This window comes from Spea bombifrons, chromosome 7, assembly GCF_027358695.1.
Source record: "Spea bombifrons isolate aSpeBom1 chromosome 7, aSpeBom1.2.pri, whole genome shotgun sequence".
NCBI classification, from domain to species: Eukaryota; Metazoa; Chordata; class Amphibia; order Anura; family Pelobatidae; genus Spea; species Spea bombifrons.
Genome location: NC_071093.1, coordinates 36,546,920 through 36,818,928, shown reverse-complemented (window position 1 = coordinate 36,818,928; position 272,009 = coordinate 36,546,920). Strand labels below are relative to the sequence as shown.

At 38.4% G+C, this 272,009-nt stretch overlaps 1 protein-coding gene across 1 annotated transcript; it reads right to left on the bottom strand.

The window, feature by feature from the left end:
* Positions 1 to 135,363: 135,363 nt before the first annotated feature.
* XYLT1 (xylosyltransferase 1) lies at positions 135,364 to 266,827 on the bottom strand. Its single transcript, XM_053472295.1, has 11 exons — positions 266,456 to 266,827; positions 206,500 to 207,016; positions 185,044 to 185,216; positions 184,352 to 184,554; positions 168,691 to 168,771; positions 161,873 to 162,089; positions 158,303 to 158,479; positions 154,837 to 155,099; positions 151,537 to 151,732; positions 148,890 to 149,223; positions 135,364 to 136,769 (listed from the first exon to the last, which is right to left on the bottom strand). Exons 1-11 carry the CDS (start codon positions 266,744 to 266,746, stop codon positions 136,447 to 136,449), a joined length of 2,775 nt encoding a protein of 924 aa, XP_053328270.1. The 5' UTR covers positions 266,747 to 266,827; the 3' UTR covers positions 135,364 to 136,446.
* Between the last annotated feature and the right edge of the window lie 5,182 nt (positions 266,828 to 272,009).

Below are 272,009 nucleotides of genomic sequence, written 5' to 3'. Positions count from 1 at the left end.
TCTAGGTCCAAAAAACGAAGCAGACAAGAGGATCGTTACAGGCCCATTAATGACTTGTAAATTCAATTTAATATCTCGTCTCTTATCCTTCCCCGTATCACAGCTTAGCGGTTTATCCACTAAAGCCAAAGTTGACAGGAGTTGTTAGCTCCTTGACGTCTGCTGCGCAAAGAGCTTGATTGTTCCTGGATCATGCATACTTAAATCAATAAGATTTATACGTCTTTTGACTTATTCATTATACAGGGCCAGGACGCTTGCCAGTACTGACCTTTCATAATAAGTAATAAATGTGGGAGTTAAAAAAAACAAAACACATCCTCCTTTAGTGAATAAACTTTTTATTAGAAGCGCCCTGCTATGCTTGGTAGGCTGCTGTACATGTATAGGTTATGCATGTATAGATGCCCAATGTTCCAGCCTTCCTGATGTGAGGAGGCAGCTATAAGGTGAGTGGAGTTCTATTGGTGAAAGCGCTTAAAAGAAAAAGGTGATACTGCTATAGTACAATAAGACACAATAGAGGCAGGTAGGTGCAATATAAGGGCTATCTAATATAATAGTAAATATACAGGACCGTGTTAAAATATAATGTATAAAAATAAAATACACAAATTGGGTGGAACCCTTGTGTGGCACAGGAGCTCCAACGTGTTTCACCGTCGGGCTTCCTCAGAGGGTCCCAGCTCGCAGGGTACAGGCTGCTGTTGGTGTGTGAAGGCTACGTCTACGCCACATCCACCTATACGGTGAGTGCTTATTCTGATTAAATTACCTTGTTATCCTCTACCACTTCTGTTGGGAAGCTGTTCCACTTATCCATGCTTTTGTGTTGAATGTTGGCATTTAATAATATAGGCATTAGTTATGTGAATCAGGAGCTGACGCCTGTTACTGGATATTTCCGTGGAAGTAAATCATCTCTTTGCTCCTACGAGGCGAGCTGTGGGCGATTGTCTAATCATGCAGAAAAAGTGCATTGTAAGCATTTATGCGGTGCTATCGCTGCCGGTACAGTAAACGCGTAGCCTCTTATATTTATAGCTGAAATAAACCGGTGTGCTTTCCGGGTTTTGCGGCTCTCGTTTGGGAGAATCGCGCTGCGGTTAATGGAAGCAGATGGCTGTTCGTTTTGTGCACTGCAGCATGTATAAAGTAATCAGCCCAGATATGTAGATCCTGGTGCCGTCTTCGTTATAAAGGGCAGGAATGGCCCCGAGGGGCCCGGTGTGTCCGATGGATAGCGTCCAGGGGTTTCTCCGGTAGGGGTCTGTATTAGTCGCAGTGACCGGCAGTGGCATTTACTCGGTTTATCAGCCGTGCCGTTTATGATCCTCCTGCTAGCGTGTGAAGTGATGTTAAATATGGATGTTTAAAGCTGAATGCGTGTCGGTGCAGTGAGTGCGGAAATGTGACGGGATTACCAGCTTGTTCACGAACTGGAATACTAACCACATCGGACTACATTTCTATATCTCTGTTTCTATCTATCGTCTATCTATCTATCTATCTATCTATCTATCTATCTATCTATCTATCTATCTATCGTCTATCTTCATCCCTTACAATCCGAGCAGGTTTGACCAACTAATGCTCATAGAGTAGAATTGGGGATGAGGGGCATCCGTCGGCCCCTTTCTATTGCATGTAGTTGATTTTGTTGCTTTTTGACGCAATCAGTTATGAATACACGTGGGAACTTGTGCGCTCTGCCTACCCTTGCAGGACACGGCCAGGACTGACGCCGGTGGGTGGTCCCGCTGATGGCTGCTGCTATCGGTGGGCGTTCCCGCTGACATCACAGGAAACACCCCCATTTATAGGGGAATTGGGCGGGAAGCAGGGAGCATTCCAGTGTTGACCCAGAGATCGCAGTTCTCAAAGTCAAACCCGGAGAGTTGGCAGGTATGGTTATGGGCCACGTTTCAGCCGACTCAACTCTGGCTTGTGCTCCATCTGTCTCGGCGATACACATTAAGCCAAGCATGAGGGTTAGATCCACACCTGCCCACTCAGGTCTATTTATTTCATATAACAATTAATTTAGTGATCTCGAAAGCTCACCTGGGTCAACATAGATGAGAAACTATTGTCAACTCGGCTAACATTACCCTTCTAAATATAGCTTGCAATGTATGTTTGGATTGAGCGGGAGCCATAAAATATTGGCCAATGTTTTAGGGACTGTCAATAGTGCCATTTATTAGGTATAATAGCTGGGGCTGTACTTAGTTGGTGTTTTACAACATACATTAAGGCTGTCATCCAGATTGTTATTGAACAAAATATTTATAGACTGCGAGAATACTGTTAAAATTGCATTACTACAGGGCCATAACATCGTCAAAGGGAGTCGTATCTCACGGAACAGGATGACATAGTGATATAATATTCATTTTACGTCTGTAGGGCTATGATAATGGTGTGAAGATAATTGCAGTGGTGGGAGTAGCTTTTCTGAACTATATATGCTTGGAAGCCCAAGAAACGATGAACAGATTGACAGCGGCAAATAATATTTGTGTCCATCTGGGCTTTTTGCTGCACCGGCCTTTAGCCTTGTACTTGTTTTGTCACCCAGTGATTGCTGCCTATCTTCTGGTCATCGCATGCAGGGCCGGCCTTTAGGGTGTGCGACCTGTTTGACCGCACAGGGTGCCACCCTCCAGGGGGCGCCGCAGCGTGGTCCGCCGCCACCCCCTCTGGAGCTCGATTAAAACATCGGGGGTTTTTTTGTGTTTTTTTTAACTTTATTTAAAATCCTCCATGTTAAATAAAGTTAAAACAAACAAAAAAAAAAACCCAATGTTTTCATTTATGACCCGGGCAGGAGCGCCGAGCGGTTGCTCGTGAAGTTCTCAGCAACCGCTCGACGCCCCTCACTCTCCGTGACTCCGTTGAGCGCCGGACTATTCAAACTTTAGGCATTGATTCAACAACCTGCAAAGCAGTGGAAACGCTAGAAATAATTGTATATTTTTTTAATTATTTTTAATCGCCACCAACCTGCCAGAATGGCTTTGTGCGCTTTAAACTCTTGACCAGCCATGCAGAGGCAGCAGTGGGTGAAACAGGAGTTCTCCCATAGTCCTCCGAGTTCATCGGCCAGGCGGCATTCGGGAACTTTGACCCTATTCATGGTGTTCTGGCCAGAGATGATAACAAAAGTTATGACTTCAAACAAATGTCCCAGGATAGCCATATTGTAAGACTGGTACTCTGCAACCCTTCCCAATTTCCTATTACAAAAATGATTCATTATGGTATCTCACCTGTGTATAACACCACGACTCTGCCACAGAGCCGGTGGTCATCTCCGCAGGGAAGGAGGGCTCGGCATTCTGGCCATGATGGTATTTAGCCGCTGGAGGAGGTGGTGGGCTAAGAGGGAAACACACGTTAATAAACCGGACAGAAAACAGTTTCCAAGAAATACAAACACTCTTGAGTACCATAATATATCTTAGCTGCGTCTCAGCTTCCTCTACTCCAATAATCCACCCTCCTACGTCCCCGCGGAGGCCCTGTTGCAGACGTCGCAGGCTTTGCTCTGTTAAAGACAGATAAATGGTTATTATAAACACGTACATACGTGTAGACATGTTCAACATACAAAAGTATAAAGCTGCAGATGTATCATAAAATATCTTTTAGAAGCATCTTACCTTACTCTGCCTCTAGAAGGAGCGCCCCTTCTCCAGTTAGGAGGCGGTCAATCGCCTCCTGGAGGCTGTTTCCTGTTACAGACAGAGAAATTATTATTATACGCGGGTACATACGTGTAAACATGTACAACGCACAGCATACAGAAGTATACCGCTGCCGACATATAATACAGCCTTTAGATGCATCTCACCTTCTTGAATGCCGATGGCCAGCACGCCCTGATGTTGATGGCGGCGGCGGCGGCCACGCCGGTTACAGACAGATGAATGGTTATTATACATTGGTAAATACATGTAAACATGTCCAACACAGCGCATGCACAAGCCAGCCGCTGCCTATGTATCTGCACGTGTACATTTAAATCAGAGGCAACATGCTGGCTTGGGTCTGATGGGTTTATGAATGAAGATAACAGGAAGGAACAGCTTAAGAAGTTAGGTTATGACGCGCGCTTTACACATAAACACACAAAAATATTTCGTATTAACAATGTGCAACAGTTTTAGCAATAGTAATGTACAACACAACATTTGAACCCTAATATTAGCAATGTATACAATTTAAAAACAAGATTAACAATATACAAAATTAAAAAGAAATACTATTAGCATTATACAAAATTTAAAATTGACTAACAAGTTATACAATTTAATTAATAACCTTAATATTAACAATATACAACATTTAAAAATAACAATACTAGCGATATACAAAACTGAATATTAACCCTAGCAGTTTCTGCAATTTGAAAATAGCCTGGATATTAACAATAATGCAACATTTTCAAAATGACAATACCAACAACGGACAAAATTGAATATTAACCCCAAAAAGGGCTCGGTTTTTAATTGACATTTCTTGTTGACAAAAACGGTGGCCGGTTGAGACAATCGGTTAGTGGGATACGATACCCGCCGGTGAAACCGTCCAGGATAAATGATGACAACCTCCATGGCTAGGTGAGAAGATCCAGAAATGGATACTTTGGACCGATCTGATAAATGCTATATGAACAAGGAGCAAAATATTTGAACTTACCCATTTCTTCTTAAATAGTGTGGTACTCAGAACTGGAATAGAGAGAGAGAGAAAAAATTTTGTTTTAACATTTAGCAGTTTACCTAATGTCAATATAATATAATATACATGAAGAATTGTTTGGGTGGGAACTCGTACATAGTCAGGTGACATGTTATCATACAGGTTGCAGTTTTTATATCATATTTGTAGTTTTTATATTAATATATCTTAGGAGCGAATAAGAAACCAGCCTTTACCTGCGTCTTTCTGTACCACACTGAGAGCATTTAGAATGCAGGACTCACAGAAAACTGTTTCCAAGAAACACAAACACCCTTGAGTACCATAATATATGTTTGAGATGCATTAATAACCTTGATATTAACAATAATACAACATTTTAAAATGACAATACTAACAATGGACAAAATTGAATATTAAGCCCAAGGGCTTGTTTTTTAATTGACATTTGTTGTTGATGATGGTCAACGCTCTCTGATTGTAGCCTACTCAAAGTTGGTCTAAAACGAGTCTGAAGGGATGGATACTATGCACAATGATCCTGTAGGGTTTAGGTAACTATCAGGACCTGCCTTTGGGGTGTGCGAACTGTGCGACCGCACAGGGCGCCATACTCCAGGGGGCGCCGCGGGGTCGTCCGCCACCGCCGGGTCCGCCGATGCCGACGCGGGGTCCGCTGCCGCCCCTTCTGCACCTAAATTAAAACATCGTTTTTTTGTTGTTTTTGTTACATCCTCCATGTTAAATAAAGTTTTTGTAGTTTGAAGGGGCAGAGGGGGGGTAGTTTGAAGGGGCAGAGGGGGTGGTAGTGAGGGGGGCGCCAGAGGAGTAGTTCGCACAGGGCTCCAGAACACCTAAGGCCGACTGATCGCATGCACACATGTGCACGGTCAAGGTATTGTTCCTTCTAGCCTGGAGCTCACCTTCTCCATATGGGACCTGGAAGGGATGGAGCTGAGTGATGGGAGTTAGACTGGCCACACATGGAGAAATGTGTAGGCCTTATTTCAATAAACAACGGAATCACCCCTAAGACCACAGAATTACCCATAAGGGCCAACAATCAGCTGTGATAACTGAAGCCTCTGAGGCAGACCCAGAGAGTTCCCACGTAAGGTTCAGGATTCTCGGTAGTATACTAGCCTGCTAAAAAGGCTAACGAGCCAGAGCTTGAAAGGTATGATGCGACGTGGATCTGAAGAGTGTTTCACAAATAAATACTCTGCGGAGCAGAAAGGGGCATCTGAGACCTTTCTAGCTGCTGCACTGCATGAAAACATTCTCCAGAGCTATGCACAAAGCGGCCACTAGAGGGTAGCAAAGACAGAGGCACTGATTGAAGTGACACATGCCATTGTACCCCCACCACAACATGCCATAAAGGAGGTAAAGGAGAACCATGATTTCCGAACCTAATGTGGGAGGGTCATTATTTGGTTTTGGGCGCATAGAGGGCTTTAGTAATATTACTACAGCGTATGTAAGCAAAGTATTTCTTCTGGCAGGCAGTGCTGAGTATTTGAAGGATGGTCTAAAATGAACCGGATCATATATGCTTTGCAGGAGCGTATTGCAGAAGCTGTAAATGGCATTGATCAGGTTAGGCAGCTGTTTAAACTGTTCAGCCTTGTTTTTGTAATGCAGTTATATTGCCAAAGACATGGCCAAAGAAAGGTTCAGCACCATGGTCAGCTCTGGCTAGAACATAAATATGTGTGGAGAGCCATAAAACACAAAAAAAGCTCCCCATCTAAGATCATCTTTCGTAGATGAGCTGCTAAAGTAACATAAACCCCTCTTACGGTATTGGACTGCTGGGTTGGTACAGAATATTGCTGATATGTCCTTAAAATAAATTTTTAATTGACTTATATTGCTTTTTGTTCTGATTAGAGAGGTCACTTTTGACTGATAATAGAATCTGGTAACATAATGTTAGCCCATGTCGTTCATACTGCAGAAATACTGAATTAGAGACCCCTATTTGAGAATCAGAGGTACGCTTTGCGCTTGCCGGTTCTCCTACTTGTTCCTTGAATAAACTACTCAACACTATGAACCTTGCGGGCTCTCCGTGTCAAGGGAAGGCTACAACAGTTTAAATCACATCTACCCCCTGTCTTCTTCCCTCTATATATTGGGATCCCTTTGTATTTCATGTTACCTTTTACCCTGCAAACCATTTACCATTTCAGTAGTCCTTCTCTGGACTCTCTCCAGAATGTCAATGTTCTGATTAAGTTCTGAATTTATATAAACAAGACAGAAATTAATCTTTGTGTGCTTTTCTTTTTTACGGTAAATTTACTGAAAATGAGAGGCTCCCCTCAATGAATCATAATGCAAAGTTTGACGTGACAAGACTTGTGACTCCTGAATTATATTAGATGTAATATTGTTAGGGGGGGTAAAGTATGTGTGCCGTTTTTAGTACTTTTCTGATAAAACAGCAAAGCAAAAACAAAGATAAATAATGAAAAACTAAGCCTCTTTATTTCCAAGAAGCCTGCGAATGCTGCACGGTGAAGGAGAATCCTAGCGAAATTCAAAGCAAAAATTATATATTCTGACGAATTGGCCTCAAAATTTAAAAAAACATATATATGGTGAAGAATAAACTGAAAAAAATCTCTTTACTGAATATTCAAAAGTGGAGAAAATTGAAACAATAATAATATTAATTTTCTGTGCAATGATTTTATATTATAATTTTTAATTTTTGAATTTGTTTCGTAATAAACAATAAGCAACATGCAAGCTTCCTTATCCTAAAAATTGGCAGAACAAGTGAAATATTCCGACACCAGGAAATCTTATTGGCAGATTAGATTTCCCTGTGCGCTGTGATCTATAAAAAGCCTGCAGAATTTCATTGACAATAATCTTGGCTTATTACTTTGGATTGGGTTTTGTAGTCAAGTTTTTATTATAAGAAAAAATGATTTAATAAAGCTATTCCATACACGTATTGATAAGCGGCAGCATTATTTCACAGCTAAAGGTCAGTATGTTTTTCCCAATACATAAAAGAAAATATTAAGCCTTTCTTACTAACCCTTTAAAGTGTTTTGCTCATTTTGCAGAGTATGGTGCTATAATAAAGTTTATGATTTGATATATGGTAGTGTGGCTGTCTGTCTGCTTAAGCTTATGGAAAGGAATTGGTATACCAGCCATGTGTCCCTGTGTAGGAGGGACTAGAGACGTGTCTTGGCTGAGCGCTGCCCTAGGCTTGACCCAGGGCAGCCTTCCAGCCTCTCCTAGCTTTTACCTGCATAGCCGCAGTTTACCGTGCCGAGTGCCGTGATATGACGTCGTGCCGGCACAATGCATGTGAGCCGTGGGGTAAGGTCACTATGAAGTCTATGCCGGCTAGAGTTCTCTATAGTATATTTGGAGCCCTTACCATAGAGATCTCTGATCTTCCCAACTGGCAAAAGTATAAGTGTCGTGCCAGGGAGCTTGAACGCCAAATATAACCTATCTGACCTAGATGAGAATACGCCAATGGTTGATTTTTTAGGAGCTCAGAATGGTTGCTTGGTGTGCCATGGTGGACTACATAAAGTCCTACAAATACATATACGAATAATAAATGGCAATTGGCATTTATACAAATAATACTTTGCCTAATTTGACCCTCAGTAGATAAAAAAAGCCCACCATGTCTCTTGTGATGTGACCTCAAGAGATCTCCAGCCAGAGTCCTCGGCCATGAATATATTTGCTGCTTTTGCTTACTGCAACTGTGAAGGAACATTCGTCTAGATATAAGGATGCAGCAAGTACTGTCCTAGGACAACAGTTACTCTAGAAGGGTATGGACTGAAGACACGTTATAAATATTAATAAAAGGAGAAAGACACTAAAGCCACGAACATGGAAATATGTCAAGAAAAGGGGTACTGGGAGTAGACATTCAACCCCCATAGAAATGTTTGCGGAGGTTCCGTGTTATACCGTTATCACTGGTTTAAGACGTGTTGAGAAAATACATCTTTTATATAGAATTTCTAAAACTTATTCCATAATTCAGTGGCTGTCTTCACATTTCTTTCATTTCGCTTTGTTCTGAGATCAGGGCATGTCCCATACTTATTGATTTTTCAGATACTCATTTTTTCCTCTTTTGAGTTACAACTTACAGCGTTGGGAAAGCATCTGAAGTGTCAAAATAGAAATATAATGTTGTATGCACAACGCACCCCCTTTAGATTGAATTACTTTAGATGACATAAATAACCTCTCAAATCTCCTACTCATTGCCCGGGGATGTGTAGAACATAAATTGATGGAGAAATACAACCATGAAAAAATCCCCTTCAAAACGGGAGCAAAAATGAGCCTAAGCAAAATGAAAATCAATACAGGCCAACACAAGAACAATAGGCTACACCAAGAATGGAAAAAAAAACCCCAATGTTTTTGCTGGACTGGAGCCCAGAAAGAAAGTGGAAAGTTCTTACTAAGTATTTATGAACAAAAATTATTTTGCCGGATTCCACAGGGATGATGTGGTCTACTCTATAACTATACCAAGCATTGATTGTAAGCTCACAAGAGCAGAGCCCTCTTCTCCGATAATCTTAGTTTTAATGTTATAGTTAATATAATAATGATATATATATATATATATTATATATATATATATAATCATTAGAAATTATCTTAAAACTACTTTTAAGCTGAAGGCCAACAGAAAAGATGTCTATGATCTATGGATATTTGACAACCTAAAAAATCATTTCGAGGCTGTTATTACGCGAGCTGACCTTGAATCTGAAAAGCATTTAATCTAAAATTCCGATTGGCTGAGCACAGATGTCTCTTTTTTTTGTTAGAATAAAGTGCCATAAGGTGAATTTTATTTCTGAATTACATTCTGTTTCAGATATAACAGCTAACCAACAGCTTACGCACTGATGAGTTTCCAAAAACCACTCCCTTCGAGCCATTGACCTGCGACCGCAATAACAAAGCTATTTGTACAAATCGTGAATAGTCTGCTATATTTTTATTCTCTACTTTTCAAGATGATTGGAGACGCTGTGTAAGTTCTGTATATTAATTATATGAATGGTGAAAGGACAACTCATTGCACTGAAATAGTTGTAGACCTCTCTGGAAACCCTAGACTTAATTTTGAATTAACCCCAAATATACCTCATCTTACTATACTGTTTCGGACCCTTTTCCTGAAAATTAATGTCTTGTACAGGTCCTCGCTTCAGGCCCGGACTGGCCGCCTGGCACACCAGATGCCAGCGGCAGATCGGATCCAGCACCCATTGGCTAGATATGCCTGACCACAGACTACATGAGCATAAAAACGTAGGGCATACCCATGCATATCCAGCCATTGGCCGCACCTAGGCACCGAGGAGACCCTTGATTCTGACCAAACCCCCAACTCCAGAAATGCAGAAAGTTGCAAGGAAGTCAAGAGCAACTGTTGCCATTTTTCTGGACAAAAAAATGTCGCTTGGCCTTGCTTCTACGTTGAAGGTATGTTTTTTTGGCCGCAAGTCTTCTATGAAGATACCTTTTGACGAGACTTCTCTGGACAGTAGATGGGTGTACTAGGGTCCCACTATTTTCTGCCAATGCTGAGCTGATGGCACTGTTGGACATCTTCCATTTTGCAAAGGGAAGTAAGCATGATATCGTTCATCTGCTGCGGTACGTTTCCGTGGCCGCCCATTGTGTCTTCAGCCCTCAACATTGCCCATTTCTTTGAGCTTGGACAGAACATCTCGAAACCCCTGCCTGCCTCAAAGTCACGCCAAATATTGATTTGATTCAGACTTTTCTTTTCATTCACTTAGCATTTTGTTAAATGATAGAAAAAACGATTAACATTACTAAATGTTACTAAACATTACTATAATGTAAACTCATTGAGAAGGAAGGCCAATATTGTGTGTTGTTTTATTTCATAAGCTTCACCAAATATTTTATATTTATCATGACTTTTCCTTATTAGAAAGGAGAAAGGTAAATGCTGAGAGAATTTTGCTACCGACTGTTTTTAATATAACTTCCCTCCAAATGTTATTCATATGCAAACTCCTCTGTCAGAAACGCAGCCTTTTCTTCCTGGTGTTTGAAACAATTTTCTGTCAGAACACAGCTCGATACAAAGGTCACCCCATCAAAACAGTTTTCCCTCAGTGGCGAGCGTAATACTGGGGAAAAAAAGTCATTTCACAATATGCATTTCTTATATTTGTGGTTTTCTTGGTCAACAGGCAGCTTGTGATTGCATTCTTCTCTAATAAGCAAGGTTTACGCTATTTTATTCCTTCAGTGAGAGTTTGAGGCTCATGCTTAGCGATTGTGACACATCATTTTCTCCAATACATCTCTCTTAATACGCTTTCACTAACCTTTTTTATGTATTTTTCTTTAGTATATTGTTTCTCATTATATCACGGGTATAGTACTTTATCCCTGGTTGAGTACCGCAGACACAATGCCTCTGTCACTTAGCTCAAGTCTGTTTGGCATAATATATAATACGTGTTAATGACATTCTTTATATGGGTTTATTAAATATAGTAGTTGCCTCGCTAAATCAGAAGATTTCACGTGAGCGTCAGAATTTGATGTACCTTGAAACTCTCCTCTAAACCTGACTATACACTCGAGTGGAAGTACTCTTAGTTCTTCAGTATCCATTCTTCTTTAGTAGGGCCGTCAGCAACACTAATCTGTCCATTTTACCGGGAAGGGAAGCACAGGTTCTCTCCTTTACTCGTATTACAATTCTATACACTAAATTAATGAATGTAATCGCATTTGCAAGTTAAAAATGAGCAATATCATACCTGGCCTTCCATGATTACTCTTCTCACATATGTTATCTCTCATCTATTGTTACGTTGCTGATTGCTGTTGTTTGGTTTGGGCAGCCTGGGTAAGAGAGTGTGGAGAAGGAAGAGAACTTCAGGATAGGAAATTGATCGCATAATGTAGGCCCTGCCATAAAGCAGCACTGATCGCACCTTCCATTACAATTACACTGATAAACCAAAAGCACAACTATAGGTAACTAATGACTTTAATTATGTTAAACTCTGTGACAGTTCCACTTTAATTAACTTAACACGCTGACCATTGGCTCCTTTTCTGTGTGAAATTTGAACCAATGAGAATATTGAGGTTGCATTGAAAAGTAAGCCATTTTGTTTGCTCTTGACAGCTTGTAATGGGGACAAATAGGCCCCTTGTATGCTTCTTTGTAGTGACTAAAGGCGGTAATTATCAAGATGAACATTATTACTGAATTAAAATCAAATGCTCTCTAAAATTTTGACAAAACCTAGCAATAACTACAAAAAACTACCGCACGTTACCCATTCAGTTACAAGAATGTCCCAGAATTAAACGGTGTCTAACACTTATTTTTATTATTTATTATTTTATATAGCACCATCATATTCTGTTGCGCTGTACAACGGGTAAACAGGACATAGCAAGTAGTAAATAACATAACAATTTGACTTGACAGAAACAAGAGGTATGGAGGGCCCTGCTTAAATTAGCAGTTTGGGTGTTAGGGTGTATTCCACAATCTGCAGATTAATAGAAAACACTTTCAATACACATAAATACAAATAAAAACAGAAAGTCAGGTTCTCAACCAATACAAATAAAAGACAGCATTTTGCTGCTAAAAAGTATTTGTTGTGTATATACAAATGTTACGTTGTGATATATTTGAAAAAATGAGGAAAAAACAACTTTGTTTGAGTTCATTGAAGCTTGCGGGCATTTATTTACGCACGGCTCTTTTAAGGTCCCGCCACGGCATTTTAATCGGGTTGAGCATTCTATAACAGTGCCACATTTAAAGTCAATGAGTATACTGCTTTGCATTTTACCCCAAAATAGACTCTTCAGCAATTTAAAGCCTTATCTTGACACCACCATGAATGGTGTCCTCCACAATATAACCGATCCTGATCGTTCAACATACAAATATGGAATTTGAAGGCAGATAAGCACAATGTGGCTGATGTAGTCTGTTTTTTTTAAAAAAAACAAAAACATGTCTTTAGGAAACGAAGAATAATCATTTAATTGTGAGATCTGCCTCTAGTTTTGTGGCAGAGGTACCATTAGGTAACAGGCTTTGCAAAAGACCGGTTATAGTGATGGAATACAGAGTTATCTCCAGTGGGTGGCAGTAAGACACAAGGTTTGAATCCCAGGTAACTAAAACTAGGGTTTGTTTCCTCTTTATTTCTGTTGCACTTGAGCTATGATTGATAATGTACAAGTCTTGGCGATTGTATGTCATCACGAGAAGCAGGAAAAAGCAATCCTATTGCGGCCGATGCAGGCAAAATAACATTTAATTGTGTATCAATCCCAGCACCAGCCTTTAAAAACTACTTAAACATATTCAAATTGGAGACACAGTTAAAATGCTAATTAGTTTTGAGATGCCTTTGTGAATGATAATTAAATGTTTATTGTATAAAATAAATTAAAGTTCAATTCTTTTGCAATATTTACACAGACCTGTAGCAGACTGGTAGAAATAAACTAGGATCTCTTAAGCAAATACAATGTTAACATCAATGTAACTTCAGTGGCTATCATTCTAGGGCCAACACTCATCTCAAGGGCTTCCAACTGCTTTGGGCCCCCTGCAACCTATTAATTGGCTTTCAAGATGGAAGGAAGACAGTCTGTACCTCCATCAACAATGACTGGCTCCACCAATAGATGACATAGGAAACTGCCTAGAACACCTAGGGGGGGACTAGGTTCTCCTCTGTGTTAAACAGAAGTACCACAAGATTACAAGATAAAGCTGTTAACATGGAGTATACATTTTCTTTAAACATTCTTGGTTGCAAGAGTCATGCTGCCACATAAGCCGCTATATTGGTAGCAGTACATGATGTCTGTTCACCATCATAGAAGTCTCCAAGGGTCAAGATCTGCATGTTATAAGTAGGGTGACAATATAAGTCATTAAGGCTTTGCAGTTCTCCAGGATCCAGAGTAGAGAACAGGCCACTGTCTGAAACTGTTGCAGGCGTATCCTCCACTTGCTCAAAGAATATTCCATAATTGGTAGTCTTAAGGAACGGGATTAACCCGAAGCCCCACTCTCTCTGGTCTCCTTAGCCCTTGGACCTTTGTCATATCCCATTGCAGCAAACTTCCATTGAACAAATCATCAGGTGCTATTCCTACTGCTCTACCACTATCTTGTACCCCTGGAACCATTTAATGTTTCTGCTGTTGCGTCATGGTTACTGTTGCCTGTTCTATGCTTCATAGCAATAGATGATTGATTGTTTCAGGTATCCTGTTTTTATTGACTGTACACAAATGCTGTGCCTGGATATTTTGGTGATGTTGTGTTCTGCACTGCATCGCAGTTTGCTTTGCATGTAATATGTACATTCTGTCCTGGAATAAACTCAGTCAAGCTCACAAGTACATTTCAACTCCTACACTGCAGGATGGGATCAATAACGGTTGCCATCTGAGTTTAACATGTACATTGTATGTGTGACCTGGAAAATAAAGTCTGATGTGACCTCTTCTTATAAGTGGCTTGGTATACATGCTGGTATGCAGACTGGCAAATAGCTGGTGAAAGGAGATCTTTCTGCCATTAAGCCCCGCATTGCTACACAAATGGATAGATGCCCGGCTCCAGAGGTCTTGTTACGCCACCGAGTGAAAATGATGGTGAATAAAAACTTAAATGTTATTCTAAAAACACACAGTAATTAATACTCTATAATATAAACCCACTGTACTAGTTATTATATACTATTATATAATTTGACAGTCACCAAAACCTTTATCAATGAAAACGTAATATCGGTAAGTATTTAACACATTTTTATTAGTCATCTGCCAAAATCTAATAACTCAAATTGTCAGTTTTGGTACAGGTTACATCAGCATGCTGCCAAGCACAATTTGTGGATTTTTGCATGTAGGGTTCCATCATATACCAGGAGGCAAGGTAACATCTTTGTTTCTGGGTTCATTTAGTTTGATGGAAGAGATGGTTTACAAATAGTAACCATTTCTTAAAAAACCCCAAATCTTTTTATTTTCTCTTTCGTCATTTCAGCCCAATCCATTTAAAAAATGTAAAGCATATGGTCATACATCATGTTCAAGGTGAGTCCATGGGTCTGTGTCCATTGAGATAAGATTGCTTTTTTCTTTCTTCTCCAGTTGTAATAGCTTATCAGCCAAAGTCAGTGGAGACTGCTTATCCAGGGCTAAAATGGCAAACCGAGCCCAAGTTGCCCTTAATTCAAAACATATTTTTTTACCAAAGATGTGGATCAGTTCCCATAAAGTTTGAATAATTGGACCATAGACAACGTAGCAGATCTGCCCTGGGACATTGACATTTATTACATTGCTCACTGTCTGCAGACCGTATTTTGAGATAAGTACTGTGAGGGTTTTGAAATTACACTTCCCATTAACTCCTCGTAACAAGAGTCTTATTAAGCCTTTGAGTGGCTTGTATAATATCAGACAGCTTGTGTGTATTATTGTGTGGATGCCCATACTCCATCATATTAGTCCCTGAGTTCATTCAAGAGCATGCGGGATAATTGATAGATTATATAAATTGAATGGGGCAACCATTTCTTCATTTAGGTCGCCTGGTCTAACTTCAATGAGTAATTAGACCAGACATTTTGATTTCTCTTTAATTGTAGATTGGGCAGTCTATCTCGTGACTCTACATTGATAAATGTTTTTTTTTGTGGTGAGATTACTTAAGTGAGCAGATCATCTCCATACAACTAATATATAATTCTGGTTTAGCTAGAATATTTAATTGTTTGATTGTCTCGGTCGTCGACCAATTAAATGGAAATGATCCCTACCAGCGACACATCTCCTTTAGCAGGACCAGCTATCTGTTAATCGTGTTCATCCTGTCACTTTTATAAAGTCTTTACCATTAACAAGTTATTATTTGAGCACAACACAAGCTGCTTAGTTTTTTGCAAACAGCCCCTGAAACCCCGGAGGTTCTTAAAGAAATCTCAAAAAGACTAGAGTTTAATGTGTGATTAGAAATCTGAAGAATGTTTATGTGATTAGTAAACATTTAAACTGCTGCTATCTCTTAGGCTTTTTTATATTTTTAACTGTTAATGAATATTTGATGCAAATTGTATGCGTGTGTCAAATGTGACATTACCCTTGTCGATCTACTAAACTTCACAGTTCCTTAGACTGAGCCTGTTGCGGTGCTCTTAATATAAATCACTAATTCAAAATACCGTATTGGCCCGAATATAGGCCGCACTTTTTTCCCCCACTTTAAGTCTTTAAAGTGGGGGTGCGGCCTATATTCGGGGTCTAGCGCCCGACGCCCGGGACATGCAGTCCCGGGCGCCGGGCAGGCAGCGGGGTCAGGATACAGATCCCCCGCAGCGTTGCAGGGGACCTGTATCCTACTGTCTGATACGCTCAGACAGCCTCCCCTGCCAGCACTTCCCACGGGGGGAGTGCCGGCATGGGAGGTTGTCTAAGCGCATCGCGTGGACGTTCACCGGCAGCGGCGATGCGCCGCTGCCGGTGAACGTCTACATGATGCATTTTACATCCCCCCCCCGACTTACCAGAGCAGACTCCCGGATGTCTTGCAGGGCCGGCGGAAGACATCTACGCAATACGCGTATACAACTTCCGGTGCCGGCACTTCCGCTGAGTGCTGGCACCGGGAGTTGTATACACGATGTGCATAGATGTCCCCCTCCGGCCCCGCAAGACACCCGGGAATCTGCTCTGGTAAGTCGGGGGGGGGCAGAGTGGCAGCATATCTCGGAGGGAGGACAGAGTGGCAGCATAGGTTGGGGGGGACAGAGTGGCAGCATATCTCGGGGGGGAGGACAGAGTGGCAGCATATCTCGGGGGGGGGAGGACAGAGTGGCAGCATATCTCAGGGGGGGAGGGACAGAGTGGCAGCATATCTCAGGGGGGGAGGGACAGAGTGGCAGCATATCTCAGGGGGGGAGGGACACAGTGGCAGCATATCTCGGGGGGGGGAGAGGCCAGAGTGGCAGCATGTTTTTTTGGTGCTTTTTTAAAGAAAAAAACTTTTTCTTTAAAAAAGCACCAAACTTTAAGGGTGCGGCCTATATACGGGGGCGGCCTATATCCGAGCCAATACGGTATATGTTGAGTGACTGTTCCCCTTCTCTGAGTTTATAGTCTTTAAAAATAAAATACATAAACCTCATATATAAAAAATAATATTTAATAAAGGAGTCAACTGAGAAAAAAAGATGGAATTGACCTTCAATATGTGAGGCTACTTAAACCATGTTTTTTTGCAGATAGACTGACATAAATATAAACATTGCCGGTAGGGTGACAACTGTGTCCATTTTTGTTTTGTAAAACATTTTTCGTGCTGTCAATTGGTCCACATGCTGCCCTGAAGTATAAAGGATATATACATTGGTGTAATAACAAGGTGATTAGGCCCCTAATTATTGGTGGTTTAGAGGGGGAAGAGGAAAGTCAGTTTGTTCTGGGAAAAATATAATTCATTTATAAGATGTATTTTTTGTAGAACAGAATATCGACCAATTGGCAGCACCATGTTCAGCAGCTCAAAAAGTGTCCATAAGTGAAAAAAACAAAAGCATTGTCCGGAATGATTTCGGTCCTCATGCACAAATCTATTAAATATCGTCCTACATTGTCTACAAAAATTATTATACTCATTTACACAGTACACGGGTCATTTTTCCAAAATGCCTCAGTTTTTATATATATCAGCCTAGGCAAGTTGCTGGCTTTGTTTTATATCTGTTATAAAAACCCATCTGATTTTTAAGTGTAGCTGAATGCTGTTTTTGACATCTTGCCATGGTTATATGTTTTGGAAAAAAATAGATATTTTAAAATAAAAAGTAAATTAATTAATTAATGTAATCGATTAAACCTACAAAAAAAACCCCCAATAAAAATACTTAATTCAAGGGTGTAGTTTTTCTTTAAAATTGATTACTAGATTCTTGCACAAAAACGAAACATTTAACAACTGGAAGAACAAAAAATATACCAGGAAAGCTGAAGAGCAAAATAACACATTAATTAAATTGTACTTCTCGATTACGTGATACTTAAAGGATTAAAGTTTTGTAACATATTCCTTCCCTTTTCCATTATTAGGCGTTAGCGTCCCTTCAAGGTTATTCTATAAAAAGAGATTAGGGTTGAGAAAATTAGTGCCATCTGGCAAACTGATCTGGTGATTTTTGTTTGTAGCGCGAAGCATGCAAATTGTGTATGCAGAATAAATTAAGTGAGACTGTACAGTAAAAATTAGTGGATTAACAGCGTTTTCCAGAAATATCACTCACTTACCAATCGCTCTGATACAGATGTGCGCTACTTGATTTTTGTTCAAATCATCCTTCTCGATCGAACACTGTAAAATGTGATGTGTTAAATAAAGAATTTGTCAACTGTATAACGCAGACTTGATTTAGACTATTTTTGGTAAAACCATTAAAATTATTTAGGATATCGCCATTCATGAAACTTATAGATGCTTTGTTTTACTGTTCTAAATTCCATATAATATCAAAGCAATATCTTAGTATTCCAAATAATGGAGCCTCTACAATGTTCCTAGTAGGAAACCAGATACTCCTAGGGTCTTTATCACCTGGTCTATAATTAAAAATAATTTTTAGCCTGCATGGGGGTTCGCATTGCAACGTACCTAAGTACCCAGTATAGGAAAGTAAAATGTACATGCTGACTATTAGACATTTATAGTGGCACACTCTAGTTATGGTGCTTCCCATTATTTGTAAGAACCCAGTCCCCGTTGTCCACGTTATCTATACACTGACATTCTCGGTGGTCTAGGAGCCCAACTTCTTTTGTGTCCAATTGCAAAGAGCAAAGTGGCACAGATCTCTCTCTTTCTGCTCCCCAATGTAGCTCTGCCCAAGCATTGACTGCTAACAGCAACATAAGACACCATACTATAGCATCTGTATAGAACAGGACAGGCAGGAGAGGACTTAAACACTGAATGCGCACATTTATTTTATCCTTACACTAATGGTTAAACTCTGAATATTTAAATCGTACAGTTGTACGTCTTGCCACGTAATACCAAAGCTAAGTAGAACTCTATTAGTATCTTGGAGCCTTTGTACAATTATTGGAAGTACTATGAAGAAGGTGTTGCTTTGTCCTTAATTGAGTCCTGTTTACACGACTTGCCTGTTGCTAGATTGAAAGTGTTCACAAATATGTCCATCCTTTCATTTCTCCACAACCGAATAAGCACTTATACAACAAGGTCGCTTCTATATATAAGATCATATAGGTAAAGTGCTATAGGAAATGCGCTAACGCTACTAATTGGTGGATTTGATCATTTTCAAAGTCACAGGCTGATTTTCTAGAGCCATTAGTGTCACCGCATGCTGCCAAAGGAGTGATTACTAGCATAAAAATGCCCATACCAAAATAATTATCAGAGGCTCCTTCCTTGACTTTTATGTTTGCTGTATAATGAATGTTTCCATTGTCACGTACAGGCGCAGGTATTACATTCCTCAGTCGCAGGCAGAATGTGCTCCACTTTAACTCAAACCAATTTTGTTTCGTGTGTCTGGTATCAATCTGTAATTCTTTGTTCAACTAAATATCATCGCTGGTGATCAGTACTCCAGAGGGATTTCATATGGCCTCTCTCCAAAGTCAGAAAGGTTTCTGCAGACGTGAGACAGATATTTCTGTCCTAATGGTTTTAAATAGACAGACATTGCTTTGAAAACTCGCACATAATGGTCTTCAAATGTGTTTTAGATCATGCAACATAAGGGACATGTCACACGGGATTAGAAGCTCATACAGCATTTGATAAATGACTACAACAAGCATTTTTTGGTCCACTGATTACTTAAAGACACCATTTTGGACAAATACAGCTTTTCTCTTAAGCTTTTCTCTACTAGACAAACACAGCCACTCCTTATCACCCTTCTTTGTGGTGAACAATAGAATTAATAGTATTTATCAACCAGAAGGACCCCCTAACAGGAGAGAAAAATCTAAGATATAGAGGACTTCATTAGAATATGGCATAAAGAAGCAATATAGTATAGCATTTAATCAGAGAACGTCTGTAAATTTTGTTGGATACAAATGAACGAAAACCCAATTTTCTTAAATGCTAAACTATACAAATCACTGTATTTCATACCCATATAAAAATAAATATTTTTATATGGGACTTTCCCTTTAATAGCTGTTACAATAAACCACTGTTGTTAGTCAATACAGTAAAAGTGTGTGCGTGTGGGTTACTTAACAAAAAGGTTTTCATTGAGTGAGAAACCATCTGCCTTGGGACCATAGTTTGATTATACAAAAGGTATCAGTCTATAGCCCCAGTCTATTGTAAGTGGCCTCTTAGTTGCCACAGCAAGAACCACAGTGTTATGTTAAGCATGTGGTGTCTGTATTTCGAATTAAGTCCAATGATTCATGTATGGCCTAGGGCCAGGTGGCATTTTACTCCGAGAGTTTCTATTAGAGGCAACACCTAATAATTTATCATATTTTCCCTTTGAAAAATAGCGTATATATCATGCACTGTAACGAAAAAAATAATAATGCTATTTAATATAAATCAGCTTCATATGTATGCTTATAATTAGTACTGGTCTATCCAACTTCTACAGAGCAGGGTTTTATAGCCGTGTTAGATGTATTCCAGGAACAATGCCAGAAGATACTGCACCTTCCACACCAATATGTTATTAACGTTGTTTAAATATGCTATTTAAATACCTATTATTTGTATTTATTAAACCCCCAGCACCTTATAGGGAAAGACTAGTTCTTGTCAGGCGTATTTGTGGCTCCTGTTGGCAGCTGGTTGCTTTGTGTAACTTTGATATTCATTCACTAACCCAGGTGAAAAGGCGATACCTTTTATTGGGCCAAAATAAAATATGATGTAGAGTCACAAACGCTTTCAACACCCCATAGATCTCTTTTTTAGGGGTCTCATCATGCTTACCAAGTGTACCTCTAAACAGCTGGCACAGACTACCTGCCATTTAAATGTAGAAATGTTCTTTATTAACATTTTACTGGCTAAATAAAAGAAATCTTAACATGTTTGCCTCTCATAGGCACCCAGAAAATGACTTGGCTTTCAACATCATCATTTACCACCCCTTTAATACAGAATGCCAACAGAATACTAATCTAGAGTGATGGAAACACACACACACATATATATATATATATATATATATATATATAATCGACTTCCAGGAGTATCGTAAAAACGGCTGTTTAAAAAAAAATACATTAAAAATATGATATGATTTTTTGCTGTTAACAATAATTAGTTGTAACAAGTAAATTGTATACACACATGTCCCATGTATTGTGAGCATAGAGTGTGCGCTGTAATTTGACCGCATGCCTTGTGACGATTTATTAACTTAATAGATACGTATATTGGAATTCAAACTTCGTAATGATATTCCGTCGAATTTGCTTTGTAATTACTTTTGGTAACCCATGAACTTTAAGTGTTTCTGTGTTTAAGTGCTATTATTATCCTACTTAACTGGTAAAGCAAAATCCTGAATCATTCATTTAGCTGCCTGGTATTTAGATTATGTTTGCCTCGGGGATATACATTTTTATACCTTCAATAGTTTAGTAACACAGGCATTTTCTGCATTAATGAGATGGGAATGCCCTCTGCCCTTCCGACGTTGTTCATTATAACATGCTACCTGCAGATCAGTTCGGGAAAAAAAATAGTGCTTTTTTAACATCAATTAATATATTTTCCAAAATCACAAGCTCAATATCATTTTATTATATATATATTTTTTGCTATGCAAAGAATAGACATAAGAGGGGAATAGCTATATTATATGAGAAAAAAAACAAACATTATGTCTCTATTAACAATTAACAAATTGTTTGCCTTTGGCTAAAACTGGGACTTGCTTTCCATGTTCAATTCATAGTTATTAATAATATTAAGAAAACAGAAGAGAAAAGGGGTCACAATAAGCATTCTTGGCACTTTATTAGTATATTTTCTAAGCACAAAGTTTGACGTTAATTTATGCAGTCATCTATTTTGTGGAACCATTTCAAAAGTGGTTAGAAAAAATATTCAGATGGCAGCAACCTAGGTTTCTTGTACTTCTTCATGAGAATTACACAAAGTCATGTATTTGTGGAAAAAATGGTTGTGGTTTGTAGCAGATTTAACTACAGGTGTGACCAGATCCAGGAGAGGAGCAGATGGGGCAAGAACAACTGCCCACCGTTCCCGAAGGGCGAACTTGCCACGCTCGTCTGTAGAGTGCCGTAAGGTGATCACTTCCAGGCCCAACGGAGGTCTTTGATGTAATAACACAAATCTCCATTGATTATACAGGTCCCTGGGCCAGTCAGGGGACATCAGAGGATCTCCACAAACGGACCACAATCCCCATTAAATGGAAAAGGTAGACATTATGGCAGCTACTCGGGACAGCTGAACAAGACGGTCTTGCAAAAACAAGGACGCTTGGGAGGCATGCCATAACAATTCTAGGAGATAAGGCAGAGAAATAAAATATTCCATCTTCCTTTCATCTCTGCAACTGTCAGTTGAATGAATTAACCTTGTTGTGTTTATTTGTGAGCATGCTAAGTACATTTTCTGTTCTTTTACACTTGAAAAATGGATAGAAACAAAATCTGGGAAGTACCTTACCGGTCATCACGTATTTCATAAATGCAGGATGTTAAATATTTTAGATATAAAATGAGTTTGTGTTTCTAGAGCTTCCTCCTCAAATTTCAGGTTACGAAACATACCGCGTCAACAATTGATTCAATTATCTGACTCCAAACATTGGCCGTTTCTGGATTTCTTTAAGCAATCTCTTTTCAGATGATTGTTAGAAGCGCAGCGAACACTGGGCCTGTTAACGAATTAATTTTCAGCCTGAAAATTGGAGACGCTTTTCTGTATCAGATGGAATTCTGCCATGTTTGCCTTAATAAAGGAGAAAATCTTATCTGTCAGTGCCAGCAGCGTTTGCCGACACACTTACTGCTAGATGTTTGTTCTCAAAATGAGCTGCCATCAATGCCACAGGTTAAAATTTTATCTTTGAAATATAGTCTAAAGAGCGTAATCTTCTTTAAAGCCATTATTTATCTGGGAAGCTATCAGAACTATAAAGTGCGAGGGGGGGAGAAATAGAAGAAAAGCTAAACATGAAAGTGTTTTGGGTAGAAGCAGATCTGCATATGTCATCTATAATAACACTGAGAATTAGAATGAAGAAAGCACAATTATAAGTTAACATTCTGATCGGGCATTCCCTACCCCTCGTAGTGCACCTGCTGTGGCTGCTCCGGAAGGGCACTTTAACCCTTTGAAAAAGCTCAATGCAAGAATTCTGGGGACCTCCTACCATTTTTTATTACTGGGATTGGAGCGGGAGATCAGGTGATTGTCGCGGTGCCTGTTGGTTAGAGGTTCACTAGGCATTTGCCCAGTGTGCCAGATGACCAGTCTGGGACTGGTTCTTACTGTTATTTTATTTTAATCTACTAGATAAATATTCTGCCTCCTTATCTGCATTGGTAAACAATAGAATGGTCTATTCTTAATTACCCAGCCATTCTGGAACAGACTTTATTGGCATTGCCATAAACTTACCTGGGGACTCTCCAGTTTTTCGGGAGTAGAGTCCTCCGGGTTAGCCTCTGGGTTACAGAAGTAGGGTCCTGACACGTCCCACTCCCCGCCCATTTCCCCTTTTATTGGGACGTTTTCCATAACATCAACGGGACCACCTAATGACATCAGTGGGAATGCCCACTGACATCAGCATGACCACCCGTGATGTCAGTGGGCCCTGGCTGCATCCCGGAAGGGTAGGCTCATGGTAGCCGGAGCCCCCTCGTTCCCAGGTATGTCCATAAAGTATCAGCTAGGTGTGGTGTTTCAGCATGGAAAGTCACCTACATAAATAAACCTACAAAATAAGCTAGATTACTCTATACAGAACTCTATTTTATGTTTTTTTGGAGAAAAATATATTTTTTCATGGGACTTCCCTTTTAAGGTTAGTGGCGTAATTCATATTCAAATTATACTAACAGAAGAAGTAATAACGTTTTTTTTTATATATGCAACTTTTCACGTTTTAACAGAAAACAGATGTTTATGGAGGATACTAAGAAAAGACTGTATGACTTAACATCAGGAATAATTTCAGGGGGAGCATCTGGTATATCTTTCTTCAACATCGCGTCTGGTTAATAAAAGGATTGTGAGCCAAAAGTGACATGTTTACAAGATAAGCTTTTATTTTCCTTGGGAAAAATAGAAAAGAAAAATAATAAAATGATCAAGTGGGCTCAGGTGGCTCAAGGTAATTGTCAGGTTCTTTGATTGAGTTACGGCAGGTCTTCCTATACAAGCAGAAGAGTTTATCTCATATTTTGTTTCCATAGCGACCTGATGTGAAATGGCCATTCAAGTGCCACCGGTCAACCGAGTGCAATACGCTCTAAATTTTAGACATACATAATATATATGTTTATACGTATACATATAAGTGCAATATTCTCTAATATTTTTAATGTTTTGCCTCTATTTTTATATGTCAAAAACGGCTGCACTAAACAAAATGTCTGCCTTCGTATTTCAGATAAACATCTGTAGATATGAATAAATGTCGCTATAAATGGCTGCTTGGTTGAGGCTCTATGGAGTCCAAGGCAACATGCTTAGGGCTCTGTTTTTCTCTTAAAAGAAGCAAAAACCTCTGGTTGAGCAGATCTAAGTGCATCTTTGTGTGGCAACTTTATGTGTAGGCCGCCGTGAGCCGCCATCTTAACTATCTCATGTGTGATTTCATGATTATGCCTCCCCATTACGCTTGGCTCTGTTGACGGTTAATTTGCTCATTGTGTTTATGTTCAAAAGATTAATCAGTCTCGCATTTAAAGTCATGTTATAAGTAAAGATTATTGATGCATTAACCAATAAAAATCCCGGCTTTCTGCAAAGAACAGCAATATTATGTCTGCACGCAATTCTTGTAGGACCGAAGCCTCCCCAGGCACTGCTGTTGGCATCCGTTTAACAATTATTTGATTGACTATTCCCAACATATGCACAAATTACTGACGCTTTGGGTAGAGCGATAATTTGGCTGAACAAAAGAATGTCAGGCAGACACAACTGGAAGTGATTTGCAAAATAATTTCATGCAGTTCTTTGCGTATCGACACTTTTTAATTTACACGTCTTTCCCCCAATAAATATATTTAATGTCTGAGTGACCCGGTTGGCTTCTGCAGTATAAGAGTGTCATTGGCTGAAAATAGATGTCAGCTTTTCCTTTGTAAATTGATACGTAGGCAATTACCGCGGTGCAATTTTGAGACTGTGAATTACAGTCCGGGCAGATGGGAGGACATGTCTGTTCTACATGAACACATCATAATGGTGTCATATATTATGAGAGCAAAATGTGCCACAGTCACGAAACCGCAAGCAGTTACTGGGCCCGTTAGTGGTGATGTTTAAAGGGAACAGTCACCATTTTAATTTCAACATGTATATGTAATATAATAATCATATTTTTAATATAAAAATAAGAATACTTATTTTTAATATAATATATAAAAAAATAAAGTTTGCACTCTAGTATCATACACACTACATTTTTGAGACTTGAAAAGGGGTACATTGTGTGCATTGTACCCTACATTTTACTATATATATATATATATATATATATATATATATATATATATATAAAATATATATATATATTAATATTATTATTATTATCTTTTATTTAGATAGCGCCAACAGTTTACGCAGCGCTTAATACAATACATATATATATATATATATATTCAAGAGGTATGACAAGACAAGAATTGACAGACTAAGACATATATATATATATATGTATTATGAGTTTATGCATCTGATATATATATATATATATATATATATATATCAGGAGCATAAAGGCATAGTAATAATAATAAGCATATTTTAATGAAACGATCGGCCAAATGGCAGTTGTTGTGCAGTAGTCTTTGCATAACACTTCTTTAAATGCACCCTTTATTACCCCTTTAAAACTGACATCAAATTAATTATTCAACCATAAAATACTTAAAAGCTTAGCGCAAGCCAGTAATTATAACTTGTTATGCCAGGTTACAAATTGTTTAGTGAAATTAACTATTGAAGTTTAATGGATAAATTATTTTCAGCTGCACCAATTATCATGCGCTTAGGTAAACTCACATTTTCTACGTACTATAGTAAGTGGCTCTTAAAAATACAATTAGGATGTGAGGTAATCATAACTAACTCTTCCTTTATGGTTCACTAATGAATTTGCTTATTAAATAAACATATTTTAGAATTCTGCATAAGACATGGTATTAAACTTTAATATAATTATGTCATAATTGTTGTTGTTTTGGTAATAGGTGAGTTTTCTTTCATTTACTTTAAATATTTTTACAAAAATGTCCATTTCTTACTTTCGGATCATTAAAAACAGACACAAAAAGTTTACTATGTTTTTTTTTGCCAAATAATTCAATTTTTTGAGGTTCTTATCACACCTGGTGACCAGGGGCGTAACTAGAAACCGCGGGGCCCTGGTGTGAAAATTGCCCCGGGGCCCCCCAACTTTGACAGCTAGGCTGTGCCACCATTGCCCCCACACAACTAGTCTGTGCTTCCCAATGTAGACTACCCAGACATATCGCTCGTTTGAGGAGGCAGGAAAACTGCGACAATGGCGTGGAGAGCCCTAGAGAGCGTTCTGTTAGTCGGGAGGGAGAGGGACATTAGGCAGGAAGTGGGTGTGGCTATACAACACTCACTTGGAGAGTGAAGCGGAGACCCGAGGAAGCAGTGCTTCTTCCCAAGACTCTAGGTCAAACTCAGCAACTTTGCCACATATGGGCATGTTAACGTATTACTCCTTTCAGAAAGCAGATTTTTTTTTTAAAAAAAAACAATCCACAGAAATATTCTATAAAATACTGGATACAATAGAAAATATATATTTGGTTTATGTTTGCTGTTATTTTAAATATATGTAATGTCACTTTCCCCAAATCCTACACTTTACAGCTAAAAACCTATGGCCAAATGTATTTTAAATTCATATTCTCATGATCTACATGATTATTCTTCCCCATTAACTACCCTATTTTTAAATTGCTGATTGGTTCAGGCAGTCTTTGTAAGACGGGGATGAGGAAAAAAGAGAGAACTTCAGGAGAGGGAATTGATCAGATAACTCTGTCGCTGGCTGTTGGTCTCTACTGGTTTATTTTATTGAAATAATATCTCCAAAACGAAGTAGAAATTTTAAGCAGTTTAATTAATGAATTAACATCAACAGCCCCCCCTTCAAGAAAATGGTTATATACAAAGTCCAATTTTACAACAATTACAACAGAAACCAATGACGTCCATGTTGATTGCTCCATTTTTACCACTTCAGAATAAGGTTAATATTTTCAATTTTCAAATCAATAACACAAATTTAACCTGGAAAGAGAGTTGTGGTTTAAAGTCTCTCATTTCAATTCTTCATGAAGGGCCAACACTAAGGAGCTTCTCCAGTGTGAGTATCTGATTTAACAATACATTATACAGGACCAGCCAAACTTCTACAGAAGAAGCTCATTGGAGTTGGAGTGCTTCAAAATGCATCGTAAAGGAAGCTAAAAAAAAGCTGAAACACAGCTTATCTACAGCAGATAGCCTGGGTACCTTTTGGAAAAAGGGGCTAGATGGGCATATGGTTCTTATCTGCTGTTAAATTCTATGTATGTTTCTATATGTTACCCCAATCTAGACCAACATGCTAAATACATGCGTGAGGTTGGAACAGTATTGTGTAATAATTAAGCACAAAGATTTAGTTTTTGTAGCAAATTTGGTGGAAACACATTTTCAAACCTCCAATTTTAAAGTTTTAAAGGGAAAGTTTTTACTCCATCCTATTAACAAGGTACATTTTTCTAAGGAAGAATTCTCGGTGATGCAGTAGAAGAAAACACATTTTGATAAAGTAACAGGGTAAGCTAAGAGGTTACTTTAATAATGTGTGATAAATTTACTAGAAGTGTTTCATTTTGGTGAAACGATAGGGTACAGAAGAAGGTCACGAACTCTCCGTGCCTTATGAAATTCGCCTTTAAATATTTCCTTTTTTACAGATGTTTTTCAACACGCTTTTTGGATGTCGCAGACAACGACAAGTAAAAGTGATGCTGAAAGAGCAGAAAAGCGGTAACTACTGACAAGTTGTTTGGCAGGGTGACTAATCTCTTTAATAACAGGTCCTATTAAGGATGTGACTGAAGATTCCTAATCCATTAGTTAGCGAAAGGCTGTTAGCAGAACAATTAAAGATTGTGAAAGCAGTAACATTCCTGCTGACAGCTTGTCAGACACCAGACAAAATTTAATAGTATTCTATAAATATTCTATTTTCTGAGTATTCTATTCAAAAACAAAGAAAAAAATCAACTGTGTATTCCGACCCTTGCTATAAAATATACATTTTATGTACATTTTAAATGCACCCTGGTAACATGCATTCAAAGAGCAATATTCAGGAGCTTTTAGGATGATTTAATGCTAAAGAGGTTAAACAGCCGATGGATTCTGTGTTATATAAGTAGAATAGTTGGGTATTTGGTTTAACGAAAGGAGCTACTTTGGGCAAAACTTGTATAAGCAATTCAAGCTCCTGAAGTTCTCTCCGTTTTCCTCACTCCGCCTTTACAAACGCTATGAGAGCCAATGAGCTGCCACCAGTGGTGAGGAATAATCCGGAAATAAGACAGTTGCATCGCTGTTTTATACATAAAACAACATTGGTTGTTTTTTAATGTAACTATTACTGTGTTTTAATGAATTATTCTATATTGTAAAATGTTTGTTTTTAGGAAAAGTGAATTGCTCACAGTAAGTGTATTTAATACAACACCAGACCTTATTTATCTAAGCAAACCTAAAGCAATCCTAGAGCTGAGTTCCAAATGTCTAGCAATCATCATAGTTGCCAGTGGTATGTTTCTACCACATTAAAGCACTAAAAACTAGACTTGGGCGCCGGCCAACTCTTCTTGTTCGTCTTTGTGAAACAAAAAATCTTCGTATTCCACGAATATTCGTCTGTTCCTGTGTTCGGTTCGGGGCGAATATTCGCGTACATTCTTCATGTTCGTTTTTTTTTCTTCGTTTTTTGCCGTTTTTGTGTAAAAGGGGTTAATACGGGGTTAACGCACTCTGCAGCTTTGTCGCCAGGATTTTAAAGGTCCGTTCGTGTCGTGTGTCCTCATCTTCGTGTATGTTTTGCCGCCACCTTTTCTTCGTTTCTTCGGTATTCAGGCTGAACAACGAAAACGCACCCTTTGTGTTCGTTTTCATGTTCGCCCGAATACGAATGCACGAGTCCACTAAAAACTTTCTTCTGCTGCTTCTTTCTACCCAGCCTATTTTTCTGCATCGAAGGAAAAGCAGCTGCAGACCATTTACTGGAAAGTGAGTTCAACCCTTATGTAGTTAGATCAAAATTCACCATGTTCAGCCCATTTTTGAGATTAATACTTCCAGATGCCCTCCCTATCCCATCTTCCATACACGTTAAGATTGAAAGGGAACCTAGAAGCACCCAGCCAGGTGATGCAAAGTGGCAGGAAATCATAGGCATGTCTTGTAAATACTTATCTCTTGAGGAGCGTGTCTTAAAAATCCTGGTGAGATGGTAATCTTCCAGGACCGCAACAATTTCTAATCTCCCGTTGGATTAATGTTTTAGAAGATGTGGGCAAAAAGGAGCATTCTGGGACTATTGGCTCATCAAGCCATTTGGTGGCCAGGTGTTCCCATTGCCATCTGACATCTTTGAAGCGAGGGTCCATTCAGACCTCTTGGTAGTATTCTGTCAGCTGCTTTTCCTGGGTTGTCAAGATACTTTCCCTTTTTAATAGTCCCCAAAAACTTAGTGACTGACCAGTTTTGATAACCAAATGTTTCTAGTCCTGGTCATCATGGAAACGATAAAACCTCTCCTTCATTACACCACCTGTTTTCAAAGAGTCGCCTGTAGAATGTGTGACCCTTGGAAGCTTTACACTGACACAGAGACCCCGATATCTCGATTTAGACGCAAACCCTAAAAGCTCTTCGTTGTGGACTTATCCTCCTCAGACCCCCAGCATTCATAGAGTTAACAAAAAAAAATAGATCTAAATAATCTAAAACATGACATTTTGTTACATAAAGAAAGTAATCCAGCGTCTGCAAACATGGAAACAGAACCCTCTGTGGACAACGAAGTTGTGCCACCCTGTTTCCTTTTGCCTAAACAATTTTAATTAAAAAGACTAGCATGAGAATTGGATAATTTCACTCTTCATTCGTCTGTATTTGCATTTTTAAGAAAGTAATGTGCTCTTTAGACAAAATATTCCAATACTTGGTCTCAAAGGAACAGTAATGTTGAAAAATAAATAGGGCTTGCATGAAAATGAAACTTTCAGCTTTCCAAATATGTTCATTGTTCAAAACAAAAGCATGTTTTTTTTTTCAGCTTCTTGATAATTGGAGGAAATTCTAAAAAGGTTTATTTACTAATTAGGAGCTAAACGTAAGGATAACTTGTATCAGAGAAAAATTGCGAGAGCGAAGACGTCCTAGGAGAGTTTACTCTTTTCCAAGAAACCCTAAGCTGCCTGATTCTAAAGGTAACTAACCTCGTAAAGGTAGCCTCTGGAAGACCGACAGCACCAATATTGCCATGAGAGTCCTGTGAGTTGTGTAGCTTGGTGAAAAGATAATTGCATTACTACAGAACCCTCCAATGTGAGTAATCAAGCTTTAAAATAATCAGACAGCTGTATAAGAGTCATTTGTATGTGTCCTAGCTTTGCTATCTTGGCCTAATCTACAAGACGAACACACTGAATCCTTACCATATTGTCTTGTGTTGAACAATAGAATGGCCCAGTCCTAATCACACAGTCTGACCCGCTAACTAATGAAAGTCTATGGAGGAACTGTCTTAATTAGCACTGCCATAAAGAATCAGGTCCGTGTGGTCTTTGAGTAGGAAATGTCGTTCAAAGTATCACATGACAGACAACAATGGCGGCCTCCAGGTCTGCAGATTAATGAGGTTTATTGGTGGAAAAACTTTGCCAATACTAGCATGCATTACTGTATACAGCGCTGGATTTTATGCTTGAGCACTTTTTGTGGTGCTTCCCCTTTACTTTAAATTTCACATATTAATTTGCTAGCAAAATAGCTAGAACAGCATATAGGTGAAATTTCATTCTCCATCTGGTGAAAAATGGTCATATCATGACATGAGCTACATTCGACAGCAGAGATGGGTTTTACTTCCCCCCCTGTTCATTAATCTTGGAACATGAATTGTTTACCTAGATCATAAAAATGCCAGAAGGAGATGGATTATTTATGATTGTGCAGGTCACAGGCGTTTCACCCATTTCTGCCATCCCAAGCACATAATCAATAAATGGGTTTATCATGTCTTCTTGACAAATATTACTAGCGCCTCATCAGAGCCCTTGAGCACTGTTTGGCATTCACGCTTTTACATATTCATATCCATGACTTCCCCTTGCATCACAAGTCACCCCTATTTATTATATGAAATCCCAGTCGCCATCTGTCACTGTCTATAGATTGTTCAGAATTGTATTAATGGTTTTATTTCACTTTCTGTACATCAATACACAAGTGTGTGTGAATTGTTTATTCATATCATGAAAATGCCACGGGGAAGCGTCATGAAACTTAAAATCAGGAATTGAATGTGAATATATGTGAAGGTTAAATGCTCTGAATACGTATGTGGCGTAAAGGCACAAATCTCCTCACAGGTCCTCTTCTGTACTGAAAATCTACTTTTTAGTGGCTTTTAAATGTAATTCTATCATTGACAGTTGTCAAGTGGCTTGGCCCAGTACGACATTATGTGCCTACAGGCCACTGTTCCAATCACTGCAGATGTTGGGAGCCAGGGCAGTAACCAAGGGCAGCTGCCCCAGGTGCCGCAAGGTGAGGGGTGCAACTGAGCTGCCCATGGACAATGTCCCCGCACCTTCTGTTTCCCTCGGTTTCTGAAAGTGAATGTAACATCTGACTGGCGGACAACCTTTGCCCTTGCCCCAAGCTCAAAAATCCTTAGTTACAGATCTATCAGTAGGACAGAGTCATCTCCAAACAACCAGGACTGAAGTTTGGAACTAGTGTTTTTGTCAGAAAAGTAGCAAAATAATTTGAATTGTTAATTCAGATTTTGAGTCAGGTGCATATTGATCACTTGTAGGTGTGGATCAAGGCCAGGGGATCCCTGGGGCAACACTGCTACTTATGATGATGATGATGATTATTATTTACTTGTTCCCTGATTTATGTTCAGCAACATCATACCGTACATGCATAGGTTATACATTTTATAAGGGAGTATGTTCTGTTCATTTTACATTGTGGATTGGGGCAAAAAAGAGGTTATTTTTAATGTATATTACTAGTGAGAGGGATAAAAGGATCTCTAAAAGGTATCTCGGCACCTATTTTTACATTTTTGTTAATATTTTAATTTACATTTTTTTATTATTATTGTTATTATTATTTAACATTTAGATTTCTTTTGACTGGAGGCCCCTTCACAGGTCACGGGGATCTCTCCCTTTGAACTGTATGGTGACCCTTATGATTGTCATGGTGACATCACTCAAGTCCATTTAACTATTTATTAATTTATTTTATTTAATGTTATTTTATTTTTATTGTCTTTATATTTTTAAATGATTTTTGAAGAGGAAGGAACACTCTTTCACCCTCTTTGTACTTGAATCCTCATTGCTGCTGATCATCGAGTGATTAGTAAGCAGGGCTCCATTGCCCTGCTTTGCTGATCGCAGTACCTCATCAGAGGTCTCAAGTCTTGATAGACCCATAATGGCGTCTGTTTGTGTCACAGACCAAGTGGACCCCTACCTGACCTCCCACATCACCCAGCACTTCATGGAAGCTGTGCGATTGCTCTTAAACATGCAAGCAGCAAGTGGGGAACCTTGACACCAGGAGCCCCGTGGCAATTACCCCATTGTCATTGCTAAAAATTCTGCTCATGTGCACGAGGGTTCTTGATAAACCACAGGAAGTATACCATACGCCAGGAGATATGTTCAGCCAAACACATCTCCTACACAACAAATAGCTTCAAATACATATGGATGATTTCTACAGAATCCCCCCATGCATTTGCAATGGTGATGCCACAAAAACTTAAAAGGGATCACTCAGCTATCATATGCATTAAAATGAATATGATGGTTGGAGTGTCCCTCCAGCCATTTCAAGTCATTGGATGCATTCATTGTCAAATTTTGTTTCTGTAAAAAAAAGGAATAAGTAACAGTTATGCTAAGCTGGTATTTACATTATAATATTCTCCCTGGCTTGAATGCGAATATGCATACATTTCAGTTCCTTACACAATAACACAGCATTTCTTTGCTTGCCTTCCACCTTTGAAACGTGCACAGCTAGCTTGGTTAGATTTACTCTAGATCAATATTCTCAAAAATCCTTGCATCCTTATCCATTCTCCTTTCACTCAAGTGCCCTTTTTGCTACTTCTTTTTTCAACTTAACATTTCAAGTAGTGAAATACATCGGCCACCTGTCTTCAATCACGCCTTTGAGAACTATCCTCATTTTCACTTCCCTAATTCATCAGTCCAATTGTGTCTTTCAAGACCTGAACTTGCCATAACCTAGAACCTAAAGCATTTTCTCAGATAATGTTAACCTTTCTCTCCCCCTGCTGAAGATATCAAGTAGACATTTGAAAAAGTATTAGATGGCAGGAGGGATTTAATAATTTCCGATACTGATAGTCTTAACATGATTCAGTATGCAGTGTTCCTAAGGGATAACAATAATTTATCTGAAGCAAAAGGAAGAAATGGCAAGCCATGTACTGTACAATTTTTATATTTAACAATAATAATAATTAATAATTCATTACTAATAATTAATCAATAAATAACTGAATGTCTTAATATTTTGACAAACCCCATGATATTTCAGGAACAATTGCTGATTTTTTAGAGTCACATAAATACAGACAGGAAATTAGAGTAGAGTTGGTAAGTGGTGTGGTGGCTGCCCCCTTGGTTGCTTTGATTTAAAGATTTTGGGCCATTGCCTGAAGCTTTAGTATGGGTTTCACCTGCGATTCCACATACAGCCACCTTGGGTCTAGAGTAGCCAGGTCTTTTGGCAGCACGTCTGCGAAAGCTTTATTATTTCTTTGCCATTTCCTACGGGTTGTCATTCAGTTTTTGTGTTGTGTACAGTTAGTTTTAGCATTGTTATCATTGGGCAACTTGACTGGCTTGTCCTCCAGGCTGAATGTTGCCAAAACTTCCTTGTATGAAGAATTAAACCTCTTGGAGTCTAGGTATGCAGATGAGATGTAACTGAGTTGTAAGCTCACAAAAAGCTTTTTCCCCTATAAATTTTGATAGCCCAAAGAAGCGCACTTTCGTTTTAATGGTTATGGTTAGAGGTGTGGTTAGGGGACTGGGCTGTGTTGACAGTTGACTTTGTGACCTGTTGATAGGTATTTCTGTAACTGGGTGAATTATTTAGGAGAAGGAATTGTATTTACCCAATATAATTTATAAATCTGCTTTGTGTGACAATGGATCTCAATGATACTTGCGTATTCACCAAACAGTCAAAGCTCCTAGGAGAGAAGGAAATCACAAGAGGAAAGATGGAAAGGGGAATAGGGCCCAAAGAGAGACCGACCACCTTAAAGAAGGACACTTGGGATGTATGGAGAATTTGAGATCAGATCATTGAGCGTACACAGAGTGCAAAACTACAGGGCATATCCCATGATGTGTGTATTCCTCCTGATAATGGGGCTGGGGCTGTTGGGAGCAAAAATGTGCAAAGGTGGGAGTGGAGTGAGCATGCCCTGCGGCACATCACATTATCACAAGGAAGAAACAAAGTACATCTTCTGTACGGCTATCCTTTCCATTAACACAATATTTTCAAAAACACAAAGGAGGCCAGGACATAACAAAGTTACTCAAAAATAACATATTCTTAATAAGAATAAACCTATATAACCTACGGTGTCCAACTTTAAGTCAAATCTATCTTGGTAAATAAGAAGACCAACCAAGTTATTGTCCCTCTCTCCGTCGCTCCTTTTTTAATTTCTCAGTTTTATTCATTTGAACTAAGTGGTACATGTCCAGTCTTTTTTAAAATTGGTGTTTTTTTCCACCATGTGTAATATGACAAAGAAAGTTGAGGAAACAGCACAAAAGCTTGATAAGACTCTCTTGATAAGACATATCTACTCTCTCCCAGAACGCAAATCTCCAAGCTAGCATCCGCGTTATATTAAACAATAGACAAGTATCCATAGCAACATTCAATGGAAACAGGTGAAGATGTATGATTAGAAGCATTGTTACTGTATGTAAATGAGAAAATGGACCAGAGATCCCAGGATGAGGATCAATCATACATCCAATAATGGAGAATTGGGCATAACAGGGCTTTAATAAAAATTCTTCTTAATTGTAGACATTTTTGGTGATTGTCTATGTTTATGTTGTACAAATCTGGCCTACATTTTGATCTTCTTAGCGCAGCTGCCCAGATATATTTTGTGGTCATTATATCATACTGTTTTTTGGTTATTTGGTGTGACAATTATGTTTAAAGTCACGAGCTTTCTGCTTTCCATCTGTCGATATGTGCAAAAATAGTGTAATTGCTACATCCTTAAATCATTTTAAAAGCACTCAACAGACAAGACGCAACAGTTATTTGGTATACGAAAATTAGCTAAACACTGGTTTCACATGTTATCTTTGCTAAGAACGTGTAAAGATTAATAAACAGTTTAACACAGCTGCAAGCATAATGCAACATGTAAAAAAATGTACCCGGTAAGATGTCATGTGCCAACACAAATAGCACAAAGCGGCAGAAAAAAATACGTTACGGGGAAGATTTTTTCTTCCATTTTTTCCCATTTATTTGTTTTAAAAAATCAGAATGCAATATGTACACTGCTGTGAGCAAACATAATGAATTTGCTGTCACATATGCAAATAAAACAGAAATGAGCCGCTGCATCGAGTCACATATTCCAGAGTTAGCATTTGCATAAATGGTGATTCTAATGCTTTTTCTAACATTTCGAGTGGCATCTGATCCTAATGAAAAGCTTTGGCTCTGTTTGCATACGAAAAAGCTTTTAACATCTAAACTGCCAAGCAGTGCATGCGTTTTCACCCTCAAAGCATCAATGACCCGGTTTATTTTCAAGGCAAGGCAATTTATTTTCCGAACCCTGGCATTGTACAAACATTGTGCCCCTTTTGTTAATTAGCTCACAAATTAAGCCCATCGTCTCCCAAAACTCCCTATTTTCCACTTGCTATTAATGCTTCTTATCTGCACGGTTTTGCGGGACCAGATGAAGGAAATCTCTTTAACGGAAATGATCATAATACATCATATCCATTTTATATATAGATGTGGAATATTCTATTTTAAAACTATTTACATAAACCTTCTTTCTAAATAATATTCTTGTCTTTAATTATATTTAAAGACATTAGCGTGCACATTTATTTACGTGCTATACTTCAAATTAAAGGAAAGTGTTCTGTTTTGCACAAGTATGGAATTTTTTTTTAGGTTTAATTTCAGACCTTCTAGATTGTGTATTCATTTAAACAGTGTACAGCGCTACAGAGGATGATGGTTCGATATAAATCAATAAATAATAATATTCTGTCACATTCAGATGTTGCAGCCACATAAGAAGATTAAGCAGCTGCTTAAGTTCTCCTCCAGAAGGTTTCGAGGTGAGATACAAATTCTTCGTAAAGTTAAATAACTGTAAAGTACTTTGTAGAAGTATTGCTTTTTATAAGTACTTTGTAGAAGTATTGCTTTGCAAATCCCTTGCATTACCGATGGTCCCCCTTAATATTTTTAAGAGTTCCTTTAAACATAGAGCTTCCCCATTTCCCAAATCTTACATTTTTAAGTTCTATAAACTATACAATCCTATCTAATAGTGGCTACGGATTAGCTGTTGAATGATCCAGGCAGCATTTTCATGCGTGAAATAGGCGGCGGATGGGAGAAGGTAGAGGACTTCAGGACAGAAAATAGTAGTAGATCCCTCAGCTTTCTAGCCAAGGAAAAAGTGAAACTTCTCTTTGCATGATTCACAAACAAAATCCCCCAGGAGCTCCAAAAGAGTGTGCAGAAACATACATTTTGGGGAAAATTCCACTAAATTATCCACCAGAACATACACTTTCTATGCAAAGATCAAACATTTTGCCACCTAAAGTGGTTATAGTTGAGCTAGTGTTTTATAAGCTAGTTGAGTGATTTATTGGCTAGTTGTGGGCTAGTTTATGGGTTAGATGGGCTAGTAGGCCACACTATAAACTCAAACATCAAGATGATGCTTAGATACTTGTATGGGTCTATGTTAATGTATTTTAGAGGCCACATTGGAAGTTAACGTTTAATTAAAGTTTATCCATGTATTCTGCATGTTGTAGATACTTTCCTTTCTCATATTATGAACCTCGCGCAGCCACCATAGGATAGTAAATTTCTTTTATATGTTGGATTCATAAACTCCTAGTGTCCAGTACTTTAATACAATAAGGAAGAGTTAATACAGAAACACTTTTTTATGCCAAATTTATATATACAGTTTGTCCATGCCACCTTCACCATAACTTGAGCCTGACTCTAGTGTTTAGAAAGGAACTAGTATGTGTCCGGCATTTCCTCATCATTAACCTTTGTAGGTTCGTCCTGATGCCAGCCTTCTGCCACAGAAATAGTTCCGCGGGCTTTAAGATGTCACGCAGATTACCTGGGTCATTTATCACCCTGGAGAAACCCTGAAAAGAAAAGCGGATGATTACATTGAATAAAATCAGTGGCAACATAACGGAGAGCTTAGTTCATAAGAGGTCCACGGGTTTCTGGTTAGTCCACAGAGACTGTAATCTACTAGCCCGTTATTATAGAAAAAAAGTATTGAGAAAGATTGACACTTGCTTTCTAATACTTCAGAAAATAAGAAACTCTGGAGAAACTCTGAAAAATGACAGAGGAATATGTTTGATTGCGGCCTGGCTAGTTGCCAGCAGGGGATTGGGATTAGCCATTCCAGAAAAAAAAACATGTAGCTCTACAGCTGTATTCGGCAATGGAATTTTGATGGCCAACATTTTGTACTGCAACATCATGGTTGTAAAGGAAGCAGAGACTGGTGCCAATGATGGAAGTGTGGTGGCCAAAGATATTACCAGTAGTGATGTTGTTGGGACTTATGAAACAGACATAGCTTTTTCTTCATCATGTCTACTTGGATGTAATAATATCTTAGAAGCAGTGCTAGAAATGTGTTTCTTTATAAGACTGCATATGACATAATAGGGTGTCCACTAATTCTACCTCATCACTGTTTATATCATGTGCGTCAGCAGCAGAAACCTTATTACTTATAAGCATTATGTTATACAGGACCACTATTTTTTTCATTAATGTGACATTCTGGCTGTTCATCATCATCATCACCATCCTCCTCATACATCTATTGTCTATATTTTCTATAAGTTTGGGATGTTAGGTGGTTATGAGTATATCACATTGTGCAGAAGACCTAAAAACAGCAGAATATGTTTCTATAGTTCAATTATTATTATTATTCTACTATAAATTATTTACTCAAGTACACCAATAGCTATCAACAGATTGCATGAAAAAACTATGTAAAGCTCTGCCCCATAGCCACAATTTTACCACCCCTAAAGCCTTTTCAGATGTTGGAAGGTATACCTTAGTTTACTGATGAGCCTAAACTCACCTGCTATTATAATTTTCCAGATCCCTGCGTTAACAGAATAACTTGAGTATGGGAATTTACTCACAATCCCCCACTTGATTTGGATTTATTCCATAAACGCACAATGTGATCCATAATCCCAAGTGTTCTTACTACTGGTTTAGCTATATATATATTCCAGGGCTGGTTATACTCATACCAAGTATATAAATATTTATGTATGCTTGAGTCTCGGTAATGAAAAACGATTCATCTGAACGGGTACTTATCTTACATAGACAAATTCTATGCGTCTGGAATATTTATTATGAGTTGTCTCTTGTTTACGCTGACAAATGAACTGAATGCCATTCTTTAAATGTCAGTTTCCTGAAAAAAATCATTGTAATTGCTATACTTTAGCTCTACTGATAAAAGTAAATTCTTGGGTCATACTAAAGACTGAACAATTCCCTTTAGGCTCTTGTATTGTGCTTTTGTTTTAAGAAAGGTTTATAGTCTCAGGGCTCTGACTCAGATACTAAGAAGACGAGAAATCAGTTCCTTATGAAAGGTCTTATAGTCAGGTCACGAGCAGCATACAAAATAGGAAACTCGATGTCTTATTTGTTGAGAAACATAATTTTTTTTTTCAGGCCATTACATACAATCTTCAGTTCACTGCAAAAACTGTCATTCTCAATATAAGCTTAGTTCCTTTGAACAAATATAAGGATCACACCGTGGCGCTTTGCTACTGAACTCTATCATTTCGTCTTGTTTATTGTAGAAATTGTTCTATCATTTACAGCAGGTAAAATACACCATATCGACTTTCACTATACGGGATGCTGTAAACTTATTACATCCAAACAACTGACAAGCCCTTAAGCTAATTAGGGACCAAAATGGAAAATGATAAGTGTATGAAAACAATAACATGCACAATTTTCCCCTTAACTTATTGGGAATGGTGTTGTTTTTTAGTGTATATTAAAAATACAATAGGGGCATTACAATGAGAATTAAGAAAATATAAGTAATAAGGTTATGACAAGCAAGAAAACTTTCTATCTACTGACTAAATATCTAAGGCCAAACATTTCCAAAAACGAATGTTTCTTCTAAGGAACAATTGCAAAGTGTGGAAGCCTGAAAACGACTGCACCATCTTTGCCCCCAAACATCCGGTCTGGACCATCATTGCCCCCAAACAGCTTGCTTGTGCCATCATTGCCCAAAACAGTTTGTCTGTGGCATCATTGTCTCCAAACAGCATGTTTGTGCCATCATTGCCACCAAACAGCTTGTTTGTTCCTTCTTTTGCTCCTTGCAACATACACATTTTTGGACACACAATAACATGCTAATAAAACATACACACAACAACACATACATTTACTCATCCTAACACACACACTCCCTCTTATACCACTTATGTATACACATTCATGCTCACAAACACAACACATACACAGTCACACACACACTTATACTTACAAACTCGTGCTAACACTCATTCCATCTCATGCCACAAAAACTTACATATACACCCAAACACTAACACATTCATACTGGTACATACAAATGCTTTTCAAATACACATTCATACTCACATACACTTATACATAGACATTCATGCTCACATATACATAGAAATGTATGCTCACATACACATTAATGCTCATATACATACAAACATACATACCCTCTCCCTCCAGCCTGCACCCCCACTCCCTTACCTTTCTGGCAGCTTTCAGTCCGCTGCAGGTAAACACGCAGTACACTTCAGTTTTTACTGTGGGGTGACGTGACCCCGCTGCGTTCATGTGTACCTATACCTGTTGAAAACTTTTTGAAAAACTTGCTTAGCTTTAACTAAATATATCAATTATGTTTCCCTGTCCTCTTGGTGTGGCTGTGATTAGCGGGTGTGACTAGCTGATGGTAAGGCTAATGGCAGACCTAACCGTAAGTAACCCCCAACCCACCTGTGGTGGGAGCCAGATAATAGTTAGTAGTCGATGAAACCTTGGTGGGACCAAAAGCTGCTTTCCTGACCTGAGATTGAAGGCACTGGGGGTTACGTATAAAAACTGATATAAAGTATGAAAAGCGGTCTTACCACCATAGCAACCAATAGAATGATCGATTGAGCATGAACGTTCTTTTGGCTGCTATAGTGATAAGAACACTTAAAATGCTGCCCCAAATCACTTTTTTATGGATAACCTACCTACTGTGTCTTATTTTCATTTCCCTTGAAAGGGTAAATTCATATTTTAAGATCATCCATGTCATACCAACTAATTGAAGTCACCATTAGTGCTTCCGTTTAGCCATTTTGATGGCATGAGAACCTACTGTTCTTTAGAATTCTGCCCTTTTGGTCTGTGATACTGGGAATGCATATTGCTTATTTCATGGCGGGTCATGATCTTGTCTATGTGCCGGAAGGTTTATTATCTGGAATTGGCAGCCAAGGCAAATAATTATGTTTAGAAACAATGAGGATTATCAGAAAAAGTTTGGGAAAAAAGATCCGCAGCAAATGTAGTAACTTTAGTATTTTTTTTTCAATATGTACACTGGCAATCCTCTAGAAATGATATCTAGTGAAGCGGCGCTCCACAGATAAAGGTCACTGAACTATTCACCTTTTTCCCAACACGTTTTCAGCGACTTAATAATAAGCATTAGAGTTGGGTAAAACTTGTTATATTTAACAACAAAATTCTATTTAATTATAAGCCATGAAGCCTGACTGAGAGGATTATACAATTGTTTTCTATAATAAAAACAACAACAACATTACTATTAAACACATTTTAGTATTATATACTGAGAATTACACCATAAAATCAAGAATTATATGTATGCTATTGGAATTCTAGAATGCCTTTTGACATTTATTGTCTTATTATTAATGATCAGTTAAAATCTATGTGGTGGTGCTGTGTTGCAGATTAAATGAAGACATTTTGATACTAAAAGACACATATTAATTTAGATTAATCCCACCCACCACAACATTTCTAAGGATTAAAAATGCTTAAAAGCCTAATATTTTTTGTACAGGAATGTGCTCTTCCAACAAGACCTCTGAAGTACGTGCCAAATTGTGGTGTCCAAACTAGAAGCTTGCCAACGACCACTGAGCCTCTCAGCAGAAGTGGTAGAGGGTAATGCAGTGAGGGAAGGTAAACATGCATGGGATAGACATAAAGCTATTCTGAATCTATGACCAGGCCAAGGACTGATTAAAGTCTAAGTCCTCAGGAAAAATGGGGCTGGGGATCTCTTATACTCTCCCTTAAGTGCACTGCTAGCTAGCTCGACTCTGGAGAGTGTCACTGTGTGTCCCTTCGTGAAAACACCACACTAGATCACCAGGGAAAAGGTAAGCATAGGAATATCTAAGATTTCATTGCACGTAGCTGAATTTGCACATGGACCAAGCATTATGGATTCACCCACAACTCTATGTGTCTATTATCTGTACTCTCTGTCAAAAGTATTTGTCATTGTTCCACTTGAATGGGGAATGCATCAACGTAGCAGCATCAAGCCTTGATTAAATTCCGTCAGAATATTATTCTCTATCCTGTAAAGTCAGGAAGGATGGTAAGGGAGACTCTAGGTCATAAACAAGCTGTGTTTTTTTCTCAAGATATTAATAGAATATACCATATCTCTTGTATAATGTTATTCCTCTGCCAGACTTAGCCTATTTGAAGGATAGACTGTACAGAACGGCTTCATTACTGATGAGCTTGTGAGATAACGGAATAGAACGGAAAGAAGGAGATCAGGACATTTCTGCAGTGAGTATTTTTTGCGAAAAAGGAGAAGTTTTATACACCCCTTGTTCTGGAACAAAATGATCTATTGCATTATAATTCTCAAAATAATTGACTTTAAAAAAAGGGCATAAGTGGGTCAATCCTTAGAACGTGCATTAAACTATGTATTTATATAGCAAGATGTGTCAATCAAAAAGTTGCAGTTGAATTATATAAATACATGAATAAATAGGGCAAGTATAATCCTTTAATGACCTGCTTCCTATTGGAGAAAGGAAGGAAGTGGGGCATAGATCCGGGCAGATCTTGCCATACCTCAAGACGAGGCTATTCACAAACAGACGTCACAGTGGCAGAAGTGGATAGAACTTGGGTCTGGAGGCACACTGGCCTGGAAGCCTAGTAATCAGCTCAGGTTTCGGGAGCCTCCAGGTAAAGCCTTGAATGTTTCCAGGTACGTTAATAACCTTGAGCACCCAAACTTGTATACACTGTACAGAAAGAAACTTTGTATTTGTGGGTATCCAACATGTCTGGGACAATGGGTTTTATGCTGAAAATACATGGCCCAATCCTGCTTTTTAATGGAAGTCATGTCAATTTTTGGACAATTGTTTGTCACCCTACCCTGTAGGCGTGAATCATTCCACCTGCCCACTTGGCCCCTTCTCCTTCCATTATTTGGAGCCTATTTATTATATAGCAATAATAATGAAGGGTCATTTATTGGGCCAACAGCTTCATAGAATAAAAGGTGTCTTCCTTGGATCTGCCAAATCACGATCAAGAACACATATGGTTGTTTGGGGGGGATTAACCTAAACAATAGTTCCCAGACGTAAATCCATCTGCGGAAAACAGGATGAACAAAACCCTTCCTAACCACCCACACATCATATACTTGTGTATATATATCTAGAGTCTGTATTAGATTCAGCCAACTAGTGCAGAATGTCCTCATAAGGTCATCCAAAACACCATCAATAAAGCATAACAAAAATTTGCATTGTCAAATTGTCCTCGCTTTCGATTTCTTTTTATGCATCGCAGGCAAATGATTTGTAAACTCCTTCTTCTGAATACAGAAAAAAAAGAGCCCTCTGCAATATACAGTTCTGGCTGTGTATCTCTTGGCTGTGTTTATTCATACAAATACAATGAATAAGATGTAACATATCCATATTCTCTCTTTCATAGCATCATTGTAGCTCAAAACACTATGCATACAAATGGCCCCATATAAAATCACATTGAATATTTTTCATCTGCTCTATTTTTTTTTTCTGTCGCTCTAACGAAAGGCTTGGATCTGTGAAAAAGCTATAAAGTGCCAGCGGGAAGCATAGACCAGACAGAGAAACAAGTTGTTATAGTTTTAATGGACTATTTTGTCTATAAAGACGATCTAATCAGCGGTGATTACAAATATCTCTTCAATAAATACTTTTTAATACACTGACAGATGTTTATAATACCTTATAAAATCTCACGCTGAAGAATGTCCAATCAATGGGAAAAAAAAGAGTTCTGTCCGTTGTTAGACAGATATTTATCGTGCATGACTAAATCACAACATGTCTTTTTTACTCTGTTTGAAGGGGGGGGTTAAAATGAAACCAATGTAAATTAGATATTAGTTTGTATGTAAACTATTCTCTACTGTAATACAAAAACAAGTCTAATGAAGGCGAAGAAAGTGGGTGGAGGGGGATAGGGTGGACATAGATGTCCCGCAATTTGGGTTAATTTCTTGACCCCCTCCATCCCATTGGAAACAGGATAAGGGGGGTAAGGGGGGTATGGGATCACGCCTCCCATAGGGTATATTTTTATACATTAACTCTCATCCCCTTGAGCAGAGATGGGGCGAGGAGCGGTATAGTTGGGGATTATATCCCAAAGGTTTTTTATTACCCCCACCACATCATACCTTTGAGGAATAAAGGGGGATCATCTGATTTATTAAAAGGGAGTCCTGGAGACCCTCCACTAGAGTAATTTTACAATGTTTGCTTAAGGAAGGGGGTGGCGGACTTACAGGTCACCTCTCAGCCCCATGGGCATCTTCTTTTTTTTAACTAGCATCAACTTGACTGTCCTACAGTTGAGTGAATGCGAGGTGTGTGTTAATTTTTGGCAAACGCATGTTGGTTTTAGTAAATCTGGGAGTTGGACAAAATTCCACCTTGTAGGAGTTTGTTCCGACTCACTTACACAATCACAGTTTAATGAATAGACCCCGTTGATGTAGCCTTCTCCAGGTTGATCCTAAAAGAAAATAGGCTGTCAATGAGGACATGACCCAAATCAAATTCACCAGATGACACCAACCATGTGTGTGCAGTATATATATATATATATATATATATATATACGGCTTTTTTGATTTGACACCAACGAATATCACATTTACGGGTGCCAGCGTCGGAATAAAGTGTCTGCATCTTTTCAGTTTCTTACTTGTTTTGTAGCTCAGCAAGTTGTATCAATAATGAGTGTGTAGAATTTAATTCTTCTAAAACAGCTGTAAATGATGTGTAGAAAGGGTGTAAAAACCACTTATTGAAGCATTTACTGAAAAAAACAAAATTAAGATGTGATATACATGGGTTTAAGAAAATAAATTATTGAAAATATTCATGCAAAAACATTCTCTAAAGCATGAAGCATCACCCCGCAGAGAAGATCTATTGCCAGCTTTATATTACGGAAGTTTTATAGCAAAGAGTTTTATAGTAAAATAATTTATTCCGTTCTCTGCGTAAAATTATTACACAAGTTTAACGCTGACATGGTTTCTGCTGACAAAATAAAGATTATTACATCCGAAATTCCGTTCAGCTACAGTGCAGATCAACAATCAGAATCTGGAGTGCGTTGGGGTGTAAAATGATAACATAGAATGTGTCGTCCCATCTAGTCTGCCCAATTTCTGAATACTTTCATTAATCCCAGGATTTATATCTAAAGCAATGCGTAGTAGAGCCCTGCGCGGGACTGCTTTTTTAATTCTGCTTCCGCTGTTTTTAATCCCGCTCCCGCCCGCTTCCGCAATGTGGGTGTTCCGCTCCCACCCGCTCCCGCCACATTTGTGGCCAATCATGCCCGCCTCCTTACCTGACTTCCCGCGCAGTCCTGCAAGTTGTTCCCTCACAGCGTCTCTTCTCTTGCTCCACCCAGTAACAAGGCGGAGTCACAGGAAGTGACGTCACATCATGTGACTCCGCCTTGTTCCTGGATGGAGCAAGATAGGAGACACTGTAATGGAGCAGCGAGAAGACAGCCTTGCGGGACTGCGGGGGATTACCGGGACCCGCAGGTACAGTGCCTGACCGCCCGCAGCCCCAGCAAGACCGTCCGCGCCGCAAGTTTTTTGGCGGGTCCCGTGGGACCCGCGGGACCCGCCTCCCAATGCAGTCCTCTAATGCGTAGTGTTCTTTAGTGTCCAGCTGGCATTGGAATATACATAGTCAAGCAGTCAACATGTGACTCTTATTTGAGGGACAGTTATAGTTTAAAGAAAAAACATCTATAAACAGTTATTAAAAAAAGAGGGGTTATAGAATAAAAGCCATTACCTAAAGCCATATTGAAGAAGGGGAATCACAATGCAGTGAAATACTTACCAGCGTCTGCTAAGAGATAATTAGATACTACATGAACATTCAACTAATAAAGGGAGCCCCTTATTATCTCCATTCAACAATAGTAATTTACACCAGATGTTCTTACTCACCAGACTACCAGAAATAGGTTTTTGGTGCCTTAACGCTTAAGCGCGAGGAATGAGTACTGCAGATAAACCGCGTTATAATGCAGGGCCTATAAGATGACATCAAATGTGTGTCCGTATATAATACACAGTCTATGTATATCTACGAAGCACAGAAGATGTGAGATAGTGGTCTCCGTTGCATGCTTTGTAGAAGAGCGCATTCCTGGAAACATCTAGATTAGCAATGGCATGTTACAAAACGCCTCTCATGTTTGATGATGAGGTGGATGGTAGATAGTTCATTATTCATATTTCAGTCGTTTTACTCCAAAGGTTTGAATCTGTCTGAGCAGCACACAATGGATCAATTCATTACAAGGCTAATAGCTAGGAAGAGCTAAATGGCCTGGACAAGCCAAACCACGTTCATCAAAAAGTCAAATGTGTTATTACTGAAGGAAGAATAAGAACGATGACATTGTTCTTATGTCACGGAAATGTATCCAGAAAATTATACAAGTTAGAAATCTTCTTGTCAACAGCAGAAAAAGGACGGCTACATAAATCACTTACTTGTTATCTTCTTGAAAAGTAGATCTAATAGGACACGTACATGCAGTATTGATCGAGGATGCAGGAGTAGGGAAGACATAGTTCTCAAACTATATACTCTTTCCAAAAGCTTAGAATTTTACGGGCAGGTGGGAAAGATGTTTGTCAGCCTCCTAAAATAAAACGGCCATTTAAAATGATCTTTAAAAAAAATACAAATATTGTCACACTGGCTGCTGGTTTGAGCTACATCAGATTTTTTTAGATGAGCAGCTATGTCCTTCAGACATCAGTTCTGGCTAGATCTGTGCTCCCTGAACTGGCTTGGTCATTATTCTATACTTTTATCATGACTAGAAGTATATTTAAGTGAAAAAACGAGGAAATGTTAACATTGGCTAACATTTTTGGACTTTTCAGGGGTTTACTCATTGCAATGGTTATGCGAGGTTATGCCAATAGCTGTTTCTCTAGGTAGACTCATCATTATATATTTAATGGCAGTAACTTCATTCTTTCTTCAGAGGAGCAGTTTAAACATTCTTTGTCTATTCTCAACCTATTTTGCCCCACTTCTTTAATGACTGCTTTGGATAGCCTACAATGGGACATTGTCACCTATATTATCTGAGAATAACAATACTTGAGCATATTGACCTCTGAATCAACTTGGTGGTTTAGGAGTGTTGCTTTCTTGATTATTTATTGATAAATAAATAATTTTAAGACTAGGATACCTCTAACCCAACATCCGGAGTGTATTAATTTGACAACTTGACATTCATTTTAGATGATAGCTGGTTATTTAATAGCTTTGCAGAAATAGCTGATTGTCTACACTGGTGAAATTGTAACCTTCCCTAAGAAAACATAATAGTTGATGGAATGCTCTGTATTGAAATATTATGTTTTCATTAGTTAGATTTATGAAATGCAAGATCAAAATCACACACACACATATATATATATAAATATATATATATACTTACGTTTTGGGCCACTTCACAAGGAAATTGTTAGCTGTGTTACTGCGTTATTGCAAAAGAGTTTTCTAACAATCAATTGGCTTTTTAAACTTGGATTAGCGAACACAACGTGCCATGGGAACACAGAAGTGATGGGAGTGATAAAGGGCCTCTGTAAGCCTATGAGGATATTAACAATGTCTGTGCTGTATTTATGATCCATTTTATGTTTTTTTTATGCAAAAAAAAAATTTCTTTCAAAAACAAGGACATTTCTACATGACCCCAAACTTTTGAATGGTAATATATAATAATTATTATTTATTGTTTTATATGGCGCCATCAAATTCCGTAGCGCTGTACAAAGGGTAGACTGGACACAACAAGTAGTATGTAACATAGCAAACTGACTTACAGAGAACACAGGTGAGGAGGGCCCTGCTCAAACCAGCTTACAATATATATATTTTGTATTATTATTTTTTTTTCCTGCAGATTTTTAGTCTTCTCTAAGATGTCATAATTATAACAGGCATGATCATTTTAATCTAAATGCATCTAAATGCTACACAAACTATAAAAGTGATGTATGTATAAAAAGATGTGCAGGTGGGATTTTATGCCATGTTTTAGTAGTTTGTTTGATGAGCTTTAATGCATGTCCCCTATACTGTTGACATTTTTCTTGACATAATGTGAGTTGCTTACTGTTTTCATGCTTAGACTAACACAATGTACGGGTTGTTCCATAGAATGCTTAAGGACATCTGTTAGTATTCAGAAATCGTGTTTCAATGGGGGGGGGGGAGCATTGCAAAAGCATTCTGCAAACATGGATTAATTACTGAACTCATGTTATCCTGTTATTTTACAATCTTGCTAAAAGTGAATGAAACAAATGAGCTTTACCGTGTCCTTGGTTTATCATACATTAGCTGATTTAAGGATCTTTGGTTGATGAACAGACCACTGTCTGAATTAACAAGACGTTGATAAGTTTTATGGGATTTAAGCTAAGCTTATCAGTGAGCTCTTCTGTCTTTGATGGAAACTGTGTTAACCCTTCTAGAAGCCTGCGGAGAAGCAAGTCACTGTATTGCTATCTTTCCTGTTAGTAAATATTTAGGATCTTGGTGGCAGTTTTATCTGCCCCTTTACTCTACAAGAATGGCAGGGTTGGGTGCTCCTGATTGCCTGATCAGTTGGTCCAAATGTTTTATAACGGGGCCAGTCCATTAGAACTGAGTACATTGCATTGGTTGCACTATATTTTTGTTGAGATGCCGTCAAATTACTCAGGGTTGTGTTTCCCATGAGATTTGCATGGCAGCGTCCCACCTTAAGTCCAAAAGAGGCAACATGAGTGTGCAGCTGGTCATTAACAGTCAATCTGGTTAGGAACTTAACAGGTTTCACCAGGAGTCTTCAGGTTTTGTGCTGCTCCTCATGGGTTCCTGGTGAGCGTTCTCAATCTCTGAGTGAGGGAGCAGCATTTACTCCATTTCTACTCCCATCAAGGTTCCACCTACTCTCCCGCAAGGTTCTGGCCACTTCCAAGTGTATTTTACATATTATAGTACATAACCATGTGCAACAATGTTCTGTCCATCACCACTAACTACCAGTATACTTCACAAACTAGTAGGATTAATAGGACATAATCCAACAGAGCAGGAGTAGATACATAAATAGCAATAACCTATCTACTGTTCTGTGGGTAAGGCTATTATTTCTATTACTATTTAGAGCATATGCCGTAACGCAAGGATCTATTGGTTAGTAACTCAATTATAAAGGGGTATGTTCTATTTTCATTTATTTGGAATGGAATATGTGTGAGAATCTGCCTGGTCAGCATAAAACCCTGAGATTCAGGTAAAAGCCCTGATAATTACGAGGTATGTTAACAAATTGTAACGTCTTTAGAGTAAAAAAACACAAAAACAGACTCTTGGAGTTTTGGTACAATTCTTTAATTGAATAATGGTACAGTAGATGCTACTACTATCTTTTATAGAATATAAGACCTGCCTTTTTAGTTAAATAGAACTATTATGCCATATATCCCAAATATAACAAAAATAAAACCCGAATATTCTTTCTGACATTTTTTTTAAATGTATGATATTTAATTTAATAACGGCTGTATTCTATTTTTTTTTAAAAAAAGCAGTAATTACCTGGACACCCTGCGGTGTAAATATCTATTTAAACAATCTACCGGGCTGATTGATATACAATATACAAGAAATCTGTTGTTTCGCATGCAATAATATATACATACATTAAATATAAGCAGGGTTATTATGGAACATTTAGTAATATCACCATATGAGCCGATTTCATCTCTTTGGTGGGATAAGAAAGTCTCCTGGCTGCTATAATGTGAATAGCCGAATTCCTTCCCTAAGCTTTGAAGAAAACGGTATGCAAAGCAATTTGAAACTGTGAAGATATGAGACAAAGGGAGGCATAAGTGCCATCTGTAGAAACGCAGATCTTAGTAGAGTAACAATAAAGAGAAAAGGATGTAAAAGCAGACTGCAAAAACCAATTTGTGCCTTTGTCTTTTTTTATCTTAACCATATTGAAGTGCAGAAGCGTTACAGCAACAATCGCACGTTCTGCAACTGGTATTCCGCAGCAACTTGTTTTCATTGATATTACAACTTAAAGGGAGAGGGTCCCGCGAATAATTAGCGGGTTGTTATTAACCGTAAAACTTGTAACGCTGCGTTAGAATTTGGGGCTATGTGTGCTTGAATGGGAAGAAATGAATTAGCTTTTCACCAATAATTTCCACTGATCTCCGCTGGCAATTTAACAAATAAAATTGATGTATCAAGTTGGAGGCAAGTAGTGCATGGATTATAATTTGTATGTTAATTTGTGTCACAGCACTGGTACAAAAATAACCGATGTTTTTTATTAAGGACAAACGTTAAAACACATTTTATCTCTTTATATATCAGGAACAAATTGGCTGCAAGACAAACATCAATCCACCCACCTGTGGATTCCCACCCCGTAACCACTACCTGCTTCTAATTGTTTCTGTGTCTCTCATGCACAGATACGGTTGTATCGCACCTTAACCACTCACAATGTATCAAATGTAACCGACATCAGAGAAACATTAAAAAGAATAAGCAAAGTATCTTATGTGGAAGATGGAGGAGGAAAATCATTTCTCATTTAATCCTCTTGGCACAACTATATCCAGTGTTTTGATCCAATACGCCTCCTATTAACCCCTTAATGACAAAGCCCGTACATGTATGGGCTCAAAATGCATTGTTTTCAATGAGTTTAGGGACCGCCCATTGTCCTTAAGGGGTTAACACCTGTCCCTTAATCAAGGACCTTTTTAACTCAGTCATACCCCCATCCTCTTTGCCAGGCCATTGTAGTTACTGTTACTGATTTGCAGGCCCTGTCAGTCCTCTGATCTCTCTTGACTGGCCCAGGGACCTGTAAAATTAATGGAGGTCTGTGCTGCCTGAGCACTGAAAGGACACTTCAACTAAGGTGGACAAAGACCCTGCCGACCCCTATACACACACCCCAACACTGGTGTCCCGATATGGACACCTGAAATGTGATCTCTATCCAAAATCAAATATGTTCTCCTTATTATTATTATGAGTATTATTATTATTATTATTATTATTATTATTATTATATCTTTGCATGCATGCAATGTGTTTGTTTTGTTTTTATACTGTTATCCAATCCAGACGTTTCCCTACTACTGGAAGTGCTGAAACTGTAAGTGAGAAACGCAAAATGGATCTAAATGCTAAGAAGGATAATATATTAACTTCATGGTGCGTATCATTTCTAAAGTACTACTTTTTAAATTACATTTCTAGCATGAAATATATTCTTTTTTTTTGCAGTTTCTGTCCAGAAAATTCATTATACTACAGAAAGGAGTTAATATTGTTTGAGGTGAACCATATTTAGGGTCAGTCATTTGAATCATATTATTTCTTATATAGTGGAATTATGTTATCAGATGATCATTGAAGGTAATTCTACTAATTGAATCTGAATATAGTTTTCTGAATATACATTCCCGTACCACAGTGCCTTAATTCGATCCCAAACCTGCATCTCATAGTTATTCAATATTATTATTATTATTATTATTATTATTATTATTATATACAATATATAACATATTAAATATGTGTAAACATTAAAACCATGGTTATGCAATGTGATACAATTTCAGAATATAAAAAAAAGATCATATAAAACTTTATTGAACATGTTTATATAACAACAATTTGTTTTGATAATATATTAATGGATTTAAATCGAGATATTTGAACAATTAAAACATTATTTTTTTTTTCCAGAGATGTACCGGTATATCTTTCTATGTTCAATGAGTGAATGTATTTTTCCAGTTGATACTAATATTGTCAATTACTATCTAGGTTCAGTCTCTACGTTCAATCAAATTCAGCAATAGTGTGGTAGCCATTATCAGCAATTACCAGTTATTCACACTGCTGTCCTTTAAAAAGCCGTAATCAATATGATACTTTGGTCCATGCGTCCCTCAAGAATCACAAAGCCTGAATTATGAGAAAAAATGGAGCCAATCTGACTGCCCTGACAGTCCCTTTAAAGACAGGAGCAATAATGCAACTGAACAATCAATGTCCCACAGTGACTGCATTTAAAAAATGGGTTTTCTTTCAAGTAACCTATTTTAAATCGTATTAAAGTATATAGTAAACATATACTGTATTACACATTTCTATAAGAACATTAAAAACAGCTGAATTTACTGAAACTCCATTCTCTGGTCTATATAGAGACTTAAACTTGTTCTACACCCAAGCCAGAGTGATGACCATCCAGCAAACTGGTGGCCGATGGCCCTCACACATACATTAACTGCTTCTCAAGAGGTAGATCCGCGTGCGGCCACCTCCAGTCTGGTGTTGGCTATGCCTCTGGCAAGTTAGCAAACTACTAGGTCATTACAACCAGAAGCTAAAGTAGAGTACCTCAAGTTAATTGTACGTTACAATGTGATTTTACCAAAAAAAGGCTTTTTAATGTTTTCTTCTGTCTTTTTTTTTTTACGTAACACGTGGGATACACAGTATTGTCCAAGTCATAAGAAAACAAGTAATCAGTCATCTACAGCACCTGTCTACAAACTATAATCAACAGTTTATTTAAAGTTGTCATCTTGTCCATCGAGCACAATGCTTGTCGAAGAAGCTAAGAGAAGAAGACACAAATAGATAATGATAATTGCATTCTAATAAATTCAATTTTAGTACCTCCTAATAAAAGGTACCGGCTACTGGCTTTTACATTGTGTTAATTTCCAAATGTTCTTTCATTAGGCTGCCATATTATCATGATTATACGGGAGTAATGTGTATCCCTATTATATTATTCATTAGAAAAGCAGTGGAATGCCAAGAAACAGAAGTCACTTGCCTTTTTTTCATACCAACTAGTGTAGATGTTTATAGTGCCGTTCCACATAACTTAGAATCAGTGTAATTATTTTGGAAATATTTAGTAGAAGAACATTTAGAACAGATGCTGAGATCCAGGTGACAATTTAGCACATCAGTTTTGGTATTACCATACCTGGGAACTCCCTGGGTCTCGCACGGAGGACTCTGGGAGAAGTGTTGCTTCTCTGGTTCTCCATGTCGACAATCGAATCCTCCGGATCGCGGGAGCCGGGTCCTGACACACACCGCTCCCCACACATTTCCCCTTTAAATGCGTGTGTTGTCCAAGATGTCAGCAGGAGGGCCCACCGACCTCAGCAGGAAGGCCACCGACATCAGCAGGAGGGCCACCGACATCAGCGGGAGGGCCCACCGACATCAGCCGGAGGGCCCACCGACATCAGCAGGAGCGCCCACCGACATCAGCAGGAGCGCCCACCGACATCAGCAGGAGCGCCCACCGACATCAGCAGGAGCGCCCACCGACATCAGCAGGAGCGCCCACCGACATCAGCAGGAGCGCCAACCGACATCAGCAGGAGCGCCCATGGACATCAGCAGGAGCGCCCACCGACATCAGCAGGAGCGCCCATGGACATCAGCAGGAGCGCCCACCGACATCAGCAGGAGCGCCCACCGACATCAGCGTGAAAAAAATCATCTATATTATGTGAACAGGAAGTTAAAGTTGCTGCTCCCATTACACATAAATGACAGTTAAATACAGATGCAGTGCATACTACATATGTTTACGCATAACAATGTTTATACTTTTTAATTCAAATGACTATATGAGTCAACATTTGACATATTTTAAAAAATATATATACCTAGGCGGTGCTTGCGCAACAAGCAGTACTAGAAATAATGCTGTCTATTTAATGTTGTAAAAGTGTTTTTTTTTTCCCTTTTCAATTTAATGGATGAAACCCCTACTCCCCCCCTTTCAAAATACCTTACTTTACATATACTGTAACTTTTATATGTAACACAATTGTCATGAACACATGTTGGCGCATATACAGTATAAGTTTTATATGATTATATTATAAATATAATAATTATGTAATATAAGATGTGGTATATATATATATATATATATGTATATTATAAGTATTGCTAACGGCTAATTATTGCTAAAAAAATGGTTTCCCAATTCTCTCTGGTAAGAAGGAGCCCGTTGTGGATATAAATAATGCAAATTTGTCAGGTACTGTCTAAATCTTTTGGATCTCACTTGGAGGAGAACAATGACTCACATGCTTTTGATAAAGTGCATCCTACCTCCATATTATTAACAAATGCAGTGAAGTGCATCAGACTGCATCTGCCAGCGAGAATAGAGATGCTTGTTTGGAGGACAGAATTAGATAATTCCTTTCCCAGGATGCTGTGTTTATGGTTCAAAAAACAAAGTACAGATTGGAGATTTGCTCCCAGGTCAGCATCTCCTTGACAGTCGGTGTATTGTTGCATATTAAATGCCTGTGTATTAAAAGTTTGATGACAAAAATAAACAGCATCACTCTAGGGTACAAGGCAAACAGTGATATCACGCACCTTCCTGGAATCTGCCTTACAGATTTTGCAGCTCAAAACCAAGGGAAGTGAAATGACAGAATGATGAATAAGCAACAAAGGCACCAAAGGAGATGCGACAAGCATTTATCCCAGACAAATGTTAATTACTGGTTAAATATATATATAAAAAAAACATTTAATAAAGCACTTTTTATTGAAATAGTGTTAAAAAAAACTAACATAGAGAATAATTACATTTTTTTAAATAAAATTTATTACATTTTATATATACAATACACTACCCATTTTTTCATTTTTTTTTATTTTTTGGGTGATGGGTTTGCTTTTTAAATAATGCCTGATTTATTTATATAGCTAGAAGTTTAATGATAGAGTCCTGTTTTTTTTATAAATTTTATGCATTTACTGAAATATACGGTATAAGACTAAAAGTGGCTAAAGTAGAAGAGAGTAACCAATAAAAAAATTAGCTCTTTGGGTTTTTATGGCGCAACAAAATTAGCATAACCCATGTTGGTTAGCACACTATGTCATCTTGCTTCTTCCCTTGATACAATTAATGTTATAATGCTATATTCTTTCTAAGAAGTCTGCGAACTTCCAGGACAAAATTAATTCTGCTTTATAAAAGGGTGGATGTGAAATCATCTTATTTCCTTTTATAAAAGTCATATGGCAACTACTCTCAAGTAGAAACTGCACAGTAAAATAAATATTATATGATAGCCTGTGAATGTCTCGGAGTAGGCTATTCGAAGCTCTCCCTCTTCTTGGTAGAGTTAGCCATTTGTAGGGGTAGGGCTAGCTGCATGTATGAGTGGGGCTAGTCACACATAGGGACAGGGCTAGCCTGAGAGAGACTATAGTGGAAGAGAACTGGACTGGGAGTAAGAATAAGTGGGTGGAAGTAGGCAGAATGGGGGTGAGGTATGAGCAGGGCCACAAGCTGCTCCCCAGACCTCGATGACCTGGGAAGCAGGGCTCCACCTAGAGACTCCAGGTCAAACATGGAAAATTCATTTCAAGTGAAACTCAGTGAAAATATAGAAAATCTATCCTAATTCTGATGCAAAGTCTAATAAACAATCCAATCAAGGTCCAGCAAGCATGTTATGACTTTCTACATAGGCTAACCGTAGGATAACCTTGAATTATTATAGAGGTCAGGTACATGTATCATGATGATATCATCTATACATGAGAACTGTATCCACTAATATAATTATCTGAAAACACAGGTTTTGGCAGGGATGTGATCGTAGCCAGAAACATATCCCACCTGTCTGAAGAGCTGTAATAAAGGCTCAGAGGGTTACCCTCTCTCCCTGAGGTCAAAGTTTTGTTCCATTAAATCCTTGAATTCCCAGTCATTCATCTGCAACCAAGGAAACGACCCTATAGGCATTTTCTTACTCAATTCTTCAGAGAACTAGAAAGAGTTTAGGTAATATAAATAATTGAAGGAATGGGTGATCTCAGCTATAAAGATAGACTTTTTGAAAATGGGCTTTTTGTACTTTGGAGGAAAGATATGGGATATGGGGTTATGATAACCTTATAGAAGGGCAATGCAAAAAACTCTCCTGGAATCTTTTTATTAATATGACTTTACAAACAACATAGTTTAAAGAATAATATGTTCCTTATTAACCAAAAGAAAGGGTATTTTGAATTTCTACTACCTGTGTGGTTAGGCTGTGGAATTAACTGCCAAGTGAAATGGTTTGATGGACTCAGATGCCCTTCTTACAAACACAGGCATTCTGGTTTATAACAAATTTGGCTTCAGCATACATAAAACTAGGGGAAATTATTGATTTCCTTTGGTATCACGAAGGATGTTTTGGGATAAAATTGGATAAAACACGTATTTGGGTTTTTTGCCTTCTGCTTGCTCAAAATGTTTGTGTTTTTTGAAAGGATTGAACTTAATGTCTCTTTAAAACCTGAATCAGTTTATAACTATATAAATATATTAATTGAAAGCCAGTACATATATGAAATAGTATACTGCACTATTTAGAAAAATGCAATCCATTTATTCTTAAGGTATTCCCCACTAAATTATTACATGGAGTGAAGTTAGGTATATAAAATGTGAGCGGTTTCCATCACACGTAAATAAAATTGTCTTTTAATTGATCTTCTACTCTCGTTTAAGAAAGATTTGTTTTACAATTAACATTTTGTGAAGTTGTTAATTAACCGAATTCCGTGAGATGTTAGTATCTCCAAAAAAGTAAATTAAACACCTTTTTAACGGATGAAGCCATTTTATAAATATTTAATAAACAAGCTGTTTACAGCTTTAGATATAATTGGCATTGATCCATAAATGTAAAACCCATTGTTATAAGTACATCAGACATTGTTAACAGTAAATTCTTACGAGGATCACTCAATGGTGGATATCACCTTTGAGAAGCAGGATTAAAGGGAATTATTTCAATGCATGTTCTCGAACAAGGAACGCGTCTTCTATACTATGAACAGGCAGTATGTTCAATTAAATCTCCTAATGGTCTTAAATCTTCGGAGCAGCATAAGAGAAGAGGTGGTTTCTGTAGCACATCATTGGCCAGGCTTCACATATATTCATTTCCAACACAGTTGAAAGAATTTCCAGAAAGATGAAACTATATGGAACATATCAAATATCAAAATCATTGTAAAAATATATTGTTGGGTGGGGGGATTCACCAGAAATGTCAATTACAAAGGAATCATAATGAAGAACATATTTAGTACCCCTGCATATTAAGACATATTGGATGTTCCAAAATATCTAGATATTAACGTCAAATGGACATTTTAGGTAAGTTCTCAAAACAAACAGCAAGTTGTATGACAGAAAATGCTTTCTTCCAACAAGCAGCGCAACGTGGGATATGGTTTGCATGAGAGACCAATGGCTCCCTCCTGTTCATACAGCCCACATAGTGCAGGGCCACTTTACATGTGCAGGCAAGTGACGTGCGAAACATATCTGTGTCCTGGGAAAAATAGCTGCTGTGGTTGCCATACTTTGAAACTCTATGGGTTTGACCTGCAATCTTGAGGTGAAGCGCTGCCTCCCCACGTCCCTTTCTTCTTTTTCCAGACAGGGGAGTTGCGTTTGGCCATTCCTACTCCCTGTCCACTTACCCTCCTACTCTCAGCCCATTTAAGGCTATCTGCAGCCAGCCCAACCTCATGCACTTCTAGTCCCATGTGTGGCTAGCCCCATGTCCATGAATGGTTGGCCTCACCTCCACATATGGCTACCACCACCTACAGTATACACAAAGCTACTTCCCTAGAAGGAGGAAAGCTTCGGGCAGCCTACCATGGGAAGCTTGCAGGTGTTGTGGTTGCCCTAAACTGTATGTGTGTGTCTTTGGTACTCGGTAATACAAAGTTTGTAAAGGAGAAGCTACATAATAAAATATCCATAGATATGGGAACAGCAGCAGGTGTCATCAGTGCCAATTTCCTGCTTTTTCACTAAAAAGCCTTGGGATGCCTAACCCCACAACCACAGTGGCCCTAGATAGTGGTATCTTATCTATGCCTCTGCAAAGTACTCAATAACAAATATATCAGCATAATTTAAAGCATAAAGATTCCAGTAAACCCGTAAACCTGTACCGCACACTATAATCTTATCCGTGTAGCTGCTAAAGGTTTTTGGAAAACCTGTTTACTTCTGACACGGTGTGCAGCGGGCCATTCAGTTTCAAGTCAAACAATAAGATGAATCATTTTGAATCAAAGGTTAATTTTGCCCGAGGGTTAACTGTTTCACTTAAATATTCCAAAAAAATAGTAAGGTTAAAGGAACAAAAGAAAAGAGTATTTGAATATTTACTGAATCAGTCAGGATCTGTGGCTTTCTGATCTTTCATTAATATTGCCCAAACATTGATGTTTTTTCTGTTAGTTTATTTTGTAATTGTTAGATTTACTTTCAATAATACTTTAACGTGAACCCCATTATATACCATGGAGGGTAGGGCAAGGAATTAAAGCATCAGTCATATAAAGCATCATTTATATTAAAATCTTGATGTTTCTAGTATATTGAAATAGACCTTAGCGAGTCTGTCATTTTAGTCTTGTCTTTAAAGGTTAACCAAAAACTACACAGAAACCTTTAAGAAGGATTTCCAGTTTCCATGGCAACAGTCTATCAGCATACCTTGAAAATTTAAGGTTCGACCCTGAAAGGTAAAGCTCTCCTTTCCATGCCATACCCAGTTGTAAAGGAGAGTAGGTTGAGCAAACTAATTCTAATTCTCATATTACAAATATTTAAGAAAGGCACTATCACACCAATTTTTTGAAAAGTCAGCTTGATTTTATTGAAAAGGACTTTGACATCAGATAAGAACTACCGGGTCCATTTCCAGTTTGAAACTACTCTTGGTTTTAATTCTGTCCATACGTAGATTATTATTTGTCCCAGGCTTTCTAAAACATATTTACCCCACCGCCTCTTCAGGGGGAAACTATTTCCATGAATCTTTCTATAAAAATAATATTTTAAAGATGTCAAAGTCTGTCACCCCTTCTAACTACTGGGTCGGTCTTCTGGATCTAGGTAACTCATCATCATATCCTTGGGAATTCTGCAAGCTTTATCTATACGCATACTTTGGAACTCTCCTGGGGAAGCCTTCAAAACTCTGGTTAGTTTCTTCTTTCTCTGGGTAAGAGAGCGGTGTTTGGCCATGACCACTTCTCTCCTGCTCCACACCGACAAAAATGTTGTCTTGGACCATTCCCACCCATACATGATGTTAGCTACACCCTTTTCCCCAAATCATCAGAGGAGGGAGAGCTATGGGTAGCCTAGTCTAACTAATGTCTCTTTGTTATTAGTTAATATGCGTATATCCCAAGCATATCTAATATTTGTATTCTATTCCTTTAAAAAGTGGTGCAGCAGCAGCATACAACATAACAGAAAATAGAAGAGTTATTTCTGTACTATTTACATAAGACACAAAATAATATTAATATCATACCTCCCAAGTGTCCCATTCTCAGGCACTGTCCAGATATCCCACAGCAAAGACCTCCATCCCAGCTCCAACAGTGACACTGAAGCTTCAGTAAGGTGGGTGAGTGGTCTGGCTCTGGTCCCGCACCTTCCAGACTCTGGCCCTGCCCCTTCTGTCTTAGGCCACACCTCTTCTATGTCTAGCCACACCCACAACATTGGTATCCCAATTTGGACTCATGAAATATTGGGGGTATATAACATGTGAGGTATTGGTGCAAGAATAAGGTTCAGCTGTGTAGTACATAGATAGCATCTACCCTTGTAGTTTGGATTATTCATATATGTGGCTTTAGTTATCTATCTATATGTCCACTATGCCTGTCGGTCTAGCACCCAATTATCAATGTTCTGATATAATTCACTATGGCACATTCTGTATCTGCTAGACATACATATGTTTACATTCCTTGGCTTGCTTGTGTTTTAAGAATAACTTTTTTAATAAACAAGGTATATCATTAAACTAAAAAAAAACCTGTGTAATAAGAAATAATGTGAATTTAGTCTTTTAGATACAATCTGTACTACAAAGTACAATATATCAGAGAACATATTACTGGGACTCAAGGTATTTAATAACTGTTACTGGTCAGAGGGCATTAAATTGAACTTTACAATTTAATAACTATATTTCATATGAGAATATCAGGTAGCGCACCGATCTATTGATTGTGGACCCCAGGCTACAATATATTATGACAGATGTAGAAATGTCATTTTGGCAGCTATACGAAAACCATGCATTGTATTGACTATAGAGTCACTTTCCTTTAGTTCATAATTATAACTAATTATCCCATTGCCTTCAAGGAAATCATGTTCCACGTGGGGTGAATGTTGACAATGTTGTATCAGGAATGAAAGACCTATTACCTTTGTCTTAGCCGTGTATGTTAAAAAAAGCATTATTTTTAATAAAAACCGCTGTGTGATATGAGTTAATTCAGAACTAGTTTAACATGAGTGTGTGTGTCCGCATATTGTGTCAGCATTTGTGTAAGTGTTAGTGTGGGCATTAGCAGGGGTATGTGTTTAGGTTTATGGTGTCAAGCGTGCGGTACAAGAGAGAGGAGGGAGATGAAGTGATGTAAATACCTGAATCTAGGTATATGGTGTCAGAGTGAATTTGCGTGTCAGTATGTATGTGTTTTAGTTACAGTGGGGTGGAGGCAATGAAGAAATACTGCACCCAGGTTCCACTAATTTTAGGCTCACTCCTGGTTTGTGGAAAATAATAATCTCTACTTTAACACACAATTGCTTGAAAACATAAAAACATTTTTAGGGCTAGTCCTGGCATCTATGTGTCACTAGCCCTGCCTCCTTATCTCATACACCTTCCTGCGTCCTATAAGGAGCAGGAGAAACGGAGCTCCAGTGGGCTTGGTTAGGACGTTCCCAGGTATATACAACCTATATACAAGAGACAACAGGCCCCTTCTCTGACATCATCAAATATAATCTTCATATAAACTGTACCATGTACGGATAATATGGGATTGATGATGTTACCACTTTACCTTCCAATACAAAACAAGTAGCCAGAGTGATGCCTTGTTTAAGAGGCTATGGGACAGGGCTTTTACCAAGACCACTTTTATTGTGACCTATTGATAGCTTTTTATGTAATTTAGACATGTTAAAAATGTAATGAATGTCTCATACAAACATACTAAATAAATTCTTCTAAATAAGCCATTTTTCATGTCTTAATTTATTTATTTGATTTGTATGATGGTTTTATTTCTGTTACAATGCTGCTATAGAATGTAAATTACCAATAGTTTGCAACCTACATTTTAAGTCACTCAGTCGTTTTGTGAAATCGAATTGTTCTGAAATCATTGAAACATGCTAGAACACTTTGTGATGTTTGCCATTTATATTCTAGGTTTCCATTGTGCTTAAAATTCACAATTTCTGAAGTCATTTTTAGTTTTCACACTAGCTCTCTGTTCTCCAGCAGAGCTCAATATGGTGTTAAATATTGCAAATCTATTGGTATGGGTTCCTGTGGTCTCTACTGACCTATTCTGCCAACTTGATGGGATTTGAACAATGCGACTTTAAGATATTGGAAGAATAGTACATTATGGTATGATTCAATCCTAACAGCAGTGGGATATCACCTGATGAACATATTAAGAAAACAGAAACGGTCGGTTGCACAAAAAGAAAATATCAAAATACTAAACAGAGACAAAGAACCAGAACTCCAGAACGCTATTTGTTTTATCTGTGTGAGTCTGTGTGATGAGAGGGAGACCTTGAGAACAAATAAACAAGTACAAAAAAAGTTTATAATTTTTAATTAACTATAAATAAAAAAAATAAACATAAATAAAAAAATAAATAGTAATAAAAGAAATTAAAATATAGGGAGCTCAGTGACGTCACCATGACATCACTGACATCCATAAGCTATAATAGAGAGATCAAAAGGGAGAAAAGTAATAATAATAATAATAAAAAAGATTAGATTTCTTAAAATGTCCTACCATCCTGATCAAACTAACAAAAAAACCTTCACAATCCTCAATACATTAAGGCAGTAGCATTAAAAATAGTATACAATAGGGTATTATGTACTGGATGTGGCTCTTTAGAACATAAAAAACTCTGTGGGGTATTCCTGTAATCAAGGGATGTTGCTGAACATTATTATTGTTCAGCAGTGGCACCTACTGTGTAGACCCCAAGAGACCCTAAATTAAGAAAATACAGCAGTACTATCTATCCACCTCTCTATAGGGATATGATAAACAAAACATATTAAATGATGATGATAATGATAGTGTAAACGTGTTAACATGATACATAGCTTTGTTATTTTGTAAGCATATTTTTGGTGGCAGGTCCAAGCTTAAAAAGAAGATAAAGGTAAAAACCAAAAGGAAACTATCCTGTATTTTATACCTAAATAAAATATTATTTATTGTATGATGTTTTTTTTTTCTTTTAATGCTTGTATTTGATATCAATTCTATTATTATAGCCTATTCATTTAGTGCTTTACTACTTTCAATGTTAAAATTCTTAACCGCTGCCTAAAATACCTGAATCCCACTTTCTGTTGTTACATGGCTGTGGATTTCTATTCTTCCTTCTAGAAATCAAAGCCCATAAATTGATTACATTTGACGGCTGATATATTTACAGTTAGCCAAATCAATACCACTGAACAATAAGCAAGTGATATATTACATCTATGAACGAAGAATATATTTTCCTGCTGAACTCTCCTAATTCTGGCAGCAAATTTGCGACTGAAAAAAAAAAATCGGATTTTGTTTATTGGCCATTTCGCTAAATGCCTGCGGGACTAAACTGAGCTTAAACTGTGCTGACTCCAATATATTAAGGTAGTTCAAGTAACTGTTAGAGTCTGAATGTATATTGGAGGCTTTCATTAGAAAAATGACTTAGCTGTGAGCTGCTGGAATAATCCTAAATACTTTGTGCAAAAATGCATTATTAGGTCACCTTTCAAGGCACCGTCCATATTTTTGTGTTTTGTTTTGTTTTCATGGATAATAAAAAAAAACATCAATAAAGAAATCTATAATGTAGTTACATATAAAAACTATAAAAGGACCAAATGGTAGGGTGAAGAAACACATTGACAGACATATAGAGACACTTATGCTTCAGAGTATAGTGGAAGATAAGTCGCTACTACTTCACTTACAAAAGCATCAAATATCTTAATTTTTTTTCATAAATCTATAATTTCTTGGATTTCTATTCACGTACCCAACCTAGAGATTTGGGAAGAAAAAACAAACCTAAATTATTCCAGTGAAAAATACAGTAGCAGCAATGCCAACAGAAATCCACAATGCATTGATTCCATGTGAGGTTTCTATACTCATGACATGGTGTTTTATTATATATTTTTCCACAACATATCTATAATCAGCAAGGTTACACACTGACATCTCTTCTACACGTTCTGTTGGAGAATGTGAAATGCAGGTACTCTTTTCTGTCCTGTGAAATAAAGCATTCCCCCCAACTGTCTTCTTTTCCCAAGATGGTGCTAATTTTCAGGCTCTCTCCCGTCAAGCTCTCCAGGTTTTGCGGGCAGTGGGGATCATGGGCCAGTTGGGGAGAGCCTTTGCAGCTCACACAAAGCCACCTTGTGGCGCTCTGAAGCTGAGGACTAGGCCTCTTCTGGTAACGTAGATGAACACTTCATAGCCCTTTCCCTGCAGCCCCTACCTCTGGTCCCAGTCTCCCACCCGGACAACCCGACCCCAACATGTGTATGCTGGTTTGGACACCTACCCAATTTCTATTGTAATGTAATGTAACCAACTGTAACATTCTGGGATTCAGAATCTCTTGTGATTCATGTCCCTGCCACAAACGTTTTCATTGTGTACATCGCAGTTCTTGAGTGAAGCTTGAAACAATTCTAGCCTTAAAAAGCTCTCCTCACCAGTGGGAGACATCACCTGTTTTGCTAAAGGTATCAGGCCATAATGGCTTGTTTCAAGATGAATTCAGCCTAACCAGAGCTTCGATTCATGACTCAAGATTTTCTCCCTCTTCTTAATGCGAAGGCCATTAAAATAATTACAAAAATTATGTTTGAAAGGTCATCATTTCTTTACAATTATTCATCATGCTTAATGTTTCTTGGTAAATGACCAGCCACCTATATTTCAAGCACTTTGTTTTCAGATAATGGAACAAAATGATCCATTTTGAATGCATGTTCTCATATCAGATGTCTTTTTATCCCTAAAAAAATACTATTTTTTTTTGCTTTGGTGTCTGGTAGTAATAGATACAAGAAAACTGAAAATTGCTCTGTGCAACTACTTTACTGCAACCATTCCTCTATGATGATTACACATTTTAACACCATCTACCACAATTGTTCATTATATATAGACTCATTGACTCCACCTTTCACTCCGAGACTGAGCCTTGAGGCAAGATATAAGTCCGATTTGATACACAGGAGACGTAGATAAGTCAGAATCAAGATCCTAACCAGATCATTATGCAGAAATCCCATCAATCAACAGGATAGTGTACCTACTATCATATGGGTAATCATGATGACATGACATCTGTCTACAATATAACTTCCTTGTTGCTGTTGAGTTACAGCTGAACTTCAGAACATTGGCCACGGCTGTCCGAGTTGAAGGCAAATTCACAAGACCTACTTGAAGACCACATATTACTGAGAAAATAACATCAAATATTAGCTGAAAACCTTCTAAGGTACAAGGGATAAAGGTGAGTTCCTATGTCTCTTTTTAGGAGCTTTCATGTTCCCCAAAGTGTGTTCTCACAGTAATAAGTCTGTACACGGCATAGTAGAATCTAGTTGTGTTCATAACACATGGGAAAAAGTGTCTGTCAGCCATTTTGTTATTATTAGAATCAGATTCAAAACATATTTTGTGAAGGATTGTGGAACAGACTTTATTATCGTTGTCATAAATGGCAGCCTCCAGGTCTGTAGATCAATTAAGCCGATTGGAACAAAATTAGATAAAAACAGATTTTGTGAATGGTAACTTACATTACTGCATACAGCACTGAGGATTTTCTTTCTATTTTACTTCTTATTAACATTTTCGGTAAGATGTAAGCCATCTTTTTGGGGTAACAAGCGAGATCGCTTGCAATGCAACTGTGTGCCCTTTGCAGCGTAATTATTTACACCGCCATCTTCTCTGTATTGCCGGCGTTACTCATGGCAGGGAAATCACTCCTGATATTATGGTACGATAGATTTTCAATTATTTTTCTGCTCCTTTAAAGTTTCCAAGCTTGACTATCACATTTTTCTGCATTAACTGTCAACACGCAAAACGCATTGCAAACGCAAACTGTATATCAGGACTGACTTAGTTTCTAGGCGCTAATTGAATCTGTATAGGATGAGGAAAATGAATCATTGTTTTAGTATTCTTAATGAGCACCTTACAAATTACCATCTTCTCTGTTATATATGTGAGAAAAGTATCTTTCTTATAACCGAATGAGAAAGAAACAATGCTTACCTTAAGTTCAAACTCATCTATCTATCTATCTATCTATCTATCTATCTATCTATCTATCTATCTATCTATCTGTCTATCAATGTATCTATCGATCAATCTATCAATCTATCTATCTATCTATCTATCTGTCTATCAATGTATCTATCGATCAATCTATCAATCTATCTATCTGTCTAGCAATGTATCTATCAATCGATCGATCTATCTATCTATCTATCTATCTATCTATCTGTCTATCAATGTATCTATCGATCTATCTATCTATCTATCTATCTATCTATCTATCTATCTATCTATCTATCTATCTGTCTATCAATGTATCTATCGATCAATCTATCTATCTATCTATCTATCTATCTATCTATCTATCTATCTATCTATCTATAAATGTATCTATCATTCGATCGATCTATCTGTCTATCTATCTATCTATCTATCTGCCTGACGTCAGTGGGCAGTCCTGGCCGCGTCCCGTAAGGGTGGGCTCCTGGTAGCCGGAGCCCACAAGTTCCCACGTATATTATTATATCATGTGATTGGATGCATAGTTTACTTTAAGCTAGGTTTAATAGAATGAAGGTAAGATGTAAACTACCTCTATGGTTTGTACTCATTTTATAGTAACTCAGCTTAAAAAAGACATTCGTGCCCAACTGTATAGACCTATTACAGACCTGATCTCAAGTTACATCTCAAACTGACCTTGGTAACCCCGATAAGGGGCATGTGCTTGGCGTGGGGCATGTTTAAACGCCGCGACCTGGAGATTTTGGGCCCTTAGCCCGAGATCTGGAAAAGGGGCAATTCACCCAGAATCTCTGGGGCGAAAACCCAGAGAGTTCCCAGGTATGGCAATGTGGTCGCAATAAGTAAATTATCTCTATTAGCCGTAAGGGAAAATACATTGGAAAAATTACAGAGGATGATCAATAAGCCCAGCTGAGCCTAGCAAACATTTAAAACGCCTAGCCAGCCCAAAACAGCCAGAAGCAGCCACACAAATCCCATTACTGCTTATACGGTGCTTTATGATGAAAACAAAAGACGTATCTGAAAAGGAGTCTGAAATGTCATCACTTGCTGTGTCTTTCTTATGTTAACCATTTGGGGTTCTTTTTTTAGCTTTCCTTTTCATTTTTTTTTAAATGAACATCAGTAGGACTGTCCAAGCAGATTCCATAATGAATAATTTAACTCTAATAGATTGCAAGCTCACAAGAACAACGGCCTCCTACCTTTCTGTATTAACGTGTGTGAAGGTTATTGTCAATTTTAAACTGCCCCATATTGTAACAGCGCTACGGAACCTGCTGGCGCTATGGAAATGTTTGTAACGTAATGTAACTCATGAAATACTACCCTGTACAATTCTCTTAATTTCGTTGTGTGTTTTAAACGCTTCCAAAAGTAATGACGGGAACGTTTCGGAGGCTGTCAGAAAACAGCAATGAAGTGGAGTGTTGGATCACCAAAGCAGTGATCTAAGGAAACGCAACAAAATAGCTTTGTCTCAGAGAATCTTTTGGAATGGAAAGAGAAATGACAAGGTCACGCACATAGGTAAAACTGTTCTCGGAAAATCATTAAAACTTAAAGGTTAGGCAGTCAGCAGCACTTCTCAGTCCTGCTCATTGTTTCGTATCACAGAGTTGCAGAAGACAAGAAAAACACAAAAACGTCATTCACTAAAACGGAGAACCTTCACTGACCGGCCAAGCTGACAACACAAATTGGAAATATTACACGCGCGACACCAAGTTTTTTTTTAAAAACTTCTCTTGAAAACTTGGTTTCAAAATAAAACACTACTCCAGATATCAAGATTAGTTCGAATAATACAAATATTTTTTTTTAATTTAATTTAATCAATTAGAAATTAGTGGGCAGTCCCACTGATGGCGGAAGAAGGTCCCACTGACATCAGGGGTGTTCCTGCTGATGTCAGGGGCGTTTCTGCTGATGTCATTGGGCGTTCCCACTATGGTCAGTGGGCGTTCCCACTAACGCCAATGAGCATTCCAGCTGACATCGTGGGAAACAGCCCCAGTTGAACGGGGAAATGGGCAGTAAACTGGCCAGGTCCGGATCCCGCTCCCACGACCCTGAGGATTCAGGTGTTGAAGCAGTGCTTCTCACAGAGTTCCCAGGTATGGACATCAAAGGATCTCACCAACTGACCTGTGATCCACATTGCCTGCAAAAGTGGGGTAGATACCTGGGGCAACAGGATAGTGCCTGGAAATCAAACTGGTGAACACTGGGACTGTTAGAAGGTGTGTACAGTATATACAATGTCAGCCATAAGGTTTCCAGTCACACTATATGCTCTGTTTTTATTGCCATCTTGCATCTTGTGCTCCCTTTTTATTTTTGTAATACCTATTTAGTAGCATAGAGTAGTGCTGAATGCTTAAAGCAGATAATAGAAATATCAAATTTAAAATAAACGGTGGACACAATTTTCCATTTAACTGTCTTTGAACTGAATGGGGGGAAGCAATTTTCTAATGCGCCCTTCATATAATACATTATCCTCCAACTCAGGCCCCGGGAACAAAAGAAATCAAATTCCCTTAGACTGATAAACAACAACAATTTCAAATATCCAAAGCCCAATCAGGACTCTCCATATCCGAAAGCTGACATTTTAGAGGACAAGCAAAAGAAAATTTATTTTTTATTTTATTGGACCTCGATTTACCAAATGCTCTTCTTGTGTCTAGAATAAATGACTATTTATATAGTTGCTTTCCTCTCAATATTAGGAAATCTTCCTCTTTTGAGACAACCATAGCAAGAGTTCCATCTCCCCGGGAGGTGATATATTACATCCTACTAGCTATGTCTCTATTGAGTTTTTTAAACTCACCCAGTATTATTTTTTATGGCAAGATCAATTACACGGAACTGTTCACATTGCTGAGTGTGTAGACAATGTATTGCAATAGAGTTTTGTCTAATAAGATTTACAAACCGTTCCCTTACATAGCTGTGTAGATCAACACATACCTACCAACAGTCCTGTTTCTCTGCTGACTACCCCAGGGAGCTCTAAAATCAATGGAGCCATTGCAATGACCATGTGGACATCTTGCAACGCTTAGAAGCTGGGTCCGACCTTCTGTACTTTTTGGCAGTCCCAATTTAGATACCCGAAACAGGAGATATGTCAACATCCTACCTTTAGACGTAAAACGGGGAAGAAATTAATATACTTTTTCCTTACTGACCTAAAGTGTATCTAAATACATTATTTCTACTTGAAGGACAAAAAAGGGGTGTTACAAAAAGCTTATGCAATCTATCTAATTTAAGACGAGCGTCTTAATAGTTCAAAAGTTCACCTTCATTATTGCTTTAGGTTCATTAATGCATTCTGCCTGATTAATTCATTTACATCTAATTATTCTCCTTACATATGCCAAAATAAGCCTGCCAGTTAGCAAATAATTCATCCAATAAATATCGAATCGCATTGTTGTAGAAGATTATTGTATTAGATTTACATGAAAATAGGGTCATTATTATTCATTCTCAGTTCTGTCTTACCTTGGCTCAATTATAATTTGCGCATGCTGAAGTCAGGTGTTCGCGGTGACATTGTGCGGGGAACTTAATGTCTGAAGGATTATGCGTCTACTGTCATTGAGACTCTCTTACTCGTTGCATCTGTGACAGCTAGTGAAAGGTTGTTTTAATTTGAAAAGGCCTCATACTTGATTGAACGCCATTAGCCTTACATCAGAATATGCACAGATCACAAGGTCACAAGGATATGGTACGAATACAACGATTTTTTTCTCCCCATCATGTTGGTTTAATACGATTATTGCACTTATGCCATACTTTTGTACTTGCATTGCCACCAGTCACCCCCTCTGGGCCATCAACCTTCTTTTGAAAACCAGGATATGACATCATATCCCACCTCTCAGTCTTTTAAGGAAGCACCGCCGGGCAAGAGTTACGGGCTGGGTGGGGAGACCTCTGATCTCCCCCTTTTAATTGGCTAACAGCACTAAAGAAAGCCTGATCAAGCAATGAGGCAATTGGCTCCCTATGCCGTCAGTTAACCTAGAAGCACGCCCTAGAGTGATGGCCTTGCTGAGCCATTACTAGACTTCAGTACAGCAGGTTCGGTGCTTTTTTTTCATAAATATCTTAAAAGATGCCATACGGCGTGTCAGAAATGATAACATCGTATATAGGCAAATTTTTTATATATCAAAAGAGCCATAAAAGATCCTAGCTCGGTCCCTTGGGTGAGTGTATGGTGGTAATGTAAAGAAGTCACACACTGACGGGGGGAAAAGGTCACTAGTTAACTAGATGATGGATGCTTATTGGCTTGCATGATGTAAGAGATAGCAGAATAATCAGAAATAATGAGAAGAGACAGCGGAACCTTTCGGTGGATTCAAGCGAATTCAAGAGTTCTAATTACTAGTTTTTCTCGTGCTCCGGAAACACCTGGTTTCACAGCATGTAACCTGAAAGGGGAATTAAAAAGGTACAATTTATATTTTGAAAATAACATAACCAAGTGAATTATTGAAAATATTAATGTTTAATTTCCAAATCAATTAGGTATCTACTAGAAATACACTAAAATTCTAACTGTATCTTGAAAAAAGTCAGTATATTTTAATGTATATTACATGTTGCCCAATATATCTATATACTCTAAGATTGCAGCTGGAATACATGACCTTTTAACACCCTGCTAAAATAAAGAACAATTACTGAATTTTAGTATTATTTACATTAAATCTATAAGACTATATAGCAGATGTGACTTACCGACGCCGTACAAAACATGGTTAACATGGTGAATTAGTATTTTTTTTCCAAATAACAGCCTTCAACCTACTATAGATAGGTATGTATATGTTATTGATAGAAGTATTTAGTATCTTATAGCACACACAAGGTCACACACTGCTGTTTGAAACATTGACTTTAATGTATGCTCACTGAAAAGGAACAAGGATAATTAACACATCAGCAAGGAACTTGTGTACTGTCATAAATAAATCATTAAATAACATCAATCCTATCTAATAACGAATATTCAACAGTCTCGGTTACATTTTAAACATTGTATTTCATATAGATGTTTAAAGTATCCCTAGTATCGGTGATATGTTTGTGGTATTGCGGTATTTTTCTATCACGGTTTCAAGGAAGAAAGTCCTAAGAGGTTAAGAGAGGGGACATAACAACTTAACCTGTGGTTTTATGTTCACTCCCAAACCATTTGCCAATTCCATATGACACCACCAAGTCCTCCCGTCACAGGTATTAGTTATCACATTATTACCATACCTGGGAACTCTCCGGGTCCTTACACGCCCCTCTCCCCGCTCATTTTCCCTTTTAATTGGGGTGTTTCCTGTTGTCGTCAGTGGGAATGCCCCCAACGTCAGCGGCCACGCCTCCGACATCAGCGGGACCTCCCACCGACATCAGCAGGACCTCCCACTGACATCAGCGGGACCTCCCACTGACATCAGTGGGCAGTCCTGGCCGCGTCCCGCAAGGGAAGGCTCCGGGTAGCCAGAGCCCAGAAGTTCCCAGGTATGATTATTACATTACATGAGGTTTTGGCTACAGTAACACCACATGTTAGAATGGTTCACAGCCCCATGGGCTTAGCTATGGCCAACTGCTGTTTGAAAAGATTCTGGGCTTTAAACCGAGCATGGCTGACACTACCATATCTTACCTGAAACACTTAATGAAATCGCTTTATCCTGTAGAGGCCAATGCTCCACCGGCAGCAATTTAATTTCCTAGGGGCCAATGGAAAATTATTGGCATATGTGGCATGTCCTAGCACAGGGCGCTCGTCAGTTACGGAGTTGTATGCTTAAACATCCGCTTTTTGAATCATGAACATCTTGTGGATATAGTATGGTACACATTATGTATTTCAGCGATTTATATTTTACCCAAGTGATCCATTGTGTTGGATTTTGACTATTAACATGGCAGTACAGATAAAAAGAATGTAATATTTCTTGAGAAAAGGTGTTTTAAGGTGTCAAATGAATTAATTAGATTCAGAAATGACCATAAAGACTGTAAATAGATTGCTTAATATACCTGTATTTTTGGTAGGTTTGTCATTGCATCCGACCAGCAATATGATTTGAATAAAGTGTTTTCTGTGATAGATTTGGAAGTTGAATGAGGTCAGTATAAACGTTAATTAATAGCTTCAAAACTGTTATATAGCACCAAAGGGAAATACTAATAATTACCTGATAGGGATTATGAGGATGTCATGTCTTTTGCAATATGACTCAATTTCCTACCCCTTTCACTCTATTCCTTTGAGTCAGCCCCGTAAAAGCAAGCTCCTTGGAATTCTCATAACCAAAATGATCTTGTATATATTAAATGGTGGAGGGAATATGGAATCAAACAGATCACCCAAGGCAGTATTAACCACAAGCCACGACTGGCCTTCTAGCAAAACAAGCAGATGCCTTATTGATGCTTATTAATGCCTGAGCGGCTGATCTGGTCCTTCAATGCACTCGTAGTCCACCTGCTGAAAGCACCGATATATATACAGCAATACAAATAAATTCTCTTTATATCATTTGCTTGGTCTGTTTCTGTGATGCTTTCACTATTGTAGTTCTACCTAAGGATTAATGCTAATGTGTTCTAATACAACTTCTTCTCTTGGTAATGCAAGTCAATCTCCCGATCCTCTGTATTGCTTATGTGCCATGAACCCCATGTCTACGTTTCCTGCTACACCGGCCCTTAGGCCCTTTCTCATAGAGAAATTTACAAAGCCAGCTCCCTTTTTGTTCTCACCTCTGAGATAAACTCATGTGATCTAATTTCCTTATTGCCGGCTTTTGTTTCTCATCAAGTCTCTCCTCTAGATACTTTCCTCATCTCAACCATCACTCATATTTCTCAAACCATGGTCCTTGTAGTATTTATTGTCTCTCTCTTATTATCATATCCACCAATCCTGCCCCCAATTCTTGTTCTAAAGGCTGACTGTTTTATGCATTCATAACAAGATTTCTCATCTCTTTTTGGTCAATTTCTCATTTTGGTAAATTTTGCATACTTTAACCAAACTCAAAAATGTGTCATTGTGTGAACTGATAACCATGCCCAAACCCTACTTTAAGATATACCTTGAGCTCCTTCACATTGTGTAGAGCATTCTACCAGGGCTGGTCCTCAACTAAACTGTGCAAGAAGTCATGTTGTCGACCCCTTCCATGACACACTCACCATGCCTTTTAAAAAAAAAAAAAGAACACCAATTTAGATGAGAACATCTTGTCCCACCGAACCTAATTCTACACGTTGGGAACATTTTCTGCAATGGCTGCCATTACTCCCTTCGGGTAACGATGCCCCGAACAGCTGTTTGAGTCACCATTAAGATTCTACAGTTCCATGCCCTAAACTCCTATGTATATACGCTCTACCACAGGTAGAAAAACTATTTTGCCAATTTACACGGAACCTCGCCCTTGAAAAATCCACAGAAAGGCTCACAAAGCTCACCTAAGGCTCACTTGCTAATTTCTTACCTAGAACCCAGTAGTTTTGCCTGTATAACCAATAGACCAGATTTGCGAGATTATTAAATGACATAACGTCACAGAGTGGGGCATTGTGTGTGTGTATAATAGACAGGACTAAAAGGAACCCCCAAATAAAAATACACAGTGAGAAAAATAAATCATTTAACATTAGTACTAACCATTTATAAAATGGCTCAATTATTTGAAGCATAATAGAACTAGAATGAAACAAATTCACTTAGCTGAGTTAGTAATAGGCATAGGGAATGACTCATTATATTACAGAATGGAAAACAATCATAGTATGTGAATATGTGGAACCATCAGCTGAAAATAGAAGGGCTGGAGCATATATTGAAAATCTCAGGTATAATATGCAGTACCATTTACCCCATTTCAAGCGTCCTGAAAAGGGAATGCATTTTATACCTGAGTAAATAAAAAAGGAAAAAAAACCTCACCTGTAAACCCTAGTTGCAATGCCTCACGCGGTCTTCACCTGAGCACCATGAAACGACGGTAGCCGCAAAGTCCATTTCATCAGCATTCTTTACAATGAAGTTTGTGTAAGGCGAACGAAAGACGTCGGGTGTATTTTAATTGACGAGATCGTTGGCATACCGTGGATTTTATCGACAAAATAAAGGCTATATTTTATATATTGATTCTGTGACGCCTGCCTATTGACGAGGTAATTACTGCTTCTTTCCGAGCAACTGAATTTTTGCTTGCTATATTCCCTCAGTCCCAGCATGCTGACTTTGCCTAAGTTCTGGGATGTGATGTTGCTTCCCCTTGAGTCTCCATTCCCACTCCCTGCCCACGTTCTGGCTACTTCTTGCCCTCTGTCCCCTGCCCTTACGAAAAAATTACTGCAGTTTTTCTGAAGTAATACTGCAGTTTTTTGGACATGAAAAAACTGCAATACTGCACTTTTACTGCAGTATTACTGCACATTTACTGCAGTTTTACTTCACTGTACTGCAGTTTTACTGCAGTTATTTTTGTACGGAAGTACAAATGCAATAAAGCTACAGTACATTGAAGTACAACTGTAGGTTTGCAATATAAAAAAAAAGTGCAGCAAATGTGCAGTAATACTGCAGTACAGAGAAGTACAAATGCAGTAAAACTGCAGTAAATGTGCAGTATTGCAGTTTTTTCATGTCCAAAAAACTGCAGTATTACTTCAGAAAAACTGCAGTAATTTTTTGTAAGGCCCCACCCTATGTTTTACATTATGGCGGTCTGACCACCAGCCGCCACCCCCACCGGTCATTTCATCCCCCTGCATGTGAAGCATCAAAGTATTACAGATCCACATTTAAACAGTGATGGGCAGTGGGTATATGGTTGAGTGAGGTGTTCTGTGTAATAGGTGTGATGAGAGTGATTAGAAGAGCATGGGCAGGCTGAGCAGTAAACACGGACAGGATTCCGCGGGCCTGCTGAAATGTTTTCAACAAGTATACAAAATACAGGAAAATGGTATGTTATTTTTTTAAAAAAAGGTATAAACTTATTCACGATGCTTTCCATCTTAGCAAATAATAATTTAAAAATATATGAATGTTGAGGAAATGAGGTCTACGTGGAACAGAACCTTTAAGCGAAGAGTCACAGTATAGCTGTTTGTGGCATGCTAATAAACTATATTTGCCTTTAGGCTGCGTTATGTATTAATCTATTCAAAATGCTTTTTTTTCCAGCTACATTTAAGATGTTTTTTTTTATTTCCTATTCCGAGCCATTCTGCAGATCACGATTATGTCAGCTGTGTTGTAAATCACTTTATTAGATTCTTAATGTTCAACCTATTACGAGGAGGACTGTTACATTGCAGACTCCTGAGGGATTTCATGATGTGTAACAGATATAGAATTACGCTTTATTAGAGCATCTGTTTTCCTGATTTTCATGATGTTATTTATCATTTCGAGCTGGTCCTCACATTGTGTTTGCCTCTGGGCGCTGCAATGATGTCATCAAGCTTTGAGATTTTTTGAGTCTGTAACAACATCTAGAATGTGAACCAATATGACAGATGACACAAAGATGGACCTGTCGCTAAATGGTGCAGTGGACTAAAACTAAAAATCGGTGTTCATGACAAAAATATGTGCATATTAGCATTTTGGGCAATTCTGCCGAAAGCGGTGAAAAAGGCAACGTGACCGTTTGTGACATTACATTACAGCATGTTTCTATAAGTATTGGCTGCAGTATGATGTCATCGACCTTTGCACTGCTTATAACTCTCCAAAATATGTCTTTTTAATCTGTATCCCAGTTAGTGACAACAACATGACCATACCTGGGAACATCCAGGCTCCAGCTATCCCTCTTCAGCATATGGGTGAGCGGGTCTACTGTGGATCCTGCAGTCAAAAGCTTGAATATGGTAGGAGGGGAAGCAGACGGGGAGTGGGGTGCTCCTCAATGCCGATTCCACGCCCCAGAGATTCTATTTCTAGGCATGACCATGACAGGTACATCATGCTCATGACACGTCAGCTCTCCTGTTCCAAGGGAGGGTGGACATGGAAATACAGAAAAACTTAGGACCCCCATAAGAGGATGCAGGAGAGAGATCTTTGTAAGTGAAACGATTTGGGATTCTGAGATGTGAAGACAAAGGGTGGCTTTCCCTTAAAAACGGTTGAAGAGCCATGTGTTTGTTCTTGTAAGATTTTTTAGTTATTCAAGTGAATCAAGTAACTTTTCCTGAAACTGTTACAAGCGGTGGACTCCCCCACACCCCGCAAGGAGACAAAAATATTGTAGCCGCTTGCATTCAATAACCCCCTCTGTTACTGAAGGCATTAAATATATTATATGTTGTTTTTAACTAGAATTCTGCGCTTTTATTGATTTCCAATTCTATGATATTTTTAATCTCGGCCTTTTCTGCATCTTTATGAAAAAGCACAATGCAATATATGTGCAATTTTTCATTTATGCTCATATCACAATATCTTTCAAGCTGGCTTTCATAGCACAGTTTACTATGGCAACAATTCACACAGATAAATCCCTGCAGGGGCTGTTCTCGTGAAAACCACTGCCATATAAAAATATACCTGAGTGTAGCCATATAATTTTGCCAACATGGTTCTTAATAATACAGCTGCCCTTGTATGAAGCACATTATACACAATGGGAATGTCAGCGCTGCTTACAAAAGAAAATTAAAGAAGCATGCCAATATTCTGTAAATGTTATTTCAGAAATAAATAAGAGCTAATCCGTATCTGTTTGCTCAGATTGAGTCCCTTTTATATTGAGTATACATTGAGTATTGTTTAATTCAATTTATTCATTATAAAAGAACATGTTATATGTTGTATAATGTATAATATAACATATTATATATTATATATATATATTATTTATTATATAATGTATTATATATTGGATGTTATATATATGTGTACTATTGGTGCAAATGGCCTAGTGACAATAGCAACTGATTTAATGTTCTTAAAGATTTGGCTTCTATAGTGATAAGACAAGACTTTAAACTTTGGGCCAGAATCATCTTTTTCATATTTTTCAGCGCTAGCGCATCAAGTGTTCCAGGACATCTGCTAAGACCCCCATACGTATGCACAGAATGCAGTCCCATTGATTTCATTGGGAGCACTTTCCTGCCACTGATTGACTGCTTCAAGGAATATGAAGGCACTTTGTGATTTTTCTCATAACCAAATGAGGCCACACATTAACTAAAGGAGAAATTAGATCTGTGGGACATCGAATATACACTATATGGCCAAAAATATATGGGCTGTGGTAACGAATGTCTGCGGGGGGGGGTATTGTGGAAGGGGAAATTGAATTAGGACTGAGTAAGAGAAAGAGTTTCATAGATGGTTCGGTGTAAATGAATGAATGAAATGAGGGAATGAAAGGATGTAAGGCTAGAACAAAATATGGTGGTCTGAAAATGTATTAACTACACTCTCAGAAAATGTAGTAGAAATATCCAAATCACACACCAGAGAGAAATGTTTCATTACCAATGAAAAGTCATAGCATATGCCCTACAGTCTTCCAACTTGCCCTATATAATTATATTCCCTTGGACAACGGCACTACTCTGTATGATAATCACCATTGGGATATCATTAAAATGGAAATACTGGCGCCCAACAAAATACCCTTCTCTTCCAGTTTATTTTTACATTTCTCCAGTATGATTCTATAGTATATTATTCATACATGGACACCCTATTGGATTTGCTCCCCAATAAGAGAGCAATTAAATAACAAAGCTCCTCTCAATTTTATGCCTGTTTTCTATATTTTCAACAACGAGAAAAAATACTAGACAAGATTCTTTTTCCACCACCCTGCAATGTATATAAGGCTTAAACAATTGCAGCCAAGTCAACGTTTGATTTATGGCTATACCCTGATTGGTATGTACGGTTAGCAGATGGCGACATATTTGTTAGTGTGAAAGAAAGAAATGTGTGAAAAGGTATTTACATATACTGTAAAATGTATTTTTATAGTACATTGTATTATATACACGTTCAAAAAAAATGATCTCTATTGCCCTGAAAATGTAATTCTAAGTAAAGCATGCATATTATGCATGAGTGTATATTATACCTGAAAGGTTACTATAATATTAAAAAGCTTATTTAATGGCACATCATGATTCTTTGCTTTTGTCCTATTTCTTGTGTATCATATTTTTTAGGAACTATATTATCACATGTCTGTCCGGAACAAGGTCGTGGGAAAGGTAATTTTATAACATATATTTAAAATAGTTAAATCATTTTGAAAAAAAAAAAACCAAAAATTCAGGTAATCATGACGAGAAATCTTTTTATAGCAATCTTACTTATTCTTCCCATTAAGGGTCCACTTTCCCATTCTAAAACAATGTACATTTTTAAATGTTCAAACATTATTATTATTTTTTTATTATTATTATTATTTATTAATTTATTTTCAGCGGGTATGTTTTACATATGTTTTAAACGAGAATGATCAAAATATTTTATCATTAAAATAAGAACCTACACCTGCATTATATTACTGAAATTAATCTAAATTTGTAATATATTACTTGTCAATGAACTCCAGGGGAGGACAATGAATTGCACTGAATGGGGTTTAATGGACTTCTGCTTATTAATATGTCTCCCTTGTTCTTTATTGCTACGTACTAATCTCGTATACCTTCAGACCTTCAGACCAGGAGATCTTCCTAATTTATTTTGCTTGGACACATAGGAATAGGTCAAGCAATGAATCACCAACCCGTGTTGGTGTTTCACTATGATTTTAACACAGTGATCTGCGGATTGCCGGCCAGGCGCCATATTGATGAGATTAGCTGCTAATTAAAAATGCAGCCAAGCCAGACAGAGGACGATGACTTAATTAACAGAATGTCACTGGATCTAATTTACTTTGCTTATCATAGACGTATTCACTAATGATTTTGTAAAGAACAGGACACCTACAGTGGGAGATCCAGGGTCTTAAAAGGCTTACCTACATCAAGAGTATTATATCTTCCAAATGTTCAGTGGAGTTGGAGTGAATTGTGTTAATACCGCTAATAAAGAAGTGTCTAGTAACCAATAACCACCTATACCCAGCCAAGATGAAATACAAATATTGATCTAAAAGTGGAGCTTTATTGGTTTTTTTTAAGAGAACAAAGAAAAAGAAAGAAAAAAAAACAACCATAATTATTTAAACAAAAGGTAACAAAAGTTAGTTTGAATTATAGCTCATAGACAAAATAACATTTGGCCCTGGTAAGCTACTTAAAGGGAAACTGTTATTTATTCTTTTTGTCACCTAAGAATTAACATAACAATTTATTTAACATTCTTCCCTTTTCCACGTCTCTTTTTCATGTGGCTTGCATATGAGGACACAATTATCGGCATCCATATTTACGCGATTATGTTGCATGCTACATTGCGTGTGATGTAATCAATAATCAATAATCAGCTTTCCGAAGTCCAGGTTGCCAAGTCTATCTTCACAAGTAGCAACAGATCATGAGTGTAACATAAAAGTAAGTGATAAGGCTACTATTTATAAGGGTTTTAGCGAAAGCATGAAGTATTTATTTTTTATGGACTTAATGTTTTTTAAAAAAAATCTAAGAAAAATGGGACTATAACTATTAAGACTGCATAGTTTATGCCACCAGTAATTCTAATGTTGTTGATCAGATCTGAGATATAATCAAGGTATTATTTTGCATTTCCGCACAAAACATTTGAGACATCAACTTGCATGGCAGGAAACTACCCATTTTTTCTGATGCTGGTTACATAATAAACTTCTTGATTGCTCCTACCTTTTCCGAGACCCCGGCAAATAAACAACAAAGTCCTGGGCCCTCATTACGCCTTCATTATCCTAAACATGCAGTCAATTTATGTGGAGCTTTAAAAAGGCAGCAACGTGAGGCTCCATCAACTGTATAATTGCAGCATACATTACAGAGCAGAACCACAGTATTGTGAATATAAACTACAGGTTGTTTTTTTCTACTTATGTAGATTCTCCATTACATGAGATTACACCTTTTTTTACAAAAAAACAAGAACAGTATTTATAAGGAAAATGAACAAAATAGGGAGATTTCCACTTGGGAAATATATTTGCAAGAAATAGCTATGGTATCTTAAAAACAACAACAAATTTCTCGTTTGCTGATCTATATGAGAAAAATAGTCTCTGCAAGGCGGAATGTGCTGATTAGTTAAATTACTCATACATCCATTATTTAAAAGAGCCTCTCTCTCTCTAGTTCATTGAGTCGGCATGTGCTTAGTAGTTCCAACCTTTGGATAATAACTTTCTACATGGCTGATGATGGCTAATTGCATGTATAAAAGTTGAACGACTAAACCTACAGATTAACACATTATAATCTTAAAGCGGATCTGTCACGTTTCCAAATCCTACGTTTCACAGTTCAATACGCTACATAAACCTATATACTGCTGTTTAAAGTAAGCAATATCCATGTATTAACCATCCTCCGTGTGCGTATGACCTAACATTTCAGGGGTACAAATCGGGACACGGGTGTTTAAAGGTATGGCAAGATATATAGAGGGACCTGCGCTGGCACTGGAAGTGGGCATGGCCAGGCACATTTTACATGAAGAGCCAATGGGAAAATCGGGACTGTTGGGAGGTATGCATCTTCTTCTCGGGATCCTTTTGTTAACTTGTTTCTTGTAGTTGACTGTTTCAGGGAGTTGCTCAAATAATTCTGGCCCTGCCACAGTCTCAAGGACCTCACCTTCCACCCGGTCAGCATTTAACCTTTACATATTCTCAAAGCAATTATATTGATTGGCAACAAAAAAAGCATAAGCTATATGTAATTTTAAGAATGAATTTAGTAATACTAGAAGCTTGTGCGTTGATCGTTGCTCTTTAATGTAGATTCGTTTCCAATAAAGTGCAGAAAATCCTTTAAAATTTTATAATGTTCCTTGGTTGGCAAAGTGGGCAATAAACATTTTTATTCAATATGATCTGCTAATTCTGTTGTCTTAAAAAAAAAAAAAAATTCATTGGAGTGGATAAAAATGGCATTTTTGAAACATTAAACGTTACAATAAGTGTACAACCTCCAACAGTACCATGAAAGGGGAAAATAAAAGAAATATTCATAGAGCCATTGGGTCAGCTCTCTTCTTCTACGGAAGCTTAAAAATAGATGGGCAGACAAAAGGAAGAAAATATATGTTGTGTACCGTGCTCCCAATATCCATCCCCCCTCATAATCAACAGCCGGTTTATTGCACATTCTTTACACACTGCAATTAGGTAAAATGTGCCAGAAATGGAAATTACTGGTTATATCTGACGAGCCTTATGAAAGGAGGAAATATTTTTCTCCTGGAGTGTAAAAGGCAGTGCTCTATACAGTAATGTAGGTTAGCTTTGACAAGAACCTGGCTTGATCTTATTTTGTTCCAATAAGCCTTGGAGGGTACCATCGCTGTCTGTCGTGATATTTTGGATGGCACTGCTGGTGAAGTCTGTTCCTGCTTAGACCAAGCCAGTCTGTTTATCACACGCGATATGATAAGGTTTTCATACAGATAAAGACACAGATCCCATCTTCATTACTATTATTAAATAGCATATATAATTCCACCATATTCCACAATAATGTTTACTGAGGTGCCACACTAACGTCTGACGATGCTGTGCTCAAAATTCCAGCTTCATTGGCAATGGGTCGAGGTGATGGCCATGTAAATGGGCATAACCAGCCTATGTTATATTATAAAGGGGGCAATAAAGGCAATAAAACGAATACAGTTATAGGAATCTGTACCGATCTTGGGATATTTTATTTTATCAAATAAAATCCTTATACATGTTCACAAAAACCGCTATATAAACAGAAGACCGGCTAAATCCACTCAATGAGAAACGTTCTTTTATTATAATTTGTTTTTTTCTTTCTCCAGAACACATTGTGATTCAATTTTGCACTTGAGAGTCCTTAGCAAAAAAACATAAAAAAAAAACTTGAAATTTAGTAAAAATAGTCCAATTGTGTAACATAATCAAACAATCCCACACAATGTGGTGACTAATATGTCACTATATTCACGTGTCAATATTGCACATTTAATATTATCCCATAAAAGAAAGAAATGGTTTTGGCTTACAGAGATTCATTGTAACATAATCAAAATATTATCATCAAAAGCCCCATTAAGTACAATTGCTAAGGAGATAAACAATTTTACGCAGAGCTTGAAACTGCACCGCGATTGTTCCAAAAACGATAATTTAAATGTTTCATTTTTACAGTGGCATAAAAGTTAGTTTTGCACCATTGAAATAGGGGAAAATCATGTTTTTGAAATGTTCTAGTATAGATGAACTTGATGTCATTCACATTCATAAATTTGGATACATAAATGTTCACAAAAAACTTTTATGTTAATTTTCATAGATCTATACCTGCAATGCTGTGTTTTCTTGTGTTGTTTATTTGATCTATACCTGAACTACATGGGAGAGGAAAAGAGGGTGATGAAGAGCGGGGGGGGTAGGGGGATATGGGGCTGGCATAAACATATAAGGTTGGCCCTGCTGAAAAGTATAAATAAGCCCTTATTTGAGGCTGTAAAGACCTATGTGTCTGTAAAGTTTAATAACAAGTAATAAATAGGTAATCTTGCTTTGTATCTGGCATGGTAAATCTGTTTTAGACCAGAAACTGTATGGGGGGGCTAGAGTAAGGGCCACCCTTTCATGTTTTAAAGATCAGTAAGGTGTATATATATATATATATATATATATATATATATATATATATATATATATATATTTATTTTTTTTAAAAAAACAAAAAAAAACCCCGCTGCTTTAATCTAAGTCCCGGGCAGGGGCGCCAAGCGGTTGCTCGTGAAGTTCTCAGCAGCGGCTCGGCGCCCCTTACTCTCCGTGACTCCGTCGCGGTGCCGGCATCTCATGTTGAGCGCCGGACTATTCCGGTGCTCAACATGAAATGCCGGCACCGCGGCAGAGCGAGAAGACGGATGCCTCCCGCTCTCACCGCAGGACTCCAGCAACAAGTTATGGGGGGGGTAGTTTGAAGGGGCAGAGGGGGGGGTGTAGTTTGAAGGAGCAGAGGGGAGGGGTAGTTTGAGGGGGGTAGTTTGAAGGGGCAGAGAGGGGGGGTAGTGAGGGGGGCGCCAGAGGAGTAGTCCGCACAGGGCGCCACAACGCCTAAAGCCGGCTCTGGGAAGATGTAGAACCTTTTATCCTTTGAACAGCAAGACAGAATGGTACGATAAGCGGAAAAAACAAAATGCATGAATGAGCAACTAAAAGATAAAAAACTAAAAATAGCTATTATTCAAAAAAAAAAAACATCATTAAACCAATCCAGGCGTGATCATCAAAACAAGTATATCTATATTGGTTATGTATTGGTTCAGTTAAAGTTTTAAAAACAGGATTTTCTCAAGCGGCTTTTTCATAGTCTGTTTACGACTTGGAACCCGACAGGTTTTTCAGCGAGCTTTGTCTGTGTAGCCGAGGTAGGTACTCATTTGCACATGCCATCAAAGAGCCATCCATTTGAACATACCATCAAAGAATTGCCCATTTGAACATACTATCAAAGTTTATTACCCTTGATTATTTTGTTTCAAGTTATTTTTATCTGTCACTGGCAGTACGTGGATGACAGTGCCGGTTTAATTAGCTGGGATGCTGCCATCGGTTCTCATTTGTGCTTTTTCAGTTCTTTGACACCTTTTTTTTATATTTGGCTGCTGTTCAGAGTACAATCTTTTCTAAGACTTTATTTTTGGGGGAGATTTGCACCTGCTAATGCCTCACACACTGAGAACTGCACGGGTTTATTAATCTAATTTAGCAATACTATACGCCATGCCAAAGAAAATGAAGAGAATTACAAGATCCAAACTTCACAATAACATTAGTGCTCTTTACTTGTTATACCGGGGCCAAAAACTACAGTCATTTAGACATTGCAGTGGAATGTATATAAATATTATGTTTAAGTGATAAAGATATATTATTAGGAGCAAAAGGAAAATGTACTTCAGTTCTGCTTATTTCTGATTTTTATGTTTATTTGTCGGACTTCTTTCCCATCTCCCCTTTGCAGCATTTTTAATGGCAGCTCATATTAATACCGTCCCCTCTCTCACCTCAGGTTCCACAAGTCCTATCTAACCCTCTCTCCCCCGTTCATTTTTCTCAATTGCCTAATTGAGCATTTTCTTCCATTCACAAGTCTTTTCTCTTTATCCCTTGGCTTTTTTCCCCCTTTCGTCTGGCCTTTGTTTGTCCATCTCCGGTCTTTCGTGCACCTTCATTTGTTTGCTCCTAAAAAAATCAGAGAATGATGTCTGGGTTGTACTCTAAGAATATTAAACAGGCGAAGGTCTAGGTCTAAGATGGGCTGTGAAGCTGTGAAGATCTCTGACTCTTGGACATCTCACGGTGCCACTCGCAGGCTGGCTCTCGGGTAGCAAGTAATTATAATGTGAGGGGCAGAGATCTCCATACCACTCCACCAACACCAAGCAGCCTCCCTCCATAATAAAAATGTTAGAGGGATCCTAATTGGCAAATGATTCAGGGCCCTCCCTTGCCGCTTGCATGCTGCAGTGTAATTTCTGTATTAGCCAGCACTGCACAGCAGGAATACAGTTTGCAGAAACTCAGATGGACTCCATTTTGGGTCTATGATCAGCGATAGCAGAATGAGTTTCCTGCTTCCTGTCATGTGACAGGATCTGCCAGTAAGAGGTTGCTTTTTTAGCCATTTTCTGCAGTCAGTAATAGCGGAAGCTGCATGGCCGTTTGCTTTAAGGATCAGGGTTAATTTGTCAGGATTGACTTAATTAATGTATTGGTCCCCTATTAAAACAATAAAATACTTTAAAACTAAACACAACTAGCAAACCAGAAATTTAACATAAATGGAGTGCAGAGAAAAGTCTAGCCACCAAAAGTAATTGAGAACATGAATGTTTTTTCTTTAGATAGAAAAGGAAAAGGAAAGTTACATTCACCATATGGCTTATTTGTGGGGTTTTCACAAACTGTATTTTTTTTTCCAGTCTACTTTATGTATCTAATGTGTGCTCCTCCTGGTTATATCGTACAATTACCCAGTATGTGCTTCAAGATCAAAAGTTTATTGTCTCAAGGAAACATTTCCTCCGCATTTCTTCTTTCACTTGCAAACAATATATTATACGCAGCAAAGATGCAGAGTAAAATTCTCCCTGACTGTAAGTTTACAGTTAGGGCTGTATGATATGTAAGGTATTGGAGTGAGCAAACATGCATTAATTAGGGTAATTGGGATTATGCTGTGATGACAGTAGGTAATACTTAAAGGGACAATTTACTGTTCACTGATAGCTCCACTAACAAAAATGCATATTAAAGTACTCTGTGGGTCTGAACAGACGCAAGCATTCATGGACAGAGCTACCACGCTAGTTTTTACTTAAACATGGAAATGCTGAAATTGATTTAAAACCATTTTCTAGATTTCTTTTGATATGTCTGGCATAAAGAACAAGGTATCTGTTTTAATTTGGTGGATTGCTCAACAACTGATTATTTATAATTCATCAATGAGGAGTCTTTGACTTGAAATATTTTTGTAGACATATTCCAGTATCACGTTATTCTGTCTTTTCTGGGAAATAAGTCAGTTTTTGTCAGAGCGATTCCCCAGATGCTGTCATATTTCCATTTGCCTCTTTGGTTTTCTGGTTATTTAACTCACCGAGACAAATTCTGATAAAATGCAATAGAAAGTAATATGTAAAAGAGGCACTATCCCAATCTAAAAAAATTATAAACTATATTGGACTTGTTCCAGTTTTCCGATGGTCAAATGTGGAAAATCTGTCAACAATATATAAATATATATACTGTATATTTTGTGACCTTAATGTTTTAATATTTTCATCTTTTGTTTATCTATGTAACATGATTTAACCATAAATATTGAGTCTTAGTATAAAGTTTTAATCAGATATGATACATGTGTATCAAGAGTGATCATACTGCACCAGGAGATGCATCTCTAGCGCTATGTAGCTATGATACAGGATAGAGGCGTAAAATAAGAGAGTTAGTAGACAGTGATTAATGCATCAATACAAAAATATTAGATAGGAGATTTAGGAGATGGTCAATACCTGGAATCGGATAAAAAATCCATAGTAGAATATTCGAGCCAAGGTCAGATACACTGTAGTCATAAACCATCTGGGTGCCATTGGTTGCACCAGGACAAGAAGGCCATGAACACTTTACTAATCAAGTTTAAATAGGCTCAATCCCTCCGTGCATTTGAATAGATGCAAAATATTAATTTAAAGGTGATGCTCAGCTATCATATGCATCAAAGTGCATTTAATAGCCGTAGCGGCCCTATAAGCATTCCGTGAAATATTATGAATAAAGTGCAATGTACATGATTAAAGAATTATATCTGTGAAAGCTTCAGCATACAACAGTAATTGTGATGATTCTAATGCTGTGTTCAGTTATAAAAGCATCCCATTTAGCAGAGTAGCACCTTTAACAGTCTTTATCTCTAGTGCCGTCTACGGGAGAGCTGGCATTATATTAACAGGGATAAAATTATATCCAGTTATTGAATCTGGCCTCTTATGCTCGGTTAATCTCCCTTCCCAATGTCAGAAAAGTTTAATGTCTAAAAATAAAGCTTAATACATCTTGGTACAGACAACAGCTTATAATGCATTATAGGCCATTAAAGAGAACAAAAATTAAAAGAAAATATACAGTTTACATCAAAATGGAAAAAAATGTGGCTGTTCACTATTAGCATATAAATAGCATTTTTTATGTCACTCCAACACAAAATCACTTACAGTTTCAATGATCACAGCAGACAAAATTAATTTTTGATAGCTTTCTGTGATTTGGCAGAAAATTTCTCATTTCTTTTTTGTGCATTGACAGCAAACTATATCCATTGCTATACACACCAAATTTTAGATAATGAAGCAATTAAAAATACATGGATTAAAGATTGTATCTCATTTTTCCTCTGGCCAGTTTCAACTTCATTATTCATGAAGGGATATGTTTAATTCAACTTTGCTAACTTAGTAATTGCAGATATATCTTTTATAAATTATTCCTTCTATATATAAGTTTCCTGTTTTAATTTAGTATAGCAAATACACACATTGAAAAAAAAAAAAGATTATATAAACAGTCGTGTGAAAAAGAAAGGACATCCTCTTTGAATTCTATAGTTTTACATTTCAGGACATTATAACAATCATCTCTTCCTTATCAGGTCTAACAGTTAGGTAAATACAACCTCAGATGACATATTACACAGTGTCATGATTTATTCAACAAAAATAAAGCCAAAATGGAGAAGCGATGTGTCCAAAAAACTAAGTACACCTTATGATTCAATAGCTTGTAGCAGCAATAACTTGAAGTTATTGTTTTTTGTATAACCTTATCAGTCTCTCACATTATTGTGGAGGAATGTTGGCTCATTCTTCCTTATAACGTTGCTTCAGTTCATTAAATTCCCTTCATAGCAATTTAATCTGGTTGAGGTCCGGACTTTACAATACCTTGTTTATTTTCTTTCTTGGCCATTTTGGTGTAAATTTGGGATCACTGTCCTGTTGTGCCTGCAAACGACCCTGTTAAAGAGTTAAATATCCATACGGATTTTAAGAGTCTGTACGAGCAACAACCAATGGCAGAGGAGCTCCCTGACGGTGACCAATAGACTCGCACGGCCCTTTAACTTCTGATGGCGGAACTTGCACCACACATACCTTACCTCAAATAACCACCTTGCAATACAATGTATATGCAAACAATGCCTGTGCTGCAATCATCAATGGCCTTTTCACCTTCCTGGGTCAGTAATGGAGGATCAGAGGATCTTTCCATTCGCTCCATGCGCCCCACTGCCCGAAAAAGCAAGACAGTGGGCAGTCCCCTGGTACAAAAGGACCATGTCTGCAAAACCGAAAGCCTTTTATATATATAGATATATGCATACACATTTAGAAGCTTAGATAAAATCTTGAGGTATACTGGCATGTGCAAAGTAATTCGTCTTCATTGTCTGAGGCACTATTTTCGTTTATCTGATGATTGGCACATTTGATAATAACCAGTAACAAGCTATAATCTATAATTAGTGAATCATCTCCAAAGTGTTGTTTATCACTGTGACTCTAGGAATATTGACAGCCAGCTGCAGAAAACTGTGATCTATGGCCTGTCACACAAAAATATCTATGAGTGACAGTACATCTTTAAATGTTGACAAGATTTCAAAATATTGATTCTTTTTAAGGGAATAAATTAAAATGTATAGTGCCAAAATTATTTGGTTTGTAACCCCTCTGGCAACTTAAAATAAATAGCATTCTTCAAAGCCACAGGTCAATCATGCTTTCTATTACTGTATACAATTCAATAAATGGCCCATTGCTTTAAGGTTTTAATTCACAGCCAGGGGGTCTTCCAAAGAACATTTCTATAGATCTAAGACAAAGTACTAATAGAATGTCTAGGATAAACCTGCCATATAGGATTACAGAATAATAGAATGTATCTCTGTTTTTAAAGTAATGTGCTTTTAATAAACTTATTAAATAAACAATAACGGAACAGTTTTTTTGTTTTGTTATCATAATACCTAAAAATGCATACTGTTAATAACTATTTAGACATTTAGTAGAAGAAAAATATTTTTTGCACACATTTCCGTCTGTTTATATACACTCCTATTCTGACGGTGATACATGATGACCCTGCAAACATTGGCATAAGATATAAAATGATTAAATAATACATTTTTTACAATGTGAGTTTTTGACCCAAAGTCACATGGTGAAGCCATGCTTCCCCGGCTCTCTGGGTTACAGCATTTAGTAATGGCCAAAAAAAATCTCTGAATGTTAGCGTGTACATGGAGGAGTCTGAAGAACTAGGAATAAAAAAAGAATAAAAAAAGAAAAGGCCTTATTTTTATCATTTAATAAATTGACTAGAAAAAAATATTTCTTGTGAATATTTGCTTTTATTAGATTTACTGTAAACGGACATAAGGCACGTCAAATAGTTATATTTCACAAAACAGTCACAAATGCTAAATCTGGAATAAAAAGCAGTTATTTTAACAACGATTAATTATTTACCAGTGTTGTTCAAGTACAGTCCTCGATACAGTCCTTATATTTGTTAAATCTTTATCACATATCCTTTATTTTAAGTAATAATTCATTTAATTAATATTATTAATAGTTATGTCAGGATGCACAAACTGTAACACGTCACCCAGTGTTTTTGAAGACGTGTTTGTAACATTGTATTCCAATGTATTCCTAAACGCTATTATGTTAGACATACAATGCATTTCCTTACATTCTTTATCGTTTAATGTTGCAAAAGGGTTTTTGACAAAGGAAAACAATCTTTTCCTGTTTCAGCTGCTTAAAAAATTCTGTATTGGTGTTAAAAATAAATAAATGCAGTGTAACTAAAATACAATCTGCAATGTAAGGAGAAATACAATGAGTTAAGATTTCCTCTGGATGAATACAATAAAAAAAAGTTTTTAAAAAGATATGTCCTAGGAACATTTCAAAGCATTAGTCCTGTAGTTACACATCAGATGTATTCATGTCCTCTTGGCATATCCTCATTGAATTAAAAGCAAATAAATTGTAATTCTGGCTGTGAATTAAATCAAACAACATTCTTCTATATGTTTATACACAAGTATGTGGGCATGTGGCCATCAGACATATATGAGCTTGTTGGACATTTCATTCCCAAACCATAGGCATTAATATGGAGTTGTCCCCACTCTTTTGTGGCCATAACGGCCTCCACTCTTCTTGGAAGGCTTTCAACTAGATCTTGGAGTCTATCTGTGGGAATTTGAGCTTTAGCACTCAGTAGATCTGAGTATGTATGGTGTGTTGTTCCTCCTGAATACTTCCAATTCACAATAATAGCACTTACAGTGGACCGGGGAAAATCGAGGTGGACAGAATTCTTAAGAACTGACTTGTGGCAAAGGTGCCATCATATGACAGTGCCACATATCAAGACGCTGAGCTCTTCAGTATGAACCCATTCTACTGCCAATGTCTTTCTATGGCGATGTGGGCCAATGATTCATTAGATAAATCCATTAACGTTTTTTGCTAGTACACCACAAGCTCTTTTAATAACTTGGGGTGTATCCCATCAGACCCCATCGACTTATTTGTCCTTACCTTAGACAACCGAAGTAGAACCTCCGCCTCGATAAACTCACATGAATCAAATGTCTTTTTTCCTAGCTGAGGTCCCTTTCCCTCATTTTCATTTGTAAAAACTGAACAGAAACCGTTGAGACCTTTATCCTCTTCTACACACCTTCCTTCTTTTGTTTTTAATCTAACTATTCCTTGTTTTACTTTCCTTTTAAATATGTAACTACTAGAACATAAACTATATAAAGAAACATAATTCTTTTGTTCCTTTTTAAACTATTGAAGACGTTCTCTTTCTGGTAGTTAAAACTTGTTACGTGATAAAGCGATCTATAGACTAGAAACGAGCAGGTTAAATATATGTAACCAATGGGACATTACCTAAAAGAATAAGCAGTCTGTTCTGGTGTAAAATGTCTGTAGTATTAACAGTCATACTGGGTAAAAGCGCAGACATCGCTAACCCGCCATGTACTACAAATAATGAAATGACTTGCAGAATTTAACAAAGACATTATGCGAATGGACATTTGTACTTTCCACAGTATAAAATGTTAATGAGCCTAGTTTCCACTGTCTTTTTAGTCAGTTCTCTTGATACTGGAACTTTCCTGTACTTCCGAGAGCAATGGGAGATTCGTTTTATACCGTTCTCTATGCATGAAGAGGCCTTTTTTTAAAAAAATCTTTGAATTATATTTTAGGTTGACAATTGAACACCCCAGGATAATTATGAATCCATTAATAGCAATATAGAGAAATATATAGAGAAATTTGCCATGCGAGTACAAGCTAGCCCGGGTATAAAGGAGAACTAAAATATACCCGAATAATTGGCTTTGCCTGCTACATAGAGTATTATTAGAACCAGGACAGTGGTGTACTTAGGGGGGGTTATGCAAGGTGACACTCTTCTTCATGGGGTGCCACACTGGCACAAAGAGGTCCCAAGTCTCCGATAAATTCTCTCATAATATCTATCTACCTTCTCCGTGTCCCTGTCTCCTTTCCTGCAGGTCCAAGTATGAGAGAGTGTGCTCAAGAATGTGTAAGAGCGAGTGAGAGTGTGTTTTTACAACTTAAAGGGGGGGGTGGAGTGACAAACATATCCGCCACGAGTGCCAAATACTCTAGATTCGCCCTTGAACCAGGGAGAGATATTTAATTGCGGCATTCATACTAAAATGAGATCCCATGGGGCAGTTCAACCCATGTAGACCCAGCCCTAAATCTCTGGAAGCTCTCACTGTACCCCCAAAGCCCCCAATTTTGCTTTGTAACAGCTCTATTTTTTTAACTTCTGCAAATAGTCCTACAACTAAGCCTTTTAATGACATATTGTTACCTTAAGCTAATTTCCATTTAGTCGATAACAATTACCCATTCCAAGCCACTCACATTAGCATGCACGAACTCTTTCTATAATTATAGCAATATTAAGTTATAACCTTTAAATACGAGATTAATGAATGGTGAGTAGACCTCAACGTTAACAGAATTATTGGAAAATATATATCACAATGCTGTATTAAAACCATTACTGCCCTAGAGGTTGAATTTTTCATAAGCGCTGAGGTCAGGTCACCTTACTTCTTGATTATGTTTTCACCTTTTTCAATATCTACAACAGAAAAACGCTGGAATGTTTTCTTATTGCTGATTGGAATCAACAAAGTTGTATTTTTTTAAAAAGAAATAAGGGTGAGTGGGGGCCAGCTGCAATTTTCTCGTATGATTTATGAAGTAAAATCATCTTCTTTACCAATTTAGAAAATTACCACTATAGTTATGAAAGTGGCTTACAAAGAGGGAAAAATAGATTGTGTATTGAAATCTGTTATGAGTTTTCTTCTAAGCTCTGTTCAGCTGCAAGTTCCCTCAACCAAATGAAAAAAAAAAAAGAAAATGAATCAAACATAAATTATGCATGTTTTAAGAAAAATGGATTTTGGAAATTGCTTTCATATTTCTTAGAACTGGTTTGAAAAATGCAATATGGAAGAATCTATCCTTGATAGGAGTCTTTATAGCGATGAATGCATAAAATGCTGGATTGAACTTTATTTCCTCTACAATGCCATGGCGAGGAGTCAGATATAGGAGTTTTGGGGATACAGTATATTCTCTCAGAGATAAAAATAGAGACAGATGTTAAAGAATAAACAAAATACATCTTTGTTGATTGGATTTGCTAGAAAAAAAAATTCATGTGACATCAGGAATGGGAGATGGAAACTGCTGGGGGGGTGGTTAGTAGAAATTATCTACTTAAAGTTGCCTGGTTTGCCTTCAAGGAGATGATGTAAGAAGGAAAAGGGAATAGCTTCTTAGACCACTGTGAGTGATGGGAGACATTATACTTAACCATCATACCTGAGAACTCTCTGGGTTTGACCCAGAGTCTCTGGGTGGAGTGCTACTTACGTGAGTCTCCGGTTCTCTCTCCTCTTTCTCTGTGGTAGGGGAGCGGCATTTAGCCAAGCCCACTCCCTGTTGAAGCCCCCACTCCTAACCCTATCTGAGGCTATCCTCACCCCTCACATATCTATCCACGTCACATGCATGAGTAGCCCCACCCCCTCATGAAGCCACTCCCTCATAAGAGGGAGAGCTCTGGGAACTCTACCCTGGCCGAGCCCTGATCCTAACTATACTTAGCCCCTAAATGTGATCTAACAGTCTTATAGTCTGTTTATTATTATTATTATTATTATTATTATTATATTAAGAGTTCTTCAGCTGAAAGTTGCCAAGACCTCCATTAACATTGTAGACGGTTTGGATACTTTCCATTTATTAGCCTATTTTAATAACACAATGCTACCTAATCAGTTCATCACCCAGCTGGTATCTTTTGGTTACTAATTACACACAATCATCGGTTACCATGTTCCTTTTAACCCTGTGAGTGTTGCTGAAAAGATTACAAATTTAATCAGATTAAATGAAAATGGTAGGCTGTTATGGTCGGTGGCATGTACTTTTCACTGCAAAGGGTAAGATAAATGATGCTATCCTTCTTGTTTACGTACCTTCCTGAATTAAATTTCTATCCCACAGCAAGACAAAAGATTGTCATTTTGTGCGCTAATGATGTGTAATTATCAGAGCTGCAAGCACCGCAGACATCTGTGCTAATGTCTTCAAGATTTTCTTTTATGATTCTTATACGTTAGCCAATTCTCCACTTGGATGACAGCTACTGCCAGCAACCGTTGGATTTGTAAGCTAAAGAAAAGTGTGACTCACTTCACACATCTGTTTAGTAGCAGGCGGCCATAAAAGTGTCTGCGTCTCAAAGCCAAGCCTTTTAGTCATTTAGTGCAACCAAAGAGTTGGGTACAATCACAAATAAATTTTTGTATTAAATACTAGCATTTAAGGGAGAACTGCCTGAGTTAGAACCATAACTGTATCCAGCAGTTGATCATCTATCACACGTGTTATTCTTTTTGCTTAATGTTCTGTTTTTTCGTTTTGAGCTCGGACACTGACCAGGTTTTAGTTTCCCTAACGACATTACTAAAATTTTAAATAAATCCTTCTCTTAGCCAACGCAGGAAGTTGTAACGTGCACCTTTGACCCTACTTGTATAATTTCCCCCCAAGCTTTTCTCTCTAGATATTGTTTACAACCATGTGCTTCCTCTCTAATGACAAATATTTCGGGATAACAATGGAAAATAATAGGTCACTTTTAACCAATTTATCTTATTTAAGTCCCTTTAAATAAAAGCTTAATCTACTATAATTACCTGAAAATGTGCCTGTTATTTCTGGTATTGATCAGCATGAACTTTTATATTTACAATAACTTCTGGTTCCGTCCTGGAGCTTTTTAAATTCTTTTTATTATCTCAATATGAAAATATTTGGTTGATCTGCATGAGGAAATCATATCCCACTGGCATGCAGAAATTACATTCATTATGATTTATTTTAATTGAATGTCGGTGGGAGTTACTTCTTAATTGCAGTTTTTTGAGTAGTTTGTTCAATATGACGATAGTTGGCGGGGGGAGCTGGTATCTTCTGGTCTGAAGTGCCCACATTATCTCCTTGCCCTTCTCCATACACACTGGCACACATTTCTACACACACATTGACACTCAAACAAACACACTCACACATACACACTCACGCTAACACTACTTTGTAAAATCCTTTTATTATTATGATTGGTTTTTTTATAGCGCCATCATATTCCATAGATCTGTATAGAATTAAACGTTTCTATCTTATTCCTGCTCTTTCTAATTTCCTCCAAGCATACAAAACCTTCACCTTCATTTTAGCAGCCTCTAAACTCTAATAATCCTCTAAACTCAATCCATGGACTTAATATCAGGAAAAAAAGACTTGATAACTTTACTAGGTGATTAATCTGATAACTAAACTAAAATAATTCCTGAGGACAGACCAAGCCCTTTGGACTGTCTGGAGATAGCCCTGTCTCATGCGCAGCTAGTCACACTTTTAACCTTCTTAGTATGCATAAAATTTTATATATTCGGGACTAAAGGGGGGTGTTTAAAAAATGTATTTCCTTTTTAAAGTTTTTGTAAAATTTCTATATGAAAGTCACCAAAGAACTATTATCGTAACCTACAAAATGTATACTCTGAAAATAAATAATATATAAAATCATACAAAATGTATGTTATGCCACTGTAAGTAAAATTGTATTTGTATTCTGCATCATTGTTTTATTATTGCATCCCTCAATAATGTTTTCTAGTGCATTCCTATTGTTAGAGTTAGTTTCCTTTTTTCATTTCAGATTTTTAAAAATAACTCTTTATATTAGTTTTTTTCCCATTTGCATTGTTTCCAGTTTTCGGCTGTAGTTCAGGAGTCTGTACGCTCAGCTCGTCGGTTCCAACAATCTGTTATTTTTAAGAAAATGTTCATTATTTAAGGATACATAATAAATAGATTTTTGTAATCTAAACTATGTGCCTACTATATTTCATGCACACCAAGTTTCAAAATCCCAGAGATGTCAAAATACACACAAAGCCGTGTAGCTCTCTATTATTCAAATTTATAAATAGAAAATTTATGGGGAAAAAAGGAAGTAGTGATTTCACCTTTTCCCGTCCGTCTCATTTATTTAACACAAACACCTGCATTGATTTAAAGAAAGACGTTTTCTTGAACGGAATAAGGAAGCTCTATATCATACTGGAAGTTGCCTTGAAATCACCGGATATTAATCAGAGGTTTCCCGTAAATGCCCTCCACAAAAGCCCAGCTGTTTTCCTCATGGGTTATACTGGAAGCTGAGCTACCTTGACCTTCCTTCAGAGACTTGCTTAGAACGGCCATTTTTCATCTGCTAGTATTAATATAACCAGGCCAAAATGAATGAGGTGTGTAATGCATGAGCTATTTCAACACATATCGTATTTCTTGTGAATCACCAGCGTTCTTTTCAAAGTACAACTTGCATTGTACCGCTGACCTATTGTTAACCATTTGAGGTGTCTCTCAATGTTTGCCTGTTTGAATCCTATAAATGTGAAATCAAGAGCTTATTGATGGTGGCTCCTCTAAACAGCCACATGGCTATATAGTAGTTAAGCAACAATAAAAGGGGGATAAAAAAGATAAAGCAAAGATAAAGAGAAGATCATTTTAAATGGTACTGTAAAGTATAGATTTACAACCTATCAAGGCCCCAAGCCAGTCAACAGAGCCAAAATGGGTGGTTGCCAACTGGAATGGAGCTTACTAAGATGCCTCCCAACATTTGGTAATGTTGTCCTTGTGAGTGCCTGGGACTACCAGGATTTGGTAGTTGAGTCTAGCTCCATTGGGCCAACCATGTGGGGTCTTTGCTGGACCCTTAGATCAGGGAGAAGCCTCCTCTATAGGCCATAACTGTCTATAACCAACTTCTGTCGTGTGCTTTGTAGGAACGTAATCTTTTTTTGTCCTAATATAAACTTCCCTTTATCAAGTAATTAATATGATGGGTTCCATATGTAGTAATGCTTCTAATATTTCATTAAAATGTATCGCCTAGTTTTAAAAAAAAGTTTATGTGAGGCCAAAATTTAGATGGTAAATCACAGTCTACATGAGGCTTAATTAGATGGCTTTTGTATGTTTAAATGTGTAGAGATTCGACTGGGCTATATAACACAATGTCAATGGTCAGGCTTTAATCAATATATATATATATAAATATATATATATATATATATATATATATATATATATATATATATATAAACATAATGTTCCTAAACATTATGTATAATCATTATTTTGTTTATAGTATTAGAAAGATAGCTGCCATTTCAGATTGTGAGTTGTCAGTATAGTGATATTCTTAAACCTCAAAGAACTTTTATAGAATCTTAAAAGATTAAGACAAGACATTTTGTTCTACTGGGATAATAACTCTGCTGCTTGATGGAGTAGAGAGAACAGGAGATGCCATATGAACTCTTTCTGCCATTTAATTCAAGTTAAATTGGTAAAAAATGCAACAAATTAAAAAAGATTGCTAATTTGCTTGTGAGGACATCACACTGAGATCACCATTCTGAATAGGTCATTAGGAAGCATTATAATTAATTCTACTGTCAACATGCTTGTAATTAGTGTTTGGACGTAACAAAAAGTATAATTGATTAAAACTTGCAATGATAGAGGAAAGCAAATCCCATATTAAGGTTAGCGTATTTTGGCAAATCACGATTAAGGAAATTCTGTGAACAAGAGAAAAAAATCAGTCACAGCTGGCTGAATAAGAGATAAAGCAAGGGAAGCATAGAGTGACAATAGCAAGGAGAGCATTATTTTCAGGTAGAGGGCTTAGGGGTTGAGAGACGGGCAGAGAAAAGAGTAAAGAAAGGAAAGAGTGAAGAAAGAAAAGAGTGAAGAAAGAAAAGAGTGAAGAAAGAAAAGAGTGAAGAAATGAGAAGATAGATAACTTGGGTAGGGAGAGGATATGGAAAATGTCCACTGTGCATGTGCAAACCTGAATAATAGCGGTCATGAAGGGATTTTTCCCATGATAAGTTCTGAATACTTTTTGATTTCACTAACCTAGTTCTCTTGTCACATAGGTCTAATTCAGCAGTAGGCTGCTCCTAAATTGTATATGTAAGTAGGCGAATGTACAGTAGGGTACGAGTGGGTCAAGTAATATCAACATTTCCGTTATTCCGGCAGGATTAATTACCAAATTGTTAGCTGCAGGTGGAATGAGAAACAGTTCAAATCACAGACTGCATTAAGTCTCAATGAGGATCTCCTGAAAGATAACGCTGAGCGAATGAGACCATCCACTTTAGAGGTTCTGAATACTGTGATGTCTCCTGTCTACAGTTTTATACCATGGTTGGCTAAGTTTAATATGGAAGAACTTGATTGGCCCACACAGAGCCCTGACCTCAACCCCATTGACCACCTTTGGGATGAACAGAGATTACGAGCCAGGCCTTCTCGTCCAACATCAGTGCCTCAAAAATGCTCTACTGGATGAATGGGCAAAAAAAAAAACTTCCGGAAGAGTGGAAGCTGTTATGGATGCAAAGGGGGGACCAATTTCATATTAATATCTATGTATTCAAAATGTGTCAATGTTGGTGTAATGGTCAGGTGCCTCAATACATTTGTAGTCCATTCCCAGCTTTACTGGTGCTGGGACACTTTGCTTAAGAAATCAGTGAAATCGTACTTAATATGATAAATATATAATATCAGTATTGAAATATTCATGTTCAACTTTTATTCTGAGAGTACAAAATGATTGATTTAAGTTGGGCGCTACTCTAAGCCTAGAGCAGAATGCGCCACGGGTCATTCCGCTTTATAAGGAAAGCAACTCAACCAGGGGCGTACCTAGAGTATTTGGCACCCGGGGCGGATCCTGTAAGTGGCACCCCCCCACCCCCAAATGTAAAGACATCTACAAAATTATGTTGGAAAGAATACTTATTGCACCAATTTGTAAACTGTATGTCAACTGTAAACAACAAGAAATCTGAAAAAATAAATTAATAACTTATAAGTAAAATAAACACATATAAATAACATTTACTGAACATATAATAATGCTTTCTTTAATAACCCTCCAAAAAAAACGGTGTCCACATTGCCCACATAGAACCTGACCAGCACCCAAATTACATACACATATTTGCCCCCAAACAGCCCAGCATGAGTCAGCATTGTTCCCAAACAGCCGAGTGTACGCTATCTTTGTCCCATGAACACACTACCTGTGCCATTTTTGTCCCATAAACACCCTGCTTATACCATCTTTGCCTTTTTGACAAATCAACTATACGCCTATGATTAACACAAACACTTTTACAGTCACTCACTAATTCACTTTCATTCACACAAATTATTTACACATATTCATTGATGCATTCTCACAAATTCATTAATTCTCTCACTCATTCACACAATTCATCCACACATTAATCCATTCATTTTCTCTCTCTTATTCTTATTTCAATATTCTTGCTACCCTCCTTTATCCCTATCTACCCCTTCTCACTCCCTTCTCCCTATCTACCCCCTATCACTCCCTTCTCCCTATCTACCCCCTCCTAACTATCTACCCTCTCCCCCCTTTGAAGTTCACTTACCTTTCAGGAGTCCTGCGGTGGGGGTGCAAGGCCTCTGTCTCCCAGCTCTGCCACTGTATGGAACAGTATAGAGTGATGGGAGTTATGATGTACTTTAGAGCATAATTATATAATGAAAAATACATTGGAAATGGTACAGCATAAGACCCATCACTCTCACACATTTACCAATCCACACTTACCATTCCACAGATTCCACACATACCAATCCACATTTACCAGTCCACACATACCAATCCACAGATTCCACATATACCAATCCACACTTACCAATCCACACATACCAGTGCACAGATTCCACACATACCAATCCACATTTACCAATCCACACATACCAGTCCACAGATTCCACACATACCAATCCACAGATTCCACATATACCAATCCACACTTACCAATCCACACATACCAGTCCACAGATTCCACACATACCAATCCACATTTACCAATCCACACATACCAGTCCACAGATTCCACACATACCAATCCACAGATTCCACACATACCAATCCACACTTACCAATCCACACATACCAGTCCACACATACCAATCCACAGATTCCACACATACCAATCCACATTTACCAATCCACACATACCAATCCACAGATTCCACACATACCAATCCACATTTACCAATCCACACATACCAATCCACAGATTCCACACATACCAATCCACACTTACCAATCCACACATACCAGCCCACAGATTCCACACATACCAATCCACACATACCAGCCCACAGATTCCACACATACCAATCCACAGATTCCACACTTACCAATCCAAACATACCATGCCCACAGATTCCACACATACCAATCCACACATACCAGTCCAGATTCCACACGTACCAATCCACACTTACCAATCCACACATACCAGCCCACAGATTCCACACATACCAATCCACATTTACCAATCCACACATACCAATCCACAGATTCCACACATACCAATCCACAGATTCCACACATACCAGTCCACAGATTCCACACATACCAGCCCACAGATTCCACACATACCAATCCACATTTACCAATCCACAGATTCCACACATACCAATCCACACATACCAATCCACAGATTCCACACATACCAATCCACATTTACCAATCCACAGATTCCACACATACCAATCCACAGATTCCACACATAGCAATCCACACATAGCAATCCACACATAGCAATCCACACATAGCAATCCACTCTCCCTGTCACTGAATGATTTCCTACCTTTCCTCTTTTCTTCTTGCAGCAGTCAGCTCCTTTTCTTCTTCTTCGCTCCTCTTCTTCTGTCTTCTTCCGGTTCAGAGGGCACGGACGAAGGTGGGCGCGGCTTCAGTGTTGCTTCAGCAGCAGTTGCCGCGCGGATCGCGAGGGAGCGGTATCGGAGGTCTTTAACAGACCTCCGGCTCCCTTGAGTGATTTTAAGCCGGTTCAAGGGAACCGGCTTAAAATCACTCAAGGGAGCCGGAGGTCTGTTAAAGACCTCCGATACCGCTCCCTTGCGAGCCTTCTCCTCCAGCGGCGGACATTACTGTCCGTCTCTGGAGGGGTGCCGGGTGCCGGCAAGTTGGCACCCCTCTGATGAGCGGCACCCGGTGCGGACCGCCCCCCCCGCCCCCCGCTAGGTACGCTACTGAACTCAACTATTTCAGCACGTATTAATGGTACAGAGTTAATAGTGACAGCTATGCTTTCTGACATGGACAATCTTGTCATGTATTCAGTAAGAACAAGAATAAGTCAAACCTGCTTCAAGAATAGGTTTATATGCAAGCCCAGTGACGTTTCACTTGTTTCATCAGAAAGACGTCAGTGGCCATGAGCTAGCAATGAATTAAGAGCTAAGGTAGTAATCTTTACAGGGCCCTGTGAAACACAAGGGACTTCATGAGAAATTACAATTTTACATAGTGTTGCGATCAAAGACCGGTAGGCTAATATCTGCAACATTTGATTTTGTTAAGATGAGCAAATACATTATATGCGTGACAGCAAAATGAATTGTATAACGTAGACTAATCTCATGGCCATAGAACTGTGTTGAAATGAACCTTTTTCCTCCCTGGTGTGGCCTTTTAGTACATAATTTATGGCTGCATGGCACTTATGAGATCACAATCTTGTCATAAAAGTAATGTATTTTGTAAGCTATCTGTAGGTAGTTGTATCTCATTCTTTTTCATTGATGGGGACAACAATATAATTTATGAATGACATGCACCATAAAATACACAGATAAGCTTTCAAGTGCTCACACTAACATACACCTACACAAACCAAGCCAAAAATACTAATGTTCATATATCCATCTCACTTATACGCCTTAAGAAGCAGCGTGTCGGAATATGATGTCATAATATCTTACATAATCACAGCATACTGTATAATGATTATTCTTCAAAAAGCCTTTCCCGTATTATAAGCTATGAATAGAAACCCTTACAGAGTAGGTAAATGTTAATTCTTAAGTGATGGCGCTTTTGATGGGGGTTCACCTCAATGAAACAATCCTAAGTATTTCCTGATAAGAATAAAACAAAGAACTGAAGTGGCTTTTTTTGTTTTACTAGGAAGCCTTTGCTATTGAATGTGAGCCTTACTACTTTATCTTTAATAAATGGTTTGACACTTCCCTTGCATTTCATCTGAATTATAAGTTGTTGTGTTCAGCTGTTAGATAAAAGATTAAACTCACCCATCAGATCTTTTCTTCAGGATTTTCAAAGTAAATTCTTGAAAATGTGCCTTGATCATTAGCGTATGATTCATCCAGTGAAAATAAGGGAGCCAATTAAATTTGTTCCAAGAAGTCTTTTGGGGCCGAAAAATGGTTTTATTCTTTGGAGAACACGGTGATTTCTACTATTCTTTTGTATGTACACTACATGACTCTCACTCGTCACCCGATTTATACTTTTAGTAGTTTATAAATATTCATTGTGAAATAAAAATAAATATTTTTAACATTTCTTACCGCCAGCATGCTTAGACTTTGTGAAAAGCATCATAAGGTTTAGTTGTTATGGATTTTTTTGCACAGATTCAAGATATCTAGGATTATGCATTTTAAATTTTATAACTAAATGAAGTGGCGGTCCCTAATATTAATCTGATGGGTAGAGTCCCCTATTATGGTTAAAATTACTTATCAGGTGCCACCTCCTTATCCCGCTCCCATTCCTATGGTATGGGGAGATAAAATAAATTTGGTATCATCTGTGCTTCCTGCTCCTCCTCACCCATCTTCTCAATGTCTATCCTGATATTGCTTTCTTCTAACATGCACATTCCTGTCTTTCTGTAAACAAAGTAAACAAGAGTTTCTAGCGCCATATTTACGACCATCGGGTGTGTTGACCGTGTGCAGGCAATACTGAAGGCACTGAACCAATATGACCTGCAGTGAGTATGTGAGTTATTTTATGAGTGTTAGCATGTAAAGACATGCAACCTCAGTCGAGTATGGTCAGTTGAGTTAACACTTTACTTGACAGACCACTTGATTTTTTAGTGAGCAGACCCTATTGAAGTCATGATTCACCCAGACCTAATATTTATATGGAACAAAGCAAATACATAATTTCTTTTACAAACATTACTGTTTGTAATGTTTGTATGCTATTTGACCTTCTTGAGTTAAAGGTCACATTTACTTTAATTATCTTAAGTGGTAGAACAACCCAGTATTCCATCATTCACTCAAAGTATTCAATTGATGGGAATAAAGTGTTTCTTGAATGTTAATCTCTATCACACTATATAATTACTATAAATGAGGAAACCACATGTTATCCAAATGACACAACATCAACAACTATTTAGATTTCTTCATGGCGTTTTGAATTTGCATCTTCGGATGTGGCTAAAGTCCTCACTTCAATCAGTGCGTATTGTTTACAGGAAATGTGGAGTAATTGACCTTTTTATGTCATTTGAGACCAAGGAGCAAGCATCTTGAACTAAGAGACATGTTTATCTGCTTTCCCATAACAGATCTGAAGACACTCTGCTTAGTTAGGGAAGGAAATAAATGCAGGTTTGGTGTCGTGACCTCACATTTTACAAGGATGTGTCTCTTAGATGAAGTAAAAACACTCATCTGTGCTAATGATTACATTTCTTCAGAAAGAGACAAGAGTCTCAAAGAACTGATTGGCTTTGCATAATGATCCCGGCTCTTCTATACGGCAGTCTAGGAATTTATGTAAATGTTATCTGAGTCCAGCCTTTCTACACAGAGTTACTTCACAAGTGTCCCGTTTTTCATGGCACAGTTTTTGGGCAATCTCCTGTGTCGCTAACCCACTGTTCTGCTTTTTGCAGGCAGAGGGGATTATGAGGCAGAGGGGATTATGAGCCATCCTCTGATCAGCCGTTAAGGCTGCCCACTGATGTCACTGGGTGGTCTGGCTGATGTTGAGGGCATTCCTGCCCACAGGAATCAGTGGGCATTCCTTCCAACATCACGAGAAACACCCCAATTTAAAGGGAAAATGGGCAGAGAGTGGGGCGTCAGGACCTCTGCGACCTGGAGGTTTCGGGTGTTGGACCAGAGAAATAGAGAAGTGGTATATGTCCATTCTGTCTCCTTTTTAAAGGAGAAAAGTGAAGCAAACAAGCAGTTCATCACTTATAAACACAATTTACTTCTATATTCCTTTAGCTCACCTCTTTTAGTCCCTCTTCTACTTATACTTGTGTGGCTGGTCCACTCTTATCAGTGGTACTCAATACCTCTTCTGTAATACACCCTAACTCCCTCTAGATCGTAAATTCATTTGAGCAGGGCTCTCCTCACCTCAAATTATTATGTTAAATAATATTTGTTATATTACTTGTTATGTCCTGTTTACCCATTGTGTGGAATATGATGGCACTACATAAAACAATAAATAATAATAATAATACGTTTAATAAGTTAATGGTGCAGGTCCTACATAATTAGAATTATAAATTATGCCATTTCCAAGAACTTGGAAAAAAGTTATTTTCCCGAGTCTATAAAACTTGTTGTATTGCCCGTATTTGTGCTGCAACCAAACTACACTTTTTACATTTACATATTAGGTTCTTAAGGCACTACACACCCAGCAAGACGCGTGATATACAGAGTGACTTAAAAAATGTTAATGTGCAGTAAATCACAAAATACAGATAAAATGCCACGTGTTTGGTGGGGGCGAATGCTTTGTAAATGGGTCCTGAATGTTATAAGTGTTTATACCTGGTAAGAACGGAGATTTACTGTCTGTTTTTGACACTGCAGAAGCTCAGGAGAGCTCCACAAGAATAACACAGACAGGCTAATTGCCCTAACTATAGTTAGTTTGACTTAATGGTTGATTGCAATTGATGTTTCTCCGACCTGTCAAAACCAATTCACACCAAACAATTTTGTATCAGCATCTATCACGCTTCAGTGATTGTTTGGAACAGTTTTAATAGTGAGGTTTACTATACTGTTTAACCCTTTGAGTGCCTGGATCTGGACACATCCTCCCAGGCCAATTGTTGTACTTTTCCTATAAATATATTTAGGTGACGGCCTTATAAAAAAAAAGGGGTAAACTATGACTAGAAAAACCTATATATTTTTTCCAGTGAAAAAGTTATGCAAATTTGTCAAGTTTAAGACTAACTATATTAGATATACTGTAGATAGCACGTGCATGAAATTTTTTTTATTAGTTTACTGTGCATGGCAATAATAAAAGTCACATAAACTAAAAATATTCTCCTTTATTTTTTTTATTTACTTATTGAATGAGAAATACCAATAACCAGTTATGGTGGCTAAAGGTGATGGAAAACCCTTCCACTTAAAATTAAGGCGGTAGTAGAAGTATTATTAAACACTCATCTACAGACACCAGACAAGCCAGAAGGCTTGTTTTTCCCTCAGGAATCTCATGGTGCTGCCACAACCACAAGGGATTCTGGGTAGGCGCATGCAAATAAGGTCTTATTGAATGAGGCAAATGGAAGAATCCTGTTAGATTACATCCTCTAATCCACGCATATTAGCAGAGAGTGGACAGTTTCTCCTGCATGCTGACAAGCTGATCTAACAATTGATCGGCTGCTAGCATGCGGAAAACCTTGTAAGTTTTTTTACATGATAACCATGGAAAACCTAGAGCTAATAGTTCTGCTTTTGATAAATCACCTGCTTTTGGAATATAACACATAGGATACATAAATAGCACTCTGGAGCTACTCTACTAACCATGGATCTCACGTGTAGTATAGTTCGTATACGTTGATGCATATTTATTACAAAATGATTTTCTGTGGCTTCAAAACATTACACTACATTTGATTACTCTCTTTCAGTAACATATTTTTAGTTACTGTAAAAAACGTATGTCCAATAGGTTTTTAATGCACACTATATCAATAGAAAATAAGCCTATACATGGCGAAGAAACACAAGGATTATTTAAAAATAAAACCCGAAAAACATTGCACACTTTACAGTTTTGAGATTGTCAAATCAGGAAAAATAGCACTTTTATATATATATATATATATATATATATATATATATATATATATAAAATTCATATCAGGAAAAATAGTACTTTTATATATATATATATATATAAAAAAATAGTACTTTCCTTGTGGTGGTGTTTAAAAAAAATAATGATTTATATTCTTGAATATGAAAAATATTGTTATGCAGGTAGACAGCTGTTTGACTATACATGAAACATCTATTGCATTGCAATATTAATGATCTTGTTGCCTTTAGGGACCAATATGTCAAGGATTTTTTTTGTTGTCATCCTGTCTTGTAATACATTTAATACAATAATGGCATATAGCTTGTTTTCTATTTAGCCATACATTTTTATGAAAAACAATACTGCCTCCTCCATCCAAAAATGTATCTTATTTTTCCTTATTAATGTCTTTTATCTATTTGGTAAGAGTGAGTACTTTACAATGTGAAATGCTGAGGATGTATTTATGTCCCGTTGCTTCCCATTTCACTTTATTATTTTAATATGGACGCAATAAAATTGTTTGTTGTAGAAGAAGAGGAACACAACTCCTTGAATGTAGAAGAAGCACAGTCCAGTAACTTTGAAGATGTCTATAAGTATAATTCGCAGAATTTAGTTTTTTTCTAACATATTTGAATAAGCATATGGCAGGGATTTCTGTTAGGAAGAATTAGATATGAGTAACGAAAGGGAAAGCCACTATAAAAATATATTTAATATATTCCACCAAAAATAAATATATAAATAAATATATATTTCTCTTTGTTTCGTCTACAATAAAGTAGGTTAGCAATGGCAAAACTTGGTTTTGCGTCAATAAGCTTCCTTTATCTGCAGACCTGGAGGCAGCCATTGCTGTGGGTCATGTGATATTTTAGATGACTTACCGTGCTCAAACACCACACTGAGCTGCTCGTTTACAGCAAAGCAGGAAGAAAAGGTGACATGATGATCTTGGCTATGCTCTCTGTTGGACAAAATTCTGCATATGTCCATGAACTAAAATTAATTCAAGGATTGATCACTCTAAACCACACCGTACGCATTCCCTAGACCATACCATTGAGTCATTAACCTCACTGAGGAATATGAAGGACCAACTCCTGTGAGGTTCTCCTATAAGATGAATTAAGCTGACCCTTGATAAGGCAAAGTAAAAAAAAATATATTATATACCTTAAATCAATAAAAACATATGATATGTGCATTGCTATTATAGCAGTTTCGTCCATTAGCAATTATAGATTGTTAGATATTTGTTTTCACAAAATATCTAATCCTTTTCCTTTTTTAGTCCCAAACTTACCTTTCTCAACAACAACGACCCTAAATCTGAGGACAATCTTTCTCTTTGTATTAATGTATACGTATTCATTATAATTTGCTCTTGTTAACGACTGAGACAAATATCTTACTTTAAATGTATTACTTTTCAACCCGTGGCTTGGTATTAGGCATCTACACATTTGTAAAAATGAAATATCAGCAATCAGATTGTAGAACAATTCATTTTCTGTATCCTACACCGCCAGTTTGGGAATTCATATTATTTCTGTATTAATGTTTTAACTCGAAGTGCCTCATTATCATAACAGGAATAGTGCGTGACTTGATATTAATATCTCAGACTACCTAACAGGTATATAGATGTTCAATTTACCTTAAAAGTTCTAGCTTTTATCTGCATGCCAACACAGACAGTTAACACAGACATAAGACCTACATCTATATATTTAGGGTGGAAAAAGACCTACATCTATGGCTTATGGCTGCCCAAAGTACTGGGAGTTGCGTCTCATTAGATGAAGCTTGAGTGTTTTGGTCACAAAGTTGAGGCTTTGTGACCAAAAAACATGGTAATATATATATATATATATATATATATATATATATATACGGTATATATATATATATATATGTTGTGTGTTATGATGGTTGGTTGACTGAATAATGCACCTAGCATCGTTGGAGAAGCTGTAGTCCTTACATTATACTGCAAGAATAATGTTCACTTATTTAGAGAATTAATTAATATTTATGATACATTGAATTTTCAAAAAGAATGATTTTATCATCAGCGTTGCACAAAATATACGACATAAATATAGAACAGAGCAATGTAAAAGCACAGCCTGCTTCTTGGAGCCCTCCGTCCTCTCTTAGTGGTTCTTGTATGCTTGAGTGAAGTTGGTTAAAAGCTTTTACAGGAAAAGAGTGACTCGATTTCATTCGCTTTTGCCCTTGTGATGTCCTAAGTGTTCAACACAGGTACCAAACATTTCATCCAGCTGTAAATTGCTAACTTAAGCATGTCACGCCAGTTTAAAACACAGTCCCTCTCAAGAGAGAAGTGTTCTGTTAGCGCGAAAGGTTAAAACGTACACAAAATAACAAGTTAATAGGCGAATAGGACGCACAACAATTTGATTTCTTTAGCAAATGTGTAGTAGTGCAAGAAAACGTTATCCTTGGAGGAAGAGCAGAAGCCGGTACAGGACGGGCTGTATCTACATGTTCCAACATACAGCAAATAGTCGGCTTGTTGCAAGACATTGGTGGTGGTGGTGAAGGGGTGTTAAAATTGAAATAATAAAGGTGGCATTTCTAACAGGGGTCTTATTTTTTTTTCATTTTTTTTTTCTCGTTAAAAGTAAACATATAAAAAAATATTTCATTCCATTTTTTATTTGTACATCGTGACTTTTGTACACAATAAAATAAGTATACTTATAGACAATCCTGTTTCTGTAGCAAGAACGTAATCTTTAAGCATTTGACGTTTTTCTACTGAATGTTCGCTATTAGTGCATTTATTTGTCATTAGTATTTATGGCATTAGGCTCCACTTTGCATCACGTGTACCGCAATCTGTGCCATGTTCCGATCTCCGAAGAGGCTTCCAGGTCAAAAGACCTATCTTCTCGTTGGGTGAGTGTGTACCCATGTGACACATAGAAATACCTAATAAAGCTACAATTTATGCAACTTTTTGCAACATATATTACATACACATTCCTTAAACCATAGGACAATATCAGAAAGGTATAAACGTATTATTGGAGTCCCCCTTTAAACAGCAGGAGTAAAATAACCCTGCCTAGACTCAAATCAATTGTGGAGATTAGCAAAACATTGGAAGCAGAATTCTACTGCCAAAAACCGTAGTTTTTAATATAAGTTAATGTCATCATTTATGCATTACTGCTTGTTTCAGAGCAAATGGCAGCATTCCCTGCTTTCTTCATGTGTTGTAGCCTGGCACATTAGCATCATTGTTCATAATAATTTGCTAAGGCAGATACTTAAACTCCTGGGGATCATGTAATTGAAACCCTGCCATATCGCCTTTAAAATATTCATTGTCATATGTATCAATAATATCTTAGTAGGATTCCCACCCTCCCCATTTATGTCTTTTACAATAAAAATGCCAGGCGAAAACTTTCCAGTAACCCTAATTATGACAAATTAAGACAGCCACCTGTTCTTCTAAGTATATTTAATATGAGTGCTATTTAGGATAATAGAAGAGCACCACAGGGAATGAAATTAGATTAGTTGTAACTGATAAATTGTGTTACTATTTGAGCACAACTAGTGACAGCACAATTAGAAAACACGTCATCTGGTGTGTTTAGTACGAGTCCCCGTGCGTTTGTGATTCTCAGACAATGAATGAACAGGTGGCAGACGCACAGTGAATAGAGAAAGAGATATCATTCTATTGTAGAGGAAAGAAGGATTTGTTTGGAAAGTTCAAACGGTCCCAACGTTAAATTCTCTCTCGGTTTGCCTCTTAACTTCTCGGCCCCTTAAGCCTGCGCAGCAAAATATTCAGACGATAACACAAACTACGGGCTTCAGCAGAAGAAGCTTTGCCAAGATCCATTTTGTTTCAAACAATATTTTTTTTATTATATAAAGTGTTTTTTATTTTGAACCACCTGATTTTATAAAATCCCATCTTCATGGTGGTTCATGATTGGTTCCTCAAAAGTAACATTTCCTGCGGTTTCACTCCAAATGCAGATCTCCCCTCTTGACTCTCCCATGTAGACCGCATGCCTCTGGTGTATGTTCTTTCAGTAGCAGGACATGAGCATTTCCTTCGAGTTTTAGAAGATCTCTCTCGCTCTCATTTCTTGGATTGTGCTCTCCTGGCAACTGCCTGTGTCTCTCCAATCATCCATATATGAAGGAAGAAAGGAGAAATACTACCACAACAAGAGTCTTAAGCTAGAGGGGCAAAGGTTTAAAGGTAACACCAGGAAATATTACTTTACGGAGAGGGTAGTGGATGCATGGAATAGCCTTCCAGCAGAAGTGGTAGATGTTAGTACAGTGAAGACATTTAGGCAAGCATGGGATAGGCATAAGGCCAAACTAGATATAGGATAAGGGCAGGTACTCAGAGGTTGGGCAGACTGGATGGGCCTAATGGTTCTAATCTGCTGTCACTGTTTCTATGTTTTTTAACTGCTAAATCAGCTAAAATCTTTGCAAAACCGTGGATTATGAAGGAAATTCAAGTACTATCTTTTTAGGTGAGTGCTAAACATTAAATTAGGTGTGTTACAATAGAAACAAGATAAGTTCCATTCATGAATAAAAAGCACTTAGAACTTGGTTAATTAGTGCTTTACGTGAGGTGTGATGATGAAAGATGTTACAAGCTTATAAAAAGCGTGTTTCATTTTACACAAGGAGATCAATGCCCTGTATAAGAGAGCTATTCATTTGGCAGACCACATGTTAAGCTTTACATACACATGTTTACATAAAGAGTGCCTCTAATTAAACAGAGCAGATAATTACATACGAATAAGCTGGCAAGTATAGTATATGCACCAGTATTGGTGGGGGGAGTGGTGTATGCCTTCTGGCCCCCACTCCCCCTTAGTAAGCTTCTCATACTTAGTAAGCTTCTCGATCCTAGAAGATCGGGCCCACCCATGGCTTCTGCCTGGGTGGGAAGGAAGGGGATGCATATCCTTTCGGGGAGTGCATGCCCCAGAAAACGAAGATTTGGGACTCGGCTCCACTGTGGCCTCCACAGTTTGGATCACTGCAGCACCTTCTTCACGATTTGATTTAAGCACGGAAGACGACGACCGAAGAGCATGACCTCGGGCTCTAAAAAAAATATGCATGAAGAACAGTACACAATAAAATAAGTAGACTTATAGACAATCCTGTTTCTGTAGCAGGAGCACAATCGCCTTAATGGGCCACATTTAGTTTAAGTACGACTTAATATTATAATGCGATAGTGGCCTCCACATCTGCAAAAACAAAAAGGTTATTGCAACAACATAACATAAACCAATTTTCCTTCAGCCATACTATAATCAATGCTTTTTTTCGTTTTCAGTTTTACATGGTTAATGTATGTATAACGTCTTCTATCACAGCCAGCTATCACCCGTCAATGCGAATTTGACTAATGCGATCCGAGAATGGTACAATAGAAGGTTATAGACATATTCACATTAACATGCATCTATTCTCTACATTAAATACACCCACGTCACCAATTTATATTTCTATGAATCATATAAGTGACATCAAACATCTGTTGTACTTCTTCCTGCGTTTCATTGATCAATCATTATCCTTGCCTGCATTGTTAGTTTTACCTGATCCAGTTAGTTTAACACGGCACACATCCCATGTAATGCAAGAAGTCCCGTAAGGAATCCTCTTATTTTCTTTGTGTCACATACTGTTTGGGGTTTGATGCGAGATATATAATCATTCATCCGAAGGTGAAAGAAAGGACAAGGTCGCTTCCTGCCCAAGGGAAAAAGAATACACGTCCACTGTGAAAAAAAACAAATTAGCTTCCGTGGACTGAATATTAGCAAAGATCCCGAGTATGGAAATCCAATAAAGTGAGGCACACATTTAATACACGTCACACGTACTAATACAGACCCGAAGTGATAAAGAGTTATTTGTGATATAGATCATGAATAAGGAGAATAAGAATAAAGAATGTGATCTGTGATAGAGGAGATGAAAATTCCTGGAAAACTGCAATACTGGTAACATCAATATTTTTCTCACTTTCCATTTTTTATATGAAAAATTACACTCTTTTGTTCATTTTAAGACATTTAATTTGTCTTTTAGCCCATTTTTTAGGTTGTGTATGCTTTACCTTGTTACTTTTACAACTAGCAGAAGATGATTTCAAAGATGGCTACATTTCACTAATACAATCCATTGTATTATATTTATAAAGCTTCAGCGTATTCTGCAGCCCTATTACAGTGAAGGGATATTACAGATTTAAACAAAAAAATAAAGATTAACAACACAGAACAAAAGAAAGATATACTGGTATAGAATGAGAAGTGCGATTTTACAATCTATTGCGGGTGAATGAGACGGAAGGTGAGTGAATGTTTCATCGCAGGTGATTTTACTGTAGAGAAAGTCACGTGTATAAGTTGGTGGCTTAAGGAGCTTTAAGGTGGTGGAAACAGATGTTTTTTGTGGGAAGAAAAGAGAAGAAATGAGATTAAGAAAAAGAGAAAAATAGAAAAACAAAATAAGGAGGGAACCATAGTATAAAGGTAGAGCTAACGAGAACAAATCAGTGAAATACCTTAGGTACCCACTAATGCTAAAAGGAGATGACGTTTCTGTTCCCCACCAGTTATAACTGCACTATAACTGCATGTGTTCACTTCGTGATGAGGTCGCGGTGTGGATGTTTCCAAGCAAAAATAATGTTAATATGCTGTTGGGTGTAAGGAGCCATTATTGGTTCCACATGAAGGCCATGGTTGCAGCTTGTACCTAATGATTGTCTGTCTTATTGTGGACCAGCACACTCAACACATCTCAATGAAACTCTGTAATAGGACATTTGTGAAGCAGAACAAGATATTTTCTCTTTGCCCCAAAAACAAAAAACATAACACTTTCACTGCTTATCAATGCAGAAGGACACTAAAGGCCTACATACTTAATAGCAGTAATATATCATGGGCTATATTATATTATAATCAAGATTCAATCTTTAAGCATAAGCATTCACTTCAGGAGCATTCTTTCGGCTAAGCTGAAATCCAGCCAAAGGCAAACCCAGCCTTTATCAGAAGCTTGGGTTTGCTTATAACTCACTCAGTAGTTGCCTAGAACTCCATTCATTTATATATCGATCAGCAAGATGTGTCTTGACGGTAGCCATACCCAGCTTTACCCATGCTGCTCTTCACTTGTGCCCCACTCAGTAGCAAAGGCAATAAAGGTCTTTGACCAAAAGTCTTGTCTCTTTTGCTTAGTAACTGAATGGACAGCTGCTTTATAGCCAGTACCAAAAACAACTCAAGCACCAATACATCAGCACCACCATATCAGTCTGATTCTGTCAGCCTTGAAATACAAGGGAGCCAACAACCCTATGTGTAAACTGTGGCATGCACTTCCGTCATCAGTAGGGTGCAGCTGGGGTCCCACTAGGCAGAAGTGAGCAAGGAGGTCCACATCTGGACTCATCTTTATACTTGAGGTGAGCCCCCAGAGATCCCTGAAGGACAAAATATTGTACAAAAACAAGACAGGCTTCCTTATGGTGCATCCCTACCTAGGAGCACCTTAGGTTTTAGCTCACTTGTGCCATTACAGAAGAAAATTCTCTATCAACATCTCAGTGTGATCCTTCCCACAAGGGTAGTCCAGAACCAAAATGCCCAATATTTTTTGCCCAATAAAAAGATAACCATAGTTAGTTTTTTAAACATAGGAATTTATCCCTTTTGCACTAAATTTTTGTATATTTCATAACAATATAACACATTTGTAAAATGTTGTAAAGAACCACATTCCTATAAAAATATAATTGAAACTCACTCATTTTAGGGGTACCGTTTAATTACTACTTACAAATGCTAATTCCTAAGACTATTCACCATATCCCACGGCATGTTATTGCAGATAGGTATTGAAGGTCAATTCCGAAATCAATATTTTCTGCAACAAATGATGAATTATCCTGGGTATAATTAAAGCACAGAGAACATTAAATATTAGCAATCAATTCATGTACTGCCTGTGTCTTCATTTTGATTTATTGTTTTGTTTGGTCTCACAAGAGCCATAAAAACCTTGTTTTTTTATTGCTTTTTGAGAAACTCATAGCTTTTTTTTTTTTTTTAAACTGTGTCCAAAGGAAAAACACAATCTGCTATCAACCATCTCCCAGGGGGCAACCTATAACTATCGTGATTCTTAGTGATCCTTTGGTTTGTTAGCTGGCGATCTACTTAGTGCCTTCTATGTCACAGATCGGGGGGAACTATTAACTCACAGCCGCAGCCCTACATCTGTTACCAAATTACACCTTCTATTATCCCAGCCAACACTTAGCATGCCGGGGCTCACGGAATGTAGTTCTATAGCACCTAGAGTCAACTTATTAGCTGCTGTTGCTATGGTGATCAAAATCTTTAGTTACATAGTAGCATGCATTAAGGATATAATATTGGGTTGCCACTTGAAAGAGAACATACACTAATTCTACATACTGCGGGCCATCAGTAATTGGGACATTTTTAACTTTTCCATAATGCTGGGCGCCACTTATTAAAGATTCTCATGCTGAATGTGAAAGTCACAGACGTCCATATTTAAATGGGTGATATCCATACTAAGTAATGTCCCAGGACTGCCCCCCCAAGGGGTAATTACATGTAAACGTAGCGTTAGCCCAAAACAAGTCGGTGGGAAATGGGCAGGAGTGGGCATGACTCCGAGAAAGAAGTAACGGACCCTGATCCAGAGACCCTGGGAAGTAAGGCTTAACCTGGAGACTCTGGGTCAGACTCGGGTAGTTCTTAGTTATATATATATATATATATATATATATATATATATATATATATATATATACACATATCTATATAGGTGTGTGAGAGTACATGCTACATATATACATTCACATAGGTTTATCTCTGCCAATTAACATTCTACAATAACATAAATTAAAAAATATACCAAAACAGCTGCATTTCTCAAAACAACAGCAATAATAAAAAAAAAATAATATAAATGTATTGCATTTTTTAATATTTTTTCATAAAAAAAATTAGGAAATATTTAGTTATTTCCCTGTAACTCATGTGTCCATGGTATGAATAATTAAATGGTTATGACCTGGCAACCTGACAAGCAGCAAAAAAGCATTGCTAATGCATCAGACCTTGACTTCATTGCTTTCCCGACAACCACCAAAGAGAGTCTGCTTGTCACTCATGATGACAAGCAGTCGACATGGTCGACACGTGGTTCTGGCAGGTACCTAGCGGCTGGAGGTCGAATACAGTTATCAGGGCAACGATTCCCACTATATTGATTCTGTTACCTTCTAAACGAAGCCCAGCTGCCTTCAATATAAGATAATTATCCTCACAGAGCTTCTGTGTTTGAAAGGAAAAAAAAATCACTGTTGTATTCGGCAGGTAGCTTCATTTTATAGCTCGCTAAAACAGGTCAAGGGGCCGATATTATTAAATTCTGAGAACAACTTAAAAAAAAAACTAAATTGTAGGGCAACACATACCTATTGTCAGTAAACTGCAGATTATACATTTAGAAAAATATCTATAATGGACCATAGTGTGGTAGAAAGCTTAGATTTTTTTAAAACTCTTTTTATTCAAGGAGGAAGTACAAAGGCGCGTTATAGTATATATCTCGACAATAGACTACGTGACAAATAGATTTGTGTGTTCATCTGTAACAACCGGGCAAAATGAAACAATGTACAATGGTAACACATGGTGATATATGTGATTCAACCGTTAGTCAGCACTAATTACAAACCCTAGAATTTCAATGGCCACATTCTATTTCAGTGCTACCCACATATGGAAGCATATGCTTATATATACATATAATTTATTGTTTTATATAGCGCCATCAAACTCTGTAGCGCTGTACAATTGGCGGTATATAACATAACAATTTGACTTACAGAAGTATATTTTATCTTATTAAAACTATATATTTTTTTTTAGAAAACGGAACCAATTCTGTTTGTCGTGTTATGATTTAAACCCCAGAATTTTTAGCATTTGCAGTTTTATGTTCATTTCCTAGCTTTATGTTATGCGTGTATTGGAAATGTAAGATTCATATTGAACAGGCTAAATGACTTCATACAGATCTTTTCCTGTGACACCGAGTGAGTTTGGGTCAATATATGCATCATTATGCGCTGCTTTCAGCCACGGCTCACGATCTACATAAATGTGACCTGGGAGACCTATTATCTAACATTTCCCATAGAACAAGCTATTTGAGTAAATGATGAACCTAAATGATCTCTGCTCTTGTGTCTTGCTAAGGAACGGGCAGACGCAATGTACTTTAGTGATGCAAATTTAAAAAGGGTTATACATAACACTCTCGGAGCAGGCTTTGCTGACATATCTGTCGTAGGAAAAAGGAACAAGAAAAAAAAAATAGAATTTAATATCCTCTAGAATTACCAGAACTCAAATTATTTTAAAATGAATGAGGGTGAGACTTAAAAATACTTACATATAATATTATTATTACAAAAAAATATAAAATAATTTGTTTGGCTATATAGATATTTTCAGATCCGAAAACATAATTACAATTCCATAACGAGGGCTAGAAAAATAGATGGTGGATTTGGAGGGTGTTACTGAGGTCCAATCTTGTTTCGATTTTATTCATACAAACAGTGTTATAGTCTTCCCATTCCAACCATAAAGGTAATTACATTAAAACATTAAAATAATAGTTTATGTGACTCTTTTGTAGCTTTTTGTAACAAGCTACTTCCTATATTTCCTTGTTAATGGTGTTTAGACTTAGCTTCTCCTTTAAAAAGGAACACATTTGTGTAATAACTAAACTTGTTAGTTTACAGGTGAGTTGCACTTTTGGGGACATGTAATCCTAAAACATTAGCAAAACACAAGAAGAGGTAAAAGAAATAATTGTACATTCTCAAAGTATATCTTTCTATGCAGTGACACATCCTGGCCCAGGCCTAGTCCAGGGGTGCAGATGGTCCTCTTGGGTGATCAAGACCCCCCAGCATCCCATCGAACAACGGCCTTTGATCTCCCCCAACGGACCTCTTTATGCAAATGGAGGCTGTGCCGACTCAGACTTCATTAAAAGGCACGCACGGCCTTAAGAAATGACGCACCAGGATATGATGTCCCAGGATATTCTGGCGTTGACCCGGAGAACCCGAGAAGTGGTGCTTCACCCGGAGATCTCCAGGTCAAATCCAGAGAGTTGCCAGGGATGTTGGTCTTGTCTTAGATTCAGGATAGACTATTGCCTATCCCATGTGTGTATCCTAGTATGTTTACACTATTCAAAAACATGGGGCATAAACCCCATATAATGTAATGTATTTAGACTGCAACAATATTGGTCTATAAAATTATTTTCTTCCCTACTGTTCTTGTTCCCGATTCCCGGTGATTCCAGGCTTGGTATAGGATGAAAACGTATCCCTATATTTAGGAATATTATCTATTTAGCCGGGTAGAATGCAGAATTTTTCTGCTTATATTTTACTGATAATTTTTACTTATCGTCATCAATCTGTTTCTTAGCAGCAACACAATTGTTTTCTGAAACTTTATAAGCTAATAGATGGATATTTTCTCCTTCCTTCTGTTGGCAATACGATTAGCTGGCAAGTACATTCCCTTGGCTTCTATAGTAATGAGTTTTATGGATGGCAAAGCTACTGTTTAGTAATTAGATGGCAGGCAACATACTTTAGAAAGACAACATAGTTTGCAAAATGGTAAAAGCTTTATCTCAGTCTGTTTAAATATGGCAGTGATTCCGTCCTCTGTTCCACCAAGATATTCAACCGGATTACTTCTGGAATGAAGCAAAACGTATGGAATCTATCATGCGCCATTATCAGCTACACAATTGTCAACATTTTGGGGCAATAAAAATAACCTTGGTTGCCTTCAAAGCTGGGATGTGAAAACAGCATTCAGTGTAACACAACAGTATCATTAAATTAATTAGTTCTGGTGCTAATTGCGTAAGGAACCTAGCTATTGTTGTGAAGTAGGAATTGTATTGCTTCTTAATTAATATTAGAATTGCTTGGTAATAGGAACCAAAAAGGAGAAATGAAACCGTTCATCCTTCTTTCCATTCCCCTGAGACAATAAATGTTGTTTTGGTTGCAAATTAAATCCCCTTATCGCGTTCAGCACATACTGCATTGAAAAAGCATATTTACTATAATTGTAATTTGCATTTCTCCAAAAGGAATCAGTACCGTTTAATTCGCATGTTGATTTTGATGTGTTTAATGGGTAACGTTTCACATAGTCTCTTAGCAACAAATTACAGTTTGTAAGGTGAAACAAAGAATTCTGGAATCCAAATCCAAGTATAAATTCCCTCATCTGTACCTTCTCTGTCTAATACCTCTCACCTGAAGCACGATTATGCAAAATGCACTCGTCTGAAAGGTCAAGAAGTACAGTAGGAATAGCTTTTCTTTTTTTATCTCCCCAAAAATGCCCAAATTCTTTTTTCTTTGAACGGAGAACGCTTTTGCCTACTCTCAATTGACGTGACATGGCAAACTATTCACAGGGCACAATGCTTTAAAATAGGTGAATAAGTCAAATGTGATTTTTATTTCATCTATTGTGGGGGCTTTTTTTTTAAGTAAAGGGGTTTTATTCACTAACAAAGGAGTTGGCTGGAGAGTTCGTTGTGGTTTTAATTGCACTAATAAATTGCACAAACCAGACAGACTGTAAGCTCACAAGAGCAGGACCCTCGTCTGCTTCGGTACCAGTATGTTTTAATGTGTGTTAATGCCCTTGTTATTTTAAATTGTTCTTTGTTCAATACTTTCACTGTTCCGTATTGTAACAGCACTACAGAACCTGCTGGCGCTATATAAATAAATGCAATGTAATAAATTAAGCATGACAAAAGGCCATTCCTGGTACGAGTTTCATGCATGAAGGGCTGACGCGGAGATTGCCGGGTGAGCACTGCTTCTCCAGTTCTCCGGGTCAAGACCTGAATCCTACGGGTCGCGGGAGCGGGGCCTTGACACGCCCCGCTCCCCGCCCATTTTCCTTTATATGGGGGTGTTTCCCGCCCCCAATGCCAGCATGAACTCCCCTGACATCAGAGGGAATGCCCCCGATGTCAGCGGGAACTCCCCCGACGTCAGCGGGAACTCCCGTTAATGTCAGCGGGACATCAGTGTGCAGTCCTGGCTGCGTCCCGCAAGGGAAGGCTCCGGGTAGCTGGAGCCCAAAAGTTCCCAGGTATGCCTATTACTAGTTGTGTCACAGTGAGACACGGTTTCCCTTTAGGTAGGGAAGGACAGAGGGGCTGAAATTGTAACAACGCACTGCATCCATGCTGTTCCTGGCTTCCAGCTGCTTTCGTAAAGGAGCATTCAGGGACCAGTGCAGCCCAGTGTTTTTTTCACTGGTGACTTTTGCTTTCAGTAAATTGAGTTATGTTTCTGGGATGACTGTTCCTTTAAAGGAAATCTATGTTTCCACGCTTGAGATGGCAATTTATAATAAAGCATAGACCTTGCCAATATGTACTTGGAATCACATATGCTATTTGGGGGGTTTTGAAGTTCAGCAGAAGGGCGTCGTTCTACCAAAAACACTTGTGTGTGTCTCCTCTGTTCAACTGATTTTACCACCAAGATGATCGACCTCTTTTCTGTTTTATACAAACCTAATTTGGAAAGTGTGTCTTCATAACTTAGCTCATCCATGCCTTTAATTCATTTTGGCATCTGTCTCTGAGCCCTTTCCAGTTCCATAAGGTCTGTCTTATGAGCTGCTGTCCAAAAATGTGCTTTGTATTCATGGTGATGTCTCACCACGTATTTATTAACAGTCAGTATTACAGTTTGATCCTGGGAACTTATTCCAAGTGCGTAAGTCTTGTGGAATACCAAAAAGAACATGGTTAACACGAGTGAAAGAAGGTTGCAACACATTACACATGAACTATAGGTGCTCTTAGTATTAGGACACATGAAAAAGGTAAACATAACATAACGAATTGATGAGGATGAGAACCTTACTGGGACGGTCTTTAGACAATTAGGTAGTAAGGATAAAGCAAGAGTGAGGGCAGATATAAAAAGAGAACAAGACAAAGGCTCCTAGATTGCAAAGTAGAATAAAAGGTGAATGATAATAGCATGGGCCACATGGGCTTACACTTCTCTAGTGCCGTATTAACATAAAAATGGCACGATTTTCTCCGAATGTGGCTACCAATAAAGCCTGGACTGTTAGTGGTCAGTAAGGGCTGGTTGGAGAAACAAGTGGACCTAGCATCCATACGAGGAGTAGTTGAGTTCAAAGGAGAACAAACCTTAATAATGTGGGGATGGTAATTGCATTGTTCTGTCTCTCAAGGTCCATTTTGTTCATGGTAAAAACATAACTGACATCCAGATATATCGAAGCTTTATCTTTTTGCTTTAAGCATTATTTCTTTTAAGGCAGCTTTACTTCAAATTGTTTCCAGTCTCATTGGAAAGTACTGATTGCATGTTTAACCGTATTGAATATTGTGATTTCCAACTGTGTAAAATTTAAAGTTATTGTACTATACATGGAAATTATCATCTAACTGCAATCAAGTGAATTGGTTAAGGAGGCAGGTGGATCCAACTCTCCTTACATAAAGTTTTAAAAAAAAGATGATGAAAAAAACAGAAATTCTTGAATCTTTTGAAATAAGAAAAGAACCCTTAATTAGAATGCGCTTAATTTTCATATTTGTGATCTCTCAATTTGAATTTCATTGAACGCATTGAAAAGCAAGGTTCTATATCATGTACAAGATAAAAGTTTTAAAAAAAGGATTTTTTAACATTATTAATATCATCTTAGTGTTTTCCATACACGGTAAGAGCTCCTAGAGTAAGTACCCTCTATAGACTTTCCTGAGTTTGCTACTTCATAGACAAGTCTATTGTATAGCACAGAGAGTTCATAATCCATGATCCATGATTTCTTACCTCTGATTGGCTGCTTAAGCTATCAATCAGTGGCAGTACAGTACTACCAATGAAATCAATGGAAGCATTCATGTCGCTGATTGACAGCGTTCAATGGATCCAGTGCTGGAGCGGACTGGAGGTTAGTACATCGCGTGCAGGAAGATGCATTTGGTGGAATGCACCCCGTGCAGGGTGTTTAGCTGGGGGGGGGTACAAATACATTTTGGGGGATTCTGCAAAATCTCCCCATGCATTTGTAAAACAGACCAAAATTGAAATGAACCACGCACCAATAAAATACATTAACGTGCTTATGATAGCTTATGAGTGGCAATAATATTAAAGTTTTCGGACAAACTGGTACAGAAAGGAGAAGAGGGTCGTGGCTTCTCCGTTTTCTTTAAATGAATTTGTACGTTACGGTGTTAAAAGGCCATTACTAATCAGTGTGTTTAGTTTTACAAAGACCACTTAAATGTTTTTTTTTTTTTTTTTACTTTGATCTTTTCATTCTATTTTCTCTCTCCAGCTAGTTTTCCCGACACAATAGGGAAGAGTGTGGTTTGTTTTATGTTAAATAGTCATCAACCAGGCAGGCTGACACTGATTCTATGTGAAGTTAATTGATTTATTTATGTAAAACATTTCCGTGGAGGCTTTATCTAAGTTCTCCAGCAATAACAACCACTTCTAAATTGCGTTTTTTTTAAATGACAATTTCGCAAAGCAATTATGAAAAGTTCAGGCTTTTGTTTTGCATGTTTTGATGATGAGTCGCATCTAATGAAGCATTTCAAATTCAGTTTTGTTATTGCTAAAAACATAGAGTTCGGTTAACAGTTTGCACTATATATATTTATATATACATACATACTGTATATATATATATATATATATATATATATACCGTATATTTAAGCAGTTTATACAACACTGCATCTATAGTAATGATGGAATGGACGAAAAAGGTTGCTCACAGAAAACGGATAGCAATTTGAGAGGGGAAAGGTAAGATGGTAAATGACATGGGATTTTAGGATAATGTATGGTGATTTATGCTCACCAAACATGATGGGAATAACAAAAGAAATGTTAGAATGTCACATTTTTGTTTAAACTAAAGTTTAATGGTCTAATTAGCATTTCTTGCATCCGTACGCAAGATTCATTTAGTCATCTTTCTTTAAAACATAGAATTTGAGGTCAGAACGACCCTATCTCTTCTGTCTGTCTATTTTTTGTTTGTTTTTTTTAACGTAAAAATCTCAAGGCTTATTTGGTCCTTGGCCTTGTCTTATACTCAGGATAGGCTTAGGCCTAGCACACGCGTGTTTAAATTCCCTCTAATAAACCTCTACAAAGACGCCACGTGTGAAATGTGCGGCACGTTTCTACTTTCGCTTTTTTCAGCTATTATGTTAAATAGCCACTTGTAACCCCCCAAAAAATAAAAAGCAAGGTTAAATGGTTTATTTTTGCATTTATATTTCGTGCTGAAGTTGAAGACATGTCAAATTGCTGTAAAAGTCAAGAATAATTATGTTTTTGCGCTATTCCCCACAGGTGATAATACTCTGAACAAGTGACCTACAGAGTACTGTGAAGTTTCTTTAAGTAGATCGACAAGTATGTAACATTTCCAGCTATACCTGTTATCATATGCTATCATAGCAAGGAGACCACGTAGAAGCTGATGCTGATTTTAATGCTCCCTGGGCTTTTCATGGGGGATCAGAGGATCTCCCCAGCTGGCCTATGCTCCCCAATGCCTGGAAAGGGGGACAGCGGGGCCGTGCCTGAAAATAAAGACTGTCCCACAAAAAACACAAAACTCACTAACAATGCTTTGGCAAGCCCCTCACTAAGTATTTTAGACTATTAGCTCTTTGGGGGGGTCTCTAACAGCCTCGCTGGTATCACACTAAGTACCATGGAAATGTAAGTATTTTTTTTTGTGCGTTACTGGTAATGTATATGGTTTTTAAGATGATCTATACCATACAGACAACATCACAAAAAAGCCTGTACTGAGGATAATGGTTACTGATGATGGCGTTAGTTACTTGGTAATAATGGCTGACCATACTTAATCGGCTATAATAGCAAGTTTGGCTTTAAAGAAATTTGGTTTTATTTTGTTTTGCTCCAATAAACCTATTTTAGTACCTAGAGGATGCCATTATAGATACTCCTTTCTCTTCCTTGCACAGACACCGCACTGATCTGATTCTCAGTGGCAATACTAATGCCATCCCAGTTCATCCAACAAACTCGTTTCCTCCATAGACCCTTATTAGTCAGTCTGTCTGGGTTATAAGACTGAGCCATTCTATTAAGCCAGAGTGTTTATCTAGTAGATTGGGCCAAAAAAAAAACAATACAAAAAATAGTGTAATTTTAAAACAAAATACACAATATTTTTGAAAACTGTTTTTTAATGTTAATACTACTAATGGAAATGGGGAGATCCTGTTTAAATAAAAATAAAGCTATTGCGCAATAACCTCTAGGTCCTAGAGTGATTAATTTGTAACAAACCAACAACTCTGCTCACAACTTATACAACTTGGAGAGGTCGTCAGCCTTCCCAGTATCTCCATTGATAGGAGGTAGTAGCGAGCCCTTTTTGTAGTATTTTTTATTATTGTTTTTAAATGTATTTGTGGATGGGGGATGATTTTGCGAGTTTCAGGAGATGGTATGTGATTAAGGCTGTGAAAACCTATTATCACACTGCAGGCAGTCTGATAATACACCGAGGTGTCTGTCTAGTAGATTGGGCTATGGTTACAGAGTTAGAACACATCCAAACGGCTAACATGCAGCTGCCTGAAACATTACATTTGGCAAAAAGTGGAACAAAAAGTTTTAACAAAGAAAACAGCGCAATATTTTTAAAAACTTATTTTTAAGGTCTCCTTTAAATAAAGAGTAAAAATCCCAGAGATTGCTAGTGAACATAAAAAAAAGACCTAATAAGAGCATATTAGTAATAATGATGATAATATTATTATTATTAATAATAATAATTAATAATAGCATAATACCCTCAGAGTACAGAAATGATTACAAGGGCAGTGGGAAATAGGTATTACATATATATTTAGTTATAAAGACTTTTTGGCTTAAAATCTTATGGTTCACCAATCCAGGGCCATTAAAGCCCAGATGAGTTGTTTGATGTATATATGTCTGAAACATCAAAGTTGGTGACATTTCCAAGAAATCATACACATGAATATGTGCATTTGTTTAATACGGTGTTAAATCCCTAGATACAATGAAAAATCCCAGAATATCTGTTCAAAAATATATTATACAAAAAATCATGGGATTTTCTTGGCAAACACTGTGTAGATTTATATTTTTCAGAAGTCTTTATTAAATGGATTAAGGATTTATATATAATGACTGCAAAGCCTTGATTCTTTGGAATTATAAAGGTATATCTTGTTTGACCTTGAAGAAACCAGGTTTTGCTTTATCTTTTTGCTGCAATCCTTAGGTATTTGCTTCTTTTATTTTATTTATTTTTTCTTCTCAACCCAGGTCAGGAAATCATTCTATGAAGCTCTAGGTTTAATCTTGTTTTTAACTCTTTAGTGTAAGAAGGTTGACCGATAAAATAGCTTCTAGAAACATCTAAAACGTCGATTTTGTTTAATGTGACTGAGACAATGTAATATGAGAAGATACATACTCACATTAGAACGTACAACAATATGGACAAATGGATTAAAGAAATCAAATGTCTAATCCAGCAAGAACATTTTTACAGTTTTACTCTGTTTTTTATGAATATATAACCTAAGACCTTTCTTCACTTTGGGAACAACTTGGTCACTTTCATTGTTCATTGCCCAGTTGAAAATGAAATAAATGGAGTCTTGGTATTAAAGGGACATTCCAGCGTCCCGGGGAGCCTCCTAAAAATCAATACATACGAAATTACATTGTTGGAAAAAATAAAATTGTACTTAGGGACAGCTGAGCTGAGGCTACCTGCCTCTTTCATGTCCCAAGGTTTCTCACTACTGATTGGTTGCTCAAAGCAGCCAATCATTGGCAGGGAAGAACTCTCACTGAAATCAATGGGAGCACTTTCCGTGCACGAGCACTTGGATCTCTGGAACTGATGGAGATGTGTTCCACTGAACAGAGTTCTTGGGCAGAAAGTAACTAGGGGGGAGGGGCTGGCAAATGTATATGGTGGGATTCTTTAACCCCTCCCATGTATTTGCAATAGGGACACCATGTAAATTTAAAGGGACCTCTCAGCTATCATTAAAGAGTATTTGTTTTAAAGTTCCCCTATAACAACAGAAGTTGGCATGCAACATAAACACTTCCTTGCTGGTCCCTGCAGATGTTTGTTGATTTCCATATGTATTTTTGTATATTATTGTAATAAACGTTCTCCCATGTCTTAAAATTTATATTTTTTTTACAACCAACTCTAGGAGAAATCCCTAAATATTTTAGGTTCTCAGAAACCGTCACAATCTTCTAATTTCAGGCAGACGTAATTAAGGTTTCAAATCAATTCAATGTAAATAATTAGTTGATATTCTTTTCCTTGCATGAACTTTTATATTAAGGTTTCAAACTGTGCCGTAAAATGTTTAATTTTGCATATTGGAATAATGTTAATGAACTGAGATTACTCCATAGCTAATTGAAATGTTGACTAAATATGATAATTTTTAAGAAGGCATTGAAACTTATTCAGCGGAGATTTCTCTTCTGTGAATAAAATGAGGAAAAAAACTTTCATAAGAAGCAGTGCTAATAGTTGTATTCCGTATAGGATTTCAGAATTAGTTTTCAGTTATCATAGACTAGCTGATTATGCAGTTTTTCAAAGTTTTCTTTAAAAAATTATCAACCATATGGCATCGTTGAAAGTTATCATAGTTTATGTTTACCAGGATCCTCTTTATTTCATCATAAGCAATGATCATTTTGGTGCTTGCGCTTGCGTTTTCCCAAAGATTTCTATCATAAAACGCTCAGATGGAAACGGCTGTCAGCTAGTGTATGGGAAGATCATATAGTGTACAAACCCAAATCGCCTTATAGTGAAATATTAGCTATAAAGGGATTTTAATAACTACTTAACTGGTTGGTGGGGCACAACGTGATGTCAGGTGAGGCTCTGCTTCCTCGGGCGGCCATGGCAGGCACTTTGCGTGGATATACAACTTTATTTCTGACCAGACCTCATCAGAAAGTCAACGGAACATCAAAGCAGGGTATTTTCAAATGATGCCAGATGTCCTGTTCAGGTTGCCGTAAAATCTTACAGGCACCAGGTCAGAAATACGGTCAGGTTTTTATGGTAGGCTCATTACATAAAGATATTCTGCTTGTTGACTGTGTGCTTTCCAGAATGATAGGAAACGTGGTAGGAGGAGGTTACACAGGCTTAATCAATAAGAATAGGTCACAGATAGGTAGGTGTTACCTACAGTATATGCTGATAATAACACAGGGGACTCAATCAATGCGGTTACATTTTTACATTCGCGTAACATGTTTTCCGTTAAGCGTTTAGTAGTAAAGTAAGTGTGTGCGGAAATAGAGATGTACAGAAGCAGGCCGAATTTTAGAAAATACATATTTACATAAGTCTGCTTTGACATATATCATAGTTTGCCGTATGTCGCTTAAGAGTTTGTAGGAGAGTTGGAAATTTCATCTTCTTGATACGACCGTGCATTGTCAAGGGCAAACCACAGCGAGCTTCTCTTGCAAGACAGGCCGTGCTGACCCTGCATAATGAAAAGGTAATGTGGGAGATTTCTTAAAATGCTTCTTGATGATTTAAGTGAACGTTATATGGGGCCAGCTCACCTCTTCCTGCAGGAGAAACTCGTAATGATTTGCCCTTCATAACGTATATTGATACCAGTGAATTGTGAATGTGTTCAATGGATGCTGCAAACCACATCTTCAGTGAATAGACCCTTAAGTGTCTTGTGTATTCTGGAAACTATGACTTGGAGTAGAATGGTTTAAACACCCCAATGAATGGTAGCATAACAGCATCAGAAAATAAAAAAGAAACTACAATACATACAGAAAATATCTATGTGAAAAGATAATGAGAATTCATTTAGGTTTATGTATCATTCCACCTGAGGAGCAGTCATCTGAGGTGGGTTTCACAAAATGCATCTAAGGTGACCAAGGTGCACATGCTTCAGCCACTTGGGGAGAGAATGACTGGTAGCGGAAGTAAGGATGTTTTAATCTACGGTTTTATCAAATGCCTTAATAAGAAAAAAATGGATATTGTCTCATTAGCCCAAGAGAAAATAGAGTCTTTAGTTTACGTTGATACCTTTTATCCAGCCAACATAGAGAAACATTTAAAATGATGTGCTCTACTGGGGATGTAAAATTGTGTTCTGCCTCTGGCTAGTGCGATAGCCTTTCTAACACAACCTTTAAGGTTTGTCTTTCCGGATAACACACCATATATTTTTCTTCAAACGGTAGCCAGAGTAAGTGAAAAATACCTTTTCATCATGCATACGCTAATTAATATGCAACAGAACACACACAGAGATGTTACAGAGACTACCAGTTGGTATTTCTGTGAAACATTTTCCATAAACTGCGAGCGGACAGATTGATGGCCGAGATTAAAACTGCTCCAAGAATTAGAACAGACATAGCACTGTTTAGACCGGGGGTGGTTTATTAAATGAGGTTGAAACAAAAATAACAAATATGGTTTAGATTTATTACTATAGATATACAGCATAAACAAACCGAAAATAAATACTGTTCAGTAGATTTTAAAAGGGGCAACAATCTTTAACGGACATTCTAGTTTTAAAACGAACATAGTGAATGAATACGCTGCATTAATACCGTGTTTATATAAACCTGTTTTTTTTTTATTTTTTTTTTTAATAGGCCACCCAAATCCCTCGTCTTGCTTATAAATACTAGACTTTCTTTCCGTCATCAAAAGAGCGCCATTGAGTTTGGAATGTGATGTAATAATTATAATTAAGAATTATATTGATGATTACATTTAAACCAACAGTTGTAGGCTTCACAAAGACCAAAATAGGTTGAAATGTTGCTGTCCAGTACCATTAATGAGTCTAATTTGACACCATTTGAGGCGTCTTTGGATTTGGTCCTGACATGGTAGACCCACATTGTGCCTGCTCTCTCTACTAGTGTTGCTGGGCTATCAATATGCTGTCCCATTGTTACAATTTCATCTGACAACCAACTAAATGTTACTGCCTTGACACGACCTCATATATTGTGATTGCAGATAAACACATAGGCCAGTCTCAGCACCAGACACCACTCTTCTTCAGGATGACAACCTTTGGGCCACTTATGGCAGATTTCCCTTTAAGATCAAAATCCTTATGCCCATCATTCTTCCTCGATGTCGCTTTCTAGGAGCTTAGAAGGAGTGTCTCACAGTGTCCTACAGCCATAACAAGCACAGTAATGTTTACATAAAAGAACAAGGCACAAGAAAAATGCAAAACACATAATGCTTTACAAAATGAAATAACAGTAGGTGCCATATTATATTTTTGTCTGGGGTGCCATCTGGCCTGGCCTAGGCCCTGATGCTACTAATCCTCTGGACTTTTTGTCCCAGTATTTCTCCTTTGACATTTACTTTCCTCCTGCTGTATGTTTAGTCTATATGCCCTTGAATGTTCCTATCATATTCTACTCTCTTGTCTGTCCTCCAAACCCTCCATGTTGAGATGCCTTTGGTTTTAATTATCATCCTGTAAGCCGTATACCATTTCATTGTTGAAGAACAGATGGAGGATCATTTGAGTATCTTCCTTTGCCAACTTGTTCAAAGAACTTAAAGACCAGCAATGGCGGAATAAGTAGGAAACCAAATTGGTACCCAGAGATGATGGTGACCATAGATTTTGGCCAATTAATGTCTAGTCTCTGGTCCTCACTCACATCAATTAGTTAAGACAAGAAGCATAACACACTTTTTTTTTTTAATATATATTTTATTTGAGAAATTCTGCATTTGAAAACACAGTATGACAGAAAGCACTTATATACAACCGCAGCGGTTTTATTTTTTGGTATGATACAATTTACCGTACATCCATATTTTCTGCAAAATATTCTGTCTTTTCAGACAAATAAAAACAGACTTCCCTAGACAAAACTTACAGCTAAGGCACAATTTGTTAGGCTAAATTAAAGACATAAGGGTAGTGCAATATGTATTAAAAATCACATTCTACTACAAGGAAAGAATTCTGATGTTTTTGAAATTTCTGACCAATCAAATGTAAGACATTTTTTTTTTTAAACATCATAAAATAATCCTTTAAATAAATAGCAAAATATCTACATCTTTCATTGTCTGTCATTTTTTTTTGTTCATTTTAGACATCACTAATATTTACATTTTTTAATACAAAATATTACTGTACAGTTGTAATGCACAATATGATCTGTAACAAAATAGTTAGAATTTATTAAACTATGTCACCACCAAATATTTAAAAATGAGGGAACATGATACGTCACAAGCGGTTTGCCGTAAAAAGAAATGAAAATGTAGAAATGGTATTTTAATAGTAAATATTCCCATTAATGAAGCATGTTTCGTTGTAAACCCTTTGTTATTTATTTAAAGAATTAATATTAGTAAATACAAATATGACTCAATTTGACCAATTCACTGTCAGAACAAACAGGTAAAACACACATTTTAATGAGGTTATAGAGACAGAATCTGATGTTAAATATGCCTTCCTGTTATGCTCTCGTTAATTGTAATTTATATCATCGCACAAATAATTTGTGATCATTCACAGTCAACTGTTGTGGTTTTCACTTTTGTTAAATGGATAACAGCCAAAAAAACCCACACAGCATAAGATCGTAAAAAGAATCCATGAATAAAGTTAGCAAGGGATGTCAAGCGGCCGGACGCGGGGAGGACGGGCACGCGTTTCATATCAATTAGCTTTGTACAAAATCTAAAAATTAGACTTTATTTATGCTATAATCCTAAAATGTAGGAAGGACTGAGAAGATGTGGCACTAAAACACCCCCCATATTTACATTAAAGTATCTATGGGCATTGCACCGGTTGGATGAGGTGGAATTTGGTTGAAACTGGATAGTAAAATGCAGTGTTGGGTTATGAGAAAATAGCCCTCATATTTTTTTTTAGGTTTTTTCTATATTAAGTGGTGGTATAGATTACATTAAAAATGGCTGATACACAATATTATTATATAGGACACAAAAAAATGTAGGTCTACTACAACGGATCTCTAGTCGTTTAGTTAGGACTATTCTGTTCCATAATTACAATGTTTCATGCCTCTCGAGTAGGAATTTTGGATGGACCCTCACGGTGAGCGCCGAGATAGGATGCTGGACCCCGCACTCGGCTTCTTAAGGATAAGCAGTGACTGATAACAATACTAAGTGGGCTGTGTCTGCCAGGGCCGGTTACCTAAACCTAACGCCCTAGGCCTAGTCAGTCTAGGCCACAACATACCACCAGTCACAACACGCAACTTTCACCGTAAGGACACAAGGTGCTGCTTTCTACTGTTTCTTGAAAACGGACGCCTGTTCCTGCCCAGCTCTTCCTAAAATAAAATGCATCGAATACGGCTAGTTGTAGCACAGTCTACAAATGTAACCGAATATGAAATGTTTTCGTGGGGAAAAGTTCTTTAATTAAACTAATTTTTCCTCAGAAAATAATTGCTCATATTCGTCACATCACACAATCGTGGGAATATAAGATTTTAAGAACATTTAACTACTCTAACATAAAAAAAAAAAATACTGCAGCTGAACATAATGCCAGATAAACATAAATTATAACGTTTGTATGTTCCTCATCTTAAATTGGGAAATAATTGTTTTTAATGGAAATGTACAAAATAATTAAATGAAAACTTGCAGTAAATAGTAGAGAAACAAAATGTGAGGCGCTTAAGAAATTAATCTATTATTTATGAACGCTCTTTCCTCGTAAGGCATAATCTGAGAGCAGGATAGGTCAGAAACTATGTGACGGTGAGCTTCTATCTACAGAAATGTTTCACCCACTAGTCTAGATTAAGGCCACACTGCAAAAAAGTGTAAAACGTAAGGCATTTCAGAACACCAAACAACACTATTACACATTATTCCATTACTGGTTTACTAACATAATATAATATTAACTAAAACAGCCCGTTATATTGTATTTTTTATGGTCTCCAATGCATTTTACTGTATGCAAACTGGACCATGCATTCTTTAGTTATTGGAATTTGAAAATTAGATCGGTCTCTCCTGACTTTCTCAACTAAAACCAAGAATCACTAGTATGAAGTCACCGAAGCAGCAGCCAATTGCATGTATGCTTGCAAAATATCAGTGTTCAGATAGCATACTTGTGATTGGTTGCTGCTACTGCCACTCATTGCAATGGGGCTCACCTACCATAGACTTGAATGGACATTCTACCGAGCATGTGCAAGAAGCATACTTAGGTAAGCTCCCGGTTTTTTAGTAGAGGCAGCTTGGGAGGAGTTAAATTAAATCCCCAAAACATTAGTTTGCCTGGGGACTTATGTATTAACGTTGTAATAAGTGTAATGCAAGCCATCCATTTTTTAACCAGTACCTTATTGCAGCCAGACCACAGAGAAGTAATTGATTCTCCAGGATGCCAGTTGAACACCCTTTGATTTTAACAGATTGGGACAGATAGGGATATATATATGATGTTGGCTATTTTGTGTTTCTGCACATGCAGCATACTTAAGTATGCATTGGGTAAAATGTGCATTTTACTTAACTTTGGGGTGGAATGTTCCTTTAACTATACATTATGCTAGGCCAAACAAGCCTTGTATAGAAAATATACAAGTTCATCCTTAGCAGGAGAGGGAGGATCAACATCTTAACCTTTGAAGTGCCATAAAGGTGTGCTCAAAGCAATATATATGCCCACATGGGAAAATGTAACCCCCCAAGACACTTGTGCATGGTGTGTATATTTATTTTTTAAGGAATAACCAAATGCAATTAGTGGTAAAGCTATACTCAGGAGTAGCACTACATTTTAACTCATTCATAGGTAACTTCCCCATGAAGCTAGTAGGACGGCTAATATGACACGGGACATCTGATTATTCATTATGTGACGCAACAGCCGCTTGAAAGATGAAACTTTTCCTTGAGCAACAGAGAAGGTCTTTATATTTAACAACGAATCTGCAAAGGGTTAACACTTGAACAGCAGTCTCAATTATTTCCTAAGGAACAAGGATTTACAACGTATGCCGTGGATATTATTATTACAATATACAAATACAGCACTGTGAACAGCGCTAAACATTATCACTCTGTCATCAGAGAAGCCTGTACAGTATCTTGCTGACTATTTGGCAAGGAAACATTTCATTTCACCCATGCTAAATCAAAATGAAAACAACAATTCGACAAATGACAGTTTGCATAGATTGTACATTCAACTTAATGCGATATAATTTAGGATCTTACTTTATTTTAATTTAATTTCAGTCTTGTCAATCATTTTGAAATTGAGGTAGCACCTTCGGTAGCACCCTTGACAAAACAAAGTAGGTAATAGGTACTCTCATAACTTGCCCCATCAATTCTAGGCGTGGCAAATGAATACCTATCGTCCAGGGCTGCGACCTTATCCGCCAGTGGTTGGGAAGGAGCTTGAAACCAATGCCTCCGATGGAACAGAAAGCGGGGAGACCGGGCAACGTTCCCAGGGGTTAAAAGTATTTTAGATGTAATATTGGATGCATGAGAAATGTTTAAGCAAATACCAACGTATATATAAACCAATAACATGATACTATGACATAATAGCCAACATAGAAAGTAAATAGGAAACCAACAGATCACCTCTGGTTTGTTTTGGCTAAGAAAGGTGATCTGTCCCCTTTTATTCCAGATTTACTTTAAGAGCGCTCTTAAACTAATTCTCAACATGTCCTTAGTGATGTAGGCTGGCCAGCTCTCGCGTAACGTATCTGTGTGTATATTCATTTCCGATTCCTAAATTCATATTTGTTTAGAGGTTAGAGGAAACTAGAAAAAGATAAAAATAAATCTTTGAACTCGCAGCTGCCAGCGACTGCACAATTATTTAATAAACCTCAATATGTCTTCCCTTCCAAGTTTTAATTACAGCTGTAATTAAACAAATCCAGTTAACTCGGAAGTAATATTTCATTCTGCTTGTTTGGTCGTAAATGTGCACAAATCAAAAGCATTCTTAGAGAAATCTGTTTTCAGAATGAAACCCAAAGCTTACTAAACAAATGTCTATTTATAAACTGTTATTATTATATTTGTAGGTGGGACGCAGATCATGGCTAAAATGGCTGGAATACGGTCAAAATGCATAATAAATTACTTTGAGTAGGACAACGCCGTTAACGTGACATAATCAGGGGAAATAATAATACGTATACATGTATATTAGTTTAATCTTTAAACATATGCTTTATTTAATGTACAAACTGTAACACCTGGAAAAAGATCTGCTGTAACATATGCAGCATTTAACCCTAAAATGCCACATGCCAGCAATGGAATATTCTAAAATATAATGGGTTTCATTCACTAAAGCTGGGGGTTTCTTTGAGCTGAGCTGACCCTGCACAATGTATCAATCAGTAAGGCGACTTGCAAGGAATCTCTCTGATTAACCCATGCATTCTACAGGGCTCACCAAGCTCTTTTTGTAGCAGAAGCTCAATGGGGCTGGGCCTCTGTATGTATAGAGATGCCCGCGAGTTGAAATCACAAATCTCCTGCATCTCTTACCGACTACCACTCCTAGTGAATAAACGCCATACTATTGTTCATCATACTATTGTTCATTTAATATATTCAAACCGTGGCACTTAAAGGGTTAACAAACAATTTGTGAAAATACTGTAACGGAGAACAGAGACTGGACACAAACTGCAGTGCATTGTGGGAGATAACATTTTGGGACTTTGAGAATTTGCTAAAAAGGTAATTTGGTAAAAGGTAATTTTATGTGAATTTTAATCACCTATAGCTGTAAACGCTTAAAAAATACTATAAAATGCTATTTTTGTTTTGGCTTCTATGACCGAGATAGTCTGCCACAGTTTGCCATGGGATAAAACTATTGTCTGTTCCGTTATGTCGATTTGCATGTATCAGAAATTATTATAGACAACCCGTTGGCAGTGATATAAGTATCTCAAAGCAATATTCTTAATTCCTCTATTCTGACAACTGTGTTTAAAACATATCGCCCCTTAATTCCCAATTTCACGTGTCAACCATTCTATTAGTCCCATTATTTGCAGAATTAATTCTATCGCTACAAATCTTTTCATAGTCACATTTGTAAGTCAATTGGCATGCTGCCAGAGACAGAACAGAGGGCAAAACAAAATAGTCCATGATGTTCTTCAAAGATTTCTATCTTGCGTCATCCAACCGGACAAGGCCGTAATAACCCTTAAAACTCATTAGTCGTATTATATTAAATAAGTATATAAAAACATATGACAGTAACACCAAACCAGTAAGACTGGCTAGTTTTGGGCAACGCAACACTGTTAACATGTAAACTTGTGGGGTACGGCATCCTTAGAACATACACAAGACCTTTCTGTGGTAAACCATGGTGACTTAATGAAACAAATAAGCGGAAAACGTTAATCTAAAAACGCTGCCATGGGGCTTCCTAATGCCTGATGGATACAAATAAAATGCGAAGCGCGAGGCCTTTAACAAGAAAGGCAGCCGTAGTTAGTAAGGTAAAGGTCAGGCTGCAAAAGCAGCATTCGCTAATTAGTCACTGACTAAAAAAATATAAATAATAAATATCTATTCTAATTTTCCGTCTACATGTCCGAGAAGAGAATTGTGAGAACGCACCCCCGTTTGAAGCCAGGGCTTCTGAGACATGTGGTGCCAGCACAGCTGACACGGGACAATATAATATTCTAAGCAAACTGCAGGAGTCGCACGAGCCACTTGTGGCTTGCCGTATACTCTATAACACGGGCGCTGTACGCAGCTACAGCACAACCGGCGTTAACAAAAAGAAAGAAAAGATACGTTATTCGTGAAAATCGTGCTGTCGGGGAAGAAAAAGGGAATTCAACATTCGGGAGTTCATGTACAAAGACCAAAGGATACAGAAAAATATCTAGATTTTTTTTTTTTTTAGAATATTTTAAAAGTTGACGCCATAGGGTAGATATTAAACATGAAAAGGTGCTTGTTATTGAAATTCTAACCATAAAATGAGCTAATTTCCTAAAAACAGTCAAATGAAGAACTGGAACGGATGTGTTGAGCTACGAAGGAAAAAGAGTTGATTCAGTCTGAAGAAGTGGAAATATAAGCAAAGGGAAGACTTTTCTCTTTGGTCCTAGTTTCATGCCACTACTCTCGCTTCCCCAAGTGAATGTTAATGGAGTTTTGATGTTCAGTTTCACTGTTAGTTTTACTCGTTTGGTAGAATGTGGGATTTTCACTCCAGCAGAGGAAACAGGAAAAAATATTGAGTCATTGACAGATATCGTATACTGTATATGAACTATTACATGATTTCTAAGTTGATGATTTACACTATAAATTGCCTTCCCCGGCAAAAGGGAAAGAAATATTACTTTGCCATGATTTCCAAAACATTCTGAATAGGGAAGATGTGAAAGTCAATTATTCTTAAGCATGAACAGATTTGCTGTATGCAGGACTTATGAGCATAGTAAGGATCGGACTGACGCTGGAAGCATTAGGTATGACGCATTTCCTGCCTTAGTAGGACGAAGATTGGAGACTCCAGGGAATGCTGGAGGAACGTTCCCAAATATGCTTCTAGAATTTTCTGGAAACTTCCTGGGACTGGACCCCAGAGCAATCCCTTTCCCACTCCTTATAGGAAGGGGCTGTGCACGTGGGGGTGGGGCTAACCACAAGTAGGCTAGAAAAGGACAGGAAGTAGAGAGAAACTTTTTAGGAAGTGGGAGTGGCCAATCCCCACACTCCATCTGATAATTAAACATACATGCAAGCCTGGGTTGCTCAGACTTCCAGTGCCTATGGGTCAAATTCTGAGCATTCCAGGGTATACTTATAAGCCCAGGGCTGGATTTCTGTAACGGTGCACTAGGCAGGTACCTAGAGGCCCCTGTTTAACCCCATGGGAATGGTTCCACTTTGCCACTGCTTTGGGAGGCACCTGTTTGTAGCTCAGGAGCCCCAGATGTAAAGCAGGTCCTATATGAGTGTTATCGAGGGACTATGAAGCACTGCATTATGTTACTCACTCCCCATAGCACTTAAAAGGTATCCCGCATTCTATACATTACTTCCAAAGTGCCTTTGAAAAAAATGGATCGAAATGAACCAGAATCCACATCTGCACTAAAAACAGTTTTACGAAGACCCTTACTGAGACAAACAACCATGATGGAATTAAGCATCAGCTATCCTGCGGCCAGACATTCGTACAAAGCTTTTCCAACACTTTGGCAACACAGGGATTTTTTTTAAAGGCCACCTTTCAATACAACTTCTTATAATGCTATTTAAGAAACACTTTATTAAATAAAATAAAAAACTGACTATTTTTACTCTTATTGACACTGACAAATGTTAAAATACACAAAAGTAGAAAAATAGAAGACATTTGTGCAAAAAAAACAAAACAAAAACAAAACAGGGGCTTCTGGCGTTTTGATATTGGAGTTGAGATATTCGCATGTTTGAGCCCTTGGTCAGTGTATGTGGTTGGTGCGCCAGTTACAGGGAAGTGCTATAACTCTAAGCCTGCAAAACGTTAGCCAACAGTGGCAACCGAGCTGCTGTTAAGCAAACCTGTTCATTGCCAGAGGATGGAATATCTATTCTATCCGTCAGGCAAACACCCTTTCATTAGCTCATACATATTGTGTTGGACTGTTAGAACAAACGGTTAATTTCCCTTTTAAATCCCATGCCGCTAAAGGGCGTACCAGATGCTACCTCAAGCGTCCGTCATATTTGACAAGGCCAAGTTCTGATTTGGGGTCGGGGCTCAGTGAACTCCACGATGTTTGGGCACATGCTTGCATTACCGGGCAGGAGGATGGTCCAGTGGTACAGATGTCCACCGCAGACCACATGTCGTTAGCCAGTTTGTCAACCCAGTTTTCTAGCTTTGGCCCCAAAAGAGCTGCATTCTTCTTTGCTTCTTCCACATACATTGAGTTTATAGGTATATTCAACACCGGATTTAGGCCCTGGAAGCTCTGTTCCATATATGCATTTTTTGGAGGACCGCCGTGAAACTTGCTCAGCTCCTCTGAAAAGATAGAAATACATTATTAGTAAAGTGCAAAAAACCCAAAACAAACACAAATTCAAAGCTCTATTTTTCAAAAAACAAGGATTGATGCCTTTTCTGAGAACTTTTTCAAGGGATTCACTTCAAAAACAGCTAGGGGTGGTTTAGTTTTTTATCTTACCTACTAACCTCATCCACATTCTGTCAATGACCACATTAATTTACGCCCTGCCAATATAGTTGTGATCGTGCACAGGAACACCTGTAAATCTGCCAAAGGAACTTCTATCTTTGTAAATAAAGATTTATAAAACATACAACATATGATGCGTCTAACAATACAATATATATGGAAGAACATAACTCCATTCAATTTTAATCTGCCTTCCCTTATGAATTTTGAGGCAAATCTCATAGATCAGCAGAGGGCAGACAATTTTTATCCAATTATAGTCCTGTAGAAAAAACATTAACAGAAATGATAAATATAAGGAGCATAAAAAGGATCTAGGTATGCCTTATGTCTTTGATGCTGTAGACACCATAGTGGAGGGAGAGAAATCAGACTTGGCACACTACGCTTAAGAGATGATTACATACCTCCCCAGTGCCCTATGGGGCAGTTCTGATTTTGGAGCACTGTCCAACGAAGCTGACCCCTGCTTCTAATTTTGCAGACAGCGTGGATCATCGGCTCTTTGGGGAGAACTTAATTTAGGACCACTTACACGGCCTATGACTTAATGTGTACCTACCCTTCATTTATTTTGTGTACAGCTACGACGTCCGTGTGTACAGCAGGCGAAACACCCAGGACTGTTAATTTTTAAATGCTATTTTGTGATTTACGTCAGTACGGTCACTTTGTGGGGCCGTCTGATTGACGCTTTTTATTAGAAATGCTATATAAATCCCCAGTGACCGGAGCAATTTAAAACTGCCCTTTTTTCCATTAAATAAAATATAACTAACCAGCGAGCCGAATAACCCACACTGTATATTCTTAAGCTAATAATTATGCTTTGCATAGCTTGGCTTTCATATCGACATCTGAAAAGCATCGATTTCATTTTAACTTCAATATATGGCTCAGAGTGAGTGGCGTGCCTTTTAATCCAAGCACGGACAGAAAGAGCTATAATTGATTTAGAATTTTGTCCTTTCAAAAATATCTTTTATTTATAAACGGCCAACTTGCTTAAGATCACAAAACCAGGTCTACCACATTACACACTGGGGAGCTCACTAATATCAAACATATGACATTTCATGCTTAGCAATAAATTCATATGTTCATGTTTTGAACTAGGTGTTTTTGTTAATTATTATTGTTTTACTAATTTAATTAGATTTTAACATAAAAGGAAAAGCAACTGTCCCTTTAAAGCACAGGTATGGGATGTCCTTGTAAGTACATCATTTTGGACTCAGGAACCCAACTTTAAATGCGTTACAATATCATATCTCCCAACAGTCCTGATTTCCACATGACAGTCCTGGTGTCGGGCACTGTCCTGATGTCTTGGGTAGCTGCCCTACTGTCCAGCTATTGTGGCCAGTGGGGATCGAGGGCCGGTTGGGGAGCTCCTCTGATCTCCCCTGACTGACCCAGGGAGCTGTAAAATTTGTGGAGGTCTGTGCTCCATTGCAGCTCCCATGTGGTCACCTCGTAAGCATTTAGACAATTTCTGCAACGCACAATAAAAAAATGTCAGTTTCTGAAATCCCCAGGTACAGTCAGCATTGCACATACTGCTTACATTCAAAATTTCATTGGGGTGTGAAGTTTTCTTCCTCACTAACGTTCACGCTCGCCTTCAATTCCCCATTCATTTTAAGCCCTAGTCCTGCATTAAACTGACAGTTTTGCACACCGTCCAAGATACACATCCACCAAGGCATGAAAAGGACTCATTCAATACCCACCGCTGAACCTGGGGCTGTTTAACATGTGATCCCACAGAATGGTCAATGCTTTATGCCTATATTCACGGTCACACTGAGACCTTTTCACGGGAGGAATGTCAGATATTGACAGTAATTAGACAGAGTGGGAATAAAGACATCCATTTACCAGTATGTTCCGCCAGGAAAACCTTGTGTACAGCATTTATACACGTCTGCAAATCTCAGCATCAACCCCCCCCCCGAGAAAGTGCCATAATGACAGATCAGAATGAAACCTTTTAAAATATAAGAAATTCTCTCTGTCGCATTTTAAAAACCGTTACTACACTAAATGGTAGATGCATTAAAGACATATTCAATTATGGGGACAAAAAAATAAGCCATAGACACATTAGGAAGATGAAGATTAGAGGATGAGGGGCGTGACGCACGCACGGACGTGACGTAGCACGCACCAGTAGGAGGAGAATTATGGGCTTCCACGCGGCTTGTGCCGCGAAATAGGAGCTAGCGGAGTCGGTCGGAGCGGGAGCTAAGTGGAAGCGGTCTGGTGCAGCCGGTATGTCCGATCGCTGAGACGGAGGCGGAGGAGAGTTGCTGAGCGGTGCGAGGGAGATGTTTTGCAGCTGACGTCTGCCCCAATTACTATTCGTTCTGGGGGATGCCGTGGTGGCCGTGACTATTAAGCTTGCTGTGGCGGCGTCACACGGCCTGGTACCGCGGATGGCGCTCTACCCGTTCGTTAACTGAGTTCCAGCCCAGCCGGGCCGACCCATTTCCAGTAAAGAGCTTATACCAACGAAGAGAAGGCATAAATACTGGAGACGCTTATTTCCTTGAGTCCTCATACTTTGGACTGGGATGTCTGGCTGATTCAAATTCTTGTAGATAAGTGCCCTCAAATCTATATTTTACAATCCCATCGTATTACATGAATATATCTTCTGTGTTCATGAAAACTGAATAGAACATTTTATGAGGGCCTAAATTTCACATATCATGTGTTTTACCTTCTTTAAACATAAGAACTATTTATTCTTTTTTGCTGGTGCTCCATTTCTGATTATTTAAAGAAAAGAAGAAAGAACTATTGAAGAAAACTGAATATAAAATATTATGTGTGACTAATTGTCCCCAATTTACGAGCTATATATTTTTTTTTTCAATATAAGAAACATTTAGTCCACTAAGCTGATGCTCTAATTCCACTGTATACAGAAAAGAAACAGGTTTATTATATATATATTTTTTTTTTTTTTTTTTTTTTTTTTTTTTTTTTTTTTTTTTTACATGAATTTAGCCCATATAGGCTATACAGAGATATCTCACTGACTACCTATGGTTAGATCTATATCTCGAGACCTTTCCAACATAAAATTTGAATATACAACAAATAAATCTCATTTATATGAGCTCATGCGTCTCCTTTTACAATATCTGTACGGATCCGTTAAGCTCCATATAGTGTCATCAACTTAATGATACAAGTCTAAAATGCCTCCCAAACAGCAGATATCAAAAATTAAAGAAAAAGGCCAAAAAGACTCCAAACTGAATAAAGGAGCTACGGCTTTTTTCTCACCAAGACAAACTAAAGACTCTCTGGACTTTTCTCAGGCAGACTCAATGGCCTCAATGGAAGATACTTTCTCTAGCCCCATTCGTCTTGATTCTACTACAATTACACAAGATATATTAACAAGTGCTTTAGACGAGCTATTGAATAATATAAAACAAGAAATTTCTACCAGCTCTACTGATATTAGGCTGGAAATTGCCAATCTATCTACAAAAATTACAAATGTAGAAGCCAAATATGAATTACTTGAGAAACAACAGAAGACAACTTCAGATTCGATCATGTCTCTAGAAAATAAATTTGAAGATCTACAAATCAAGATTACAGAACTAGAAGACCGTTCTCGAAGATCTAATCTACGCTTTAGGAATATTCCTGAATCTTACGCAACAGATAAATTGCAACTATTTATATTAGATCTAATTAAAGGCATGAATATAATAGAAGAGCTGCCATCCAATCTAATAGAAAGATGTTACCGTGTGAGGAAACCTAAAGAGTTGGCAGATAATATCTCCAGAGACGTTATTGTTTCTTTTACTTCAGCCTACTGGAAAGAAAATATATTAAAATCACGAAGACAGAATACTTCAACAGATGTTAAGTTCTCCGAAATTCAAATTTATCCTGATTTATCGCCAGCAACTAGATTTTGGAGACGATCCTTTCTTCATGATTTGAAATATTTACGTGAAAAGAACATCAAGTATATATGGATTGTTCCGAGGGCTATAAAAATATTCTGGAACGGTTCTACTGAGACATTTACGAACTCAAATACATTAAAAGAATGGATAAAACAGAATAAAATTTGATATAGTTATATATTTTTTTTTTTTTTTTTTTTTTTTATTGTATTTACTTATAATTTTTTTTTTTTTTTTTTCTTTCCTTTTGTTTTTTCTACTTCATTAAGAAGACAATCATAAATACATGTTTGCATGACAGTGTATATGCATTTTACGAATTGGCGTTGTAATCAAAGTTACTCCAAAGTCAGAAATGAAATATTCACATTAGTATATCGCACAATTTTTTTTTTTTTTTTTTTTTTTTTTTTTTTTTTTTCCATTTGATAATGAAACTCTTATATAGTCTATGGATAATAATCTATGTTACATGGTCTGAATTAGTAATGAAATTCTTATATATGATGGTACTATATCACTTGTACTTTATAATATTTTCTTATTTTTAAAATTTGGGGTTTTTCTTTTTGTTTTTTCTACTTCATCAAGAAGACAATCATAAATACATGTTTGCATGACAGTATATTTGCACTTTATGAATTGGCTTTGTAATCAAAGTTACTCCAAAGTCAGAAATGAAATATTCACATTAGTATATCGCCCAAATTTTTTTTTTTTTTTTTTTTTTTTTTTTTCTCTTTTTCATTTGATAATGAAACTCTTATATAGTCTATGGATAATAATCTATGTTACACGGTCTGAATTAGTAATGAAATTCTTATATATGATGGTACTATATCACTTGTACTTTATAATATTTTCTTATTTTTAAAATTTGGGGTTTTTTTTTTGCACATTTAGCAATCTTTATATATTCTATTAAGAAGATAAATATATAATTCATATTTCACGGTTCAAAACTGAACGAAATTTATATAGGACGATACTTTATCACGGGTACTTTTTATTACCTTTTTTACTTTTAAGCACTTTTTATATATTTTTCTTTTTATAACTGTATTAGTTAAAAGGATAAATAAATTTTGGAGCAACTTATCAAATTTATCCATTTATTTATTTTTTTTTTTAATTTTTTATCTCTATAATTAAAGAAATGTAAATGCACTTTATCAAACGACCTTGTAACTAAAGTTGCTCCAAAGTCAGAAATGAAATATTCATATTAGCGTATTGCACAATTTTTTTTTTTTTTTTTTTTTTTATATATTCTATTAAGAAGATAAGTATAATTCATATCTTATGGTTCAAAACTAAATGAAATTTACATAGGATGGCACTTTATCACTTGCACTTTAAACTACTTTTCTATTCCTAAGTTTTTTCTATACATTTTTTATACATATTTGTATTAGTAAAAGGATAAATACATTTTGGACCAACTTATCAAAATAAATGAAAGAACTCTTTTTTTTTTTTTTTTTTTTTTTTAATTTTTATATATTCTATTAAGAAGATAAGTATAATTAATGTCTCACGGTTCAAAACTAAATGAAATTTACATAGGATGGCACTTTATCACCTGCACTTTAAACTACTTTTCTATTCCTAAGTTTTTTCTATACATTTTTTATACATATTTGTATTAGTAAAAGGATAAATACATTTTGGACCAATTTATCAAAATAAATGAAAGAACTCTTTTTTTTTTTTTTTTTTTTTTTTTTTTTTTTTTAATTTTTATATATTCTATTAAGAAGATAAGTATAATTAATGTCTCACGGTTCAAAACTAAATGAAATTTACATAGGATGGCACTTTATCACTTGCACTTTAAACTACTTCTCTATTCTTAAGTTCTTTCTATACATTTTTTATACATATTTGTATTAGTAAAATGATAAATACATTTTGGACCAATTTATCAAAAATAAATGAAAGAACTTTTTTTTTTTTTTTTTTTTTTTTAAGCAAAGAAATTTATATGCACTTTATTTTTATTAAATGGCTTTGTAACTAAAGTTGCTCCAAAATCAGAAATGAAATATTTATATTTGCGAATTGCACAATTCTGTATTTTATTTTTTGCCAATTTTGCAATGATATATACCGATGTGTCTCCGAGCTCCTTATGTCATCTAGGAAATCCCGTATGTTCTCCTCCTTTGGGTTCAATAAGAACCTAAGTATGTATCGAGATAAACATGTTATTATTTTGATGCATATGTCTAGTTTATTTATGTTTAGGTATATTTTTTCTTTAGGTTTTAGTATGTATATGTATATATATGTTTCTTTTCGAGATGGAGCAGGGGAGAAGTGGGGTGAGATAGGGCTAATTGATAGGGTCTTTGGGCGAATGATGACCCCCTTAGAAGATGAAAATCTAGATCCCCTATTACAATGGGGATTAAGTGTATTTCGGTAAATACTCAGGGGTTAAATTCGCCGACCAAACGAAATCGAGTTTATTCCTGCTTACGTAAAGAGAAAATAGACGTGGCCTTTTTTCAAGAAACTCACTGGAGGATTATAGATAAAATCAAATGGGGTGGCAGACTATTTCCCACTATTTCTCATGCCTCGTTGTTAGATAAAAAAAAGAGAGGAGTAGCTATCGCTTTCTCCAACAGAATACGGACTAAAATGAATTTCTTTGAGCAAGACGTAGATGGGTGCTATCTCATTTGGGTTGGGACCCTCAACGATATTAAATATACGTTGGTTAACATTTATCTCCCTAATACAGCTCCATTATCATATTTTCAAAGAATTCTAGATAAAGTAGATAAAATAAAAACTGGAGCACTTATCATGGCTGGTGACTACAATTGTTTTCTAGATGAAAAAATGGATAAAGAGATGGGTAGGAAAAAAATTAATAAAAATCTAATAAAAAGGGCAAAATCTTTTTGTAAAATTATAATAAAAGCGAATCTATATGATTTATGGAGATTGAAATTCCCTACAACGAGAGACTACTCCCACTTTTCGAAAGTACATAATACTTTCTCCAGAATAGACATGATTTTTGGAGATGGAAATGCCTTAACTCAATTACAGAATATAAAGATGCATGATAATGTTTGGTCTGATCATAGTTATATTATTTTTGAGCTAAAAGATAGGTGGGAGCCATTGCCATTTACAACATGGCGCCTGGATGATTATATCTTGCATTCCGAAGAGAATAGGAAGCATATTATAGAGACAACCAAAGCCTTTTTCTTAGAAAATAAAATAGACCAAACAACAAATGCCATTAGATGGTGTGCCTATAAGGCAGTCATAAGAGGCCACTTTATTAAAATAAAGAAAAACATGCGAATAAATAGGGAGCAGCCATTAAATGAACTGTATATAAAATATTATACTTTAGCCCTAAAAACAAAATTAAATCCCACACTAGAATCTATAACACAAGTACAAACTATTAGAGACATAATTAATCAAAAGGAATTAGAAAGAACAAGATATTATATGGATAAACTTAGAGCAACATATTATCATAAAAGTAACAGACCAGATAAGATCCTGAGTAATCAACTTAAAAAGAAAAGAGCAAAGGAAAAAATAATAAAAATTGTCTCAGATGGCTATACGAGATTATCCCCAGATGATATAGCGGAGGGATTTAAGTTATATTATGAAAAACTTTACAGTAGCTCAAATGAAGTGAAAGTTACTGATATAGAAGAATACTTAGCAACAATAAACTTACCAGCACTATCTGAAGAACAAAAGGAAATTATGTATAGGCCACTAGAGAAAAAGGAACTAAGTATTATCATCGATAAACTTCAAAAGTTTAAAACACCAGGTCCCGACGGTTTTACCAATTTATTTTATAAAACTATGAAATTAGAAATATTAGATCCACTTATTTTGACCTTTGAAGAAATTGCTAATACGGGTATACTCCCAAAAGAAATTCTACAAGCCAACATCCTTCCAATTCTTAAAAAAAATAAGAATCCAGAAGAGTTAAAAAGCTATCGTCCCATCTCGCTAATAAACGTAGACATTAAATTATTTTCAGCACTGTTGGCAGACAGATTAAAACGTATATTAGTTTTTTTGATACATCCAGATCAAGTGGGCTTTGTCCCAACTAGAGACTCTACTAATAATATCAGACGCTTGATTGACGAATTGGACTATGCAGAAAAACACGGAAGTCCCCTCCTGACCCTCTCATTAGATGCCGAAAAGGCTTTTGATAGGGTCAGTTGGGACTTTCTTAGAGCTACCCTTAGAGCTTTTGGAATCTCGGGATGGTTATATAAGGCCATTATATCTTTATATTCCTCTCCCAGTGCACGAGTGGTCGGGCACGGATTATGTTCTACATGGTTTGATCTAAAAAACGGCACCAGACAGGGTTGTCCCTTATCTCCAATACTTTATATCCTTACTCTGGAACCGTTTGCCACAAAAATACGTACTAATCAACACATAACAGGCATTAAAATAGATAAAGATGAATTTAAAATATCGATGTACGCAGATGACGTCATAATTACGTTAACCGACCCACTTATTTCAATGAATTATTTTTTAAAGGAAGTCGAAAATTATAGTCTAATTTCGAACTATAAACTTAACTTCGATAAAACCATTGTACAAGCTAAAAATATCAGTGCCCAAGATAGACTGAATTTATCTAATCATTATTCCCTAACTATAAAAGTACAGGAGTTTGAACATCTAGGGATTATCATTCCTGAGAAAATCGCTAATATTGTAGAAATAAATTTTCTTCGTCTGCTAAGATTGTCAAATATACTTATAAAGGAGTGGAGGAAAATCGAACTGTCTTGGTGGGGTCGAGTTAATGCTCTTAATTTCTATTTGATGCCAAGATGGTGCTACCTATTTCGTATGGTACCTTTAAAATTTCCAAGCTGCTGGCTTGCTATAATTCATACTTCTTTCTTAAATTTTGTGTGGAAGGGGAAGACCCCTAGGACCAATGCTAATCTTATGAGCGCACGAGCCAAAGATGGAGGCATGAATTTTCCATTGGTTAATCAATACTATAAAACCAGTATACTGTACCATACTGCTAAAACCTACTCTGAAACATCTGAACAAGAAGTATGGTACAAGATAGAACGCAAAGCATGCGAGGCAAGTAGTTTAAATAAATGTATTTGGTCCCCAAAAGACAGAATTATAATAAATAAACTTCAAGATAAAAATATGATTTTAGAAAATATTATACCAGAATGGTTAAATATTAAAAAAAAATTGGGATGTAAAGATAAACTAATTGACACACTAAAGTTTAATATTTTAGAACAATTCATTGACAATATCTCACTTGATCACTGGCAACATGCAGGAGTCAATTCTATATCAGATATAATGTCACATGGAGAGATACTTTCTTTCCCTTCTATTTTATCTAAATTTAAATCGATAAAACTATCCGTCTTCAATTATCTACGAATAAAGAATTGTATCAATAAACATGTAATAGTCCCACAAGATATATATATTAAGAAACTTGCCCAAATCTTCAGTTCAAATCAACAAACGAAACTCTTTTCTAAATGTGCTGAGATAATAAGGCTAAAAGAGGGAAATACCCCTATTATGAGAATAATCTCTGCTTGGGAGAGAGAATTTAACATCTCAATTCCCGCTGAAGAATGGCTAAAACAGACTAAGAACTGTAGTTTAAGGATACATGATCTCTCTCTACTAGAGACGCAATTTAAAGTTACAAATAAATGGTACCTTGTTCCAACCCGAATTGCTAGGATGTTTCCACCGAGTTCTAACATTTGCTGGCGTTGCGAGCATGATGTTGGAACTTATATTCATATTTGGTGGTCTTGTCCTAAAGTTACTATTTTTTGGAAAGAAATTCTCGCCTTTCTAAAGAAAATAGATAACATAATAATTCCTGACACCCCGGCATCTCTAATCTTACATCTAGGATGGCCCCCCTTAACTCAGATCCAACTAACTATAACTATTCATACCTGTTTAGCAGTCAAGAAAATAATAGCCAGAGAGTGGAAACAAAATGGTAACTTCAATATATCTCAAGCGATAAACCAAATTAAATATCAGCTTACAATGGAGAGACATGTATCATATATAAATCATATGTCTTTTAAAAAAACTCAAATATGGGATACATGTCTTAAAATGGTCAACGGTATAAGTCTTCTTAGCAGTAATAACCAATAGTCCTGTCCCGAACCCCCTCCCCTGCTCTATCTCGACATTTCATTGTATGTTTCATTGTATATTATTTATTTTTTATTTATTTACGTTGTTACTATATTTTTTTTTTTTTTTTTTTTTTTTTTTTTTTTTTTTTTTTATGTTGATGTTTCTATGATATCTTAACGTATGTTTATATCTAATCAAAACGTAAATAAAGATTTAAAAAAAAAAAAAAAAAGGAAGATGAAGATTAAAGTGTGACTGCGTCGTGGTTATTTCCAGTCCTGAATATGTAATTATGATGACAATGCCCCGTAATCATAGCTGCAGTTATGTGCTTGAGGGGCAATCCTTAATATATCGAGCATAATCGAGGATAAGAATTCTCTGGCTTAGTGTGCACAAGGACTACGCATATACTAGACTCGTGTACCTATCTGGGAACTCTCAGGCAGATCGGAATCTTGGGGCAGGGAGCACCGTTTGGTCACACCCACCTCCCCTCCATGTTTGGCTAGCCCTGCCTCCAGGCACAACTAGCCCTGCCCCTTTGTCAAGCCGCTCCCCCAGAAGAGCGAGCACTCCAGGTAGCCCTCCCCGATAAGCTCTCAGGTATGTTCATCTACATTCCCCTGGTGGTTTGGTTCAGTAATGAGCCAAGGAGTTTCCCTGATAAATGCATGGAAAATTGGGAAAATTATAGAAATGTCTCCGGAATTCTCTACTGAAACCTGGTCATCTTGACTTCTGTCACATAATTTGGACAGGTCTCCCGGATGACATACAGCGTCTTATTATTCATACACTTAAGTACTATATTGAATAATGTTTATTTTCCAAAATATGTTCAGTTCAGGCACTTCTACAGATAATAGGTAGGAGTTTTTATTACGTGACCTGCAACTGAAAAAAGAGCACATAAAACCGTTTGTGTTAAAAATCGGAAAGAAAGAAAATGAAAAAAAAAGCGCCTTTAAATCTGGTGTTATTATGAGATATTTGCCAGTTGGTGCTGCTGTTAAAGAAGATTAGAACTGCATTCGCACACAGCAGTTACTTTAATAGGCTCACAGTACACAAAAAAGCCTGATGAATATCCACATTCCGAAAAGGTAAAATAACAAAAATTAAAGGTGTTTTTCCTTCTTCTAGAACTGTGGGTTATTTTTAAAAGGGACCCTCCAGCCATCATAGTCACCTTAATACATATAATAGCTTTAAATGATGAGGATGCCCCCTTGCAAAGGCATATGCCCCGTTTTCACACAGGAGATGTGTTTGGCCAAAACAGGCAATCAGTGGTAAGATTTCCCAGACTACAGTGGCGGAGGGAAGCTGCAGCTCTGTATACTCAGCTTTCCCCTGTAAGTCTTTTATTATTATTATTTTAGTTTTTAAAGAATACATATCAAAGTACTCGGGTGGCAGAAGCGGTGTTTAGACACGCCCTACACCCCGCCCATGTACCCCTCCCACGCCTACTCAAATATAATGCAGGTGGGACTAGCCTCATCTGCAACATTGCTGTTACCGCCCATCGCCATTGTTGGCGCCACCCACTGACACCGTTAACCCCACTTAACGATGATGTTGCCCCGCCTACTCACATCATTGGCCTACTTGAAAAGGAAGTGCTATGGCGAGCCAGAGGCTGGATTTGCCCCCCCCCAAATAAAACTATGGCAAAAATATCCCAATACAGGTTATACAAAACCTAAAACGCTGGAGATCTGGAAGGACAGAAGGTGCTCTTGATTGTTTGGCTATACATTTCCAACGTATACAATGCAGAAACATCATGGAATATGTTGGTACAGAACTTACCGTGCTTTATGGGCTGCCGGTTAGAGAAAGTGAGGGGGGTAACCAGGAATTTGGTTTCTGCCACCGGTACCCAGTGATGTAAAATCCGAATGGTCCATATACCGGGTCTGAGCGGTAAGTTCAGCGGAGGTTTGTAATGAGTATATTCTGCAGAGGATTCTATCAGAATATCATAGGTCGCTGCAATGACATTGATGGGGTCGATCCACACCACCGTGACCGTTATATTAGGTCCTTTCCCCCATTTCTGCATAGCTATTGGCTCATCCATTGGCCCCATAATGCCACCGAAGTTACGAAATATTCTTTCCTTGGCGTCCCAGTCAGTGCCAACCTGCAATACAAAGTGCGTTCCAAAGTGAATTAACAATGAAATAGTCATGAATGCGGTATACCACCAGAAGCATCTATCATCAAAATAACAAAAGAAACACCCTTTCAGGGCTATGCAATAAACAAAATGCCTGGTGAATAAAATATATAAGCCAAAGCAAATTATTATGCACTATAACTTAAAAGAAAATGGACAGACTTAAAAAAATGCAATGTTCTTTTCAGAAGATAAGAGAAATTTCACTTGCATATGTTTGCAATTGATAAAAGATGATTTATACTATCGTGCGGCAGAGAACATAGTTTTTGTTTTCTTACTGAAAATGCAAAATTAATGTATTCACCAAATACTGAAGATGTTTGGGATTTTTCTTGCTACCGTAAATTAACAGTTTTCCTAACAGATTTAGAAACTCTGCTCTTATTGTTCTGTCTAGTTTTTACATCTGGTTTCCACCAACTGGACCTGATATTCTGTGAATCACCTTGAGAAGCGATTCAAACTTTATTCTATTAATATTTACACACATAGTACTTCATCATGAACATTATAATGCAGATGAGCACATTTTTTTAGCATCATATGAGATAAACTGCTATATTCTATACATTAACTGCATAAAGTTTGGTAGCACACTAGACCCATCTTGGACTTCTCCCTGCGTTGTCCAGCTTCTTTGAGGCACCAAAGCCGGAGTGTACCCTCTAGACATCTAAAATTCTGCACGGACTCCAAACACACCACAGAACCCAAGATTCGGAATTGTGGTGTTGGCAGGTACGAGACTAACTGTAAAACTAAATAATGAGGTCTGTAATTTGCTGCCCTTCAGCATTTCTGCAGCACCACTTAAATGATCCATCTAGAGGACAAGAAACCAGATGCACCCCAGAAGACAATTTCATCACTCCCCAGCCCATCTAATTTACAGTATGACATCACAGATTTACTACAGTTCGCCAGTTGTGTTTATCTCAAATTAACATTTTTATATATATATTTTTTTTTATTTTTTTCCAACTATTGGAGAATGTGAAAAAATGCTTAAAAATAGATGCAGAAAAACTAATTTGTTCTTATGAGAAACAGAAGTAAAACAGAAATAAACAAATAAGAGCTGTTATAACTTATCACTTCAGGGAATTAAAAGTCAACTAGCAGACACTTTGATAAACAGCACTAACCAAACATTAATCTCTTTAATGGGACATTAATGTCTGAGATTTGCCACACACACCAAAAGTCTGAGTTCTACATTGGTCTTTCTTAATTGCCCAATCATGATTGCCATTTATTATGTTGGTCACATTGATAGAAAAAAGAATGCATCCTATTAATTTTAAGCTGGAGCAGAATACTAAATCTTCATATTTTGTCTGCGTTTGTATCATTTATATGCCTTACCTGCATCTTAATGTGTTTGCGTGACTGAATGTCTGCATTAGGGTGTATACGCATAGAACGTGTTCACCAGCAATGCTCCTAGGTTTGCACAAAACAACAGTATATAAGGTCGATATATGCAGTGGGTTAACTCTTCTACTTGACCATGGTCTTCCTCTTCAATAATATGGACTATCCATTATTACTATATGTGTGGAGTCTGCACTACCTTCTGCAATCAGATATTCTGCCTCTACTGCTGCACTTTGTCTTCTATGGGACAAGTGTGTGATGAGAGCGGCACCTGGGGGGGTCAGCATTCTCTCTTTTACGGAGCCGACCGCCGGATTAGTGACCCTATGACCTCCGTGACTTGTCCCCAGATGCCGTTAAACTGCGCAAGCACAAATCTTGGAAACAAGGCAGAGGTCCCCCCCCCGTTAGGAACAGGAGGTCTGTGTATGTCAGGCTTAGGACATCTTCTCCTATCTATTATTACAAAAAACGTTTTATGTGGATAGTTTGCCAAACCCTTTACTGCCCCTTTAAAAACGTCAAAAGTTTGAGTCACTTAGCCGTTTTCATGGAAAACCAGGAAAATTCTAGCTGTTACATAATTGCAAAAGGGTTTTCTAATGATCAGTTAGCCTTTTAAACTTAAACTTGGATTTAGGAGTGATGGGTATGATGGCAATGGGAGGCCTCTGTATGAAGATATTCTATTAATAATCAGCCGTTTCCAGCTACAAAACTCATTTACAACATTAAAAACATCTTCACTGTATTCCCGATTCCTTTCATGTTATTTTAACAAATAATTTGGACAAAATTTGCCTTTCTTTCAGAAACAAGGACATTTCTAAGTGACCCCAAAGCGAGGGGGATGGAATATATCAGGATGGGGGAATTAATGTTTATGCCCAAACTTACCTCGGAGAACTGCAGCCTTCCAAAATCACTGGTGGGATTAGCAATCTTGAAAACTTTCTTTGGCATTACCCAGGTCTCCAATGTCTCCAGTTTGCTGACGGCAAGATTTGTGGCATGATGTTTAATGAGAAAGCCCTGAAAGCGATCAGCGAGGAAATAAAGATGGACTGACACTGGATGGCCCATGGAAAAGTACCTGGAATGAAAGATCAAAATGTCATTGCATCTCAATCAAAATTCATAAGAATAATGAATAATAAGAATAACATGCATATACCGTTCTAGAAAGTTGGTGATACCTTTCAGTTCACCACTTGTAAGGATTAATTTGAGGGCTCTAGAGAAGACAAAACAATGTTCCAAAGTATTCCGAGACTGAAAACTTTGGAACATTGTCATGTCTTCTCTAGAGCCCTCAAGTTAATCCTTCCAAGTGGTGCAAGAGGTATCACCAACTTTCTAGAATTTTCTAAACCACCACTAAAGGAATATTATACAATTAGGCGATCGGGGGTGAGACGTAAAGAAGGTGCTACTTGCACCGAGACACAATGTGATTTTCATGGGTTTTCCAGAAGTCACTGTACAGCGAGTTCACATGATGATCCTGGGCTGCACACGGGAATCAAACCGTTTACAGAGGTAGACGCAAGCGAAAATGCTTTCCCCTGAACAAATTACATGTGATGTCCCCTAGACAACTGTCCTATAAAACCTCTCTTCTTTCCTATTTATTAGATGGTGCTTATTTAGCAATCAAAAGTTTCTGACTTTAAAGGCACAGGAAGTTTTCATATACCGTATTTGCTCAATTATAGGGCATATAGGGGGTATAAGGCATTTCTGGAGGCAGAGTGGCAAGCCTGGGGGCTTATATACAAAATAAATGTCATAAACGTGTTGCTCCTTGGCACATGTAGGCAGTGATCAACGGCTGGATGTGCTTGTCCATCTCAGCAAAAATGGATATCTTTATTAGATTAGGCGTGTCCTTTTCCATTTCACAGAAACCTCAATTATTAAGTATATTTAAAGCTCCGCTCATGTGGGCACTAATAATAATTAGATGTTGGCTCCTGCTGTATTTTGAGACTTGTTGAAGCATACAGGTTAGTCCACGATGTGCCTGGCTGAAGATATGGTCCTTAGGATGCTTCTCTTCTATATTCCATCTTGTCTGCTGAAGATCTGGATGACTTAATGTTTTATCTGTCATCGGATTGCGGTTTCCAAATCTATCTGATGCTAATCCGGACAAGCCTTCACCGTATAGCTCCATTATTAAACACCGGCATTTCTATTTTAGGCTGTTTTCCATCACCTTTTGTGCTAAATGTAACACGTTTCTAAGTAACTGCAGCATTCGAAACATATTCCTACTACAGGGAAGAACAAATCTTGTCTAGAAATAATTCTCTCAATATTATTTATTGTTTTTTATAGAGGCATCATATGCCGTAGTGCTGTACAAAGGGTATACAAGTAGAAGCAAGAAGTAAAGAGGGTTCTGCTCAGTAGAGTTTACATTGTAGAAGAATCATGTCAAATTATGCCCTACTTACATTTCCTCAGGGAACGCTCAGTCCCAAGTGTCTTGACACAATAAGAAGGGACTGATAGGTTCAAAGCCTTTGTTGCTAAAGGAAAATACTGTTTTTATGTGATTAACATACCTGGGAATTCTCTGGATGTCTCCAGGTCACTGGGCTCTTTCTCCGGGCGAGGGAGAAACGTTTAGACACAGAGCCTCCCCAGCCTATTCCTATCCTTCTCCCATACAGCTTTAATCTATCCAGGTCTCGTGGTTAGCCCACTGCCTCACGTGGCTAACCCCAACCATGTATAGGGCTAGGCCCATTCTCACCCAAGCCACTGCCCCACGTTATTCACGGATGGACTCCCTAACCGTGTGGTTGCACCATGGCATAGTACCCCTTCTAGCACCTACTGTATGGCGACATATACACACGGATATATAAACACGAGACTGAGTTTAAGCATATAAGCTGTTAACTTCAATCCATTTTTATTAGCTGAGAAACCGCGGAGTAAAAGAACTCTATCAAGACGTAGAACATCTGGAAAGATGGTTTTTTTTCTGCTACGTGTTAACAATGTAGAGCACTCAGAATACAAACAAGGCTGACATTGATGGAGTCGCCGAAGACGCGGCAAACAAATCACTGCAGCCAATATAAGCAAAATTCCCCCTGCTGCTCTGAATACTAAAGCGCCTTGTTCTTTATGTGTGTATGTGCGAGCGTGTCGCTGTAAACATTTACTCGCGGAACAAACAGAGTACGTTTGGCTGCAAGTATGTATTATGGAAATAGGCCCGATAACACAACTATCCTTTATGGTTTATTTCGCTTCGTTTCAGCGGCATGGCAAAAAAAAAAAAAAATCTACACCGTTCATATCAATAAGACCTTGTAGTCATAGAGCCATTGATTCAGGGGTCGATTGCAGGAATTTGATCTGGAAAAGGGCTGCCGCATTGATTTGTTGAAAACAGCTCTTTAGATATGCAGGCAGACAACCAGGCTGTTGATGCGAAATTGAAGTGCTTGGGAACACTTAATAATTGCTGTGCAGGACATTATTGTCAAAGTAGTTTATACATCTGAACAATTGTTTATCGTTCTCTGCTGACCTTGTTGGCTAAGCTTGCGATTTTTGTCGGGATGCGGTGGGGGGGGTCCGTTGCTGCAAGCAATACATTACAAGAGCACATTATGGATTCCCTCTAACATTACTATAGATGGAGCTTTTTACGGGGTTTGGCTATGATATACCGGTGTCCCTGTTTGCAGCCCACATCCCAGATGTGCCTCTCTTCTAGGGCGCTGAGAAGGTTTAGTGTACGAGTATATCACGGTGATATACAATCTTCAATCATAGAAATGTGTATATAAACAGAAGGAAGTGTATTGGTAAATTCGTTTGTGTACATGAAATATATTTCCTTCCTTCTATATGCATTCTTCTTCTTCCAAATGCAAGAACTATCAATCAAAGTCACATGGATTGGGTCACAAAGCCCCCTAAAACATCCGTCTTGTGTTAGCCATTTGAAATGTGGGGAACTATGTTATGATGTCATAGACTGGATCATATTTTATAAACAAATACTTTCTGTTCATCCCCAGCCAAGACACAGCTGTTGTATATTTGCATATATGTAGCTAGTAGCATTGCGTCCACGGCACTGTAATGCATCCAGGCCAGCAGTTTAAGGTGTGATTAGAAGAACTGGCACTCTTCTATGATCAGAAAATGTATTTTCTGTATTGCACTTACCTACAACTGTTTTCTCCATCTGTGTGCAACGACTCCTCTGCTCGCTTTAGACCCATGCGAGAAAACGAATGGAACATGGTCAGCATGACGTCGCTTATGCTGTGAACGCCATCAGGTTCATCATAAAGATTCTCCCAGTACGATCTAAGGCCTGGCGTTCCAGACGGGTAGTTACCATACAAATAATAGTCCAACTGCCCGATTATTTCTTGGTTCACGGCGGCTTCAAACTTACGAGCAAAAAACGTTGGCCGTGCAGTTTGCTACAGAAATGGGAAAATAGGTTAAGGTGAATTATCACTATGGTGAAACAATTTATAAAACAACTAAATCACAGATAAATAACGACTTATAATAACTTATTTCTCCCTTTTTTATGTTTCAAATGCTGTTTATTTAGGCCCTGCTGGTATGGTCTGCATAACATTTCCGTTTTTGACATGGTTTGTCTGCATCGGTCACAGACAGACGCTCTCCATTAACAGACAACTCCTTTGCCACATTTCCGAGAATTCGCTGCTGCACTGAAAAGCGGAATTTCTTCCCAAACACATTGATTACGTTATTTGAAATTAATGTTTCTTTTTTTTTTTTGCAAACTCTCAGCCACGCATTATAAATGAAGAACATATTATTTACTAATGACAAACAATTAAAATACAAAGTGCTGGACCTTTGTGGGTAAAAGGCAGTGCTTTACGGGCTGTTTTAAAGCCACGTTAGGCTCTTCCTGGAATACATTTGAGGAAAAGACTGCACTTGGAGCAGTTCGATCTTGCAAGCTTGTCTGAAGCAACATCTCAATGTTATGTCTGACACCGCAGTGATAGGAACATGACGGGAGGACCAGACATTTGTATAAGAGGCACATTCTCTAGGTCTGTACGCGCGTCAGACAGAAAAAACCCTGGCCATGTGTGAAATTACCTAATGGGTTTTTTCTGTTTGTCAATTTGTTTAGTGAATCTAAAAGTGAGATGTTGTTTCTCTCTCTATGGTTATCCATGGCTTCTCTCTTTTCCAATATCCAGAATGCCTGCCCCAATATGCGTGGCAAACTGTATGGGTCGAAAGGGTCCTACCTGCTGATCCATTCTATGTTTCTATGGTAGCAAAGTTGGCAAAACGAATGCTCAGAGTGACCGTAGAACCATACAAGGTGGATGGAGGCCTCTGAGACATCGGAACTTCAGGATGTGGGGAAATATGGCCGGTGATTGGAATTGGCCGCTCTGAGGGCTTTTTCCAGGATTAGCATGTATGGGTAACGGTTATGTCACTTTACCCAGCCTTAAAACAACAAGTGGTGCTACTATGTTATTTAAAAGTTCCACCTTCATGTAGTAATTTAGCTGCTAGTTTTCGGTAGCACTGGAAATCCTAGCATTTGACTTCCGTATGATTACCTGATGGAACCACCGGAGCAAGACAGGTCAGAGCCTTATGGACGTTATGCGTCTTGTGCATAAATATAGGATTACAGAACTAGATACAGATAGTTCATTAAATCCTATGAGGGTGATTGATAATGGACGATCTGCCCACTATATGTATGTCCCTACTCTGGCATGTATAGTAGCTGCTGGATTTTCCCAAAATGCTGAAGACCCCAATTCTTGTCCTAATGTCCTTCAGCAAAGGTCTACATAAGGACTAACTGGAGCATTTTTCTTTGAATGACCTTAGACATAGTACACCTTCTGTCTGGCCTAAATGTAGAACTGCCTGCATTAGTTTAAAGCACATATATATATATAGGCTGTCTGCAAAGAAAGAGCATAAATAATAAAATACCGATATACGGACAAAGCAGAAAATATCTCCCGGACTCTATGACCCGGATTTCCCAGATGAATTCCTGTTAAAATGTCTCGCTCAACATATAGCTTTTAATTATGTCTAGACGGTGGCAAATACATCACTGGAGAACGGATTGATTTGCATCGGATCCATTGGCCCTTTAGGGAAGAAGATATTGTTTACAGCAATAACATGTTGGCCAAAGACAACCTCTTTCTCCCCTGAGAACAGCGTAGTAACGAAATACAAAACGCAGTGAAAGAGTAACAAAACACATCCAGACAGTCCTCTGACGGTCGGAATATGCGGTGTGATTGCTATTAAAGAAATCCTGAAAGATTCTGTGAAGATGATAGCTTTGCAATATTACATAGCCTATTTTTGCATGCCCTTCACAAAACGAATACAGAGCGAGTCAAAGTCACTGCTGAGCCGATTCTGCATTGATATATCTTATCTGAAAGATAAATGCTGTAGACTAGACCTGTCCAACGCTAGCCTTTGGTTGTCAAAACATCCATTAAGCGCGTACATAAATTCATTCACATACCAAGCCTTCTTGAATGTAAATTATGTTTATTTGCATACATTCTGTGCTCCTGCTATATTCTGGGGAATAGCAAAACATGACACGGATCCACAGAGAACATAAAATTCTGCGCCATGGAATCATAACAAAATATTCTGAATCGCATTATCTCAACATGAAGTTCAAAGAATTAACAGCGAACAAAGCATTCGGTGGGGGGTGGTAAAAAAACCAAATTCTTCTTTAAATTGAAGGCTCTGACATCATAATGACATCATATACCTAAGCTCTTATGAAAATAATCTAAACAAACAGAGAGAAGAACATTTACACATGAAATTGGCTTGACAATGCCATAATAGGGGTCTGGGATTCCAAATTTTTGTGGAATGGCTGGAAACCTCAGTGGGCAGAAGAAACCACACATAAGAAAATAAAAGCTAGGTAAGAAAATGCAGAGGAACATGCATCCTCCTTCTGTGGTTTACCAAGACAAAAAGCTATATTTTCCTAAACCGTGCAGTTGGTTTGGACTTGACTGCGACTTGTTTTGGGAAAACGTTAATGCTGCAGTTCTAAGCAAAACTGTAAAAATGTGTTCCATGTTCAAAGAAGAATATTTGTCATGGGACTTTCCCTTTGAATTCAAACACTGAGCACAGTTATGAAGTTAGTCAAGCAGCAGAGAAATTATCACAAGATATCAACTATATCGTGCGGTGAAGGGCAACAAATGAGAAGCTTTGCATCTTTATCTTAAAACCTGAGAAATAACTGAAAAAATGTAGTTGTGGGTCATCAACAGAGAAACAGACCATCCAAAAACCTAAACCTAAGATCAAATCCCTGGAGGCATCTAACCAACATGCATCGTTACTACAATATTTCTGGATGGTCTTGGTCCATTGGACTGAGCATTCACACCATCATTTAGGCAGACACGTCTTACTCATAGTGAAAATGAAGTGCTGTCGCTACATATTCATTTCGACGCGTTGGTATTTAAACACCAACTTTTGGTAGCGAAGAATGAAGTAGACTGTATCTATGTGATTCGCCTGCTGTTCATACTGTACTACACGTAAGCATTTACACATAAATGGCATTTGAAATCATAATAGATCTCTTTGTACTTACCTGAAACCTGTGGAAGTCAGATGGCTTGAAGTCATTTGGCGAGCATCCACACCAGTCAACTATATGCTTATACTGGCATTTACAGCCTAATTTTCGGTTCCAGTTGGTGATTCTCAAATTATTATCAACCATTGTATCGCAATAGGGACTGTTTTCCAAGACCGTGTGGAAGAAGGACTGAAATGAAATGAAATAAAATACTGTATCAGCGTAAAGCTCTACAGCTGTCTAACTGCTAAGAGTCAATTCAAACTACTCTAAAGGAGAACGCTTAACAAAATAGCTTAATGTTAAGCACACAATTAAAATTATCGGACGTTTCTTTTGGTTTTCTCCTCAAACTAGCTTAGCTAATCGCCCTCCTGCATACTCCACCTTTACAACGGCTGCTTCAACCAATCAACAACTATCAGCAACTTAATGACAATGTGCAGGAATAATGGTGCAGGAATAATGGTGCAGGAAGCTAAGCTGACTGCTCTTATGGTATCCACATGGGGTGGGCTTCTTATTCACATATAAGTGTATATATTGCATATTTTCTGTAAACACAAGTACATTTTCTACATTATAGGTTTATTTAGCGCCCCCTACTGTAAAAATGCATGTGACAGAAAAAATTAACCCTTTGCAGCCTCAAGTAAACCCATGGGTAATTGAAGCTGGGAAAAATCCCATAGCAGCTCTATGAATATTAACTTTCACTATAGTAATCATAAACATTTGCTAGATATCAGATGCGGATAAAATAATTTTTTTGAATCCCTAGAGTGGTTTTATAATTAATATAATATCTTTTTTAAAATATGCAAAAATCGACTTATTTAGCCAGTGGAAAGATAATGACTATTATATAATAGCAATATATATATATATTTCAGTACTTCAGAAATTACTTCAATTAAAAAAAAAAAAAAAAAAAAAAATATATATATATATATATATATATATATATATATATATATATTTTTTTTAATTGAAGTAATTTCTGAAGTACTGAAATTCTGCCAAGTTTGGAGCGCCTGGATATTTTTTCTGGATACATTTTATGTTCTATTTTCTAAATATGTGAACCGTGTAAGTTAAAAGACAAAATGGAGGACCAGGCTTCTGTGGCGTTTCATATACCCTCAGAATGTGAATGCAATATAAAATATCGAATGTGAGGAATAATGATTACAGTTGTTGTTTTTAGGTTTGATTCAAAAAAACAACCATGTAATTAAAAAAAATAATACTTCATGGTGGATGTTAGGCCAGTCAAATTACAGGTTTTCTTCAAGAGGGCTGTTTTCGAGGAACACAAAACAAAAAATAGTGCTATCCCACACAGTTTATGGAACGTGTGCCAAAGTGCTTAACGTTGCCGAGCGTATACCAAAACATTTGGTATTTGGGTAACCAGATGTCCTCTGCAGTTCTCCTGATTAAAGGAGGAATATGGTTACCATATCTGAGAACTCTCTGGGTTCAACCCGGAGCTCCAGAGGAAACCTTGCTTCCCCAGGTCAGTTTCTCCTTTCTCTAGGCAGAAGAGCAGTGTTTGGCCACGCCCACTCCCTGCCTACTCTCCGCCCACTACCACTTACCCACCCACTCAAGGCTACCTTGGGCTAGCCCTGCCTCTTATAGATGATCCCCAGAAGAGGGAGCACTCCGGGTAGCTTGCCCTGGAATGTTCCCACGTATGATGACCACTCTATTTTTCGAACGATGACTTCTTAAGGGACACTTCAGTGAGTTCAACATATTTACTATCAATTGGCTCCAGATGAAAACCTTATATCGTACATTTTTGCTTGGAACCCTCATACACATGTAAAAGAAAATATAGTCTCGGTTTTTCTTTAGGACCCTAACGCCCTCTGTATAAAAGTTATAAAAATACATTTATTATATGTTTGTTAAGAGTAGGTCCTTCTGGTTTTAAATGACTATAAAAAATATCCCTCAATCGACCACTTGTATTGTATCTTAATGATTCTATTTCTACTTTTATCTAAACAAAAGAAGGCTTTAATATACAGATAATAATAACATTTAGTTCCAACTTGTCTCACCACGGAGTTTTACCAGGACTTTTTGAGTTAATTTCATTTTAACAAAGTTATTTACGGAATCTGATAAATCTTTTAGAGCCATGGATTAAAAATACATTAGACGTGTTAAAATGATTTGACTCTTTTAGAGCTTTTTAGAGCTCTTTTTAGAGCTGAGCCTTTTCAAAGTCTCAGATTCACTTAAAGGTACATTAAAGCTTTATGATAACCAACATGGCTCATATGGGTAGAGTACATCCAAACCGTAGATGGCAGTGGTTAAGCTACAAATTCTAATAATAACACGTGAAATAAAACGTAACTTTTTCAGGGTTACTGTGAGGTCAAAAATTGTTTACTTTCATACAATGTCAAGGCAATGGTGACCATGAAACATTACTTTCCTTTTAATATTGCATTCTAATGCGTGGAAGTATTGGCTTGCCATAGAATTATTATGGATCTCAAAGATTTTATTTCACACGTAATTGATTCTTAAATACATCATACTGTCAACTTAAGAGGATAAAGTGGCTTAACCTAATTGATTCTGAAAATTACTATTCTATATAAATGTTGCTGCGATACTAAAGCCTCAATTTTGTTAATTCTCTAATTAACAGAAATTTAAAAGGATTTTAAAGGATGAAGGAAATGTGCTATTCAAAATCAATTACGTTTTGATAAATACCAAATATGGGTTTTTTTTTGTTTTTTTTTTTAACATTTTACTTTCTTTTGGTTTTTCAAAGAATGCGCAATAAATTAAAGTCATAAAGTACTATAACATACATCATTTTTTACTAGGGCTGTCAGGGACATTCATCTGTGCTGTGGTCGCTTGGTCGCGTAACGTAATGAAAGCCTAGTTAATCATCGCTTGAATGTATGATCCCTCGGTTTTAGGGTGAAAATATGATCTCAACTTTTGTTTTTCTAATTTAAAAAGGAAAATAAAATTGCGCCTGTTATTCAGCACTAACCTCCTAAAATATCTAAATAATATAGTCCACAAAATGAGAAATAGGACAATTCTAGGGTGGCGAAAACCTGAATCTATACATAAATAGCAAACAATTCTACTTAAATTATTTAATAATTCCTGACAATTCAGTAAATTTGGATTTTTTTCTCTTTTCTTTTTTTGCTTGAGTTGGTTAAAGTTATAGAGGCATGTATCCTCACTCAAGCGAAGCAAAAAATACCCAATTATCAACTGCCCTGTGTCATCAAGTGATATGTAACATTCCCATTAAAATTAAATGAAAACTAATAGGAACTGTAGGCTGTACGAATCCGGCCAAACGAGAATTACTTATTCTAGTTAAATTAACAACATTGTAACAAAAACTGAGAACTGTTCCGCTTTGCTAAGAAAACAAGCTTGCTCGTCTCTATACTGTTCTCTACTAGAGTAGAATTAACCACAGAGATTGTTGAAATGGTGCCGTCCTCTACATACAAATCAATTATACGGCGTGGCTAAGGATGTAAGCATCCATTGTTTTTCGAGAAATGATGTTAAACATACCTCAGCCGGAAGCAGCGTATAAGAATAGAATCTTTTCATCTTTGTAACCAGATCGTCATTGGAATAAGTCACATATTCCACAAATTTCCTGTTGAGCAGGAACCAGTCAGAACCACCATCCACGGTAATACCTTCGGGGATCTTCCTGTCCCCAAGACGCCACATGTGTGTGTCACACTCCAAAAAAAGCCTGTCCAGGCCCTGTTTTCTGATAAATCTACAGGAAGAAGAGAAAGAGAAAAAACAGAAGCGTAAGACGGTTTAATTAAAAGGTTCCTGCGATCCGTTAATGGCCGAGGGCACCTAGAACGTGAATTCCGGGTACAGAAACACAAGTTATTGGTTAATGCAGTCTTGGGGTTCGCTCGAAATATATAACGGAGTATTGGAAATATTTAGTTTCATTTGTTGAGATTGAGATTTTGACCACTTTAGTAGCCTTTTGCGTTGAAGGCCGCTACAATTTATATATCTTCATTTTCTCTCCACATGATTAGTAACCCTACCTATAAACAATATAGGTGCCACGTTTTTCACATAAAAAGCAGGTGGAACAAAGCCATGGGGTGTACCCTATATATCGTGGACTTCTGCTATGCCCAAAGGATATGGTTGGAATGGTAGCATCAGTAAAGAATTGTCATGAAGTTAGGAGCATACTTGGGAACGTCCAAGCCTAGACTACCTATAGCTCTCCATTTATAGGGCAGGGCTATCAGTAACAGTATTTCTTTAGCCACATTTTGTCACTTGCTGGTAGAACCCCAGAGCTTACAGATGCTAAATATTTTGGGGAAAACACAATGCTTTGGGGAAGAAAGAGGATTTAACAGCAATACTCGAACTTACATTACACAAATGTACGGCACAGTTTACATGATCAGTATAGGAAATACCCATCTCTGGGAACTGAACCCAAACATTGTCAGTAACTACTATTATCATGGAACAAGTAGAGCAATAAACAAAAATACATAACATTCTTACTCAGAAATAAAATAAGGCATGATTGACGGGTAAATGGCGTAACGGTTACGTAAACTCACCATAATTGTTGTTCGCGCATTACCACTGGCACTGAAGCAAATACAACTTTAGTTTTAAATAGGTAGGCTCATAAGTCACAAATCGTAGCAAAAGAGAGCAGGATGAATCAAAGTGGCTTTTAATGCCACCAGCAGAATTTCAGGCAATAATGGATAATTTTAGAGTAGCTGCTTCGTAATTACGATTATAATGATATGTACTTATCTGCGCACGCTAGAAAGTGAAATTACTTATAATTTCTGTTTGCGTTTGTCCCTTTTCTGTTTGAAATCGTTACTTTCAATTTATTGCACTTTGAAGACAAAACAGGGCATTTCCAGGGTACAAAACCCAGTTTATAATGGAGAAGATGTCATTTTAATGGTTCGCTTATTGGTTATATATTTTTAATTATACTTACAACAAATACATATATATATATATTTATTTCTTCTCACGTCACATCTATTGTGAAGTTATGATCTAGTGGCATATGGTTTGGTTACACTCTTGTACCGTCCTTTTATTGTAATTAACCCCTTGGCGGGTTTGAAGCTCTTTTAGATCTCTGTTAGTTCTCCCACAATAAAAAAAAAAAAATGTAAAACTGGAAAGAGTTTAACGTTTAATACAATAAGAGAGAACTTCAGTACACAAGGGGTAGGTAGGAGGCGCTATTAGGGCATCGGCCCGTCAAGGATTTGGCCGGTGTACTAGATGGATGGGCAGTCGCGGCCCGAGGAACATTATCCATAAGAGGTTTGATTTCCTGCATACGTAAGAGAGCAAGAGGAATAAATATTTCAGAAGATCCATTAGAGGCTCGCAGTAAATCACTTGTAAACCTGGTCTTACAAACCTTCACTAATATCCGAGTAAAATGTGTTCTCTATCAGTCTCATTGATACGGGTAATCTGTAGTTTTCTCCTGATCTGGGTATTTTATTTCTTTGTATCAAGGGAGAGATTTTGGTTCCTTAAGACAATGTTCATTTTACAACATTCAGCACAACTAGACGACAGAAAAATACCTATAGCCGGGGCTCTTACTACAAGCAAGGATAATCCTACAAGTCCTGTCAACAGGCAGTTGGGATAGCTGCTCCCATATCAGTTCTAATATATATAATTTTATAGTGCATATGTATTTATATTATATAAGGCAAAAACGGTACTCAAAATATTTTCTTATATGAAATTCTATAGAGGGTTGAATGTTCTTATAGGTAGTCCTACGTATTTGTTTTTAATCCATTTTAAGCCAGGAGCTTCAAGAACTTCTCTACTCTGTTCCACCCAAATCAACTATTTCTGGTAATATATTTACAAAGTCTCTCCCCCCCCAATAAGTCTCTTTTCTATAACGTACAGCGGTCGTGTTGTATCTTCATTTATTTGCATATTGTCTCCGATTCCCATTCGACTTCTCATCCTCCTCACAATAATGAAACACAATAGAAGCTTGGGTATTATACTGGCCTAAGTGCCTTTGGTCCTGTTGAAATCATTTAAATGCGACTTTGCAAGAAGTCTAAGGTTCATTCTTATTTTGGACAGTGTACTAAAACACTGTTGTTTGTAGCTGAAGAATGTAAGAAGCTAGCGTATCATTTAGCTGGGATGGATTTCTAGGAACAGATTTCAAGCGATTTGCCGTTGTAACAGAGCTTCCATTATAATGCTAATTAAAGACTAAATATGGGTTGAGATCAACTGGAAAACTGGGCAATGACTTGAAGTACCCAGAGACTGAAGACGCATATTGAAAATAACAATCTACTAGACACGGAATCAGTTAGTGATTACAATGCTCACTGAAGGAGCCAAGGGCTGATCCCCATGCCCGCGGACACTTTTTTCCCTTACATATACCCGCTGACATTTCAGGTGCCCAAATTGGGACTCCTGTGTTGGGGATGTGGCCAGAGGCAAGGAGGGTAAAGTGCAGCAGTTGGCAGGACCGGGTGCGTCGGTATGTGAGGGCAGAGGGATGATCACCGGTCCTTTCTCCCCAGCTGGCCCATGATCCCCCTCTGCGTGGGACAGTAGGGCAGCAATGTGGGACAGTGCCTGAAAATTGGGGCTGTCCCACAGAAACTGGGACACTTGGTGGCATGTAACAGAAGCAACCCCTGCCAACAGAGCAGCAGACGTTAGCAAGGCCCTAAATTATGAGGACAACATCGGATGTAACGCTGTTAAAAAACACAATTAGGTGACAAATGAGGAATACCAGTGAACTCATACATAACCAGCTACAGGAAAGGGGAGGAAAATCAGGCCTGGCACGCTAAGAAATTACATACATGCGCTCACAATCTACACTGTCACATCACCCGCTTAGAGGGACAAAGGCCATATATCCTTTTTATTACCTACATACACATAACCTTAAAATATACCTCCGGATGGACAAAGAGGAACACTTTTGTTTTAGGGGGATGTGATTGGACGCGTGACTAGGACACAGGACTTTACTGAGACTATGTGATTTTTCACCTATTATTACTTATTTCAATAAATCAGTGATTATATAGAAGAATGAGGTATTTTTCAGAATTTAATTTATAAACCTGTTTTTGGCTCTTTCTATACACATTATTCTGAGTTTTAGGGCTGTGCTACCACAAACATTCCAAGCACTTTGAAAAGAGGTACATCAGGGAGGAAAAAAGACGGAGGGGTTTGGGTCAAAAAGGGACACTTGGCAGGTATGTTAGTAGAAGTTTGCAGCCCACAGCTTTGTATTATTCCGATGCTCTATGTAAACTCTCTCTTTTCCTGTATATCTTGGTGAATATCCTCTTAGCCTTCATTGCAGGAAAAATCTCACTAATTGGACTGACTTTTAAACAGATAATGCACTAAATATCGCACTCGCAGGAGCCATTACAGTTATAATTAAACTTAATTACAGATAATTTCATATTTACAATACTCACAGATGTTACATAAAAAGAGTTCTGCCATAAAGAAAAGCTTTTATTTTGACTCTGTCCAGCTTAAAAAATGCTCTGCGGAAATAGAAGCGATATTACAGAACGTGGAATGGTAAAAATACATTAAACTTAAAGGGGGAAATTAGCATAAATAAAAGAGCGCTCTCACAGTAGGTGCTGCTGGAATGCTAGTTTCCAAGGAAATATGCCTGTCTTGGAAAATATTAATTTTATTTCAGAGCAGAACTTTAAATAGGCACTTGGTGGCCCCATTTACTAGAACGTTTTCTCTTTGTGGCCTTGATGTCTCTTGTGCTCCCTGCACGGGGATAGATGCCTTATAACGTTTAGGATTGCTGAACCCCTAGCTCCCCAGAAGGACGTTCTCTGCTTCCCACTAGACCACTGTCTGCGTTTGCAGCTGCACTGGACATCTTTCTCCTCCACCATCACCACCTAAAGACACAATCTACCCAAGTCAGCTCAACTTCCTCTGACCACGTATAGCCAACACTAGACCTTATAGGAAGACTAAGCTGCTATGTTGGCAAGGGGTACAGCCATGAGGTTTATCCTTTATGGACAAAAGAACTGCATGCAGAAGACAGAGGACACATAATTCATTCAGATCATAAAAGAAAGGGAGTAGGCCTGCTTAGCGTTATGGGCGCTGGCGATCAGTCCACTGACTTGTAAGCTATGGATGAACTTAACAGTTAATGTTTAGGTACAAAAAATATAATCACTTCCTCTATATTACTACACCTAGGAACTTTCCTCTTTCTCCTTGTTTAGCCATGTCTGCTCCCTGGGCACTTGTCCCTCCCCAGGTGTGTCTAAGCTTCCTCCATGAATGACTAACCTGTCCACCCTCAAAGCCACTTCCTCAGAAGAGGGAGAGCTCCAGGTATCCTATCCTAGACAGCTCCCAGGTAGGTCTATCACCCTAGACATGGGCTGGTAGAAATGTTTATAAGGGTGTATTTTTTATAGGTAATCGTTGAATTTTTATCTTAATAAATGACATGGTTTACATGTATTCCCAGGGTGTGATTGACTAGTTCCTGGTTATTTCACAGTCATCTGAGATTAGTATTAAACATGCCTTTGATATTTCATGTTCCATTCATAGTTCTGTCTGACTTGGCGAAGCATATTTACAAAGCATTAATTGCAAAGCCAACACTCTACCCATTTCGATGCCTCTTGTTATTCTGCACCTGGCTTTTAAGTAGAAATATGGCCCAAGACCTATAATTATTCCCCTGTATTTCTATGTAAACCTGCTGATGAGACTGGAAATCTGTCCAAGAGCTTTGCCCATTTTACGCTCCACTTTCAGAAAGCATTAGATTAAGGACAATTAAAGATGAAACGAGACACATTTGATGATATTGCACTTTATATGACCCATCGATGTGTCATCCTAACTCCTAATCGAGTTTTATAATCACAGAGGTGCATTCACAAGAAAGCAATTTCCAACGCCTTTTCAACTCGTGCTAATTTGGAAGTTTATTGTTATTTTCCTCATTAACACAAGACAATATTGCAGGTAACTAGGGACCTGTAACACATCATGATATTAACACATATTTTCTTTTCTCATGTACAATATGTGAACCCCCCCCCCCCAAACCTGACAGTCTTATACTTTTTTAAATAAACGACCATTATATATACACAAGGTTTTCTTTTTTTCATATATACAACTAGGTTTTGCAGAACTGTAAAGGTAACTTTTGTAAACCACAAGGCACAGTTTAAAGGAACATCTTTTTTTTTGTTCACTTTCAAAAAAAATAATAATCTGGGATTTCACGTAGTTTGAATGACTGAATACTGTGAACAGCCAACGAATATCAGTATCTCTGCACGAAGCACCCTTTTCACCATTATATTCCATTTATCTATTCTCTAAAATATTTACAGTGCTGCTCTTTGCAAACCACTATCTGGTTAGAAAAATAGTTTGGCTGTGTGGCAGAAAGAAGTGTTAAATGAATATAACACATGTGTTATGTGTGTGTGAGAGAGAGTGCATGTGTGTGTGTGTGTGAGAGAGAGTGTGTGTGTGTGTGAGAGAGAGAGTGAGAGTGTGTGTGTGTGTGAGAGAGAGAGAGTGTGTGTGTGTGTGTGTGTGAGAGAGAGAGAGAGAGAGAGAGTGTGTGAGAGAGAAAGAGTGTGTGTGAGAGAGAGAGAGAGAGAGAGAGTGTGAGAGAGAGATAGAGAGAGAGAGATAGAGAGAGAGAGAGTGTGTGTGAGAGAGAGAGTGTGTGTGTGTGTGTGAGAGAGAGAGAGAGTGTGAGAGAGAGAGAGAGAGAGAGTGTGTGAGACTGTGTGTGTGAGAGAGTGTGTGTGTGTGAGAGAGAGAGAGTGTGTGTGTGTGAGAAGAGAGAGAGTGTGTGTGTGTGTGTGTGAGAGAGAGAGAGAGAGAGAGAGTGTGAGAGAGAGTGTGAGAGAGAGTGTGAGAGAGAGAGAGTGTGTGTGTGAGAGAGAGAGAGAGTGTGTGTGTGTGAGAGAGAGAGTGTGTGTGTGAGAGAGAGTGAGAGTGTTCACTATATTGCCACATTGGTAATGCAATGGTCATTACGCGTGGCATACCCCAGAAGGGTAAGAAGCAAATCGCTTGCATTTGAAAGAGAAAACAATTAAATCACAATAAGCATGGGGAAATGCTTCACAGAGCAATTAAAACAAGCAACATACATTGGTAATAACAGCAGTGGATCATTACTGTAATTACCAATATATTCAGTATCTATAAAAGCCTGCTGGTGGGAACGGAAGGCATTGAAAATAATCTATTTAAACAGATACTATACACTGAACATCATATTAAAACATAGATACCTTGCGTTATCCCTGCCGTGTGACTTCAGAAAGTTCATGTCTCGATACCTTGAGAGGAATGCAACCAGCTGGTCATTCGTCCTGCCAAAAAAACAAGGAAAATATAAGGAACATGATTCCATGGCCGATTCAGAATTGTACAAAAGTGCATTAAACCAAACAGTGATGGGGGAGAAATACGTCCAGACAGAAAGGAACATCTCCCCATTCTAAATATAATATAGAGCATGCCTAGTATGAATAAGGACAAGGTATTATGAGCTAAGGCTTAAAAGAGACTCCAGAAAGAACGCGTATTAAAGTATTTTGTAATGATGATAATGACAGGAGGGTTTTATTAGACCCCTGGACGTCTTGCGTGAGCCAGCACTAGAGTGTGAAGTGGCAAGCAAGAGATGTATTTGGCTAAACTCATCTCCTGGAAGCCAAGGAGCTGGGAAGGAAGACAGGCAAAGAGGCAAATGCATGGTAGGATTCTGCTGAACCCGTCTTTGCGTTTCAGTGGAGAAATATTAATTCATCATAATCATTAAAATTCATATGATGGATGGAGTATGCATTTAAGATATAGAGGTCCGCTTACTGTACTGAACTGCGGTTCTACAAGACTCTAGCTGAACCTGCCAAAATCCTTTGGTAATTCGGGACCCTGTCAATGGCCAACTCTTACGCTCAGCAGTAAGAACTTTACACAGCAGAGTTTGATGTTGTGGTGTAAAGAAGTTCAGCTTAAAACTAGATTTATGAACACGAAATACTTAGCATTAGAAATGTGTGGTCTGACAAATTATGCCTATATATAAACTTTTAGATTTTTTGCAAACATATGAGACATCTCTCACAATTTTTTATGGTGGGAGATGTGCTTTCAAACATCTATATGCAGACAGGTGCAGTTGAGTTTAGCGGAAGGATGATATGCTAATGTAAACATCACCCCTCAAGAGGATTCCAAACTGTTTATAATCATTGGTAGGGTTTTCAAATGGAGGTTTTAATCAGACACTTGACTGCAGTATCTTGAGTGCAGAATCTAGTAGTCTGTACCTTGGCTTTCTCTGCCATTCAGACATATAAATCTCACTTTCTCCCTTTTCTAATCCCTTAGAGAGCAAGGAGTAAGGTTGCAGGAGTTACTGGACATCCTAGGAGCCCGGCGGCAGCAGCTCCTTTCTCAATTCCTATGGTTACACCATTGGTGCATTGACACATCTATTGTTGGAGGCTTGTATAAAGTCAATGGACATATATTGAAGTACTGTTGGACTTCACTCAAGAATTAGGAGTATAAAACTTCATCACAATAATGTTAATTTCAAGAACTCAAGTATTACAATGTGATTAACAGCACATAAGACAGATCCTGAGACTTTTGATTGCATTGTGCCAAGACAGGTCTGGACATCAAAGTCCTTACATCTGACTCAAGTAGGGAAATATTCTAGAACACATCCTTTCCAAGATGTTAACCAACAGCATTGTCCTCAGAAGAACACGAGTTTTTACATATGTGTCGCACATCGAACATTTCATACCGTTAAAATGTTTTCCAAACCTTAAAAAATATGTCCGCCTAATCTTTTTCTTGACTTTGTTCGAACCAAGAGCTATAATTTGGCCGTAAATAACTCACAGTAGTCAGTTGTTTGTTATAATAAAAATTCTCTGGCTTTAAATTTTTACAGTAGTTTGGAGGAAAACATATTGTGGTTTCTGATAAACCAAGGGTGGGAATATAAATATCATTTGAGAAAAGCAGTAAGAAAATTATATTTCAGTTCATTATTTTGAGAGAGAGAGAGCGCACAAACAAATGAGTCAGAGAAATCATTGCTCATTTCTCACTCTGAGCTTCTCCCTTTACAGTAAAATCACGGAAAATGAGGAAAAAAATACTCTGAAGGAGGTATCTCTTAGTAAAAAGTACACCCGCTAATTAAAGTTAATTTGAGAATCTTCTCAGAGTATATCCGCATTAGAACATTTTGCTTCTGTTCAAGGTATATTTTATATATTACATTACTGAATATGGTCCATTTTAATACAACATTTTTATTCAACAGAACGGGAGGGCATACTTCAACGCGTTACAGGCAAAGCGAGACACTAACTTTGAGAAGGTCTTCATTAACGATACCAGAGGGCAGGACTTTACCGAGACTTATTATGTGACCCCGTGATCTATGACAACTATGTATGTAACTTATGCAGCACAAATCTCTACATCTCTTCAGTGGCCACCTCGGAAGCTGAGCACAAGGTGGTTCTTCAGGTAAAGTGAGAAGGTGGCCAAAGCTCTGGTGGTAGAAAAGATTCCACCACCTCTTGCCCCACATCCCAATACTGATGTGATGATTTGGTCCCCTGAAAAGTTGGGAGTATGTAACCAAGCCTGAAATGCCTTCTGAGGGGGTCGCTTTGGCATACTAGGTGGAGCCAACCAAAACTAGAACCTCCGTTTGATTCTTATTGATCAATATACTGTTTTAATTTAAAACCTTGGCATAAAAATGTGGACTGCATTCTCACAGATTTAGGAGTAAAAACCAAGGATCTGGGTGGACAAACTGTACCAGTAGAGGACGGAACACATTAAAAGGGACACATATAGTTAACGTGTATTGGGTCCTTTTGCTCGGACCCCCAATGCATGTATGTAAAAAATGTGTATGTTTTTTTGATTTCCCTTTCCTTTTTTTTCTCAAATGCATGTTAACCATCCATGGAGAACAACATAGCTGAAATTCCCCCCTAAGCTGATGACTCGAGAGAACCAGGACCCTCTTTCCATGTTCAATCATGTAAATGTTAATTCCTTCCAGGGTCAAGCTCTTTAGCTCCATTTGGAAACCAGAGGGGGAAAACTCTTTCTCTGTATAGTAAGCTGTGCAGATTTTCACATTTGCTACTTCAGTGATTCTGTATCTCAGTGAGATGAATGGACATTTAGTGAATCCTTCCACATGAAATCATTTCAATAGCTAACTTCTAAGAGTGCCATCCGACGCACGCAAAGATGCAATTTAGTCAACTAAAAACAGGGTGATGGCTCACAAAGCATGCCCTTGTCTTGGTTTTAGGGAATATCATTAAAAAAATACATCTTTAGTATATGACGATTGCTCAGAATCCTTTAAACTACACCTGCAAATCTATCTTTCTGCACAAATAGTGGAGTTTAGGCAAAATTGTGTGTTAAATATATTATTTAACATAAAAATAGGGCTGGAATAACCCTTTAAATTTCACTGACTGGATTCTAAATTCTTAAGGATTTTATCCAGTGCCACCGACGCATTTAAGTAGTCCTCACTGTCTGACATAGAACCCGGTCTTTTAGGGAAACCAGGATTAGACTGACACCCACACGCATGTTCTTTATACGTTAGGTTTTAACAATAAGCATGAAACGATATCACTACACCAACACTAAATAAAAAAATAGTAATCGTTTCACAAAGACGTGCCTGTGTGTGTGAGCGTGTGTGTGCGCACGCCTGTGTGTGAGCGTGAGCGTGTGCATGTGTATGCGTGTGTGTGTGGATTCTGTACTCAAATACAAGCAGAATATCCTATTTATTTACAGGTAAGCGTGGTTAGTAAATCTAAAACAGTAATGGTTATAGCTTTGGTGCTAAAAAGTAATGAGATTTTATCAATCTCACCCCAGGAGAGGAAAACCGGTGTGTGTGTCTGCTTGCAAACATGTTATATGTTATCAGTAAAGCACTGAGTACCCATACAGCTTCAATAATTCTGAGCATTAAGCAATGAATGGCTTCAGAGACCGGAACACGCATTCTCTCCCGCTTCATGCTGCCAGGCAGAGGGGTGAATAATTTACAAATATCCTAGGCCCATGGAGAGAGAGAGAGAGGGTCAGACATCTATAGACACTGGGGGCAGGTAGAGGTGTAAACACACACACGGGGGGGGCTGCAAAGGGGACAAGAAAACTGAAATAAGGACTGGAAAAGATAAGTGATCTAAGAAAAAAAAATCCTGATGGCGCCCCCTGTGGTGGGCAAACGTTCATCTACCTGCTGTGCATAGAGACTGCTTTGGTTAACTTACTAAGTTCCAGGATATTAGTCGAGACCAAAAAAGTGCTTATGATGCCTTTAAAATAGGTACCTAAACTCTTATTAATTATAATAGTATAAATGCTTTAATAAGTGGCAGAAACCATTATTGACAGCTTTAAAGCCCCCGTGTAAGTCCGTGCTAATTGCGTTAACATATATTTTGACAGCATATACCGTATTGGCTCGAATATAGGCCGCACTTTTTTCCCCCACTTTAAGTTTTTAAAGTGGGGGTGCGGCCTATATTCGGGCTCTAGCGCCCGACGCCCGGGACATGCAGTCCCGGGCGCCGGGCAGGCAGCGGGGTTAAGATACAGATCCCCCGCAGCGGTGCAGGGGACCTGCATCCTTCTCTGCTCAGACAGCCTCCCCTGCCAGCACTTCCCACGGGGGGGGTGCCGGCACGGGAGGTTATCTAAGCGTTTTACCTCTGCCCACCCCCGACTTACCGGAGCAGACTCCCGGGTGTCTTGCGGGGCCGGCGGGAGACATTTACGCAATACGCAAATGCAACTTCCGGTAACGGTACCGGAAGTTGCATACGCGTATTGCGTAGATGTCCCTCGCCGGCCCTGAAGACACCGGGAGTCTGCTCCGGTAAGTCGAGGAGGGGGGGCAGAGGAGGACAGCGGCAGCGTATCGCGGGGAGGGAGGACAGCGGCAGCGTATCGCGGGGAGGGAGGACAGCGGCAGCGGATCTCGGGGAGGGAGGACAGCGGCAGCGGATCGCGGGGAGGGAGGGCAGCGGATCTCGGGGAGGGAGGGCAGCGGATCTCGGGGAGGGAGGGCAGCGGATCGCGGGGAGGGAGGGCAGCGGATCGCGGGGAGGGAGGGCAGCGGATCGCGGGGAGGGAGGACAGCGGCAGCGTATCGCGGGGAGGGAGGACAGCGGCAGCGTATCGCGGGGAGGGAGGACAGTGGCAGCGTATCGCGGGGAGGGAGGACAGTGGCAGTATATCTCGGGGAGGGAGGACAGCGGCCGCGTATCTCGGGGGGGAGGACAGTGGCAGCATATCTCGGGGAGGGAGGACAGTGGCAGCATATCTCGGGGGGGAGGACAGTGGCAGCATGTTTTTTTTGGTGCTTTTTAAAGAAAAAAAACTTTTTCTTTAAAAAAGCACCAAACTTTTAGGGTGCGGCCTATATACGGGGGCGGCCTATATCCGAGCCAATACGGTAGTTGTCCAGCAGCGGAGTGACTCCAACCCCCATGACGCTAGAAGCCTAAAACAAAAAGTGTGTGCTCCAAACTGGCTACCCAGCATTCATCAATCAATTATGAAAGTTATTAGTGCATGTAATTACAAACACAATTTATTGAAATCACGTCCAAATATTTTTAGCGCCCCCCGTTATCGTGTGGGATCCGAGTGGGATTTCTTCCGCACGGCCTCTCAGATGACCAAGATGCTGCCAACGCCGTCTTTTACAGATTCCATTCAATACACTGTCTCAAAGAGCTCAGCATTCGATAAGCATGTCTTATAGAATAACATGGGAAGGCATCTCATTGAACCCATACTAAATAACAAAGATCCAATCGTGAAAAGGCCGCTCTGTTTGCGGCTTGGATATATTTGCACTTCAAAACCTAAGCACAAAAGGGCAAAACTCATTAAAGGCTAATGGCTGTCTGGCTTGGATAATATACACCTTTCATTCTCCAGCACTTATCTCCAGTTCTTACTGCCCGCTTTAGCATAGAATATCTATCCCCTATTCTGGAGTTATCTCCCCATCTCCATACCCCATCTTTGAAAGGCTGTAGGAATCATTCAATAAGCAACTCTAGGAAAATAGCAAAAGCAAGATATTAACGGGGGGGGGGGGGCGGCCTGGGGGTAATCATACAAATCATCGGCCCATCAGTTATTTGTACAATGCGGCCCTTGGGAGAGCCAATCCACTTCAATCAAATGGGTGGACTAAACGAAAACAGTAATTAGACAAACCATGCAAAAAATAAATATTTAATACGGCTGCTTACAAAAAAAAAAAAAAAAAAAAAAAAAAAAAGGAAAAAAAGCAGATAAAAGTCCTTTTGTAATACAGCTAAATGAATCCGTAAAGACAATTATTACAATATACTGAATTAGCAAGCGGAAGGTTAGGAAAGTAAAGTACCCACTTTAAAAACAGTTTTACTTAAAAAAAAGAATGAGCTCTGCTCACTAATTCCAGGGCAGGAGTCCAAATCTCCATTTCCGAGGTTTAGGGAGTGAGAAGCCGCACCACTCTGTTCAGATTTACCGGCATATGAGAAATAGTCGGCGGTGCTAAGAGATGAACTTGCAGACAACCGTCAGCTCCTAGGTGCTTTATTTAATCTCAGAAATGCAAACCGTGCCATTTATCTATGTCACCGCTTCTTCAGAACGCTGCTGATGGCGGTTGGAATGACTGATAAAGCATAAAGGTTACCCAATGTGATTTCAAATGCACTCCATATGCTTTCTGCTAATCTGGATCACGTGATGCAGAACTTCTATACCGCCATTAAGACTGAGTAACCTCCTTGTGAGAACAGAAGAGACCGAAGTAGAGATTGTCAGCCTAATAAAGCAGACATTCTGTCTTCCCCCATGTTAAACAAATTGCACCCTGTAATTACATGTTTGGGATACAAAAATGACAGCTTATTCACTTATAATTCTTATTCTGTAGTAAAACACATAATACAGACACACAAAATAGTACAAAAATACTAGTCACCATAGCAGCAGGGGCAACAAGGGCTAATGAGGCCTGTAGTCTTATGGAAAGCATTGGAAAAAGGAGATGCTAGAATATGTGGATAATGTATCCGAATGGAGTGTGTGTGTATTGTGGGGACTGTCTACGCACCAACAGGGTTAGTATTTAGTAATTACCACATTCTAATCCAATAGGGCGAGTCATAAACCCCGGGCCACTGGTGTAACCTGGGGACTGGGATGGAAACAACTGGTCGAGAGTCTGGGCTCAAGCCCTGGATGGTGGGCCTTGCAACATCCCTACTCAAAAGTACAGCAATGAAACCCACAAGATGAGTCGGTTAGTTAAGGGTCGCCTTCCTGGAATCATTACTGGAGCGCTCATACATTTCTAGATTTATATTTCATGCGGAACCAGAAGGCCGGTAGAAACCTGCTGAGGTTGGACAACATTACAATTTTGTTTGCTTTTGAACGCGTTGAAAATTATCGAACCGGTCGCAAGTCAGAATACAGCTCAACAAATGCGTGAGCAATGACTGTGATGGGTCCTTTTAAATATAATCACACCGGCGACACAAAACATGCCACACAAAATCTCAGTGTACTTTTCAGGCGTCTGTCAGCTTCTAGGTTCATTTCCAGGATGGGACAGGAGTCGGCGAAGGGTGGTGGGATCAGTAGATCAACAGCTGGAGGGCCAGGGGTCGGTAACGGAGCTTGTTGTGGGTAGTTGTACAGCGTAACATGATACTAATTAACGAAACATGCCAAAGAAACGATCCGACTGGTGAAACACAGAAGCAGCGACATTCATTTTTAATATTCTACATGTCAGCGGCGTTAGACTCTCCTCCTCCTTAAATGGAGCATACAAACAGTTGAAACTAGGTCACAAACTATTTTTAAATCCCATACAAGAGCGTTTCTGCGGCGGCTGCTGTCACTCGCGGAGTTTTGTGGCAAACCCTCATCAGGTTGGAGATGTTTAGGTAGAAGTTAATGGGTAAGCGATATCTCTGGGCGTACATCACTCAGCACATTAATAAAATAGGCTCTGACTTTCATTACCCTACGCGGAACATCACATCGTTTTAATCCTGTAACCGTAGAAGAAGGTCTGCAAGCTGTCTAGGGAAAGTCTGCAGAGTGTGCAGAACTGGAATACGCACAATAGGCGCCGAAAACAATCCCTTTGGTTAGCAAAGCCTTTTATTTTAGACTGGCAGGAGGCAGCCCGCAGAACAGTAACCCTCTGGTGAGCGTGCAGGGACGCTGTACTCATCAAAATCGAGTGGCCATAATGGAAAGAATAAATTGGAGCAGATAAAAGATGTCGTACAAACCTACGTACAGCAAAAAAAATAAATAAAAAAGATTAGAGTTTGTAATACATATCGCAAAAGGCACAAACAGCGACTTTCTTAGAACCGTATATATGTCTACCCAGCTAGCTTTCCTTTTCTCAGGATCTGTGAAAAACCCTGCAGATACTTCAGACTTATTATTATTTTATGGATATTCTGTTAAATTCAGTTAAATTCATTACATAATAATATCAGGTCAATATAGTCATTTTTGTCATATGTGAAGGTGTGATAGTTATGACCACACAGCTATACATCACAGCTGTAAACACAGGCTACGTAAACTCGTTTCTAGATTGCGGGACCGGTCCTAGATTGTGGGACCGGTTCAGCAGGGCCCTACTTGTGTTTTTTTTTCCGGAAGTCAGAATTATTTTATGTGCTGTTTGTTATGTCCGGTTTACCGACTGCACACCGGTGTGGAATATGATGGAGCTACGTAAAACAAATAATGTTCCATCTAAATAGCAAAGCACGTTGGCATTGACCTATGAGTGGGCTTCTGATTAAGATAAAACCACGTGCTACGTTTCAAGGTTACCGCAAATGATTTTGTAACACGTTTAATCCTCGTTGCTTGGACCTGTTTGGCGTTTGAATCAGTAATAGAATGAATACTCCGCATTCCACGGTCACTTTTTCATATCTATATTTGATTTAATGAGCCTGTCTCTTCAGATCTCGCATTTGCTGGGTCAGTATGCTACGTTTAAGTAAGATGAATGCCATCTAAGAACAATCAGATTTGTTCAAGGACTTCAAAAACAGCTATCCATGTACATTTAACGTAATAAAATTCCAACAGCATTACTGGTTTCGTGGACGCACAATGCAAATACATTATCGCTTTTATTTATATTCATGGATTGCAAGTGAAAAACGGAAGAAAAGATATTATGGATCACTGATTTTTTGGATCCATTTAACTGCCAGGACCCATTTCTTATACAACTAAATTTAATTTCTTAATCTCCAAATGAACTAGTTTTAACATGTATAGAAGTGTGCATGTATGTAACTTTTTAGCACCCTTAAAACGCTGCTTATAAGGAAGTGCCACATATGGAGACTACTTTACGATACCCCAAAAATTTGACCACAGATTTGGCCCATCTAGTCCACCCATTTTTCCTGATGTGTTGACCCAAACCTTAACCAGTCCTTGGTCTAGATTTAGGACAGCTTTCCGTGCCATGCATGTTTAAATTCCCTCACTGTATTAGCCTCTACCGCTGGCTGGTGGCCCTCCATGAAAACATGTTAAAATAACCAGAAAATAATCAGAAACATACTTTATGCTTAAATGTTGTAGTGTATGTGCGTTTTTTCTTCCAGAGCCTCCAAGGTGTGCTGGAGCTACCATACTCACCTATAATTACACTTTATTAAAGAATACATAGAAGCTTCAATGTGACTGTAATAGAAAAGAACAGATGAAGGCTCATAATGGGTTCTCTATTACTCCGTACAGGCATGTTCTATGTCCAGGCAATGAATACAGCCAATTAGTGGGCTACACCGAACACATAGGCACTCATTCAGAAGGTGAAAAAATACAACTTAATATTTATGACATTTTTTAAAGCAAAAACATAATGATGGATTCATCTGAGAAAGTTGAGGCTCCCATGCAAGCTTTAGGGGTATGCCTCGACTTTCTAATGTGGGTGGATCTCCCTATTTTGGTTAAAATAAATGTTCAGTTTTATTCATTAATGTCCAGAAAGTCACGGTGTTTCTAATTCTTGGCTGCTGAAGCGATAAAGGCTGCCAACAAAGTTCTTTCTGCCTGTGGCATTAATAGAAGATGGCCTCTGTCCCCGTGCTACTCCGATTTTAAGTTAAACACGTCATCAGGGTGTAAAAGGTTCATGTAATGTATGCACCGCGCTAGACTAAATAAAAGTCAATGCACCCAAGGAACCCATTAAATACATTAAACTTACAGAATGGTCATTCAAGCACGGTGTGCCAAAAGGGAGGAGAACAAACATTCCAGTACACATAAACTTCACAGGGAGAGCTATATTATATATATATCTATATATATATATATATTACACACACTACTGTTCAAAAGTTTGGGGTCACTTTCATGGAAAACAAGGACATCTCTACTGGTGTAAAATAATTGCTAAAAGGTTTTAAACGTCTTCACTGGAGCCGTAGCTAGCTCCTTTTACACCCGAGGCAAGAAAAGAAATTTGTGGCCCCCACAGGTTATTTTATTTACACTGCCCTTACACACACCTGTCCATAAAGACACATTTACACATACACACACCTGCCCATTAACACGCATACACTGCCCTTACACACGAATGCGCATAAACACACATATGGGCAGTTGTGACCCCAAACTTTTGAACAGCAAAGTATATATATATAATGTCCTACTCACCTGTAGTAGGATTTACCATCATGAATACATTGGCATAAAAATATATGTACATATTCTAAATCTATTCACGTATCATGCATTTAACAGCTGCAGACACCACGCATTTAATGAAAATGTTGTAATGTGCCCTCCATTGTCCTTTTTTTTAAAAAAAAATTGTAAACATAAATTTTTCCCATTCCCATATTATGTGCTAACATATGATGTAATAGAGAACGGAAACAGAGCTGCATTTTTCCAGGAATGGACAAACCGCGTATGGAACAATTATAGTGCTGTACCACCGCTTATTTTACTATAAGTTAAAAAGAAAACAAAAAAGGCTCTAATTAGGGAGGTTATTTTCCGCCCCTTCAAAATAAGCTAAAAAAGCAGGGGGGGGGCGGTTGAGAGCACAGTAACGAAGAAAACAAGCTGTTTTTCCTTAGTTTCTAAACCATAACAAATCCAAGGTAAAGTTGGCGGAGGAACTGACAACGAATTATCACATCAGCAATAAATCTAGCTTCAAAAGCAACATTTTCCACTACACGTCTGATCACAGCTTTCAAAAGTTATATCTCTGTAAATTAAAAGGATGAGGTTAGACATCTGTTTACTTCATATGGTTATTTATTTTAAGACCGACAAGGACAAAAACAATGCATAAAAAAAACCTTAAGGCTGTAGCGTCAACAGATGTCCCATCCTAAAGTTACTACTTTCTACTCAAATTAGATAATGCAAAATTCTCCAATGACTGAATTATGGATTGTATATAAAGCATAAAAAAACAATGAAAAAATGAGAGGGAAAAAGTAGCAAACATACATGTATTCTGCCATATGGAATAGCCGGGTACTGGTAAATTGGCGGTGTGGTGAAGAAGAATTTATCATGTGGAAGTTGAGTAAGAGAAGGTCCTATACCTGGGAACTCTCGAGTTTCACCTGGAGTCTCGGGGTGAAGAGATATGTCTTTGGGTCTCCTGGTCACTCATTTTTTTTCCAGGCAGGGGAGAAGCATTTGGATGCAGCAACTCCTTACCCATTTACTGCCTATTTAAGACTGTCTGGGGCTATGCAGGGCTACCTTCACCCCCCCCCCTCCAAGACAATTCTCTAGAAAAAGGAGAGCTCCATGTAGCACACCCTGGGTAGCTCTCAGGTATGGTTGAACCCCAGACAACGTAGATGTGATTGCATTGGGCTGCTACCACAAAACAAAGGACAGCAGGTGGATTCACCATCCAGTATCCACTACCCCATCCACAAAATAAGGGGCTCCTTATTGCTCAATGCAGTTTTATACAAGAACTGTAGTGCCTTTAATGGGTACGGCTCAAGAATCGCAAAGTTGGCTTGCCAGAATAATATGTGCGACAGTCGGCTCATCAGATGCAGTTCGACAACTTCTAGCCAGCTACCTGTTGGTTATCCCTATTGTCCCATACCTCCCAACAGTCCCAATTTTCAACCACCGTCGGGCATGGGCCAGTTGAAGAGATCCTCTGACCAAGGCGGTAAGATGAAAAAGCAATGGAGATCAGAGACCTTCTATGCACATCCCACATTGGATAAAATGGAAAAAGTATTTTTTCTTTAAATGTTGTTACATGCATTGCAGTAAATGCAGCGGTGCAGACTGTGACTTCAGCAACGACATTACTCCGACCATGATGAATTCTATTTAAAACAATACCCCCCTGGACTGCTCTTTATGGATACATTTTAAAGCAGGGAGCAGACATTGACTTTGCAATAAACACAGGAATATACATTAGTAGATGGACAGTAATTAGCCCGTGTAAGAAATGTCCTGAATGCCCTATAAAGATCCTCTCTCTCAGCAATAAAATCAAGCAGCATCTCGTATCGACTTAGTGGCACGGCCACTTAAAATGAGAATATTAGGTCACTGTATTAAAGAAGCAGCTGGGCTGTTCTAGCACGTGAACACCGGTTTAACTGCAGAATGTTCACGTTAAAGTCAGGGCGCACGATCCTTAGCTTGTTCACGGTCAGACAAACCAATCAATTTTATAGAAGTGTGCGATTCTGCATGGTGATGCGCTGGAATGATGGTTCTGGGGTCAATTGCTCTTAAACGCGAGCCATTATTTGATGGACCTTTACTATCCATGCACAGCTCCTCTGCCGCTAACCGATGATGCTATATTTCATCATCACCGGCCATTAACACTACGGGGGAAATCACTCTATGGTCATTTTAGGAGCTCGAGGAAAAGTCTTTCTCAAGATAGGTCAACGACACGGTTAGATAATTAGGTATAATAATTTTTTTTATATTTGAAGAACTAGCATATTATTGGGATTCTGAGTGAGAGACGTTGGCACTTTAGGCTCTTGTCTAGAGCATAAAGATGACTTTTATTGGATGCCCTCCATCCAGACGCCTGGCTAGCCATGTCCAATAAAGGGCAATCAAGGTGTTTTTTGGTGCCTTGTTGTATTCACTATGGATAAAGGCAAGGGTTAAGTAGGGTCACAAGTAGGGCAGTTGCGTATTTGAGCCTCTTCTGGAGCCAGAAAGGGAGTAACTAAAAAAGCTTTATTTTACAGAGAGGGTGGTATATAAGCAGAACAGCCTACCAGCAGAGGAGGTAGAGGTTATTTAAACATGCATCCTGGATTTAAGACAAGGAGTGATTAAGATTAGGCAGACTAGATGGACCGAATGATTCTTACTTGCCGTCAAATTCTATGTTTCTATTTCTGTGTGAAATTCAATTAGATTTCAAAGCAAGCTTTAATCCCGGTCCAGATCACAGTAAAGTAGATCTGTATTGATGGCAGCATTCGTTAAATTGTATTTCTTATTCTGAAATGTTTGTTTCCTATTACTGTGCTTCTTTCACCAATTACACGGCGTGTTTAGTCAGAGGACATGCTTTGCTCTACAAAACATTTACATGCTAAATCAACACTCGGTAAGATCCATTGGAAATAAAAGACGCCTGAGATGAGCGTACGTCCCGCTACTTAGGTCATTTAATAATGATATTTAAAGGGACACCCCAGCCATTCTACGCACTTTAACGCATATGATAGCTGCGCTTCCCTTCAAGCAGCCTATCAGTGGCAAGACCATGGAGGAGAAGGGCAGCTGCTGCAGCAGGGCTACAGCTTCTGGGTCAGGTAAGTGCTTTGTGTTTCATTTTTCCCCATGGGGTCTATAGGAAAACAGTCAAAAAGTAGACCTTTGAACGCTGGTGGGATGAGCAATACATTATTGTGAATTGAGCAACGTTTAACCAGGCCCGAATAATGACTCTACAATTGCTATTGAAAGGTAGATCAATAGGAGGCAGCTAACTAACCCTATCAATATACATATCATGTCAGCAAATCAATTAAATTATTATTTATAACACTGACATGTTTGTGCTTGAGTAGAATTTGGCAATTAAGATTAATATGGAAGGAAAATTGTCAGACAGATTAGCTATCATGTTTACTAACCCGGTTGCCTATTGCAGCATGCTCCCTATCGATTAACACCGCGTCTGGCACGCGACACTTGCTGGGGTTTGTCGTACGCACTTTAATGTATATGGCAATGGTGTGGTACGTTTCATTTTTCACGTGTAAGCTCTTTAAGCAGCGCCCTCCTCACCTGTTTCTGCAAGTCAAATTGTTATGTTACATACTACTTGTTATCTCCTGTCTACCCATTGTACAGCGCTACGGAAAATGATGGCGCTATATGAAAGAATAATAATGTGGTTCCCCTTGCAAATGCATCAAGGGATTCTGCAGAACCCCCTATAGGGGTTGAATGATGCATATTAAAGCGCTCATACAGTACTTTAATATGTTTTTCACATACTGTCCCCCGTACACATGCAGAATTCCTCCATATTTATTTGCCCCGCTATCTGCCGTGCAGGAGATGGGCTCGGCTGGACACATCATCGATACGTGGTCTACACACCATCAGCAAGCTCCATCATGCCCACAGAAAGCACTCCTATTGATTGCAAATGGGAGCAGTCTTGCATCACTGATTGTGAATTAAGGTGTTCTTTGGGCAGCTCTGAAGCTGCAGCTTCTTCATAAGGTAAGTATTTTACTTTTTTTAAACAATATACTCACAAATTAGCTCAAAACACATTACATTTGGTCCCTTTAAACCTCAGGCACCACAGGCGAGCACCTCCTTCGTCTTCCTTGCGCTCTTGCTATTTTTTTTTCTGCACAGACATCCTTATTTAAAAACAGACTGCTTCCCAAAAGTCTATTTTAGGTAACCATACAACTTGTGCTCGGTTTCTTTGTTTAAGTAATTGAACACTGACAGACACATCCCGGGTACACAGCAGCAATTTCCGTGTTTGTTGCTTCAACGACTTCAAGCAATTGATGTTGGAAGTATTTCACATTTTGCGATATTATAAATTTCATCAGAGTAGAAAACCAACACACCATAAAAATAATTATATTACGTGTTTCCATGTATCGGTTTGTGTACTTGAAGAAATATATTATTTTGTTATCACTTTCTATTTTATATAAAAGAGCATATATATATATATATATATATATATATATATATATATATACACATATATATATATATACACATATATATATACATATATATATACACACAAAAAAAATCTGATTTCCAACTAAATGTGTAAATATTAACCTTAGGTTAACCATAGAGACACTTCTATTATGTTTTTCCTTTGTTAAACTAAACAGATTTAATAAATATATGTTAAAAAAAAAAGTAATTACAACCAAGTGCATTAAAGTGTAGATTTTAGCCTGATTATTAAATTACATTTTCTTTTTTAACCCACTATTTAAGGATTTCTCATTTTTATGGATGACCAATTCTATGAGAGTGTTTGTGATGTCTTGGTGAAGCAATGTATTCATAAAACAAGTTGTTTTACAATTAAGAAGTCCACTGTCATAGATAAACATGACTCAATCTGCAGAATATACTTCCCAGTAACAGATTTCACAAACTAGAGAGAGGGGTGCCCTGTCCTGCGCTGCCACCTTTCATATCAGGCCATCCCAAGTCAGAAGGACCCTTGTATCAACGAACATTCCCTTCAACATTATTTATAACGGAGAAAACGTATAAACCTTGTAGATTTACCTGACTGGATAATCAGCAGCACTGAGATTGATGAAGAAATCCCAGGACCAGTCAGACATCTCCAGGAGGTCCCTCATACTCTGTAGGTAAGTGGATAGCAGGCTTGCTCCTCCCCAGATGGTGGCCATTCTCCAAGAGCTCACACGCACATTGGGGTACTGACTGGCAAACTGGACCACTTGTCTGTGCAGATAATTGGACCTCTGTTCGAAAAGAAAAATGGATATTACATTATTCATTCAAAAAAGGTCTTGAAATTCCACATAATTGGAGATAATGTCCCCTAACAACACTCTGGAGACTCAGCTAGGCAAGTTGCGCATGTCACAAAACATGATAACACGGATTGGTAATAAACCATCTTTATATTTAGAACACTGAGTTGACGATGATAAAAAAAAAATCTACATAATTATGCCCCTTTCTGGATGCTAAAACCCAAGAACATGACGTTTATTTCCTACAACGCAACTTTCTTTGTACAGTACAGGAAAGACGGAGATCATTTCAACTAAGAGCATGCAGACCGGTCCCTATTACATTCTGAAAACAACAAGTGGAAAGACAGCAGATCACTAACAGGCAGAAAGACGGCAGGTCCCATGCAAGCAGAAAAACAACCAAACATCCCAGGCAAGCAGAAAAGGCGAGGGGAAAAACATGGACAAACAGATCCTCTGTAAATCGTTTACCTTGTCACAATGGATATAGTAATAATGGTCCTTATGATAAATTGCTTTGAACATGCGCTGCAACTGTCTGGATGCCCTGCCATGGACAACCAAAACAAAGGCAATCTTTACAGGATTCGATGCCATGTACTCCATCGAGTCTTCATCCCACTGCACGTTGTTGTTTGCCTTCCCTGTTTGCCAAAACATAAAGAATAAAACGAGGACGGTTACAAAATTCACACATTTAGAGCTCGTTTAGATGTAAGAGACTGATAACTGCAGGGTTCTTTTTGGTCTCATTGTGTCACATAAATTGCTATTAAGGAAAAGTGACATTAACCTCTGTATCCAAGCAATCACTGTCAGATGTACAGATGTAGCAAACATCCTCTGGCGCATGTTAAAGTTATATGCTTAATGCATCAGCGGCTCCAGCCTGTGCTAACAATGCTCTTGTGAAGAGAGGGCGGCTGTGACGTTCCGTCGGGCGCATTAACATTTCCTACATCTGGAAGACCTTCAAGCGTCATATTTCTAACAGCTGATAGGAATAATGGAGCAGGGTGAGGAGCTGAACATCAACTCACTTAAGGATATAAGACACAAAGAGCGAAGATAATGATGAAGTCGCCGAGAACGTGGTCTACAACATTTAGTACGTGGCTGGAAGAGTCTCAATTCGGTAAAGTTAATGAACCGCGTGGCATGTGCATGTTACTATCATGTAACATATTCGTGTTCGATGGGTCTGCCCTTTATCTGGTGCAGCCAACATTCAGGACAGTAGGATAATTATGTTTTCGGCTGTATTTGTTGTTCACTAAAGCTTGGTTGTACCAATGTTGGAATGAGGATTAAGGCCGTTGGTGAATCTATTGTCCATTGATCTAGTCATACTTCTGTTGCGTTGACCCCACTGGAGTAACACAAACTAGTGGGGCTGCCCTAACTCACGAAACATGTCACTTATAATATGTGACATCAGTTATCAGTTTACAATGATGCAAATTAATACAAGATGCCAAATTTGCCCTAAAATCACTTTATGCACGACATTAGTTCCGGCTTCAGAGGGGAGGGAGGGTAACATTATACCTCGGGTGGACCCAATTTATGGTCGAATTAGAATCAAAAGATCTTGAGTCTGTCATCGCCTCTCAAGTTCAATTGTTGCTATACATGTCTTTCTAGTGGTGATGTCATGTGCGGAATGCCACCGGGAACACGTCTGTATAATTACATATTAGGGCAGTTTTAATCAATCATTGATCAATAAGCCTAAAGAAATGTGTACAGTAGCAAACGGCAAGATCGCACTAAACTTCTACAACCCCTACAGGGAGAACATTTCAAGTCCGGAGATAAGCTTGGCTGCATCTATTTATTCTAAAGCAACTAGCCCTCAGAAAAAAAGACATTAATAAAATACAATATTAATAAATAATTTACATTTCTGATGATTTCATTCGCTTATGTACCAATTCTGTTTGATACCCCATGATTTATTACAACTGGATTTGGGATGTGAGCATTTTGCCCGTGTGTTGACTCTGCACATCTCATTACACATTGTTTTAAAACATTATATTGCCCCGGGGACATTATTTAGACAACTGTCTTAATAGACAACCAGTAGCCTATTAAATAACAAGTACTAATTGGCATCCCTACCGGAATACTACCTTTCCCGTGTTGGTGGAACACTCCACATACAAGATACTTATCGGGCGACGAATTTAAAAACTATCTGTGTTGGTCTTTCAACATTGCTTCAGAGACGAGCATTGTTAAGCAACACTCTAAAGATGTAAGTGACACCATAAAATGTCTCTTATTTGAAATAATTTTAAAGGGCTCTTTGTTGTCCCTTACAAAGTGAGATCTGCGCAGGTATTCCCTCTAGGTATGACAGGCAACTAATCAAGTCGGACTAGAAAGAGTGCCTGGGGGCACACGAGATTCATGCAAATCTGATGACGTCCACCATCAAACTTTGCATACCTTCCATGAAGTGCAATCCCTACCATGACACATGACATTACTAAGAACACAGCCTGTCCCTTTTTATTGTGCAAGACATGTAGTCCGTTAACATACTAGGCATGTTTTGGAAATTGCCCCAAGGGGAAGGACAATTAAGCGTTCTATTACAATATTTGCATGTGTTATAAAGGTGGTTATAAAGGTGAGGTCTCCAAGAGGTCTCAAAGTTTCTTTGCTAACAAAGTAAAAATCATTTGTTCCTACAAGTGGCGCCAAATGCCTCTGACCCTCAGGAGCATTATTAGCTTTAGTATCTCAAACAGATAGAATAAACACAATCTGTGAACAAAGCTTTATGGGTTAAAGGCCCAAAGCTATTTAGATGCTCAAAAATGTTCCACATATTCTGCTTAATTTTTCAACCCAGTCATGCGGCTATTTGCTAAACTGCTAAAGAATGCTAAATATCAAATACACACTGAAGCGAAGACTTGCAAACGTGTCCACTATTTAATGGGGCGGTCATGACTAATATTCCGTCTCTGGATCAATGAAGAAAACTATGGTTGAGAGACGTCCTGAATGTTAACAGACTAATGTGCTTTAAAAGAAATAGAACCCTTAAAGGGTACAGTAATGTCTTAATGACTATTCCTTATATAGTACTTTTATAAGGAAGGCCGTCTATCGTCCGAGTAACATGCAGAATGTTTCCAAAAGAAAGGCACCACCGCTAGCGGGGAAACCACAGACAGCGTACGCGTGCTCGTGCTCGTTCCCAGTGCTTGTGTATCTTGAATATCTCACCAAAACCCTGGTTTTCACAGAAACTGAGATCACTGAAGCAAACACACAAAGCCACAAAGAAATAACAAAAATTATTATGCACCAACGTAAAGCACCTGTCAACAGTGGTGAATTTTGGTTGGGAGCAGCCATAGGCCTGAACTAGAGCAGCACTCCAGCTCGTACGACTTCCATCCACCCCACTGTCATCTCTCCTGAGTGCAGCCATACATCTCGGCATTCAACATCTTAAATACACACATATTGGACATATACCATTGAGGTCAGGCTGGCTAGAAGCCCCTAAAAGTCCTATTACGTAAGGTGGACGAGGCCAAAATATGTTTTACCTGTTTATCCTTCTAAAGTACTTGTGGAACTTCAGCTACCTATATTGTGAAAGTGGCCAAGTGGGTCGAGCTTCTTCTGCGGGAAATGCCTGGTTCCCCCAGTAAAAAACATAGGTTAACCTCTTCTTTCTTAAAGAAACTCATCTTACTAAATTAAAATAAGTAGCCACCTCCATTATTCTTGCAGGAAAAACTTGCCAGGATAGTCTTTTCTGAATGAGTCAGTTGAAAATACACCTTCATCCGCGAACTCGCCCTTCAACTATTGTCTATTACTCAAATTCACAATTTCCAGAAACTACAGAGAAGAAGCTTGGATAAGTTTCTCACTATGGGGGCTAGAACAATCTATGTAGAATTTGGGAGTCAGACAGAAGTTTATTTGTAGCTTAGCGATAGCGCTTTTGAGTCATTGAGCTGTTAAAATATAATATTTTGTAATATTCAGTAACATAAATTGGTTGTAATAGAAACCTTTATCGGTACTAATCAGTTTACATAGATACATTTGTTTTAAATCAAATTAAGTTTCACACGGTGTTCGTTACAGAATATGCTGTCATTCAGAGATCTGCGCTCTTCTGATTAGGAACATTGTAACCACCAAAGTCTGCAGATGCAGCCAGATGGTTGAATGCAAATGTAGACCTTCAGCAGTTTCATTGTTTCCAACCAAGATGGTCGTGCGGTTTCAAGTTTCACAGAGAAACTTCCACATTACTGTAAACATATGACACAAATACTTATACTGCATGTAAAAGGGTAACGGGAGAGACTTCATTAATATGTCGGTAACGCGAGCGGGGAATTAAACTGAATGGTTGCCTGTTCAGCCATTTAAACCTTGGTACCTACACACCATGTTTCATGTAGGTAAGTCTTTGGACAAGGGTAGTCATATACAGAAATGACATGAAAGGAAATGCGAGATGAAAACCTAATAAAATTCAGCAAAGGGTGTTTTTATGTTCTGTAGTATTAAGATGTTCCAATACCCTCTGATCCTTCAGAGCGCGCTGGATGATGCTAGGCAACTTCCATCTTGGACTATACGTTGGTTACAACTGCAGGCTTCCACGCCTTTATCGCAAATATCTTTGGGGTAACGTCAAAACCCAGCAATACAACACAACCATATCACTCACACTTCAATGGAAAGGGAGAACAACAGAGGTCCCTCTTTAATTGTCAGAATATACATTTGACTATAGAACTGGATTGTGTTTCTATTCAAAGGTATCTAGTTAGTCTTAGGGTCCGTTAACCCGAGCATGTGGACATCCACTGTGGGACTTCTACATACAATCAAACATCGCAAGTCCATAGAAAAGAGGAACACCATGGGAGGAAATGGGGATCATAGAAGGATTTACATCCTAAAGAGAGCGCCTTATAAAGTTAGGAGACGCCATGTTGTGCAACTAAACAGGAGAAGTTAATGTGAGGCAACTTACTTACCTACAATTGCTGAAGTATTATTATACTCATAAATAGGGGGGATGAACATAATTTTAATGTCATCTAGAAGAATATTCAAAGGCAAAAGCCACACACTGCATCCATCCATCTGCAAGGGATCTACGTTAAGATTGTTCCCAAAGAACATTCTGTGAGACTTCCTCTGATGACTTGTCAGATACCAATAAAGCAGGCAGGATACCAAAGCGGGATGATAAAGCTATTAATGTTTTTACGGTACATTCACAATCAGCTGCCACCGACAGCCAGAAAAAAACAAAACAAACTAGAACAAAAACACACTTCCCTGCATAGAATCAGATGCAACACCTGCAAGATAAAATGATAGCTATTCCGCCTTTCAATTTAGAAAGGTCAGTTTCACATCTCTCCACCTGTAGCTTCCTGCTTTTATCAGGTTAGAACGGCCGTATTTTTGTGTGTTTTAAATACACAGGTCTGGGTAGATATGGTGGAACATACAAATAAAGTGTCTACATGCAGACAGCTGTATCTCATGGTTTTCAAATGGAAAATTCTATTCTGATGATTTCACTTCTACACCGATACCTTAACCTTTGGAAAAAATCACGTTCTGCCACTATTAATATTTATCAGGCTTGGTATATTGAGGTGGATTTAATCACAGAAGAAAATTTGGGGATAACAATCTGACAAACCCCAAAAGGTGAACAATACAATGATTAATCAAGCAGAGACCTGCAGCCTCTGCCCTGAAAGGCATCTCTATTGATTATTTCTCTCACTGCTCTGTCTGCGTATGTTCGGAGAATGGCACATCTTTGACCTTATCATTGTTGCTCGGTGTCAGCTCCCAGAGTCTCAGACTTACTTCTAGAGATGCAAGTAAAAAAAAGTTTGCTACATAATGAAGTCAGTGCCAAATAACCTGTGGGGTAACTAGACTGTAGAGTCCACTTGGGTAAGTGCCGCATGGCACTTCTTCCTTTACTTAAGGAGACATCAAACATTTATTGTATTTGTTGAGAAGGGGGTCTCACTACAGTATATCAGGTCAAATGACAATTTCCTCCGTACTACCTCCAATGGGCAACAAACAAACAACTTTGCAAGTTCATGAGTTGTGTTCAAGGAACGGTGTCTATTAAATCCTCACCTATTGGGAAAGATTAGCACAGCCCACATGTTACTTCTACAAAAAGTGGGAGGCCATGCGGAGATTTAAATTTACATTAAGTGGGCTGAAACACTAGATAACACCCACAAATTTAACCTTGGAATTTGCCTCCATAGGCATAGACTACATAGGAAACTCTACTTTGAGTCAAAAGCATTAGAAACTCTTGATAAATCTGCAAAGTCCCATATTTTATGGGTATAAAGTCATGTTTATGTACAGCCCACAGATAATGTGATAAGCGAAAAGAAAAAAAAACGTGCTTTCTGGTAAAAAGTAATCATTGTATCTTAAATGAACAGCCTAGAATATTAATCAATACTTCATTGGAACCTTGGGGAAGATGGAATTTATTGATGCCTACACCAAAGGACATTTACTTTTACCCACAATACATCCATAATAATGTTATACTCTAAGGGCATTAAAGACGACATCATCTCTGGTTCCATAAAATGTCTATCAATAGAACCGATATGAAAAGTTTGAAGTCTAAAGGGAACGCGTATACAATTTCACTCCTTTTCTGAAGTTATAATAGTATGTGACCTTCTGTTTTCTGCTGAAGAACAAACATTCATTGATCTGTGCTTTGTTCCATGCCGTGTGTCACCACCTCTATCTAGCTTCACATTCTTCACAATACATCATGATCACTTTGCTCGAGGACAACTTCTGTCACATGGACCGGTTTTTTTTTCCCCACCAGAACCCAGGACTCTTGGTGTCTACACTTCTTGTTAATATCCTTTTTGACCTTTCCGCTTCACTTGCTTTTTACCATCGATAATGTGAAAGATGGTTAGCACATCTAAACACTGTACTTCCATGGAAAACAAACCCAACACGAGGTAGTAATTAGAAGGCTCTCATTGCTACTGTCACTCCCTTTAAATTGGAAGAACTTTGATTCCGCTTCGGAGTCTTGGTCAGAACTGTGAATCGCATTACAAGGTTGATGGCTCAAAGACACATCATATCTGCAAAGTTCCACTTACTGTGACGCAACGTATTAGCGTAATAAGTACTGCAATACTTTGATGGGGTAGATGCAGTGAACCAAGAAACCTTCATTTTTAAAAAGTAGACTTTTTTGCAAGAGCAGACAGGCCTTGACTGCACATCACCCTTCTATCTGGTTAAGTGTTGACCTCCAGCTTGTATCTAATATATCTTTTGGCTAATTTTCTTTTCAATTGACCATGAATATAACTAAACCTCTTTTTGTTTAGATATGGATCTCTCTAGGCAAGAATGAAGCAGAATGTATGTTTTTATCTCTTTAAATGGAGGTAAGGATGTTTTGCACAAAGTATCTTGTGCATCCTTGCCTATATATCAATAGGTGAGTTACTTAAAAGAAAATGAACCGTTTTCTCCTCGATTCGTTCCCAGCAAGATCCAAAGAATATTAATAAGTGGAAAGCTATTGAGAATTCTTCTGCTGTGCTGATATATCCTCTCAAGCAAGAGCTGTTTGTCTTAGATGCACAAAGGTGTCGAGGGTGCAAGACATCTGCAAAAAAAAAAAGCCTTGACTTTGAGAAAACTTAAGAGGTGATCTTTCTCTGGATAAAAGAAGACTTGCAACAAGGATAATCCAGAGTATGATCGTGCCAAGTATCTGACAACAAACAAGCACAAGGTGGTTTTCCTGAACGCTTTCCATCTCCTTTTCAAATATAACATGAAGATACACAAAGGTGCACGGCCTACATTAAACTCTTCGCATTCATAATGGTCTTCTATCCCAACATGATCTCTGGGTCACATTAAATCCATCATGGTGGCACGGAAGCTCATGCCTTTAAGACTTAGTGATAAAAAATAAAACGATGTAAAAAAAAAATAGATAATTCTAATTCATACCTATGGTGCCTAAATGTATCTTGAAAAAATGTACATAATTGGCATAGCGGCATTAAATAACAGAGAACTCAGCTGCCATTGCAAAATGTACTGGGAGAGCGTACAAGAACTCCATGTGAAATGCTAGTTAAAACACAGTTTCCTTTATGGAGTTCTGGAAACAAATACTGCCCCATTAACTCAAGGATATGTTACAAAAATACAATTTTAGCTCCACAAAAAATGCTCAGATTATCAAATATGCTGTATCATTCCTTAAAAAATCAAGTTGAGTTAAACTAATAGAATGTAATTAGATAAGCATCCCTCCGATCCACGTCACAGTTCAGTGGCACACGGTAGAAGATGCTTTTAGGACATTTACGTTCCAATACACAAAGGCTATGTGCAGTTAATTATGTCTTCCAGATATCAGGGCGCCATATTACTTTGCATGCAGTTCTTGCCAATTTATGTAATGCTCGTGCAAGCTAATGGGATACACATCTGATCTTAATTTTCATTACGAACGTTCTTTTCAATCCATTTTGTACTGACCTTTATTTCTGAAATTATTTCAAAGCGGATTCTGTTTCCGAATGACCTGCTGCTGACCCAAAAAGGGGGCAGAGGAAATATCTCATGCGCGGATCATTCACATGGGTGACTACAGTATCTGAAGAACAGAGCTTTGCCGAGCTGCAATATACCAATGGGGTATAGACCGACGGGAATAGAAACTCGGCAAGGTTGGTCCCTTCATGCTGCGCAGTTTAGGTGGGTTTCCACCGGGTCTTAAATACCCACCTAGAGCTTTTACTTTAGTGAACGGGCCCTAGCTGGTGAGCAGGCCGTACGGAATTATGTCAATCAATCCATTTGCTTATAAAGATTGGAAATTGGCCAAATGTTTTAATTTGCCGATCCACAAATAAGGTTATCTGGAAAGCGTAAACTTATTATGCATACTTCCAACCTAATTATACAACTCTAATTTTATTAACCGTTGAATAATTAACACAGTGTAAAACTAAAAAAAAAAAAAGTTAAAAATTAGTTGCTGATATTTTCACACATAAAATGTATTTTTGGAGTACATGCTCCCTAAATGTTCTAGAGCTGCCGATTCTAGTCTCCAAAGAGCAAAGCCCCAAACACACATACATTCTTTTTCTCTGGAAACGTCAAATCCGTTTACATAATTATCACTCGCTGATGACTTTCTCTGCATTGCAAACTAGTTGAGATGCCAAATCTTTAACACAACGTGTTGCTTTTATTTAGCAAAATAATTGAATGCCAAGAAACTCTCGACATTTTTCTATTTTGTTTACTACTTAAAAATAAAAGTAAGAGAAAGTATTCCTGGCAACGAGGAAACCTAAACTTAATTATATTTTAAAGATCCTGCAGAGAAAGAAGAAAAAACGCACATGTGCTGTGCTTCGGTGAAATTTGCCAATTACTCCATAAATTCAATAATTTAAACAACGCCTGGTTGGAACAAAGACTACTATTACGGATTTATATAGCGCCGCTGTGTTCCGCAGCGCTGTACAATAGGTAAGGAGGACATAAACTGTTCATAACATTGTTTGGGGTAAGGAGGGCCCTGCCCATGCAAGCTTACAGTGTGCATGGCTCCTCCTCTGCCTGTAGAACGAGGAAAATAACGCGGAGACCCCGGGAAGCAGCGCCAGAGACTCCAAACCTGAAATGCTGAGGGTATATATATATATATATATATATATATATATATATATATATATATATATACACACACACACACACATATATATATGCCCTTAAACTTGGATTATCCAAGAATTGTGGCCAGTTTGTCGCGTTTGAGGACTGGGGTTGCGCACCCCTCGTAGAGGAGAGGAAGTCTATATGAATATTAAGGGAGGGGGAAATATAGGGAATAGGAGGTATATGAGGCAAAGAATGTGATGATCTACTCATACATGTATCACCTATCTGGTGACCCTGTATAATTATTATATAATTGAAAATGGGGCATTGAGAAGCACAAGCTATAATATGACAATTATCTGGGTTAAGATGTTTAAGCAATACAAATATAGTCCGTATATCTTATTTCATAAACGTTTGATTAAACAGTGTAGCCAATGCCTTCGTCGAAATGAGCAGCGCTTCATTAAGTCTGCTGTCTGCCTCCCGGCTACTTCTTTCTACTAGATTTTTGTCCTGCAGATTTGCAGTATTTGGCTTATTATGCACCAAAAATCATCATCGTGCACAGCGGCTTATCCATTCCTCCTTAGAAATGCAAAGAATTAACAGACTAAGAAAAATGAAATGTAAAATATATTTATTGGCAGAAAGGGACTAAATATTTATTGACTATTTGCTCAGAGTATGTTGTATTCCATACCACTCAACAATTACTAGTGTGTTTAATATGTTACCAATCAATTTTATTTCAACCTAGCAAATATTGAAGGCTACAAAGTATTAACCGTCTCCAGAATCTAACTGGACAACAAAAGACGGAAATCTTAATTAAAGGACAGAATATAACGTAATGCATTGTTATTTATTTTACTTTTGGGGGAGGGGGATTTGATGCAATTTTTGCCAATAAAAAAATGAGGTAATAGAATCCAGCTCTAAGTTATTAGAATTATTTGCTCCGCCCATATGCATTATAAGCCACACCCATAATAACCACCTGGGTTGGAGTTATCCGTTTACTAGATGTTACCTTTTTCCAGTGAATGAATCGGATCTGTAGATTTCTACAGCAGGCTGTAACATTATCTTCTACGTGGATACATTAAGATCATTTCAGTGGGTGGCAGAAGACAACACTTGATTTAAGATGTATATAGAATCTTCAGGGATCGCCCAAGAGACAATTGGCATGGATTACTGGAGGCTTCAACCTACATAAGTGTTCCCAATTTCATGCAATGATTTACCAATTCCCCAGCTATGTATTTTTTTTTTTATTGTTAGGTTTACTGACATAATTTCCCAGGAAAGTGACTCTGAATCTCTCATAGGTGTATAACAAAGCAGTAAGCAGTTTACCTCTGTCACTATCTAAAAATATATAGTAATTAGCCATGAAAAGGTAGATGATGCTTTCCTCTCGACTAAGTTTGGGCATAAGAACACGATTTAGTATATAATGTAGCATTAAATACCTTCAACTTGCCAATCTGATCAACAATCTCTATCAAAGTAAATAGAGAAATATTGAACTCATAATAAAGAACACTTCTTTAATACAAAGAAGAGGGTATTCTTATCTGGTTCTTGAAACAAATTGAAAAAAATCATTGATTTTTACATTTTCATTTAAAATGAGTTGAAAAAGACAAATAACATCGGTGATTGCGGGAACAGGCTTTGTCTGACTCCTGTTTGCAGCTGGTAGCTGTCATTTGGGTGATTTAAGAATGATTGGCCCTTATGGGCACTATGCTGGAATACTAGGATGGGAGAATATTGTCAGCCACTACACAAATGGTCCCCTGTTAGATAAACCAGAACCAGCTAAACTATTTCCCCCTCCTGACAGCAAATATGCCGACTCTATCGATGGCTCGGAGAAGAAAAAGTAGGACTTGGCTATGTAGACAGTCATGTTCACCCACTCTACTCCATACCTCCTAAGTGTCCCTTTTAAGAAGGGACACTCCTTCTTCCGAACCCAAATCCCTCTAACCATGTCACCTTGCTGATGCCCCTCTTCCCCAAGGGTCTCAGAATTTTGCTAGGTGTGAGTGTATCACAGTGTTCTACAGCCCTAAAAGCCACAATAATATCTATAAGGAGAGCAGGACATGTTGTTATAAATTCAATAAATTAAATAGATTTTCTAAATGCCATCATCAATTACACATATAGTCAGCAATTTTGAAATGTTGGTAGTGGGTTAACAAGGATAACAAGGGGCCTGTGCTTGGAACTTTTTCATTATAAACCGTGAATCCTGAGTCATTATATATATATATATATATATATATATATATATATATATATTATATATACACACAACTAAAAAATCAGCTATATTACAGTTAACGTTAAAGCGGCACATCTGCATTGTAATTAAAGTGCAAGTACAATGCCGTAATTGTATCTCTTGTGAAGTATGGCTGTAATACCGAAATATCATGCTTTATTTTCATGGAGGTTTTTCTAGAGATATGGACACAGATTTTATGCATTCTACGCTGCAACCCTTAAAAATGTTAAGTCCAGAAATTCATTTGCAGCAATTTTCATTTTAAGCACCAGAGCCTGTGCCTGACAATAATTCTTATAAAATATTCAGCTTTAAAAGGCGTGTGATTACAAATCATTATGTAACGTTTTCACTGCAAGTACCGTATTTGCTCGATTATAAGACAAGGTTTTTTCCAGAGCAAATGCTCTGAAAAATACCCCTCGTCTTATAATCGGGGTCGTCTTCTAATCAGACCGCTAAAAAATGGCTGGGGCCATGCTGCTTACCGGTCGCGAGCAGCGTCTCTTCCGTTAGAAGCAGGAGGACAGGAAGCTTGTAGCTTCCTCACAGAACTCTATCTCCCCCTCCCTCCTCTGGGGGCGGGGCCAGAGAAGTTGCTGGTACAGCCGGTCCCCTGCAGAAGTCTTCGAGTGAGAGATCTGCAGTTCAGGTAAGGGGGTGGGGGAGGGTTTTTGGGTAAGTATGTGTGATTAATGTGTGAAGTATGTGTGATTAATGGAATGAATGAGTATTTAAATGTTTGTGAATGTGTGTTTGTGTGTGATAGCATGGATGTGTAAGGGGGGTGGGGGTTGTAGCATGGCATAGGGAGGCTGTAATCCCACTACTATCATCCCCAGGTTCCAGCATGTACTGGCTGCCTTGGCTTGATAGGAGTGTGATTGCTGTTAGCAGCAATCACACTCCTATCAAGCCAAGGCAGCCAGTACATGCTGGGTTAAAAGGCATATCATGGGGCTGAGTGGCATATAGGGGGTTAAAATGCATTTCTGGACCTCCAGAAATGCATTTTAACCCCCTATATGCCACTCAGCCCCATGATATGCATATATACCTCCAGAAATGCATTTTAACCCCCTATATGCCACTCAGCCCCATGATATGCCTTTTAACCCCCTATATGCCAGAGTGGCATATAGGGGTATAAGGCATATCATGGGGCAGAGTGGCAAATAGGGGGGGTATAAAGCATTTCTGGGGGCAGAGTGGCATAACTGGGGGGGGCAGGTTGGCAAATAAAAGGAAATTTAAAAAATATATTTACATGAATTAATATTTACTGGTAAAACTTTTTTCCTATAGGGTCGTCTTATATTCAGGCTTTTTGTTTTTTTCCTAAATTAATATTTTGATTTTGGGGGGTCGTCTTATAATCGGGGTCGTCTTATAATCGAGCAAATACGGTACTTTACTCTCCATTCGCCTCATATAAGACCTAGCTTCTTAAAAAAAAACAAAAAAAAAACCTTGTTTATTCCCTTTTTGATATACGTGTCCCATACTGTCCTGCCGGTAGTTGAGAGGCTGCTGTCATATGGTGGCTGGCGTGTCCCTTTAAACTGGCATGTGTTTTATGATTGCCGTCTACAGTTCTTTAGAACAAAAGCTTTTGACCTGTACATCATTAACGCTAAACAAGTGTGTTGGACTGGGCATTTATCACCGATAAGCATCCAATTAGTTATTTGGCAATACGTGTCTCCCCGGAAAATTTACTACAAAGGGAAGAGCATGCGGTGCTGCAAATTAATGTTGGGTTGCACAGGCATTTACTCTTAAATGTCACCGTAACACGACTTTACGACTTCGCAGTATTATTGTCACGTGGGGCGAATTTTAAGGAAGGAAAAGTAAAATCATAGTGTGGCAGATGCATACGAGCAATTAAAAATAACTTAAGGAAGCTTGAGTGTCTCTACTCTTTATGGATGTATTTAAAACCCCAAAATTATATCCTGCTGGCTTTCTACGAGCAAAAGCAACCACCATTCAAGAAAAATCACATTTCAACCAGCTGGAGAGGGGTATTTTTGTTTTAAGAGCAGGAGGCTGTGGGCAAGACTTTATTGTGACTGTATTTACTGTATATTGTTGTGCCTTCACTGTATATCGTTGTGACACATGTATACCTACCAAACAAGGGTAGACGTTCGTATTTTGTATACAATAATAATTACTTACTTAAAGCAAATATATGTGTGTGTGTGTGTGTGTGCGTGGGCATCCGTACTGCCAATGGGCTTATTACCGGGACAGGGTCCCTGGAGATCCACCAAAGTATCAGTTTTACTCACCTTTGTACTATTTTAGCACTGCTAATGGGATTCATTCCCCCGAGCAGGAAAGGGCTTTCATTTGCAATCTCTCGCTCTTAATACCGCACTTTACACAGTCGCATAGGTGAGAAGAAGTCCTATGCTTTCTGCCCTGAATACTGTCACTATCAGAGAAAATAGAAAGGGACACGTGCTAATGTGACGAGAGGTCCCAATAGTAAAGCCGAACGAAACAGAAAGAAGGCACAACTCTTATTTGTGTAAGAACGTATAAGCCTACGGGGCCTTCTTCGGCTTCAATGCCAACACAGAACGTCACAAGAAACACAAGTATGTCGTGAAGGATTAAGCAGTATTTAAACTACCAATTTTTTACTCTTAAAAATGATTATACAAACCCTACTAACATTTAAAGTAGAGACGGCACAATCAATCCCTTAAGAGATTACGGGAAATCCTGCCGATGTGCATTTCCTCCAACGCACCTTCTCCAATTCTGTTCACCGGGACCCGCCTGTCCCCATAGCTCCTCATGGTGCTAAGGAACATGCCTATATCTAGAGAAATATTGCTGACGCTGTCCTAGGCATGACCATCAGCATCGCCACCTAACCCTGTCCGGCACAGGCCCCTTAGTGTAAATGAGCCAGTAGGTCATATTAGAGTTATTCCCTGTACCCGTCCCAATGAGCAGTGGTACATGTGGGGGCCTAATGGTCTGCTACCCTAGTCAGCCTAGACCAGAATACGTCTCTGTCTGTATCTACTTTATATGAATGACCATCCTGATCACGTCTGAAAGCACTGAAAGTATTACGATTAGGCATACCTCATTACTCGTTATTGCCGATTTGAGTTTATTGCTCATTTCATATACTTGAAGATCAGCAAAATACTACATTTGCCAAGAGCAACATCTTAGCCGAACTCTACTGTTCGCTATTTTAGAAGCAAAGCCGAGTTACCTTATACTAACTAACCCTAATCTCATATCCTAAACCTAGAGGCCTGTTGCCAAGTGTACAGATCACTTCACAGGCCACGACAAGCTCATACATAAAAGGTATCAAAGAGAAGAGAACAATATTGAATCAATCAGATCAGGGACCCAAGAATTCAGCCTTCACAGAATGGAAAAAAAACAAGATGGACCGAATCAGCATACCTGGGAACATCCCCATTTACGGGGGAAATGGGCAGCGAGTGGGGCAGGTCGGGACCCGGCTCCTGTGATTTGGAGGATTCAGGTGTTGACCCAGAAAACCGGAGATGCAGCGCTTCTCCCAGAGCCTCCGGGCAAAACCCGAAGAGTTCCCAGGTATGCTTATCTGCCATCAAATTCTATGTTTCTGTGTGATAGTCTTCTAAGGAACCATGTTCTCTAAAATGCGACTTGAAATTCCATGTATTCCTCACATAATGATAACAACAAACAGTTGAAATGAATTGGCATTTTCATGGCACATGTTGTTTAAATAGGTGGGGACTGCAGTAGTAAAAGTAAATGATCGTATAATAAGGGCTTGCAGTAATAAAATGGAGTAAACGCCGGTAGAAAATAGCGTGCGCTGGAGTCTGGTAAGGATGCCCACTGTTCTCATTAAAGACGCAAACAACGGCCAAATCACTCTCTCTCTCTCACTTAAAAGCTGCCAAAAACTGCGAAATTGAATATTTAACGCTTTCAGCACCACTGAGTTTTGAAACACATTGTAAATTAATGTTCTCTCCTCTCTGGAGCTCCGAGAGGGAAAGGGACAGAACAGTTCCTAGGTTGGTCAGAACGTCATACTTTCCAGCCAACCGCCTCTACTTACACATTTTATCCAAGTTTTTGGACACCGATAAACGCTCAGATTAATAAAATGATAATGGATGTATTTTAAAGAAGAAAAAATACCTCAAAAACCCAGCATAGCTGTGTGATGTTGACATCATTCCTAGAAATGAGATCGTCCAAGAACTAGAAAGCTGGAAGCACAGATATCTTTTAAAATATCAACTTCATATAAAAGGCATTCTTTCTAAAAACATTACATCCAAATGCTAATACCGTTCAATAAAATGTAACCCCTCAAAATAAATACGTAAATCCGTGGGTTCATCCCGGACAATAAACATTCCAGGATAAGCTTTAATATATTAAAACAGTAATGGCTTCAGCCTTCTCATATATCATGTAGGCAACGAGGCTGGCCAAGTGTAGAGAATTCAGAATATATATGTATATATATGTACAAATAAATAAATCTGCCAGAGACCAAAGCTTTTCATATCATTTGAAACCATAATCCATTCTATCTACACATTGTAAAGATAATCCGCTGATAAGTAGTCGTGGTAACAAAGCACATTTTCAAGAAAAATACTGTATTATTCATAGCTATGCCTGGAATTATAGGCTATAACGTGGTATTTTCTGAACAAGTAGCCAAAACGCCCTAGAAACATTTTCATGAAACATAAGAAACATTTGGCTCATCTAGGTTGCCCTCTGATCTTCATATACAGCAATACAGAAGTTAAGGGGCAGATACACTTTTTGGGGCGGCTAAACAAATGGTTAGTAGTGTCAGTGTAGGCTGGTTAGCAGACCAGGAGATTTGCTAATGGAGGTGGAGGCAACCATCATATAACCAGTGGTTACCATACCTTGGAATTGCTGAATCCTCTGGGTCGCAGGAGAGTGGCGCCTGATAGACCCCCACCCATTCCCTCTCCTTTAAATGGAGGTGTGTGACCACCCACCGACGTCAGCTGGTAGTCCTGGCCGCGTCCCTTAAGGGTAGGCTCTGGGTAGACAGTGACCAAAAGTTCCCAGGTATGGTGGTTACTCATTCCTCTAAGTTGTTTAGTCTAATAACTAGGTTACCTTCTGGTGAAATACGTTCACATTCATGGATCCTTCACGTCACAAAGGGAAAAAATGTTTTCCTCCTGGTCCTTTATACAGTAATGTAGGTTAACTTTGATAAAACCTGGTTCTCTGCAGACCTGGAAGCCGCCATTGTAGTCAGTCATGTGATTTTAGGGGACTTTCCCTGCTCAGACCCCACATTAAGCTGACTCTTTATGGCAATGCCAATGGAGCGCTATATACTTTTACTAATCAGTATGTCTGAACAAGGCGGTGTGATAATGAGTCGGGTGTTTGTCTAGTAGTTTGGATTAAGACTAGAGCTGGAACACATACAAACGGTAAATATGTAGCTGCCTGAAAACATTACATCCTGCAAAAACTAGAACTGTTTTTTAAAAGAAAACAGCGCAATATATTAGAAAACCTATTTTTAGTGGGATACTAGTAATAAAAAAAATAGTTGGGAGATCATCCTTAAGGTTTATATTTTATCATCAGGCTTGTTTAATCGTATTCAATTCTTTGTATGAATTAAAGTGGCGGTAGTCAGACTACCTCAATGCTCTTTATTTTTTTTATTTTTTTACTGCGTATCACTTTACTCATCCAACGACCAATGAAAGCCTATAAAAGGACTCTGTAATTATGGTTATGACCACTCCACGCTGGAACATAATCAGAACATTAAAATGGTACATACCACACATGATACACTATTTGGATCCAGAACACTAATCATTGCCATAAAGTAGTTGATGAGTGGCTGTATAAGTACAATTCCACAATGAGCAATGAGTACATAGATTTAAAAAATGATCAAATTATATTTTCTGAGCATTTTTTGTAAACCTCGTTTCATTTTTAAAAAGCCATTTGTTTTAGTCCAGAAACATAATATATAATTCCTATTTTTTAATTTATAAAAAGGTACGGTAGGTAAAAGACTTTCAACACGTATTTTTCCAGGGATGAGACGCCCCATTTTTTTTATGTACCTGCTTATGTCTTAGAGGGAGTTGCTGTCTATATTTTTCCAGACATGAGCAAAGCAGGGTTTCACTCAGGTGGAACCGCTTGGAACCATGGACGGGTCATTTACGCTTACACCGCGTACATTCTACCCTAATAGTAAGGTTCTAGATTGAACCCAATTCATGGTATAGGTGCGTTGGCTGGCCAAAGGGAGGAGATCATTTCGCAATCACTCAGATCAGGGACTGATGGATTTAACCTAAATAAAAACATTTTTCTTCAATGTGTACATTACCCAATACTAACCCTGATTCCATCGCCTCTTACATATAATATAAAACCCCCTTGAAAGAAGAAACGGGATCTTAGACTTTAAGATCATGATATAGGGTCAGACCCCCACTGGCTCTTTAAACATTTTCCATCGTTGCTTCACTGTGTTCCTTAATCAAATTTGGCTTTAAATAATTCGATCTACTCGTTAAAATAAATAAAAACGCGGAGCTCATGGATTACAATTCTATTGATAACAGCAGATGTGGCCGTCTCAATTGGAATTTATGACAAGAAAACCCCTCGGAATGGTTTACTTTGATTGATGGCCACATTTTAACTGGGATGTAGCTTTGAACTGCTGTGCATCTGCAGTTACATCCAAGAGAATTGCACAGAGAATGACATCTTTATGGAAGTCACAGCAGAACGAGAGCTCATACACAAATATAATGAATGAATCGGTTAACCCCATGCATAAATATTTAAAGTTCAGGCTTCAGAACAAACAGACAGCACAATCTTTCTCTCTAGAAGCGCGTGCGAGACGGTATACGACTCGGAATGCTAAGCACCTCCACGATGTCTACTTGACTTCAATTGAGATCTATCACCGTGAGGCAGGGCAGGCAATGGCCTTTTTATTTTTTTCTTTCAATTATTATTCTTTTGGAAAGGATTTAAAAGAAAAAACAATGGCTTGTATTTCTTAGTGTCTAGAAATATTGGTTCCTAAGCATTAGCCTAGAAATCATAACATTAAATAAAATCTTTATACTATATGGAAGTTTTAGACACTGCTGGCCTTTTTTGCACATTTCCGATGGTGAATAGCGGTGGTTATGGTGATAATATGGAGTACCGTGTAACAAAAGTGTAAGAAGCGTGATGAGAAAATCTCACCCCTATGGCTTCTTCACGCCCAGGGGATGAGCTAAACCATGAAGAAATTTAGGCCCAGAGAATACAGTTTTACAAAACAAATTACAGTTTGAAGGTGCGATGTTAGACTATATAATTATATATTTTCCCGCATGATAGTAGGAAACATATGTATTTCCTTCCTTAAACGCTTGGGGACCACATTAAAATGCTCCATTGGTGTACACAGTGACTTTCACATTCAACAATTATGGGGCTTACTGAGCAAAACACAACAGGAAGTGCCAAGTGCCAAGGAAATTAGTGTCCTCCTAAACTAGAGCACAAAACACAACAATGAGTTCCACCATATTTTGCCAATTAATCCCAATTACAGGACTGTTAGAAGATGGACAGTGGTCGTAAATGCAGACTTTCTTACTATCTGCCCTTAATCTATAACTGTTATAGGTATATCCACCAAAGTTTCAGATGTCTACATTGGGCCACCTATATAGGGGGTGGGGTGACTACTGGAATAGAGGTTACATGGCCAGGCCAAAGAGGGGGACCACGCCTTACCATACTTGAGTAATGGAAGAATATTCCAAGCCAGTCGCATGGGAATTGCAACGGAGGCCTGTACTGCGACATCAGAGGATCTCCCCATCCGACCCATGATCCCCACTGCCCATAAAGCAGGACAGTCAGGCAGCTATGCAGTAAGGGCCTCAAAATTGATCTCTGGGTGGAAAGTGGTGTTTTTAGCTAGGTTTTTGGGACCTAGCCCTGCCTCCCCAAATCGGCCCACGTGCCATAGTAACCAATGAAGGGGAGCTCTGGGACTAGCACTAGATATTATACTACAACGGTATAGGGTAAAAAGAATATAAAAAAGACAAAGTTACGGGGATTATTTATGTCTACAAGAGCAGAAGCATTAGTATGCAACATGCCTCTCTAAATTTTTAATTTAAAAAAAGTTAAAGGAGTTATTTTATCCAAATGCTGCAACTAGGACACCGCATCCCTTGGTACAAGAAAAACATAATGTATGTTAAAAACTATTAATAACAGCCCCCTCCTCCTCTTAATATATCCTCAGTCAAATTAACTGTATGCAAATCATCACCAGAATTAACAGCCTGAACGGCTTCCACAGGGAATATCTGAATATTTAACGTCTGTTTATTAATGCTGTTTAGTGATTCAGACATGAGAACGGTATTTGCATTTTATCTCAAATTATAGAAGCCTGCAAGAACAGTACAGAACATCAAATATTGTAAAGCACGGGGACCTTTGACTGTGCCAACATTCTTTAACTGCTAAACGGGTGATCACTGCTACGGGATGAACAGCGCTCAGATCGGCCACGTAAAGGGTTAAGCGACAAACGATCAGATTTTTTTTTTAATGTACTACAGACGGACTCAGCTTCTGCACACAGAACCCATCAGCCTCTGCCGACTTGCATTATACCGCATTTCTCGAGCTGATTAATATAAATGCGATGCTGGGTTCACATCCAATGAGGCTGAACATGGCTGTGCATGGAGGAACCCCATATATATGTCATTTTAGTTGATTTTTGGTGTAAAAATACAAGCAAAAAAAAAAAAAAACAAGAAAAACTGCACTACTGATGCTCATTAGGGAAGGCGTATTAAGCTCTTCTCCAATGGAACTGCATTTATTTGAGGATATCTTTTAATAAAGTTTGCCCTTTTATATAATTTGTTATTAGGAGAACCTTTGTAACACGCTTAATATGTAACCAAACAGGCACCAACATACACAAATACCATACATTTCGGCAATATTCTAGGCCAGGTCATGCAAATTATGGTCAAGTTGGATTAGGATTCTGAGACGACACCTGTACTTTCCACGCACCTGGCTTAGAGAGGGGCAGTCGCTCTATATGGACCCCACTGTCCACCTTTCAAACAGTCACTTCCCAGGATTGCTATCTACCCCAAGCTTCTCTGTATGTGCGAGGACGGGTAAACACGGGAGCATTTCCTTTGCCTAACGTACTCACAGAGAGTGTATGCGAGTTCAGTTGCTTTCCATAACTCATTGAAGATTGACATTTTACCATTAGCTAAGCCTCCTTTTAAAGGAGATTTATCCCGCTGTGTAAGTTACGGTTTTTGACAAGCTCGGGTATGGAGTTCATGTGTCTGCCGCGCATGGTGACTCATCCCCAAAGTGTCTCTTCTAGGAAAAGTGATATATCTACAGTGCCAGAGACATTGCTGGAGACAAAGCTGCTCTGACCTATTAAAGTCCTCTCCAGGGGGAAATCAATGTCTCCATTCTTCTAAAATGATACTGTGTTATTTTAGCCCGGCTCTCGTGATAGCGAGGCTATGTACACGATGACTTCATATTTCTTTTTGTTTCTGTACAGGAAGATGTGCCCTATGTGGTTTATAAATACGGGTCAGTGGGAAGAGCCTAGCATTGGACCCATCTCTTTGACTTTGGATTTATGAGCAGATATATAGATTAAAGTGTAAAAGGAATGGCTCATCCTGCTGTGAGATCACCACCTGGCCTTTTCCAGTGCATGGTGATCGGGGTCAGGGCTGGAGATCAACTTATTATCAGCTGGGGCTGAAGAGTTATTAAAAACATACCTTCCAAAGGACAGAGTCTCGTCACCTTCTCCGGCATAAGTTTTCCTTGCTTATGCTGACAATAGACCTCGGCTATTTCCTGACGGCACTGTTTTGTCTTCGCCCGAGAAAGTGCCGAGAGGGCCTCCTTGCCGGTTATTTCACATTTGGGGGGCAGCTCATACTTCATTTCTGGAGAGCTGTTTCCGCTCTTCTTGGCATGGTGAACCTTTGACGTCTTAGATCCATCCTTGAGGTTGGTACTACTGAGGTTTTTGCCCTCGTAATGTAAAACCTCATTGGAATTTTTTCCCAACAGAGAGTTCTCTTTGACCTTTTCGTCGAGCGCCAACTTTCTTTTCAAGTGTTCTTTCTGCTTGCTAAGAGGTTTCTTGGCCAGCTCCGTCTGGTGCTTGTGCCTTTGGGTCCTAGGGGCAAAGTTACTGTTATCAATGTTTTCAAAGTCTTTGGGGACGGAGTTTTCATTATTGCTGTCTGTCCGCATTTTCTCTTTAGGTCGGTGAGAAAAATACCCATCCTGCATCGAAGAAAGAAAATCAAAGATTTAGAAGAGGAATATTTACCCATTTACGATTAATACCTTTGCTATCAAATCAAAATAATATCAGACTTTTTTTTTATTATTTTATTATTATTATTATTTTTTTTTTTTTTTTTATTTTTTTTTTTACACATTTTAATGTTTTGCTGACTAAGTAGAGATTATCTGGAGGATGGTGTTTATTTTATAATCAGTTGAAATGGTACGACAGCTGTTTGGTGACAAATATGTTAAGCTGTGCCGTTTTATGGTCAAAACACATTATGACGCAGTCTTTTATATACATTTAAGTCTAAAGCAGATTTCTTTGACATCAATGACACTCACTGGTTCCTTAAACATAATTTTCTATATACTATAAGATCACATTTTATATTAATCGCTTCACTTTAGTAATAACAGAGTATTTTTTGTTGTGTAAGATACCCAACTCAGGACATATGCCATTATTTCACAGGGCTATTATTCTACCTGTTAATGGTAAATATGTCATATTAGACCTTAAAGATCACAGACACACTCTTACACACTGATTTAGGCGGGGGGGTATATTTTTACTTTTTTTGTACATATTAAAAATATCCACTATTCTGTGCAGTCCATGAAAACATGAATTTCTAGCTCAGAAACGAACATTTCAGTAAATTAGAATGGTTGCAATAGATATATCGTTCATCACCTTGGTAGTTTTAAAATTAACAACAAAAACACTCAAAATGATGTAACAGAGAGCAACGCCCAACTTTTGGCAAATATCCACGTATTGAGATGGTGGTAGGTAAGTTGAACAGCCTCCCAGTACAAGTGGTAAAGGTTAATACAGGAATTAAAATATGCATAGGATAAGCGTATGGATATCCTGAATCCAAGGCAAGACCAACAGCTGGTTATATACATTTATAATGAAACACGTGTATTTTCATAGAATTGTCCATCTTTATAATATTATATTAAAGTTGGAACCGCTGATATTTAAAAAAACTTTTTTTTTTTTTTAATGAAAAATTGCGGGTGTTTTCCTTCCGTTTTGTGCTATTTAAAGTTGCACCGACTTTTCAACTTCTGCCGATTTACAGACAATTCTATACACTTTCTCTCCGGTTTTAGGTTTCGGTCTCGAGTCCCAAATCCCTTAAGTAGCCCACAAAATTGCAGAAGACTATAGATAGACATATACTGTGACAAAGCAAACAGATAAAAATATATTTAGGCAAACAAAAGGCTGTTGCAACACAATCCATTATAAACAGCCCTTCCTATTGTCGTTTAACCAACAAAACAAACAGCTGGGACAGCAGGAAACAGAAGCTGCCAAGGGCAATAGTCGGCAGTAGGAAGGTCAATCGTAACACACGCCAGCGCTTTGTTTTTGATGGTAAGAGATTAGAAAATAGGGGAAAAAGTGCCAATAGATGTGCGGCAAACCATTCAAAAGTTAAGTGAATGTTAGACTTAGTACACGTTCCGATCCTGCACATAATTTAACCGTAAATAGATTACAAAAAATGTACAAAATACTATAGGTTTTAGGTAAAGATTTAAAGAGGAACGATTAAAACTACGTTTTCCAGAAATACTCTTATTAGTTATTGCTTTTTTTTTTGTGCATAATATGTTGTTTTCACTTAGCTGCATTTTAGCCATTAACATGAGTTCTAGCTCCGTTATCTTAACCCAAACTCATAGATAAATACCCCGACTCCTCATCATACTGTGTTGGTAAAAAAAAAGAATGGCTCAGTCTTAATCACCCAGCTGGACACTCTGGCTAATGAAAGGGCGGACTTCATTAGCATCGCCATAAAGTATCAGCTCAGTGTGGTGTTTGAGCAGGGAAAGTCATTGAAAACTTTCAGGTCTGAAGATAAAGGACGTTTTATTGGTAGAAAACAAGATTAAACCAGGTTTTTTTCTGACAATAACCTGCATTATTGCATCCAAAAATATTTTTTTAACTTTTCATTATTTTTTTATTTTTTTTTTATTTTTTTTTACTAATGCAGTGTTCAGGAAATACTATATACTGGGATGAAAAAAAAAAAGTACGTCTAACATTTTGTAATACTTATACCGTACGTATAATAGAAAAAGTGGGGAAAAATAGTAGAAAGGAATTTTTTTTTGTTAACAAAATGTTGACTTTCAACTAAGGGAACGGAATCTTTTTGAACATGTTGCAAAGAGCATTACCGCAGAGGTACTTATCATCACTTACTAGCAATTAAAGAAACTGATTAATCTAGCAGGTAATTTAATGCATATGCATATGAAACCGGCGCATAGAACGTGAATTTCAATAGCCTTTGATCTCAGCCTTAATAATATTTTGATGTTTCGTGCTCGCTGCTTGATGGATTCTTTAAAGATTAAATTGGATATGCAGCAGCTACTTAGACGCCGCGAATGACAATGATACCTTAGTGCACCCCCTTGTAATTGCTGCGCATGCATGGTTATTTCCAAGGCTTAATCTCATTGATATAGAAATGAATCGGTGTTCTGCTTGAGACTGTATAACCCTTTGGCCTTGGAAACATGGAAGCCATTCATCTGTACACGTATATCTTTATACGACTTCAAACGCACACCCCACTCCTATCATGGCAAACTCTCCTTATCAGAGGAAGACATTGTAGATGTTATCAAATGTCAACCCGTTCCCCCAGTTTATAATTATAAGTCCCCATAACTAACTTCTGGGGTTTATTCCCAGCTCTGTGATGCTCCATGTCGTCCGTCTGCCGGAGTTTGGGATTTCTTTTATACATAGAGAGAAAGGCACCGTGAAAATACTCTTATAGCCAACATGACCACTTTGCACCAGCACGTCTCTACATGATTCTATCAGCAGAGTATTGTCATAGGGGATTCTGCTAATTTGATGTTTATTCTAATTGCCAACAGTCTCAAATCTTCTGTAGCAGTCCTGACTGCTGGCTGCTCTGCATATGCGATGTCTGAATCGGAGGTAGAGATGGAAGGATACATGCGTGAAACACCCTCTGAAGTCATGATGGCGCTCGCATAACACTGGATGGACCACACATGCATCCAAACACCAGCTGTGTTTATTGGCTGCATTTCATCTTCAGTCTTCCAGCTCTCCACCAAAAAAACAAATGATGTCTTAACCCCTTAACGACAATCCCCGTACATGTACGGGGTTGCCGTGCAACGGGTTAACGACAATGCCCGTACATGTACGGGCTGCCGTTAAATAGCTGCATCGCCGCGATCGCGGCGTTTTCGCCGCGATCGGCGGCTTTGCAGCATCCACGGAAGCCTCACAAGTGAGGCTGACCGTGGATCCGGGGAGGGCAGCCCTCGGCAGCCCTCCCCGGAAGAAAAATGGCCGCCGCCGCACCGATCATCAAAGATCGCGGCGGCGCCCGGCTAAAACTGCTTAGGAAGCGATCTGAATCGCTTCCTAAGCATAAATGGTGTTACTGACATGCCTCGATATCGAGGCATATCAGCAACACAACCCCCCCGACCCCGATCGCCTTGTGATTGCTCCGAAGAGCAACCACAAGTGCCATCCTGTAAATGACGTTGCCGTCATTCACAGGATGGCATCAACAATAGAAATGAGTTCATAGAGGGTCTATCCAGACCCTCTTGTGAACTCTCGAGCTCCTCCTGCAGGTTGAATGCAGGTACTGCATCCAACCATGCAAGGTCAATGGAGCCCAGCTCACTAATGAGTGATTAGTAAAAAAAATTAAAAAAAAATTTAAAAAAAAAATAAAAAAAATGTTTAAAAAAAATAAAAATAATATGGTAACATATAAAAATCCCCACTGTCACCAAAAAAAAAAAAAAAAAAAAATTAATAAGCAAGTCCTAAAATTCTTTATCTTTACAAAAATTCCAGCATGGAAAGAGTTAAAATATTGGCATTACAAATGCCCATAGGGTGTCTCGTATTAAAAAATGCATGAGTGGATGGGATAAATTGAATTGGCCGGGTTCAAAGGTGTCCCAAATATGGGACATGGGGGCAGTAGGATCAGATGTCTAAATGGCCAAAAAATACACACCTCACAAAGGCGGCCTTTTACCTCCCAAATAACCCAACAAACCCATGCATGTGGGGTATCACTGCGCTCAGGAGATGTTATTGAACACATATTGGGGTGTTGTTTGACAGGGACATATACCAGGAGCGATAAATTTATACCTGAAGTACAACGTGTGTGAAAAAAATACAAAAAAATGTACTACCATAAAGTTTCACAAAGGCTGGTGGTAAAATTAGTGCATGGAAAGGGTTAAATTACCAGCATGTGAAATACCTTGGGGTGTCTAGTTTTTAAAAATATATGACTTGATGGGGTAAATTGCATTGGCCGGCTTCAAAGATACCCGAAATGGCACATGGGGGGAAGAATTACCAGATTTGGAAAAAAGGTTTTGAAATAGCAAAACGCTACCTGTACTTATTGCCCCATAACGTGCAGAAAAAAGCAAAAAAACATAAAAACATTGGGTATTTCTAAACTCAGGACAAATAGTAGAATCTATTTAGCAGGTTTTTTCATTCGTTTTTGCAGATGAGTAAAAGTTTTTTGTTTAAAAAGTGAGAAAAAGTAATTTTTTAACAAAAAATCCCCATATTTTATCATTTTTTTTATAGTAAATTAGATGATATGATAAAATTAATGGTATCTAAAGAAAGCCCTGTTTGTCCTGAAAAAAACAATATATAATATGTGTGGGAGCACGACATGAGAAAGAAGAAAATCACAGCTAAACAGCAACACCGAAAAATGTTAAAATAGCCATTGTCCCACAATATACTACGAGTAAAAACCCCTATTGTCCTTAAGGGGTTAAGATGCTCTGTAATCCTGAACGCTGGCCGGCTTTCATAGCTTCATAATTCTTTATGACCCCAGACCGTCCAACTATCCCTCCGACAAACCCTTTTATACCTTCTTTCTGGATCCTGCTGAGACTAGCAGTGATCGGGCAAGCTGGATATCGCCAACGATCAGTGTCTAGGTATAAAATAGTGTGTATATTTATTATATATATATATATATATATATATATATATATATATATTCGAGATGTGCTTTGTAGGTACGAATATTTAATTATAAATACATACTACCGGAAGGAAAGGGCATTGTGGTTTTTAAGAACAGAACTAGGACTGCAATGCAGCCGTAACGTTTGCGCACCACAAGCAGATCTTTAAATGTTCATGCTCTGCTTATGTTTATCTGCCAAGAATGATTGAAAATGTATGAATTTCATGTCATTTCATGCTGGCTTCACAATTCTATAAATTCGCTCGGCTGATATGCCAACCCCTTTCTTAATGAAATTCTCAAGACGCGTATTGAAGCCACCAGACCCAAAAGTCAGGAATAAATGTAAGCCGGCTGCAGGACTGAACGTTTCCGCCGTAATAGGGAAAGAACATGACAGCCACAGTTGACCATATAGAGTTATTTTAATACATGCAATCTCTGTTCAGTCATGCAGCGTAATCTCTGTAAATCATGCAGATCCCATAGACGGCTGACGGCGGCGGCTGTCAACTGCTAAGAGTGTTTGCATTGGAGGAAGGGGAGGAATAACAAGTATACTCCAAAACGGATACTGCAAGTCTGCAGAAAGACGAGGAGGGTCCATGTAGCTTTCCATAACCTAAGGAGGTTATTAAAGCTTTTGTTTTGGCTAATTTGAGGATAAGCACCAAAGACGAAAAAGGGGTATAACCCAAGAAATAAGCATAAGTGCAAATTCAAGAACAAAAATCTTAAGAAAATAAACCCTTATTTTTCCTAATTAGTAGAAAAAAATATATGTTCATATCATACGTGTGAAAAGGGATGAGTTGTTAAGGTTTCAAATCCAAATGATGCTTATAGCAGAGGATTAAGAAAATAACGCTAAGGATGTATGGTGAGCGCATTTACCTTTCCAGCGGTTTATAAACAGTTGCGCCGGAAAGTCGTATGACTGATAAACACTTTAGATGCATCAATAACATCATACCATTTTCTTAATATCTACAAAATGAAGTAAAAGAACCGATTAATACGCCAGAGGACCCTAGGAGAGCAAATAGCTTTGGCAGGTCTGGACACTAACTGCGCCAAAGGGAGCAGATGGTAAAAAGACAGCAGATGTTAATGTAGTTTGCCGTTTCCATATGTCTTATTGTTCGCCGGTAATAAATAAGTTGTACTTTCATATCTATTAGCGACGTTCAATATTTTACTGTGGTATGGAGGCAAATAAAAGAGAATGAATTGCCACTTTATTTTCTCTCTGCCAATTAATGTTGTTAAGAAAAGATTTGCTGGGACAGCTAAAAGAAAAAGTCATTTCATACAACAGCAAATGACTTCATTCAATCACTAATCCTTTTAGTTTGTTATGTTATGTAGTTATTAATGGATCTTTTTACCATTATGTTAAAGTTAACTAGGCGGTAGACGAGCTGGTCATCTGACTCAGTCCGAAGAACCTTCACGATGACCCAATGCCAGTGTGTACTGGTTCTGGATAAAGCATAAGCAGCACCAAGTCCACAAAGGTTCATCCATGGTCACTGAAGCCATCAAAGATACTGAAAAGGTATGGGGTCATCAGCTTAGCGTCCCGGATAACTGCTCCTGAGTGCTCCTGAGTGAGCCGCGGCCTTTGCCAGGTCAGGGCTAAGCAGCACCAAGTCCACAAAGGTTCATCCATGGTCACTGAAGCCATCAAAGATACTGAAAAGGTATGGGGTCATCAGCTAGGTACAAATACATTGGAGGGACCAGGGACCATTTGGTTGATAGATCAAAAACGTCTTGGTTAAGAGCGAATTCTTGACTCCTCTACACCAATAAATATTCTTTTCAACCCATTACACTTCATGCATTAAGAAACAAGAGCCCCTAATAAATAAAAGCACTGAGTTTTATCTGAAGGCCATTCTAATAACGAGATGTTTCACACAACCCCGATAGTTTGGATTCTATTAAAACACCCCACAGGCTCACAATTCTTACAACTTTCATCATAGCTGAGCGTAGGTGTATCTACGAAACGTGTTTCTGTATCTCTTTTATATCTCCCAAATCTCTATGTGACGCCAGAAATGTATTTTTTTTTTATTTTATTTTTTTTTTAACATAGGGGGCTTATGTATAAAAAGTGAATCCAGTGGTAAAAGTGGTCTTGTCACTGTAGCAACCAAAAAATAGTCAAATCATCAGGGACATTCCATTAGTTGCTATGGCAATGCATGAAAATGCTGTTTTTTTCTCTACATAAACATTTTATACATTTATATACTTAAACCTGAAGTCTCGTGAAGAGATTTTTTTTTCTTTGAACACAGGACTTAATGTGTTGTCTAGATTTGGGCTATATACAAACATTGCGTTAAGTGCGAAGGCTTGTAAAAAACAGAAAACGACACTGTTTGATTAACTATTTTAAAGTGATATTCAAGAATAATGAGGGTTCTCCTTTAATATTTCCTTTTTCCATTTCATCGGGTTAACGTGATTCTTTCCTTGGTCATTACACGGTCACAGATTAGCCTTGCCATTTTGTGGATCCAAGGAAACAAAACAAAAATATATTTATATATATATATATATATATATATATATATATATATATATATATATATGTATATATATGTATATATATGTATATATGTATATGTATATATGTGTCTGTGTGTCTGCCTCCCGACATTATAAATGGCCGAAGGACACTTTCAGGAGATGTGGTTGAAAGCATGGTTAAAAAGCGGGCATATAATACCATAGCTTGTGAATAACATTGTATTTCAATAATATCACATTTTTATACGTGAAAGTAATATAATTATCCCCCCGCCTGTTCCCTTCTGCTATATTAAGTACCCCAGTCATATGTAAGGACATGATCAGAAATATAGCGGCATGTGAAAACATGATAAATATAACTTGTTTTGATGCATAAACCCACATTATGTCATATTTACGCATCCATGGCTAATATATATCAAGTCTAGCAACATCAAGCTTGGTGTCCCGGATAACTGCTCCTGAGTGAGCCGCGGCCTTTGCCAGGTCAGGGCTAAGTCTATTACGGGACTGAATTGTAATGTATTTGACCCAGGGGTGAATCTTTAATGTGGGATGCGTAGAAGAACAGCTGCATCGCATCTGTCGTGAAACAAGGCCGCTGTATTAAAAAATTATGTAGACGATGATAATATACCCCGTGCTTTTAATGGTGTTTTTATTGGCTTATCAGTTCAGATTTGTGAGTTAATGCTGTAAACCGATGCCATGTCGCTCTCCTAGAAGTAGGTGAACATTAGGGTAGTTTTTTAAAGGCTTCTGTGAACCGTGTCTGTAACAACACTTTCATGTAAACAAATACTGTGTCGCTCAGAAAGACCGCTCATCCACGTATCCCAGGGGCTGCCACCTCCCTCCTGGTGTACACCATTACCGGGTCCAACGCACGCCACGAGATCACGCCGTACGGGAATGTGAAGGCGCTGGCGCGGAGAACGCTTCGTCCCCTATCATCAGTGTTCCGGATTGCCCTGTCGTTTGGCACAACGTCACCCTAATGTGACATTGAGACAAAAGGGAAGGCGGAACATTCCGTGTGGAGATGCCGTAGGGGCGGAATAAAGCTCAGTTATGGGAACAGTCCTATAACCAAACACAGACATGACTATTGCTTTAAATTAAACAGAACAAGAAAATGATATGGGTAAGACGCTGTCCACTCCAAGACGTTTTGGCTTGTGGAAAGCCTTCCCAGAAGAGAGGAAGAAAAAGGGGGGCCAACTACATATTAAAGTATTTAGAATGCAATATCATAATAGTGTTGGCTTAATGGTCAGGCGCCCCAACACTTGTCTATATAGTGTATTAAAATACTATCACTGCAGAATGTTAGATCGCAGGGGATGATCTACTTGTTCTCATCACCCCCACTCTGAAATCCAACAAATTAAACACCTCTCTGTATCTCGATTATTGGTTTTATTCACAAAAAATGCTAGTTGAGGTGGGATGAAAAGTCACGGATGATTCCAGTTATACCGCTGGAGGTACAGAGGTTCTGAAATATACCTGGACACACCATTTAAACATCAAAATGAGAGCAGTGGCACCCATGCTTTAAATTATTGCTTATCTTGCCTATATCTAAGGTTATTCCTACAAATAGCAGTCATATGACTTTCAAATCTTATTTGAAGTGAAAGGACAAGCATAATTATTAAACTTTTGGTGTACCCGTGACCTGTGAAAGTCACATATACAACCTCCAGCTATTGTATCTACAGTTAGAACAGAATTCTATAATTACAAAGAACTCAATCATTCATCTACAGACATCGTAGTCTTAATTTGCTCCTACAGATATTGAACTGGGACCATTGGAGGTATTTTTTTCCCGATGTGCTATGAGAAAAGTCACATTTCATTACAAGGTAAATGAAACAAAAGCAACAGGGAAGCAGCAGGGCAGAGTTTAAAGAATCATTCGGCGTGATTCTACTGATTGACATCAGGCCCTATTACAGTCAAAAGTTAGAAGACAAAAAACAGCTTTAAATCTAGATCAAAAATTGTCACGTCAAGGATGCATCTCCAGCATTGTATAAATCAGGTTCTCATAACATATGGAAATATATAGGGCAATACTTTTATTTTTCTTTTGAAGGATAATCATTCTTTATAATAATTATATTTTTATAATAATACGTGGTTTGTGTTTGGACAGTAATGGCGTTGTTTTTTTTAGGCTTCAAACTCGGGTAAATGGGGAACATTAGGTCTGTAATGCATTATCTTCTCTCAGCTAGTAACACGGTGTACAGATAGCTTGTGGCTACAGTACTAGAAAGAAATGATACCATAATTTAAAGGTAAACATGAATACTGTCTGAGCGCTCGGCTACCATCTTCCTACATAGAGTACAATTTTCTGACTACTTCTTTGTTGTGATGAGACTATTCATGTTCTAGACACTTACAAAGAGGATCTTTATTGGTAGTGAAAAAAACGGCATTTACTGCACTATATGAAAATCCGATGCAGGTAGGACACCAAGAACGTTACATAATTGCTACTCGAGTATAAATAGGATGTACGTACATTTAACTTTACGAGAAAGCTTCCTAATGACGTGTGTCCGACATTGTGTACATACCGAATCAACAATAACGTTCTAAACCTTGTTTACGAGCCATTAAAGCTCCCATCATTCTCTGCAATACTACGGAGTCCTTTAATTCCATAACCATGATAAAATATAACAGTGCATTGTGGTGAAAGTCTGTCAGTCGTGCATTACTTCCATACCTGGGAACTCTATGGGTTTGACCAGGAGTCTCCGGGAGAAGATCTGCCTTCTCGGGACGGTTTCTTCTTTCTCTGGGCAGGGGAGCGGTATTTGGCCACGCCCAGTCCTTATCTGCTCCCTGCCCAGTTCCCACCCCAATAAAGGATATCTAGGGTTAGCTCCACCCTTACGTGCAGCTAGGCCCGAGCGTTCATGAAGCCACGCCACAGTTTAATTGGACCTTCGCAATGCATCGTTAATAATTCCCTGCTTAATTAATAAATCCCATTGTGAGGGAATAAATACAATAAAGCAATTTCATTTATATTCTGATCAGGTCGCCATATCTGGTTTTCAACTCATAAATTAAAGAAAATTATTAATCTGCATTTTATATTCAGCTTTGCATCAACTATATTGTATTATAAGGAATTCCTCAAATAAATCCCCCATACTCTCTGCTCTTTGTATGAGGTGGCACCTTTGTCTGAGAAGCTTTAACGCCACTTGGATTGGAAGTCATGTTTGCTTCATTAAACAGGTATATTAACTAAACCACCAACACTAGGAGGGAACTGGGGGGGGTGTAATTTTTAACAAAAAAAAATAAATAAAAAATGGCCTTAACCCCTTAAGGACAATAGGGGTTTTTACTCGTAGTATATTGCGGGACAATGGCTCTCTTTTAACGTTTTTCAGTGTTACTGTTTAGCTGTGATTTTCTTCTCTCTCATTTCGTGCTCCCACACATATTATATATTGTTTTTTTCAGGATAAACAGGGCTTTCTTTAGATACCATTCATTTTATCATATCATCTAATTTACTATAAAAAAAATGATAAAATATGGGGATTTTTTGTTAAAAAATTACTTTTTCTCACTTTTTAAACAGAAAACTTTTACTCATCTGCAAAAACTAATGAAAAAACCTGCTAAATAGATTCTACTATTTGTCCTGAGTTTGGAAATACCCAATGTTTTTATGTTTTTTTGCTTTTTTCTACACATTATGGGGCAATAAGTACAGGTAGCGTTTTGCCATTTCAAAACCTTTTTTTGCAAATCTGGTAATTCTTCCCCCCCCATGTGCCATTTCAGGTATCTTTGAAGCCGGCCAATAAAATTTACCCCATCAAGTCATATATTTTTAAAAACTAGACACCCCAAGGTATTTGAAATGCTGGTATTTTAACCCTTTCAATGCACTAATTTTACCACTACCCTTTGTGAAAATTAATGGTAGTAATTCTTTTTGTATTTTTTTCACACATGTTGTACTTCAGTTATAAATTTATCGCTCCTGGTGTATGTCCGTGTCACACAACACCCCAATATGTGTTCAGTAACATCTCCTGAGCGCAGCGATACCCCCCATGCATGGGTTTGTAGGGTTATTTGGGAGGTAAAAGGCCGCCTTTGTGAGGTGTGTATTTTTTTGCCATTTACACATCTGCCCCATGTCCCATATTTGGGACATCTTTGAACCCGGCCAATTCAATTTACCCCATCAAATCATATATTTTTTAATACTAGACACCCTATGGGCATTTGTAATGCCAATATTTTAACTCTTTCCATGATGGAATTTTTGTAAAGATAAAAAATTTTAGGACTTGCTTATTAAAAACTTTTTTTTTTTTTTTGCTGACAGTGGGGATTTTTACATGTCACCATATTTTTAACATTTTTTTTAAACATTTTTGACCATTTTTTTTTTATACTAGTCACTCATTAGTGAGCTGGGCTCCATTGACCTTGCATGGTTGGATGTAGTACCTGCATTCAACCTGCAGGAGGAGCTCGAGAGTTCTCAAGAGGGTCTGGATAGACCCTCTGTGAACTCAAATCTCTTGTTAATGCCATCCTGTGAATGACGGCAACGTCATTCACAGAATGGCACTTGTGGTTGCTCCTCGGAGCAATCACAAGGCGATCGGGGGTCGGGGGGTTGTGTTGCTACATGCCTCGATACTGAGGCATGTCAGTAACACAGTTTATGCTTAGGAAGCGATTCCGATCGCTTCCTAAGCAGTTTTAGCTGGGCATTTTTCCTCCGGGGAGGGCTGCCGAGGGCTGCCCTCCCCGGATCCACGGTCAGCCTCACTTGTGAGGCTTCCGTGGATGCTGCAAAGCCGCCGATCGCGGCGATGCAGCTATTTAACGGCAGCCCGTACATGTACGGGCATTGTCGTTAACACGTTGCACGGCAACCCCGTACATGTACGGGGATTGTCGTTAAGGGGTTAAAGAGTTAATGTAGTGTAAAATCACTTTAACCTCCTGATATACAAATGTGTTACACACTTAAAATGACGTCTTTGCAGTGGTTTGGCATATGGAAAGGGTTAACAGACCCCAGCTTTATTCCGTAGTTTCTGAGTAATCCAGTTTAGGACACGGAGCCGCCTGTAACGAATTCCATGGAAAACGAACACAGACGTATCTTTGAGTTTGGAATACGTGCACTGAAAGAAGGGGCTGTTTCCAGAGGATTGCTGGAGAAGCATATACACGGGGCAATAACTCTCCAGATGGAAGCCGGCAGAACGCTGCAGACAACGCCGGCCTGTGAAGAGCATCGCGTCGCAGGCTTTCAGCACCACGTCTGTGGTTAGCAGCCCGGCTCTGGGATGTTTCGCCCCTGAAGCGCGGTATACTGCCAACAATCTCTGGACAAGCTGCTTATTGTTAAAAGAAAAAGAAAACTATTTAGGAAAATGTAAACGCGTCCGTACGAGACGGGCCAGCATTCCGGGGTGAAGAAATGCACTTACTTGCCTCCGGCCGTTACTTTCACTGGTCCAACACGGAAGCACAAAGTCTTTTATTTCAATCGCGATACAGATTCATTACAACTCACTCGTCATATTCAAATCGCAAGGCGTATATTAACCGCTTCACTGGCAGCTTCCTTTACATTCAAAACATTCATTTAACCCTTTTAGCGTAGCAGAGATGCAGTTTTATCCGGCGCACTTTGCAACACATTTTATGGCCCTGTATACTGAAAATCCATAAAGGTAAATTAGTGCGGTTTCTTGGCAGTTACCTCACTGAATCAACTACACATTATACAGGGCCAGCTCAGACTTCCTTACACCTGTTGCTGGCCAGTGTTGGCCCTTCATAATGCATAATGAAGTTGGTGAGTTGAGATGTCTTCATGGAGGATTGCGGGTTGAGAACTGTGTTTGCTTTCTGTGCGGGCGCTTGGAGGGTTAGATGATCTAATATCGTATAGTAGGGTTTTTTTTATTATTTACAAAGATTACTGGTCATACCCCATTGAATAAATACTAATCTAATATTAGCAGACACAGGAGTAGAAAACTGGTGTGTGTGATCTATAATATTATATAATATTAACCCTTTAAGATTGCAAAGATTCCATGTAGTGACCAAATATGTGACCAAATGGCTCTACTATGAGTCTTCATGGAAAACCTTGACATTATTTAAAGATGCACTTAATCGGGTCACTTGTATTCAAGCAGGGATACCACCCATAAGACGCAGGACACTGGTAGTGACGGTCACACGGTCGCTGTGATGACCAATTATGTAACCTTGCTGCCAGATGAGTGGCAAGTCGGTGTCCACATGAGATCCGTAACATAATGTTAGCTCAAGGATCAGTTGGGAATGAAAACCTGAGAGTTCCCAGGTATGCCGATATCCATATCTGATTTTATGACATGATTTTTAATTCACTTTTCTTTCTCTGAAATTACATTTTGAAAGTTCACTTTTTTTCCTCTTTTTCCCTGTCAATTTGTTAACTTAGTTTTATTTATTCCATATCATCTCATCTGGAAAAGTTAAATATACTGTACAGCGCGGTTTAATTTTTACTAGTGCTGTGCAATGGCAAATTAAAACCAAATCAGATCGTTAACAGACAGCACAATGCGTGCTTCCGCATGAAAGACTTAAAATAGCCTGAACGGAATAAAATCTCCGAGCATACTTTAAAAGAAAATGCCATTTCCGTGTGGCGCTCCTCGGGTACAGTGTTTGAATTTTAGGATTTATGACACAAGTAGGTCATATTTTTTCAGAACACCGGATTGCATAAAACATTACAGTCTATTGTACTTTTTCCACAAGCATTTTTTATGCTGACCTGGCTGCTTAAGCTTAAGGTAGTGGAAATCATACTGAAATCCCATTAATCTTACAGTACATATGGTGCTTTATTGAAAGGGTGGTACATATGTGGAACAGCCTCCCATCGTAAGCGGTAGATGCTAATACATTGGCTACCCCGAATCTCAGATGAGACCAAGGACAGATTCATGTTTTTTTTTGGGGGGGGGCAGACTAGATGGGGCGAATGGTTCTTAATCTGCCGTCATTGTCTATGGGGGGATTATTAATAATATTCAAGCTTCTCTTCCATTTTCACACGTTTTCATGTTCAATATATGATTTTGAAGTCTATCTTGATGCAGATATCTCCACAAATGGTCTTCAGGGACATTACTATTCATTTTAGGCACAACAACCAGACCCACCAAATATAGCAAAAAGGTATTTCAGGGGAAGAAGGACAAAGGATTTGGGGGCCATTTTTAGGAGGGACCTTTAGGAGGTATGTGATATCTGTAACCCAGCTCCATCCTCACGCTTGGAGTCTGTTCCAACAGGCAGAAGGCTTACTATAAGCCGCTTTTGATGGGTGGAAAGCAGGTAAAAAGGCAACATATTGTTACGAGCAAAATTCCAGATGAAAAGTGTTGAAAGATTGGAAAAATCTTTCATCGGGGGGGGGGTGTTTTGTCATTCTATAGCACCTATAATAACAGATGTTTTATGCTTCTGCTATTTATTCCTTACATTGCTGAAATATTCGGGTAGTAAGGAATTAAGATTAAACAATTAAAACAAACATCGTTTTTTTGATTTTGTGTATGAAACAATTGTGCAACAATTAGAGGGTAGCAGTGAAACAATGAAGACACGAGATGCAATGGCAGTAATATCTCATACTTCGCTCGTTCTATCTTACCTTTCAATGATTTACAGTACGAGAGATTGCTTCCTCTATGAAGGTACATTCTGGTTACTTGATTTGAAAATTGAATGTTACAGATAGGACATTAGTGTCTTAATAAATCTGGGGGGGGGACCAGAGGTAGACATTAAACACTAGCTCATTTGCCAAGAGAATGTCAAGTATTCTTTAAGTAATCAATCAGTGCTGTAATATGATCTTTATTCACTTAGTGAATGTATGAATAGGGCCTTATGCACATGTATGTGACCCTTTGTGTGCCAGTAACATACAGTACTCCTCAAATTCTTTTTTTTTTTTTTTTTTCTTTACTACCCCGATGTCCCTCTTTTTAAAGGAACTTAAAATTTTAGCTGGGTATGAATGTATCACATTGTTCTGTACACTATAATGTGCACTGAAACAATAGAAAGTGTTTTAACAACTCAGATGGGTAACTAATATACAATATTCTAAATTTCGTACAAAATTATATAAATAGTTCCCAAGTTTGACCCGGAGTCTCCTGGTAAAGACCTGCTGCTCCCCTGGGTCTCCAGGTTAGTTTATTCTTTCTTGGACAGGGGAACAGTATTTGGACACGCCCACTCTGGCAATTCGCTCCTCCTACTTACTCCCCCCTCACTGAACCTGGCTGGGACTTTACTCACCCCATGCACTGGAAGCCCTGCCTTCCTTCACACACGGGCAGCACTGTCCTTTGGCGAAGCCCCATAATAAATATCAGCAAAGCCCTGACCAACTACATATACTAAAATACGAGTGTCCCTCTCCGGCCATTTGGAACGTTGGGAGACATGAGAAACAGAAATGGGGATAAATTGGTCACAGCGTCAAAGTGTAACACGCTGTAAACAGTGACTTCAGAATTCAGTATCCTCTTAAATTTTTTATCCCCAATAAATTTTAAGCGTCATTATTCAGTAACCAACAGGACAGACTGAACATACTCAGCGATTTTCTACATGGAATTAGGAGGATGGCCTGGATTCGTGATTCACGTAGAATTAGCACAATTAGCCTGCAGTTTGAGAACGCGTCTCCCCCTCCTTCCCAACACACACAGGACAGTTACAAGAAACAGCTTTTCTCCGATTAACTCAGAGAAATCATGACATCATCAACGAGCCTGGGAAATACAAAGCGTTTTGCTCTGAAGGGCTCTCCAAAGCCAGTCAATATTTAGCGATGAGATGAAGTATTGTCCACGCTTATTGTATCTTCACGTTCAATAGATTTTAACCGGACATTGACACTTGACCTATATTAGCTTCCCCATTAAAAAATAAATACTTGTATACGGCACGTTTTTTTTTTAGTCCTCCAGTTATTGGAGGTATGATGTCTTTCATACAGCAGCTACATAAATATTGGCTCATGACACACACACAAAAAAATGGGGTGGTATGCTACACTTCATAAAGAACGAATACAAAAAAATAAAAAAATATTCTATTTTATCAATAGTCCTTTTTTGCGTTGGTCCAAGGTACCAACTTCAACTGAAGAGTCCATACCTCTTGAACTAATACAGCTATATCCAGTTTACTTATTACTGTTGTGTAAGCGGCACCAAATGAAGCAATTATCATTTTTAATATAGATTTTGAATAAAAATACAGGCTTGTCCCATGCAGCGCACTTCTACGTAAAGGACTCCGCAAACTCTCCTCTTCGCTCAAACCAGAACCTTGGCCCACCTATGAGATATTCACGTCAGGAACTGCAAGATGCACTGGAATGTATGAACGCCCTGTGCACACGCAAGTGCAATCACACGCGTGATAAACGTGCTGAAATGAGTTGTAGATAATTTAATAGACTTTTTTCCTTCTTGAAACCTGTTCCAACGTTGGGATGCATTGCCAAGTTTTACATCAGCAGCCCACTAGATGCATAGTCCACAAAGTTCTCACTGGAGGCATATTGTAAGCAGCAGTCACAAGCGGAGACCTTTCTCTTTGTGCTGTACTTAATGCTGTTGTTAATCACACAGATTAGCACGGAACGATTACAATTGTTAATTAAAAGGACAGCACATATTTTTGGAACTCTCTCATTAAGGAGTACTGGGAATTCCCAGTTTACTGCAGAAACTATTTCTACTTATTTAATACAAAAATACCAAAAAAACAGCCCTTGCTTTTGGAATTTGGTAATAAGACAAAGATAACAAACACATAAAAGCAGAAAAAATGTTTGCTAAATAACTAATCTCTTTTTTTTGTTTTCTTAAAATTATTTTTTTTTTTAAAGTACTTACAGAGCATTTTAATTTACATTCTTCGTTCATGCTGCCACATGGGGCACTGGAGTGGCCACTTAATACCCCATAATAAATCATTTTAACATGAAATAAATCTTTATTACAGAGCCTAAAACCCTCATAAGATTACTTGAAATTCATAAGATTTATAAAGTTATTTATTTCTTCATTTTTGTAGGTTACGCGGATCAGTACACAAAGCGTAAGAAAACCCAACGCTATCATATTGGAAAGGTTTGTCTTTGTATGAATTTGTCACGGCATTTAATACAAAGTAAACCACCTTCCAAAGCAAGAGCATTCTTAAACACTGGGAAGACGTCTTGGGACAAGTAGTTACGACTTAAAGGGCTATTACTGAAAGCTCGGAATCTGGGTTTCTTGACAGATAACAACTGCATGAAAGTCGGTCACTATTAGGGGCGATAAACAATATTATGACTTTTCTTGGAAATACAATATACTGTAACATTCAACACATTCTCATTATTGCATTATTTAAATGATATACAATAAGTACAACCTACAAATGCCAAGTGACAGAATTGGTAGCATTGTCTGAGATTACCTTGAAATGCCTTTTTTTGTGATGAGTAATAGAGCTGTTTTGGATTCGATCTGGTTATGGTCCAAAAAGTATTTTTTTTTTATGTTTCTTAGGTATTTTTCTACTATATTTTTATATAGGATTATATTTTAGGGTTAAAAATACTTTTTTAGGGTTGTTTATACTGCTGTATCTTTAAGTATTTTAAAATATTAAAGAGAAAATATTAGTTTAACCAAATTACCAGTTCTTAGAGGGAGTGGAGCAAAAGCATACGTTTAACCTTTAAAGCAAATGTCATAATGGAGAAAAAACCTATAGTAAAACATATAAAAACTATTTTTTATTCTTATTATATATTTTACGTGGACTATTAGTAGTTTTATTTTAATCTTTAAGCTTCCTTGACAAACCCAATAGAAATTGTGTTTCTAGCGGAGAGATGAATCTTAAACCGAGAGACAAACATGACAAATATAGCCTTGTGGTTATTGTGGGGATATCTGTGCCATCATCGCAAAACACTGCAGAGCAGCTAATGCAGTTATCATCAACCTCAATAATAATCAACTATAATTACAGTTAATTATATTGATTGGGATCAGGCTGGCATAGCTTAGATTTCTTTAAGAAAAAAAAATGATGCCTGTGGCTTGGAAACAATTTCCTGTAATTATAACCAAAGAAAAACAAGAGGGCACCCAATTCACTGGATCGTGGATCAGAAACAGGATTTATTTTAGCTTTATACTATCCACGTAGAAACGCGTTGACTATTTCCTTTTTTTACGGATCATGAATAAAGAAAGGACTGGCACATGTGAGATTAATCTTCAACTTATTATTTTTAAACAATATATCGTTTTTAATTTTTTTCCCGACATTGAGTTCTAAAATGACAAGGGGCATTATATATATATATATATATATATATATATCACACATAAAAAATAGGGGAAATCTTGGCTTCCAAAATCCAAGTATCTGATAATGTGCTCAGTACTGTCTGCTGAAAGGAAATCCTGTAACGACTCAACGCCGAATGACTTCCAGATGTTCTGTGTGACATGTGTATTCCAGACCATTAAAGCAGACACTAGTAGCTCTTACGCCGCTCTCAGTTGTATCGTAGATCCCTCGGCTGTTGCGAATAAAGCCCTTTGGCCAATCTCCAGGCAGGCACGGTTCAGTATTACCCAGACGGCAATCTACTTAAATGCATCACTTCTACAAGGAGTAAACCATAGTGAAAACGTTAAATGTTTGCTCGGTGGTTATTAGAAGGGGTTTATGAATACTAAAGGGTTCACCGGGAGACGAATAACAATCCACAGATCAATCTTACAGCAGTAAAAAGATAAAGAAATATTTTAAAAAGTTGGTGCTTTTCAAGTATTTTGAGAAACCAAAAAATATTTTTGGTTAGTAACGCTTTTCTCACACATCGGACAGGCTAAAAAATTATTATTCATCCTTCAGAAAAGATTACACAAACCTTACTTTTCATATAAGCAAAGTTTGCACAATCCTCTTCTAAATAATTATTTCATTGTCGCTTTAAATCAATATGACCTTTAATGCAATCTACAAATATCTACACCTACCCATTGCCAATATTTTCCTACAATATGATAAAAACTATCACGTATATATCTGGCTTCTTTACTTTTGTTCTGCAAAATATATAGTCTTCCTAAAACCCCCCAAAATATATAGTCTTCCTAAAACCCCCCAAAATATATAGTAAAAAATATCAAAGAGTAATCCTGTGTACTCAGTATATAGAATAAGGGGAGAAAGGGGGGGGGTTGCATTTTCTGCAAGGTGGCGGAAGGTATTTTTTCAAGTGAAAAAGTGGCGTCCATGGGAAGTTTTTGGCTCTGGCTACTCTCAGCCCCCTTGTAGGATGCCGGCAGGACTACCTGCTGACGTCCCACTGACATTGCAGTCGTTGCCGTCGACGTCACGGGGAACACCTCCATTTAAGGGGGAAATGGGCAGGGAGTGTAGGGTGTCCGGACCTCGCTCCTGGGACCTGGAGGATTTGGGTGTCAACAATGAGAACCGGAGAAATGGCGCTTCTCCTAGAGTCTGGGGACGAGAGAGTTCCTAGGTCTCATCCTTCCCCAGCCAAAAACGCAGAAGAGGCCATCTTCTTGGTCACCCTCAAGGACGGCATACACCATCTCTTCCAAATTTCCTTCTACTGCTTCTCTGGGACAAAATTAAGCTTTCAAAACCCAAACTGCAACTGACCGAAGTACACAAATGTCTTGGTCTATGTAATCCAAGCTGCATTACCGATCTGGGTCTCTCTGTATGCGCATGCACAGGCACAGCACCAATAAACCCAGACGCACTGACTAAGGACAGCGAGTGAAATGCGAGTGGGGCACCTAGGAACACCCTGCCGGTAACAGGAAGGTCGGGGTTGTGGTGGCAGCCAGGGCTCTATTTTTTCTATAAAATCTACAGTATTAAAATGAACTTAAAACTCTAACTTTCAGTTGGTACGTCCCTAATACAATGAGAAGTGAATTTAAACAAACGCAGAATGAATTCAATTACTTGCAACCCACAATCTCCATTATGTACAGCCAGAAAGATATATAAGAAACGAACAGGTTTGTGTCACATATCTTAGCATGCATGCTGTCTCTTAAAAATCAATTTGGAAGGAATCAATACACCTACCAGCCTAGAAAACACAGATCATGGGATACGTGATCCCTTCCGACTCTTTCCCAGTGACCTCTGCAGCTCGCCCAGCGCCACTTAGCGAAAGGACAACGTTCTATTCCTTCTCTGGGTGAGAAAGGCTGCGCATTGTTTGATAATGGCTTGGATGGAAAATAAAGGAGGAACAAAACAATAGACTTCTAGAGAATACGATTTTTGGGACAAACAATCAGCTGTTACAGGAGGAAGAAAGGCTGTTCAGAGAACGTGCCGACGGTGGCAGTATTAGGTTGAGACGCATCTAGATTGTTACGGGAATCTCAAGGTCACGCTGCTCGATACCTACAGTTAATGGGATAGCAATAAACAAAAGCATAACACAAAAATAACTATTTCTATCAATTACTCTATAAATATAAAAAAAATTGCTGCGTGTTGATATATTAATGTATAATTGACTGAAAATTCGTGATATTTTCTCAATGCCAGTAGGAAGCTCCCAATAGCTCCAGTGTTCTTGAGCAATCAAACTGCTTCCAAGAATAAGAATAATTTTTTTTTAATTATAAAATGTATTGATTCAATTTAAAAAACACCACCTTTTTCATATCAATTAAGGAGTCGGCAGCCCTCATAGACTGTTACATTTTTGTACCCTTCGTGACCATGGCTGTTTTAAGATTTCTGCGGTGTTTGTATTTGGATGTAATTTTCTTTTTTTTTTTTTTACATTTTCTTAGATTCGCATGCTTCCCCTTATGATGTCATGGCGACATCACTGAAATTTTTTTTTTTTACATTTGATTACATTTGTATTCCTAAACTATTTTTAAAATGTTTCGTTTTTTTACATATTTTTATATATTTTACCTTTACAGGGCTCCATTTGGAGTTCCGTTATTGGAAGTTCTAAATAGCTAAACCTCCAGGATCTTCCAAGACTTTCTCTCTGAAATCGTTCCATGAATAGCCTAAAGTAAAATGTCTCCTCTTGTGCCAAAGATGCAAAATGTAAAGACCTAACTTGTATATTGTATAGGCCACAGAGACAAGCATGAAATGACTGGGTAGTAAATATTGCTTTATCAGACATCAATTAAGATCTCCACATTTTAATATGATAAACGATCAATTCCCAGAAATGATTCTTTGACAGACGTAGGTCTAACAGAAATCTAGCCAATGCATCAATTAAAGCTCAACGCGTTCAAATAACCAAACTGAAAACCAGGATCAACTACACACTTTCCTAAATTATCATTAAAAGAAGAAATAACAAAAGGTGAAACTTGTCCTGAAAAGAACATTTAATCTGGAATGCTGGCTGACAACATCAATTGTCTCTCCATGAAAGTATCTTTTTCCAATACTGCGTTTGGACACATGCCGTTAACCTTTTGTTTTAACGATACAATTAAACTGGTCTGGCAAGAAGTTCCCTTGTGGCTAAAGAAAGATAGACTGGCTGGTATCCGGTTTCTCAAAGACTGTATAAAGAGAAAATAATGACTATAAAGTCTTGCATTAAGCGGAAGAATATATGAGCGTCTTGAGGTGCCACTTGATCTCAAAAGAAGAAGACAAAATATTTTTTGAAGGGGATAAAATGGGAGACGTGGAGGCAGATGTGTCATTTTCATTATTCCCCTCGATATGTTTAAATACATCCATAGTACAATGTTTATAAAAAGCCTTTTCCTGTTATGGCAACAATACTTCTTAACCTATCAGCGTCTCGTAACGTGGGAAAATGCCAGGGTGAAAATTACTGTAATGGCTACAGTATAAGCTGAAGGTGTAGGGTTTGGGCACCTTTGTGGAAATTGTATTTGAGATAAAAACACAATGAAACGGAAAACTGAAAGCTAGCACGCACATTACTATTTTTAGTTATAAGGTATACATTAATTTAGATCTATATTTTGGTTTTTGGACATCACATTTGTCTCCATCAAAGGGCATTTTCTTTATTTCCCATGATTCATAAAGGAAGAGAAGGCTGGAATTCTACTTTAGCGCAAGAGATTCTGTGCTCCACCTGCAGTATTATTGGCACATTTGTATTTACGAGGGGCACTGCACATGCCCGGCCACAAGAAAGTACCTCCACCCCTCTCCCACGGTCTACTTTGTGAGGGTCTTCTTCTTCATGTGAAGTCCTCTTTGCGCAGTGCATCAGGACATGATGTCATATTAGAACACTGGGGAAGAGATACTATGTATATGTCTGTACGAGCCTACAGATTCCATTGAGCTGCAGCTCACCAGTAACTATGCCAACAGCACCAATATCTCAGTGCCAGACGTCAGTTTTAAACCGGTTGCCCTCTAGCTGCGTCCATGGTGCATCCGTGAAATTATACGCATGTTCCTGTTGCTGCGTCCATGTGATACACACCTTTCCATACCTCCCAACATTTCAAATAACTAAGGACACTTTCGTTTTAAAGAGTGTTAGGAGCGTGGTAGGGTTCTTTAAAATGTGAATTTGTCCCCCGACGATAGCTCTTTTGGTCATTCAGAAGGGCATTTTGTGCACACACTGATTGTTAAACATATTATATACACATTACCCGGCAAAGTATGGCAGCTCTGGCATATATAATAAATAAATAAATAAAAAGAGCCATAGCTGTTGTGATAAATTGTAAAAGGACCAGAATTAGGCATAATATGGCATAAGAACGTTTACCTTTGAAAGCTCCTTTCACAAATATGACCACTGCTACTAGTTATCATATGACCCGTTATATAGTTAGTTCTAAGAAAGTTAACACCGTGTATATGGTGACTAGACCCCTAATTGCAAGAAAAGAGCACAAATTAGCCACATAAGGGGCCGCCATGGGCTCTGTATTGTGTACCCAATACACTAGTGATGGGTACACTATACAGAGCTCACGGCGGTCCCTTCTGTCATTAATAACAGTGTGGCTAATGTATTCCACGGCTCCTTTCATTTTGTAAAGGTGTAATCAAAGGACTATTTCCATAAAAAGCTCTCACAGTGGGAATCCTGGGATTAATATAGCTGGATGTCTCGCCGCCTCTCTCAACAAACTTACACTATCCCATTTTACTTAAGGTTATTTAAGGTTTTTTTTTTTTGCAATGACATATATTAGATATTCATGTATGCCCTGGCATGTAATTACCCTTAACATATTAAAAGACCCCAATGTGTGTTTGGATAGTGGGCATTTAATTTATCAAGGTTCATTCAGGTTGACAACTATAACGGCTTCGCAGAAAAAGTAACTGCGGTGTTCAATAAATTAAATCTCCAGGTTCTAACGACTTGGCTAATTTAAAAACTAAACTGAGCCAAGCTTAAAAAAACAGTAATTTAGATTAAAGAGGATCTTCAATCTTCAATACTTTCTAATACACGCTGTCCTAAAGGGGCTAACCTCGCAATGTTGGGAGGGTTGAGGAGAACAAGATGTGCTTATAGTGGGTCTTCACCCTAAATCATACTCTTAATGTCATAACTGTATTTCTGGATATTCGGATTCTGCTTTTCTTTGACACGAGATAACCTAAGATAATTTACTACAATTACTTTGCAATATGGAAAAAGTTCGTTATAAGTTCTAGAGCTGAAACGAATAGCTTATGCACATGTTCCTGGATTTAAAAGGTGAATATTTTATTTCTGTTATTTGTTTTCTATTATGGTCACGGTGGCCGGTCACCATACATGTGAAAACATCTGTGGATCTATCTCAAAGGGAATATTTAGGCCAAAAATGGCTGCAGCGGCACTTCACAGTTTAACAGACGCATGCCTGTAGGCTCAAATTTCCAGCAGAAGCAACACAGACCAACTATTAAAATACACATAGTATATTTAACAAGGAGATACGTTTCCTATCCCGCCAACATTTTGGAGTTGGGGTGTGCTCAAGAGGCAGGGAGTAGTAGGGGCCAGGCATGGACAGAACCGGGGCCACCAGCCTACCTTCAGCTGCAGAACGTTGAGAGGTGGCCAAGTGGGAGCTGGAATAGAGTTTTTACGGCTCTCTTGGTGGATCAAGGGAGATCCAACCTTCCTATGATCCCTACTGTCTGCAAATAAGGGGCAGTGGGTCCGCTACCTGGGACAGCTGGACAAAGTTGGAAAAATCAGGACTGTCCCATGAAAACAGGGTCACTTGGAAGGTATGTGTTTTTTGCAGAAATGAGCTAGAGCGTTGTCAATAGACAACAAGCATAAGCCAGTAACCTTGAAGCTCATACCTTGCCTCCCCCAAAACCTGACTCAAGATTATGCCTTTTAGTCAAAAAAATATATAATGACTCATAATGACAGTTTTTAACGCAACATAAAAGTAGCAAAAAAAAACAATAGCACATCACTTTACTGCAAAGGCGACAGAGTTAATGTCAAAAATATAATGTGTTCGTAAAAAAGTAATGACGTCATGTGAAATTTAAGGACTAAAACAGCATTTTAGAAAACTGCTAGTTCAAAATATTAAAAAAAGTTAGCAAAAACCATTAAAGTGAACGAGCAGTCACGCATTACTTAGGAGGAAAAAAAGAAATTCCATAAATAACTCAAAAACATGTTTCAGAAGACCTTAAGAAGGCAAAATAATAATTCTGAACATCTGCTACATATTCCGACACCCTAAATTCATTTCACTTTTGAAGATATGAAATATAAATTAGCAACATCTTCCTCAGATAGCAAAAAATAATATAACTGCTTAATATGTCTGTAGAAAACAATGAAAAAAGTTGAATGCATAGAAAAGATTTTCCTTAGAAGACGTTGATCCTCAAAGCTTGACTTTATAACAATTTTTCATGATACGTGATGACATCACTGCCTTTACAGAACACTTACTGCGTTTGAGTTGTCTTTCCTTAGGAGGGACGGTTCACCTTCAGACAGGTGAATGGACGTTAAGGGTCTCCTGTCTACTGGACATCACAACTTCTCACGAAGAAACCCACTTGGCCGATTAGTGTACACAAAATGTAAAATGCCCACAAATTGCCCTACGGTTTCCTTTTGTTTCCATTGATACCCAATTCACTCATTTTAGGGACTGGCTATGGGGAATGGAGATGAATTCAGCTGTCAGAATGTGTCAATGTCAGCCGAGCTAATCTCGTTGCTACAAGGCTTCACTGCTGTGACAGGAGCTGTGTCCAGGAGCTTCAGTTTGTCTTGGACATGCATTCCGTTTACAGTACAACAGCCGAATTCACTCAGGGAATTGTTACGGAAGATTCTTGCATATGGTACTGATATAAACAATTGTTTTTTCCCCAGTCAGATCTTCACTTGCTGTTTGGCCAAAACACTTTAGTTTACGATAAAATGAAAATCAGACATGCAATACAAGACGCATTGACTAGCACACAAAACCGAGCTATATGTAACATATGACTTTTTTAACATATGACTTATCATATCATATATGGTTTTAATTGGTTAGCGTTAAAGTGCCAATGGTCTACACATTTATCTCAGTGTCCATACCAAATGTCAGCATTTTTGACATTTTCTTCTGCAACCTCCATATTGTAGCCTTATTTCCCCTCATGCTTATTTAGCATATACCTACTTTTATCCTATAAAGGGGTGTCCAACATGAGATCTGCAGCGGTAACTACACCCTCGACTGGGCAGCAAGGCACTCGGGCAGTCTGAATAGCAGGGGCGCATCGGATGGGGAATCATGCTGTACCACTGTCTGGGTCGCTATAGGATAGGAGTCATTCTGTACCACTGTCTGGGACGCTATATAATGATAGGGGTCATGTCTTCGCCGCCGTGTCTAGCTCAATATACAATCACAGGAGCTATACTGTATATTTTCGCTCAATGGAAAATGAGTGCGGCCCACGTACACATACATTTCTGAAGAAGCGGGCCAACGTAGGAAACCGTCATAAAAGTACGCACAGCTGCATGTGTTTTATGACGTTTCACACCATGATTGACTGGACAATTAAATCAAATGCATCTCTTCCTGCACGTGGGTAAGGGGGCCGAACACATCTCCCACATGGCAACTAGACTGGCAAGAGGGTCACCATGAAAATTTAAAGGGACCTAAAAAAAAAAATAAAAAAAAAAGGCTGCTGTATCGCATTAATAATGGAATTGTCTTCAGACAGATACGGGACAAAAACACTAATTAAAAATTATAATTTTAAAAGGCATTTTCAAAAAATTTCCTCCTAGACAAGGTGCAGCCATTAAACCCTTAACATTGTAGACACTTGAAGATATTCAATATTTATTCTACTAACAATTGTTGGCCTAATGCATGTGTTGAAAGACATTTTTTTATCTATGAACACGAGTATGAATCAGCTATGGTTTAAGTTGTGGTTTCTAAACAACAATTCCTAGGTATGAAGGAGTGAGACATGACTGGAACTATTAAATATATTAATGGATTTAGCAATGAACAGGAATGGAACCGATTTCACTGAAGAAACATTAGATCATGAGGTCAAGAGACTCAGACAGAGACGTGGTAATGCTTCCCATCAGAGATGATAAAGATATATATTAGGAAACTCGAAACAAAGAAAACATCAGATGAGGACTGGTCAGGGGAACGTGATAAACGGGGCACCTGTGTTGCTGTACATCACTTTTGATCACTCTCAGATTTATAGAAGGCCGGCCATTACTCTCCTGGTGGTGTCCGCTTGGTCTCTTATTTTAATGCCTGCTTTTTGTGGTGGATTTTCTGCAGATATTTTATGCGGTTGGAGTCAAGTTCTCGTTTTTCTTTTTCTGAGTTTGTTGAGGAGTTGAGGAATGTAGGAACATATTTTAATTAATGCACATGGCTTATCACCAATTACCAATTATCACCAGTTTTAGTATGGATCACGCAATCTATTACATCCTATCCTTCAATGAAAACCTGCTGGGATTGGCCATTCATAAAAAATAGTGAAGCTGGTGGATTCACAAGCATCATCCCACCTCTGCCCGCCAGTCTAAGGAACAAACCCAAACGTCAACCCTAGCCACGTGTATTTAGCAGATGGAATTATGTCCTTTGTGAGGAGCTAGGAGTAAGACTAAGTCAAAGAACTCTCCAGATGAATGGCAGACTGTGTACACACTTAAACCAGTCACATTGAGAAATAAATGAAATAGAGAATAGTAAACATTCCTCAATGCTGCATTAACACAAGTCATTTAAGAACAGAGTCGCTAGAATGCCTATACATACAACCGTTTAATGCACAGGAGAACCTAAAGACAATGTGAGCAAACAAGCCAGCGCGGCACGGCTACTCCTCAAAATCAATCCTGCCTCTGTGCTCGAGAAATGTAAATAAAGCAAAATAAAAATGTATTAACCCTTTTAAAAGAGTCCAGAGGGCTTTTTCTGATCAGTTTGAAAAGCTATTTTATTGGTTCTCTTATAATCGGCTCCTAAATTTTATACCGATGACACCTTTTTAAGCATCTATATTGAAGTCAATTAAATTTATATTTTCACTGGCTCCTTAAAAACCTGCTTCAGTTGTAAAGAAGAGGCCCTATTAGACCATCTCTACTGTGCCAGAAAAAATAGGCCGTTGTTGGAAGGGTGGTAGGTGAGTGAGTGCTAGGAAGGGGAACACAAAAATGCAATACGCCAACATTTCAGGTGTCCAAGGTGGGACCTCTGTGTTGAGGGTGCGACTAGAGGCAGGGAGGGGTGGAGTCATCAGCATAAGTGGGTGGGGCTGAGCGTAGGTAGGGTCAGAAAGGTAGCCAACTACCTCACCCAATGGGCCACTTTGCGGCACCCAGTTGCACACGTCGTGAGGAGGCCAAGCGGGAGCTGTAATGAAGGAACAGCTACACTGGACAGTGCTTGAAAATAGGGACTATACTGCGAAAACCGGTACACTAGGGAGGTATAGAAAGGCATAATCTAGAGATCGTAATAAGGCAATTTCTAAAATATTCCTGAATGATTTTGACGTGTCTGTAACTGGCTAAAGAAAAATTCTCAAATTATACACTATGTATCTGTCTCCTTCAAATCAAATTTCCCAATAATATATAAAGCGTACAGAGCAAGGGAATAATTACACAATTTCAATCAAATATTACTTTGCAAAAGTACTTGCGCTGTTTGTTCTGTATTGATCCCTGTCAGGGTAAAATGAATTACATTTACAGAACAATGTGTACATTGTGTCAGATCCCTCCATGGTATTAGCTGTCGGTCCCCCAAGGGTTAAAGAATGAAACGGCTAACAGACAATCCATGTGAAATCAACTTTAGCTGCTAATAACACTAAATGTTTTGCTGTGTTTCTGCCAAAAAAATATACGAAGCCCTAATCACACGATCAATATAAACATGTGTAATGCGGCATGAGCTGCCATTGTTACGAAACATGGCAATGAATTACACACAGGTACGTACGAGGTACTTTACCACACAACCGAAATTGCTTAAATTGAGCAACCAAAAGGTACTTTCAGTCGTTGGTTCCCATGGTGACTGCCTAACATTTACAAATCTGCCTCAAAATTGTCTTTCGTAAATAGGATTCGCTTCATTTTCTAAGAAGTATTAAGGATCTACTGACAAAGGCCATGTTTTTTGTGTGAGATTTTGTTCTGGAGTCATTCCTTTTGACAGAAATATTGCATTGTGTGCTTCCCGGAGAGCTTCCTCTTTGTGGTGGGCGTGGTTAACAGAGCTGTGGGAGGAGCTAGGCACAGATCCCCTCAAATGTTTTGGGGCGTGGCTTAATGTCACTCTCCCTGCCAAAGAAAAGGAGCAACCCAAAGATCCAGGGAAGCCCTTTTTGAAGGGCTATCTCCATCAAGTTTATAATGCATTTAACCTACAACAAACTGTTTAGTGAATAAGCCCTAGGAGATTGCATAAGAAAAAACGCATCTCTTACAAAGAAATGTTAGCAGTACTACGGAACATGCTGGCACTGAACAGTTTGTATTTGAATAAGAGAAATGTGCTATTTTACAGAGCCTGTTGAAAGGTCATCCAACTACGACCTCCAAATATCCACCGGGACAGCTGGCCAATACAGAATGAAGTGTATCGGTTGATGGTTTTCAGGATCATCAGAACAAACTAGTGGATATAAGGCGAGATATTAAATACCGAGACGTCCCTCCTCCAATACCACAATATAAAGGAAATATAGCAATAGGCTGTAAACGCACAAGAGCCGCCTTCTCCTTTTGTACAAAATTGCCTTAAAATGCGTCAATACTAAATGTCAATTTTAAAATTGTCCGTTAAATATTTTCCCTGTTCCCTATTGTAAAAGCACTGCAGAAATGGCAAAAAAGAAGGTAGACCATGGGGAGAAAAAAATATCGTATTGCCCTTTGGATGGAGAAGCCCTTCTGTTCTACTGGATGTTCATGCGCAGAACCTAATAAAGTAGAAAGTGTTTAAACGATCAGGTGTTGCCATTTATAGCATAATCTACTTTCATTAATCAGTGGTTTGGAAAATGTTCATCAGATTCTGTATACATAGGAGCCACTTAAGAACAGTTAATTAACTCATTAAACAGCATTCCTACAGCAATTAAAACAAAAAGACAATACTTCATTGAGTTACTGATCCCTCTAACACAGCGTTTTAATTGCCATTTTACAGGGCAAAGAACTTAAAACACACTATGACCCGAGGCACATCTTTGATTTAATAAACAAGACATGACTAAAGCCAGCGGGGAAACTGGAGAAATCAAGAACCCTTTAGCTGCAATACTTCCCAAGATCACCGATAAACTGCTTTTCCAACCATAATACCTTATAACCGATATTCCGCGCTGCTACTCTTCTCACAACGAAACAGAACAAAAAAAGAAATACCGGGCAGCAAACGTGCGTTTCCAGCAGACATAAAAATATATATTTTTAATATAAATTAATATATTATGTTTAACAAAAAAACATCTGTTTTCTATGAAAAAAAACCTACAGGGCATTTTTTTTTTTTTTTTTTAAACACACAAAACCGTAAAAAAAAAGCTTTCCATCTCCATATGGCCGTGAAAATACTGTCATGCAAAAAAAATACAATAAATACAATAAAAACTATTTATGATCCAATAACTTAAAATCTAAAATAAATAAAAGACACAAAATACCGTGTTCTCTGATCGGTAGTAATTGCTCTTGAAACCTCTACTTCACAAAGCGATGAAATATGTACCCTAATGGCAACTAATGGTATAGATCACGGATCACGAGCAATCTACGTCTCTATTACAATAGGGCCGATCGTGTCATTTCTAATTTTGCTATCGCTCTTCTCTGCCTCTCATGTTAATATCCTATCTAAACGTCAACTGCAAATTGATTTTTTTAAATTACTTTATGACTCCAACCCAAATTCTCTAAGGTTGGCAAATGTATAATTCCCGCAATTTGTTTTAGCGCAAGGCAGCCATCGAGCGTTGGTAAACATCTCGTAAATAATATCAGGGTATAGCTATAGATCGGGCAATTACTGCTTCAACATTTCGATGGACAATACCTGCTAAACGTAATCCACAGAAACTGGGATTATCTATAAATGAATGAGAAGAGATATTGGAAACACAAAACCAAGTCCTGGTTTGGCCAGTTCCTTCCACGGCTTAACGGTCTTAACCAGCAAAATGCATAATGGGAACATATGTATCTTTCTCATGTTTGTCTTGTCCAAAAAGTCAACTTCAAAACTAGTGGTTACGTTTTTATCTAACGACGCAAAAACAAGGAAATACAAAGGTTTATGCATAATTCCTTAGGGTCGCTTTGTAGGGTTAAATTTCCCTGTCCCTTTTTCCTCCCCCGATGCGCGTCTTTTGTCCGCGCTCTGAATGTTTGCGGAGTAAGAGCGTATCCCAGTGTTCTACAGCCTTAAAAGTGACAATATTGTATACAAAGACAGCAGAAAATGCGTAATTCATATTAATGGGAGAGTTTTCTGCTTCCGATTATCTGCTTTCAGCTTTGCAGCTTCCCCCCAAGTTAAGCAATTCTGCCCAATTTTGAACAAAACATGTAAATGTCACTTTCATATGCAGTGATTGTTCAGGGGGCTCACTTGGTCACTGGAGTGTCCCTTTAAATTGTGTAAATGAAACATTTTGCTTGTAAAGGTCTTTGTCAATTATATATAAAAAAACAACAACAATAAATAGCTCAAAATCTTATTTAAAGCCTACCCACACTCCAAACAAAAGTGTCTCTTAGTTCATTTAAAATGCTCAATTCTCACCCAAGTGTTTTTTTTAATATATATATATTTATTAAGGATTTAGTATGAACCAAACGAAGCAAAGTGGCAAAGCTTTGTTAGATGCTGCAAGCAGCACATCATTATCCTTGTCCCTTGGGTCTTGACTGTTCGTAATGACAGTTGCCTGTTGCTTTATACGGTTTGTGCGTCACTATGATGTCACCATATCTAATAAGAAAACAACCCGCTGGCTTCAGAAGTCTGAAGTGCGTCCTTGCCCTATCCCACGAGAGACGAAGGCTGAAGCCTCAATAGTCCAAAAAAGAAAAAAGGGGGGGATTTACGAACACAATTCTTTAAAGTCTCTGGGCACGCTGCCATGCGCCGAGCAGCAGTACAAATTTTGCCGTTGCACCTAGGCAACAAAATAAACCGTTTATGATCTTAAAGGGACGATCTAATGTCTTGGCTTAAACCAAGGAGTAGCAGAAAGTGCTTGCACAGATATCAACGGGAGTGTTTTCTGCGCATGTACACGCCGGGGGCTCATTAGAGCCCCTGGATCTCTTCCTGAGCTGAGTGCACCACGTGGGCATGGGCAGCTAGAGACGTGGCATGCCACGTTCCCTACAAGCCTAGGAGCTGATTCGCAAGGGGACCACTTAAAAATTTAAAGGGACCACTCAGCTTACATTTGCATGAGAGTGCATACGATGGCTGGAGTGTCTCTTTAAGCACTCTTGTTAAAATGACTATTAACTTTTGGGGCGTACAAGCCAGCTAATGGCAGAGGCCACCTCCACGTCAGCATTCCCTGCCATAATTGATTGCATATGTACTTTAAAGTGGACTCGCCTCACCATAGCGAACGCTTAGATGTATTTTTGGGACGTTACACATTTTAAAGCTAATTTATTCGAGCTTGAAAGAGCATGCCAGTTCTGCAAAGTCTGCTATTTCTAAAAAGACATGCACATTTACTTTTTACGAGATTGCCAAATAGGCATATTTTATATATTTCAAGCTCCTTTGCCATTATTTTATTTTCTTAGCTTAAAATTTCAGCAGGGGGGGGAGTAATTATACATTTCAATTACTGAAGCCAGTGAAGATATATTGTCTCATAATTACAACGTTACAAAAGGAGTTTGCGAGTTGGGCACAGGTCGCCCCGTTGCCTCGTGCCGAAGCCAGGGGCATATTGTTTTAATTTCTATTTCGGCAACGGAAAACATTTTACGAGCCGGTCTGACTTCTGTACGACACATAACAGGAATTTGCTCACAGCAATCATAAAATGCGTCACCACCTATAATATTTTACGCAGACAACTGAATCCTGGAATTCAACGGGTTTTACAAAAAAGAATGTAATACTATTCAGAATTTCTAATAATGCAGGATTCTGGGTTCTATTTCCTAAAAGGAGAGTTGTGTTTCAGCTCCCTGACTTTACCATTCACTATGAAGTTCCCATCCCAGTGAGCTTCTGCTGTAGAAGAGCCTGTCCAGCCCTGGGTAATGCATGGGTAAATTGATATTTCAGCAGTCTTCTCGCCTCTTAAATTAAGCATTATACAGGGCCAGCTTGGCTCTTTTTGCTGGAGAAACCTGCTGGTGTTGGCCCTTCATAATGTATAAAAAAAGTGTGGGAGTTAAAACAATAACCCCAATAACACGGTCTCTTTCTGTTCCGAGAGGGAGGTAGATAACAGCCTCCCAGCGCAAGCGGTAAAGGTTAATACAGCGAAGGAATTTGAACATACATTGTATCGACATACCGCTATCTTGAATCTAAGACAAAACCAAGAACCGATTAAAGTTTAAGTCTCTACAGAAGGAAAGGCAGGCAGAGTAGATGTACCGAATGGATCTCATGTGCTGTTAATCTCTACGCTTGTGTTCTGTGTTAGCTCACTAAAAAGGCTTGTAATAAGAAAACATTTTAAACATTTTTTTTACCGTTGTTCGAATAATTCTGTTACATGCAGATAGTAACAAACATATCGGTAAAAACAGGAAGCTAGCTAAGGAAGTGAATTTCAAAATTCCACAAATAGAAGTCAAACAATCTCTAACAAACTGTCCTGTTCAAAACCGTCGATGAGCAAACCCAAATGAAAAAAAATAAATAAATAAACATTTATCATCTATAGCAAAGATTACAAAATTAATCTGCTGATAAAGCAAATCCCAACGGATGTCCCCGAATGCTAAATATATTCCTATTGCAAGGTGTTCAGCTGTGACCTCCCAGACAAACTGCCGGTATTTTGAGATGAATGCGGGATACGAACAATAAGTCTTAGGACATGACCTTAGACTCTAGTGGTATTTGATGCGGTATCCCTAATCAATTATCTATTCTATGGTTGCGCTGATGCCTTGTCTGTTTCAACATAATTCCCATCATCCTAAGATTCCGTTGGAAGAAAATACATTTTATAGTTGAATAACAAATAAGCAGTAGGTTTGATCGGAGTCTCCTGGGGAGCCCCTGCTTTTCTGGGTCTCTGAGTAAGTTTCTTCCTTATCTGTCAGTGATCTGCCGACTTTCCTTCCCGCTAAAGCAAGGGTGTCCAACCTGCGGCCCTCCAGCTGCTGTAGGACTACATTTCCCATACTCCTCAGCCAGCCCTTAGCTGAAAGAGCATTATGGGAGATGTAGTCCTGCTGCAGCTGGAGGGCTCAGGTTGGACACCCCTGCACTTAAAGGCTGTCTGGGGCCACACTCCTTCGTTAGAAGGAGAGCTCCAGGTGGTCAATCCTGGGAAAGTCCAAGATATGCAAATAAGAAATCGAGTTCCTGGAAAAGCTTATTTTCAGATTGGCAAATTGGCAACACTCCCCCTTTAGGAATAAAATAGTTAACGCTCGGTCTGCTTTTGTATACACAGTTCGTAAAACGTCTGGATGAGATAATAGAACACTTGGCTCTGTTGCTTTACGTGTCATTTCCCAACGGACTGACATCTAATATTTTTCTTGGACGCATACAGTCCATGTGAAGTTGCAGAAAAAGCCAAGCGAGGCCAAGTTTTACATTTTAAATGAAGCAGACCTTATTTTCTTTCGACCGGCCAGTGGAAATCCCAACGCATTGCACACTCCGAGATCATTCGGGCCAACTTGCTGAATGCTTAACGGCAAAGACAATATTTAAAGGTTCCTATAACTTATCTAAAAACTGCCAATTTCTGTAACGTATCAAACCTTTTTTTTCCCTATAGCATTATGTAAAAAATACAGAAGCAAAATCTCTTTATACATTAAAATGCCTCCTTCACACCCCCCTCTTTCTTTCTTTCCTCCAGGCTATACATATTGAGATCCCTTAGTCTTTCCTTGAAATGAGCCTATGATGTCATTTTAACAACAGCTGCTGGCAACTTCCCGATTTAAGGAACACTGGAAAGCATTTCATTCCATTTGCACCAAAGTAGCTATGGTTCAAGTTTAAAGGGGCCCCTGGGGAGCCCATGTTGGCCACTCAGCCTTTTTATTTCTAATCATCTTTGGACAGCCTGTGCACAAAGCACACAATGTTTGACCTGAAGCCTCGGAAATCTTTTAGCACGTCCTTTATGCCCTACAGCGGAATATTGGGTTCTGTATTAATAAATATGGTGATTTATTTTTTTTTAAAAAATGCTTTAATGGCATTTGGAAAAATGTTGTCCAGCAATTTATATTTCAGGAAACTCAGCTAATTAGCTATATTCTATATGAAATGTCCTCTAATTCAGTCATCTAATTTGGGGTGAATACATTATGGGATTAAACTGTCGGGGGTTTAATATTTTTAAGGATCAGCTTGTTCCGAAAGTTAATTTATATTTTTTGTTGCAGTTTGATTTAGGGGGAAATGTAATACACCTAAGGATTGTACTTGTCTTAACTCAACACATTTTGCATTTTTTTTTTACATGAATTAGTCAAAAGTTTACTTTAAACAATATTTATATTATTTCATTAAAGGAATCTATGGACCGAGCACTGCGCTCTTACTCGGTTCCGTGCAAGTTACCGGTAACTGCTACCATTATGACCCTCTGCAATGCACATTGCTAATTCCCTTTAAAGAAACATTGTTATTGAATGAAATGCGTTGGGGTGTTAATAATGATACTCAATTTCATAAACCGGGACATCAAGCTGACCCAACTTTGGTAGGAGACTCCTGTTTGTAGGGAGCTCTCCCAGCCTTGGGATCACCTTATATCAGCCTTCGCACGTTCTTTGAATCTTCTGCTGGGACTTCACAACATCTTTACGTATGAATTATAATTAGCATACGCTGCCGTTGTACCGTATTATGTGATATGTTAAGGTTTTGGCCCTCTAGACTCTAGTGCTCTTGCCGTTTCTCATACGCGTTCCTGTTTTATATGCTGACAGTTACTTGGCCTGAGATTAACACAAATGATCCACAGTGAGCAAATCAGTTTTCCTACACAATTAAATTAAAGTTTACATGTATGCTTACGATTCACTAATTATATGTTGACTCGCAACTTAATTACTCAGCACAGGATACTTATCTAGTGGGAGCCGTCTCAGGAACGCGGGCCAGCGAAACAGATCGATAATTATCAATTCTCCTTTTCTGGTAATGTTACAATGGAAAACAAAACTGGTGAATAAAATGCAGTGTGAATCAGAAGACTAAAACCTTCTGAAACATTCTGCTTAAACGCGTCACAAGTAGGGCTGCAACTAACGATTATTTTAATAATCGATTAGTTGGCCGATTATTTTGTCGATTAATCGATTAATCGGATAAAAAAATACATTATTTTAAATTGAAGAAAAATTGCAATAAAAAACGTACAATTTACACTTTCATCTCTTTATTGTAATGGCCTCTCTCTATTCACCTTCTTATTTTACTGACATAATAATAAAAGCTACAAGAACCCAAACTAGGTTTTAATACAAAGTTATTAGTAAATATTAATTCATATGTTAACTATTTTTCATATTTAATAAAAACTGAGAAAAAAGCCTTGTTTAAATTTTTTATTTACCAAACTGCCACCAGTTATGCACATCTGACCCCCAGCTTGCCACTCTGCCCCCATATATGCCTTATACCTCTTATATGCCAGATTCCACTGTGCCCCCTGATATGCCACTGTGCCCCCTGATATGCCTTATACTCCTTATATGCCAGTGATATGCAACTGAGCCCCCTGATATATCTTTTACCCCCAGATTTGTTTTATGCCCCCCTGATATGCCTAATATCGATATGTCTTATACCCCCTATATGCCACTGAGCCCCCTGATATACCTTTTACCCCAAGATATGTTTATGCCCCCCTGATATGCCTAATATCCATATGCCTTATACCCCCTATATGCCCTAAAAATTCATAATACCCCCATACACCACTATAACTCACCCATACACCACTCTGGCTCCTCCCCCTCCATACACCACTCTGGCTCCTCCCCCTCCCATACACCACTCTGGCTCCTCCCCCTCTCATACTCCACTCTGCCTCCTCCCCCTCCCATACACCACTCTGCCTCCTCCCCCACCCATACATCACTTTGGCTCCTCCCCTCCCATACATCACTTTGCCTCCTCCCCTCCCATACATCACTTTGCCTCCTCCCCTCCCATACATCACTTTGCCTCCTCCCCCTCCCATATACCACTCTGCCTCCTCCCCTCCCATACATCACTTTGGCTCCTCCCCCTCCCATACTCTACTCTGCCTCCTCCCATACTCCACTCTGCCTCCTCCCCCACCCATACATCACTTTGGCTCCTCCCCTCCCATACATCACTTTGCCTCCTCCCCTCCCATACATCACTTTGCCTCCTCCCCCTCCCATATACCACTCTGCCTCCTCCCCTCCCATACATCACTTTGGCTCCTCCCCCTCCCATACATCACTTTGGCTCCTCCCCCTCCCATACTCCACTCTGCCTCCTGTGAACCTCCGTTTCTGACAAGACACCAGGGAGCCGGGTAGAGAGGCAGAGTTGCGTATGAGAGGGGGAGGAGCCAAGGTGGTGTATTGGAGGGTGGCTCCCATACACTCCTCTGACTCCTCCCCCCTCCCATACACCGCTCTGCCTCTCTACCCGGCTCCGTTACTGAAGGCACTTTCACTGCAGCTTCATAGAAGCCACAGTGTAAGTGAAGGGCAGTAACGGAGTCTGTCTGTGCGATGCTGACCCTCACCGGCTATCAGAGAGGATGATTCTCTGTCATCCGGTGGGGGTTTGCATCGCACAGACAGACTCCGTTACTCACCTTCACTTACACTGAGGCTTCTATGAAGCTGCAGGGAAAGTTTCTGTCAGTAACGGTGCCGGGTAGAGAGGCAGAGTAACGTATGGGAGGGGGGAGGAGGCAGATGGGAGGGGGGAGGAGGCAGATGGGAGGGGGAGAGAGACGGAAGAGAGAGACGGAAGTGAGAGACCGGCCGACAGTGAGGGGAATCCAGGTCCCCTGCAGCGTAGCGGGGGATCTGGATTCCGGTGTTATAATCCGATCTCTGTTTGAGGTCGGATTATATAAGGAGAGGGGTTTTTCAGAGCATTTGCTCTGAAAAAAACCTCTTTTTGTAATCGATAAAAATCGATCCGATTAATCGATGATGAAATTCGTTGCCAACGATTTTCATAATCGATTATTATCGATTTTATCGATTAGTTGTTTCAGCCCTAGTCACAAGTATGACCTTCTGACTACCTCTGATCCCTACATCCTCGGATTGAAAGTAGAACGTCTCTCTCTCAATCACCGTTATCGTCAATACAAACACAAAGGTTGACTGGCGTTAAACTAGTATCAATATTAACCAATCCATTATATTCATTTTTTCAACTAACTGGCTACCTGTTTATATTTATGAGGTCAGAAGTCGCCACCACGCAGAGGACACTATAAATACTCAAACATTCCACCTATACATTTGCTAGGATAATAGCCGACATGAAGTACAGGTGACATTTTACTCTTAAAGTTTCTGGTCTTTATCTCGGTGCCTACACAGTCCGATTAACGGCATAGTCTACAAAGAGAGGTGCGAGCGTGCATGTGCTCACCACATGTTTGTCTTTAATGAATCCTTCCAATAATCAGATCACCGATAGTCGGCAGACCATTGCCGCAGTATTTCTATCCCTTCCAGGATCCGCGTTGTAATATCGTATCCACTATAAGGAGTGCCAAAACGTAATTAAATACAGACGTTTCAGGGGAGGGGAAAAGTTTAACGTTGCCTCGGTTCACATGGAAAGTGATACATTTGTGCAATATTCCTAGGTGTATGTAGACTATCTTGCGGTGGTGAGGAGCGGAGCTATAGTAAAATAGATACACAGAGGAGCAGATACTATACTCACATAGGTTCAGTTCCACCTGTCATACAAACATGGCATGACATCACTTTGTAACACAAAAATCTACACATCGTACTAAGCAATTTGCTGTAAAATGTGAATCTAATATTGTGTATCCTGGGGCGAAGTTTAACCTTTGGCAGCAAACATGGATGCCATGACCCCTATTGTCCTTGAACTTTGTGACAAATTACATGAATGATGAGCATGGACAATCTATACATTTTCTAGAAAGTTTGTAAGCATTATACAGATATATTTTTGAAGCACACCTCCCAAGTGTCTCAATTTAAGACAAACATTTCATCTTGGGAAGCCATGTTCCTTCTATTCAAGGACCTTTATAGTGTCTGTGGGATGACTGTATAAAAGTCACTACGATGTCACACAATTGTGTATATAAAATATATTATAATTTTAATCAGAGGAACATTTAGACATATGTAACAAAGTCACATTAAACATCTCGATAAAACCCTGTCCCCCCAAGCAATGACTCTGACCGTGCCCCATTACAAAGGTCTTTAGTAATTAAATATGGTATGCTTAATTACTCTATGTTAGTAGCAAGTTTGTCAGACATAGATGATGAACACAGAATTGTATCTATAAGCCTTTTAAGAAACAATGTATTACAAGCTAGATTGCTATGTGAATGGGCACCACTCAAAAGTATTAAATAAATAAAAAACAGATTGTATCTATATTTCATTTAAAATTGGTTGACTATTTAGCTTCAGGACAGTTGAGTTTGATGAGCAATGATGGTTAAATGGCAATCGCATAACTAATGTCCTGTTCTGAAGGCCTCTCACACACCCAAGTTGGTCCTAAACCAAGATCAACCAGATTCCAAATAGGGGGATAAATACAGTAATCGAAAGGAACAATCACACAAACCCCGATAACACAAAGTGACTATCTTTGTTCTTAGGCGTCTGAACAAAGTCTGGAATTCTACTGTTTATATTGTACATCCCGCTAGATACGTTTATCTAGTTTCTACTAAACTGCGCAACACAGGATCGCTGATGTGACAGACCGGTATTAAGTATCATTTAAAACAATATTTCTATAATAGATTGCCCAGGCATAGCGTGCACAGTATGCTCAGTCGCAGGGAGCTGGCGCTTTACATATCCACTGCACTTATCTGGGATTTATCCTGTAGAGTATTGGTCGTTCTCGCCATGTAGCGCCTGTTGATTGATGTCATGTTAAGCTGTCTGCTGACCCTGATCTAAGTTTGTATTAGACAGCCAGTGCTATAAGTCACGAGCAGAGGCGCTGATTCCAGCTTTTTCTTCAACAAAGGCTGGCGTTAGGGCTTCTTCATAACCCATTAAGATGCCTCTTTTTCCCCTTGGTATAGTGCATGTGGTTCGAATACTAATAGGCTCTGAGGCACAACAACGGTGGCTGCTTTCTGTCATCCCTTTTCATAGTTCACCACTGCAACAATCCAGCCCTGACAATGTGGTTTTTGAGTCTGTGGGAACAAGCCAATATCTATTCTTTGAAGAGCGGATGAGACTATACACCAGCACAAAGCACCTATGGTTTCCTCCAAGTGCGCTGCGACATGGCCGATACAAATGCAAAACCTAAGAACACTCAAAGTGCTATGATAGCATTAGAAGGAATTCACAACTTCACGGTACATAACGTAGCTTGAAACAGGTCCATGGGCCAAGTGATGGATCTTCCTGTGAGAAGGATTCTACATACACACATGACCCCATATATCTGATCATCCATCTCTTCAAACCATTTATTCTCTGCCTGGGTATTGGGCACGATTTTCTGTTTTTTAGGTCATGCTCCATGCTATGACATCCAAAACATGAGGGTTATTGTTGGGTCTTCTGTGCCACGAAAACCTGCTCCGCATTTCCAGTCTGGACTGCCCTTTTGGGTTGGATCAGGTTCATACGCATCAAGGTTTTTCTTTACCAAGGTAATGGCAGAAATGGTAGATCTGGAACATTTTGTACACCATGGGTATCAAGGTATATTCTTGTTGAGCCACACCATGATATATCAGATCTGAGTCATTACAAAACTTTAGGTCAAAGCTCCAGCTCTTGAGCTTCAGCTACCCGCCTCTTCCATGCTCCGACGAGTCCCAACACCAATCGGCTACTTGATAAAGTTGAATTCAACTCGCCACACGCACAGAAAATAGCTTGGGCCAGACAAAGATCTTTTTTTCCCCAAAGGTGTTTGAATATATTTTCTTTCATTAGCACTCCACCTAGGTAGGTGCTTATCACAACACAAATGAACACAAACATTACTTAAATGACCAAAATGACCACACATAAAACATTAAAATAGGTATGAAGCCAACCACAAAATTCTAGACCTAACTCGCCTGCAACAAAAACTGTGAACACTTGTATTTGGAGATTTTTAGCCCAGCGGAGGTTAAATTAAATAACCCATTTTTCTAAAAAGGTTTAGGAAAAGGGATAAATAACAATACAAAAAATTGTATTCCATACGGCGCAACCCAATAAATAAATGCAGGCTTTTGAAAAAGAGCGGCGCTGGAAATGCAAAAGCAATTTATTTTCACAAAGGCCGCTGAAAAAAAAAATCATGATTGCAATATTAAGTCTCTGGTATAAATTGAAGATCCTGTGGATTTCACTTGTCCTTTAGATAAAGAAAAAAAGGGCACGAGATGTCACCGCTAAGTGCCCCGTATATTCCGCGGCCGCTATGTGTACAAATGCCAGAAACACGTTCCCAACAAAATGTTGTAAAACAGATCATGCGATGAACTTCGTTAGTGTTTAATTATCAGCGTATCAACACCTAAAAGAAACGATGAAAACGTGTGAATATTAAATGAAGTATAAACTCGCTTGTGTAGAAACCTCTAAAATTTACAATTATCAGAAAGAAAATCCCAAGAGTAAATGACTAACTAAAAGGGAAGTTGGCCAAGAGTTATTCGGGGTTATTAGCCAGTTTTATATTGTCACTGGTTTACGTAGGAGCGTTGCAAGAAGGTCAGGAGGTACCGGTACGTCCACAAGGGTTTCTGTTGGCGCATTTTTTTGGACGTACTGGTACGTCCATAGGGGCCTGAAGGGGTTAAGTATATTTAACTGTATCATTGATGCGATTGGAATACATAATCTTGTACTTAAACACAAGTGTTCTGCATTTAAGGGTTTTATAAACTCTATTCCATGTACCGAATAATATAAATATATATATATATATATATATATATATATATATAAATAAAAGTGTGTTAATTGTTCAGCCAAGGTATTTGGCCACTAAATTCTATACATTAATGTATAATAAATACCTGACATGTTTAATGTAAATAAACCCAATTAATGAATTCCTTTTTAAGCCACCATGTAGAGCTTTTAAAGGCGCTGTTCATGATGAAAGAAATAGTATTAGAACCCCTTTGTTTTTTGGTTCGTATGGCTACAGCCTATGAATGCCTGCTTTTGTGTCACATGATAATTAAGAGTTTCTGCCAAAAAAGGGACACTCCAGCCATCACAAGGCTTTTAATGCATATGATAGATGTGCGGCCCTTTGACATTCTTGGGGTGTTGCTATCGCAAATGCACGGAGGGGAGGGTCTGCCGAATCCCCCCGTTTGCCCCTTGTAAGCTGTCCTTTTAAACAGAGTCTGCTTCTGAGTGAGCACTTAAGGTAATATATACAATGTGGTGCATACATTAAGTGCTTTATCTGTCATAGAAGCTATTTAAAGCCTCCTACATAATTATGTACAAAATACATTTAAATAAAACTTTTTTTTTAAAGTGATATTCATTCCTTAAACATGACGCTTATCAGCATTTGGAAGTGTAGACGTGATCGATAGATCCTGCGCAGTTCAATCTTCTAGCGATTTTATCAGACATCATTTCTGGTAAAGGATTCTTTTTTTTCCGGAGCTGTTTTTCCAATTAATGTTATTGTAGAAACATCAGCGAGTCCCCTTTATTGGTCTTTATTTCTCCCGAGAGGAGACGCACGGTATGTATTACTTAATGAGATTTCCAATATCTGTTTATGTTTGTCCGCCGGTCCGCTCTCTCCGCTGTAGCGCCGCTCGCAATCTGAATTGTAGAAATCCTTCTTCATTATATGCCACAGGACTCCCCAGGGACACCGGGATAAGCGGCACAGCAAATTCATTCACGACAAACAAGAGCTATTCTTCATGGCCATAACCCAGCAAGACTAAATAGTGATACGGAGCTGGGCAAAGCGCTGTTAATCAAATTATAACATTCTAACGTATTAACATAGTCATTTAGGATGAAAAAAGACCCAAGTCCAGCAAGTTCAACCCTTCTACTTCCTGCGTTTGATCCAAAAGAATGCAAAAAAAAAAAAACCATTAAAAAAAAATGATGATTTTTTAGATTTAAGGAAAATTTCCTTCTCGACTCCAAACAGCAATCAGATTTCTCCTTGGATCAATAAATAAAATATTAATGTTTATTGTATAATTTCTAGCATTTTGTATCCTAAATCTAGATCATCTCCCAATCTCGTTTGTATAACGAGTAGCGTTTATTTGCCGCATATACTTAGTAAAAGAACAAAAAGACAAAGAACGTCGTTTTGACCAAATCTGTTTTTTTTTTTACTTTATTTTTTTGGTAGTTTAGAAACAGAAAGTGACAGCAGATAATCACCATTTAGCTGTCTAGTCTGCCTGTTTTTTTTCTCTTAATCAGCCATATGCCTATCCCATGCACGTTTACATTCCCTTTACCTCTTCAGCTGTAAGGCTGTTCCGCTTATCTACCATCCTCTCGGCAATTTTAGATTATGGCCTCGTTTTGTGTTCTAAATCCAATAATTATTAAGTCCACTAAAACCAACAAAAAGATAAACAAATCAATATAAGACCATGTAAGCAATGTAAGTATATACAAAAGCAAGTAGCAGAATCAAAAGATACTACAGGTATTAAGTTTCTATTATATCCAAGGTGAATACAGAAGAAACCGGGGTGAGCATTTTCTGATCCAAGAGGGGTACTCGTTTTAATGTGTGCCAACCTCAAAAGCATCAAAATCAAAAACAACATTTATCAAAAACAGCATTTTTTAGGTTGTTCTGCAGTTTGGAAAAAAAAAAATTTAAGAAACTAAATTAACAACAAGACCATTTTTTCTTTAATTCATATATACTTCTGGGATTTCAAAATTGATTTTTTTTTTTTTTTACTTTTTGTTAAAAAAAAAATTATATATATTAAAAATGTTCTAATTTCGTTTTCTCGTGTCGTTTGAAATCCAAATATTATAATCACAGACATCACTGAAAAAGTAGTAAAGCTATATTGCTCTTAAAAGTCTACTGAGTTAGAAAATGTGGGAAAAAAGGATCATTAGCATGAGTAAGACTTTGTGTCGCCGAAATTTTTCTTTTTTTTTTTTTATGGTAGAAAAAAAAAAAAAAAAAGCATTTGCTAAGAGGTGCCAACACCTAAAGGCATCAGGGTCCCAGCTGTTTTCATTCGAATGGCAGAATGGCCAATCTAGCCTAGATAAAGCTATTTTAGCAATTCCAAAAATACAATAATTCCTATTAAAAAATAATGGTTGTGTATTTATTTTGAACATTTTAAAATGAAAGGAGTTAAAGGCAAAATCATCAAAATTGTCTATTTTTTTTCTTCTCGTATACAATGTATGTTTTTTTAAATTGTGTCTTCCTTAAAACGTTAGAACCTTTCAGGCTTGGCTACCCAGAGCGCTCCCTCTGCTGGGGGATGGGCTTCACAAGAGCAGGGCAGTCGAATTATGTTTGGGGCAGGGCTAGCTGTGCAAAGGGGTGGGATTAGTCCTTGACAGTATTAAGTAGGCGGGAAGCAGGAGAGAAAGTGGGTGGAGAGAGGTGTGGCCAAATTCCACAAAGAAGGTAACCTGGAGACTTGAGCTTTACCAGGAGACTCCGGGTCAAACCTGGAGAGTTTCCAAATTTGAACCGGAGGTTCTCGATTTAGTCCTTATGGACAGATGCAAGGAGCTGAAGACCAGAGTGAAAAATGAGCTTTAGCTGGCTTAGCTCCATCCCTATCTTATTACACTGAGAAACATTATCTGCCTGGCAGTAAAGTATAAACCTAAAGGAATAATAAACAAGTAATAAGTATCAGTAAGGCACATAAACAGTGTTACTATGCCACTATTTCGCTCAAAAGACAATCAGCGGTGTGATAGCCAAGTGTTGTAAGCAACCAGAATTCCGGGCAAGAAACTCGAATTGATTGTGAGAGTCTTGATATGAGTTGGCAAGGGCACGGCAGTCACTTTCCCTCAAGCACATAAATAATATTAAAGTACGCGCATAGACGACAGTACAGCCTAGCAGACATTGCGTAACGCTATGATCTTCTCAGAGAAAAGGTGATTAAAAGCTCTGACCATCTGTACATGATATAAAACATAGCGAACCCCAGTGACGGCAATTAAACTAAAACACCTAGTTGGCAGGTGACAAAATTAGTGCCGTAAGTAATAATGTATCATTATCTGCGCTCATCAGCCACAATCGTACTAATAACTCAAACCTAATTACCATCAAGTAACAGGTAATGCCCAAAGATAATATAACTTAACACGTTCATTAAAACATTCCCTTACCGGAGAATGCGGGGAGCGTTCTCAATGTAGCGCTTTCGATGACGGAGTGTAACGTTTCTTAAGAAGCAAGGCATGAAATTAACCATCTGTGTGCCGCCAATGAGGTTAATTTTCCAGTAATGACATCAAGGAGCAGTTTCACTGATGATATGACGTCAATAGATGGTTAGCTCTCTTTTATTAGGTTTTATTGTTAAATTTGGCCTTAGGCTTACATTTACATAATTACCTGAAATAACAAGGAATGCTGGGAGATGATATATGGTCAATGGGGGGTGTCATTTAACCCTTTATGGAGCAAAAAGAGAAAACACCTTTCATATATATAGTATGAATGATGCAGAGAAAAAAAAAAGATAAAAAATCAGTAGCTTTTACGCTTACTTCATTAAAAAGATCCATTTAACTCATTCTGGGCCCTGTGCCTCTAAAAACTCGTCTAGATTTTTGCTACCGTGGAACTAAAAGGGTTACTCTTACACATTATAAGTAGGTTCACATTTTTTGCTTAATATCCACTGTCTGTGACGAGAATTGAAGTAATAAAGGAGCTATATCCTTCCAAAAATTGCAGACCGGCATCTAGGGACTTCAGTTTAAGAGCCGAACTCACCGGGATCCCAAGTCTACAGCATCCTAATTGTATTTCCAAAAGCGACCTCAATAAATCAATTCCCTGCAAGCAGTATGGTAATTTACTTTGTAGGAAATGTAATTTTAAATAGAATCTATTATCAACTTGTTGTACAATCATATTTATGTTTAAACGTAGCCTTAACTAGCGTCGAGCTATTTTCTTTTTCAATTTGCATGTCTATGGCAGCTGCAATATTGGGATATGGAATAGTTACATCCAACCAGAATGTATTAAAAGGCAGAATAAAACATTTTATATCACTAGGAAGTATACACAAAAAAATAAAATTGTATAATCAGTGTAAAACATCCAGTCGCTGACATTCAGGATGCCCACAAGGGCCAAACTGGCGCATTTTTTCTTTTCGTACATCACATAGATGCTTTCATGCACAAGACTGGAAGGTCATCATACGGTTACATGACAGACGGCACATCCTACCAGCGCATTTCACACGTCTGAAGAAAAGACGTCAATGCTGTTTGGAAAGGAAATCATTAAAATGAAGCCATGTTTGCCCCACTGATCCATGCCATCCCGTAAACTCACAAATTCTGACACTCCTGCGCGAGCCAGCGCTGGGGCCGGGTGGCACGGGGTATATCGCATGTGAGAACTGCCATACAGAATGTGTCGGGGGTGCGGAAAGAGAGGAAATGCATAGGGGATCTGGCTAAATCGCTTCATGCATATGCAAGGGGGTGAAAAGTTGTTATGCAAGGCTACACAGCTTTCCTATACATTAAAGGTCATGTGATCATAACAGATGAGCTTTTTGGCCCTGCTTTGCCTTATAAACTTCAGAATAACTTATTCTATTGGCCTTAAAACGACCTAAAGGCACTTCCTTTTTCCTAATCTTCTGTGCAAATATATCGCCTAGGGGCACCGTGACCCCTGGTGTCCCACTGCTCAACGTGCTGCTTATAGGGCAGACCTCCCAGAGCCTCTGAGCCGAAAGGCTGTCTGAAATGTAACCACCTGATGACACATCGGTCCAAAAGGACACAAGATCGTCCTGCTCCTGCCAGCTTACAATCTATGGCGCACGCAATGTAATTACGCTGGAGAAATTTCCTTTTAACCAAATAAACTTCAGCGCGTCATGGTATGGATTTATGGAGGAACTGTGTCAATCATTATTTGTCAAAATTAAGTTTATGACCTTGAGTCAAAGAATAACAGTGCTGACAGCCACATAACATGGATAATGTATGCAGGACAGGGACCCCAACACAGCATACAAGAACCCGCAAAACACAGAACACACGGAAAGACGTGGAGAAGAGGAGGTTTCCATAGCTGCTCCCATTGCATACACCGAATGGGGGGCTATTTAATTCAAACGCACCCCCCCACCCCGATTTCAGATGCCTAAATTAGGACTCCTGTTTTGAAGGAGTGGCAAGAGTTTTGGAGGGGCGGGAAAACCCGGAAAGTGGGCAGGGTGGAGGTGTGGCCACCCACATTAATCTGAATAGCCAATTGAGATTTTCAGTGGAGAAGATCCCCTCCGTTGGACCGAGAGAGAGAGGAGTGAAACGCGTAGTCCTTCGTCACAGCCAGCAAGCTGTTAGACGGAGATCTGCACACTTAAAGCTATTTACTTAAGCCACACGCTCACCTATTCCTATCGCCTATAAGCAGCAATGCGTCTGAAAACTAAAGGGGCTTCTGGAGAGGCCAACAGACACAGTGTCAACAAAGGCAACCCCGATAAATATCTATACAGTATATTCCACCGCTGGAATCAAAGAAATCAAGGGTTCTTACATACTTGCAAAACCCCCTTAGCACATCCTTACAGAATGTGACGGCTACACAAGAAAGATATCAATTCTTTGTAAGCAAATCCTGAAACAGCATTAGTAAGTAGTTTAACTAATCCACGGCAGACATGAAAGGCCAGTTATCCCCGTTTTCCGGCAGCATCATGTTCCAAAAATAGAACATCAAATACTCCATATCCATAAGGACTTATCTGTCTGATGAACGCTCATTACAGAATTGTTTTGACACTTCAAAAAAGAGAAGAAAAAAAAGGAGAAGAAGAAGAAGCCAGACTGGTCGCTGTATCAGCGGTGAGATCTCGGCTTTATGTTGGTGCAATAACTATTCTCACTGCACGCTTCCCGTGCTCCTTAAAGGAACAGTAACGCTGAGCAAGAAACCCAAAAAGAACTTTAAAAACTCAAGCCTTTACTGAATGCCAACAATAAGCGTGGGGTGCATTTTTAATAATGAGTAGATCAAACACGCTCATTAACACTTAACAGTCAAGCTCTCAATCTTATGTGAAAAAATATCAAAATTGGGGCAATTTGTCATTGGAAAATTCCTGGGAAGCACCAGATCCAATGCGTTTCTCCCAACAGCAGCTTCCAAGCCATCCATACCAAGGTTAGCAGATACCTCCTTTTAACTGCGGGGTGCTTATGGAAAATACATACAACAGGGCATGATCTGCAGGATTCATATCGCCACCCCTTTCATAGGAACCATCTAATTACCCCAACAGGAGCCCAAAGTCTTGTATACAGTTCCCCATGTCATCTGTGACATCAGTTAAATCCCATTCTGAAAAGGGATGTAAAGTAACGAAAATCCTGATTTTCTTAATTTTACCTTAAAATGAGTAAAAAAAATTAATTAAAAAACACCAGTGATGAACGCAGTGCAGAAGAACGGCTTTGCTTTTTGCTACAATTATCTTCAATCACTATTTTCAGGAACAAATATATGCAGCCTATAATTTGTTTCATCCCACAAGCTTTAAACTACACTGTTGATCGTTGGAGCATAAATACGTCTTTGTTAATTGTTTTATTATATATTGTTCAGTAGTTTCAGTGGAAATAAAACATAAAAACAAAGAAAAATGACCTTGTTATTTGTTATAGTTTGTAAGTTTTGTGCATTCTGGTGATGCACAAGCCATACGTCATCCAGCGAGTCAATAAATATGAAGGTCTACATTTCAGGGTGTAAAGAGGAACAAGCAAAACAACGCGTGGGAGCATAATAAGGGGATTTTTATTAAACGTAAGGTATATAAAGAACAAAACACACGGTTTGTTTTTAAGTGATTCACTGTTATGGAACCTCCAATTTAAATGGCATTTTATTCGGGGGTTTCCAACAATACCTTCACCGAAAGCGTTCACCTACAGTCCTGCGAAACAAAGAATTTGACCACAGATAAGAGCCGCCTGGCCCGTCTACTCATTTTCTGTACCTGTTGTGAGATCTCACACCTTAGTTATGATAAAGGAAGCCTTACATCCGTACCTCCGAACTCTCCATGTTTGGCCAGGAGTCTCCAGGTGATGTTCTCCTCCGTTTTATTCATTCTACTAACAGCAGGACGACATTCAGTCACACATACTCCCATCACACTCACGCTTACCATTATCCTTTAGGAAGCCACCAGAGGAGAGAGCTCCAGGTAGCCTACACCCTCTGACGTTCTAGGAATGCTCGTCTCTAGATTGTAAGCTCATTTGAGCAGGGCCCTCTTTACCTGTTGTGTCTGTATGTCATCTTGTTGTGTTATATCATAAACGTTATGTCCTGTCTAACTTTTGTACAGTGCTGCGGAATCTGATGGCGATATAAAACAATAAATAATAATCTATGCCTTAATTCTCATTCACTGTATTAACTCTTACCAATCCTGCTGGAAATCTATATCACTTATCCACTTCTCGGTCCCCCTTAGGTGATTGAGCCGAGGATTCTAGACCTATGGTAACAATATAACCGTAGAGTGTATCCAATAAGCTGACAAATCTAGTTTCGCTAGTTAACTTTGGACACCAAGTCACGGCTCATGTTTAACCTTTTGAATACCAGACTGCATTCAATGCAATAATAAAAAAACAAGAACAAAAAAGGTTACTCCAGTTTCAGTGGCTCTCCACCAAGTTATTCTAAAGCATTGCCTTTTTCGCTGTGTATCAAATATTTAAATCTAATTAAATTTCAATAACATGCACTAATTAAAATGTGGGGCACATAAGAATACCGATGGTTAGCCATTTCATTCCTATACGTCTATGTTATGCGTATACCACTGGGCAAAATTACCATTTAAATACCATTTTGTCCCTTAGGAAAAATACAACCCTCAAAATAATTTTTGATGGAGAGCTATTTATGAATATATTACAAAACTAAGTATATTTCTATTATTAAATAACATTTTAATGCACATAAAACATTTTACAGTAACCGGAATCTGATGGATCTCTGGGTATTTCTAATTAAATGTATTCTCACTGGTAAAGAGAGAAAAAAAAAAAATATAAAGACGCTACGTTCATTGAATTATTTTCTCGTTGTCAACAGAAGTGGCTGGAACTCCGGGAGGAAATAAAAGAGGTCTTTTAGCAAGGCATGATGTCAATTAATGGAAAGCAGCTTGGTATTTGGGGAAAGGGCATGGAAATATGTATGGAATTTGAAAAGAGCATCCATGCGTTACATGAGTCACGGCCCTGGGGCCGATTTCAGATTTTAGGAGGGGATGATAGACTTGGTGAAAGAACAATTGTTTAGCATTTCAATTAGCACGTGTCTTCAAGTGGAAGCACTAATCAAGTATCTCCCAGGCCAGCAATGAAACAGTTAACGGCACTGGTAATGTATAGCATAGGACTACCCAATGCCCAATAAAACACCATGGTAGCCTATATTATTTACAGGGCTAACTATCCAACCTATATGCATTAACCTATTCGCTTTGTCACCGGGCCCGAACATCTTAACAGCTTGTCAAAGGATACGCGCAATTCTTTCGCATCATTAAGTTGTTCTTCCCCTTTGGTGGAAGTTAATTGGTGGTGGCAGCCCCCTTAGAAATGGGGGGGGAGTAATAGATTAGGATATGGGAAATAATCAGTTATGGTCCGTTTTGCTGCCAAATCCCATTGACCTTCTCTGCTTACCCTAAAGGGTTAATCTTAAAAACGGGCAAGGAACAAATTATATTGAGATTTAAAATAAAATTTTCAGGAGAGAGAGATTGGGGATTCAACTTAGAAACTGGCTTCTGTTCTACAACAGCCTCCCAGCCAGGTATCCTCTACAGACTTCCGTACAGAAAAAAAAAAGACAATTATACAGAAAATAGCAGGTAATGAGCGAGTTTTACACTGTAAATACTTCCATCTGCAGTACTTGATGAGAAGTAAGTGGGATTTGTATTTATGCCTTTTTGTTTTTTTTAATAACAGCTGGCTCTCAGGCTAAAAGAGGTAAACGAACAGGCACTCATCTCAAAGAGAACATCTGCAAAAAGCTCTCGCACAAAATACAAAACAATTTGTCCACGACATAATACTCTCGATTAATTAAAATCTGTTTTGTGAGCGACTATTCCCTGTTGAGTGGAACATGAGTTATTATGGTCCCAATAGTTGGCTGTTTTGTTTCGGCGTACCAATAAACCAACTATTCTGTGAAGTTAATTCATGGGGAGTAGGGGATTAAGTGGGTTATTTTTTTTTTTATTTTTTTATTATTTAATTATTTTTACAGGTAGCAGAACTCTGTAAAGTTGGGGACTTAAGGAGGCTGCAGAGGTCCAAAATACCACTAAAGGACACCTGTGTTGGGGCAAGAAGTGGAGATAGGCGATGATGGTCCTAGGAGTGGGCATAGCGAGAGGCATGGTCTCCTGATTAGCCCCCAAATAACGTTAGATTTACGAGGCGAGTATGCGGAACCTGCCAAGGTGGTCTGTGCTGCAAAAGCAAAACCTTCCATTGCTTTATCACCTCCCTCGGCTGATCAGAGGATCTCCCCAACCAGCCCATGCTCCCCATTGACCACAAAAGTGGAATAGGGTGGCAGCAACCTGGGACTGCAGGACAGTCCTGCAAGACCAGAGACTGTTGGAAGGTATGCAATGCTAAGAAAGCCCTGCTAGACACTTTAGCCAATCACTGCACAAACCCAGCAATGCCAATGATTTAACTGAAGTCTATCCACTGGCCTGTATATTAACAACCTCATTAAAATGCAACAAATTCCTTTAAATTGGGTTTACAGATAGACATGCTTTGCCTTTATACAATAAGATATACAGCAGAATTAATTGTATAAAATGGTAAATAAATGCCTTTATAGAAAAACATTCAAAAGTATATATATATATATATATATATATATATATATATATACTATTATTATTATTATTTAAAGAAAATGTTATGGATTCCGAGATTAAAAATGTTATATTTAGGACATTAAAATGGTCGCCCAAAAAAGTGTGAATATATAATATATATCTCCACATACAACTCCCCTGACTCTCAGCCAGCAAAATAATGCACAGGGATCACGAGAGCTGCAGTGCAACAATTAGATCCATATTCCTTGGCAAGCCCTATCAGATTTTTTTTTGGAAAAGGGAACAGACTAATTAGAATTTCAGAATAAATATTAATTACAGCACGCTGAAAAGTCAATCTGAAAATTGCTTTGCTACCGAGACTCAATCAAGCCTACATTCTGAAAAATTCCATTACTGCACAAAAAAATGAAATAAGCGCACTTAACACAAAAAATGGGAAACCGCTATTTTCCTTTCATTTGTAACAATCCAAAGTTTGAATAAACGCTTTCTCACAGAAATTCCGCTAATTCAAAAGCAATTAGTAAGTCCTAATTAGAGGAAGTGTAGTGAGTTTCTGGCTGTTGGAAAACATGTTTTCTGAATTAGTAGGAAAATAGGGGAAAGAAAAAAAGAGTTTTGCATAAAAAATTAAAACAAGAGTTACATTTCACATATTAACAAATGCGTTGGCATTTGCGCGCTGACTTTTTTAGGCCGATGATTAAAACCCCATAGTACGTTGTGACACATAATATTAATAAAAAAGTCATATTTTCAATTCTAGTTAATTCTTTGGGAGACGGCAACAGATGGGCCGATTGCGAGTAACGCGATAGATAGGTGCGCGCCTTTGGAAGAGAATTCCCTTTCGACTCTTGTGTTCACCTCATTGACTCTTCCCCCCCGGGCTGATTAAGACAATGCTTTCAAACAAGATGCCGCAAAATGGCTGTCAACACGATTAGCACGAGGGCTTATCTCGCATTTCTCTCCTTGTTCAAACGGCAGAAACGCTATTAGTGATTTTTAGATTATTTTATTTGTAAAGGGCTATCTTTGGTTATCAGGCTCTGTGGTTCTCTGAGATAGGACATAATGCGGTGAGAGGTGGAAAAACTTTTTTATTACCAAATTAAAAATATGCTTTCTGAAGTATTTTGCCAATTTCTTTTTTTAAAAAAAAAACAGTTCTACTTTTGCATAATATAATCTTTTCAGGCTACCGTATATTAGCCATTTCTATGTGTTCTGAACTCTGCTAATTTAGCCCAAACTCCTTTTCATACCACCTGTGGTAAAAATAGAATGGCTTGGTCTCAATCCTCCAGCTAGACACTCTGACTAATGGAAGTCTATGGAGGAAGGGACTTTATTAACGTCGCCATAAAGAATCAGCTCAAGTGCAGGGAACGTCGTGCGAATTATCACATGGCTAACAATGGAAGCCTCTAGGTCTACAAATAATTGTAGTTTATTGGAACCAAACAAGATATAATCAGGTTTTGGTTAATACTGGATGCAGCACTGGATTTTATGTGCCATGAGAACCCCCATGAGACTCCCCCTTTACATTATGCATTATATTATATACAGGAATACAGCATATGTTATACATATATATGCACTGAACCAATTTTTGGCAACATTGAGACATCCGTTACTTAATACCGAGAGCGCCCCCTGTCCCACCATACTTAACCAATATTAATATTATTCATATATTTGAACAATGCTAGAAATTTATGGGGAGAAAAGAGAAATCTTGTTTTGCAACAAACTGGGACATAAACGAGCTCTGTAGAGAATTATTCTTATTTTTGTTACTTACGGATGGCATATTATATACACTTTTAAATGTAAGTGACATTTTGGCGCCGAACAGTAAACGTAGTTCCAAAAACGTAGCACTAAAAATATCATTCTAAAAGGAATGGAATCTCCGAGTCCCTCTTTAAGTCTATTCGGCTGGCTCCACATGTGAAGGTTACGAGCTGATGGACGTCATGTACAGTTAAATTTAAAAGTGCTAAAAATATTTTTTTTTTTAGTCATGTTGACCAAGTCAAGTTAACCCTTACTGTGCAGAGCAGCGAGTAAAGTACCTGAGGCAGCAAAAAGTATTTTCCCGCATTTTACATTTATTGTCAATTTAACTGCTTGAGTGTTGGATTGCAGAGAAGTAGCAAAATTATTAAAATCTTCAATTTATTTTTTATTTTTTATTGCAGAAACAGCTTATCTCTGCTCTGTAAAGCACTGGATATGGTTATCTGCATTCTGGTCTTGGCTCAATACTCCTTTAAAAAAAGTAAAAATAATCCCCCTAGGTACACACTATCTCCGCCACAGGAAACTGCCCCAGTAAACAAACTTCCAGAAACGACTATTTTTCCTGAAGAAGTTCACTTCTTCAAGCATCCCTGTTTAGCTTCCACTGCGTTATGACCTTTTGTTCTGAATATATGAAGCATATGAGCCATCCAGCCATTTCTGGAGCTTGAATAATATAAGAATAGCCTACTCCTAAAAAAAGAAGAGCACACAAGCGACGTTGGCGTAGACTTGCCGAGCCTTCCTCGGGCTCACAGAAAACTCCAAATATATCTCTCCCTTACATTTCGGCCAAACCTTGCTTTCCCAATTAAGTTTTCTGTTCAAATTATATATGTATAACATATACACACACACACACAGCCTGCATTTTCTAGCCTCCATGTTAAAGCGAACACCACTGTCTACCAACCCAACAAATGGCCCAAAGTACGTAAACACAATTAAAAACGTCAGCTGTGGTCCCGATATCGATGTATTTTTATTTTTTACACTTGAGAATGGAAAAATAAAAAAAAAAGCACAGTGGACAAATTCATATATATGTTTTTAGTCATTTATATAGTGCCAAACTTAAACAGAGGAGCTGCTTTTCCCCTTCTGCTTATATTGTAAGATGACGACAGGAATGAATAAGTATTTTGGCTTCAATGTATAAAGGGGACTTTGTCTTCCAACGGTTGAAAAACACACCCTGTGATGTTGGAGATTCTGATGAGTACTTATAGCAAAAAAAAAAACCACAAAAAAAACAAAAAAAAAAACACATAAATCCAATTAACTAAAAGAGTAAACAATAAAATATATGCTTCAGACTGCAAATATTAACCGGTAAGGCAAAAAGACATGACATATTTCAGACATAAGTCAGACGGGGTTAGAATGAATGATCGGATGCCAAGTATGAACTGACCAAGTTTGTCTGTGGCCTCTCACAACCGTTCCCTTATTACTTTAAGATGGAATAAAAAAATAAATTCTCTATAAATTTTGTATTTTTTTTTTACACCGAAAAGGAAGCGGCCGTGCCACTAGTTTCAGTAGAAACATTGCAATCTTAAATCCTCTCAAAGGAAACCGAATTACTGTAATATAAAGCCACTCACAAGACAACATCTGTCAGATGCTATTGGAAAATTGCACTCCAAGAAAAGTGCCCTGTGGTTAATGGTATAGACTGGAGCAGCTCCAGACACATCGAACACTTTTTGACGGTTGAAATGTCCTTTCTGGTTACTATGAAAATGGAAACAAAGACGGGCACGGCTGCGGCGCATGTGGTGTGCCCTGCTGAAATTCGACCGTCATTAGACGAGAAAAGAAAACATGGCACAGAGAGAACGGCACATTTGGATGCTGCCTTTCTTAAGTGCTAGAATAACCAAGGGGCGGCATACCAGCTGAACTACAAGTCCCATGATCCTTAGTCTGATAAAACTACGGGAGTGGTAGTTCAACAACTTAATGGGTGATTACGATAGAGCCTCAACGGGAGACGCGATTTCTGACTTGAGAAAACTCTAGCAGCCTCTTTTCATTACCAGCATCTTCCAAGTTTGCCCGAGGAATCTGTATATAAAAACGGGCAGCTTCGGTTCCACCAACATTTCTCAAGGGGCTCCACTTGAGTTATTCCTGGTCTTATAATTAGAATATACCTATAAGTTTTGCCAACAAAATAGTGAATATTCTTCCCAGCACTGTGACAAATTTAGTGCCAGTTAAACAAATAAATAAAATGTATTATGACCTATTCCCGACCATTCTTGTGATTAAATACTAAAATAATAAAAAAAACACAGTTAGTACAATTTTACTTTGCTTTCATTGAAACATATTTTAACAGCTGGCATTACACATAAGAGAGATCCCTTCAAAAAACGTATATATACCAATACCTGCGTGCTAATTAAGCGCCTTTAGCTATAGCCGCAACTGGTTAACGAGAAGAGTTAAGTCTCTTATAAACATGTTCTAAGCGTGGCGTTACCTGTGCTGTAAAAGGGCTCATATAACAGACAATAGCGGAAGAACCTGCGCTAACAACCCTCTAGTAAATATGACCTACAGATGACACTTTAAAAGGAACCACCTGTCATCTGGGTCACCTAAAGACCCTTGTTTAATACTACTTATTGATATAGCGCCATCATACTCTGCAGCGCTGTACAAACAGGATGTAACAAGGACATCACAAAACAAAGAAACAAAAGGTGAGGAGGACCCTGCTTACAATGCCTTTTGTAACGAGACCCCCTATAATATAACACACTACTGTTACCAGCGGTAACCAGCTGCCAGGACCATTAGCTTCTCCTGTGTCAGAAGTCTTCTCCCATTAGTAGACTCTGGAACAGTAACCAGTCAGTGACTATATCCTTCTGTGTTTAAAGTCTAATAACATATAAGATAAATAGTCAACTGCCGGTGCTGAATTTCCAAAACGTTTAAAAAAGAACCAATTCTTTTATAACTTCCCCCAATGGAAAGAAGCAGGAACTCTAACCTTCCATGAAGAGACAACGGCTACAACCACATTCTTTAAAAAGAATGTTTTAATGTCCTGCCCAGAGAAAGTATTATATTGACAACCATCCCTTTAGCCCATGGGTGAAAAAAAAACAAAAAACCTACAAAAATCTGATACCTCTCCTCCACAGAATAAAAAAGAACCAGTTTTTCTAGATGGCCCTAAAACACAGGTCCCCAGTTGCTGACGGCTCCACAACCAGATGGGTGATAAAGTCCAACTATGATATAAGCAGAAAACCCCAAAATTATAAGCAGATTCTTCATTCACAATGTACTGTCTGTAGATAAACACGAGATTCTAACCAATATTGATATCCCCAACCAGCTATAACCAGTCACCAGCGATGGTTCCCCTGACCATGACCAGTCCACCGCAGGAACTGCTAAACATCCCTCACGCCGCTTAAGTTAAATGTCTTAAAACGGTTAACTTATTTACCTCAGATATGAATACACATTAGAAGGCACATTTTACACTATACTTTAAAATTACATGTAAATTGCATGCTCTTTTCTGTTGAACCCCCACCATATAGGTCACTTATCCTACAGTTTATAGGCAACCTGTCCTCCCCATTATACACACACTGATCCGTCACACACACTGATCCGTCACACACACTGATCCGTCACACACACTGATCCGTCACACACGCACACACACACACACTGATCCGTCACACACGCACACACACAGATCCGTCACACACACACACACTGATCCGTCTCACACACACACACACTGATCCATCACACACTGATCCATCACACACACACACTGATCCGTCACACACACTGATCCGTCACACACACACACTGATCCGTCACACACACTGATCCGTCACACACACTGATCCGTCACACACGCACACAGATCCGTCACACACACACACGCACACTGATCCATCACACACACACACACTCATCCATCACACACACGCACTGATCCATCACACACACACTGATCCATCACACACACACTGATCCATCACACACACACACACACACACACTGATCCATCACACACACACACTGATCCATCACACACACACACACACACACTGATCCATCACAGTTGGCCTCTGTTGTCACTTGTAAGCACAAGCAGACATGAGAGATAAATGGCATGAGGGGCATTTACAGGGAAAGCACTCTGCCGGATCACTCTGATCCCAACACATCACAGGCATGAAATGGTTTTATTTTGTGAAGACCACACATGATCTTCGCAGGAGGCATCCAACAGCCTGACCGGCATTAATAAACGCCGCTCACAAAGCTCAATGAATGGCCCGGACTCGCTATTTAGACTCAGTCAAGTGGCAGTGATGCCCATTTCACCATCACCACTGTGTGACCCCCGGTAACCGGGCGCCGCAGGTTGCAATGAGGAAGATCAGCAGCCATCGCCATGTAAAGCAAGTTTATTGGACTAGAAGACGCCGTCCTTCCCGGGATCACACATCCATGAAAAGTTTGTGCAGGAATTTGGGCTGAAGCCGCCATGCAGCGCACGCCACGAAAACCCAGCAGGCAGCTCTTTACTTTCCAGCATCTTTAATTCATTGCACAGCTCCGGGGCCGCGGCTGCGCCTCTCTACTCAGGTAATATCCTGCCATTCCCCGCACCGTGGCAGAGATCCTCATTTATTGATCGGTGCATTTATGAGCTAAATATTTGGGGGATATTATACAAAAAAAAAAGCCAGTGCGGTGCAGCTGCACGTCTGAGGACCGGAGAGCAGGAGCCGGGGTCTACCGCCATGCAAGCACTTACCAGAGCCTGGCTGTGCAGGGCAGCCGCAGCAGCTCGCGCGACTCGTTGATGCGGAGGCTGCTGATGTCCTAGCCGGGGATCATCTCTGTCGCTTCCCCGGTCCCTCTTCTCCCGGCTGCTGCCTCCCGCAGCAGCAGCGCCTCCTCCGCCGCCTCCTCTCTGCTCATCCCCAGAATCCAGGCTGCTGAAATTCCACACGATGAGAGTCTGAATGAGCAGCACGGTCAGAGCCGCCACGATAGCTGAGCGAGATCGCCTGGCGAGCCTGCGAGGGCAAGAAGCCGCCACCATCTTCACCGCTCGCCTGGAGACAGAGCCCCAGCCGATCCTCAGCCGCGCTCTCCTCTCTCATACGCGCACAGTAGCAGCTCGTTCCCATCCAGCAGAAGGACCTCTGACGACATCACGGGGTCACGTGACTGGAGTGGTCACGTGACGCCGCGAAGCTGCAGAGAAAGCTGGGAGGGAAATTGAAAGCGGCGGCAGCGGCAGAGAGTAATAACGGGGCATTTCTTTTACATTTACTTTATTTCAATGGAAGTCAGGTTTCGGCTTATCTGTTATTTTTTGCTGTTTTCAGCGAGAAACTCCTGGATACGGAGGGGCGGGGAGGAAAAAGCATATTTATACTTCTTACAATATACGTCATATGTTGCCCTCACTGTGTCTGTCTCTGTTACCGTCCCTTTGTCTGACGCTGTCTCTTTGTATTCCTGGTTGTCTCTTCATTTCTCTCTGTGTCTGACCTTCCACTTCCTATGTCTGTCTCTCTCCATTGTCACCTCCCTGGCTCAGTCTTTCCACATCTTTACTACTCGCTTGCTGTCTCTTACCCCCCCCCCCCCCTGTGTCTGACACTCTCCCCATCCCTTGCTGTCTCTCTCGCCCTATGCCTGGCTCTGGCTGTCTCTCTCTGTCTGTCTGTCACCTTATTATTGTTATTTTTACAGCTGACTATGGAGAAGCAATTTAAATGAATTCCATTCTGTCTCTTTACATCCCCTCCTCTGGCTGTCTCTCTCTGCATTATTTAAGTTTAGAGCTTTTACACCTGGTTGTGAAGGAGCGAGGGAAAGGAAAATCGGAGATAAGTCAACTTGTAATTATATTTCTTAAAGTGTATAGCAGAATATTTCCAGAAGTGTCTTCTCATGCCCGTCTCTGGCTGTCACTCCCATCATGTATCTTACTGTCTCTTCCATCCCATCTCACATCTCCTTCTCAGTCTCTCTCATTTACTTACTTTACTGTGTTTATCGCATTTCCACTTGGAAGCGAAGGCGCAAAGGAGAGGAAAGGTAACTTTTCATTCATATTTCTGAAAATGTATGGCAGAAAATGTGTTTGTGACTCTCTCTCCCCATTTCAGGTTCTGGCAGTCTCTCTCGTTCTCTCTCTTTCGTAGTCAATATCACCCCCCCCCTCTCACAGGGTCTGTGTCACTCCCCCTGGTTCTCGCCCCAACACCAGCTTATCTCTTAAGTGACTGAAGGTAAAGGAGCTGTGTGGGAGCAATCAATGGCAGATAAATGCTGCCCATCTTCCTCTCCATATGGTCCACCATGGTCTGATGTCATACCCCAGGTCCCCTGTCACTGTGACTTATGGGAAGGAAAGGGAGAAGTGCAAAGCCGGAAGGGTGCCTTCTGTATCTATTCCTTTCCGATAAATACACAAACTATTGTCAGAGCAATATTCAGGGGGATCCCATATGACATCATCATCAGAATTCCCCAGCTTACATAGAGCACTATGCTGTGTTAGTGCTCTGCATTGAGCGTTTACATCATGGAAAGAAGGAAGACTGGCTTCTCCTTTCTGCTGCTGAATTAGATCCCTGACAGCGTGTAACAGATCTGATGGGTGTCAAGGATCAGATTGAGCAGCAATGTTCCCACACTGATATTCATATTCATAATCAGTAGTTTCTGACACTAGTATCACCCGGTGTATTTCATTGTAAATAGGGAATAAGATGGATGAGGTTTCATAGGATGAAGTTCATCTAGAACTCCTTATCACCCTCCTCTTGGATTGGATAATTAGAACATTAAGTATTATAAAGTCAACTCTGATTATATGAGGACCCCTAAAGGGGTTTTGGGTTGTTTTCTTGTTACATAGCTGTTCTGCAATGGCATGAATATGCATGGTGCGCTGTAAGTTGGTTTGAGCAGGGCCCTCCTCACCTGTGTTCTCTGTAAGTCAATTTGTTATGTTACATACTACTTGTTACGTCCAGTCTACCCTTTGTACAGCGCTACGGAATTTGATGGCGCTATATAAAACAATAAATAATAATAAAACAGAGGGACAGGATAAACGCATGGTTCAGGATTGGACCCAGCCACTGCCTCTTTATGTTTCTAGATTGTACCCTTTTTAAACCAAAATTGTTATGTGTTGCAATACATGTTATGTCCTCTTTACACATTGTACAGCTCTGCCGAATACGATGATGCTATCTAAATCTATAAAAAAAAATAGAAATTGATGGCAGATAAAAATTGTTCCGCCCCTCTAGTCTGCCTGTTATTTCTCCTGACCTTAATGAGTTCTTGGTCTTATCTTAAATTCCGATAGCGTTACATCTATCCAGTGCATGTTTAAATTCCTTTACTTTTTAACCTCTCCCACTTCTGCTGGAAGGCTGTTTCACTTATCCACCACGCTCTCGTTAAATAATAATAACACCTTGACTCTCAGCATTTCCTTTTCTCACTCCCATCTCTTTAGTCAGAAAGGTTTCAACACTGCTTTGAAGCAGAGAGAGTAAAAGCCCTGATTGTCCACATCTGTATCATATGGATGCTGGAGGGTCTCCAGATTGCACTCTGGTGTGTTTTACTCTTTCTTTAAGTTGCTTTTTCAGTAGCATGTGTTAGCTAGAGTGATTATTTTTAGAATGCCTTTCTGTCCAAAACATTTGCAAGCAACAGTTTGTAAGAACGGAGGCGATACAAACGCTAAATCATTAAAGACATGGCTGACCGTTCTGGTGGGATCTCAATTTTCAGTGTCTATAGCAACAACCTATCAATGCCTGCTTTTGTGTCACATGATCTGTTTTCCCAGTAAGGCAAACTTTTAATTTGATGAAAGAACTGCTTCTGGGGATGGTTTGGACATTTCGTAGTACTAGTAGGAATGGTGTTTTGCTTTTAGTTACAGTGTTAATATACGAACGGGTCATTTGTGTTCCAACGATTAATACATTTCACCCGAAAGGACAGGATGATCTCAGCTTCCAGAAACAAAAGATTGGGCAGCATCCACTGGATAAAGTCTGTAATCTAAATCTAATCAGAAGGTTCTAAAAGAGTTTTAAGGACGTTTAAAAAAACCTTTACAACAGAAATGATTTTTCTGTCTTATTTTAATCTTGCAGCCTCTACTTAAAATGTCATTTGCTAAATACTTCCTAATTTACCCTAATTGTATTAAGATCAAAATGCAGGCAAGGACATTTATCTCTGTTCTTTGAAGACGACCCTCTGACAACACACACCGCATTGTGTAAATTCTACTAAGAAACTGTCAAAGGTTAACGCAAATAGTAAATATGGTCAAAAAAAAAAATACAAACTGAACGAAATGTTGGAACAACTATCCGATTTTAATAGGCTAAAATAATAAGGGGGAAAAGTGTTGGTGAATTTCAAAATATAAGTACTGATTTCTATAAAGACAAAGCAGCGCACAGTATGCACTTAAAAAATATATATTTCCTGCAATCAACATTCCCGAATTTCTAATTATAGGGCAAAGAAATCACATTTGCTTATTAGTGGCTAGAAAAACATGTTCATACAAGCAGGTCTCTGTTATGTCTGAAAAGGATGTATTGTATGTAACGGTAGCCGAGAGTCAGCGCGTGTATCTAGTGAGCTTACGTTACAGCGCCACCTTCCGACACGAAGCATGCCTTCGGGGCTTGTTCATTAGATCGCAGTAAGTAAATCGGTATGGAGTAACATAACCAAGCGCCGTATACGTTAAGGAGATCACGCAGTGCTTTATATTACAGCAAGAAACCAGACTAGAGCTGAATGATTCTGATCTGATGTTATATTCTAAGCATCTTTTAGAATGACGATTTTTAATTAATAATAGTTTTTAATAGTGTAAAATAAGAAGTATTGTTAATTTCACATTTCCAGTTCCTCTTTCTGACTCTTTTTTGATTCTTCGCAATTGGGTTTTTCCATGACATCATACCACTGTTTTATATCGTATTTTATTATATTTATATATTTATTATTTGACAATGTTAGTGATAGTACTTAATTATAAATGCAATGTATTTAATATTTTTTATGTATTTAATGCATATATGGATGTATTTAGAATTAAAAATGAAACTTCCTGATGCTTTAACCATGGTTAGAAAATCAGCTAACATGAACCTACTTACTTGTATACATATTATTTGGCTTTTTGTCTGTATTCTCTGTTAACAGAACTTACATTCACAACATGTATTTATTAATTTACGTATTTACTGGAACATTAAGTAGCTTTAATGCATTTTTGTATCATTTGTATCTTTTTTTGTATATTTGTATCAATTTCTTTCTTAAATAAATGCTTAGTTCCCCACATTTTTACTGTTTCCGGCGTAACATTCATAGTAACAATGATAACGGCAACTTCGTGACCGGAGCTTAATTTGATATATTTAATTTTTGGAAAATATTCACAGAGATCAGAGACATAAGAAAAAAGTTTGACATGAAAGCAAATGTTCTGCGAATCGCCATCTGTGTATGTTAAAAAGGCAGTAAAAAAAAAATGCCTAAAAATGACAGGAGGTGTCATTTTACAAAGAACATCTCCTTTGTAATGGTCATAGCACATTCCAAAAAAACTTTGTACGCCTGTTGTACTGTCTGGCATCTTAAAAAACCTGTAACGTTACGCAGTTGTGAACTGTTCAGATCCCACCAAAAACTGTCAGCCATCTCTTTAATGAGTTAGTTAGTTTCCACACTGCCGCTTTCCTTACGAACTGTTCTTTTACATGTTTTCAAAATTAGAGCATTTTTTAGCTCCTTAGATAAAATCAGCCATTTTTCGGGTTTGTCTGCTGAGTTGCAGTTAACGCAGTTAAGTAAAATTGGCAGCAGCCCGAAAGCACATAGCAACTAGGATTCAGGATTATGTTACCGGAACCTCAATATTCAGAAATACAATGGTGGGACTTAATACAAAAACAACTGTACAAATGTTAAAACTATTGACATGCTTTTATTGTTTAAAGTATTAATAATTATTCTCTGTCTTATTGTTGTGCTAGTCTTGAGTTCTGCTTTACACAATAGTGGCTAAGGGCCGGAGAAGGTCTCAGCTGCGCAAACACTAACATCCTGTGTCAGGAGGATCATTGCCTAGAATGGATTGGATATTTTTCCAACCCACATGGTGTATTTGCATAGCTTCCAAATGTCCTTCTAGAATAGGGACAGTCCCTCTTTGGTATAGTTATAAAAAGGCTAGCTGCCATTGCCTTACCTAAATATGTTGGGTGCCGTCATCAGCGAACCCTAGTTTCCTC

Bases quoted from the DNA above. Each gene is read 5' to 3' on its own strand.
- XYLT1 (XM_053472295.1), bottom strand. From the start codon at position 266,746: ATGGTGGCGGCTTCTTGCCCTCGCAGGCTCGCCAGGCGATCTCGCTCA. The intron at 155,100-158,302 runs GTAAGTACAAAG...CCATTTCTGTAG, and splicing joins CTGACTTCCACAGGTTTCAG to CAAACTGCACGGCCAACGTT. The intron at 149,224-151,536 runs GTAAGTTTGGGC...TTTGTATTGCAG, and splicing joins GAAGGCTGCAGTTCTCCGAG to GTTGGCACTGACTGGGACGC.